At 39.4% G+C, this 215,181-nt stretch overlaps 10 protein-coding genes and 1 long non-coding RNA gene across 12 annotated transcripts; 4 read left to right on the forward strand and 7 right to left on the reverse strand.

The window, feature by feature from the left end:
* Positions 1-4,242: 4,242 nt before the first annotated feature.
* Positions 4,243-5,657, forward strand: nrarpa (NOTCH regulated ankyrin repeat protein a). Its single transcript, XM_042395361.1, has 2 exons — positions 4,243-4,552; positions 4,753-5,657. The coding sequence occupies exon 2, from the start codon at positions 5,281-5,283 to the stop codon at positions 5,617-5,619; it is 339 nt and encodes a 112-aa protein (XP_042251295.1). The 5' UTR covers positions 4,243-4,552; positions 4,753-5,280; the 3' UTR covers positions 5,620-5,657.
* A 22,083-nt stretch (positions 5,658-27,740) lies between these two features.
* Positions 27,741-30,304, forward strand: LOC121886127 (carboxypeptidase inhibitor SmCI-like). The gene is made up of 6 exons (XM_042396050.1): positions 27,741-27,821; positions 28,150-28,231; positions 28,509-28,676; positions 29,055-29,222; positions 29,597-29,764; positions 30,134-30,304. The coding sequence occupies exons 1-6, from the start codon at positions 27,741-27,743 to the stop codon at positions 30,136-30,138; spliced, it is 672 nt and encodes a 223-aa protein (XP_042251984.1). The 3' UTR covers positions 30,139-30,304.
* A 3,243-nt stretch (positions 30,305-33,547) lies between these two features.
* LOC121886128 (alpha-1-microglobulin/bikunin precursor) lies at positions 33,548-38,433 on the reverse strand. The gene is made up of 10 exons (XM_042396051.1): positions 38,314-38,433; positions 37,341-37,483; positions 36,743-36,819; positions 36,485-36,601; positions 35,951-36,052; positions 35,660-35,715; positions 34,723-34,804; positions 34,414-34,581; positions 33,810-33,983; positions 33,548-33,573 (listed from the first exon to the last, which is right to left on the reverse strand). Exons 1-10 carry the CDS (start codon positions 38,431-38,433, stop codon positions 33,548-33,550), a joined length of 1,065 nt encoding a protein of 354 aa, XP_042251985.1.
* A 6,308-nt stretch (positions 38,434-44,741) lies between these two features.
* ptgdsa (prostaglandin D2 synthase a) lies at positions 44,742-48,465 on the reverse strand. The gene is made up of 7 exons (XM_042395983.1): positions 48,354-48,465; positions 46,675-46,814; positions 46,399-46,475; positions 45,440-45,550; positions 45,214-45,315; positions 45,065-45,096; positions 44,742-44,964 (listed from the first exon to the last, which is right to left on the reverse strand). The coding sequence occupies exons 1-7, from the start codon at positions 48,444-48,446 to the stop codon at positions 44,956-44,958; spliced, it is 564 nt and encodes a 187-aa protein (XP_042251917.1). The 5' UTR covers positions 48,447-48,465; the 3' UTR covers positions 44,742-44,955.
* A 4,709-nt stretch (positions 48,466-53,174) lies between these two features.
* On the reverse strand, positions 53,175-72,555 carry slc27a4 (solute carrier family 27 member 4). The gene is made up of 14 exons (XM_042394353.1): positions 71,423-72,555; positions 69,682-69,843; positions 66,422-66,632; positions 66,039-66,222; positions 64,266-64,424; positions 60,793-60,862; positions 60,541-60,632; positions 60,055-60,164; positions 59,582-59,791; positions 59,114-59,240; positions 58,058-58,195; positions 57,800-57,964; positions 56,295-56,441; positions 53,175-55,055 (listed from the first exon to the last, which is right to left on the reverse strand). The coding sequence occupies exons 2-14, from the start codon at positions 69,840-69,842 to the stop codon at positions 54,898-54,900; spliced, it is 1,932 nt and encodes a 643-aa protein (XP_042250287.1). The 5' UTR covers position 69,843; positions 71,423-72,555; the 3' UTR covers positions 53,175-54,897.
* A 3,864-nt stretch (positions 72,556-76,419) lies between these two features.
* Positions 76,420-84,353, reverse strand: swi5 (SWI5 homologous recombination repair protein). Its single transcript, XM_042394356.1, has 5 exons — positions 84,127-84,353; positions 83,185-83,233; positions 82,977-83,080; positions 82,618-82,712; positions 76,420-77,047 (listed from the first exon to the last, which is right to left on the reverse strand). Exons 1-5 carry the CDS (start codon positions 84,222-84,224, stop codon positions 76,983-76,985), a joined length of 411 nt encoding a protein of 136 aa, XP_042250290.1. The 5' UTR covers positions 84,225-84,353; the 3' UTR covers positions 76,420-76,982.
* On the forward strand, positions 83,726-93,826 carry LOC121885169. The gene is made up of 3 exons (XR_006092480.1): positions 83,726-83,990; positions 87,470-87,616; positions 93,556-93,826. It is a non-coding gene; the product is annotated as an uncharacterized LOC121885169 (long non-coding RNA).
* Positions 91,958-119,720, reverse strand: fam163ba (family with sequence similarity 163 member B, genome duplicate a). Its single transcript, XM_042394354.1, has 3 exons — positions 118,308-119,720; positions 95,538-95,653; positions 91,958-92,621 (listed from the first exon to the last, which is right to left on the reverse strand). Exons 2-3 carry the CDS (start codon positions 95,628-95,630, stop codon positions 92,184-92,186), a joined length of 531 nt encoding a protein of 176 aa, XP_042250288.1. The 5' UTR covers positions 95,631-95,653; positions 118,308-119,720; the 3' UTR covers positions 91,958-92,183.
* Positions 119,721-123,074: 3,354 nt separating this feature from the next.
* Positions 123,075-140,355, forward strand: dbh (dopamine beta-hydroxylase (dopamine beta-monooxygenase)). The gene is made up of 12 exons (XM_042394357.1): positions 123,075-124,498; positions 127,576-127,722; positions 129,311-129,568; positions 129,870-130,046; positions 133,285-133,387; positions 134,270-134,436; positions 134,617-134,760; positions 136,695-136,733; positions 137,214-137,273; positions 137,528-137,655; positions 138,043-138,202; positions 139,813-140,355. Exons 1-12 carry the CDS (start codon positions 124,130-124,132, stop codon positions 139,936-139,938), a joined length of 1,878 nt encoding a protein of 625 aa, XP_042250291.1. The 5' UTR covers positions 123,075-124,129; the 3' UTR covers positions 139,939-140,355.
* Positions 140,356-140,411: 56 nt separating this feature from the next.
* On the reverse strand, positions 140,412-190,762 carry sardh (sarcosine dehydrogenase). The gene is made up of 22 exons (XM_042394352.1): positions 190,498-190,762; positions 189,123-189,312; positions 188,535-188,671; positions 188,037-188,215; positions 186,497-186,676; positions 185,115-185,238; positions 184,562-184,662; positions 182,188-182,292; positions 178,220-178,349; positions 176,474-176,560; positions 167,069-167,159; positions 166,658-166,799; positions 160,540-160,623; positions 159,868-159,981; positions 159,244-159,382; positions 156,880-156,993; positions 155,578-155,725; positions 149,331-149,424; positions 146,863-147,025; positions 146,365-146,533; positions 145,305-145,440; positions 140,412-143,262 (listed from the first exon to the last, which is right to left on the reverse strand). Exons 2-22 carry the CDS (start codon positions 189,305-189,307, stop codon positions 143,134-143,136), a joined length of 2,751 nt encoding a protein of 916 aa, XP_042250286.1. The 5' UTR covers positions 189,308-189,312; positions 190,498-190,762; the 3' UTR covers positions 140,412-143,133.
* A 1,871-nt stretch (positions 190,763-192,633) lies between these two features.
* cercam (cerebral endothelial cell adhesion molecule) lies at positions 192,634-204,703 on the reverse strand. 2 transcript variants are annotated; one of them, XM_042395839.1, is made up of 12 exons: positions 204,086-204,703; positions 202,210-202,320; positions 201,190-201,307; positions 200,821-200,955; positions 199,900-200,104; positions 199,579-199,698; positions 199,269-199,345; positions 198,714-198,820; positions 197,717-197,849; positions 197,298-197,425; positions 196,688-196,891; positions 192,634-194,646 (listed from the first exon to the last, which is right to left on the reverse strand). In XM_042395839.1, the coding sequence occupies exons 1-12, from the start codon at positions 204,286-204,288 to the stop codon at positions 194,412-194,414; spliced, it is 1,776 nt and encodes a 591-aa protein (XP_042251773.1). In that variant the 5' UTR covers positions 204,289-204,703; the 3' UTR covers positions 192,634-194,411. The 2 variants fall into 2 exon arrangements, with proteins under 2 accessions (XP_042251773.1, XP_042251775.1); XM_042395841.1 differs by having other exon boundaries at positions 203,994-204,178.
* Positions 204,704-215,181: the final 10,478 nt, after the last annotated feature.

The raw sequence follows: 215,181 nt of genomic DNA on the forward strand, positions 1-215,181 counted from the left end.
AATACCACAAAAAAAAAAAATCTTGGCACGTTGCCATGCGCTTTTTAAAAGCAGACTGTATAATAAGTACTGTAACTTCAAGCTGCTATTTTTTATTACTATGATGAATGAAGTCGACACCCTAGCTCCCAAATAAGCCCTTCTCTGTGTGTCTTGTCCCGTCCTTGTCCGGGTGGTCGCAGCCCCTGCCTCTCTGCAGAGCGCAAGCTTTCTGCTGCAGCACCGTGTTATTTGATCCTTGCTCTTTCTTTGCTGGGAAGAAAAGCTCGCCTCTTTCCCACGCTCCGAGGACACGTGGTGCCCGGAATGAATTGGATTCAGAAGACCCTCCCTCCCGGTAAAACGTCATCTCTCTCTCTCTCTCTCTCTCTCTCTCCCTCTCTCTCTCTCTCTGACTCTCTCTCTCTCTCTCTCTCTCTGAGTTGAGTTCAGCATGCTTTCTGGCAAGAATGTTCAATAACAATGTTGCCAAAGCGTCCTGATGAAAAAAAACCCCGACATTTCTACGTGACAGTTTTACATTTATTCTCCCTCTTGTTTTTCCTATCTGGGCTCTCCTCTTCAGCGACATGCGTGCGCACAACATCCCGGGACGGGAGGCTCCTCCCGTCTCGTCTGGCCCCAGCTGCCCCGGGTCTCGGCGCCAAACCTCGGCCCTGCGCACCGAGCTGCCCCGATCTATCCGGCGGTCCGTTTACAAGGCAGCCACACATCACTGCACTGCACGCACGACTCTGGGTTCTTTCTCTGTCGCTGGAAAAAAACACGTCTTGTTTATCAACACAGCAATAGAACAGAGATATGGCTGCACAAATAGAACCAGAATAGACCTGTATTATCTTTCTCATGACTATTTAGGAGTTTAAGGAGAATTTGCCTCACCGAAGCCTCTGTGCCAGCGAAACCTGACCATCCTCACTTAAGGATGACTTAAAAGATTATTATTGGCGTGCGCTTTTACGCACGCATGGAACACCTTTTTGGTCACTTTAAACTGAATTTTAGCCCTTTCTGTTCTTTCCCAATCATATAGTTCTTTACATACGTAGTGTGAAAATAATTGGGGCTTAAAGAGAAATCGAATGATTGTTTAAAAACAGTGTTTTATATGTACTTGAACAAGTATACCTATTGTATCTGATTTTGGCTGCTTCCCAAAGAAACATTACCAAGACAGACTGCAGGAGCAAAGTGGTGGGGGGCAATGAGAGGAGAGCAAATGCCACAGAGTTTGGGGGAGAAACTCATCCAATCGGAGAAACTTTTGGCTCCTGCGGTCTGTGCAAATGTTTTCCAAGTGTCCAGACGCACTGCAGCCAAAGTTCTGATAGCGGACAGATGTTCCTGATTTTCCAGAAGATGTTTTGCACCATTCGCTAACCCTACGAAGAAAAAAACCACACATACACATCTATAAACATAATCAAAACGTATACTGATCCTAAAATTACCAAAAAAAGAGTAACCACAACCTGAAAGTTAAATGTTTATGTGCCTATGGGGGTCAATGCTGTGCCATATGACGAATGTAGAGAGGAACACACATCTGTTTAGATGTGGTGAGTACCTAGACCTTTTAATGCATTAAAAGGGTCTGCATTAGGTTCTCACCACATTTCTATGAATGAGTCAGAGCCACAGTCTTTGTTTTCGAGCATTTGCAGCTGTGAGCCACTTGTTGCAGAGGAACAAACAGAAAATAGTCGGCACAGATGCGAACAGTCACCTGCAGATGCACCTAAAAGTATCCAAAACAGATGAATCACAGTTACCCCCCAAAAAACACTTTGACCTAAGGTTCATCCTGTATTCTCACACGAGCAGGTCATAAAGTCAAAGATCTTCCTTTCGACAAAGTTATGAAACATATCTAAGCTTTCACCATGGTTACATTTAATGTGTTTCTGATTGTCTAACAGTGAAATTATAATGTATATTTTAACACCTTTAAACATAGTCAAGGTCAACAGATAAACCATGTTTTAGATTGGTGTGCATGGGGTGTTACTACGGATAACCATAGCAACAGTACTTTCTACCTATCGCTTCACTCACTGGTGAAACTAACTTTACCACAGACATCACACATTTGCCCTAAAGGGCAACATACCACACTCTCTATCTTTAAACTTCACAAAAGTGCGTTTGTTAAGCAGCCATGGTTTAAACTTTAATAATGCACTCGACTCACCTTATAGCCCTTTTAACCCAGTGATCAATCTAATTAGTAAGTAACCCTGAGGTGTTCAGATATGGAAAAATAATGAACGAGGTGGAGGTGACTGTTATTTTCTATACTGGAACACTTCAGAGTGCATTATCGCGCTTATACCATTACCACTGAAAAAATAGGAGGTTGTTATATAATTTTTTAAAGTTATGGTTAAGTTAGTTTCTGTAGTAATGTACCATAAAGCATAAATAGTGTCCCTATGGTTTGTGGCTCACTAAACCGACTTCTGCGCCGATTTAGACTTGGTTGAGCTGTATTTCGGGTAGCCCAATTTACGACTTACACTGACACCTGCTATAGCTCTAACTATTATCTTGTTGCATTAATAATGTGCCAATATAGAAGATAATGAACATGGCTCTTCCTCATCATGCATTTTCTCGAGTCCCTGTAGATGCCACACTGTTCCTAATTATCACAGACTGTTATCTATCAGAAATAAATCGGATTAATATTTTTCATACTTTCTTTTGAATGAAATAATCGGGCTGTGACCTATTATGTTTGGATGTGACTCTCCCACATTGACGCACAGACGCAGGCAGATGCAGCCACAGACGTGCGCCAAATGTACAGTTCAGAGTGTGGGAAAAAGAGGACAGTGTGAAAGCCGCCAACCCATCAGAGCGGAGAGCGGTTTAAAGTGTTACACAGATGAGACGAAGTATGGGTACACCAAACGGAGCAAACGGTCCAAGGGAGGTTATTTACCTAGTGTGGTTTCCACATATTTCTCTCTCTTTCCTTGTGTCTATCCATCTCGGGCACTTTCACATACATTCTTTCTGTCTAACTGTTTCTATCTACCAATATCTATCACCACCACCTTCCCACTCACATAGGCACAAACACACACACACACACACACACACACACACACACACACACACACACACACACACACACACACACACACACACACACACACACAGGCGCCCAGTTCCCACGGTGGTGGGGGCAGCTGAGCGGCGTGTCAATCTGCGCGCAGCGTCACCTCTTTTCACTTGCAGAAAGGAAGTAGCGCAGGGCTTTTGTTATTTTGAAGTCCCACCGTCTAGTCATTTAAAAACAACCGGAATATATCCGCAGTTTATGATTTAAGCAGCCACCTATAATCTCCTCCTCAGAGGTGTTTTTTTTATTATGAGGTCTGAGGTTCTTTAGTTTACTGTCGTTACCATTTGGTTCAGAGGCAGCAATCACTATCCTGAAAGATCACACGGGTTTAAATGTTAAGTGTCAGTATTGAAAACAAGAATAAAACTCTTCCTGCTTTAAAACGTAGCCTGTGCTAAACAACATATCTCTTTACAACAGGTGCTCGTATTTGATTTAATTTCATATTTGTGCATAGTTCAACTGAGATGTTCACTGGCGGTCCGTTCATTTCAGGGTGACACTGCAGAGAAAGTTGGGCCACCGGTTAACTACAGCAACACATAGCTGTAAAGCACATCTTCCCCTGGATAGTATGTCATTATCAGCACCTTTTCAGCCCCCATTTAACATGAAAGGGCTTTAATGAGTCCAGATACTCTCTTACTCAAAAAAAGAAGTCTTGAACTTTTTTTTGACTATTAGTTCACAAGCCAATTGTGGCTTTTTTTTCCTTTTAAGAAGATAAAATCGGGAATGACTGAAGTGCTTTTCCAACTTTTATCTGTAGTGAGGGTCAAATAAAGCAGCATAATGAATGTCACATCATTCTAATTATCTCACAAACTGTGTTTTCAGAGAGAACTTCTTCTTAGGTTCAGTAGCTTTTTCGCTTTGCATAAATAAAATCCTCACTGATGCTGTTTTAGTCATTTACATCCCTGTCAATGAGACTTGATTGACTTTTTGTTTCAAGTTCCTGCTGATGATAATCCAGTGGATGATCCTTTACAGCGTGCCCCCTTTCTCAGCGGTTTACAGCTCTGGCAGCACCGTGCCTCTGGCTTTCAGTCCGCTTCCTGGGGTCAGCTACAGGAGATCGGATATAGAGCTCACCATAATATTGCTGCGGGCGGCTTGTTTAATATCTCTGCAGCAACATTTGGCTCCCCCCTTAGGTAGACCACGCCCCCTCCCTGCACATTCACAGCGCCCTGGTCCCTCCTCCTCACCGAGCCGGCAGCCTATAACCTCCCCGGGTTTCCGCCCATTCCTCCACAGTTGATTCTTTGGGAAGGTATTGTCATGCAAATAAAGGACGCGTAAAATATTCCCCCAGAGCGCAGCGCAGGGCAGAGACTCGGACCGCGCGGAGGACACAGACCGGGCCACACGGTGGATTTCTATCATTTTCGTCGCTACGGACCCGTCCATTTGTCAGAGGTAAGTCACAAATCTGCAGCGGATTACATTTCCAGACATATTTAGTGGCAAATGTATCCGTGCGTAAACGTGTGCGCACGGAAGTCTCATCTCTCACTCTTGGATGTGGCGGAATGTGGGGGTCCCTGTCGCAATCTGTTGGTGAGGAATCGGGATTCATGCGGACTTCTCTTGTCTTTTTTTTTTGTTGTCTTTCTCAGACCCCCCTGGCCACATGAACAGCGACATATAACCAGGACGTGTAGCCAGGAAACAGGTCAAGGAAAACCTGCGGGGATCCAGCAACGAGGAGGCTGCCCTGTGGAGATAGTGCTCAAAACTTCTAACTTCCCCAAGTGAAGTCGGAGGTGTCTCTCTTCTCCATCCCCTGCTTTAGGCTACCTGCTGCTGCTACAGAGGGGAAACTACATCTAGAGACCCCTGGATTGCTTGAGAGCACCCTTTATGTTTTAGGGATTTTAGGATCTCTCAAATATTAACATTTTTGCACACCAAGTGTGTTATTTCCTCTCTTGTCCTTTTTGGGATATATACAGTTATCTTTTTTCTGTTTTAGTACTTTAAAGTGCCTTAATAACTGGTTATAATCCAGTGTAACTGTGGCATTGTTACCAGACCAGAGACGCTCAACAGGGAGAAGACGATTATTATCAGCTTTAGAACCCAGGCAGGATTATTGGTCCCTCCACCCCCCACCCCCCACCACCACCCTCCAGCGAGCTGCAACCATGAGCCAGGCGGATGTGTCGACTTGCTCCGCGCCGCAGAGGGTTTTCCAGGAGGCGGTGAAGAAGGGCAACACCAAGGAGCTGCACTCGTTGCTGCAGAACATGACAAACTGCGAGTTCAACGTCAACTCCTTTGGGCCAGAAGGACAGACGGCTCTACACCAGTCCGTCATTGACGGGAACTTGGAGCTGGTAAAACTGCTGGTGAAGTTTGGTGCAGATATCCGGCTGGCCAACAGGGAAGGGTGGAGCGCTTTACACATCGCCGCCTTCGGGGGCCACCAAGACATTGTGCTATACCTCATCACCAAGGCCAAGTACTCCTCTGGCGCCCGGTGATCTGTCTCTGCTGTCAGGTAAAAAAAAAAAAAGAAAGAAAAAAAGAAAAGAGAAATAACAAAACAACAACAAGAAGTAGAACATAAAACTGCAACACACGGGAAAGCCAGGCTCTTGTAAAAGCAAAAAAATAAATAAAAAATTAAAAAAAAACCTGCCATTATCTACATAGTTGTGCCAAATTATATGAAAAGGAAATAAAAAATAGACCTGCACAATAATCTTCCCTCACTGTAAACCAAACGGGGCCCTCTCTGCACTCCTGAGTGAAACACCACATGGTTCACACACCAAGGGCTTCAACACGAATCTTTTAACAAAAGAAAACGCCATTTCGGTGAGTTTGTTGGTACTAAAGCTTTCCTCTTGAATGTGTATACTAGATCGTGTCGTCCACTATAAAAGAAGCCGGTCTTTGTGCATCAGATGTGTGTGTGTGTTTGGACTCCAGAGTGCAGATGGCCCAGTTTTTTTTTTCTATACATGACCTCCCATCCTCAGTATAGTTGAATAGTTTCTTTGTGGGAGGGGGCGCAGATTTGACCTGTTGCTCCTCATTGTTAAAACCCTTTTTTTAAGTTATTTTATATGAAACACGGCACTTGATGCTACATGGCTGCATGCTGGAATATCTGAAAGGGAAGACACATGAACAAGAGAAGAAGGGTTGCCCTCTGTTGGCTACCAGAGGTCTGTTTCTTTTTTAAAAATTAATTGATTTTTTTTTTTTTTAACTCAAAGAGCGGCATTATGGCTATCCAACACGCTTTTCAGATGTGTAATCATTATGTAACAACAAATGGCTTCATCAATGTTGTGAAGTACTGTACACAATAGCTTTACTTTGTTTCTGTTTTTTTTTTTTAAGAAAAAAAAAAAGAGACAGTAGCTGAATGCGCTCTGCAGATCTTGCCATGCTGGCGTCCAACTTTTTCAGGCCAGTGCGACCACTTTGCCAATGGTCATTGTGTTACTAAAACCGCTGCTTTCGCTTTGTATCAAAAAAAGTCGCATTTGGAATTCACTTTATAATCTCCTTTCAGTATTTTATTAACATCCTAGTCATCACTGTGAAAGCAGGCTGGGTTTTTTTTTTGTATTTATGAAGGTACATTGAGAAGATGCATTTTTAAATATGTTGTGGTTCTTCTTCTTCTTCTTCTTCTTCTTTTTTTTTTTTAAATCTATAAGTGTAAGAATATCTAGGGTGACGCAAGCTGCTTCAGACTCGTAGTATAAACTGTCCCGTGTGGAGGTAAACCATCCCAGAAACCCCTCTGTTACAGCCTGTTGACCCTGATGAGGACTTTCCCCCTCTCTCTCCCTCTCTCACTCTCTCTCCCTCTCTCTCTCTCTCTCTCCCATCAAAGGACTTTGTTTGGTTGCCTTTTGCCAGCTACCTCGACTATTAAGTATTCTCAAGTTGTTCAGCTCTCTCACCACTCTGCCACGTTGTTTGGAGTCTGAAGAGATTCACAGTTTGTCTGTGGTCATCTACATGCCAGTATGTTTTTGTTTTTTGTTTTGCTATGTAGCCTAACAGACAGATGGATGGACTTCACTCAGAAGATGCAATGAACCCCCCCACCCCCCCATTCCTGCATCCTCAGTCGGGACAGTTTATTTTACACTACAACCAAACCAATTCTGACAAGCATCATTTTGCCTTTCTGAAAGGGAGTCTGTGGTTCTGTCTGTCTGTCTTTTTCTCTGTCTCTCTCTCTCTCTCACACACACACACACACATACACTGCCATTGTTGCATGTTTTCCCTATAAACCTCCAATTTTCTCTTTCTCTCTCTCTGTCTTCATCAGCCTGTTTTTGTTTTTCTATTTTTCCAGTCATACAAAAAAAAAATGGAATTGTATCGCATGACTTGTAAATGCAGGGAGTTTTATTGCACAAAATATGCGGAGCCTTGTGCGCCCCCAGTGTTTGTACGGGGTAACTGCAGGAGCCAAGGCTTTGGAATAGTTACTACTACTGAGCAGGACCCTATTACTGTTGGACGATGAAGACTTTAAAAACAACAACACATGACTATTGCAGGATGACACAAGAAAAGGAAAAAAAAAATTGGTTTCATAAACTTGCCTGCTGCATTTTGAAAGTCATGGCACCCTAACATTTGTATCAATGCTGCTTGTATGTTTCTTTTTTTTTTTTTTTTTTAATTTTTTTTATTAATGTTGATGTTATTTTTTTTTTTTTAAAGCCTACTGCTCAAATGGCCAACAGTTGTATAGAAGCTTCACAGCAGCACTGGTTCACCTCATGAGAAGCTGATGAGAAAGCTTTTTTTTTTTTTTTTAAAGATTTGAAGTGTGTGCATGTGTGTGTGTGTGTGTGTGTGTGTGCTTCTCATGAGGCCCCCCTGTGTTGCTGATTTAAACAGTCATCCAGACTGATAAACTTCCCATTTTTAAAAACCTGGAACAACCACAAGTAACTTAAGCGATAGATCCACTACATCAAGGTATAGATTGGTATCAGGCAACAAATGAAATATGCATCGCTTGTCTTAAACTTGATGTTTTTTTTCTTTTTCTTTTTTTTTTTTTTTGTTTTGTTTGTTTGAATATTGCACTGATGACTGTTGTTGAAAAGTTGGCTTTTATGTGTCAACATTTTAATTTTTTCTGAATAGAAAAAAATCAAACACAACAAAATACTATTGTATAAATATATGCTCCAGGTGATAATGTCCTAATGTGTGTGTTACTTTGTGGAAAAAACATGATGTTTTTTTGAACAAAGATGCGTGTATCTCTGTGATTGGGTGTATGTATATATACATATGGATATATATATCGACGCTGATGATGATGATGATGATGATGATGATGATGATGATATCTTGGGGCACTTTCTTTTCTGAAGTGCTGTCTTCCTGTTTTTTTGTTGAAAGGGGAATAATACATTTGATGGTAAGATCATTGTAACATGATTAAAAATTGCACGGTTGTGTGGTTGTTTGGCTTACCAGGGTCATAACATTTATGACGTAAGGAGCCAGCCGCCGGATTGGTGTATACATGAGTGAGATGATTTTTAAAAAACAAAAACAAAAAAAACACAAAAAAGAAAAAAGTGCTGACTTCTTTGGACCAAGTTGTGTTTCTGGTCTTGCTTCATTTCAAGCAAGAGGAAACAGCTGATTTTTTCATGAGTGATGCAGATGTTCCATCATGTTTGGTTTTTCTTTTTGTTTGTTTGTTTGTGTTTGTATCCTTTTTATTTTTTTGAACGTTTGTAACACTGTGATGATGACGTGATGTCATGTGGAGATGAGTGCTGTATTATTTTTGTACGTTTGTGTACAAGCCAGTAAAGAAATCATTAAACTCAAAAATTCTCTGTGTATGCATACATTTCTTCCTCATCTCTCAAGCAAAAGTTAGGTGTTTCTCTGGCTCAACCCCCCTTCTTCCCCCCTCCTCTCCTGCATTTTTCATAGAAAAGGTTGGTTTGGGAAACACCCCCCTCCACCCCCACCCTCCCCTCTCTCTCTCCCTCTCTCTCTCTCTCTCTCTTTTCCCTCCCTGTCTTCCAAGCCGGGCCCAGCCCAGATCCCCATTCTCTCCTTTTGTCATTCATCTGGCCTCATCCTTTCACTGCCGGGATAAAAGAGCCCAGTGCATTGTGGGTAGGCTCGGTTTAAAGAAGGGTAACCTCCCCTGTGTGTGTTGTGGGAGAGCTGGTTTTATGTTACCCCCACCCCCCCCACCCCACCCCACCCACACACACACACACACACACACACACACACACACACACACTCACTCACTCAAAAAACTTTCCAACACACACTCTTCCCTTGTGCTCTCTTTCTAACCATTAAGGCCCGAGAGCTTTTGCACCGCAAGTCTGCTCTCTGCTAACAACCTGCTGCTGACTTCTTTCACTCTTTTCTTTTGCACACACTTTAATATGTCTTTCACTCATTATTTATAGTCTTTTTACTTTCTTTTATTTGACCTACCCATTCCCCTAGGCTGCATTACACTGCCTCTGAAAAAGCTGATGTGTTTAAAGGGAACAAAGCACATTCTTACTTGTTATTTTCTGTTTTTGTGAGTTTTCTTGTGAAATATGTACTTTTGAGACTCTTTGTCCTCTCCAGTCATACATCAAATGGGCCCTGAAAATGGTTGGCTAAAGCTGTTAACCATTCACACCTCATTAGGGCGATTATAAGCCAAAAACTGAGAAACACTGTGTTAGTGTGTGTGTATTCTGTACTTACCGGTATGAACATGTTCAGTCATTTTCTGTGCTTTGTTTTGGGTTTCTTGTAGCACTGATAAAACACACGCAAGATAAGAGAAGGTGACTTGCAACCCACTGTGTGTCACATCTTGTCCACTTGCATTTTGCTCGTAGCGCCTGTGAATTTGAAATTAATCCTGTGATTGAGTCATGTTCTTTTACCCGTTTCATAGAAACGTTGAGCTGCAACTGATATTGCACGGCTCTGGGAGGGTCGTGGGAAAACCGACGCGACAATACATCTTTCTACATGTTGGACCTGTTCATATTGCAACATCCATTGGGTGTCGACCTGCAGTTAACTGCTAATGCTTGAGTAAAGAGAGGTTGCAGATGTTATGAAAATAGTGTAACGTTTTTTTTTTTTTGTGGTTTGAGCAATTTCACTTCAGTATGATACTGCATTTAAATGCTATGAGAAAAACAAAAAGGAGCAGCATCTTACATCTGGTCATGTGTAAGTTCATTCTATTGTTAGAGCAGCTGTTAAACTTGCTTTCTGCGCTGCGGCTGAACCATCTATGACCTCAGCTCAAATGTTCTGCACTGACCACATCAAGTGCGTCCGTCCATCTGATGCATTTCTTTTGTTATAAGTCTCAGATGCAAACTCAACACCAGGAAAGTTAGCTCCTCTAAAACACCAGCCCCTCGTTGTTTTGATACCGTGGCAGGCTGAACGGGGCTATCTGGCTTGCTGCTCGCTTGTCCTTTCCTCCCTCCCTCTCTCCCTCCCAGGCTCTCACTTCTGCAGGATGTTTTTGTTGAGCTGGGTTCCCATTGTTCACACACTGAGTTGGCTGGCCTCCCAGGGTTGCTGCTGGCTGCTAGGCCCCCTAATAGGTTCTTCATGTGCCTTGGCTTTCCTTGCTCGTCTCGGTCTGGCCTGCGCACAGAGCAGCCTGCTCCACAAGGCATTTTTGGGAGGAATTTGTGTAGAGAAGACAGTGAGAGAAAATCAGATGAAGAATTGTTTCTTGTGGGAATTGTTGGAAGTCCAGAAAACTTAAGAGAGGGGTACATTATTTAAAAATGAACAAGCCACATTGGCAAATATAAGAGGTTACAGTCCTGTTTTGTGTATTTCAAAGATAAATTGAGTTAAATATTGTCGGTTTATCGATGTTACAGCAGCTGCAATCAAGTGCATCTGTGTGATAATCTTCTGTCTCCATTCAAAAAACCATTGTTCAGTGCCTCATAAAATATTCATAACCATGCTTACACCCCTCATTTGAACGGTTACACATGATCCGTAAGACACAAGATTATCTGGACGTCTTGTGAATATGCGTGTGTGTAAAATGCAACTTAATTGGTTTTACAACACCAAATTCCTAATTTTATAACAGCTCCTGATCAGCACGTCGACAATGAGCTTTGCTTGTGAGGATCTGTGTCTGACTTCCTCAAAGTACCTTGGTATTGACATGTTAGCAGTCTGACTGATTAATTATGTAGTACAAGGCTGGTTTGAATAAAATCTGTATTATATTTAGGATGGGAACACATATGAGGAACCTTTAGAGTTGCTACAGAAACTACTGGGGTGATGACAACCACATAAAGAGGAACTTGCTGCACAGAGACGTTTAACAGTTGTTCCAGTAGGTTGAATAGTGATTTTTGTTCTTGTTGGTCTCCACATGACACCTGTGATGCTGTTTAGATGACCTTGTTTTTTTAAGGTGAAACTAACTTACAGTACAATTTTTCCAACTTAAGACTAGGCAAAGCACTTTATTGATCCTTATGACAGATTTACCATTTGCCACCTGAAGGCAGTGTCAACTCCTGCTATTGGCTTGCAATATTTTACCTGGGGACACTTCAGAAATGGTTAATAACTGCAGTATAACCATAAAGGCTCAATGAAAGTATTAAAGCCCCTACACACCCATAGTCCACCAACACAGGTGTTTTTAATATGTTGCCTGATCAGAGCTCCTCTCAGGATTGTGTGGATGAGTACATGCTGCACTTTTTTGACTTGATAGCTCCTTTGCTCTTTTAGTTTTGTTGCAACTTACAGGGAAGTAAGATTTACACTGTTATCGTTCCTATTATTATGTAGCGTTTGCTGATGTCACTTGATCTCTCCACTCAATTTACACCTGAATAGATGTCTAATCAGGCAGAGTAATTGAAAATACCTGCATGTGTGTGCAGGGCATTAAAATAGCTTCACGATAATTAATTAATTATGACTCAGGAGGAGAGCAGTCCTGGCGTATCAGTACTGTAGTGCTCACAACTGTTCAGTGACATTTCCACAACATACACACCTGTCTGTGCGAAACTTAGTTCATAAACATGTTCTGTGTGGGCTTGACTGTGTTTTATGTTTATGATGACATCAAACAATGAGATGTATCAATGTATTTTTTTAACAAGTAGAATTTTATATTTAGATCAGTTGGTTGTTCAACTCAACTTTACATTGCATTCATGAGCACAAAATTTGTGTTTATAAGGACATTTTCAGACAATGAAGCCATAGATGCAGCTTGGTTGCATTTGGGAATTTGTAGCATGAGGTCTATAAATATTCCTGTTACGCAAAGTATGTCAAACATAGACACCCCTCACTTAACTGTATACTGGCAAAAACTAATATATGTTTAATATTCTGTAATTATTTAAAGAATTTAAACCTGATATTGATTCTTCAGCCACTTCCGTTATTGTTGCCAGGGTGAATGAGTTAGCAAAGTTGCTTATTTACACACGCAGCAGACACAGAGCAACATTAGCATTCATTTGGAGTCAAGTTTCTGTCCACTTGATGAATGCAAGTACAATATTCACTCTCTGTTTTGGTCTCCACCAACTCCGGATAATAATATCTGCCGCTGTAGCTGCAACCACTAGCTAGTCGCTAACTTTTCCTGTCTGCTGTTTGGCGTTGGGCTCCTGTTGCCATAGGTAGTAATTGGGGGTAGTAAACAGCACATTGAATTTCCCATGAATCTCTTGAGTCAGTTGCTTTAATCACCTAATCATTTCTAGGTGACGTGACTCAGAGGGAGTGGAAATGTACAAGATACTGACTGTTTCTTTTTGTTTTGTGATGTGATATAATCATTGAAGTCTTTATCTGTGTCACACTATGTGACCCAAAAATCTCCAGAAGTCAACAAGATGACTTTCCAGCTACACAATATCTTGCCACAGTTAGCTAACACAAACATTAACCACTGGTTGTACTTGCTCAAGTAAGTCTGTATAGCTGTAACAGTTCTCTTTCCTTATAGTTTTGCTTTAATGTATTTTTTGATGCATGCAGCATTCCAGTTAATCACAGGGAGTGGGTCACAGAGAAATTAAGTTGTGTACAACAAAGCTGCAATAAAAAGTTTCCGCATGTAAAACCTAGTAAGACACTTTCCCCTCTGGTTGGCTTAAAGTTTCCCTCATGACAGGTGTCTATGTCAAAGTACTATTGATGGGACAGGTGATTGTTTATTGATTGTTTGGATCTCTTTATCTTGGCAATCATACCCCAATGTCTCATTTCTTAACTTTTTGACTGCCTTTATACAATGTTGCTTACTTTTATTATTGCAGTCATTTCTCAAAATCATTTGAAACACAGTGTGCATCAAAAATGAACAGAGATGTCCAGACAGTGATGCTGATGGATGACAGTGAGCTTTAAATCCTGCTGATACTGCACTTTCTCTGCGAAAACAAAAACATGTCTGTCGCTAAACACGACCAGTGAACACCCCCCTCCCCAAAGTCTGCCTGTGAGTAAGAAGGGGAGTAAAAGAAATAAAGTGAGAGAGAGAGAGAGAGAGAGAGACAGGTGGTCGGGCCGGTCTTTTCCTTGCCCTCCGCTCCTTTTTGAACTTTTCTTTCATTCTTCCAGTTCATTCTGTGCTTCTTTCCATAGCGCCAGTGACAAGGCGCTCCATTCACTGCCTCATTCTTCCACCCTTCCCTCCTCCCTCCATCTCCCTCGCACACCCCGACCCCATCCCCTCCCTCCCGGCTCCTTTGTCTAGCTTGCGGGGGCCTGCTTTAGCTGCTATTCACCAGCCAGACGGACCGCCATTGACTGGACCCCCCCCCCCCCCACACACACACACTACCACCCCCCTAACATCCCTCCCTCCACAAAACACCCTCACACACACATATGCACACAGCAACCTGGCCATTCCCCACCCTACGCCCTGTATCAGGCAGCTGCTATGCTAATAGGGAGGAAGGGAAGGATGGAGGGAGGGAGGGATGAGGAGGAGAGACAGAGTAGCCAGCCTATAGTAAAAGGACAGAGGGAGGGAGAGCAGGGAGAGTGACCCCGCTCCTCCATCTCCATAGCCATGCCAGAGCAGCAGCAGACCTCCTGTTACACAAAGGGAGTCCCCCGGCCCCTTCTTCCCCCCCTCTCCCTCCTCTGTTCCCCTCTTTCTCATTCAAATCCATTTTATACCCCAGTGGTAAAGGGAGCTGTAAGTGCAGTATGTAAAGTAACCTTACTCCTGCCCTGCGGGCGTAACCATTCAGAGCTCAATACACAGAGAGCAGCCTGTGTGTGTGTGTGTGTGTGTGTGTGTATGCGTGTGTGTCCATTCCCTTGCTTTGTTTAGGACTGCAGCCCATACCTTCACACACACACATACACACACACACACACACACACACACACAACTGACACCTGTCCTTGAGTCTAGTTGCATCTCCCGTCATAGTCACATAGTGCAAGACACATTAGAGACCTGCGTGCATTCACACAGGCAAACACTCACCAACAACTGGGTTTTATGAGAGCAATTTATGTTAACGTACACTCAGCTGCCAATTTATTACGTACACCTAGCTGACACTATAATGCAGTTTAATACAACAGCGCTGCAAGAAATGCTTCCTTCATGACAGCAATGATGTTCAAACAAAGTGTTTTAGAAAGAATTTTAGGGTCAATTTGGAGACTTTAGTTTATGGTGCCGCTGAATTGTACTGTCAGCGAGGGTAGACTTGACTCTGCAAGGCTTGCTCCGAGATGGGTTTTTCTTGCAAAAAAAAAGAAAAGAAAAAAAGACATGCAGTGCAGTACACAACACAACAATAAAAAATTGAAAGTACAAGCAAATTACAATAATTGCTCCACTGAACTTGATAAAATCCTTAAAAAAGTCGCCAACATTATCTGAAGAGAGATCAGACATGGGTGTTACATATCGAGTGAGGTCTGTATTTTATTCACATTCCTCATGTTTGCTCATAATTGTTTTAGGGTTTAAATACTCTATTTTTTCCTGCATGAGGTTTGATCAAAAGTCTGGCTTAATTCGCTACTTTCAAAGTTTCAAAATACAGCACTGCTGGTTGTAATGCTTTGCCCAGGGCTGTGTGTTGGCATGTTTGTGTCAGCAGCTTTATTTTCTGCTAGCATGTGTATACATCTCTTTTGGTGTGTTTTGGTGAGGGGGGATGGGGGGTGTTGGCAGGAAGACATTTCTCTCTCTCTCTCTCTCTCTGTCCCTCCTGTTCTGTTATTTACCCCTGTGCGGTGTGACCCTGTGCCCCATCGGGGAGGCACGTCCCATTTGACATCTGCCTGTTTGTAGGGGGGAGGGAGGGGATACAAGGGGTGGGGTGCCCATATGGAGTTTCCAACCCCCTCCTCACCCCCAACCCAGCCTTCCCCCTTCCCTGACACACACACACACACACACACACACACACACACACAAACATGCGCACACACACACAACATCACAACTCCTGCTGCCTTGCTCCCTTTGTTCCACCGTATGTGTGTGTGTGTGTGTGTGTGTGTGAGATGTCATGCCATTCCAACACACAGACCTGCTGCAAGCTGGACTGAGTGGTGTGTTTGTATAGATGGATAGATAGATAGATATATAGATAGATAGATAGATAGATAGATAGATAGATAGATAGATAGATAGATAGATAGATAGATAGATAGATGGACTGAAATCAGCCACATGGTCTCTCCTCTAAAAGCAAAATCCTATAATGACCTAATACTACACCTACTGCCACACACAAAAACACACACATGCTTACAGGCCTGACGGGGCCACTGTGTCATGACCTAACCCAGCTGGACTCCCTCGACTCTGATGTGTGTGTACGTGAGGCCATTTTTGACACAAACGCTGATGAATTTGAGAGTGGAGTTTTTTTGTTGACATTCCTCTGCTCACGCTTGTGATCAAGACCATTCCTAAAATGACTTATTATCTACATAACTGATGGATCAACACCACCCATCCATCCATACCTAAATCTCTCTCTCCTCATGTGTTGCATGATTGGGTGTACCAATTACCCTGTATGGATTATCCTCCGACACAATGATTCAGTGTGCTGGACGCACAATGAGCAGGCTGGCTGCAGGGCTGGATCTAGGCTAACGAGCTTGGTGGAGTTTAAATGGCCCAGTGTAACACTAACAAAAACTGTCGGTGATACGGCACTCTCTCTGTCAAGGCCTGCTGCCTTTGTCTGACATGCTGTTTACTGATAATACCTCTTGTTAAAGGGCTTACAGTGAATTAGGTTGTTAACACATTGTTGCACAACTGTCGCAGCATTTTTTTTTTCTATTACAGCAAAGAAAATGTGGCTTTGTATGTAAATCTTCCACATATTCATTGGCTGAATCGTGTCTACTAGCTGTGGGCTTTTTGATAGATTGCAGATGGATGGTTGGATGCACATCTCATCCTATATATTTAGGCCAGGTGCAGAAGAGTATTCATTCATCGGATTATAGATTCATCAGTCAAATGGCTAACATGACAAAGAGCAGGGTATATATTGGCACAAAACTGATTACATCATGCCGATATCATGGTCAAGGGATCAATGGAAACGAGTAATGTCTGCACGCTTTAGCCAAAGCCACAATTTTGATTCAAATGGACAAGGTTTCAATCCAAGTCGGATCTTTTTCAGGTAAAAATGTGTTAAAAAATTAATCCCATAATCACATATACTGTATATACCTAAACACACTCATCGGCTGGCAGGCTCTATAGTGGCAGGTAAATATCTCAAAATTTGTGTGTATATATATGGGTGTGGGATTCATTTTTTAAAACATTTTCACCTGATGGAGATCTAACTTGGATTGAAACGTCATCCCTTTGAAATAAAATGAATATTGTGGCTTTCGAGTGGCTTTGGCATACTCTTTTCCCATTGGTGCTGTCTTTTAATAGCGCTGCACCTACATGATGTGTGTATAATGGCACCTCTCCTACATGGTCAACTGATCAAAGAAAAATAGATAGAGAACACTTACTACAAAAGATATTGTCAAAAATGGAATTGTTGCAAAGACAGTTACAGAAATCACAAAAAATAAAGAAAAAAGAGAGAATATTCGAATATATTTAAAAGATTTTTAGAACAATGGATACAGCATACTATGAAACCATTGCACAAGATTGCATAGACCCCATTTACTAGAAAACAATAGTAAGGCAGGGAAACTCCACCTCAAAAATGTAGGAAATGTAACTAGATGATAATCAGCCTCATCATAGTATAAGAGTATACTTCATCAAATCAAAGGTTAGACTGTGTCAGAGTGACATTTATCATGATTGATTGACTGACTGATTGATTGACTGATTGATTGATTGATTTTACTTGGCAGTTTCATTTTAAAAACACCAGCTCTGCCAGGGCATTGAGTGGTTACATAAAAGGAACAAGTCAGGATAACACAATAAAGCCCTGAGGCTTATTTCCATTGTGGTCGCTAATCATGAAAACCTGCCAGAAACTGCGAAGGAACAACAGTAAGATGTCGCACACATTGCTGCTGGATCTTCAACACCACATGGAAGTGGTCAGACTTGTGCTGTGATCAGAGCTGTACATACTGTTCTCTGGCTGCAGTCCAGCCACAACGTGCATACAGAGAACGAAGAGACAACAAGGCGGATGACTTCACATATGAAATGCTCATCTTAGGTGAAATTATCACTGTATACAATGTTATGTCTGCAATCATGGACATGAGATCAAATCTTTAAACTGTATTTTTTTTTTGTAGTATATTTTTGATTATTATTTTCCATTTCATCAAACAGTAGCTACAACTAACAATGCAGTCTACTCATTTCATCTTGCCATCACCTCAGGCCACATTTACCCAAATTTCACTGTTTGTGAGGAAGGACAGGCTGCATTTGTGCTTGTAGTGTTTTTTCTCCAATGATGATGGTAAAACACTCTAAATCTATACTTTAAGAGTTTGCAATCTTTATTTAGATATGTGTACAGGTGTGCTGGTTATCATCCCGTCCATAAATAGGATTAAAACAGCTGTGTGGACATGCAGCAATGTAATTTCATAAAAAATACTCGCCTATGTATTATTTTCCTATACAATGAACTTTCAGGTTCAGCTGTCCTGTTGAACTGTAGCCTATCACTTGACACAGTTTAACGTGTCAAGAGTCAGTCTGGCTGAGTTAGTTTTGTGTGATTGGTGCATAAAATCATTCGCATATATGTGTATGTGTACTGTATGTATATGTGTGTGCGCACATGTGTGTATACATGTGTGTCAGGGAGTAATTATGGAGAATAAAGGCTTGGTTGTACAGAGTGAAACTGTGGGTTTTGAAGTGAGATGGGAGATGCTTTTCTGTTTGGCTGAGCAGACTCAATGGTTCTATTCAGCCAGCCCCCTTACTGCCCATTGTCCTCACACACACACACACACATGCACACACACACACACACATGGCTGTAGGGGCTCTGTGGAATTGGAGTGGAGGCCTGGAGGAGAGGGATGGAGTGTTGGGGGATGAGGGAGCTCCTGCTGAATCTGAGAGCTGTTGGGGGGTAAAGTGTCGAAGAGGGTTAGGGGAGAGAGAGGGGATCTGGTGGAAGGAAACAACGCTGGATGAAGCTCTGGGATGAACAGAAAATGGAGATCCCAATAGGTGTCTCTTCAATGTAATATGAATCTTGCAAAATAAAACATTTCTGCTGGGAACTTAATGTTATACTTGTAGTGTCATACTCAAATAATACCTTAAATGTTGGATATGTCTCTTACTCTTGGTCAGCGCTGCTCAGGGGTCCTTAAGGGAGTTCCAGGAGTTTTAATTTCACTATTATTTCATTGACTAGAAGTTACCCCAACGAGAGAATGTATAAGAACGACTATTCTGTTCATAAGTTTAATACTCTTCACTGTTAATCTGCCAATCTACAGTGTAGACAGTTATGGAATAACTAAATTTTATCAGATGGGGATCTCTGAGACTACATCTTATCAAATACAGGTTGCGGCCTGATGTGTATCAATTTGGGAGTCCTTGACAACAAAAAGGTTGAGAACCACTGCTCTAGGTGGCACCATGTTTTTTAAAAAAATCCCTGTGTGCACAAAAATGAACCATACTCAACTGCCCTTCACAGTGCTTAAAGTGATTTTATTTACTTATGTGAGAAAATCTATAACAATGTCTTAATCAGATGTTAATCACAGTTGAACTGTGTTGAAGTGCGTGTGTGCTACTAGGTCTGACTTTTTACATGTTGTAAAAGTAACTCAGGCACTTCATTTCTGCATTTTGCAAGTGCCGTTTTCCACTGTTTTCTCCAGTCAAGAAAACACACATTGTCACCATCTCCTGCTCTAACTTAGACCCCTCGTCCAGCAGTTAACCAGCTCCACACGTCAGAAAAAGACCCTCACACAATAGCCTGTATACGAACACACAGTGGTCACACAATAGTCTGGCTAGGGGTATGACGAACTCACACTCGTCGGGGGTTAATGATCGTCGTCCATTGGTCCGGAGCCCATTAAGCTATTGATCTGGCTGTGTCTTTTATGCCACCTGGGGAAAGGAATGTGCTGGGTCTTCTATTGTGTCTGTCTGCTAGTGTCACCGAGTGGTCATATACCCTCTGTGTGTGTGTGTGAGTCAAAGAGAGGTCGATCAAAGTAGAATGGGCGTCACACACTGTGCAGAGACACAGTGGAGAGTGAGTATTCTTAAGGTCAGTTGGTGAAGGGTCATTTGCTTTAGACTGACATGAGCACGAAAATGACGCGTGGAAAGAAACTTACTAACTATATTCCGACTCAAACATGCACACACTGCACAGTCCTTGACAAAAACACTAAGGAAGTAGATAAATGATAATGCAGAGCTCAGCACCTTTGGCGTCTACGTGAGGCGCATACATACACACCACACACACAAAGGGAAGAAAGGAGCTTCATTCATAGCTGCTTCTATTAGGAGGCTGAATTTATTGCCTCCTCTTATAAAACATCCAGAAACAATAAAACTTCTCCATGGGTGGAAAACGACTAATTACAAGCACTCTTGTTAGTTTAATTGAGCAGCTTTTTCCATGCACTTCAACTCTTTTTGAAAACATTCTTAAATCAGTAACTCTACATTCACTAAAGTAGATTCTGTATGAGGTAGTAAAGCATACATTATAAGGGGTGTACAAGTAGTAAATAATGACTATATTAATGCTTTATAGATCAATAATATGCTATTTATTAACTTTTAGGTTGCCTGTGAAAAACACACAACTTTATTAATGACTTTCTATCAAGACATTAAGTTTGCACTTTGTAAATTTTTGTAATTCATTAATAAAAGGTAATGTGTTTGTCAGTCTAACAATCAATATAGTCTGCAGTCTCACAATAAGTTGTTAATTAGTGGATTTAGAAGTGGTGAAATGGTCCATTGTAGGAGTCTTTCTCATGAGTTTAAGAAAAAGAGTCAAAGTAAGTTTTGCTGGAGGAGGATAAACACTTGTCAGACTGATGGTCACAATCTGGCAACTTATTACGTTTCCTCATTATGTGTTAATTATCATTATATGAAGCATAACACTTAACCCTTAGATGCAAAGGTGGGTCAGTAATGACATGGCTGGTCTTTTTTTTTTTGTGAAAAAAATATATTTCAGGTGTTGCTCAGAAATCTTGTAATTGATTTCCACTCATTCAAAATTCTTTTATTTACATATTAAATTTTTGTATCATTACCCCGACTTTCCACCAGTGGGTCAAATATGACATGTGTACATTTATGATGGAAAGCTAAGTAGTGTAACTGACTGATATTTACAAGTTTGATAATTTGATGATGAAAATGACAAATACACATAACACACTTTAAATAATGCTAGTTTGCAACTACCAGCAAAATTATACTGGCACATATGCAGGCTTATAGTACGGGTAACTTCTGACCCACTTATGGAAGAGTGTAGGTTCCAATGACTTATGTATCTAAGGGTTAATAAAGCAATTAATAGCAACTTATAAACGCTTAATTGAAGATCCTCTCCACGCGTTTTAAGACATAAAAAAACTCACTTTAGTTTTTTTTGTGGAAAAATTTTATCAGATGCTAATTATTATTCAGTTACCTAGTAAAGAATTCTTAAAACGACATCTCGTTTCAAAAGTTTAACTGCTGGACACAAGATGCCTCCTACTCCTACTACTCCTACTCCATTCTCAGTGTGTGCGCACTGGAGGCTTCAACAGTAGTGACAGTAGGAGGATTGCACTTCTTTTTCTTGTTCTTTACTAGAAATGTCAACTTTTCAAATATATCTGTTACTGTTATTGTGACTGTTACGCCTACTTGAGTAATATTTAAGTAAATAAGCATAAATTTCTCGCTTTTTTTCAATATCTGAACATCTTTGCCAATTTTCTGGATTCTGGCTATTCTGAGGAAACATCTGTTGGATCTCAGACTCACTGAAAACGCTCAGATGACACAGCTGGGGCTTAGAGGAGGGGGCGAATGGGGTCTTTAAATGTTGGGGGCTGCCAGTTGGTCAGCCATGTAATCAGAGTTGAACTTGAAGAAGGAAAGAAAGTGATGTCCAACAGAAGATGAGAGTGAGAGTAATGTGTGTGTGTGTGTGTGTGTGGGGAGGGGGGGTCTTCTGTTGGGAGGACAATAGACAGTGGCAGCAGCAGCAGCAGCTGACCAGAGAATCCCTTCTTCTTTTGTCATCCCGTATAATGACGTCTCTCCCTTTCTCTCCCTCCCTGTTCACCCTATCGCTGCTCATCACTCCTCCCTCTCCTCCGGATTTGGCATCAAGGGACTTCAGCATCCCTCTTTCCTGGCCTCTTTTTACTCCATACTGCATGTCTTCTTCTGTCCATCCTGCTCTTCAGAGCCACATGATCTTCCTATACATCATTTTCTGTGTGCATGTCTTTGCATGTCAGTGTTTGTGCAAGTATGTGGGTTTGTATATATGTCTTTTCCAGCCTTTGCTCCTAAAGAATGTAACCTTTGAGACACTCTCCAAACTCAGTAAATATCTCCGCTACAGGCCATGTGTTCACTGTGTGTACGTGCAACTCCCATCTGTGTGCAACCTGTGTGCGTTGACGACTGAGATGCCCTCTTCTCCTCTCTTCTCTTCTTTTCTCTTCTCTTCTCTTCTCTTCTCTTCTCCTCTCTTCTCTTCTCTTCTCTTCTCTTCTCTTCTCTTCTCTTCTCTTCTCTTCTCTTCTCTTCTCTTCTCTTCTCTTCTCCTCTCCTCTCTTCTCTTCTCCTCCCTTCTCTTTTTTTTTCTTCTCTTCTTTTTTCTTCTCTTTTCTTCTCTTCTCATACTTTAAGTATCAAACTAAAAGTACTTGTTCTGCAAAATTGTCCTGTATGACTGATTGTTATATGACATTATTAGATTATTAATACTGATGTATTAATGTTGTAGCTGCAAGGTGAAGCTGGTTTTAACTACGTTATACACAATTAGACAAGTTGACCACCAACATAGGAGTCGGGCCACTTCTAAAGAATCACAAGTTGAATATTGAGGGGTCATGAGATGATTAATGATGTTGGATAGATTCTCTAATCTTTGCTATTTTTGGTGAAAGTTTAAAAGGGGAAGTCACTTTTGGTGGAAACGCTAACAGTTCCCTGACACCTGAAATGTGACAAATGTGATATTTTCCAATGAAATGTAGTGGAGTAGAAGTATGAAGTAGCACATAATGGAAAAACTCAAGCTCTAGCTTCAGCTAGATGCTCTATATATCCATTGCAGAGCTGCAATGACTGGTGGATTTATCGATTAGTTGATCAAAGGAATTAAGCAAAAGAGCCAAGTATTTGCTCAAGCCTGCGTCTCATTTTTCAGGATTTTATGTTTTTTTCTGTCTTCTGTGATGGTAAACTGAATATCTTTGGGTTTTGGACCATTGCTTCAACTAAACAAGAGATTTGAAGACGTCAGCTTGGGCCGCAGGAAATTGTAACAGGCATTTTTCACTATCTTTTGACATTTTACAGACAAAACAACCAATCAGATCCAAATAATCAGATCATTAGTTGCAGCCCTGATCTGTTGCACTGCTTAAGTTTGTAACGATATTTATCTGTATGGTCCCTGCTAACTAACTAAGTATCCTAAGTATAGTACTGGAGTAAATATACTCAGTAATTCTTCACCATTGGTTTCTTGAGTTTGATCCAAAATATTCAGTCAGTAGGGAACATGTCCACAATTTGTAATTTGTAATAAACTTATTCAAATTCATCAGAACGTGTCTCCTGCATTTGACTAAAACATTTCTTCGAGTGAGCAGGCTCACCCAGCACTGTACACTGTGAGACTGTCTGAATTTTGTGTAATTAGAATGAGTAATTCTGATTAATTCAGATCCACAGCCAATATAAACAGACAAGCAGCCAAATAAGAAGAAGTACAGACAGAGTGCTTGAGCTGACGTGAGGAACCAGCTGAAGCTTGGTGGGAATGTGGTTCACACAGCATGTCTATGCAAAGGTATTGGAAAATTTTCTGCATGACCAATTGAAGTTCTCACTTCCTCTCCCTCTTCGCGGGAACTTACTCACAGTTTTTCTCCTGGAAAGCAAATTGAAGTGTCAGTGTGTCAATAAGGTTGTTTCAGTGTGAGTGTGTATGTGTGTGTGTGTGTGTGCGCGTGCTGAGAACAAGAGAAGAATGTGTTTCTGGTTATCTGTATGTGTGTGTGTATATGTTTGTGCGTGTGTGTGTGTATGTGTGTGTGTTTGTTTGGTAGCTCTCCTCCAGGCAGCACCAGGTGATATGGCCCGGTACGGAAGGTCACCGCTGTGATGTCACTTCCCCTTCCTCTCCGGATATTCCCAGCATTCTACTGCCAGCCGGGAACTCTGGGAACTAAGAGCAGGAAGCCTGGCTCCTTCACAAGAGAGAGAGAGCGAGCGAGAGAGACTTTCATTATTATTATTTTGTTATTTTTATATATATATATACTGTGTATGTATTAATAGTAATGTCAGTAATATGTTGTTTCCTTATGTTTGATTGTGAAACATTCATTCCTTCATTAGTTCCGCATTTATTATTCTTATTATTATTTGTGTTCAACTAACACACATGCAGACAATAAACACATATATTTATTTGCAAATTTTGTCTAATGTTTAAAAGTAATAATACATTTTTTAAAATAGGAAAGATAATAAATCTGCAGGTTTTTGTTGTTGTTGTTGTTTTCAGTTTTTCCTGTCCTGAAATGTATTGTTGTTTACTGCAATGAGTCACTATTTATACAGTGCTTTGGCAATACTGTATCTGATTATGGTCATACCAGTAAAGCCCTTTGGATGTGAATTTGAGAGAGAGGGAGAGCAAGTGGTGGTGAGGTTATGTGGTGATTTTGCAGCACCGAATGACTCATTTGCTGTAGAAAAACAAATTTAGGCAGCAAGGAGAGAGTTAAAATAGAAGTAGAAGAGCCAAGGACACAGGAATGAGGAAGGTGCTGTTGTGTAGTGTTTGTGTATTTTAACTGTATGTATGTGTGTATCTGATTGAGATGGTGTACACAAAGTGAAGTGAATCATCTGTAACTAGAGCAACATCGCCCCCTCTTGGTTATGTACACTCAATGAAAAACAGCAGGTTTGAAGATGAAGCTTCATTTCATTTCATCCTTGTGTTTTGTTGAGATTTATTGAGCTTCATTTCCTCATTGTTCGGGATCCCATGAGCCCAAGTGATGTATGTGTAAAAATAATAACAATAATTGCAAAACAAGCTTTTCTTCTGACCTCATTAAAAACCCATTAAGTAGAGAAGTTTTGCCAAAAACTGGGCTTCCTCGTTGAGGGTAACAAAATACAGAAATGACCTTTAAAGTACTGTTATTACACCGAATTCAGAAGTTTTTCATGTTTTATATGTTGCAAAGGTCATGCATTAACAAACATTTATTTATTCTATTTGCCAAAAAGTCATTCACAGACAAATAATGTACAGCATGTTAACCTATAGTGACATTACTTATATTTGGGGTCAGTTAGACCTCAGGGGGGTCTGGCACCAACAACCGTGCCACGTTCAAAGTCACTTAAATCACCTCTCTTCCCCATTCTGATCCCAGGTTTGAACTTCAGCAGATTGTCTTGACCATGTCTACATGCCTAAATGCATTGAGTTGCTGCCACGTGATTGGCTGATTAGATATTTGCATTAACAAGCAGTTGAACAGGTGCACCTAATAAAGTGGCTGGTGAGTGTATATTCATACTGTAAAGTGGGTAGACAAAATATTATAAGCACCAGTAACTATGTCAAGAGAGTTATAAAGAAGAATCAGCAGCATTTGTCAGCTATTAAAGAGCTCAGGCAGTCAATACTTTGATATGTGAGTTTTGAAAGACACAACTACAAGACAACAAGAAACAAAACAGAGCTGTGTCAGTCAAAAAAAAAAGAAAAAAGTTTTATTTAACCATAAAAGAAAACAATCTTAAAAATCACTGCAAGATATACAAAAGCACATTATGTCTATACTTATATATGTGTGAGCTGCACAGTACTTTGAATATTTATCTGACTTTGACAGAGAGTGAGACTGCAAAAAAGATGCAGTGACAAAGAATGAACATTGTGTGAGACATGTTGTGTTTCGTATTTCACACCTCACTTTCAGTGTGACATCTCTGCTGACACTCTTTCTCATTTTCAAAGTTGTTCTGGTTTCCAGCACCCGTAGATGAAGACTTCACATCTCTTTGAGGTGCAGCTGTAGAAGTAATGTTGTATCAATGCCTTACATGGACCTGCCTCTGGTGCTGTTGTACAGAGGGAGATACAGAAAGTATGACAGAAATGGAAGATAACCATTAGTTAGGACTTGACTGTAACACAAACCAGTAGTGTATTGTTTGTACAGTCTGTTACTGTGATCAACATCAGAATCAGGATCTCTGGTCTTCCATTCAGCACACATTCATTACCATCACTGCACAACTATGTTGTATATAAGAGTACCATGATATGCAATTAATCAACTGAGTAACTTGATCTCTTACCTGTTGCACTGAACTCAGTTGCATTACCAGTAGGACCAGCCACATCTGTTCCAGTCAACAGAGTTGCATTACAAGGCTCATTGTCCACTTCTGCAGAAGCCACAGAGGGCTTCCACCCCGAGGACCAGTCCGGGCCTGTCCTTGCCTTACCATCACTTATAACCCTCACCTCAACTCAGACTTAGGTGTACTCTGTTACCCCCACATGAACTCGAGCCGTATAAAAACCATTGAGTAACAGAATAAAGCTCTGCTTCAAGGTCCGATTTGACTGACCACTTACACAATAGGGTTACAGCAACATCAGCAGATCAATAAATGTCAACAAGCACACAACATTTTCTTCTTTTTGAGGCCTACTTGCTTCATTGCCTTGTATATTTTCATGAATCTTACTTCAATATTTGCTCATTTTATTCTATTTTTTTAGTCATTTTTTGCACTTCAGTGTTTGTTTGCAACATTTCCTTTTGTGTGAATATTTTGCAATTAGTACAAAGTACAAAATAATATACAAAATATAAAATAAAGTGTATTATTATTATTTTATACTGCAGTATTGAGTCTTTTATAGACATTTTTCTCTGAGGGCCTTTTATTTTTATAAAGCTGTTGTCTACTGTTGGATGAGACTTTGCACGACAGCATTTCTTTTAGATTTAAGACATCATCTTAGTATTTGTTAAAGGAAGAGTAAAAATTCAACAGCAAATACAAATTTATTTTTAAAAATGGTGACATATACCCTCACACGTTTCCCGAGCGCAAGGTGACGTCCAAAAAAGAACAACAATACTTAATTTAAAATGATATGAAACAGCAAATCCTCACATTTGAGAGGCTGGAAAAAAAGATTTCACATTTTGCTAAATACATTACGTAAACAAACAATTGATTATCAATATATATGTATATAAATAGAAATGTATTTACATTTTATATATAGTTACAATGTTCAAAAGTATGCCATTTAACGAAAACCAATAAACCTTTAGATGACACTCTGCATTTGTAGAGACTCTACATGCATTTTCTCTATTCTCAACTCCTTTTATCCAGAGAGCATTCGTCCATTCTACACATATAATATGTGTAATTTAGATCTTTATTGGCTTTGGTGTAAGTCTTCCCATAAAACAAATACTGAGATCTTACATGTCTTAAATCTAGAAAATGAGCAAAAGCTTTATAAAATCAGAGGCCCCAAAAATTCATATATACAGTAGATTGAAAACACTTCTGTGTCTAACGTTTATGTGGTCAGTTACCCAAACAAGTCAGACCACAGAGAGGCAGAGTTCAATATAAAAGTTTTACCCTTTCGCTCATTTATTTGGGTCTGGGAGTTAAGTACACGTGGGGGCAGCAGAGCACACATAGCTCACAGGTCAATGCCTTGTCTGGGTCGAGATAAGGGGTATATCAGAAACAGCGAGGCGAGGAGATGGCTATAATTCCTTCTATTCAGACTTCAAGAGACAGGTGAACAGAAAGACGGACAGTATGGTGAAAGCTGTGATTCTGATTTCTGTGCTGGTCCTGGGGTTGACATGGACTCTCCAGGGGCTGCCTACGGAGGATGTGGTGAGTGGCCAAACTCTGCATTTCTTTCTGTAAAGGATTTTCTATCCTTCTTTTGAGACCTTTTGTTTATTGCCTCTTTATGGCAACAGAGAATAACAGGTCAAATGTCTCATGCCTCATGAAATGTGGATATTTCAAAACATAAAGTTTTGTAAATTATGTCTCCCTTCATAAAATATGAAATATAATAAACCTTTACAAAACAGGTGATGCTGTCAACCAAACTGGAAAAAAAGTGTTTTACTTTTAAGCGGAATACAGTATTTAGAAAAAGAGGTTTTAGGTGTCATTGTATCTCTGACTGAGTCTGTCTGTGGTTGTGATACAGGCTGCTGGGAAGCCTGAAGACCTGGACAGTGGCTCTGATGAGGGCTTTTCTATTAGTAATGCAACTGAGTTCAATGCAACAGGTAAGAGATCAGTTTACTCAACTGATTAATTGCACACCACAGTGCTTGTGTATATGCAGTACAGTTGAGCTGAATATGTGCTGAATGGAAGACCAGAGATCCTGATTATGATGTTAATCACAATAACGACAAACAATACACTAGTGGCTTGTGTTACAGTCAAGTCCTAAGTAATTGTTATCTTCCCTTTCTGTGCAATGTTCTGTATTTTGCTCATTGAGTTGATGTATGAATTGAATAAATAAACTTAACTTGACTTGACTCGCTCTTTCTGTAGAGGCCTGTAAAGCAGCTCCAGAGGCAGGTCCATGTGAGGCAAAAATACCACGTTACTTCTACAGCTCCTCCTCAATGAGCTGCAAAGTCTTCACCTACCAAGGGTGTGGTGGAAACCAGAACAACTTTAAAGATGAGAAAGGGTGTTTGGAGGGATGTCACCCTGATGGTGAGGAGCAAAATACAAAACACAAACTGAACACTGTACATGTAAAGTTGACATTTTACTTGTCACTAGTGTAATGCCTTTTTGCATTTTTATTGTTTTCTCCCCCCAATTTGCAGTGAGGTTCCCAGAAATGGGGCCCCCACATGCACATGATCAACTTTTTTATCATAATTTGATGCACATTCAATGTAATGGTCAGCTCACAGATGTACATAATTCATAAACACTATTAATAGGAACTTTAACTTGCCAACACTGCTTCAGAGGTGGATCATATTAGGTTGTATTGTAGTTTTCAGTTTCAGTTTGTCACATATACTGTATGTTGGTTCCTTTGTGGTTGCAATGTTCTGTATCTCCCTCTCTCTGTTTCTGTAGAGGCCTGTATAGCGCCACCAAAGACAGGTCGATGTAAGGCATCTTTCCAACGTTACTTCTACAACTCCACCTCAATGAGATGTGAAGTCTTCATCTATGGAGGGTGTGCTGGAAACCAGAACAACTTTAAAAGTGAAAAAGAGTGTCTGAGGAGATGTCAAACTAAAGGTGAGGAGGGAAATAGAAAACACCACATGTTACACACATCTGAACACAGTATAAGTAAAGTTGACATTTTACTTGTTCATTCATTGTCAGTGTAATGCCTTTTTGCAGTGAGGTTCCCAGAAATGGGGCCTTCACATGCACATGATCAACTTTTTTATTATAATTAAAAGTAAAGTACTGTGCAGCTCACAGATGTACATAATTCATAAACACTATTAATAGGAACTTTAACTTGCCAACACTGCTTCAGAGGTGGATCATATTAGGTTGCATTGTAGTTTTCAGTTTCAGTTTGTCACATATACTGTATGTTGGTTACTTTGTGATTGAAACTTTCTGTATCACCCTCTCTCTCTCTCTCTCTCTCGCTGTAGAGCTGTGTACAGCACCACCAGCGACAGGTCCATGTAAGGCATCTTTCCAACGTTACTTCTACAACTCCACCTCAATGAGATGTGAAGTCTTCATCTATGGAGGGTGTGCTGGAAACCAGAACAACTTTAAAACTGAAAAAGAGTGTCTGAAGAAATGTCACAAACAAGGTGAGGAGGGAAATATAAAACATATTTCACATGTCTGCATACTGTACATGCATAGTGAGGTTCCCAGTCACAGGTGTCCCACTTGCACACGATCATATTTTTCATTATATTCTGATAAACAATGACAGTACTGTACAGCTCACTGATGTACAGGGATATACATAATAAACACTGTATGAACAAGGACTTGTTCAGAGGTGAAATATTGACTGTCTGAGCACTAGTAGCTGACAAATGCTGCTGATTGTTACTGATGTTTATATTATTTTGTGCACCCAGTACACAGTATGGATATACTATATATGTGCTCATGTAGATTTATATCAAATCCTCACCCAGATATGATTTAATGTATTTTCTCTTTTACAGCATAATTGCATCCAAAAGCCAACTGAAAATCAGTGCAGAAGAATCTGTTTCCTGAAGGTGAAGTGAAATGAGGAAAACACAAACACAAAGATGGAGCATGATCCAACTTCACAAGAGGAGCACATCAAAGAAATATTGTGATTTTTGTCAGCACTTACAGAATATGTTAAGTTATATCACAACAGATCACCAATAAAAGAACTCATTACTGTGTTTGGCTCCATAAAACAGAATTGAATTATTAGATCACCAAGACAGAGATAACAGACAGGCCCAAAAGATGATTACAATGTTTGCAACTCTCAACTTTTTTAGGCTTTCCTGAGAAAATGTTTTTTTCTGATAAAAGCTAAGACAAAGCTATAATTGACATTCTGATAAGTGTGAAAGTTGCTCCTCTACATTTTCACCGGGTCCTGGTTCCCAACATTACTTTTGTGTATTAAATCACTAATTTTGGTCCAATGTTTCTGCTGATTTATCAGTCATGTTACACAAATAATGGAGTATGTGTTTCAGTTGATTAGTTTGTGTTTCACAATGTTATATTTTGTTGAAGGGCTTCAGTCCTGCTGTGATGTTTCTTTTTTGAGAATTTGTGATGGTTGCGCAGATTGTCTGCTAAATCAGTGATAGTGACAACAGGTGTGCATCATTAATTACGCAGTGAGTCATTAGGCCCTGTCCAGTTGAGGTAGGAAGGATAAAACTGTTCTGTTGTAAATTACATCCTGTATAATTTGGTGCACTCATGGCTGTGTGTGTGACCACAGGAAATTGTGATTGTCATCAATAACAGAAATTCTACATCAGTGTAGTTCTATATAGTTTTGTTATCAGTCAAGGTCACCCTGTGGTGACCTGAGTAGATGCTATATTTCAGTTAGGTGAGGCTGAGAAGGTAAAGGGTCAGTCACTGGTCAATTGTGATGAGCGAGGGAAGGGAGTAGGTGGCAGCTTGCTGTGAGGCTGCAGATTTCATTGTTTGTTTCCTTTTACTTAAAAAAAAGGTTCTATATGTAGAATTGTAAAGCAATTTCCATGTATTAATCATTTTTTATTGCCAGTGAGTGAGCAGGTAAAAATGAGACCTTCCTGACTTTCTCGGTTGTCCGTAACAGCCTGTGGGCCCGGGCCAGATTTTCCACAAATCCAACAGATGTGATGTTTTGCGCGCTCCCAAGTGTCTTGCCTCTCTCCTGCTAATGTCAACAAACGACTGGCAGAATGACACAACAACACAAAAAAACGGTGCTATATGACAAAAAACGCCCTGCAGATATTAGCTCTCCAGATAATGACACAGCTAGCTGCCTCCATTAATAAATACACATTTCACAATAAGACACACTTGCAATAACAAGTTACTCACTCTTGAGCACACACAGCTAAAAAAAACATTATTTCTCAACAAAGGAGCAGAAAGAGCAATAGCAGAACATAGCTTACCCCTTTTGTTTTTCCTGTTGGTAGTCCAAAGGTCCTAATAAGCACACATTTCACAACAAAACCGCAGCATGCTGCTCCCCGACCACAGTGTGTTGCTTTCTGACCACAGCTCGTTGCTCCCCGGCCACAGCTCACTGAGCCTACTGGCATTAAGTAAACATGATTGGTAAAAAAAAAGTTGGCGGTTTGCAGGTCGGGTCAGGTTTGGGTCGTTGATTAACACATATTTGTGTTAGTTTGGTGGTGTGGATTGGCTCTCACTAGCCACCGGCCACAGCACAGCAGGGGCCTCTGTGTGTGTATTTGTGTGTGAGCAAGTGAGCGCAGGTACATACACTGACTGGGACTGAGAGATGCTTTGCTGAAACATGGTGCAAAACACAATGTTACAGATCCTTTATGTAATTATGAGAAGTGTAAGTGAGGAAAAAGACATCACCTGCAATAGTCTTGTGACGTGAGCACCAGGATGTTGACTGTAGCTCATTTAACAGGCACAGATGTCACTAATGAGAAGGAATTTTTGATTCCTACATATAGAACCTTTACATTTCTCAGGAATCATTTTTGCCTTGTTTTTTTTAAATATCATCTCAATATCATCCTCTTTTTTGCACATACTCTGTCCTGCCGACTTGCTTCTTTAACATCCCTTTAAAAATTTCCAGTGCCATATAACATCATCTGCCCTTTATATGGGGCAGCGGTACTACACAGAGCTTTATAGCAAGTTTCAGCTCTCATTGTTTATCTGTCTGCAATTTTACTGTTTTGATTCACTCTCATGGCTCTCACACAGTGTTTTCGGCCACAGCAGGAAGCTATTTTCAGAGAAAAAGCTCTAAAAACCGACTGTACACTACCAGCTCAGCAGCAAATGGCAAACAGAGAAAGTTAGCCACTAGTTAGCAGTGGGACACATAGTGGGACATTTAGCAGAGAGCCAGATATTTTCCTCAGGAGTTGGTAGAGACCAAAACCAGAGCTAAAAGAGAGCGAATATAGACGGGTTTCCAAGCGCCATCATCAGTGAGATGCACACACATGTGGGTGGTGAAAACAAACGAGAAAGACTATGAGTTTATGAGAAGATTAACATGTAATGCACAATTCACGAAAATAATGGGTGAAAACTGTTAATTATCACTTTCCGATTATTTTCAGCATGTGACTCATTAACAGCTGTGTATGGAAAATGCATCACATTGTTACGGTGTGCAGAGTGTCTTTTCAAGATCCTGTGTGGCTGATAAATAAAACTTATTAAATCTTATACTGACATAGTTTCTTATGAGCAAAACTTTTCCTGTATTCACCATAGTCCAGTGTGTCTGTGCTCTTAACTTGTCCAGCAGTCAAATAGCAGGATTATCATGCTAACATTACGAAACAGTAATTTTACTGGTTTCCAGCAAGTTGCTTTATTTCTAAGTATATGAAAATGTGTTTTCTGCGCCCCTGCTGTGCACAAACCCATTTGTTTGAGTTACAATCATCAGGTGGCCAAGAGGACGACTCCAAATAAATCATAATGTTGCTCTGTAACTTCTGAATGTATAAATAAGCAACTGTTTGCTGTGTTCACTACTTGTTTACACTGTTTCCAAGTAGCCAAATCAGTTAATGCAGGTTTAATTGTTCCAATTGAACACTCTGAAAGGTTTAACTGTGTTAAACCTAAAGATGAATGAAATGTCACTTCAATTCATCATTTAGATTAAATGTTGAACACATTTAGGACTGCAGCCTCTTCTACAGTCCCTTCATTCTGATCAAGACACAACAAACATCAGCCAAAACAGAGTAATGAGTTGTTTTATTGGTGATGTTTTGTGATAAACCATTACATATTCTTTGAGCGCTGAGACAAAATCATAATGTTTAACGTGCCCTTTGTGTAATGCTGGTTCATGTTGCATCTCTGAACAGCGAGTTCAGAAGAGCAGCAATGTTTCCTCATGTTGCTCAGTCCAATCTCAGGAGCTCAGGATCTGTGGAAGAGCAAAAATACATGAAATGCTTTTATCATTATGTGGGAAGAGATTCAGTGTGTTTTTTAGTGTTGCATTTGCATGAACACATACAAGCTGTACAATAGGTAGTTTAACCAAGTTTTACTTCAGTTATGCCAATTGTGCAGAATTCCTTTTTCTTCAATAGGTATCTGAGGCTAGATGTGTCTGTGTTTCTATTTTACAAGTCTGTATTTCTTCATATGTCCTCTCACCATCTTTGACCACCCCGCAGTACTCCTCACACTCAGCCTTGCTGTAGAACTTGTTGGCATTGGCCTGGCAATAGCCAGGTTTGTAGGGCAAACACAGACCAATGGAGGAGTCAAAGGCCCAGATGAGTGGATGTCCTGTGCAGGGTTGGGGTGCCAGGGGCAGACGACACACAGCTGTGGAGATAGAACACAGGAACTTGGATGTTTTTCATTCATTTTCATAGTTTTCATGTTTTCGACAGCCCACACTTGCAACAATGACAAGCAGTAATAACTAACTGTCCTACGGATGGGCTTCAATCAGGCTTCCCTTTTTCAAAATTCCATTAAAGAGGAAAAATGGCATCAAACAGTATGTGGTGAGTGGGAAGCCAGTGAGGGATCATATCCTTGTTGCTGCACCAGCAAGTTCTAGTGGTTGGTAAAAAGAAGTAGCTGGAAAAATTAGTATTTCAAATTTGGAAGAAAAAAAGGTTAAAATATGCAAACCAAACTAAATATTGATACTAATATAGAATAAACTTGCAATGTATAAAAACATTGATGAATGCATTTTATGTGTAATCATCTGATATGAAGATGTGTTTTGTATTTCACTCCTCACCCTCAGTGCGACATCTCTGCAGACACTCTCTCTCAGAATGAAAGTTGTTCTGGTTGCCCAAACAACCTCCAAACTTGAAGATCTCGCAGCTCATTGAGGAGGAGTTGTAGTAGTAACGCTGGTGCATCCCAAAACATGGTCCTGTGTCTGGTGCTGCTTTACAGGCCTCTACAGAGAGAGAAAAGTAAAATAGATACCCATCAGTTAAAACCTCAGAATCATTCATTTTCAGGAATGTGTTATACTGTACATTTATATGTAAGTGTATAATGACATGCTATTAATATATTGAGTAAGCGGATCTCTTACCTGTCCCATTGAACAGAGGTGTGTCATCACCAGAAGCCTCCAAATCTGCAACCAGAGTAGGCACAACACTTCTCTTCACCCTCTGTATCACATCCACAGACAGACTCAGTTAGAAATGCAAAGCCACATGAACTCCAGTATTTCAAATATTTATAAATTTTTTTAGCAACATCATGTTCTGTAACTCCTTGTACCAGTGCTTCATTGAATCTATCACATTTTACAAAGGGAGTTACTAATATATAAGACTATATTTTTATACAGTTGCAGCTTCAGATCTATTGTAAAATTATAGATGTTTGTCCACATTAAAGCAACAACATTAAAATGTGCATTAATGCATTTAACACTATTTACTTGTTATATGCAATATGCAATGTATACATGGTTCTAATATATCTGTAGTTTTACTTGAGGAGTATCCATGGTTTTTAGTTTTTATTTTTAAATTATTATTAAACATAATACTTCTTGCACCACTTTCACACTCTTCTATTGTTTCATTATTTTACAGTTCCACTGAGAGCACATTTAAAAAGACAAATTAAATTTTTCATGGTCATCTGAGCAAGGCATGTTAACATGAAATCAATTTGATTTCCTCAATTTTTGCAGTCAGAAAAATATTAGCATAATAGTATATTAGTAGTATTAAATGTTATTTCAGGCATTCCTATATAAATGTACTACTGCTACTGTACTGCTACCAGAAGGGCTAATAATAATAATACTCCAATTTCAGTAGAGAGGGATTTAAATACTTGTTCTTTTACTTAAAGCTGAGTGTATATTAAAATAAGAATACAACAAGAACTAGAATATGAATGGAAAGCTGACTGAATTTGTTACATTGTGTTTAAATGACAATAAAATCGAGACATGCATGTTAAGAGAATTTAGTTGTTTGTTTTTTTTGTATCTGTAAGTATGTAAGTACCTGCAGCTCAGACTGAGGTGTTGGCTTTGCCACCTGCTGTCCAGGAACACAGTCACCTGCACAGACATTTAATGACAACATATCATTTAAATGTCCAACCACCCAGTTGTCTTATGTTGTTTTTGTTGTGTTTATGTTTTTGGGCCACCTTGCTGTAAAAAAGATTTTCCTCATGTGGGACAATAAAGATCCGAACTGTAATGAACTGTTTCCCAAAGTGTGACCGATTGTGGATGAAAAAAAATGTTAGTGTGTGTGTGTGTGTAATAATCTATTGTGTCTGTGCTGTACCTTTGTTCTGTTTAATGATAATGGTGTTGTCACTCATTCCCTGCTGTCTGACCAGTGTTTTGAAGTCATCCAGCACAGTCGGTCTCACCTCCATGGTCCTACCTGAAGGGAACAGAGCAATTTGGCTGAAGCAGATATAAATTAACACTTTAACATGGTGTGAAGGGCTTGAGCTACTGTAAAATGATGTACTTGGGTTCACCTGATAATCACTTTCACTTAAAAAAATACTGATTTCACCATGTAATTAAGGGCTGCTAATTAGTTAGAAAGAATTTGGTTAGAATTTATGTTCTATCTTAACACAAATGAGGGGAAATCCCAATACTAATAAAACTTGTGCTTGATAAGCTGCTAAAAAATGACACTTAAAGCTATCAAAATTATACTGATTTGATTTTCTTGTATTTTATTCATAAGAATTTGGGTTGAAATGGTGCTGAAAATATCAGTCAAGCTTTTTTCAAAGAGCAAACTAAAACAATAGGAAAAAAGATAATGAAATGTCCGGGTATATAGAGAGTGTCCACTCACTGTAAAGCTTAACAGAGATGGTCTTATTCCCTGATGATTTCTGTTTGCTCATTATTAGTATCGCATACTCATTGTAGTTTGTGTGAACCACATAGGCATCCACATTTGCCGCCCACTCTGCAGGAAGAAGAGCACAGGGAGAATAATCATAATACTTGTAAAATCTCATGGATGACATCAACTGAAGACAGAGCTGCATCACTTGCAAGATTATACAGAGAGAGAGAGAGAGAAAGAGAGAGAGAGAGAGAGACATACTTGTATCATGGTAGAAGAATCGTCCAGGTGTGGTGGTCAACTCATAGTCCCCAAAGACCTCCTTGCATGTTCCATGTCTAAACACAAAATGTATTTATATCTTTATATTTATGTGATCGTATATGTGAGTTCATTATTGAGATCATGTATGATGCTGCAGGCACTTGACAACAGTTAATATGACTGAAGAAGTGTCATCTGTGCAGAATATGTCAGATATGTATAAAACACAGTTGGCACAGGCAGCTTTCGATTTTGCACACTTGGTTTTGGTTATTACTTGATGTTGTCTCGCCAAAACACTGTCAGGGTTAGCCTATGAGGCCATTATCATGCACATAATGTGTATATATATATAATTATATATGTAAAAATTACAAATTTATTTTTCTCCAGATTTCTAAAAATCTTGGATTAACCCAGGTTGAAATTATAATTTGTTGAATTTTCTGGTAAAATTGCACACATTTTCATATACAGTAGTATTTTTTATTTCAATGTAATTGATGATAAAGCATTTCTAACTTTAAAAATCATATATTTTCATACGTTTTGTCCATTAGAGCATGTGTGTGTCATTCATGCTCTGCTTACAAACCTGAGTACATTTCGAGTCATCTTGATTTTGCCCTGGGTGGTACTTCTCTGCAGGACCAGTTTGCCAATGGCTGCATCTCCCTTGTATTTATGCATATGGGTACATGTAGTTGCCTTGGCAATATCGTGCCAAGTTCCCAAAAACTGGTAGGAAGAGAAACTGCTATATGAGTTGAGAGTTTACTTGTGTAATTCACATAAAGTATAACTGAAATAAGCAGGGTTGTTGCTTCAGTATATCAAACCAAAAACAGTAAAAAAAAAAGTGAACTTCACCTTAGTTAAAAATCAATTTATAAAGCATATAAAAATAAATGAGTTACAAATGAATATTTTACAAAAACTATTTGTTTTGCACTCTGTAGATCAGAAATTTCCACAGCTCATACTAAATTAAAAGTCACAATTATTACCAAAACACGTTAGTACAAAAAGAAAGAAAGAAAAGAAACACAAACGACCAGTCAAAACTACAGAGTATTGCATAAATTTGCAAAATATCTAAAATACACAATGTAATTTAATCATTTTTTTAAACACTTCTCATCACATTCAATGCTTGAGAAAGGCATTAGTAAAGGATAATGTACTATATATATCAATCCCCTTGCAGAGCTCATAAGGATGGATTTCAAAAGAAAAATACTTTTTGTTGCCTGTTTGCAGCTGAAACTGATATTTCTATTCCAGGCTGCTTTACAATATTTAATGCATAGAAAGCACAAGAGGTTTATATAAAATACACATTTAAATTTACTATACAAAACATGTAATTTTAAGTAATTGATATGTATGTATTTTAAGCTTTCCACTGACTGCAGGATTAAACAATTTATCCCCCAAACAAAGATTACAGATTAATTACTTAATTACAGAAAGAAGAGAGAAATACAGAAGAAGAATATATACATTTAAAAGTACTGAATATTACACATAAAAGAGCAACTGTGTGACTACTGAACTCAGACACTCACCCTGGCCAGATCAAAGTTTTCCTGTGTGGGGTAGAGAGGTTCTGGGATTACAGGGAGACCCTGGATGGTCCAGGTCCATCCCAGGACCAGGAGAGAAACCAGAACCACCGCTTTCTGCATCCTATCAGCCTGTCTTTCCACTCGTCTCTGAGAGGACTAAGACACTAAATCTTAGGAAAAGGGCCATCCCCTCACCTCACTGCGTCTTTCACCCCCCTCTTCTCTTCAAAGGGGGACAGGGCATTGACCTGTGTTATATGTGTGCTGTGGCCCCTGCATGTACTCACTCCCACAGCCAAATAAAAAACAAACAAGTAACAGAGCAAAGTTCTGTCTCTCCGTCTCTCACTTTGTGCTTTGACATGTCAGAGCAGCTGACTGCTTAAACGTTGGACTTCAGCGTTTTGGCAGCCCCAACCAATCAATACATGTGATGATCCGAGAGACTAATGAGTAACAAATACATGTTATTTTACCCTGCAGTATTGAGGTTTTTATACTTAACTTTTTTAAATTGGTAATCTGCAATACACAGAAAAAACAGTAATCTTCTCAGGCTTCTCACAAAGCTCGTGTCTTTATTTGACATCTTCTAGATTTAAGAAATTACGGATTGAGGCTTTTTTTCATATGAATAGTTCAAATTCTGGATTCATATTTTTTATTATGTAGCTACAAATTAACATTTTGTAAATATAAAATTATAATCTGTAGAGGCAAAGGAAAAGCAACCAAGCATTTAAATTGTCTTCTATATTTGAAAAGACTACCAGAGCTTTTTCTTCTTCAGTCTGAAATTACAGTTAAACAAATACAATGTGTTTTTACTGGAAAAGTTAATGTTAACTGGAATTAATTTGTATTAAGTAATCATAATCATCTGATTAGTTAAAATTAAGGTAATAAATTATTATGTATTAGGTGGAATTATGATGAACTAATTATTTTATCATCATGATTATTATCTTCATTTATTATACAGTACCAGTCAAAAGTTTGGACACACTTTCTCATTGAATGGGAAAGTGCATCCAAATTTTAGTTAGTGCATCACAAATAAAATTTAAAAATCCTTTGTATACAAACATATTAATTTAATTACTGTAGATAGTGACATAGTATTTATATGTATTCAGAGAAGTCAGTGGTCAGTGGAAACCAAACAGTGTTGCTTTTTCCATTGAGGAAACAGTCAATGTGTTAATAGACTATGATTGTTTATGGTGATGTTCCTCCTCTTCAATTTGTCCACATGAGCTTTTAACCTGTAAAAGTGAAAAAATAATGATCAGTTCTCTAAAGGTGGGCAGAAAAATACAGTATGTGAGTTATGTTTCTTGTATTCAATATTTATACTTGCAGTTGCACAATTTCAGTGTGTCCTCTTTTGGAGGATTTGAAAGGAAAATTAAATAAGTCTTGGGATGAAAATGCCTGTTGTAGTTTATGAAATACACTGGATATACAATATGGGGATGAAAAATACTTTACTACTAAAAACTACTGTTCCCATGAGCCTCCTTTACTGATCTGTGGGAGACTCACTCTACTAGTGTAGTATGAATTTGTTAAAGAAGAATTCCATCTGAGCACTGACCAGTGTAAAGATTTTTTTCAATGGGAATGATTTGTACTCTTACCTGGTGAAGTATTGCCAGCTCTCAAGCCAAAGTCACCACCACATTTCTCTTAGACCTCTGGGGAGCAAAAACATGCAGTCACGGTCCAAAATACACAAATTGGTGACTTATCCTAAATTTATGACCAATGGGAATGTATTCATTGAAAAAAAAAACATTGTTAATGGTGCCTGTCATTTCATTAAGTGTGAAGCACGTACCTGATCTAGGAGTGGGCTCTGTCACCTGCTCACCTGGAGTACACTCACCTGGGAAGAGTAAGACAGAGAGAGAGAGAGAGAGAGAGAGAGACGAAAGACAACAAACTTACATTAAAAACAAACAAAAAACAGAAAACATGCAGTACAAACCAAATAACAGCTGCTCACTTTGTTGCAGCCATTTTTTGCATGTTTTAACCGTTACCTTTAATATTTGAATGTATTTTAATCTCTATAGAATTAATTGCTTACATTGTAGCCTTGTAAAAAAACTTATAATATTTAGTGTGATGGTTTCCTTTGATTTTATTTGACTGTACCTGATTCTCACCTGTCAAACATATGTGCAACTAATAAAATCAATACCAATGTATTGTGCATGCAGCCATCATTAATCTTGTTAGTTACACCTGTGCTTTTGCTGCTGTAACAAGGTGTGTCCTGAGAAAACTCTATCGGCTGGGAAATGTCTTCAGCCGCTTGGGAAATGAGCATGAAAAAATTTCAGTAAGACAGATGAGACAAAAATGGTTTCAGGGAGGACCAAGCGTGTAATGAATGTGTGTACGTCTAAACCTCTGTTCTGATTATTGATGATAGTGTCGTCACTCAGTCCCCGTTGTCTGACCAGTGTTTTGAAGTCATCCATCACAGCAGCCCTCACATCCATAGTTCGACCTGAAGAGGACACATTTTCTGTTGTATTTCTTTTAGAGCACAGACTGCTCTGCCTCTATCACTGTTTATACTTGGGTTATACAGAAGTAAATAGAATTAGTTAGTTGTTGTTGAGATGGATTTTATACATCTGATTCACAATATGCATTTTTGTCACAACTTTGATTTCATGATGAAATGTTACCAAAAAAAAAAAAAAACGGGCTAAAGATAAGCATGTGCACTTAACATAATGAAAAATAGATTCAAGAATGGTTCCTCACTGTAAAGCTTCACAGTGGTGGTCTTAATTCCTGAAGGTCTCTCTACGCTCAGCAGAACCATCATTGCAAACTCATTATAGTTGGTATGAACCACGTAGGTGTCAACATCAGCTTCGAACCCTGTATGGAGGACGGTGTTCACAATAGGCTACATGACAGATTTAAACCTTGTTAATGTGGTGTGAAATGAACAGACAGAATGTGAAATTAGATAAAAAAGGATGGAGGGCAAGAGGAGAGAGACATACTTGCAATGTAGTGGTAGAATTGTCCTGTGGTGTTGGTCAAACTGTAATCTGTGGATGTCTGTGTACATGAGCCGTTCCTACATGCAGGCACAAACAACACAGGTTTTAAATTGTGTGTGTGTGTGTGTGTGTGTGTGTGTGTGTGCAAGCATGCATGTGAGTCTGACCTGAAATTAGTGGCCGTCATTGTGAAGTTGGCCTGAGAAGCCACATGTTTCAGCTCCAGTGCACGAATGACAGGGTTTCCCCTCTTGCGCTGCATGTAGTGAGGACAGGTAGAAACCACTGCCAGCTCATACCACTTCCCCATGAACTGCAAGGAGCACAAGAATATTCACATCGAAGCATTTGCATATGGATTGATATGCAGTCATAACAGCAATCTCGGAACTCGTGATACAACTCAATACTTTCATATTTTATTTTTCAAAGGACAGTATTAGTGATAATTTCCATCCCTAGTTGAATTAATTCAGTGGTTATTACAAGGCACAAAAGCATCTCACAGGGGAGCTGCTGAAATCATATTGTGGCAAGAAATCTTCCATCATTTTGACTAATTAATAACAATAATTTAACTTATGAATAACATACCATTAAAGAGGGAAAAGTGCCAAACTTAGTTGTGAAATAATAACCATTATTACTCTTTTTTTAAAAAAAAAAAAATTATTTTGCTTTTTCAAATCCAAACACAATAACAAACAACATACAACCAACAACATGACAGTACAAAGTCAACAAGACAACAAACAAATCAAAATTAAAATCAAGTAGACACCATCCACAATGACAACAAAATAATGCAAATAACTGTGTCTCAAAACATTGAGAGACACAGGGCAGCATCTCACTTCGAGGATCACCTGGTCAAGCACATCCTCAATACAAGAAGACTATAGAGGTACAATCAATGTGGTGCGATAGGAGGTTTTCCATATAATCCACATAGGATTGCCATATCTTGTAAGATGTTTTACTCTTATTCCTCAACCAGCAAGTTATTTTCTCTAGGGGTGTACAGCCACATGCCACTTGGGAGGGGGACATCTGATTTCCATTTTAATGCAATACAGTTTTTTTTAGCAATGGCCAGCACAATTTCTGTGAGTAAAGTTACCCAGTAAACAAATCTCTGGATTCAATGGAAAGACGACACCATGAATACCAGATAGGGGGTCACATACCCCTGCTGAAACCCCTGAAGTTTAGGGCCCTGCCAAGTGGAATGTAGGAATGCTTCCTCATCTAAGCCACATCTAAAACAAAGGGGCAATATATTGTAGTTGTATTTGTGTAGTTTTTATGGGGCGATATAGAGCGGATGCAGGAAGTTAAACTGTATCAATCTATATCTAGAGTTTAAAGTACAGGTCACACCATCCCTGCACAAGTCACCCCATAGTTCCCCATCCAGTTCTATTCCTAGGTCTTTCTCCCATCTGAGTCTGGATCTGTTCAGATCAGGTATTAATAAACTTCATAACATAAGAGCTTCATACACTACTTCACACACTAGTTTTAAATAATGATTGGTCAGCATGGCCACTGGTCTTTGTGGTTGACTCCAATAAAGTTGTCTGGTTTCAGATGGCTGAGGAAATCTTTATCTGTCAAGCAGTGCTTCTGTTTAAACTATTCAAAGGACATAAAGGTCCCTTCCTCATAGCACCAGAACTACTCTTTAGGGAGAATACATGATGATGAAAAGATGGAGCGGGTGGGGAAGGGGCGGAAGGGAAAACTATGTCTCCGTCAAACTTAGTTAAATTTAGTCATATTTGTCTTAAATAAATAAAATAATCAAACTAGTATCTGAGCAACTCACCTGGCTCAAATCAAAGTTCTCCTGTATGGGGATATGAGTTTCTGTGAGCACTGGGACTCCTTGCAGGATCCAGGCCCATCGCAGGACCAGCAGAGACACCACAACTCTTTGCATCCTTTCAGCCTGACTGTCCACCTCTGTCTCTGAGAGGATGGAGGCCCTGCACCCTGCACTTGTCCAACCCTCCCCCTGCTTTTCACTATCTTCCCTGGGCCAAACTGTGTTTTGTGAATTCTGTCCCACCACACTGCAAAGAATAGACAACGAAAAGAGCAAAGTTCTCGACTGTCTTTGTCTGTTTCGTGTGCGCACATAAGTGTGTGCATGTGATTGTGTGTTTGTTGGTTGAAGTGTTGAACAGTCCAAATAATCAAAATGAGACACTGGACTTTGAATTTGAAGCTAAAACAAACAACCAATCAATACATGTCAACTATAACAGCTGATAGTAGAGAAAAGGCTGCACTGCTCTCTGCCACCTTGTCTTTTCTGATATTACCACAGGAGGGTATTAAAGTCAAAAAGCGATGAGGTCTGGTTCATGCTAATGTGGTGAAATCTGCCCCCTGTATGCAAGTTTTAAAATATTTATAATTTTTTTTAAAATAACATCACATTTACCTCTTAATTTGTTCCTTAAAAAGGACCTTAAATTTCAAATTTAGGGGTTCACACCAAACATGGGGATAATGAATGGATAGATTAATGGACTAAAATGAATTAAGATATTTTAATGGCTTACTTGCATGGTTTTTAAAGTTTTTAAAGGGAAAAAAACACCCCTGAATTTTCATCTTAATTAAGTTTTAAGGCCTTTTAAGGTATAAATTAATGGGTGGCTTCCAGAATTCTTGGTCCATTTTGAGGGATTTTTATCTTCCAAAAAATCATTATATTAAAAATATCTTAATTAATTTTAATCCATTTTTTATCCCCTTAAAAACCCAAAAAACAAATCTTAATTCCATCATTATTAATGGGTAAATTAATGGAATTTTATTGTAAAAAATTAAGGGATTCGTTTTCATAGTGTAGTGAAATCTGCCACCCGGTGGTCATATTAGAATTGATTTTCACATGACTCAACTCACACACAAAGCTCAGCATTTCCTTTCAGTGAGCTACAGCACTCGCAGTACATAGATGAGCATGAAGTACACAGTACAAAGAGTAGATTATACACACACACACACACACACACACACGCACAAAATCAAACACACACTTGCACCTAGCCTCAAGGCTTATATTGTTTATTTAAGTATAGGTCAACACTGTGTCAAATAGTACAATCAAATATATTCTGATGTTTTTTAAAAGTCAGAACTTAATTCAAGAAGATGAATATACAATATTTGACCAAATGGCAAAAAACCAGCTACCACAAAATGTGGTGATTAATTAATTAGTGTAAAATGCTTGGTGATTAAGTGAAACGCTAACATGCACAGTATATCTGAATGGAACCTGTGATTTAAATAACTCATGAATAGGCACACACACACACACACACACACACACACACACACACACACACACACACACACACACACACACACACATACACAGTCTGGAGGTTAAGATTGTTTATTTAACTATGTCAACACAGTGAAACAGCAGAACTATGAAAATAATGTAAAGCTCTATATAAAAGAGGATGATGTACAAATTCCATCAGCAATATTTGTTATTTATCATCTTTGTAGCCAGAATGACGATGTTTGCCGGAAAAAGTACTTCATAGTCAATGCTGGGTGAAAATAGACTGGAGAAGCTGGAGCAGCATCAGGAAACCTGGAGAGAGAAACAAAAACTATTACACAGAAGATTTGTTAGACAGAAATCAACAATTAACTCTGCTGTGTTTCACATTTTCAAAAAGAACTAGACTCACCTGACGTCCAGATCCCGCTGGTGGGCAGTTTTCTGGTGGTCAGAGAATATATAGACGTGAATTAGCTAACTTCAGGATAATTGATTTCTCCCCATTGTTTTTATGTGCATGAGTGTATTTATGTGTATACTGTATTGGCTCTACTTTACCTACTGGAGGTGGAGTCAGAATAGACTCTCTGGAGAAACCCCGGGACAAAGCAAAGGCTTTAAACTTCTGAATGATGTCAGGTTTGAGTCTTTGAGTGCGACCTGCACACAGAGACACATATAGACAGACAGAGATGTGATGAACACTATCGGCTCTGCAGTGACGCTGCAGCTCACATGTTTAGATGTAATGTAAAAAACGTGTGTATGTGTGTTTGCATCTCACCGTAAAGTGCCACCTGCGTGTACTCTCTGTTGAAAACCTTGTGTTTGAGAACCAGAGCGAATTCAGTGTAGTTCGTCTCCACCACTGTGATGTCCTTCACCATGTTATGGCCTGAGTGGAAACACAACACAGAAATGAGACACTTCTTGGTATTCAGTATTAAATATTAACCAGGAAAACATGAGATTGAATGGAAATCCATGTGAGATGTAGAACAATTAGTAAAATCTGTAAAGCAGAAGCAGAAAAACAGACAAATCAAATTGGGTGTATTAAACATAAACAAAACAAACAAAAACAAAATGGAGCATATTAGAAATATATTGTATATATATTAAAATATCTAAAAAAGAAAGAAAGAATACAACATGAAAGAATAAAAAGTATAAATACATGTAGCATTGGAATAAATATGTGATGTACTGTACATGTATTCACAATTATAATGAATTTCATTTGTAACAATTTTTAGAAAGGAGCATCTCAAAGTGCTATAGATTTGTTTTAAATGTAGACATTAAGTAAAAACAAACAGCAATAAAAAATAACTAAAATGCATATAAATATACATAAGTGCATCACATACATTCTAACAAAATCAACACTCTACAAACATGCTTGGGTTATTTTTTGGGGGTACTATTTTACTTTGATTTCCATTCTTACATTTTTATGACACTTAGGAATATTTGTCACATGTTCTGCCTGGACACTGTGGCTTCAATCTGTGTGCTCAGGGCGGTTGTTTACTCATACTGCTGCTGATCCAGAAACTTGTTCTACAACTACAGGCACTCAATCAATACCAGTCAGACTTCTATATTGGATTATCATGGAAAAAATAACGTCACAAAGCTTTTTAACTATTATTTCTTGTCTCTTTCTCTCAGGTTCAAACCACAAAACGATCTCTCCCGTGGGAAGGTTATGAGTCAGATCAGAGGTGAGCCGAGACTTACGTGTGCTGAAGTAGGTGAACTGTCCAGGTACGGTAGTCTTCTCATACTGGTACAGCTTACTCACACAACCTACAGGTCTGAAGCACACAAAGGAAACACAAACATCACTTCATATATCCCTCTGTGTCTTCTGCCTGTCCTCCTCTCCTCTTTGACTAGCACATCTCACGCCTTTTGTGGCCCCTCACGCAAACATGTACTGGCCTGTACTGTGTATGGCAATATATAGACTGTGCTCACATACAGAATGTCACCGCCTCACACACACAGACTCACGTGACTTCCCACATTGTGAGGTTAACGTTGCCGTTCACGAGTGGTGTGATGATTCCCATGGAGGCCTTTATTTTGTCTCTGTATGGGACAAAACTTGGAGAGTCGTAGGCCAGACCCACACGGTACCATTTCCCTGCAAACTAAACACACACACACAAAAACACTCAAATGTAACTTTACATATTAAAGATCTTGGGTTTCTGAGTGTTTTGATACTATTATATATATATATATATATATATATATATATATTATATTTCACTTTCAGTTTATGACTTAACCTCATTAAAAAGGAGAACCAGGACGACATAAACACATGTTCATGCAAGGACACAGTTTACACAGACTATTAGATGAATGTGCGCAATGTAACTGTAACCCAGTCTTTGAAAACAGGTCATGTATACAGTTTCATTTTTAAAAAAGGCTCAGTAATTTCCTGAAACAACTGGGCACTCTACTTTTATACAGAAGCAAATAGTGTTCAGGGAACAGATTTGGTGTGCTAGTGAGTAATTAAGGTAGCTGGGGCGTGTGTGGGGGCTTGACCCAAAATATGCTGAAGTGCACGTAGTCATCATAATGAAAGAACATGTCACCCATGTGTTTTTAGTGGTTTTTGGACCATGATGGTCTATGACACAGAGGAATCAAGCTATATCAGGCTTTAAGTAAACAGATAATACTTCTTAGAATGATCAATTTGTTGTTTGTTTCATGAGATTTGTTGTTAATAATGAAATATATATTATACCATCAGAATTATCCATATAATCAGCTTCCACCTGTCACCAAACATAAGCATGGATAAAAAATAATTTTCTTTCTTTATGGAACATTTCGTGGCTTTTTCTTATGCATACATACATTTTAAGTGTGTACAATTTTAGCATTGACTGCCCCGAGGGAGGAAAACAAGAGAGCTGTATTTGTGTCATGTTGTGAACATTTCTGCTAACCACATAATCTCCTCATATCTCAACATAGATCCTTTACAAAGTAGACTGAACTATAAGGACAGAGCTGCTTTATGTAAATGATAAACAACTTTTTCCTGACGCTGCATTTTCTGTTTAGGCTTTGTAGATAAAATTTATAAGTGGGAATTGTAAGGTAAAAAAAACAAACTGAGGCTGGGTGTTATCTGACATTTTACATTAACTCACACCAGAGTGGAAAATGACTGACCTTTTGATAAATATGGAACAATCCCATCACAGAGATCTTACAAAAACACTTCTAGGATAAATCCGCAGTTGCCTATCAAATCAGCCACAGGAAACAAATGTATATCTTCCTTTTCATGATGTTTCTCATGGTGTATTTACCACGGGAAATATCAAACTGACCTCTCTCAACCTCTCCTGTGTTCGGAGACCAGGAAAATAAGAATTCACAAATTTTTTAGTCATTACAATTTGTGACTTGATTGTCAGTGCTGGGACTTATGCCCATATTCGTTTGTTTTGGCTCAAACTGAGGAGCTGTTCTCAAACTTTGAGTACACACACTCACCAAAACACACGTGAGGGACACAGCGTTCCCTCACCATTGGAGTCACTAACTAAAGAACAAATAATGAGATCAGAACCTGCTGAACTTAACAAATCAAACTGATTTAAATACATTCATACTTAAAAACAAACATTACATGAAGCATTTATGTCTGTCCATCTTACCTTCTGCAGGGAGAAATCTCTCTGTGGCTTCACGTCTGCGTGCACCATCATCGAGCACATCACCATGACAACAGCGGCCACTGTGGTCCTCATGGCTGCGAGGAGAAACGAAGAGGCGAGATGGACGGGCTGAAAGGTTGAGAGAGGGTATCTGACTTGAGCCTAAAATGAACTGAAAGCGTTCGTCAGACAGACAGACAGGTACAGAGTGGCAAAGCCTGTGGCAGTGTTTGTTTTTCTCCTGATCCACCCACCTAGTTGTTAGCCAATCATTGCTGAGGATCAGGGAACAGTGGCTAAGTGTTAGAGATGTGCGGTTCCAAAATAAGCTGAATGTACAGGAATATGTCATGCATGTGGTTTATTATCAGATGAGATTCATGTGATTTTCCTCATGAGTTCAAACACACTGGTTTCACAAGATCTTACAGCACACTGAGACACACGCCACAAAAAAGAAACCTGATGAGGTCAGTAACTTCTGTCTACCATTACCATTACAGTATCATTTATAACAGATGAAGACATCTGAGGACACAACAGTGGCCTTCAGTATCATGATCTTATGGGGCCAAACTGCCTTCAGTGCTGGGTTTTAACTGAAGTTTCATAGTTGCATATAAAACAAGTTCACACAACTACAGTATGACATACTGTCATAATTATGACTCATATCATGACTTGAGAAATTAGTCATTAGTAAATGAAGAGACTAATTTTGAAACTAATTTTTATGTTCTGCTTTCACTTTCCTCTGTTTCAGTATTTCTGTCTTTATAAGAATAAGAATCATTTTCTTATACTGAACTGAAAGTAATTTCTTCCCATCTGAGACATCATACTTTTAGGTTCTGCTTTTCTGTCACAAAAAGGACAATAATGTAAAGATAAATTGCTCAAAATGGCATTTATTGACAAGTTCACAGATTAAGTAAAACTGATCAATAAAAGGTTAATAATGTAGAAGCTTTTAAGATCTAGTTTGTATTTCTGAGTAGTAGCTTGACTTTGGTAAAATTAGGGCCGAGGCTGTAATAGGTGTTGTGGGCCGTGTAAATGTTAAAAATAGGCCAAAAGCGAATGAATATACAGAACATACGATCTGTGTTGAAAGGGGTGTGTTTCCATCACACAAGAACAAGAACTCACTGTTAAGCTTTTCAGAGGTGTAGATATTTGGATGGAGCAGGAAATGATGTTGTAAAAACAGAGATTAGAGTACAAGTTCTTTGAAAATCCTCTGAAGAAGGTTTGTAGGGACCGAAGATATACTGGATGTACACACCTTTTATCCTAACCTGATACAGTAGTTGATAAAAATATATGCATGCTAAAACTAGTTTAGATCCTGCTGTATGTAAATTAGAAAGAATAGTTTTTTTTGGATCGCCTAAAAGGTCCTTTCATACTTTCCAGTCATGATAGTTAAATCATAAGAGAGTATGAATCAAATTAAATAGTTAATCATTTATTTTAAGCAAAACAAAGACATTTTGATACATCTTAAATTTTACCTGGAAGTTCTCTTACAGGAAGCCTGATGTAACCTGAAGTGAACTGCTTAACCCAATGTTTGGAACATAATGATAAAACACAGTGTTTTTTCGGGTAAATGGCCTGCTGCTAGTGTTGAAACAGTCCAGATATTGCTAATGTCAGTTCCTGGCTCAGGCCTGAGCTCAATCATAAGAGAGTAGTTCAACAAACAGAGCCAGAGTGAACAATTTAAATAGTTTTTATTAATAATGATTTTCCATTTGCAGCACTGCTTTTTATCTCATTTTCTTGAAATGCATGATGTATACAGCTAGCCTTCGGTGGACAAGAGGACATCAGTGTGTGTGTGTGTGTGCGCGTCTCACACACACACACATCACACCTCACAGACCTCCTCCTACACACTCTGCACAAGCTGAGAGCTGCCGCTTGTGCAACGACACAATAGAATAAAATAATGATAAAAAAAAAAACTTTCACACAGATAGGCATACGTGTACAAACTTGTTGCCTTCTCTAGCACTGCTTGATGTTCCTGAGGATCACGGCAGGGGAAAAAAAAAAGACAAACAAAAAGTGCAAAAAGCAGAAATATTGATCAGAGGCATGAGGGACAGCGAGACCAGAGAGACATAAATTTGATAAAACACAAGTGTTCAGTTTGTTTGTGATCTACAGCGTGGCCTGCCTGGTGTGCAGTGACACTCACATGATCACAAACTTCACTGTGACCTTAGAGGTGCTTTACAATCAGACACTCTGGTTATATGTTTGCAAGTGTCAAGATGAGCTGGGTGACAGTTTGATGCCTCTGAGACTTTCTCACAAATTTGTTCACTTTGGAACTTTTTAATTTTTGGCTCAAGAAAGACATAAGCCGAATAAACTTATAGTCAAAATCAATCACCACAGACTGACTACATTTAAAATGCGGGTGTATTAGGGGCTGGCATTAAATCAGTTTAATCTGTCAAATAATAATATTATACATACAATACATGTGTAGAGGACCTGGGAAATCAGTCTCTTACACCTTAAATCAAAAAAGGTGAAAGGATCAGGAGTTTTTAACTGATTATAATACCCACAGGTCAGTTGGAACATTTAAATCTGTTTTATAGATCGGTTTACAAATGTTGCATGTAGTCCACACTTCAAAATATAGTGTGTAATATTGCGTTTTCAGCATTAAATGTCCATTTACAGTAGTTCAACTTGCAGTCATCAGGCCCTTTCATTTATCATCCAAAGACTGCATGATAAAATAGCATGGAAACTTGTGTGAGTCTCCTTGTCTGAAAAGGTTTTAAGTATTGATGAGGAAGCAGCTCCCCCCTCTGGTCAAACAGGTGACCCAACACACCCTGTCCCACAGCCCCGTCACTCTCTGCAGGCCTTCAGCTGTTTCAGGTTTTGCACATTCACTTATCTGGTTTGCCATCTGCTTTTTTAAAAACAGTATTTATCAGCTGGGAAATGGAAAATTGGCTCCCAGTCAGTTTCATTCATAAAAGATCCCCAGCTGGATAATAGTGCCTTTTATGAAGGTACAGTTTGACTCTGATGGCTGCTTTAGATTGTCTTCCACTCACACATGAATCCCCCTTTTATACCAAAAATCACAAAGCTATGATTTCACGCAAAGGAAAAAAAAAAAAAAAAGCAAAAGCAAACACAAACAGCAGTGAAACAATCAAAGTATAATTAACAGTTCTTCAAAAAGAATAATTTAAGCTCATTTAAAATTAAAAAAGTGAAAATGGAAACATCTTATTCAGAGTGCTCTGCTGTGGGGCTGTTTAGTCACGCGCCCCCTGGTGGTCAGGGTTGACAAGTGCAACCCTCAGTCAGAAGCATCATAACAGCCAGAAATGTTCCCTTGAATACGTAAATCACACTTTACAACATCATCATTGGTCACTCGTTTGCTTTTCAGACATTCATGAGAACATATCACACTCATCATTAAAGAATAAATACAAGTGACAGAGACAGACTCTTTTAACTAAGACCACAGAGGAGGCAGGGATGAATCTCACTTTCTGTCAAACAGCTTTATTGGGTATTTTTGTAAAAGTCCCAAAATATGGAAATGATAGATGACAGCAAACTGCAGCTGTCAAGGTCAACTTTGTCAGTCAGTGCAAGAAGAAAGCTGTTTAAACTGAAGTGAGATTCAGTCTGCAGAAAGCAAAGCAGCCTAGGCATCGCCACAATTACTGTTAGGAGTAATAAATCCTCTACATTACAGCCAGTGCTCAGACAACTGGCTGTACTGTAGGCGGACTGAGATGTGGTCATCTGTAAAAGATACTGTAAGAAAAAGTCATGGGGTAATGGCAGACTATACACGACACACACATGAGCAAAGAATATCTGAAAACATTTTTTTGAGTGTGTAGTTGGAGCTTTATGTCACTAGACCTCCTGAACAATCTCAAAAAAGTGGGCAAAACCCCTCCAATATACTTAATTGAACACATAACGAACGCCAATCAGGAAATCATTTGAAATGTACTCAACTGCTGTCTTTTTTTAACCATTGTCTGAATCAACGTGAGCTCAGCGAGATGAAGCAGATGCGCCAGAGGACGCGGCTCAGTATCTGACAGAGAGAGCGAGGATCAAACAGAAGGTGCCTGCTTCAGAAAAGATTGAGGGCCACGGCCAGAAAGAGAGAATAAAGAGTCAAACAGGGAGGAGATGATTTAGTGGAAAGGAACGGGGCGGTTGGCAGAGAGACGATAAAGGCTTAAAGTAAAGGTGCTGAGCAGATGGAAACTTAGGCGAACATTTCTATAAGACAACCCAAGAAACACACACGTTACGAATAAGACGGCTAGACGACAAATTAAGCTTACAGTCAGGACTACGTAGAGTGGAAGAGACTCAAAAGGAAAGGGAGTAAGGAGGATAGAGTCCTGGAAAACGCAATCACAGTAGCCTCGGAAATTTTGGTCTTCCTGCAGCTCCCGAGATTTAGGCTTAGCTTCGTGAGGCTACAATGACAGGGAACTCAAGAGACAGACAAAAGAGCTAATGGAAGATAGAAGCTGAATGAAGAGAGTGAAGGTGGAGGACATGCTGTATGAGATACTACTGTATGTTTGGGCCAGGGCCTGTGAATCTGGGAGGTGAACTCACAGTAAGGCACAGTGCTCTGCTTGTGGTTGATGATGCTCATTCATGCTGCTACAACCTCTGATGACAGATACTGTACTGCAAAAACAGACATAACATCGATGACACATGTCACATTTTCTCTTCTTCTACTGCTCTATTTCGACATACCCCCCCCCCCCCCCCCCCCCACCCACCCCAAGTTCCAGTTTCCCTACTCCAACCATTTAAATCTTTGGATCTTTCGGCTCTCTTGAACGCGGCGGAACATCCCTCTTTAGCACCAGAAAACACAAAGTCCTCGCTCAATCAGGTGATCTGGTGCTTCTTTTGCTTCAGTCGAGTCCTCTTCATATGTTTCAGAATAATACACACACACACATACCCTATTATAGGTGAAGTCTACCTTTTAGGACAAAACCTGCACAATACAGCCACACAACCAAGCTGCACATTAGCTCGGTGTTTATGGAAATAGCCCCATGTATTTAGCCCAGGGTTGAATCAGTCAGATCACATTACTTTGTGTTCTAGCAGCTGATATAAAATGCATGCTGCAACTTCATTTTTGAGGACTCTAAGAGCTGTGATAGCACAGATTTGGATACACATAAAGCAGAAAAAAAAACTGATACATTTGCACTATAACAAAAAAAAAAAAGAAAGCTTACAACAATGACATAAATAACTAAGACTTCTCTTAAATATGTAAACAAGCACTACAACTTAAATATATTTGGTGTGATGCAGACATATTTAAATACAAAGCTTTGTTTTATATCAGCTCTCGTGTGGTGTGGCTGATTATTGCACTGCAAACGCTGGAGCCCTATTGCACTTAAAGTACATCTTCAACCACTGGTCTAATTTAACTTTTACATGTCAAAGGCTTTCCAAAATCCCTCACATCCTTACATTGTTCCCTTAAAAAAAAAAAAAAAACACACAAACAAACAAAAAGAAAAAAAAACTTGGTGACCTTTCCTCATTTTCATCTCAAGCCCTTTGTGGCAAAGAGCCAGAGGAGTGGAAATGAAGACTAGGAGACCAGAGAGGTCAAGTAGACCTTGGGTAGAGAAAAGATGTAGCTGTCACATATATTTGTCGCTGCTGGCTAATTGTGCAGGTGAAGTCGAACAGTAGAGACTCCAGGCTCTTTGCAAAACAAATGAACAGAGAGACAGTTTAGGTCCTCATAGGTCCCTCAAATGTCCCACACACTGATCCATGTTCCTCTTAAGCATCCATCAAGTTTATGGTCATCCATAGTTTCATGTTTTTGCATTCTGGATGCCAGGCAGCCTGCATTCCTCATCCCTCCCAGTGGTGGTGCACCCCCTTCCCCACCCCTCCAGCAAAACATCTGGTTTGATGGACCAGTACGGACAGGCGGGGCTGTTTGACAGCTGTGTGTGCAGGGGGTTATGCGGCCATGACGAGTGGTTTCAAGTTATCAAACAGACCTGGTTACTGGGTTTGTGCCTCTCTCTGTGTTTGCTGAGGTAGCGAGAGGAGTTGCCGGGGAGATTTCGGGAGGGATGGATGGAGTGGTGCGGTGTGTGTATGTTTGTGGCGTGCATAAGTCTGGTTTTAGGGATCAAAGAGCAAAGTGGTTTTGGGAATACAATGTGTACGTGTGTGTGTGTGTGTGTGTGTGTGTGTGTATAAATGTGTTGGCATTTGAGTCAGGGTGCACGGAGTGTGTATGGCTATTACTTTTTATGTATTTATTTGTGTATATGGGGACAGGGTCCTGCAGTCTGCTATCCTGGTCGCACAATATTGTCTTCTTTTCTGTATCTGTATGTGTGTGCGCTTGTGTGTGTGTGTGTGTGTGTGTGTGTGTGTGTGTGTGTGTGTGTGTGTGTGTGTGTGTGTGAGTGAGTGTCTGCATGTACGTGTGTAGATGTAGTGGTCAGCCTGGTCATCACAATTTGTGTTTCCCTGACAGTATGGAGCGGTAAAGCTCCTCGTCCACCGGCACGTAACGTGCTCTGCTGGAATCCAGGAAGTACAGTCTGTCTGACACCACGGTGGGGTCAAAGCCGTCCCGACGCAAGTCCGTCTTCTGAAATTTGAACGTTCCTGAGATGGGGAGACACAAAGAATACAGTAACACTAAGCAGTTTCAAAATTACTGCACTGCACAGGTCAAATCCTGTGAAAAGTCCAAAAACAAACAATGAACTGATTCTACTAACAAGTCTGCGTATAAAGCTTAATACAGCTTATTCCTTAATGTTCCACAGACCTCCATTGTTGTCCTGCAACAACTAATACAGTTTTTCTCAATTGCTTAAGCACAACATTTCTCAAAACACTAAGAACAAACACCACACCATTTCTTACTGAACAGAACATCACTTAATTTTTCTTACAAAACATTTCACTCGTGTCAACAGGAAGTTAATTAACTATTGCATCACTGCCAACAAAACTGTGCCAGTATGACTGAGGACATTCAAATTGTGTTTCTTTATGCAATTTCTTATTCTTATCTTAGGACAAAATCATCAGATTTTTGCCTTTTCAATACACACTTAAGAAGACTTTCTGGCACGGTTTAACCCTCCCTACATGTCTTTACTGTGACTGTGACGTCCTCACAGGCAGCATGTAGCCTCTGCACGTCTTTCCTTCTGTCTATTGTCCCTCTCTGATGTCTGCTTGGTCCATGTTCAGTATAACTGTGGTACAGCAAACTCAGTTTTGCCCCATGTGATGTAAACGTGTTTGAGAAATGATGATAGGAGTTGCCCCTTTAAAGATTTGACAATATGTGAAGTTTGACTATTTCACACAGTGTTGTGAAATAACATTTCCATTCAACAATTGCGCCAAAGCAACTGAGAAAAACTGTAAATAACACATTAGTAAGCACACAACTGCACTGGGCAACATGTTCCTTCATTACCATGAACACATGCAGTACAGTTTATTTTGTGTCAATCCCACAAACCCCGTCCTGCTGCAGTAAATAATCACTAGCGCACCAGATCCATGACTGTAATATGGCTTAGAAATAAATTTACACATTTGTACATTGACTTCACTGGTATGGATCTGTCTTGAATAATTTGATACAGATTTTCAAAATATTGGATGATATAATTTTCTCCTATCTGTCTTGTGAAAACTAAAATTAAAAATCAGAAAAATAAAATGAGGGCACACCAGAAAGTAACTATGATAGTTCACGATTTAACTCCAATTGTAATTTTTGTCATATTGCACAGACATAAAAATGAAGTTCATCTTAACTTCTAAAAATCTCAGTTGTTGGTTGAATGTTTTACACAAACAGCAGTGAAAAGAGCGCTTTACCTGTCTTGTTGACCTCCTGAAGGAAACGGAGGAAGACAGGTTTGGCGTACGGAGGGAGGGCCTTGTCCATGTCCTTCACAAACTTCTCCAGGTCAGTGGAGTGAGACGGATCAGCGATGGCTGCCATTCCGGCTTTTCCCTCTGCTCCTGCACATGCGGAAACACATATATGTTTAAGTTTATGGTCAGACAGATGTGTGTGTTTATGCAAAGAGTATCTCATTTGTACACTTCCCCTTCGTACAAGAGATCCAGCTTCACAAATGAGAGTTGTCTGGCAGTATTCATTTACTTCTACATCTAACAGCAACAGGGAATAGGCATCTGTGATTCGTCTTTCATGTCATTCAGACTGCAGAGCCTCAACAACAGCTCAGCTTTATGAGTGATGACGTTTCATAATAGTATAATTAATTTCCTATCACATTAAGTTAACCCTAAGTCAACATACATCAGCAGTAATAACTTTAACCTAACAGCTTTTTCACAGTGTGGCTCTTGTCAAAATTTGTTTAGAGTTCATCTCTCTATACAATGCTGTAAGTCCAGAGGGCACGAAAAACCTGCCAACACCTCTCTGCCAGTGTCTGCAAAACTAAATACTGTAAACTTCAGCTGTCGCATTAGATCATTCACATGTTACATACTGTATGTCTACCTTGTTTTTCTTTCATTTGAGACACAGTACAAAGTATCTTAAAATTACATTTTTGAATGCATTTTAGCATCCATCGTACTGGAGTGTTTTGCCTACATTTTAAAGCATAACTGTGAACAAAAAAAAGCATGTGGCTACAGGTGAAGAGGTAGAAAAGGAAACAAGCCCAAGATCTAGAGTGAACAGGAGGAATCTGTGGTCCAGATGTACTTTTTGAAGTTGTAGTCAATTTTTTTTGTTTCCATTGTTACGTAATGTTGTCCCAAGAGGCTGAGGAAGTGAAGTACAGAAGACCCAACTGAGAAATGACTACACATAGAATAATAAAGGAACTAATAGAAGCCCAAATTAAGCAAAGCTTGCATAGCTCCAAACCAAAATAATACTATAATAATAATAATATTAATAATTCAAGAAACGCCTGAAAGCTCTTTGAACCACCTTGAGCCACTTAACTTTTAGCACTTTGTTGATTGTTGCACCTCTTTCTTGTTGTTTATGGAATTTCTTATGCAATTGTCTAATTCCAGTTGTTTCTTACTTTAATAATTATATATATATATATATCTATAAAAAAGACAACAAAAAAAAACGCTCTTTGTGTAACATTTTCTCATTGTACTTGCACCTGTCAGCTATTTGAGTATTTGTACCACAGCTCTGTCTGAGTCACTGTCCTCTAGAGATTGATTGTCTTGCCTCGTTTGTAAGTCGCTTCGGATAAAAGCGTCTGTCAAATGACATAATTTAAATTTAAATGTAATACTTTTTTGGGCACAAATTGAGGAATGTCCCTTTAATCTCAAATGAGGGCACATATTCGAGCAGGTATGTTAAAAGATTTTACCTGGTACTTCTACTCCATATACAACTACATCTTTCATGTCAAGCAGCCTGCTGAGAGTCCCCTCCACCTCAGTGGTTGAGACGTTCTCTCCTTTCCAGCGGAAAGTGTCACCTGTCCGGTCCTTGAAGTACATGTGGCCGCATTCATCCATGACCAACACATCACCTGGTGAGAGCAGGGGGATTAAAGATCAGTTGGCATGGAACAAGATGAATATGTCAATATATATATATGTGTGTGTGTGTGTGTGAGACTGACCAGAGAGATAGGCACTGTCTCCCTTCTTAAAGACACTTTGGGCAATCTTCTTGTTGGTCGCTGTTTGGTTGACATAGCCGTCAAACCTCCGAAGAGGGTCATTCTGAATGATCCTGCCGACTAGCTGGCCAGGCTCGCCTAGAGAGAACGAGAGAGAGAAAGAGTGAGAGAATGTATTTGTGTGAGAACAGAGGGATTTGTGCGGCATTCATATGAAATCAAATGGCCATTTTCACAACACAAAGTGGATTGTTTGTGCTCCATCACGGGTTTCAGAGAGGAGTGTCTGTGCAGGTCTACATTGCATCGCATAAGCCCCTTTCACACGTGCACTGCAACCCTGAAATTTTCCGGACTATACCTGGAGGAGCTGTATGTGTGAACGCAAATGTCCGAATCAGTCAGACTGGACGTTAAACAGACTTTACCCTGCCAGCTCCCCGGTACAAAATCCGTGTAATGTCCGATCGAGCCCATGTGTGAATACAGCAGTGAATTCTCCGGAGAATGCACGGAAAGCGAGTAGACTGCAATTGCTCGCTGCAGTAAGTGCAACAAAATCCCGCAGTAAGGGAGACGGTGTTAGCAATTTATCAAACAACCGTTGAACAAGCAGAACATAAACTTAAATACAACGTCTTTGGCTTCTAGCGATCAATCAATTTCAGCAATTTCTGGTCAAAAGCTTAAAAACACTGAATTACAACCTCAGCGTACTTTTTTGCATCAGGTCCTGCCTCTTTCACCCCTTGCCTAAACCAAACAGAGTATTTCCAGTAGGTGAGAAGGCGTCTGACACACATGTCTGTAGTTCATGTGTGAAAACGGCTATATATTCTGAACTCAATGCTACGCTATAATTTTGATTAATTGCAGGCTCTCTAGCTCTCTGATTAGTTTATCAATGGAAGCCCAGGTGTGAGCCTATTAAGCTACGAGTTGAGTGTTCAGCCAGTGAAATCTGATGTTAAAAACTTCCAGAAAAAAAAAAACAACAACTGCAAAACGCTGATAGTGGTGCTCTCTAATAAATGTAAACGTATACAGTAAACCTACCAGGTTTACAGGGAATGCAGACGCCATCAGGTCCTCTAATGAGCTCCATGGTCTCTTCATCGACCCTCACCAGTCTGATGGGGTAGATGAAGGGTAGAATCTGACTGTTGAAGCCACACGCTCCAACCTGGAGGATGGACAAGAAAATATCAACATCCACAAAGCTTTTAGTGTGGCGAGGAAAGTGAAAGGCAGACAATTTCCAGCCAGAGTAAATAACAGCAAAAACAACTCCTGTGCCAAATGTTCCATTCTAGTGATTCATCATGTTTGTTTCCATTTGATCATCAGGCTCTGTCCAAATGTATGGCGAGTGGGAGTGCAGTGTGTTGTGTTATATCGATGAGAGGCTACCAAAACTGAGAAAATAACGCATTTTTAGAACAAAAGAGCACTTTACATGAAGAGGATTTTGGAGCTCTATCACTCATTTTTCAATCACCATTTTGTTGCAGGACGCATTCCCACCTTGTTATCGAAGTTGCCCAGGCTGCAGTTGCACTCTGTGGCTCCGTAGAACTCTGCGATCTGTGGGATATTGAAGCGGTTCATGAACTCCTCCCATATGGACTGACGCAGGCCGTTGCCCAGTGCCATGCGCACCCGATGCTGCTTCTCCATGTCCCGAATTGGCTGGTTCAGCAAGTACCGGCAGATCTCACCAATGTATTGCACAATCTAAAGGGGGAAGGAGGAAGATGGTGGTGAGAGATTAGGTAAAGTTTAGTTATGAGACAGGTCTAGGCTAATTACCGATTTAATACAAAGCTTGCAATAATGAAGGGATTTAAAGAGCTTAACTGGGGAATAACATCAAATCTTGAGATTATTTTTTATGAAAGTGACAGGAAAGATGTCTTTTCAGCAACACGGTGAGATTGCGGTGTGCTGGACTGCCCATTGAATCTGTGGAGGAGACTTGTTATCTAAATCATGCTTACCGTGCAGTTGTATTTGACACAGTCGTCCCAGAAACGAGAGGCGGAGAACTTCTTTCTGATGACTACAGTCATGCCGTGTATTATACACTGGCCCACTCCCACAATGTTACCTGTGGACAAACAAATATGAATTATCAGAACCAAGACATAAAGCAACAGATGTGCAACTTCTTCTTTCATTAAAATAATGAATAGCACATAAACATTATTAGTCTTTGTTTGTCTGTGACATTATTTGTACATGACATTCTGCCTAATTGACAGAAAAAAACAGAGGATGAACATTGACACCCTTTTTCTTTTTTATTGTAGATTTTCAACATTCACCATCTCATGCTAAATAAAGTAAAAATCACATTATTAGAAATATCAGGAATTATACTGAATGAAGGAAAAAGAGCAAATGTCCTTGCTGACACGAGGACAAGTTGCATACATTGTAACTTTGAATCTGAACTCTTAACACACACAGAGTAACAGATTTACCTGCTGAGTGGTAGAGCGGAAGGCAATCATACAACACGTCATCTGATGTCATCCTGAAGCCATAATACACCAAAGCTGCCATGCGGTAGTATCTGAAAACCAGAGTGGGATATAAAAAAAATAAAAATGTCATGCACTTCTCTCTCATCCTCTTCTAACAGTATTTGTACAACACAAAAGCTAAATGGATCAACAAAAAGAGCAGCTGCAGTTCCTGTGTGTGAGGTAGTTAGCTACATGGCTCCTTCCTACCTGCTGTGCACAACGATAGCAGCTTTAGGCATCCCAGTGGTTCCTGACGTGTAGATGTAGAACAGGCGATCTGAAACAGACAGCACAGTGATAGTGAGTTAACTTTACGGGGGCTGCTGGGCTCAGGGGGATCGTTGGTTCGATCCCCGGCTACTCTAGTCCGCATGTGGAAGTGTCCTTGGGCAAGATACTGAACCCCAAATTGCTCCCGAAGGCTGTGCCACCAGTGTGTGTGAGTGTGTGTGTGTGAATGAGCATTAGAAACTCCTCCTGATGAGCAGTTGGCACCTTGCATGGCAGCCTCTGCCATCAGTGTATGAATGTGTGTGTGTGAATGGGTGAATGATGGCATGTAGTGTAAAGCCCTTTGAGGGGTCAGAAGACTAGAAAGGCTTTATATAAATGCAGTCAATTTATCATTTGCAGTACATATCAACAAAAAATGTGAAATTACACCAGCATGTGCTTGAGTACGTAAAAATGATCGATCTATCTATCGTGTTTGAATGCAGCTTCAGTTTACTCTTTTTCCAATGAATGTTTAATCTTGAATGTATGTATGTAAGTGTGATCTATGTTCTATGTGTTCATGTGCGTTGTGACATTGTCGGCAAGTGTGCTGTGTGATACAGCAGCTTGGAGCCCAAGACAAATATCCTTTGCGGGACAATAAAGTATATCTCATCTTATCTTACCTTATCTTAAACATTGCTAAATTCTGATTAGCTGTGCTTTATTGAAATGCCTTTGATCAGAACGTTTTTGATAGCTCATTGTATCAAAGTTACAGCTCTGAAGGACTGAGGCAGAAAAAAACAGAATCTCTCTTTAATAGATAATGAAAATTAGACCATTACAGTAAGTCAGTTTTTTCTCTGTGACAGCACAGATGCCCTGATCAGACTGAGAATCCTGCATCCAGACGTAGCAAATTGGCTTTAGATTCAGTTAAGAGAGATCTGGGACCCAAAATGAACTAAATGAACTACCAAGTTGAATAAGAAGCTCCTCAGTCATTTACACACTACAAAACCTACTGTATGTGTACACACACATTTCTTATCATCTCCACATGCAATTTGGCTGCAATCTGTGCACATCACCAACATTTTGCCATATTTCAACATGGCCAAAGGTCACAGGTTTTATTGCTGCATAAGCCTGCGTGGCTATCAGTAATTACAGTCCACAACAAAACTGAGTACACCCCTGTGCAACACTTAATTGTTAAATGATTAGATTAAATTGAAAATACAGGTGTCACAGTACAATCACAATGCAACAATAGTGAGTACGCCTGTGACCATTGAAACAAAAATGATTACAACTGTGACTTCCAATCAAGACTGATTAACAACGTTATAAAAGAACCTAGGAACACCACTATTTTCTCAATTTTGGCCTGGGTTGTGGCTTATGCAACGTGGCTCCACATGGTGAGGAATTTCCTGAGCAAGAAGGAGGGAAAGGGTACAAGATCATCAGTAGGCTACTGAACAGAAGCCAAAGCACAGTTGCAGCGGTGGTGAGGAGGTACAGGAGGACCCATACTGCACTACCAATAACAGAAGGCCCAGTGGTCGTCCTCGAAAAATTATAACACGCACAATTAGCTATTTAAGCAACCTTGCATTGAAAAACAGACCACCAAGTGCTTTTGACTTGGCACAAGGATCATCTGTGGAAATTGGTATTTCAGTGAGTGCTCAGACAGTGCAAAGGACATTGCATGAGGAAAACCATTGCTCACAAAACAGTATGAAACTGCAAGATTAAACTTTGCCAAAGAACATGAATAGAAGCCTGATGAATATTGGCAGCACATTGTTTGGTCAGATGAAACCAAAATAAATTTGTTTTGATCAGATGGGGTTTGGCATGGACCCGGCCAGGACTACCACAGTGACTGCATAGTGCCAACTGTGAAACATGGAGGCAGGAGTGTGCTGATATGGGGCTGTATTGAGTGCAAAAGGTGTAGGAGAGATGACATTTATAGATGGCACTATGAATGCAAGTTTTCTCTACCCAATTACTGAACAAAAAGATGGATACCAGTCTCAAGAAAGTTGGAAGGATAGAAATCTTCCAATATGACAGTGATCCCAAACACACTGCAAAAAATCACATAAGAGCTTTCAAAGAAGAAGAAAGTGAAAACTATGACCTGACCAAGTATGTCCCCTGACCTGAATCCAACTGAACCCCTTTAGAGTATTTTAAAGACGGACGTAGCTCAACAAAAGCCCTCCAGCAAAGAGCAGCTGATAAGATAAGAATTATCTGTGAAGAATGACAGAAAATCTCTCCACAGATTTGTTATCATCAACTAATGAAAGCTGTGCTGATATTTGTTGCAGTTCATGCTTAAATATGGACCTTTCGTTATAATTTAATCAGTCAAACATTCTGTTTTTTTAATTAGTTGGCTTAATTCTTCTTCTTCTTCTTGATATTGACCAGGGCTGTACTTTTTTATATACTATTCATGTAGTGTTGAAGTATCCTATAGCAAAAGCGAGTGAGCAGGTAGAAGTCGATTCATATTGTTCTGGATGAGAGATAACTGATTAGTGGATAAAATAAAAAACATGAAATGCTTAATAGTGGAGACAATAACAAAAACCTATTATTAACTATTCTAGCTACCTGATATTGTCATTCTGTTTCTCCATAGTGAAATGCTATTATCGTTATTTCTGTCAACTCTGTACACATGACATCTACTGCATGTCTGTCCATCATAGAAGAGGGATTTCTCCTCTGTTGTTTCTTCCTTTTTTTCCTGCTTTATGTCTTTTTGCAAGTTTTTCCCTTTTCGAACAGAGGGTCTAAGTATAGAGAGTGTCATATGTTGTATAGATCATAAAGTCCTTAGAGGAAAATTTGTGATTTTGGGATATATGTAAATAAGTTTCTGTCTGGCTCCATTCTTATTTAAAGTCATACATATATTTAATAGCAGTAACATAATAATTTCTAAAATAATCAACAGTGAAACTGTATACTTTTTAATACGCCTACTGTATAAAAAAATTAAAAAACAAAAAAAGAAACCTCGATGCAGAGAAAATATTATTGACATTTTAATTCAGTGTGTTTCAGTCCTAAAAATGATTTATTATGTGATTTCTGACTGTGAGTCAATGCTAGACCCCACAAGTATTACTCACCACTCGTCAACTTCAGTGCTGCCAGACTATTTGTACATGCAAACAAATGGAAATTTCTGCTTTGCTTTGGTTAGAGTGGGTGTTGCTATTTTGACAGGAGGCAACGTTCGAAATTTTTATTACTGATGACCAGGACATCTGATGTCGGTTGCTGAATTATTAATACACCACAGAAAAGGACTCCAAAAAGCATCTGTCAAACAGCTTCTTGTTAAATAAAATTCTTCAATCTATTAACATAGCTGGGGAAACTCGTATCCCAATTGGTTATGAGGGACTTGATGACCATGGCGTTCTTACCTGTGAAGCAGCGTTGCGGCCGGCTGGGCAGGTGAGACGGGGCGGCAGCCAGCAGGGGCTCGAGGCACTCGGTTCCCTGTGGGACACGTTTGGCGTCCCAGTCTCCGGAGCAAAACAGCTGCACTGACTTTCCCATTGAGCTGTGGATCTCGGTCATCGCTATGGGAGCAAGGGAAACACATTAGAGTAAATTAGATCAATTTTACAATCCCACATTGCAAGAGAACTACATGTGATGAAAGATGGTTTGGCATTGGGCAAGGTAATAGGGGACAGAAAATGCCTTAGGGTGTCAGGTGGAAGGTGGGGAGGGAGAAAGACAAAAGAGAAATACTTTGACATAAAAGGAGGAAGAGCGGTGTAACAAAAGAGAAGGGCAAAAAGAAGAAAGTGTCAGTACTGTCACAGTGAGAGAAGCAGACAGAAGGAGGGAAACAACATATTGTAATAGCTCTCATATTTCCCCCTGCAAACAGACATTGTATCTTAATTTAAAAGCCTTATGTCATGCTGGCTCAGTACTTATGCTACTGGCTTGACTTTGGCCTGTTCGGTAGCAAAGAGGCTGCGTTTCCAATTACTTAAAGGCATAAAGCACATGATGGGGTCCAGGATCCCAGGACGAATGGCTCAAAGCTCATTCACTCTTTATGGCTGTTGAGATCAGGGCTTTTCAAATTGGGCAGGGACCCAAAAGAGGGTCATGAGGAGATTGAAATAGATCTCCAATTTATGTTTGACCATTCTACTGAGCTGCAATTTTATATTACTAATGCATCCCAAGTCCAAGCAATAAAAGGCATGTTTAATATTACACTGTGGGTAATGAGATGAGACATTATTAAAGGTAATTAGTTCTATTTGGACATTCAAATCCAAAAGTAAAAAAAAAAAAAAAAAATCACAAACACACAAATATTATAGCTGAATTTAATCTCATGGTTCATTTAATCTTATTGTTAACAGTCGCTTAGTAACTACTTCCATTAGTCAATATCAAAAATATAAGGTCAAGACCAGTAATACGTGGTAGAAAAACATTGAGGTATGTAATTATTATATGTGCTGAAATGATTATCCATTAAAACAAGAGTTTTATGAAGAGTTTTATGAGTTATATTGCTAATTTACAAAAAAAATACATGACTCAACAGGGCTTTACAGTGGTTGCGTTACATCAGCTCTGTTGTTGTTTTCATTTTTAGTCCAACTTTAACCCTAAAAAAATATTCTGTAAAAAACAAAATCAATCACAGGTTGTATGCTGTTTGTTTGAAGATCATGAGTTTACAGTATAATCTATTTTTAGCTGGATATCTTTGTCTGCATCTCAGTGCTGTAGGTCACCCCATCTCTCCTCATACACCTCTTATCTGTTTCAGTTTATCTTTTATCAGTCAGTTTTCTTTTCAGTCCCGAACACTGCAGATCGATAATGGTGACATTTCTCCACTTCCCTCTTCATTACTTTTTCCTTTCTTTCCATTCATTAGCAGTTTAAAAGCTCCATTGACTGATATTGAGGAGACACCTTCTTCAAACCCATCTATCTTTTATGATGCTTTCTTGCTGCAACACTCACCTTTCTCATCTCAGCGGAAGCAGAACAACATTCATCAGCAAAAGTCAATGCTGTACAAACTGAAAAGCCCTCTGAGACAAACTTATGATTTCTGGCTTTAAACCTGCTGCAGATAGTACTATTACTTATATTATCTGTTAGTATTATGTGCACATAACAATATGTATATCCTCAATCCTCACTACTCTTACCATCAGTCAGCTCTGACCCAAACACCACAGCCTTGGCATTGGAGATGGTGACACAGTGGACCAAGGCCTCAAGTCTCAAATTGAAGTTGATGAGAGCGGCTTCTATTCCGATCTTGGCCATGCCCAGCCACAGGCCCACATACTGGGACCTGTTCTCCATGAAAAGGGCCACCACGTCACCCTCCTGAAGGGAAACAAAAAAAAGAGGAGCTGTCAAACAGATTGTCATCAAGTGATGACTGACATTTCTTTCTATTTAACTTGACTCTCCATAAAGGAGTCACCTCCAGGATGGAAATGACATCAGAGAGAGTTATGACAATTAAGAGAAATGACAATGACAATTAAGAAGCTCTTTGGGATATCTTGTTTTATGGATCTACCTTGAAACCTCGCTGGAGCAACAGGTTAGCCACTTTGTTGGAGTATTCATCTAACTGGTGGAAGGTCCATCTCTCCCCAGTCCCTTCGAAGATCAGTGCTGTTTTGTCCCCGTGGCGGCGGACTGTTTCAGCGAAGATCTTCGGAATAGTGTTCTTTTCTTTGAGGTGGCGTCTGACGTTCATTTTTACCCTCAATAACACTACCGCCGCACTGGAGGAACAAGAAAAAATATGTTATTAAAAAGGGTAAAACAGCAAGTTAGAATATCTCTTCCTTTTTGCCATTTGATGTAAAGGCCAATCCCCCTCACCTAAAAGACATACTGTTAGTTTTTGGTTTTGCAGGTTTTAGCACAAGAACACAAGTTTTTAGATGGATTTCCCACCTTTCATGCAGGTGTTGCTTTCAGTTCATTGTGTTATTAATATTTTGTTGCTTTCATTTTGTTGTTGTTACCATGTTACCATTACATAGTATTGCAACTGCAAAAAGGAACTTTCTTGAAAACTCTCCTTGTTGGTGCTTCCAAGGATGCTTAGACATCTGAAATTTGAGACTCTGCTGGCAAAAAGCATTGTATTCATGCATCAAAATATCAGAAAATCAACCAAACAAGACAGACTATACATAATTATGGAAATTATGGAAAGAATAATGTGAATTTGGTTGCTCATGAGTTTAAAAAGTTTTGGTTTGGGAGGAAAACAGACAGTATTTGCAATTGTATAACCATGCAGCAGTAATGTGACTTTTGCAAAATAGTCAGTCCTGCACAGTGGAGGCATGGATGCTGAGACCTCGGATATTGTTTGGATAAAGGTCAGCAATAATATGAAGTGTGTGTAATGTGTAGCTATGCAGCTAAAACATGCAAAATTACCAGTATTGTCATTTGGAGTCATTTGATGTTCAGATCAAAACACTATGAGGTTCATCTAAATGTATAGTTGACCAACTAAGGTCATCTCTTACCTATAATGTGCAAAACGTAACAACAATAAACATAAAATGTCACAACAGAGATGGCTGGTCGGGTCCGAGGGGGCAAAGTCTGCCTACATGGAAGCATCCCACTCCATACTTTACATTTATGGTGCAAAGGTACAGATAGTGGGCATGTTACAAAGTACTGTATAATTACTGAAACATCATAAAAATCTATTAGGCCAGTTATTGAGTTACTTCTGGCTACACTTTGATGGTAATGACATCTTTATCACTACACAGGGGATTAGTTTGATGTTGGTCTAGATAAACATAGTTTATAGTTGCACAGCTGTTTCAGTCACTTCAATAGTACACTTGGTCGAAATAAAGCTGTTTGGAGATCTTTGTTATGCAACAGATGAGCTGCATGAACCATTTAATTGTATGAAAACTATGTAAGACCCAAAATAACACTGGTATGATTAACTTCTATAATTTCAAATAGTGGGTTCTTTATTCATGAGTGGAGTTTCTAATTAGCAAAAAACTGCACTGCACAGCATCGTTAAGTTAAAATAAAACTCTGTTTAAAAAAAATTCTAACAAACACAGATGCTTTACGCCCACCAAACCACCCAGAGACAGTCACTGGCATTTGCAGGGACAGAATTGTGTATACTGGAGGTCGGTTTAGTGTACAATGGCATTAAGATGTGAACCAATGGTGCTTCTTACAGTGTGAATACCTGAGCCCTGTCACAGTACATTTACCCAATAAAAAATCATGAGTCACTGTGGAAAAGGAATGCTTTCACAGGGTTATATGGTGAATTTTTAACCCTGAGGTTTCAGATATTGTCAATACATAGACAAATAACTGCAGCTTTATCAGAACTATGTTCTTAATAAACTGTATTAGGGATATTTGCATCTGCTGCAGTATTTCTGAGCAGGTGCACCCAGCTAGGTGCCATGTGTAGTGATACATGTAAATAAGAGGAAAGGGATTACTCTTATTATATGACAATTTAAAAAAACATATAGCCTTGGGAACTGGGATCTGAGAACAGAGGCCATTTTTTGTAGTCAATGGGTCACAGAAAAGCACTTTGGTTTATTTCTCGTCTTTTACAATTTCCTGTTTTACCACTATTGGAGCTATTCAGGGGGAAAAAGGAAGTTAACCACAAACCAATTACCATGGTAACCTCCAACTGTAAATATTGGCTTTAGGTAAGACAGTTAAAAGCCTCGCACCTCCCCCCTGCCCTCCATTGTCCTTTGTCTAAAATAGTTCAGGCTACCTGCTCTGCCACAAAGTTCTGAAACACACAACAGGAATATGCAGCTGGTTACTAACGCTGGCTGTAAAAGAGCCTCAGGTCTCAACCGGTGACTTCTTTCAAACATGACGGCCCGCATTTTTTCGGTGCTATAAGAGGCTTTACTTGCACATGTTCCTCCTTCATAATATGGACAAAGTACTGCATAATGTCCTTATCAAGTGTAATGACACTGAAATATTGAAATTATTTATTCAGAGTGTACTTTGTGGGATGCGTGCTTTTAATAACTAACTTAGAGATTACTGTGTATCAATATGAGTCAATATCATTATTTCATCACATATCATTCGATTGAGATGTGGTGAACTATAATTCTGGTTTATAGTCCTAACTTATCAAGACTAATGTCTTTGCCAGTAATCTTATCAAAGACTTGCAACATTTTTGGTGGATGTATGGCACAATTTTTATGCCTAACCACAGTGTGTACAAATGTCAAATTTGTTTTACTGTGTCAAAGGTCTTGTTTTAACTGATGACAACTGATCTTCAGGAACTGTTGAGATGTCTGTAATTGTTTGAACAGAGACAAGTTTTCAGTTGTTTGTGCTGTTTATCAAGTACATAAGATTTGAAATGAAAAGATGGAGGTGGATGAACCCAGTAGGACTCATGACCTTTTTTTATACGTAAAAAGATCTATAACTACCCCAGTTTTTGTATAGTGAGATGGGACAATGATAGGGCTACTGTTTCAGTTAATCTGGATGTTAACACCCTAAAATCAGAAAGGTGTAAGTCAGCACTTTCACCCTCACGGTCATTGTTCTGCTTCAGATCCAGTGTGCTGGGGTGCAGAGCCAAAACAACTGAAAATTTGTCACTGTCCAAACACTTACAGGCTGCACTATATTTTGGGTTTGGCTCACTGTGACAGCAAGCAGTTTAAACCAAGACCTCACTGGTTGAAAAATAGCTAGTAAAAAAAAAAAAAAAAAATCAACAGCCCAAAAGGTTTCACTTCACATCAACATCCCTGCACTTACTGTAAGTCTCTGCCAACTGTTTTGGCGAAAATCTGTAGGAAACTCCATCCTCCGCTTCCCAGGTAGAAGATCAGGATGGCCGGGAGAACCTGGTACCAAGGCAAGCCCACCAGCAGCCTCAACACAAACAGCAGGGCAGTGCAACACGATAGACGCAGCATCCTGAAAGAATGCACACACATATAAATAGAGGGAGATAATAGCCCAAAGACTGCGGACCATGGCTGCCGATCATAAACATCAGTTCACTGGGACAAAGGTTACATAAGGTTTAAGTGAGCAAAACTGATCTCAAATCTGCATCTTCACAGTGGTATTCAAGCAAATCACTTAAGAATGTTATCTACAATGATTTTGTACACACATCCTTTGCCTACTTTAATACATTGACTAAGCTTTGGTGCCCCATGAGCTTGTAGTGAACGAGGAACGAAAGTGAAATAAGAAAATGACTTCTAATTGTATCCTGAAAGTTCTTATCTTGTATGGGAGTTGAAAGTGGCCGTAATCAAGGAACTACAAAACACAAACATTTCATTTATAAACAGCTACACATTTGAGCGTAATACTTTCTTTTTCAGCATAATTGGTAAAAACCGAAAGGAAAGTCCTAGTTCTTTTCTCTTACAGGTAAATAAAGCCCAAGGCTACAGAGACCTAACTAAAGGCAAACTGTGACAGCTGAGAGTAACAGAGGACAGCATGTTGTTGACATTGGTGCTCAGTGCTACCTGATAGCTACAGTAGGAAGATGATCCTAAAACCGGTGAACGATAGGCTTACATGACTGCTTATTATCTATTCATTAGCCTACAAAGAAAAACACTGCAGGGTTGTTAATTTTTATTTATCATTACAGAACAAACAACTGGGCATTTTTAGGATATTTTAATGAAAGTACAGCCAGTTTTTAGAGTCAAGACTAGATTGTCATTGCTCTGCCTTCCTGCATGTGGTTGTCTATATCATGCCATTGCAATAACTCAGCTGCTATTTAAAACATTTACTGTGGACGATTCAGTTAACCCTGGATGTCCGACATGACAGGATTTGTCATACGTCAGGGGGAAGAAATGCATTAAGAGGGCAGTAAGAAAAAAAAAACAGCTTCATCATTCACTGCTGCTGCTACACCCGGATATTTAAAAGGCGCGTAGCATCATATTGCGGTAGTGGATAGGGGAAATCATAGAGGCTCAACCCACAGTTGGGTTGACTGCACTTCACTAATCGTGCCATGTGCGCTTTCAGACAGGCCCTTTTTGAGTCATAACCCGGTTGGACATTATCTATCGGGCTAACCTGATGTAGGATATCATGGTAACAGGCGCGCCGGGGGGAAGCAGGGCGCGCTGCGTAAAATGCGTGCATCGGCTTAAAAGCGAGGAAGCGGATGGACAGTGTGACAGCAGTCTCTTTGTAGGATTGAAGAGGCACGCTGACTATGCTGTCCACGTTCACATAGATTACCTTTCATGGACCGAGACATGCCTGAAATTAAAGTGCCGATCGAGCCACCTCTCTAGTCTCTTTAGTGGGGCTCATCGCTCACAAGGTTGTCAGAGGACAAGGGAGTCAGCGCCGGGCTCTTTCCCCCCGTTTTTCGCCCTCGCCAAAAATAATCACCGGACCCCATCGGTGAAAGTTGAACATCGCGGGGGCGCACAGTCAGCTCGGGGCTGTGGCTGGGGTTGGAGTGGGGTGGGGGAGAGTGAGGGTGACCAGCTTTTTTCATACATACCTTGCACTTGGTTCACGCAGTCACCGCATATGTAGCTGCGCAGAAATCCCAGACGTGAAGCTCGCTGTGTGCGTTTCCACCTTGATCGGCTTATAATGTGCTCGCCTGGTCGCCCTCCGCTTCTCACCGCCGCTCGCTTGTGGCTTGACAGAGGCTCACAGAAACAGCACACACAGAAAGAGAGACAGACACACGCACCGGGATCCCCTCCTGCTGTTAATACCACACCGACCCGCTGCTCCTCTCTCTCCTCCTCCGGTGGTTTCAGGGAGTCAGATTCTCCTGGCTGTGCGCGTCGACTTTGACCCCGCGATCATGATCCGTTCATTGTCACAATCATTGATATCATTTCTGGGTTCATTGTACCGGATAAGCTCGCTAGCAAACGTAATTCAAATGACCTTATAATTTTCTTAGCTGCGCCCGCCCACCGCCGACAGCATCCCATCAGTGTGTCAGGAATAAGCGCTGACGGACGGGGGCAAGAGCCAATCAGCGACGGTGATTTCTTACACATCACATCCGGTAGGGGCGGGATTTGCGATAGTTGTGGAGAGGAAATGCGGTGGGGCCCTGCCTGCCTGCTCGCTTCTGCTGCTCTCATCGACATCTCATCGTAGCAGCGAGGTTAGCAGAGCACACACAGCAGTCTCTACCCGGCAGTTGACAAGGCCCAGATGCGGAACTCGGTGGTGTAAAATGAGCCCTGCCTCTGCGTGTGGAGTCCGCCTCACCACGTCCATTCATTACTGCACAAGACGTATGTGTCAACAGGAGGGTCCCGCGGAGGAGCGAGGAATGAGGAAGGGCAGGGTTACACACCAGCCTCGACTCTACTATTATGTGCCACTGCGGGCCAATATATATAATAAAAAAAAGTGAAACACATGAACCACCAGCCTGCAGGTTTTCACTGCAACCTAACGCTACACCGCCTAATTGCACGATGTAGATGTCTTGATTGGAGGCGTGTCCTGTAAATTGAAAACCTGCTTTGCATTCACATGGTTGGCAACCAATGAATGTTAAACACATGTAAATGCAGCTGACACATATGTGGACAGCAGAGCCAGAGAGTACTGAAATATGCTTAAAAGTGAGCCTATAATATCACATCTTTGCCTATTTTTTTGACATTGTATTTCCTTGCTGATTGCTGCAACTTTAAGCAAAGAAGAATCTTGCAAGTCCACAACAAACAATAGAATAGCTTAAAGGACAGGTTCCTCAAGTCAGTCTTAAAACAACAGTCAGATACCTATATGAACACTGAAGGAGGTTTTCCTTGCTGTCATCATTCCTCCTGTTCATACTGGCTATTTAAAGATCCCTTTCAAATGCACTTTCAATGTACAGAAAGTAATGGGGGCCAAATTCTACACGTGTAGTCCACAGTAATTTGTGCAAAAATGCGTTTAAAAATTTATCTGAAGCTTATATGAGGCTTCAGCTGTCTGAATTAGTCATATCAAGTGGATATCTGCCACATTTAGTCTTTTCAGCATTAAATTCCCTCTTTACATTGTAAGTGCATTATGAAGGGATCTTCTATTGGCCAGTATGAACAGGAGAAATGTTTACATGATCACAGCAAGAAAAACCTATTTTAGTGTTCATTTGGGCTCCTGACTATTGTTTTAAGATAGACGTGAAAAACCCGTCCTTTAAGCCTATATTTGAATGACACGACACTGACATTTTACACAGTTTCCATTACAACAATGTGACATGTCATACAAACACATTGCATAATCAGGGGAGATTACAACATGTCTACTATAACAAACTGAAATAAGTTATTGCTGAAGGTTAACAGAGGTTACTTCCCCAGTGGCCTGGAGAGCTCAGATAAATGGGGACACACTTATTAGTACAATCTTGCAAAACATGTTACATGTAACCCATTTTCAAACAGTTGGCTGCAAATGCCTACTTGGATAAAAGTCAAAGCTTTACACTGCAACCCTGTGAGACCCATGATCAGCATTTATCATCTGGTACATGAAGGTACAGTATATACCCTCTGACCCTAATATGTGAGATATTAAATGAATGATAGGCGATGGAAAGATGAGGATAAGAAAGTAGGATAAGCTTTGTCCTGCAAATGAGAGATAATAAAAGTGCACACACACACTTTTTTACTTGTCAGTCACAATTACACCTGAGGAAGAGCAGACGTCCATTGACACACAGACAAACAGAGCATCATCAGGGCTGTGAAGCTCATATGCTGCTATCGGCTCAAGAAGAAACATTATCTGTGTTTGTAAGACAGATAAGGGCACACCCAGGATATTATGCCACTTGTCTACTGAAAATTTCAGGCAAACAGAACAGCACTGGGGACTTTCTTTTAAAATAAAGGAAGTAAGTACCCAGCCCCTTGTTTTTAGTTTAACCTTTAGATGGTTCTGTGGAGACAGGCAGGAAACTGTAAACGAGCCTGACAGTTGCCTAATATCCTTTTGTCCTCCACTATGTTTTTTTTTTAAAAAGTGGGTGGGTTTAACAAGAGAGAACTTCAGGGGGAGGTTACCACAGAGATATGTCATATTTTGGGTTGAATTCAATGGACAGGCCTGTTATAAAAGTGGAGTCTGATAAACTAAATACATCATTTTTTTTAGTCACACTTTCACTTTGATAAAATGCATTTACTTAACCGTTTCATTCCACACAATTAATACTATAACTTTGACGTATCTGTATACCTCTTTTGACTTTTCAGATAACACTTTAAGTCCTCCTATTTAGCATTTACAAGCAATACATAAACATTTAATAAATGGTTTATAAGACACTAGTTTAATTTAGTTCTAAGCAGATGTAAGTTTATTAATACATGTCAGTAACTTCTCGCTGTTGGCACCCATAAGTGACGGCTGTTGTATAAACAGATAATGGATGACACTATAGTAAAACACAGTTGTAATACTATAAACTATGTTTTCATAGCAGAAGTTATAATTGTTATAATGAATACTGTACATTAAAGGCATACTATGCAGGATTTTCCTAAAAACAATGTAGACTCATACAAAAATAATCCCTCTCAATCATCACTTATGACCCACTAGAAGTGTGTGGTAGTGTATATATCTACAGAGACTCTGTCCTCTGCCTGTATTTCCATATTATTTTGCTGTGTTCGGGACGTTTCTGGGCGTCAACCTTTGGACAGTGGGTATGTAGTCCCCAGCCAATAACAGCATGCAGGGTGTGAGGTTGGGACTCCATAAAAATGTAGCGACCAGATTACATTGTCTCTCTCTCCTCTGCTCTCTGTCTGTGTCTGTTTGAGCGAGGGCAGGACTGAGCTACATACACACACAGAGCAGAGGCCACAGCAGACAGGGTGAAGCTCTGCATTCACATAAAATCCAACAATGCTTTAAAATAACATTTTATTTATCTGATTCACTACTTTGTTCTCGCTACTGCCACTCCCTCTCTTCATTCACTCTTTAGCTCGCTTGACCACTGCCCTCTCTGCTCTCTCTCTCGCTCTGGTGCTGTTGGGCCCGAGGAGGAGGGGCCAACTTTGAATGTTGTGTTTACAAACACCAACCGACAATCCCACATAGTATGCCTTTAATAAACACTTAGAAATGTCCTCATATCTGCTTATAGCAGTATCATATAAGCCATTTATTAAATGTTTATATACTGCTTATAAATGCTAAATATGGGTACTTAACCAGTTTTCCTAGTGGGATTAGAGGTGACATAGCAACATACTGGTCTGAGTGCCTCATTTATAATAATAATAATAATAATACATTTAATTAGTACCGCAGTTTTTATTCATAGTGAACTCAACTCGAAGTGCTACAGTATTAATAACACAGAACAAGCAACAAAGAGAGTAATAAAGAGTTAAGATTAAAAAGCCTTCCTGAATAGAAAGGTTTTTAGACCTTTTAAAAAAAAAAAAAAAAAAAAAAAAAGAGTCTAGGGGTCTGTGCTGCCCTCAAATGGTTAGGAAGGCTGTTTCACAAGCATGGTGCAGTAGAGCAAAAGGCTCGATCTCCCATGCTATGGAACTTCTGAAGGTTTGGGTGGAAGTTTGTGGTGTGATCAGTTCCTGTAGATAGGGAGCCGCATATCCGTTGAAACCAGAATTGATGTTACATGTTTGTGTTTTTGCACTCTCATCAGATCCTGGCAGCACTGCTCTGAATGTACTGTGACTTCTGGATGCAAGGGATCCCTGTGAAGAGCACACTGCAGTAGTCCAGTCTTGAAAGAGATAAAGGCCGAGACAGGTTTCTCTGCATCTGACAGGGTTAGAGAGGGGTGAAGTTATGTGGAATTATGTGTAGGTGGAGAGATGTTTTTGGAATTGTAGAAAAAGGTTTTGCATAGATGTCTTATATAGTCACCAAAAGTCAGCTGAGGGTCAAACACCCAGATTAGTGACTGAGGAGGAAAGGAGGATGTCATGGCTGTCAAAGGTGAGATGAGGTATAAAGTGAGCTTCAGTTTTGTTGCTGTTTAACTGGAGGAAATTTGTGCTCATCCAGTCCTTTGTCTCCTCAAGACAGGTGCTGAGACATGACATGGCTGCAGAAGGGCTTGGAGCAGTTTTGATGTACAGCTGGGTATCATCAGCATAGCAATGAAAAGACATCTCATGTCTGCTGATGACACGTCCACGAGGGAGTATCTAGAGGGTAAACAGGATGGGGCCGAGAACCGACCCTTACGGAACAGCACAGGTGACGGGGAGCGATCTAGACCTGCATCCTCCCAGTGAGACATACTCAGTCCTACCAGAAATGTAGGAGTAAAACCACTAAGTGCAGAGTCTGACAGACCAATTCTGGTGTGGAGGCGCTCTAAGAGGATAGTGTGATCCACTGTGTCAAATGTAGCACTCAGGTCAAGGAGAATCAGGAGTGAAGGGGACCATGTATCAGCTGCCATCAGCAGGTCATTCACAACCCTGAGTAGACCTGTTTCAGTGCTGTGTGCTGAATGAAAACCTGACTGAATTTTTTCAAATTTATGACATTTTATTGTCAGTGTACAAAGCATAATATACTAGGAACTAATATATTTCATGTTACACTTTCATTTGTCCCTTTTTCTGTAAATAACATACCAATATAAGCTCAAATGTCAACACAAAACACCAAAGTTGGGAGTGTCTCAATAGCATTTATATTCTTGCACAACCGAGGTGAGCTAGAGAGAAATCATAAAAACATTTAGTTTTCTTTCACAGCCTTAAGTCAACCATTTGAGTAGATGGTATGACATCATGCCTGCCTGCTGGGCCGACAGGCATGATATCATTCTCTTTTCATGCTTATTGCCACTATTCAAATCTCTCTCTGTAAAGAGGTGAAAACAGGATCACTGAGAACATGGGCAAACCTATCTGTAAATGAGCCAGTAGTGACTGGCTGAGGTTAAGACCGTTCCTCCAGGCACATCTTTAGAGCGAATCCACACTCATGTCAAAGTTCTTTGGTGTTTTCTTTATGCCTCTCTCGCCTTGGGAACGATTCTCATCACTGTACTTTCATACTTTTTTCCCAGTCTTTTTTTTTTTTCAGTCTTCCAGTTCCAGACCAAAGTGGCTGTAGAGATCTCGTGTGGTGGTCCCCCTCAGAGCAGCTGCAAGACATAGCAAAGTAGGGGTTAGGCCCCTTCAGCAGATTACAGGGTCAACTCCCTCTAGTCTTCTTTTCAAACAATCTACAAAACACTGAACAGACCAACATCACAGTACCAAACAAATGAATGACTTTAAACACAAGGCTTGTACTTGGTGAAAATATTTTACACAGTAACTTTAACAACTATTAAAAACTAAACCAGACCTTTTGTCATATCCATCTCCATTGTTTTCATTGTCACAATGCAACTAAGAATATAAAATCAGCTTTTTAAAAAGTTTTTCCCATAAACTTAACATCAGTTTATATAAATTCTAGCATATCTGACAAATTACGCCCACTAGCTTGATCTCTGGCTCTTTTGCATCATACAGAATCAAGCCATGCTGAGTTGTGCCAGGCTGAGCCTGATACAGAGACCAGTTGGCTTCTACAGTGTTGTGTAGGAAACACATGTATATACAGGGCTGACAAAGCCGTAGCATTTCTAGTATGTTAATGCGCAGTCAGCGGTTTTATTATCAGTTCATGTGTGGACTATTTAGATCAATAATTTGTCTATCATAATATAAAAAGTAATGACACAAACCCATCACAATTGATCACAACTAAATCTTAATTATTTTTTTTTTTAACTCTATTTGACCAACAGTTAGAGACACAAAATATTAAAACATACAGTAAGTAATGTGAAGCAGACAGTAGAGAAGAGGGAGAAATTGTGGTATTTTTTTCTTGATAAAGAAATTAGATAAATAACAGATTATCAAAACTGCAAATTACATTTTATTCTAAACAATTATTTCAATGTTATCTGGCTAGATTGAGAAATTTTGAATCAAGAACTTAGATTTACACTCCGTCTTTCTCTCACTCATATACTGTACATCTTCACTTGGTCTTCTTACTGGCCTTGATAATAATAAGCAATAACTGAGCCCTCAAGAGATGCAACTGTTTCTCTTATATGTTATGCACATTATTCTCATTCCGTGAGGGTATGTACATGCAGTGCTGTTGGCAGGGGGGTTTGAAGGCCTGGAGCTACAGAGACGTTCATTGTTTTGATGTGGTTTAGTCAATCATCTCCTCCTGCGGGGCAACGCTCAAGACTTTGTTGCATTAGAAAGTTTTGTACATATTTTCTTTCACTGACATTTCATGCGATTTCAGTTTAGAAAGTACTGTACTTAAATAATATGCTAACTTCAGACTTAACTGTTGAATGAATTTTGAATAAAAATTTCTCAAAACGGAAAAATGTAAATAAATCCAGGAATAACACTGTTGACTACAAGCAAAGGAATCTTTCAAGAGCAAATGACAATAATCAACAACTTCTGACCAAAGCTGGTGGAATGAGGAAAGAATGAGGAACGAATACTTCCACTGTATATACAAAAGACAGTATGTTTGTTTTTCATGTTTGTTCATTTTATCGCCATATCCACAAAATCAACCTAAATCAGTCTAATTCTTATTTTGCCATTTCAACAATACGATTGATCATATTGACAGACTATCAATAACGATGGCAAACTCTGTTTCAGGGTAAATTTTCATTTCAGCTCATCTTAATTTTTTTTTTTTTTTTTAGCAAGAAACACAGCGGAGTAATGAAAAACACTGCCAGCTGTGGGCCTGACACAGTTTAGAAACTGTTTTCCAGCAGGTTTCCTGCTGTCCCACAGTGAGGACAAAGAGCAATAAAATTAAATACAATTTCTCATTTGTAAAACTCAGAGGTTATATAAATAGCTGTGAACTGGTCAAAATTTGAGTATTTGAATGACTAGAAAGTCAGAAAGGACATTTCTCAGGAGACATGACAATGACCTTAACCCTGACCAACAGACAGACAGACAGACATGGCGAGAGACAAAAGGACATTGTCTTTAGAGGGTACTGCAGGGCATCTCCTCTTGTCTCCTCTCACTTTACAGCCTGCCCACCCATCTCCTCCCTCTCAGAAAAACAGCATACAGTACAATACACAGCAACTCAGTGTTCAAGTGTAGACTCTTTGTGAAAGTGTGTGTTTGAGAGAAAGTGTGAGAGAGCGAGCAGGAAGAGAGAAAGAGAGGATGATGTGTGTTTGTATTTGACAGTGTGTGTAAGTGTGTGTGTGTCTTGTATGACAGACGGAGATTGTGACCGTGTATGTGTGTAAGTGATGTGAAAGACTGCCATTGTCTCAGAGGGGAAACGCCATCTCTATTCACTAAGAGGTCATTATCATCCTGACTTTCCACTGTCAGGATGATAATCTGAGAGATGTTAAAGACATAGCGAGTTTTTACGTCACAGTTTCATCTAAAATGAGAGTTTTTCTCCATGGAGTAACATAGAAGTGGGTACGAAGTGAGATTAGAGCATCGAGGAATGTGTTAGTCCTAAAAATAAATAAAAACCGACTGAAATCAACAATAATGGTATAACATAAAATGTGTCAAAGATAAGTAGACTAAATTGATGTCCAGATTTTATTCGACACCACACACACAAGCATGTGCATATAAAAGTAGGTGAAAAGTCATGTTTGTTATGACACACACACACACAGACCATAATGTGACTTGGCTGTGATTCACCAAAACTTTCTTAACAGTGTGAAAGGCTTGAACTTCTCCACACTTCCTCAACCTTATGTACACAAACATTTACTGTAAAGATGCACACATTTACAACAGTTATTCACTAATCGTAGCCTATTTCCTCATACTGGTTTGCTCCCAGTACATGTGTCACTATTTTACTGATTTACAACCCACACAAAGTACTATGTAGTGTCATGGGAATCATGTTAAAAGTTATAGGAAGGAAGTGAAATTCCAACATGACTTTTGATCTCTCTGAGAAAGGAAGGTGAGGGGGCTTGCTATGTTGTAGTGGCTGGTTTCAGATCAATGATTTGAGTAAGGAGATTACTAAACATAGCATTGCAATTTAAGAAAAAAAGTGTCATCAAATGAAATATGGCAACAATGCCAATATATGACTAGACACAGAAAATTAGGGACTTTAAGTGGCTTCTTGTAATTTAAGTTGGATGATATGATGAATCATGTAACCCAGCTGGCTCAAATAACACTTCAGCCAAAGACATTTTTCTGTAAAGCCTGATGGGATTCAGTGTTTTATAGGCAGGCCAATGCAATCTAATGCAAACATAACCAGTGCTGTACAATTAAATACAATATAAAGTTGAATGTGAGAATTGGCTTGGCTTTTGATTCAAATTAGTCTTGGTAGAGACACCACTCTGTTGCCCTCTGATGGCCAGCAGTAGAACAACTTGAATCTCAACAGATCAACAAACAAATTTTAATATCAGTGTTTCTCCCATACAGTATTTATTCTGCAGCGGCACACCACTGCTGCAAAATTATGAGCGCCGCTGCTAAGATTTCACATGATCATTAATATCAATGGGTTACTAATGATTTTCACTCACACACAGAGCGAGCACGATAACACTCATTATTGTGAAATAGTTTTGAGTCATTGACTAGTGCATCAAATCCCAGAATCCTCCATCTCCTCATTCTTCAAAGGACATCTATGTGTAGCGTAGCTCCGTTAAAGAATAGGGGGAGCGTGTAATGTGTGAGCTTCGCGAGTGTGTGGTTGAGCGAGCGGCAGAAAAGTGAAGGTGAATGCGAGCGGAGCAGAGGAAAAGGTCAGCGATAAGTTGTCAGTCTGGCAGTAAATGTACAGTACAGGCTACAGTGTGTCATTTGATAAATGCTGCAGCTTCTCAAGACCAAAAGAAGTCTCGTCTATTGTTTCCCAAACTGCTGGAAAAATGAAATCAACCTAGGAGAAACACTGAATATGTTGTAATGTGACAAAGACACATTTTCAACTTCAGTTCACATTATTCATACAGGCTACAGCTGCAGTACCTTATCATATAAAATACGTGATCAGTAAACATTTTTTGCTTTTATTAACAATATCGGTTAAAAATAATTTTTCACTAAGGATAAGGGCAATAATCCTAGTTTTGGCAGCAATATCAGGTTTTGGAAATATGATCTCATTCATTTTCCACACTGAGAGTCATATTATTTAATGCTGTACAGCAGAGTTCCTAAAAACTACTAGACTGTGACAACATCTGTATATTAGAGCTGCGATGACTAGTCGATTATTAATCTCCACTCAGTCTGATGCCACCGTGACCCGGTCCCTGATAAGCGGTGAAAAATGGATGAATGGATGCATTATCGTTTTAGTCATTTTTAAAGTAAAAATGCCAATTATTTGCTGGTTTCAGCTTCTCAAATGTGATGATTTAATGACTGTCTTTGTCAAACATGATGATAATCTGATTTCCTTTGGGTTTTGAGCTGTTGGCCAAACAAAACAAGACATTTTAAGATGCCAAACAATTAATTGATTAATCGACAATGAAAATAATTGTTAGTTACAGCCCTATTGTATGTGATAATAAATCTTATTTTGTCTATTTATATTATTCTGAGTCATTTAAGTAGTTTTTAAGGATGTGATCACAGATCAGGATGTGATCTTTAAATAGCTTACATTCTTTGGTCCAAATAACACCAGAGAAAAACATATTGTTGTATGTCTCATCCAGTCTGTTCAGGGTTCACACTGCCTTATTATGAATGAGCCAAGAGGTGCAAACATGAGTCATATAGACAGACTGACAACTCATTCAGTTTTGGTCAGCTGTCATCTTGCAACACTCTTATTTTTGGTGTGGAGAGCTCAAGAGGAAATAGTTGAGAATCATTCGTAACTGCATCAAGACTTCATCTGTCATGGATACAAAAAAAAGGCAACAGCTAAAAAGGAGAGGAAGCGTCCTATAAATGGCTGCCAGGATAAGAGGACAAGTCGAGTATTATATGTAAACTATGGTTGCTTCACATTGCTTTCATACCATTAATTTTCTACACCTCAGGCCACTTAGAGGAAAAATTAAACTCATTCCCACAGCCTCCATGTGACTGTGCACTAGTGTTAGAATGACATTGTATTGATCTAATCAAAAGAACTGGGTTAAAGGAGTGGAAGTTCGCAGTTAGGGTTGGATGAATCACACCGAAACAGCTAGGAATGAAAATTGATTAAGAAACACTACACTATGTGTAAGCTTTAGTAAATTCCCATCATGCAAAGTCGCTGTGACCGCAGCAACCTTGACTGATCAAAAGCTGTGCATGTTTAGGATCCAGATTAGTGCAAACAAAAGCTGGTTGCTGAACAATCTTTATTGGTGATCAGTGCTGTAGAGAATGTGCACAAGGGCTAACACATTAAAAACCATTAATCACTATTATATTACTTTATCACTTTCCAGTATCTATCATCGAACCTGTCATTCTTTTTACAGCTCAGTTCATTCAGTTTAAATTGAAATTCTGATATGTTTAGAGGTCTAACTCATTTATTTTCTACTGTATATGGTAGAAAAGAGAGGCCTTAATATTCACCTGTGTATAGATTTGTTGTGGAATGTGGAATTTAATATTAAAGTGCACTTTTAAATGCCACTAAATAGGATTGATCTCCAGTCTATATGAGCATTTCTCTTACCGATACGGCCCAGGAGTGACTGTCCAATGTCTTTGATGTCATTGTATTCATGCAGCATATCAATATGATGCTCCAGCTCCTCCACTCTGTAGCCCCTGGAGAAACACAACTGGTCTCACACAAAAGCAGATATGTGCAAATGCTCATATACAGTACAACACACACATACTAAATTATAAACATCTCAAAAAGAGGCAAATAACAGTAATACTGACAAAACTATGGGGCTCATCACTAGCGATTCATTGTCCCCTAATCCTAAACTGAATCATCAACACTACATGCTTAACCTCAACCCATACCACTGGACCTCAAAGACAGAAATACGGAAAGACAAACACACACACAGCTGTACTCACTCAGCCTCCAGCTGTGCTATCTCTGCGTCCAGCTTCTCTCGACTCCTCTCTAGCTCTGCCACCTCCTCTTCAGGGCTAACTTTAGCAATCTCTGTTACTTGAAGCTGTCAAGTGCAAAACAGACAGCCATGATATCGTAATGTTCATGTGGCACTACATACAGGATTAATGTGTATGTGTTACAGATAGAGAGGGGGGGTGTACTTACGGGTGATTTGAAGTTGGAGTGTACTTTCTTAAACTTTGAGAATGGAGTTCTAGGGAGAGAAAAGTGGGGAAACTATTGTTGAAGGCATGACATGTTTCACTTGATGAGAAATGTTTAAAGACACTAAAGTGTCTGTGTGTGCTAGGGCTGCAATGATTAGCTGGTAAATTGATTAGTCAATTGACAGAAAACTCATTGGCAACTATTTTGATAATCGATAAACCATTTAAGACATTTTTCAAGCAAAATTTCCCACTTCCAGCATCTGGATTGAGAGGATTTGCAGCGTTTCTTTATCTTATGTGATAGTGAACAGAATATCTTTAGGTTTTGGGCTGTTGGTGAAACAAAATAACCAATTTGAAGATGTCACCTTGGGCTTCAGGAAACTGTGATGGACATTTTTCTCTATTTTCTGACATTTTAATAGATGAAATGATTAATCGAGAATGTAATGGTCAGATTAATCGATAATGAAAATTATCGTTAGTTACATCCCTAGTGTGTACATTAAAAGAAAACAACAACAGGGTTACAACAAGAGTGCACATTTCCTGCATTGGCATTGAGAAATTCTCCAACTAGTTGTAACAAACAAATCACATCATTTATGTTTTAAGTTAATTTAATTACAGCTCCTGCAAACACACAGTTGAAGTGTCCGTCAGTGTCCTAGCCATGGCTAAATAATAATTAGTGCAATCAACCAAGGATTACTCAGATACTGTTGTGTTCGCACTGCATTCACATTCACGCAACTTGAGCAGAATAAATGGAAAGAGGAAACTCGACTTGGAGGTGAAAAGGTAGGTGATTTGTTTGTTTGATGCAAAGACTGAAGACATAAGCTGAAAAAGTGGGTAATAACAGTTTGTGATCATCGGCCAGGAAACAAGAAATGCATTAATATTTAAGCTAGCTTAACTGTTCAGTTAGCGTTACCTTTTCAGTGCTCCTTTCTTCAAGCTATTCACGTCCGGCGTCGAAGCTAGACAATTACTTGGACTACGGTGGGGTTCAGCGGGCTGCTCTGGGTTCATATTGCCTTCAACTTTAATAAATAGTGCGTGTGTTAGTGTTAGTTTGATGCATTAAGTACAGCATTTGAACACAGAGAAAAGTAGGAAGTTTGCAGTTCGCGGCGGATGGTAAACAGTCTCACACTGAAACCTGATTGGTTCTTGAAAGCGAGAGGCAGGACTTGGGTACATTTTGGTAACCGTGGTAACAGCCGTGTGACTGGCGATTTTGATTCACAACTGCTCCTCTCGTCTCGACGTGGGAGTTTTTGGAGATTATAAGGCATTTGCTTATTAGATGTTTCTCAAAATATTAATAATTATTATGGCTTTATTTTGGTTTTACATGTGATACTCTGCACATGGGTTGAATATAAAACGTAGGGGAGAACGGGGTAAATAGAGCCAGTGGGTAAAATGAGCCACCCACTTTATCTAGGTAACCAAAAGCAAAAGTAATTATGTGATCACAAATTAAGAAAGAATAGTTCACATTACTCAATCTATCTTGGACTTAAGCACATGGAGAGAGTGGTCAGCAAAACAGAGCAAAAAAAAAAAAAAAAAGATTTTTGTCATGCCAAGTGAATTCATCATGTCACTAAAGTTATGTCACTGTAGTTACTACATTTTCTGTAGCTTCGGGGTAGTTAGTATGCACTTTTTGATCTAATAGGTCCTTCAAACAATGATATAAATACACTGTAAATAGGAGTCAAGGTCCTAGAAAGTGAGTAACGGTATTTTGACAACAAAATTGATTAAAGTCGCAACATAAAAAATTATAGAATCTATGAGGTTTCACCATAATTGGATAAAAGGTGGGAAATGATCTATTCTTAATCAACTATGGACATTGCGAAGGGGTGTCTCCAAATATAGCATCAAACAATGTCACGGAGAACCAAGGAGTGATATATATAAGTTTTACTCTCATCCAAGTTTTAAATTAGCTAATTTGACTGTCTCAGTTTGGAGTGATATTGAAATGAATTAACCTTATGTGTGACTGGAATGTGTAAACAAAGCAACTGTCCCTATTTGACCACTAGATGGCGACAATGTCACGCTTATATTAACTTTCATACATTTCTGATTTCATCTCTCACTTGATTCCCTCTCTCAACACTTAGACTACCTCTCTTTCACTCTCTCCTTTTTTCTCACTGTCTGAAACAACCCACACACTTCTTGACTGAGAAGAATTTTGCATAATTAGAGTGTGATGTTGTGCCATATATTCATGTTTTTAATCTAAACTGAAGCCACTCTGGACTCCTCACCAACCAAGCTGCCTCTTAGACTGATTCAAAGCCACCAGGGCTCTAAATCTAAATCGGTGGTGGATTAACAAAGCAAAAGGTCGTGTTCAGTCCACCAAAACACACACAGAAACAGACACACACAGACACTTTTCCACAACATATTAGGGCTAGAGTCTTCTCAGTACGGTTCACTGGACAAGTACCAAAGGAAGGGGAAAGATTTAGCTCTTAAAACACAGAAAAAACAGGATGAGTGCGGAGGAGACAGACAGGCTTCATAGAGAAAAGAAGAGGGTGAGACAGGCAGGGAGAGACGCAGACAAAATGTATGTCTAGGGTTGGTGTTGGGGTGTGGAGGACATAAAATCAAGCCCATTCTGCGTCATGTCCTCAGGATTTCATTGCTTATTTATCAGTTGTTATACAGAGACAGAGAGGGTGGTGAATGAAAAATTCAGACAGGATGCATGGCCTTTTCTCCTTTTAGAAATCGCAAGATTACACACACTGGCCGCTAATGGCTCCTGGACGCAGTCATGTGTGTGAGAGGAGGGAGAGATTTGTGGAGGATGGCTATTTCTACCCATCTCTGACACAGCAATGAGAGGGAAACACTTGCAATAATGATTTTCACAATGTCACAGCAAATACATCAGCTGTTGTTACTGCTAATGAGTGTAACAGAGAAGTCTGTTTGTGGTGTTGGTTGTACTTTTGACTATAGTCTGAGTCTGATCACAAGTGCTCTTTGTGATGTGTTACCAACCTCTCAAAGCTACTGCCTGTTTATTTTTGGCCATCTGGTTAATGTCCATATATTGGTGGTGAGGGGTCTTTTAGGATTACCGAAATAAAAGACTAAAGTACTAGCAAGGATTGTTCTCTGTTGGACAGTGAACATTGTTGGTTGAGATGCTACTGTTTCTGCCTTTATTGGCCCTTTGATTGAACCGAGTATCTTTATAGTATTTAGCAGCAGCCTTTGTTTATGCTTATAAGTGATGCTGGATGCTGCATGTGAACATAATCACAAATAATCAAGAGTGCACACACATGGATATACGGCAGGCTTGTCATAGTATAGCACAGGTGTCACTAATAACATTAATCAAGTGTCCTATGTAAGCCATGACAGTGTAACCATCAGCCAGCATGCCAGGACCCTGAAACTGAAGCAGCTGAATGAATTTTTTCTGCAATTACATATCAAAGTGTCCTCTGTGGGAAAAGACTATTATGTTTTTAGAGTACTATATTAGTATCTACACTGGCTGCATTATGTTGCATGTGCACTATTTATTTGCTTAGTAACTGAGTCCTGTCTGAGTACCAAGTTCACATGTATTTAGAAAAAAATTCTTAACTGTACATCTACTTTCTGGCTTTTTTAAGCAAACTTCGTCCACTGAGGAAGACCATGAGATCCGGTTTGAATCTCTGGAAAAAGTGTAGTAGGTGGACCTTTAGTTAAAAGGGCACTCCACTGATTTTGCACATAAATGTCAGTTTACTCATCATGAGAATTTGCTGAAAACAGCTGTATAACATCTTCTGTGGCTCTGGAGGAAGTGTAAGAAAAGCAAGTTAGACTTGAGACTTTAAGTATTTGACAGAAAAACTAGGGGCATGGAGTTGGAAAGATAAAGACATTTAACAGACAGTGACGGTCAAATGAAAGATGCTATTAAATTGCAGTATGGGAATTGAAGGATCCTTTATAATAGTGGCAAAAATCTTAATATCTCAGTTTCCTTTGACAATTCTTTTTGCAATCTCTCTCTGGCAATTCCCTCAAGTTTATCTATTGTTTCAAAATGAATTTTCATGCTCAACACATTTATATTTTTTTGGACTTGTTACAGTCCTAAGCCTGCCAACAATTTCATTGCAGTTCTTTTAAATCAACTGTCTATTTGGCTTTTTGCACAGAATCCATATATAGATGATAATATAGCAGGTTAATAACCACATCTCCTGTCTTCCACTATTGATAATCTAAAGGAACTTTGGAAAGGACCCAAAAGAATGAGGAGGTAGAAGAGGAGGCGGTGAGAAAAGTGTAAGGAAAAACTGAACAGGAGGAGAGCAAGGGACATGGGAGCGAAAGGTTGGAACAGCAGAACAATAAAGAGGAAAGGAGAAGAAAAGGTAGGAAGCATTGGTTTGTAATGTTAGTTGGAAAGCCTCCTATCTATCATGTTCATAATTCATGGAATCCCAGCCATTCCTCTGTGCTCCTATACCTCTAAATTCCACCGCTGGGGAATTATGGCCAGAGTCCATAAAATAGGCACACACACACACACATACACACACACACACACACACACACACACATACATACATATGTACATACAACAGAATAAGGGAGGAGGAGGAAGAGATAGCAGAAAAAGATGAGTGCACAAGAGATGCAATGGACAGAGTGTGAGAGCGTGAGCACAATCTGCTGCAGGGTGAGCGTGTGTGTGTGGGGTTCATAGATGAGGTGGATGACTCAAAGCATGTCATAAAACATCGATACACCTCTAAAGGCCATGCTACGAGCTCTGCTTACACTGGAGGCGATTATGCCTCTAAATAATTCACACAGCTTGCGCAAGCACTTCTTCACACAAATACAGGAATGCACACGAACCTCATCAAAAACCTACGTTAAAAAATGTATATTATTGTAGTGCACACATGCAAACAGTCAGGCAGTTCACATATTTAAGCAACCAAACATTGACAATTCAGTATAGATAAATACACATATTTTTTAGGTTTGGCTGGAATAAAACATACAGTAGAGACAGCCGCCAGAAGGAAATGGAGATGATGTTATTTTGACAAAATGTCAGATTTTTCCTTCAAGTGTGCAAATAGACAGATGAAGGCCACTAGCCCACATTGAACCTGCCAAACAGCATTTAAAATGAGTTACAGAAAGGCACCATCACTGAACCTTCCTTCTCATCTAACTCCTGCAACTTAGACTTTTTAAACGCCTCATGGTAGAACTTGAAATCAAAAATAATCAAATGGCCCCCAATAATTAAGTGTGAAATCTGGAGACTGTAAACAGAATAAATAAATACATTTCCAGACTATTTGTCTTGTGCATAGTGTGACAGTAATTCCCTGTTACAGTACTTGTCATTATTGTAGAAATAAGTGGGAGTTTGAATATATCCACATCAAAGAGAATCAATCATAATCTGAAATGTTTTTCATGGCTGAAGCAGTGCTGTTGTATTAATTACATCACAAAATGGCTATTCATGCCTGTGCCAGGGAGGCCTCAGTTTGATATCAGCTCCTCTACGCCTCCATCTGTCTGTATATTCTGTGGTATGTGCTATTTCTCATTCATTAGCTCTGACTCATTCTTCTAATAACTACCTCTATTTCCTCTGATATAGTTTTCAGTTTTTTTTATTGTATTATTCTTCTTTCCTCTCTGACTCAGTTTATTGCCAGAATAAAGCTTCTGGTTTTCATCTTTTAGCCTTGCTGTACAATGACTTTTCATTGTGGATATCATCTGCTCGCTGTCCCATTCTTGTTTCTTATCCTTCCCATTCAAACATATTTGCCGTCTTCTTTATCACCTTGCCTCCTCAGGCCTGACTGGATCTGTGTGCAAACACATTTTATTGCTGTTGTTGTGGTTAGAGGTTTGACAGTCTTTACTGAATTCTCACTTTAACATTTCATCTTTTAAAAAACTCAAAGAAAAACATATTAGTAGGTTCACTGGTTTCAGTCTTAGACATATTTACACCTGTAAGCTTTTAGAGAATACAACTTTTGGCTGCTACTGGGGAATACCACTTATTTTCCTCTATGAGTTGAGATGATGAACGGATGTTGGCTCATCAACAACAAATAGCCAACATATGCAGCCAACAAAGCAGAAGTAGTTTGCTGTTTTCAATCTAGGATGAGACACGACTGTCATTTTACAAAGAGATATCCAAACAGACTTGTAATATGCTGCTTTGATCAGTAAAACTAATCATCTCATTTTAAATCCTGTCGTCTAGACAAAAAATAAATCTCTATTTTCGACAAGATTGCTAGCAGGAAATGGTCCAACTCTCTGCATGGCTGTCCTGTCTTTGGTGTGGTGTTCCAACCTAAGCACATATGTCATCTAGCTGATATTTACCCTGCATTTAGCAGCTCACTAAATAACATAATCCAGGATGATGCACCACGGTTTTAGTTGAATCCACTGTTTAACATTTGGCATCCAGCAGGAATATGGTCAGAGAATTTCTAACTATATGCATTCTCATTACTATAAAATGTGATAAACGTTATTATCAAGAGGCTTCACTTGACATAAAAGTACACAATGCAAATTCTAAATGTGTAAATGACTCGAATCGAATGAGTGACTTCCCTCGCTTGTCATTCAAAAACATTCAAATACGAATTTGAACTGCGAGAAATGTTAACTCAACAAAACAGATCAGAAAGATTTTCACACCATTTTATTAGCAACAATGTGTCTGTTAGTTATACATTAGAAACAAGGACAGAAACATTTCTGTTGCACTGTACTTAGTCTGAAAAAACAGCTGGATCATAAAATAAAGCAAGTAATTCAAATACTTTAAGGTAAAAGCAACACTGCATTTGAATATACACCTGTAATAATAATAATAATAATAATAATGATAATAATAATATATTTGTCTCATTATTCTTTATGGCACTAAATTTCCTGTGCAACTGTCACATAGTTTCAGTTTAAAAAATAAGGAAAGCATAGCATTGTTTGTATGTGTGTGTGTGTGTGTGTGTGTGTGTGTGTGTGTGTGTGTGTGTGTGTGTGTGTGTGTGTGTGTGTGTGTGAATGTGTGCGTGCATGTCTATTATGTCCTAGTGTATTTGCAGGAAAGCACATGTCACAAGAGGAAAAACTAATCAAAATCACTCAAGGTTTCACCCTTTGGGAAAATAAATGAGCATGATTGCTGTTAAAATCAAGAGAAAGAGAGAGAGAGGAGGTACAACAGCATTTACCATCCATTTTGAGAGAGAGAGGGCGAGGGGGTCAGGTCCAATCAGCTTTGAGCCCCTCGCACGTCCACCGATATTTCCTCTTCTAAAATCAAGCTGTAAATAATTTCACTCATTAAATGTGTGTCCCGTGTCCATAAAACTCAGCCACTGCTCCTCCATTTAGAATATCAGCCCTCGAGCCAGGCTGGCCAGCCAAGCACAGAAAATAAAAACAATCCCAGGAAGGAACTCTCTGAGTACCTCAGAGCAAGAGCGAATATTCCTCAGTCCAATGAGTTGAGAGAAGAGAGAGACTGCCGTGTATGCTATGGCCTGTTAAATATTTATAGATGTGCCTTCAGAGGTGAATGAATCTTCAGCCCATGAATTCATATATCAACAAATTAGAGACAACATAAGGAATGCAGTGAAGAATCCACAAACTGAAACTTCAGTGGAGAACTATGATGAATGTCACATTGTAAAGTTAAAAGTGTTGCCGTAAAAACTTTTCGCTCCTATAACTGCCATCTACAACTTGAGCCTTTGTTATAGCAATAATCTGTAAAATAAACATTTACAAAAAAGCTGCAAACCCATTTAGAGTTCGTCATATCATCTGCTCGGGTCTTTTCTTTGCATTAACATGAATTTAGGGCACATGGAAACCAGTACGCTCCCTTCACCCATTACAATAAATGTTTAAAATATTATTGCAACCCACCACTGGGTTCAGTATGGGGGTGAAAAATTGTGTTTAATTACGGCGTAAGAATTCTGGTATAACAATTGATCGAGTTATACGCACACACACACACACACACACACACACACATGCATGCAAGCACACTCGCACAAATGCAGCCCCCTTTGGCACCTATAGTCCCCCCTGTCCGCAAGAACGAAGAGACCTATCTCTGCTGAAGTGTAGTGTACTGTTGTCATCAGACACTTCTGTCAAACTGGAGACCTCTATGAATGAATCATGTGGAAAACAAGTAGGGATTTCCTTCTTCTGTGAGCCCTTTATATGTTAGAATATTATGGCCTAAATTAAGTCTTTCTAAAAATGTCTGTGGGTGACAGCTAAAACACCCCCCTGATGTCCCCCTTTCTTCCTGTAGTCTTTCCACTGGTGGTGACTGATATTTCATAATCTCTGTAATCTATGGATGCAGGAACAGACAGATCATCCCATCATAGGAGAGGGGAAACAGTGAACTTCTCCTACTCATATTTTGTTTGTAGCAGCTATGGCAGAGAAAAAATCCCTGCCGATTATGTCATTTTGACATGGCAGGAATCCATCTGTCTTTCAGGCCATGAGTAGAAGAGTCCAGGGGAAGTTAGGCTACACAAATTTCATCAAATCTTAAAACAAATTCAATTCTTGTTGTTTAAAAAAGAACTATTAAAAACAAAACAAACCAAGAAATAAATGTTATTGATAATTTAACATTTTTTAAATACTTTAATTTCTATTTTGGCCCAAGTGTACAGTAAGGTCCTGGACCTGAGCAGAGTACCTTTTAAAATCCTGTCCTGAGAGCCATCTGAGTCCTCCATTCTGCAAGAATTCTGCCAGACTAGATCAGACCATACTAGAGGGGATTAAACTGGTCAAGATGATGACAAAACACAGTCTGACTCAAGCCCAGTCCAGACTAGGCCATCCCAATCCATTAAAGCATAAACTAGACTGAGTTCCAAACTCGCCCAGCTAAACATCAGTGCTGATGCTACAGCTGCGTGTGAACATGTCCCTCATGGTGACCGACCGGGCGAGGTTTGGTTTGCGGTAGTTTGAAATGTTCACAGGCACTGGCAGGTCCAGATCCTGCTGCTGGATGCTGCGGTAGCTAATCCGGTCACCCCCGTTCCTCAACCCATCTGGCTGGTGGTGGATCTGCGGCTGAGGGGGCTGGAGGTAGAAAGGCAGCTCATAGTGTGTACAGGATGGACAGAAGGTCTGTGAACGCGTCAGTTTCCTGGCCAATGGAGGGGTGGAGAAAAGGGCTGGGCCATTTGGGATGGCGGAGGCGGCGGCCGTCGCCGCCACAATGTTGTGATTGGAATGGACCGGTGGGAGGCGGGATGTAACGGCAAAGTCTGGCTCCTCCTCCTCCGACTCGGACTCTTCCTTCTTACAGCAATAATACTGGTAGTGGGACAGGAAGCAGGGTGGAAGATGGAGAAAGGTGAAGGGGAGCAGAGATGAGCGATTGAGTAGGGAGGGAGAAAAGGTACAGAATGACGTAGAATGTAAAAGAGAGATTGGGGATAGAGGATGAGGGAGAGGGTGGGGAAAAAAGGCATAAAAGAAAATTAAAGAATAATAAAGACAAAGAGAAGAGAGGTAAGAGAAAGGGAAGAACATTTATTACACTGAAATGACAAATATCTGCATGGTCATGGTGGCAGTACGGCAGAAAGATAAATGTTTTGTTAAATTAGTTTATATGTGCTACCTTGCCAATGAAGTCTAGGTCAGCCTCCATATTATAATAATGTTCATGTAGAACAATTTTCCAATTATTGCAACCAGATAGCCAGAGGCTTTCTGCATATTGAATAGTGGAAAAGGCAAATAACATTCCATATAAAATAAATCTAGCCTCACTAACTGTAATGCACTGTATATACACATTTATCAACATCACTACACATCTATGGTTTATGTACTTCCACAAAAATTGCACACTATGTGCCGAAAGCAAGCATTCACTCAACAGTTTTCAGAGAGTGGATGTCTCTAAAATGTCAAAAAGGTTTTGTCTCTGATCATTTTTATCATCACAAATCCTCAACCATTACAGTTCGTGCTGACCTTTATGCAGACTTGACTTTTCAGTCAAGAATTTGTGGCTGCTATTTCTTGCCTTACTTATATGAAACCATAGTGTGGGGATCACTTTGATTTTTCTGTGAAATATAAGAATCCAAACAACATAATCAGCTCTAAGTGGATAGTATCATATAACTTCCACTCAAGCAATGTTACCTTAGTTTCCGGTAATCTTCCGGTTATCTTGGTAAATGGAATGCATCTATATAGCACTTTTATCTCTTGCCTCTCATTCATCCATTCACAGCAACTCTCACACCGATGGCAGCGGATACCATTCAAGTGCCAGTGGCCCCAGGAATCAAACCACCAACTATGCACTTATAGGATGACCCTCCCTACCAGCTGAGCCACAGCAGTTTTAAGATTTGCATCAAATTTGTATGTCTTGTTCCACTGTTCAGACTCTCTGAATCCCAATGAAAGACATCGGTTTTGCCATTGTCTCATGGTAATAAGACTATGTCATAGCATCATTTTGTCATTTGTCATATCCAGTATTCCACAAAGATTTTTAACGCTCCATTGCTGTCCGTGCAGCAAAATGCACAGGGGATTAATTCAGTGTAATCTACAGTATATAATGTAAAACAAAAACAAATCCACAAGCTGCAGTAATACTCCCTGGTGGTGTTATTAGTGTGATGTTTCGACCTAACTGGGGTTTGTCAAGCATGAAAACACAAAGCAGTTTTTTTTCACCTGATTCTATTTTCATTTTGTTCTTTCAAAGTACAGAGCATCTGGTCAAGACCAGTGATCTGAATATAAGAGCACAACCCCAGAGAAAGATGGACAGCCTGATGCCTTTTTAAAATGACCACAGTGAGATGAAATACTTGATAGGAAATGAAACTGAAATCTGTAACACAACTAATGTGAGAGAATTCAGCAAAAAGGGATCAAAGGAAGGATTTGCTAAACATTAAGAGTTTGAAGAGAAGATTGGGTTCAGAGTGGAGACACACTGAGGCAGAAGTGCTGATGAAAGCCAAGTGCACACATTTCTTGCTTACTGGTGTGAAATGAAAAGTATTCAAACTTATATTTGTCAGTGCAGATACGGCTTTTATTCCTCAGTGCTGTAGCAACCTTGAACATTTTCTATTCCACTGGTTCACTGCATTCATCCAAAGCTCCAGTTGTGATCTAATTTGATGGCTAACAGACTCTGAGCCCGGATGACCAGGATCAAGAACTACTGACATAGAGTTAATTTTTTTAGCCATACTAACGGTATGGCTCTGGGGATGTCAATGTTACCACTCTAGTCCAGACTGAATGAGGTTCATGTTTGTGATTTTGAGTGAAATGTAAAACTATAGGGTAGATTTCCATGACATTTGTTACACACATTCCCTTCTGGATGAATTTTGATTACTTTTCATCTAGCACCACCATCTACTCAAAATTTCACTTTGTTCCATACTTTGGTTTATGAACAAATGCCCACAAAACTAAGGCCATTCCCATCAGCCTCAGCTGTTTGTGTTTAGTGCCAATTAGCAAACGTTTGGATGCAAACACACTAAACTAAGATGGTGAACATGGATAACATGATACCAGAATGTTAGCATTGGCACTGTTATGTTAGCACGTTGATGTTAGCATTTAGCTAAAATCACTGCTGCACCTTAGTATAGCCTCACAGAGCTACTAGCATGGCTGTACCTGTAGACTCTTTGTCTTAATTGTCAACTGATTGTTACATCTGCCAATGATCAGTGGGCTATATGTTTGTTTGGGATCTCAAAAACGACTGAACAAATTCTAGTGACCTTTGGTTCAAACCATGACCCTGGGAAGAAATGTTTCATTATAGGTGTGAATATCACCATGCAGCCATTTATAAAGCACTTAATCTTTCAGTTTTAAACCAAATTTAGATGACTGGTGCACATGTTGCAGTGATCCTGCAAAATTTGATGACATTTCACCTACAGGTAGCACTAAAGCACCATACACAGTTCAAATGGCCATGCCTGAGTGGAAGAAGTAGAAAGAAAGCCCTGGTCTGGACTTATCATCCTTTGTAATTGAGATTCACAAAGACAGTTCTAATGGCTTGAAGCAGCTATACTTCACATATATTCTTATATATGCTTCAATAGTTTATTTAACCCAATACTATGACTACCAACAAAGTGCTATAATCAAAGACTTGCAGCTTTGCAAACTTTCAGAGGAAATATAATGAATAAGAGAGGCTGAATTCAACTGTGGACTCACCTGCAGCCTACAGTAGCACAGTACTGCGATGATAAGGAGTAATATAACTGTAGCTAGGATTCCACCAGTGATGACCACTGTCCCGGCTGTCATTCGAATGGCTCTCCATCAACACCCTGCAGAGAGCAAGAAGAGGAAAGAATGGGAGTACAGGAACATAGAGAAAGAGAAGAGGATGGTTGGGAGTGAGTGAAAGAAGAAATGAAGGAGGAGAAAGCACACAATTCATCAGTACGGTGGCTTCATTAAGTAGATTATAACTGTGTGTCATCTCAGTGGTGCTTATTGAATTATCCAGCAGTTAGGAGACATGTAATAGAATCATCCTACAAATGCTGCTCATAATATAGATGGGACCCCAGACCTTAACACATAGAAAAAAAGAAGTACGTGTGTGAGTGAGAGTGAGGGAAAACTGCGTTCAACAGCAGAGCAGCAATAAAAATGAGATGCAGCGATGACAGAAAAGAAAAGAGGTAAATGAATGGTGGGAGTGAGGAGAGATGAAGCTACTGAGCAGGCAAAAGAAACAAAGATAGAGTGAGCAGTGATTTGACATGAGGCGAGAGGGAGAAAGGAGGTCAAGATGAACTGAGTAATAGGGATAGAAAGGGATATGATGAATGGGTGCGAAATGAAGAGAAAAGATGATGGAGAGGAGTAAGATGGTGGTGTGAGAGATAGATGGGAAAATGTGAAACATAAACAGAGCGTACATGGAAATGGAGAGGAGAGGATGAGAGAAAGAGGTAATAAAGATGGGATGATGACAAGGGAAAAATAGAGTGATTGGATGACTAAAAAGATAGAAAGGGGCGTAAGAAAATAAGTAATGAAGAAAGAGAAAGTATTTTCCTGATATTTGTAAAATCATCAAGCCAAGCCCAGAGTTGAATGACAGTCAAAACATATATTTCTATGCATGCCACAGGGCTCACAAATGCCTAATCTCAAGCTTTTGTTTACTGCTTAAAAACCTCCAAAAATATTTGTCAGCATCAGGTAAAATTAGAGAATGTTTCTTATTACCAATTATTACCTATTTAGGCTATATTAATTTGCATGTGTTAGGTACTATAAGCCACAAAATTTTGGATGAGCCAGCCATCTGTCGGTCTATGAGGTAGTAATAAATCTAGTAGTAATAAACATTTAAAACATTTAAAAGTGGCTTTTTTATTAATACCAGCCAACTCAGAACAATACAATAAAATAAATATTGAAGTTACATAAAACATTTTTCAATTCAAAACATGTTGAGAAATCCAGTGCTTTAAAAAAGGTCAAATTCGACCTGTGTTGTCAATACCATTTACCTGAAAGAGATAATCAAACATAATCTAAATGCAATGCTTTCTTAAAGAAATCAGCTCAGAATGAATGCAGCCAAGCCTGCTCAGTGTCACAGATGAGAGTCAGTGATTTATGGTTCACTATATGCCTGGTTTACTGTAAAATATGTTCTGAAGTGCATAAAATAGAACAATGTATACCAAGACATAAGCTGGAGAGAAATGCTTGGTCAGTGGTTACTCATTTGCGCCTGATACATCGATTGTCTTGCCTTGCGAAGCAGCTGGATTTGCGAGATCACATCACAAGATCACGCAAGAAATCCATCTTGTCAGGCTTCAAGTTATGAGTCACTTGTGACCAATCAGCGTTGTGAATCCAGCTGCCTCGCAAGGTAAGACGATGATAGACGGTGGTTCATCCAATCACCTGCCAAGTATTTCCTGTAAGTACCTGCCCTTTTCCAAACAGTTTCCAAGGATGACTTCTCAAGATGGTTCTGAGAGCATTTTGAGAGCATGGCTTCCTAAATCCGATGCATATCCTGATGAAACAGGGATTGTTTAAAAGATCGCCATGAAGTCCAGACAAATCTTTGGCTTTTAAGAAACTGACAAAGACAGTTTTTATTGTGCTGGTATGTAACAATAAGCATAAAGAATGGAAAAGCGAAATAGAATAGAACAGAAATAGAATAATGTTAGATATAGTGTGAAGTAGACAGAGGGAAAGATCATGACCTTTATTGCATCAATCAGTAGGAAATATCCAATTGGACAGCTGTGGATGACCTATGAACTTTGACCTTAAATCAGAGGTCACAATAAAGACAAATGGAGATGTTGACCCTGAGCTTTGAGCTCATATTCATCAAGATCTTCAGAATCATGGTGCAGATATACATTGACTGTTATGGTTTTGTCAAGTCAGGAAGTTGCTCTTTGTTACAGTTTGAACACAGGGAAATCTAGCCTACACAGTGGTTTTTACATATCTCCTGCAAATAGGAATGCTGCAGTACGTCATAAGAAGATTTGAAGCAGTATGATTGACTTGAGACTGAACTGACCTCATTCTCAGTTCATTAGATCAATGCTTCCCTTTAATTACCTCTTTTCAGTCTACAGCAGTTGGATTACCGGAAGACGCCTAGAGCCAAGAGGCTTTAAATATTCATTTTACTCTTGCAAGTAATGTACATTAATCACAAACATTGTAATGTCTTTCGTATTGTCAAAAGTATTTTTTTTTCTTTTTCTTTTCTGCAGGATTAGTAAGTATTTGAGGCTGTGACATAACTGAGGAGTTTGATCCCTGCAGTATCCATTGAACCCTTACCTGCTCACTCATTCTATAATCTGCCACATAACAACAGTTGAAGAGGAATTTCACCCTAAATCCTGTATGCAGGATAAGCATTGTTGCACTCATCACATGGACAACATCACAGTTATAGTTAGTTAGAGTTGGGTGTTGTACTTGTGATCACACTCATCAATAATATTATCACACAATAGTACATTGTGAAGTGCCATACAAAGCAGGATGTGGATAGAGCATGCAGCAACTGCACTGTTGTGTGATTACTGTTACTGCAAAAATTGTACTTGCCGTGCAGCCATAATTTGCCTGATAATGATGTTATTATTTTCACAATCACACAAGATTTTCTTTAAAACTGTTTCAGCAGCTCAGCATTTTTTACACAGTACAACTTTACACATTACATTTACCATAACAACTGCAGAAACTGGGCTCTCCAATGTTCTAACTGTATTTCATGTATCATATTATTTTGTGACCTACATTTTTTCTTGAATTTGTATATTTATATTACAAATTGCACATTCCACTGTATCATAGTATAATAAAAGTAAAAAAGATTAAAGTTGAGATGGATTTAAATGTAAATCATGCTGAAAGTTTAAAGCAGGCTTAGATGAAAAAATTCAACCATTAAAATGCAAAAACACCCATTGTTTGTGTTGCAGTGCCCATTTGCTCATTGAGTCATTGATGTAAACGTATACCGTCTATACAGTTTTCACCACACAATGATTTGAAAAAATGAAAAAAGAATAAAAAAGTGGTCATTCAGTTCCCAGATTTAGCAACACATATTTGGGGAGATACTTGACAGATGTTGGTACAGACCTCTTTTCCCTTCATTACATCCACAATCTGGAAGTGTCATAGAACCACACCATCACACTGCATTGTGGATAATTGCCTGAAACCAAAAATAGGCCAGCAGGCTTGTTGCTAAGCTATGACTCAATGGTGCAAGCCATTATCAGCCAGCAAACACACAGCAGTATAGGCCTGTGCTGTCAAGATCTAACTCAACTGTGACATGGACACACCCTTAAATAGAAATATTGACTGAAAATATGGAGCACTCTGAGGTAAACAAAAAATAACAGTCACGGCAGATAAGTCATCATGCATTTTATATTATTTCCTGCTTCCCCAGTACACAATTTACATTGACTTTGTTCCAGTTTCCACTTTGACAACCTGATGTACTGTTCTCCATCAGCCTACTTACCTACACTTTACTGTAAAATAGAATGTGTGCTACAAGCCAAGTGACTGACGGTTCTGACCTTCTCACCCCGAAACACCTCTAAATCATGTTAAATTCCTTTGTGGGTAACCTGTCCAGACCATATTAGCTTTCGTTGTGATATGTCTCTCCAGAGATGCTCTCTATAAAGTTAGAATGGATTAGACTGTCTCTACAGTGGCTATCTGCCCTGTCACAGCTACTCTCCCCTTAGGCTGGAATATAGCTGGACTCTAATCCAATCTGTAGGACAAACAGTTCGCCAACCAAATCAATATGAAGGAACAAGAAAAACAGAGAGTTTTCAGCCTTAAAAGATTTGATTTGAATTAAAGAGGTAAATGTATTAGATGTTGGGACCTTTTTTGTATGCTCACCACTCTCATCAGCTTTGTTTTCAGCCATCGCAGGAAGATTTTTTCCAGAAAAAAGCTCTAAAAACCCACTTTTTACTACAAACCTACCATACAGCAGAGCTACAAGTTAGCCACATAACAAGTTAGCTGGTGAACATACAGAGCATTTAGTAGTAAAAGAGACAGATATTACTCTAAGGAGCTGGTGGAGACCAAAACAGAGCTAAAATTAATGTAAATATTGCATTTCTCAGGTTGCCAGACATGGGGCTCCAAATGAATGCTAATGTTGCTCCTTCTGCTAGATGTGTATATATAGGCAACTGTTTACTAACAAATTTGCCATTGACTTTTAGCAAAAGATGATAATATGTCAATTTTGCATTTACAGCTTGTTTCCACTGCCCCACGTGGCCTTAAAATCAGTTTTGTGGGTTTAGGTTAAAGCTTTATGAAATATTAAGCATGTGAGACAGACAAATGCAACCCAAAAACTCTGTATGTAGATAAACTTATCAATATTTTTAGCCATGTTAGCAGTGAGTCTAGGGATGGCAATATTGGTCGGCCCACCATTTTGGTCCACAACTATTAGATAGATTACCATAATATTCATACAGACATTCAAGGTCCCCAGAGGACAAATCCTACCAACTTTGGTGATCCCCTTTCTGTCATTAGTGGACTGACATTTTTGGCTTTTAGTGAGATGTCTTGACAAATATTTAATGGATTGTTATGAAATTTGGTACAAACATTCATGGTATCCAAAGGATGAACCCTAAATACTTTGGTTATTCCCTGACCTCTAGCACCACCATGACCATTAGACCATTAGATGGATTGCCAAAAATTTGGTTAACATATTCATGTCTCCCTCAGAATTAATTCCGATCACTTCAGTGATCCCTTAACTAGTGCCGTATCTGGCTTAACTGTCAGTTTGTCCAATACTTTGGTATATGAACAAATACTTATAAGCTAATATTCCCATCCCACACTCAGCTTTACTTTTTGTTTAGTGCTAATTAGCATACATTAGCACTCTCACAGTGTTCCAGCAGCAACAGCAGACAGCTGCTTTCTGATAAACCCACTGTACACTACATGCCCAGTACCAAATGCCAGACCAAATTAGTGACTAGCTGGTAGTGGAACATTTGGCTGCTAAGAGCCAGATTTTTCCCCTCAGGAGTTGGTAGCTGAAACAGAGTTAAAAGGAGAGTGAATATTGGAAAGACAACTCCAAATGGATGCTAATGTTCCTCTGTGTCTGCCGGATGTGCAAATTGGCAACTGATAATGCTAACACAATTGCCACAACAACACTGTAAGATGATAATATGTCATTGTTGTGTTTACGGCTTGTTCCACTGCCCCCAAGTGGCAAAATTTTTAAAAAAAATCAATGAATGCGTCTTTAAAATTCAGTACAAGAATGCAGTCACCTTGAGTCACTATTGTGGCCTTTTTGACAATAAATGTGTTTTATCAGTTTTATGATTAATATAAACATGTTTAGTCAATTAATACTACTCAACATAATGTTAGTGTTTCACATACAAGCCAGTGATACAGGATAATTTTGTTTTTCAGTAAAACTGTCTGTACAGACGTAACACTTGTTTCACTTTAAAGCTAAGACAAAATATATAATGCTTATAAAATGTACAATCTGTGCTCTGTAAACCTGTTTGTACATGTTATGAGCAGTATTTCCTTTGGTGGTATTGAGCTGTTTCTGTTGAAAAACAGTCCTACTCCTTAACCTCTGACCTTTCTCTAACTGGTGCACACACAAAACATACATAATGCAGGCAAAGGACACACAATAGTCATATGGCAAATCATTTTAAGCATGTACAGTATAGCAAGTCTACAAATTACTATGGCAAAAACAAACAAACAAACAAACAAGACAACACAAACTCGAAAGCATACAAACACTAATGGACACAACCAGTGACACATGAAAAGTCATTACTCATGTGTACACACACACGCATGTACATGCAGCATTAGTCATTGAGCATGGTAGGCAGGCAGTATGTATCTCCTGGGGCCCCTTTAATCAGATCAGTGTGTGAAGGATGTGTTGCAGCATGGCGATGAACAGTGTTAATTATTTAACCACACACATACACACATGCACACGCTAACACTCAACCCAGACTTCATAGTGAAATAGTACAGGAGAAAGGCAAACTTGTCTGCTCAGCTGCTTTTGCTGGTATCTGTCCACTGGAATGACAAAAGGTTAGGGGCGAAAGAAGAATAGCAGTGGGCACACACACACACACACACACACACAATGATTTTAGTACTTGCTAACATGCTCAGACAGTGGGCTTTGGAATAAATTTTCACGCTTTGATGAAACATGGCATAGATCACAGCAGAGGTCTTGCTAGGAATAATGGCTCTTGACAGGCTTTCACTTGAATGGGGCGGTGTACACGGTAGGTGGTGGATTCGAGTCATACACCAGAGACAATAACGTGCCCTGAGAACAATGGGATGAGCTCTATTACAACTGTAGCTGTCAAAGTATGAATTCACACATACACACATAGTATACCCATATACAAAGACACAACACACACATGGTTCTCTAAGGAAATTACACCAGCCAAGCAGTGCTTGAGTTTCTATGCAAGTTCTCGTAAACAGTCTTTCACAAGAGTGTCAATCGATTCATATAAAGAAAGTCACTTCATCAAGTGTTGAGACAAAATCTGTTTCATTACAGCTTTTTGTCCTCGATTAGTCTACCCTCTAATAAACTGTGCAATCAGTAAGCATTCAATATAGTATTTGCCACAATAATTAACAGCTCACATAACTTCCAACTATAGTCTGTATCATTTTGGAAATTAACCAAAATTCAGACTTCCATTATGAGGCATTGGTTGTATGTTACTGTATATGCACCATCATGAAGATAACGAAGCACCACTGTGATCCACTTTGTAGGCCTACACGTCAACTGTTTCTTTAAAGCACAACCTGTCACGCTGTCATATACTCGTGATAAAGTGGTAAGGCTTTGAAAGAATAGTTCAACATTTTGGGAAATACACTTATTCGCTTTCTTGCTGAGAGTTAGATAAGATGATTGATACCACTGTCGTACCGTTAAGTGTGGAGCAAGAGCCAGGAGGCAGTTAGCCTAGCTTAGCATAAGGACTGGAAGCAGTGGGTAGCAGCTAGCCTGGCTCTTGCTTAAGTTCAGAAATACACCTGACGCTCACCAGTTAACATGTTATATCTTGTTTTTTTAATCTATACACAACAATAATTTGAGGTTCTAGAGGAAGTTATGTGCTTGAGCTATTTCTTGATGATTAACACTGACAACCTCACTATGATGAAATCAACACAATCACTGATAGTTATAGCACGTAGCACATTTCTGTTTGTGTACGGATTAAACAAATGAAAAACAAAGTGTTCATTAATGGGCTTTAGACATGTGGAGGACGGCATATTGGTGAGCTCTGGAGAGAGCCTAACCCCAACCCTAACCCTTTGCTTTGTCATTATGCTAAGCTAAGCAAAATGCCTCCCGACTCTCGCACTATACGCTATATACTATACACTATACACACAGTAATGAGAGTGGTATCGATCTTCTCATTAAACTCTCAGTGAGAAAGTGAATAAGTATATGCGAATAAGTGTAAATGTTTAACTATCCCTTTAAGTCTCTTTCTAATCAAGATTATTCCCTTTTATTCTGGATCAAATAAGTGCTCAACATTCTTGATTGCACGGTGCAGATGAGCACAGGCTTTTCACTGGAAAACCCTTAAATTAAAATGTAAATTTAAGTCAAATGAAATCCTAGATCCTAAATAAAAGAAATTGCAACTGATGTTATAATTCCACATTGTGAGTATGGGACATGTCAATGTGACAATACAATCTAGAGTACAAATGATGAAGCCTATGCACATGTGTAAATGTTCTCCAAGAGGGAGATGATGAGTTCACTAAGCATTGACATGATGAAGATGATAAATTAATGAAAATGAGCTTTAGCTATGATGCAATGGTGTAACACTGATTTCACTGGATGTGTATTTATTTATTAATTAATCTCCCTTCAGACCATCTCTATTCAAATGCAAGAGGTACTATTGACCACAATAAAATCATTTTCACCTGTTCCACATTAACAGAAGGATGTACACATATTTGTTTACAAATTCCTCCTTAAAGTCCATGTAAAGCAAAAATAAATATGTGTTCTGCATTTGTCACACCACAGAAACATATATATTAACCACCCAGCAAAATTTGAATGATTAAAAAAGTTGCCAAGTATATAAAGTTAAACAAGCAGTATTCTCTGCTCTGAAACGCTGGGGGTGTGTCTGCTGAAGGCGCTGAAAGCACGGACAGCCTCTGATTTAACAACGCTTATACCTAACTCCAATATAAAAATACACAATTTAAAATAGGCCTTGTCTGTGGGTGTAAGGCAAGCAGCATGGATGACATTTTAAAAATAAAGAAACATTAGGAGCCACTGTTTAATTTGGCACATATTTTGTGGGTAAATTTGGGCTTGTATCAGTAAAAATGTAACTTAAATGACTAGTTAACAAGCAACCATCCCCAATCATTATGTTAAATTGTTGTTTTTGTTCAATGGAGTTCAATGCACTTAATGCTACTCACTCCTCTGCTGAAACATCCTCGGCGGCTTCATTGGAGCAATAGCCGTGCTTTTTGGTGAAGTGCTGCCTCTGGCCAGAGATGTCCCATCCATTGACTCTACCTGTCATCACAGCTGCACAGCCGGTCCCGAAGCCGAAGCTGCTAGTGGCTCCACCCGTCAATGGATGCTTCAGCTGAGTTAAAAATAACTCGAGCACTAATGTTGAAAAATAGCCTCATTCACCAGTAACAGCAGATTATCCAAAGTAAATCCCATTGTCTGCGATGACAGTTTGTAAAACTACCCGATGTAAAAATAGTAACTATGAGCATGTTAACTCTAGTGTTTATATAGTGGGGGGGTCATGTTAGTCACCCTCCTACATCCACCATTTCAGACCTGCCCAAAAAATCCTGAACACAGAAATGGTGAAAAACAGTTTAACACTCTAACTCCACAATCCAGTGCTACATAGTTCACAGTCTTTTCACATGTTTTCAGGAATTATTTTCTAACATGTATATTGTGTTTAAAAAGAAATCTCTCATTTTCCTTTACACAGACTTTAAGCCTTGTCACTATATTATCCCGTCAGCCGCACTAGCCCTTACTGCAGTATAACTTGATTCTCCCTCTCAGACTCCTGGCTCACCCTGTTCCAGCGTAAAATTTCACCTGGCGCACAAAAATGTCTTTTGCCACTGTTTTTTTGTGGCCCTGCAGCCACCTCCTAAAGTAATGACCACACACAGCGAGCCTCAGGTAAAGCTCTTCTACCTCATCCTTCTACTAAAAGACACTGAACAGTCTAGTTCATCCACAAGTTTGACCTTGAATCAGGAACCAGGGAAATCCCAAAGGCTGTTGGAGAGAGTGGGAGGAAGGAGTTTGGGGTTGCGGATGTAGAAAAGAGAGAAACTAGTTTTCTCAGGAAGCCATGAATGGAACCCAGGAATAGTTTTTACCTTCCCATGTGTCCTTGTAATGCCTGGGTAACATTTCTCTAATTAGTGCCCCTCTGTGAATGATATATCATAAAAATGGCTCTCGGCTAGTATGAATATAGCACCATGAGGACATTTGAAAAAAACTTAACGATGACCTGGGGTGTCTTCATTTAATTATACAGCTCGCTAAATGACTCTCATCCATCTAAATGACCTTGCTCAGTTGTTCTTCCAGTTCAAATTGCATGCTGATGTAAGATGTGCCATTGTAACTTTAAACGTGTTATGCATGCGCTGGAAGCAACAGACTATGATTGCCCGTCCTTGTCCACGACATACAGTACTGAATGTCTAGACAATGGCTTTATTGTTGTTGTGGGTTTTCCAGGTCCATTTTTTGGGGTACTTGGGAATGCTGTGGCAGTATAATAGAATAATCTTTATTAGTATTTCTCAAAAATGAAAATTTGGGGTTTGTCTCAATTTTTGGATAAAGCCACAAGAAGTAACTGTGCCATGTTGTGGATGCTAAAAACAACTTCTACAAACTTTCTCAATTCAATAGAACATGAACTTTGAGCAGTCTTATACACAGTAGATAAAAATCTGACAAAACAATCTTTTTAAAGGATGTCATCTAACTATCTGTCAGTCTTTTTCCTAAATTCTATTTTTTCCAGAATGATTAAAGAAAATGAGCTTTCACTTTCAAAGCATATCAAAATAATTGCATATAATCAAATTTTGTCAGTTTGTCACTGCACTTCCTGCTCCTCCCCTCTGCCATGCCATGCCATGCTCTACCCTCTGCCGTGCAAATAATACCACTAGTCTGTGCGTGACAGCCTATAATCTTGGCACCAGAAAGAGCTGAAGTTAGCTCAGAGATATTACGGTTCTTTGAACTCAACAGTTGATGGATTGAATTGCAAGTCCTAGCCCTGAAACTGAATGATGCAAACAGTAAAAAGGTATCCTGAGTGCACTTAAAGGGTTGGTTCAAGATTTTCAAAAGGCTGTGACAGTTATTGTATTAGACTTAATCTACGATTTTGGCCCCAAACAAGAAGCACATTTCATCACTTTATAAAATTTTACAGAGCACACACATAAAGGAGCCAAAAAGGTTTGTAAGCTTCCGGATACATTTTGAGCCACTAGTGGAGACAAGGAGTAACCCTAAGAAAGTTTAAGCACACAAAAATGTCCACAGTGAGAACAAGTGCAACAGGTATCTCAGGAGTCTCAGGAATGCTACTCCTACTTGGCCTGTATAATGTATAAGTATCTCACTGACTGTCTCTGCTGCCAATTCAACATGCTCAATCAGCCACTGATGAGCGCTGAATAGTGCCAGCAATGCTGGGCACATCACAAAAACTAAAGCCAGGGGTCTGCTACAGAGGCTCAGTGATGGCCCAGTGGCATCGGATGGATGACTGTCAGCTTGGTGTTTCAAGGTCGTTAGATACACATGATAATAAAATTGCAATCAACATATTCTGTAAACATAGGCTTACTTGAGTATATAGCATACAAGTCATACTGTAGTTGAGGCAAGTGCACATATTTATTATCTGTATGTATGTGTGTGTATATTTGATTGCCATTTATTTAGGTGAAACCCGAAGACAATATTTGATGCTGCAGAACAAACTATTTATTCCAACACATTCACACACACCTCAAGCAACTTCACTCTAATGTTTCTGCTTAGCTCTGCAAAAATACAACAGACAAGAGCAGAGCTACAACTCAACAGTGTTTCCAGTCTCAGGGCTGGAAATAAACAAATAAATAAACTGCTGTTTTCAACAAAATATCAGTCTGTCAAGATGTATTTATGCAAACTCGCTTTGCACTGTTTGGTCTTTCATATTAAATCATAATAATAACTAGAAGAGTGCACTCAGTAGAGTGCAGATCTCCGCCAGGTGTGTACAGTCAAGATGGCAGTGAAGAAAACAAAAACGGGGATTTATTCATCTCATATTGTGCCTAACTTTAGTGGATCATAACATATCAGGTATGGCATTAATCTGCAGATGCTCCGGTTCAAGATGAGACCAAACTTTTCCATGGATATTTATGCTATGTCGTAATGCATATTGTAAAATGGTGAGGACTGCTGAAAAGACAAAATTCTAGGTTTTACAATAGGCTCATAAGGAATCGTATCAATATTTATTTGAATTCACAACACAGCCCACTCTCAAGGTACCAAAATTTGACACCGATTGATCTAACATGGCAACAAGGCATGATTGGTTGTCCCTAGCGGAAACAAGATTCCAAACTGAAGCAGTTATTGATCACTTGTGGCTCCTACTGGCTGGTTAAAAGGAGTGAGGAGTCAGCAGTCAATGTCGGCATGAAACAGAGCAGTCAATGGTGTTGTTAAATAGTTTTTTCAAAAATTGTGAATCATCGCAACCATGAGAGGTCCTTGAGCATACAGTCATAAATTTGCACATAAAATATTAGGCTGATGGGCCCAGAATTATGCGAAATTAGCTGCGGACAGATACACACCCAGACACACACACACACACACACACACACGACCAAATGCATGATCCCCTCCAGGGTTACGCCTGGTGGAGATAACAATAATGAAAACAACAAACAAGCCAAATCTCACCATGTGTTGTTCACCCTTGGCAATGCATATTTTCTGTGTGTTTGAGTATATACCGTGTGCACATGGGTGTGTCTATTCTATTCTATTCTATTCTATTCTATGCTATTCTATTCTATTCTATTCTAACTCTAAACATGATAAATCTATCCAATAACACTACCTACTATCTGCCATTGGTTCAGTCCTGGTTTATAAATTCAGTGCCAGTCAAATCTGCTCCTGAGAAATCGCAGTGACAGAGGAGACAGTTTGCTGTGACACTCGGAGCTCCGTTAGGACCTCCTGGTGTGAAAAACATTAGCCATGCAAACACACCAAGCAGTTAATACTATGCTGAATCTGCCCTGTATGACAGATTAATAGATTATTTCAAAAACACTCAAAAGTGTAATCATATGTCGGGTGTACACTGCAGGTGCCCACACACACACACACGCACACACACACACACACACACACACAAACACACACACACACACACACACACACACACACACACACACACACACACACACACACACACACATCCAAACCTCCCCTCTGGCTACATGGTCTGTTCGGGGTAATGCACTGCCCTCAAATAAATTAAATTCATTTTCCTCTTCCAGAAGTGGGTAAGACACCATTAAATTACATTTGCTCTTTGACACTTGACAATGAGATAATTCCAATTTTAGACTTCTCACTTATTTTGTCCTCCCTAAGCCACAGCGTGATGCATATAATTTTAGCCCTAGGTTGGGGACTGGTTAGCTTACTAAGTTGATGACAATACATCTTGAAACATCCCCTTGTGTCCCATATAAGCTGCCAATTGATATATAATAAATGATATTTGACATGACATAATGTGCTAATCATAAACGCATGTAAACCAATCACTGTGGCTAGATTTACCATCAGTTTGCAGGATAGTTAATACTGATGTGACATCGAGGAACTGCTGACCAAACCTAATTTTATTTGAATAAAGCTTGTGTAAAACTATTTTTAAACTCGACAGGAAGTACTGTAGGTGGATGTTACAAGTAAAGAGATGCATCAATCTCTGAGCACAGCGAAGCAGGCAATAAAAAGTAGTCCTGAGTGAATGTATGCATAAAGTCACATTAATATATTGCATAATTCAACTTGGAAGGTATCCAAATGTATTCAAACGACAAGGTCACATACGCCAGGATGATATAATGTGACCACATCTGGTCAGCAATGTCAGATGTTCCTACAGTAGTTACTGGATGAATTTTGTGTTTATATACTGGATTTTACATGAAGAATTACAGTCAATGTCACCGTTTCCATGATTTTGCAAATTTCAGATGACACCACCACATCCTCTCACTATGTAACATGACTGTTGTAGCAATTGAAACAGTAGTTGTTGCATTATAATACCGTGGTGGCACAGATGTAAATTTACAGCAAGTCTTGCTATTTCATTAGCATGTATCAAAACCTTTTTGCTTTTCCTCAGAGTTCTTGTAGAGCAGTGTACAAAAATCAAAAACTGTATTTGACACCCTGTTTTTTCAAGTTTGAAGCCAGTCAACTCTGAGCAACTATCTCCAGGAAGTTTCTTCACAGTTCACAGGTAATACTAGCTTTCATTTCCTTTCCTGTTTGCTACTGTGTGTGCAAACCCCATGCTGTTTACAGTCTTTATGCGTGGTCACCCCCCAGTGTGTGACTGGCTGTCAACTTGTCAAACATAGGTTTGTTGTGAACTGAAAGAAAACACCCACAGTTATCAGCACAGGGTCTGTGACTTGAAAGTGTGGGTGAATTGAAGCTGAAAGCAACCTCTAACCTTTGTGAACAAACTTTTCTCATTTACTTTAGTCCATATAGAAGTTTGGATGGTTTCTAGCTATTAAACATCTATTTTTTTTCTATAAAGGTTTTTAAATCAGAAGAAAATGCATCTGTATCGGTGAGCCCTGTGTGTCAAAGGAGAGATGGCTGAAAGAGAGGCTGGTAGTTTTTGCAGACAGTGTGGATGTAGACTCGTGAGCTCGTGGTAAGTGAAGGACACGTAACCTGATCGGTCATTATGTTCCCATACAGCATAATGGATATTTCATCTGATATTTCATCTAAATGTATGCATTAAAATCCACCATATAGTACCTGATGGATACATACTCACACTTTGAAAGGACATACACACATACACACACCTGGCCAGATGCCACAGTAAATGTATGAAACAAGAGGTGGTGTAGTGAAGGTCAAGTCGTATTATAACATTCTAACCAGGTTATCTCAGTGCTCACCGCAACATAACCCCAGTTGCTGCCATTGATGCACACAACGGACAAAACATATGGTTAGAACAGCAGAAGAGAAGAGAAGAGAAGAGAAGAGAAGAGAAGAGAAGAGAAGAGAAGAGAAGAGAAGAGAAGAGAAGAGAAGAGAAGAGAAGAGAAGAGAAGAGAAGAGAAGAGAAGAGAAGAGAAGAGAAGAGAAGAGAAGAGAAGAGAAGAGAAGAGAAGAGAAGAGAAGAGAATCAGTGTTGGTAAGAAAGCACAGGAGTCTCTTAGCAGCAGTTCTGTCTGTTAGTGTAACAAGACTTAACTAGAAAGTTATGTGTGTATTTATCATTATGAATTAAGGGATGCAATTCAGGCTAAATTGCCTTGCATCTGCTTGTGTCTGTGTGTGTGTGTGTGTGTGTGTGTATTCGTCTTTTCCTCTTCAAGCTTCCAGTAAGGGCAGCTGGGCACCTGCGCTGCTCTGCTTCGCTTCTCTCCTTCATCTTTTTATATCCCCATCCATATTCTCAGCACACTGCCACTCACGTCATTCACTTTTTGTCATCTTTCACTGGCTTTTGCTTTCCACCTGCTCTCTCTCTCTCTGTCTCTCTCTTTCTGTCTCTCTCTCTCTTTTCCGGTGCCCTCTCTCGGTCTGTTTAGCCTCTCCTTCCATTTGTTTTGCTGTCTTTGTCTCGCTCTCTGCTCTCAACTACTCTCATTGTCTTGTCTGTTTAGCTGATGTAAACTGCCTTAGGGAGCGTGGGTAGGCCTCTGTTTTAAACATCACTTTGAACAGCAGTGCCACTCACAAGACAGCACCTCTGACACAGAGATGGATGCATCCCGTGGCATGTCACCCCACGTATTCAGACAGAGACATGGTATTTACAAGAAGTTACACAACTCAGAAGAGTCTCGGGAGAGTCAAAAGTTACTACGTACAGCATCTGAAGCACTGATGAGATCATCTCACAGCTGTGGCATACCGCAACATGCACTGTGGGAAAAAATACCCACAAAAACATGCACACAAAAAAATATCATCAGTGAGAATGGATGCACTTGAATACTTTGCATTCTTAGAAAGTACCACTTTCCCAAACATGGACAGAACCCAACTTTGGGATATTCTCTCTCTCTGTCTTTCTCTTTTTCTATCCCTTGACTTGCTCTCTTTCCCGGTATCAGCATTACATTACTGAAAGCAGGGTGTGAAGCTCAGTCAATACAGAGTGTACCATTGACTTGGTCTGGGCAGGTGTATGGTAGAAGGCACGCAATGCAGCTACCCTTGACACCAAAAAAGCAGTACACAGCTGGATTGCCACTGACACCTCCCCTACTGCCCCGTTCCTCCAACTACGAAGCACGGAGAGTCACCAAAATACCTCACTGGCACAGTGGAAAAAACTGTGCCTAAGGAAAATGCCACTTCACTGAAGCAGAGCCGCGCTTCGTGCCTTGCTTCTGTACAAAAATAGAAACCTTAATGTCAGTTTTGGCAAGGATTTGACACTTCTTTGGTCTTTGGTCTTCTGCCCCCTCAAATTCACAAATTTGTCAGCGAGCCCCCAGATGAATAATCAGTTGCTTTGCCTCGGTTGTTCACTGAATAACATAAAATAAAAGGCTACGAAGCTATATCCATCTAGGCTAAATGGTTTCAGTTTGGGTGTTGTCCACGCACTTTTAAGACAAACCATGGTGATCATTACCTAAAGCTGAGAGACTGCCCTCACAAGAAAAACTGCTGTCAACAGAAGTGCTTGTCGAATAGTCGAGCAGCATCTGAAACCCCCTGCCCCCGCATCTTTCCAAAGTTGGAATTGACTGGTCTGACAATTTCTGGAACTTTCCGCCACCGGCATTCACGCCTACTGCAGGCGGTGATTGGTCACAAGTATTTCTGTAACATTATAAATGCCTTACTGGAGAGACTATATGAAGGTGTGCGCAGTTTATCCATATCCATTTTTAAATAATTGTCATGTTGCCTCTCTATGACAGCTGGCCCCCCACATTGAAGTGTGGCCAGTCAGAACAGCCATAAACACAACATCCCCCGGCCATAACTCTCTAAGAAAGGATGTGAGGCTGGATGGAAGCGTGTGACTTTGACATGGGAGGCTGCTGTTCCCATCTTGTTTTCTACCAGCAGTCAAATTGTTTTTTTTTTTAACTATGACGTCATTCCATAGTCTTAACCAAAGAGTTGTCGGTGTCATATCAGAAAACAGTCAAATTAATCCTCATCACTGGTTGTTTTTAACAGTTTTGAAAGGCACTCACAAAATACGTCATTCTGCTGATAGGGGCATCAGTTCAGAAAAGGCTCATATGTATCATTCTGGAAGACAGTGATAAACAGCACATTTTGTAGGCTATTTTAGTTTGCAGCACTTGTTGCCAATCATAGCCAGGATTTAATACTGGTGTATTGTTGGGGTTTTTTTTACACTTTCTACGCAACAACTCCTTAATGCAGTGTGAAAATCACTTTACAGAAACTTTCTTGAGATATGAAATCCTACGCAGTGAACACTTCTGGTTTTATTTTTGTCACTGTTAAAATTGTGGGGGTTTTGCAGTTGGAGAGACTGTTTTCGAAAATTCTTCCTTGCTGGTGACTTCATCTGCTTGTGTTTGCGCAGAAAAAATTTGATAAAAATCGAGATGATGCTGAAAAGGATTTATCTTGCAAAATCAGACTGAGTTGTGTACAGCCTTAATCTCAGAATTTGCTTTGGTCTTATCTGACACAAACACATCTGTGACATAGTTTATGAGGTACAGAAACAACGTTCTGCTCACATTTCTGTGACTGTGGAAAGAAACAACATGAACGAGGAGAGATTAGCGGGAGTAGACTGGGGAAAAGGCAGAGGGCAAGAGAACACACTAAGAAAGAAGAGGATAGTAAAATGTAAAGCAAATGAAGAAGAAAAGGCAGCAAAGGGCACCTTGGAGAAGATGAGAGGATGGATGCACACATCCTTGATGATTGTATAGATGGTTGAAGGAAACGTGTTGAAAGCTCAAGGCTGCTGATTGCTTGGTTGTTAGTGCTAATGGTCATCGCTCAAGAGGCAGTGTGTGTAAAAGTAGGAGCGGGTCTTCAGTTACTATGGCGACAGGGCTATTAAAGACTGACATTTTACCATCGCCTCTCCTGTTTTTTGAGTGGGTGGATTACGCTTAAAAGTTCTAGCCTCTAGTTTGCACTTGAACCAACTTTTCCCAGTTTACTGTATGCTAATATGTCAGCACAGTGCAGTTGAACAGAATCACAGAGACATCACTGGTCTATCTGAAACAGCACACACCCAAACACAAGAAAAGCAATCTAGTGTCCAATGTAGTGAGGAATGTGCAGACTGGTATTACGGGGAAATTAAAAAACCATTAAACAAATGCATGGCTCAACACAGGAGGGCCAACTCCTCAGGTCAAGACTCAGCAGTTTACCTACACTTGAAAGATAAGTGACACACGTTCAAGAACAATAACATACATATTTTGGATAGGGAGTACAGATGGTTTGAAGGAGGCTATCTACGTCAAAGTAGAGAAACCATCCCTCAACAGAGGAGGACAACAACTCACATTTGGTCTCATGTGACAACTCCAGTGACCCTAACGACTGACGTTACAACAGCCAGGAGCACTAACGAAACAAGTGGTGTCAATGACCTTGATAATGACCCCACAGATGTTAAAAACCTAGGACTGCCCACCCGTCAGTTAGAACTGAAGAAGCCCCTGAAAGGTGAAATGTTTTCAAGTATCTATAACCAAGTCCAGCTGCCTTCGATTCAACCCTCCTTGGATAACCATGACCTGGATGACTGAGAATCTTCACAGACACCACAAAGACGTATAATTAGGTACAACACACCAAAAAGAGAGGAATTTATGAATGAGAATCTCTTGTCTTGTGCACGTTTGTTGTGATCAACTCTTATGGCAGAGTAAGTCACGACCTTGCTGAGCTAGCTTGTTCTTAAATTCATTGGGCTTCATCACTTTCCAAAAGGAGCATGTTGACGTTTGCAACTTTTTAGTCTCAGATTTAACATTCCACAGCTAATACTCCATGCGCACAAAGACTTTGAAAAAAGGCTTTAGACCATAACATTTGTAATGAGCAAGCCCCTAGGCTTCCTTGAAATGTATAGTTTATGTTATATTTACAGATGTAATGCAAATTTTAAACTTAGTCTGAGCAGTCTGCCTTTATATTTAGTGTGTAATATATGCAGCATGCTGCAGGCCATATACAAGGACAGACAGGCCAGTTGTGCAAGGCTTAAAGGAAAATTCAACATTTTAAAAAAACATGGGTCTTATTTTTGTAGCTTCAGCAATCATTCATACTGTGTCATAGAGCATTTTAAAAGCATTTTGCCTGAGGAAGACCTGTTGCAAAATAAAATTAAAGAGAGCTTCGATTCAGTGTGCGGATACTCATTGCATTGCAATCTTCAAAATCCAATGCTGAGATCTGGGAACACAGCAACAAAGGGTGCAGTAGAGCAAGTAACACGAGTGGTCAGACAATCAGACAAGTTCTAGAGAAGGTTAGTCAAAATTATTGCAGAAACTGTCCATTTTAAACATCTTTTACTCTTTGAAGAGCTACCAGGAACCTTGCCCTTCACCACTTTTACTTCAGACTACTTTGTTTTAGATAACTGGGATAAACTGGGGGTTTGTTCACAACCTGTCTGATAATCTGACTGCTTGTTTTACTTGGCCTGATTGTGAAGTGCATCTAGTGATGTCATCTTGTTTCAGTGATTAAGTTGGTGAGTAAAATGTTAACAACTGTAGGAATGATGGCAGGGACTATGAAAATATGACCCATCTTGGAAAAAAAGCACAATTGTTGGCACTATTCATGTCATATGTGCACGAAAATTCAACACACATGATAATGAAACTGCCTTGAATGAATCACAGAAAGTGAAGGACACATATAAAGGGACAACAGCTTTTCTTCTGCTGCTGTTTCTCCTCCTTCTTTTTCTCCTTCCCCGCCTCACCTCCCTCCTTCTCTTGCAGTGAGCTTCAGTTTTTTACAATCAGCTGGCCAGTGACTTGTGCGCGTGTGTGTGCGCCTGCGCCTGGAACGCGTGCGCTGGTGATACTGGTGTCTGCGCGGTAACCCATTTGTGCGTGACCGTGATGTGTGAGCATGTCAGGGGTGTAGCTGTGAGGGGAACAGAGCGCGGTGCCGAGGGGGAGGGGAGGAACGGGTTGGTGACTGTTTAACATGATCATTGAGCAGCCATATTCCCTTCCCCCAGTCTCCATCCATCCACTCCACTTCTCCTTTCTCCTCTTTATCTCTACCACAGCGGATCTATCATGATTCCCTCCTCCCAATAGTGCATTTTAAAAGTAATTAAGCTTGATATGTGAGTACACTTCAAATGCCCAGATAAAAAAAAAGAAGTGGATATGCTGCCTCTGTAATTGCATTTTCTCTTGACTCTTGCCAGTGTTTAAACCTTCCCTCCTCCTCCTCTCCATCCCTCTCACCCTGTTTTATATGCGCTCTTCTCTCTACACCTTTCTTCATCTTTTTTCATCACCCATCTGTCTTTGAAATTTGCTCTTCCATCCTACTCATCTCCTTGTCCTTCAACTCCCTCTCTCTCCTCCTCTTCTTTCTCCTGCTGTATGACTGAGAGGATGGTGAAGCAGCAGCAGCAGCAGCAGCAGCAGCAAGCAGACAAGAAACACACAGTCACTCATAGTCACGCTCCGAGGGGGACTTGAGTGTGTGTGTGTGTGTGTTTGCGTGTGTGTACATGCAAGAGTATGACTGATCTCCCTGGGGGCCAAGGTTGTTCCAAGGGTCATTGAGAAAGTCGCCATGGGAACATAAGCCCCGCCTTGTCTTGCATTGTTGAAGGCCCTCTAAAAACACAGTATGTACTATAGGTGTGTGTGTATTTCTTTTCTGTTTAGACCATTGCATGGTTTTAATCCTACTTGTCATTCCCCACACTTGCTTTGGGTCATAGTTTCACTGATATGATATGATAGGACATGACAGGATATGATAGGGAGTGTTTAAAATCAGTCACTGTGAAGCTATAACTAAGACAGCGTGGGCATGACTTAAAAATAACACCCTTGACATCATAGCTGAATTCACTGTAGCTCAATGAGCTCATGCTGAGGACTCGCAGGTATCAATCTGACTGAATGTGCAACCTTCACTTCTCTTTCCACCTGGCTGGAGCCTTGAATAAGAATAATTTTCTAAATGACATGCTGAGTTAGACACAGATTCAAAGAAAAAATATATATCTCAGAAAAGTGTTTGGCCACCACAAGCATCCAGAACAGCATCCATGCTCCTTGAAATGGATTTCACAAGTCTCTTTAACTCTACTGGAGGGATACAACAACATTCTTCCGAAAGATTTGGTGTTTGGTGATGGTGGTGGAGAGTGCTGTCTAATAAGTTACTCTAAAACCTCCTAGCATCAGTCTCATCATTTTTTTTTTTGTCTTTAACATGTCACTCATCTGTATGTCATGACAATGACTTGAGGGCTGTGGTAAAATTTGATTTCAAAACTTTTAAGTGCATGAGGAACAGGTGAGGCATTTAGATAAATAAGGTATCTCAAGTAACTAGACACAAGAGAGGACATAAGTATGTAATGTAATAAGCCCAAATCACTTCTGCTGATACGCAAGCACAGTAGAGCATAATGAGTATTATTCCTTCTGGGTAGATTAAGCAAAGAGTCTGAAGTGGAGCTGACATTTTTGACTGTCAAACAGCACAGTGGAGGTCTGAGGTACAGATGCTGTATTGGGTTGTGGTGATATCTTTAAATCAGTTATTTTACAGTATGAAATTGTGCTTTTAGTAGAAGATATATTAGAAAGTTTTCCTCAAGACCAAAATACATTTGTTAGAGATAAGGGGACTTCAAAACTATTCCAAATCTCTTTTATGACACATAAACTATGGAGGTCATTTTAAGAGGTCATTACTAGTGCATATAAAAAACGCTGTTGAGTTTTAAGTATTTCTCTGTATTTTCATAACATGGGTTGTTAAAAATGTATTATTTTTCAGGGACAATTTACTCAAGATTCTTCTTCAAATCCTCAAGTAATGCCCATGTGCTGTTTTTGCTGACAGCAAACACTTTCCTTTATCAAATATAAACACTGGAAGCTGTGATTTAATCTTCTCGGCTTCACTTGTGATCACATTTTCGCTGGCTAGTTATTAGTTCATCCACCACAGTGTTTCCAAAACACCCAGTAGGTGGTGGGCTGCATCCTGCTCATTTCCTTGCCTAAAATATTGTGTCATTCTAACTGTATTCAAACGCTTTACTGCATGGCTTTAATGTTGCATTTCCACTCCGCCTAAAAATATCTGGAGTGAACAGTTTGGATGTGACCATGGCTAACAGTTGGTGACAGTAGCTGTGGCTCACAAGCCATGCTGTTTTGTCAGCATGTGGCAAGCCGGCCAGCCAGCAAGTCTGTCATACAAAGCACTGAACCTCTCCCTCGCTTTCACCCTCTCTCATCTATCCTTCTGCCTGTTTGTATATCTGCATCTGTTCATTCAAACTCCACTTACCCACTAACTGAATCTGGACCATAGGTTAATTTAGCTTCTACAAACACACTCTACTATATGTACATTGTACTGAATGTGTGGTATATGGACTATAAATCAATTATACATGTATGGATAAAATAGGGAGAATAAAAGCAGATTCTTGCTGCTGAAAGGCAACTGTGGTTCTGTCCATGGTGCTGAAATGAGAAACTCACCAAGCGCTCTATCTATCTATCTATCTATCTATCTATCTATCTATCTATCTATCTATCTATCTATCTATCTATCTATCTATTCTTTTGTTTGCCACAGCATGCATGACTTGACTGGCAGATGTATTTGTTTTGCTACAACAATCCAACCTGAGGATGAGTTAACTGAAGTCAAACCTCAAATGGGTTGAAGTATTTCCAGCTACAGTAAATTTCTGGTTTTGAGGTCCTTACCTTCAGAGATAAGAGGAATTCAGCAGGTCACATGTAGGGGTAGTGGTGGCTCCTTGGAGCTCAGGTCCCGACCTTTGCTGGCTTTTAGTGTGTGTCGACCTCAGTCACTGAATAATGAAAAAAAAGTCCCAAATGTAGCTGTCGAAGTAGAGATGGAGTTCGACTCGAGCCAAAAAAAATAAACCCCAATTGGCTCGATCCTCTTTAGTTAATTAAAAAAAATACAAAATCGCAAATGCCTCCTTTGCAAAAATGCCCAAGACAATGTTCTACTGTAATGTGCTTCTAGACTACTTTTCGCGACACATTCTTGTCATCAGCATGCAAAATATTATCTGTCCAATTCCAGACTTGCAACTGAAAAACACTCCAAAGGCGACAAAGATGATGATCTGCCGTGCTGCAAGGATAATATCTCTGAAAGGGCTGTTTGGAGCAGCCACACAGTTCCATCCACCGCTTGTCTGTTTGAGTTGTTTGAACAGTAGAGACTGGTTAACCGACGCTGCCCGCAAAATAAAACACTCCTACGCAAACATCATCATCATCATCATCAGCCTCGACAGCATGTGTGTTGGAGGAGGAGACAGGAGGATAGAAAATCTCGACATCTCCATTTCAACAACCAGTTTCCCACCGTCCGAGGAGGTCGAGGTCAGATATTTGCTCGGCGGCCAATCGACGCGAGGCTTTTCGCTTCTCTCTCTATCAATCTATCTATCTATCCCCTCCCTCTCCTGTATGTTCCTCTCGTTGCATCCAATTTTTGGCGAAAAGCAAGCCGGCCAGTCGCTTTGGGGCTACAAAGTGTCTACAGCTGGCTAATCCAAGAGAATATATGCGACTGTGTATTTGATGCACGGTTGTTGGATCTCCGTGTAATCGCTGATTCCTGCAGAGCGACGTCCGAGCAGTGCGCGGAGACTAGTAAAATGCGCTTAAATCCAGAGGTGGCTCTATAGTGCCTGCGGACCCAGTGAATGAACGCAGCCTGGAATGTGCAGCCTGGGAGATGGCGCTTTAGTCACAGGCTCAGATTGGCTATGGGTGCTACGGGGGGGATGACAGAAGGCAGACAAGACGCTGGATGACTTCTAAGCAGAAGTCTGTCAGAGTTTTTTAATAGGCTGGAAATGTTCATTACATTAAAAAAAAAAAAAACGCACATATTTCTGGGGAGCTTATAAGCAACACTGCATATAACATGAGTTTTATCAAGACATCATTTTCACAAGTCAGGTGAATAATAGAAAAAAAGTGAAAGAGCAGTGAGGAGAAGTGGTGAAGAGAGGGAGCTTGTGTGTCCTTAGACAAACTCAAAAAGCTGCAAGTGTACTCCATCACACACCAGCCTGAACCTGACAGTCAACCTTCACTATGTCCTCTGGTTATAGTGAAAACCAGAAGCTGCAGCAGCATTTAGAAGAGGGATCCATTAAGCTTCTCTCTTGCAGTTAATCACACAAGCTGTATGCATTATGTGACAGCAAACTCTATAAAGATAATTAAAAAATTACACCTGTCCTCTGCCCAAGGTTCAGCCAAGGTGGAAAAACAAACGGGCCCTCTGTCTGGAACAAAATGTTCATTAAATGCTATTAGGAAAACGGACACTACTGTCCCTGGAAGGATCATTTTTCTCTGTCTGTACCTTCCTGTGTCTCATGTCCTTTCACTCTGTTTCCTAAATCCTATCAACAAGACATATTGGGGATCCATCCATGGATGTGACATACTGTTTTCTACTTGTTACCCTCTGTCATGTGATCCACATGTCTCTGTTTATGCCAGAGTACTCCCCTGCTATCAGCCTCTGAACCCGAACTGTTTCACTGCTCTCTTTTTCTTTCTCTCCCTCTCTCTCTCTCTTTACTCCTCTCCAACTCTTCACTCATCGTCTCCTCCTAATTATCCATTCCACCCCTACAACTCCTCGCCTCTTTCATTCACATCAGACGAGGGGCAGTTTGAGGCAACGTTAAAAGTAGCTGTTAGAGTTTTTATTGCATTCATTATTCAAACATGCAGAAGTGGAGATTAGTGCGCTCTGAGAGTGTGGAGCGTTGAAATATTTATATTATGAGAGAATGAGATGGTTGGATTGGTCATATCGGGGTGAATTTTGCTTTTATCCATTTTTCTCACGCTCCCGCTGTGTGTGTGTGTGTGTGTGTGTGTGTATTTATGTATACACACTTTTAGGCAGGGTGAGGTGTGTCAGAGTGGTTAGGAGTCAGTTTACCTCATATTCACAGCTTTTCCTTTTTTTTGAAAGAAAAGAAAATTCAATAGCAGAATTCAAAGTAATCTTTAACTGTATTATCAATATACAGTGACATCAACACAATCTAATGCAATTAAGTACAATCTTTTTGTCAAAACTGGATTAACCTGGTAAAGTGGGTTAACTGCCCTGGGGGCCGAGACCCTTAGGGGCCCCAAACATCTTTACTGCTTGTCAATTAGTATTGGTAATTTGATTATTTTAAAATGTGTAAGGAATTTGCAGCACTTGAGTCAATATCAACAAAGACAGATCCTGCATTTTTACCTGATGTCATAGAACGGCCTTGTAGAGGTGCCCCGTATAAAATCCAGATTTAAGACTTTTATAATGTGCTCACATGGTGTATATTCCTAAATAAAGCCAAATGAAAGTAAATTAACTGACGGAAAGCCTGAAGCCATGTTGTGTTACATTATTCCTGCATAATTACTGGTTGGTTTCTGTATCTCTGGACATATAAGGAAGTCTGCTTACTTAATTGGAGGTGACAGGTGACATGACATAGACATAGAAGTGTGATGAATACAAGAGAAACAAGCTCAATCAACATGATGATAAAGTTTTGATGATAAAAGATGAACAAGTTACAGAACTATTAGGCTACATAGTATTTTGTGATATTACACATATAATGTAATGCAATCAGACCCTAAATGCAAAATAAAAACATATAATACAATACAGTAACATTAATCACAAAACCTGAGACTATGTTCACAAGCTATGGATCATTTGTCACATAGATTCCTTATTATTTTGGCATCTGTGTGTCCATGCATGTGCTTGTCCCAAACTGAAAGCAGTGCATGATGGGAAAGTTTTGGGGGCAATATCTGGATTGTTCTAGGCAGGATAATGTCAGATAGACCCTCAGGCTCTTTGCATAAACACACCCACACACACAGACATGATTACACACATGCAAAAAGGATTGTCGTTCTCTCCCTAAATCTGTTCTTCCTCACCCATTCCCCCCTCGCCCCCCCATTCTATCCCTCTCTCTCTTTCCCTCCGGTGCACTGTCGACTTTACGGCGTCTCGTCTCGTTTGTGTCTGCTGACACATCACTAGTGGCAGCAAAAAGATAAGTGTGCATGTAAAAGAAATGAGAAGGCAGGGAGAGAATATGAGGGGGTGATCAGCAACAGCAACAGAGAGCAGTGTGACAGGGGAAAAACAGACTGAGGAGAGAAGTGGAAGTGTGATGGTGTAAAAGATGAAAAGAAACAATTATTGTACAGACACAGAGAAAGAGAGAAGGTTATTGAGCTTCGTGTGTAGGCCAGAGACATCAGAAGGCCACGCAGATCTCTGTTTGCCTCAGGGACAAACCGTCTTTATTACATTAACCAACACGATACCAGTCCGGGTCTTTCTGTCCTGATCTCTGTTTTCTGCACAGATCCAAAGCTTTCTTTATATATGAGCCTATTCCGGAAAAGGATTGAAATGGTTTGACGTCATGTACAAAATTTAATCCAACACATGCAGACTTTGCATTCACCCTACAGCACGTTTGATGACGAACTCTCCCCGGAATTCAAGGGACCTTGAAATTTATTGAATCATCCTTATAGAACAGGACATAGAGTGAGATTTGACTAATGCACAAAATGAGGTTGCCTTCCCTGTAAACTGGCAATCTGTGCCTTATTTATCTCTGTCCTGATTACTTTAAAGAGCAATTAAACACAATAAACATCTTTTGAGCTGTTAACCCACAATGCTCTTCCTGTGTGCAGCCTCAGACAGAAACGTTTTGACTATTTCCATAACTCAAATCACTATCTTCCTTTAAATAACTTCTTAAAACTGTATTTACTGTATTTACTGGCATTTAAGTTTTTATGCTTGATGTCTTGATATGTTCTTTAACAGAGTTGGTCACCTATGTGCAATGGAGGGCCAATAGTTTGCAGGGTTTCGGTCCAACCAAGGTCTCCACTGACTTATTAGCACTTCCTCAAGTAGAGCAGAGGACCTCATCAGTGAAATTACTTGCTAAAGTTGGAATTAAAAGTGTTGGCTGTCCATAGCACATGCTTGTGTTATACATGATATATTTATTCCTGTATTTTATTGTCTGCTGTATGTAAAGCATTCTGTGACTACGATTACACAAATAAACTTTATTATGATCAGATACACTGTATATGGAGTATTCAGCAGAATGCATTTTGTCAGCAATGCAAAAAACTGGAGCTAGATGACCAGTTTGGAAAATGCTGCCAAGAGGACTCCACCCTGTTTGATGACATAATACTGAAGGTTTCATGGCTGGTCGAGCTAAGTTGGCAAAACCCCCAAGTGGTGTTGGTGCCTTTCAAACTTTATTTTACGTCATTCTGATTTCTACAGTTCTTTCTTTGACATTGTGTTCTCTCATTGTAATTCATCACTTCTGTCAAGCTCTCTATTTGCTATATTTTTATACTGTATTTATTCTCAAATGTGCACAGAAGGTGGGGACCGGCTAGAGAACAGTTTATCTTCTATCTGTCCACTGTTACTCACATGTTTCTCACCAAATGCAAACACACAGACGGACACAAGCGCACACATACATTTCCACAGGGGCTTCACTAACCTTTTAAAGCAACTTGAAAGTGTCCGTCTTGCTTTTGAAACCCGTAATTGACAGTTTGATTAGGTCTTTTGTAGCCTTAGGTGAGGGCTTAAGGACTAATGCATTAATGCCTTGTTTACGCTTCCACAAGTGTTCGCTTCCCCCTAAATCTGCTTTGAATCACATACCCAAAAAGCCAGGTGAGAGGCATGGTGCGTGAAATACTTTATGTCAGGAAATGTATGACACATGATTGCCAAAGCAAAAAAGACAGAGATGGAGAGAGCAATAAAGTTTTGTTAGTCGAAGCCGATTGTTGTTGATAATGTCCATGGTTGAATTTGGATCAATTAGGGACTGGCAGATGTGCAGAATCATGGTTGACCCCAGGGCTTAAAGAATACAATCCAATTTTCCTCAACAAATGTAATACCATTAGGGCGGATAAAAACAGGCAACTCACAAGGGAGGAGTCTCTTAAAAACCAGGGAGGGGGGATGAGACGGAGAGAGAGACAAAGCAGTTGCTCAGAGGAAAGAGACAAAACCCACAAGTACTTGGAACCAGAGACACCTTAAGTCTGGAAAGTTGGTGATAGTCAGGAGAAAGTTTAACTTTTTCAGCAAATGAGGGCCTGAGAGGAAAGAAAACTCAGGAAGAAGAGAAAAAACAACCTCACCTGACTGGTGCAAGAGCGATAGTGAGTCTTCTGTGGCCAGTAAAGAGAGCCGAGCTGACAAGGCAAAACGAAACTAGTGAGCGTTTAGAGAGTTACTCCTCATATAGAACTACAGCATTGTTACAACACTGGAGAAAAACTGTCCTCACAACTTTTTTGGATTGAACTTCAAATCAACTTTAGCTGAAGAGACTGAGCAAGACTGAAGGACAAAATAGGGGTGAAAAGGTAGTCACTAAAACCAACATACAAACACAAATTCAGCAGATTGAGATCCATCTTTTTGGACTATGAGGATCTTCAATAAAAACCTTCGCCTTCAGGACGTCACCATCATGTACTTCACTGCCTTGGCTACCCTGATGGTCATCCTGGTGTCTTCGTACCAGGCGCCTTCCACTGCTGTTGAAGTGTCTAGCCTTAAATCAACACCCTCCAGCCCTCTCCCGCCTCTCCCCATGCCCTTCCGTGTGCCACTTGACCCACGCGGGGAGCTCCAGCTGGCCTGGAACATCAGCTACGCCGAACAGGAGGTGTACATGGAGCTGAGGGTTGCAGAGCTGAGACGTGGCGTGGTCCTGGGTATGTCTGACCGTGGGGAGCTGACCAACGCTGACCTGGTGGTGCTGTGGGATTCTGGAACCAAGAGCTTCTTTGGGGTAAGCAATGGGGATCTATGTTATATGATTGAGACAGGGCATGGCTTACCTCTAAAAAAGTGAGGATAGCAAGCAGGTTTCTAAAACTCAAACCATCTTTCTCATTCTCACTTCCCATTTTTTGCTTGTAAGACTCATAAACGTATGGGAATTACATGAGAATCCTTAAGGAGTGGCGGTTTCCCTCTTTCTTGGTGTTGTTCATTTGTCTGTGGTCCCTGGGGCGTGAGATTGGTGTTTTTGCATGAGGAGCTGGTGGACGTCTTGGCTCATGATCACATAGTCACAAAGGATGTTATCGGCCCCTGCTAATTGGAAATCACTCAAACTGCACTAATAGCTGAAGTTCATTGGGGGATCATTAGCAGATATTAGCATATCAAAATTGAATCCTGCGCTGATTAAGATGTACAATGCCTCATTTTCATTTGTTGTCACACACAAGCCTTTTTAAGAAATCTAACTCAGATTTTTTTCTCTGAATTTTCCTGATAATTTTTCTAAAAAATAATTAATCTTGCTAAATGTAGAAATATTAATGAGAAACCATACGCAGGTTGAATACTACAGCAATTCAATGCAGTTATAAAAGGATCCAGTGTCAATCCAGATTCATTCTCTGTAGAAAAACATTTTTCTTCTTATTTTCTAATTTTCCTTTTCTTTGTCTGTGAGCGTCACATTATTAATATAAGGACTGAGACTGTGTATCTACCAAAATCTGTAAAGGTTGTTCATAGGCTACCGTGGATGCCAGACATATTAACAATTTACATAAATATAGCCAAAGCTGTGAGCAAATAAGGAGATAACTGTTTGTCTCTTACACAGCTTCTTTAGTTTAACTTGTAATAGCAGCCAAAATATTGTGTATAACTTCATTGTCTTTTTTTTCCAAAGGCGTATCCCTCTGCCATGATGAACAGTGACTCAAAGCTGCAGACAATGTGTGCAGTGTTAACTAGTTCCTCAGCAATAAATAGAAAAAAAAGGACATTTTAAATAGTTTTCCAATCAGTACAATTATTTCCATTATACAGAAAACATCAGTAAATTAGGTCGATCTACAATATAAATCTCATTTTACATTAACTGCAATATGAACTGACAAAAATGTCAAAGAAAAAAAATGGGAAAAATCTTAATGAATTAAAAAGTTATAAAGCTTTACATGGTTGCACTAGGGACTATTGTAATAGTTCTACCAGGGGTCTTTTTCATCTTTTTTTTCATTTTTAAAGTTTTTTTTTTGGTCTTATTCAGCAGAGACAAAACACAGAGAGGAAATTTCTGCAGTGAATTTCGGCTGTGATTTGATCAGAGGCCAGAGGGAGCATGCAGGACTCCAGAGGCCACTCTCCAGGCACAAACATGAAGACTACTGAACGGTGCAGTTTCAGGAGGGATGAGAAGGAACACATAATCGTGTCTCATTAGTGCCAACATACTTACGTTTGTGTGCATGTGTTAGTATTATCAGTGTGCCAATCCACCCTGAGGCATGGCTCATTAAGTTAGATCAGTAAGACTCAAATTACCTTTGAGGTTAATCCTCTTAGACTACTTATATTATGATAATCAATTTATAATTCTGGATTTGGGTATATGGATTGATTTCAGTTTAGTCCATATTGTTGCTTCATAATTAAACTCAATGTGACTACATTTAATGTAATTAGATGACAAAGTATGCACAAGCCAAGAATTTTTTTAATAAGTGCTGTATAGTACAGTACTTTGATTTTCTACCTCATTTCTAAACTCAGCTTTGTTTTTCTGACCATTTATTTCCCTAAATCCCCAGTAAACTATGTCCTGGCAGTTTAAAATCAAATGTTCATAATGTAGCAATGACATCATTGTTAAGAATTTTCATGTTAAATTGATCTCCTCCCTGCTATCCCGCGCTCTTTCTCCTCTTGTTCCATCTGTCTCTCATCCCTCAGGAGGGCAAAATTACCAGCAGAGGAAAGGTCACTGCTGTGCCACGCTTCTCTCTTTCACACACACACACACACACACACACACACACACACACCAACACTTCAACATCACACTCCCTATTTAAATTGATGTATTCAAATTGGAACATGGGGCTTTGAATTTTAAGATTTTGTCTCATCAAATCATACTAGAAATGAAAGGACAGAAGACTTTTTATTTCTCATATTCTTTCCTTTCTTCAGTCAGGTGAAGGACTTGAAGCACTTAACCATCTCACACAACACATACTGTATATTGCCCATATTTTTTTTTTTAGATTTATATATACTGTATATATTTTCAAAAATTGTTGGCTTCAAAATCTTTGCCGTTTGTGCAGAACAGTTATATAAGAGTGACAGAGATGGAGACAGAAATAAAGAGAGAGATCTTAGGTGCTATTCTGGACAGATATGAATGTGAGAAACATAACAGCAGCAGATAGACTGAGCTGTTGCAAAGCCTCCTGGCAGAGAGGTAGAGTCTTGTATACTGAGTTGTGAAAGGTTTCACAACACCAACAGCCGCAGTCTCAATGATTTCTTTTTATTTATTGGATCATAATCCCCAGTGAAACATCTCTATCAAAGCAACCATGTTGTGATAAAATATGATATGTGTAAAATTATGTTTGTGTCTAAATGGTGACATTTATTTGATCAGTGACATTTTGACATTTGAGTTTTGTTTTCCGACATTTTCCTGCAAAATTCAACGACCATGTTTACTTTTTGCTATAGTTTGAAATTTTTAGTACCACATGTAGTATACTCTCCAACCTGGTTTGGAGAGTATACTACTGCAGCGATATTGAGCTCCCCTGAGATTTATTCAGCAAAGATTTAATAATGAATTTCACTTGGCGATTGCAGCTCTGCTACGCCCGACCTCATCATTTATACATATTTTAAAATGGAAATGAGTTGTTTCTGTTAACTGATCCTCGTTTAAGAAAGTGCTGTCCATTTTTGTTTATGCAGTGTGTTTATTTATATGATTTTATTCATTATTTGGACTTGTCTCAATTATTCCGTGTGTGTGTGTGTGTGTGTGTGTGTGTGTGTGTGTGTGTGTGTGTGTGTCCTCTCCTTCAGGATGCATGGAGTGACAGTGAGGGTAACGTCTCACTGGACAGCCAACAAGACTACGAGTTGATCGAAGCCACGCAGAAGCCTGATGGCTTTTACCTGCTCTTTAAAAGACCATTCAGTACATGTGATCCCAGAGACTACCTCATAGAGGTGTGTAAAGCCTTACTTTCACTGTATATGTGTGTGTCTACATGTCAGGGGAGCAGAATGTGGGTCTATTAGTTTTCATAAAACAATTTCAGAGTGTGAATATGAATATAAATGATTTTTGGACTTGTTAACAGAAATTGAACTCTATACTATTGGTTGGTTCATTTTTGCAATGTGTACTGCTTAGAGAAATTTGGTATCCTCTTGCTTGATAGGTGATTTTGACCTAGTGGCCACACTTAGTATTAGTGTAGTATTGTAGTGTAGTTTTGTAGTATTGATTAATTACATGACACACGCTGGCTCAAAAAGACTTTTTCCCATATACAGTACGCAATCATTACAAAAGGAATGTCTCGAAAAGGTTGAATACATTTTTTTCAAGGTAACAGTCATCCCTGCACAACTCGAGTGCGAATGAGCAGCTTTCATTGGAATGAAAAGGGTGTCACCTTGGAATGTGGTAATTTTCATAATATATCTTAATCCATCAAATATCTGTCAAAATAGTTTCACTAAAACCAGAAATGTCAACCTCATAGTGGCACTAAAGGAAAACTGAGGGGAACACCGAAGTCAATCAGGCTTCAGCCTCTGGGGTTCATGAATGTCTGTACAAAATTCTGCAAGATTCTTTAGCAACTAATTGCAGAAATTTGACAAGTTTTCTCGAGGAATTCATGGCAACAAGTTATTTTAAGTACCACAGGCGGGTTCACACAGTTGAAATAGTGTGACCACCATTTTTACACATCAGCGGTGTAAACCATTTACACATGAGCAGGGCCAGAGCAAACATGGCATTGTATTTGTTGACCCACCACACCTATTACTGAAGACTCCTAAATGTTAAGAATGGTGTGCAGGACATCCTTGATCCTACAGCGAGGAATTAGACCTTTAAACTTTACTATCTTATTCATTTTTCACCCGTAAAGCACTTTGAACTTCACTATCCTGTATTAAAGCTGTTGCACACATAATGTTTAACTGATTTACAGCAGGAATTTTTTCTCCACGTACATTCATGTTATCTCACCACCCTACCAGAGCAAATGTAAAGGGCAAACACACTTGTCACACTCCATATGTCTCATGTGGCCACAAGCCAAAAAAAAACATCTGTCAATCTTGAACAGACTGAACTTGACAGTTAACAGGTGGCGAGGAGAAGAAGAAGACAACATGGGAGGGATGAGGGAACGATGGTGTTTGAATGCATGTCTGTAACCCAAAGAATGATACAGTGTATTTTAACCGAATGTGTTAGTTTCTAGGTGGACTTAAAATAGGTAGATGTAAAATACTCAGGAAGTTGGAATGATAAGCACAATATCTACTGGAGCATTCACTATAATGATTATGGTTTCCATGGTACCACGTTAGGCCTCTAAGTTGCAGACACAAAACCACCATACTCATCACTATGACAACATAATGAAAAGTTCTCTGTGTTTGCCTTAGTGAGCATTTCAGCCAAATAATAATCATGAGAGACGATTAATTTGAAATACACACGTCAGCTGTTCATGTTCTGCAGTGAAGCCATCAAACATCCTTTTTTCTCTGATTGCTTTTGATTGGTCAGGAGGGAACTGTGCACGTCATCTATGGATTCTTGGATCAACCGCTCACCTCACTGGAGCAGCTCAACCTGTCCCGGATCCACACAGGTGTGCAGAGAGTGCTGATGCTACGCCCCGACACGCCGTCGCCCACCCTGCCACCAGATGTGCGGACGCTGGAGGTTGTGGCGCCAAATGTCACCATCCCAAATCAAGAGACCACCTACTGGTGCTTTATCCGGAAGCTGCCGGAAAACATGCCCAAGAATCACATTGTTATGGTATAAACGCCTCTAAAAATGGAAACCCTTACACAGAGTTTATTTGCAAACAGCAGAGTGGGTGTTTGAGATGGAGATTGTGCACAGGCAGCTATTATTGCTCCTTGTTTACCAGCCGAGCCAAACAAAACAACAGCTGCATTGTCATGGTTAGAAATAAGAAACGTAAATCAAAGCAATATATGTGCTGATGTTTTCATTTACATACCTATCTGAGGTAGCACTATTTCCACAGCTGTTAGCAATAGAAACACATAAAACTTCTTTTTTTTTTCTTTTTCTCTCTCTGTGTTTCTGTCAGTATGAGTCAGTGATAACTACAGGTAACGAGGCCATCGTGCACCACATAGAGGTCTTTGAATGTTCTCCGGATGTCCGCAATGTTCCAGAGTACAGCGGCTCCTGTGATGACAAGATGAAACCAGGCAAGCTCAACTCCTGCCGCCATGTCCTTGCTGCGTGGGCTATGGGTGCTGAGGTATGATGGGAAACAGACACCAGCACTCTCTTCTCTTAATTTTACCCCAGTGGGAACTCTCCACTGACTATTCACAAAAAACAAAAACTGTGCAATAAAAATATTCTCAAAACTCGAATCATCCACCTACACAAACACACACACACGGTCAATTAAGAAGAATAAACTTATACATACTCAAGTTTTTGAGTAATTGAAAGAACTAATTGAAAGAGAAAGTTGGAATAAAGCTTGGTTTCGGTCCAGTACTTGTACCTATTATAAGAGATAAACAAAAAACTCCTACTGGAGTAATATCCAAGCCTAGAAATGTGAACAGAAAACCCTGTAAAGATGATCCCACACGCAGCACAAGTCTATTAAGAGCTTGGAGACAGTCCGTGCGTGGGAAGCACATGCACATGCAAAATTTCATACACTCGCTTACATGGACATTCAAATACACACACCGGAACACCGATGAAAACCATGTGCATGTACAGTATGTATGTTTAGAGCTTAGGAAGAGGCACAAAAGGTTTCATCATGGCAGATATTCTAATTCAACCTACTAATCTGACAGGCTGAGTGAACCTGAAGAAGCTACAGGTGAAACACGTTGTTTGTTCCTAATAAAGTCACAGTAAAGTAAATTCAGTGTACGGTGGTTGACTTTGATCTTCACCTAAGATGTTCCTGTAACTGACCGGCACCTGATTGAAAATACTGGCTGTGCATGGAGAGTTCTGTTCACTACTAATCTGACAATTAGCAAGTTATCTAACCAGTCAGAGCTCACAGCTACTGCTGGATGGTTATATCAACTGGAGTTTTATGCAACTTGATGATTATTTTACAGACAGATTGGTGTAATATGAGACTCCATGTGTATTTAAAATCTAACAACTTTTTGCTTCTCTTTTTATATTTACAATTGATCAAATTGACAAAACCCACTGATAATTATCACCAGACTATAAAGTTTCCCTCAGATCTATGTAACCTTTTAACTTCTTTTATCAACCTCGGCAGCTGTTTTCAGCAAGAAAAAAATCTGATACACTACTTGCCCAACACAGACAAAGTTAGCAATTAGCTTGCTTGTGACCATTGTGGAGCATTTAGCAGCTAAAGAGCAAGAACCAGAAATTTCCCTTCAGGAGATACCAGAGCTAGAAGGAGCCCTCAATTGAACTTTAGTGCACCTGTTGCGTCATATGAACTAGTCAACTAGCTAGTCAGTCAGTCATTCTTCTAGCATTAAAAGGATAGGTTCACAATTTTTCAAGTCTGTTTTAGACAATAGTCTGGTGCCCTTATGAACACTGAAAGAGGTTATGCTCACTGTAATCATTCCTCTTGCTAAAACTGGCCATTAAGAGATCCCCTCCAAACGAGTTTACAATGTAAATGATGGGGAATTTTGTCCCCATCGCTTACACTGAAAGTGCATTATGATGGGATCTCTTAATGGCCAGTATGAACAGGACAATGATTACAGCAAGAAAAACAGTTTCAATATTAATTTGGCACCTGACTATTGTTTGAAGACAGACTTGAAAATTTGTGAACCTATCCTATAAGTCAGCCAAGAAACATACTATGACTACCAACTGGCTGGCTGACGAAGCAAGCAAGCAGCCGGCTGGTCACATAAAGCAAAGAGGACAGGCAACGGTGAACCTGTCACCATATTTCTCTGCTCTGCTCCCCACTGTAACACAGCCAGCCAAACAAAAACAAGCAGGGTGCCTTCTTTGAGCTGTGAGGACAAGATTAGGTGGGAAATATTCAGGGCTCTTTCATCACCTCTTAATAGTGTTGTTTAATTCTCCACGGCACCACATCAGAAGGGAAATGCTGCCTTGCAAAAAAAACAAAAAAACACAAAACAAGAGAGAAAGAAGGAAAAGAGAGTCCAGGAAGTTTGGAAGAGGATAAAAACAATAATGTATGACACTGTCAGAAAGCGAGGAGAGAGGGCAGTGCCAGAAAAAGAGATGTGTTTGTGTGTGTGTGTGTGTGTGTAGGAGAGAGAGAGGAGAGAAGAGAAAGCAAATCTCTAAGGATTTTACTGTTATGACGTGAGAGCAAGATCAAATGAAAAAAAATCTTTCTTGCATTACAAACGGCATCAGTAGAAGTGGCTTAGCTATAATAAGTAGATCAGTTCAGAATCTATGGAGTGAAAGAAAAAGAAAAAGAAAAAATATACCTCTCAAGTTCAACTGGCCTCCCAGAAGGGGCATCCATATGAGAATACAACCTTTCTCAGGGTAGAAATGATCAATAAACATTTTTTGAGCCAGACTATAGATCCACAAAGGCCTGAAAAACATTTGAAGGCTCAAACCAAGGAACAAACATACTTTGTTGTTTGGAGCAAATGGTCTGTGTTCTGTATCACAATCATTCACTTTCAGTCAATAGATTGAAAACAAAATCAGCTACTGGTTGGGAGTTTGTGAGTAGACATCCCTTCAACTTGTGTAGAAAGCCACACTAGTAGAGTCTATCACAAGAGGTTACCTATTATTTTTGCAGTATGCACAAGAAGGTGAATAAGAGTCTGATATAATAGTGATTCCTTAGATATGCCGCTTTGACAAGGGATCACATCCTTAAGAGGGTGGAGGACGGGTTTGACATTGATTGGATAGAAGTCTGAAACTGAATTTTAACATCCTGCTGTGAAATAAAACTTTTTCATCTGGAGGTTTAAGAAACATCTGTCAAGACTCCAAAGAGGCCTGATATATGTCTTTCAACACTTTAATTGGTACATGTTTGCACAGGAATGTACATCTGAGTGACTTCTTTCTGTCATCCTCTAATAACGTCTGCTTTGAATGGAATGACAGTATACTAAAAAAAAATCTGTTTTTTTAGCTCCTTCCTCAAAAAATGTGAAATTTACTTTACCTTATTTACCTTAGTGCATGAAAGTTTGTGAATATGGTTCAGTTCCTTCCACTAAAACACTAAGCTATCTTTAACTATCTCTAATACAACTCTTAACAGAATATAACAGCAAACCACAAGTTGTGCATATTGTGGAGATGTTCAAACGTTTTAATATTAATAAATATAGGAATAAAATGCATTAAAATGCATTTTGACTCTTGCAGATAAGTTACAAAAACTTCATTTTTACTCAGCAGCTCTAAATTATCTGTAAGATATGTGGAGAGGAGTCTTTGCTACTTCAAAACAGCTGTGCAATAAATAATAAATTGTGTGTGTGTGTGTTTTCGTGCAGGCTTTTTACTATCCTCCTGATGCAGGGCTGCCTATGGGTGGACCGGGTTCCTCAAGGTTCCTTCGTCTGGAGGTCCATTATCACAACCCTCTCCTTATATCTGGTACATACACACACACGCACACACTTGAACCTCGGCATACTATATGCACTCTGTCTTTTTTTTTTTTCTTACACACACAAAAGCAGCAGAATTCTCTGTATTTCTCCCGAGGAGCTCCGGGCTTATCTTCAACAGAGTAATTCATTAAAAAAAAATTCAGATAAACCTTTTGATCTCACTATAGACTTTGCTTTCCCTATCCTGATATGACCTTAGAATACGCACACACATCTATTTTTAATTCTCTACACATCCGTCTTGTTTTAGCGTCGTTTTCTGTTACGTTTGTGTATATCATCTTATCTCTTCCTCAAAACTTTTATTGCAGTTGAACATAGAGCAAAGGCTTTGGATCAGCTTACAATCCCTGACACTAAAGGTCAAACCCCAATAATAGCAACACTGATGTGCTCAGTTAGCTTGATTTTAATTTTCTTTTTAAGTATTTTGGAGCATTTTATACCCTTATTAGAGAGTTGACAGGAAATGAGATTAGAGAGAAATGCAACAAAGATCCTTGAACTGGGGACATTGCAAATTAAACCCCAAACCCACATCAGAAATATCACCAAAATCACCTCTTAATATCTTATTATAGATAGTATAGACTATTACATTGCCATATTTGAGTCTTTTCTGTTCCATACACATTATACGCTCATCACACCTGTGAAATTCAGTGACATTATAATCTCTCTGCTGTCTGTAATTATTCACTCAGAAATCTTAAATTTGTTGAGATGAACAGCACCTGAAATAAATGTATTATTCATTTATTCATGCATACTAAATTTGTTTTGAGTATTGAATATATTAACATGATCTACTAGCAAGCTGACAGTAGGTAAAATACATTAATGATCCATGATATTCTTCATGCAGGCCGGAGTGACTCATCAGGGATACGGTTGTATTACACCCCCAGTCTGAGGCGGTATGATGCAGGGATCATGGAGCTGGGCCTTGTTTACACTCCTATCATGGCTATCCCACCCAAACAACACACCTTCTACCTCAGTGGGTACTGCTCCTCCAAGTGTACCCAGACTGTATGTATTCAATAAATCTCTTATTTATCAAAGTATTAATGATTCTAATGCTCAAATGTCAAGAATGATGAGAAAATATTTGAGCTGGCTCATATTGTTTCAAGTTTTGGTCCCTTGAGCACAATAATCTTTGGAGCCTAAATTGAGTCTCTCTCTCTGTCTGTCTGCCTGTTTTTCAAGGCTTTGCCTCCAGGAGGCATCTATATATTTGCATCCCAGCTGCACACCCACCTGGCGGGGCGTGGGGTGAGGACAGTTTTGGTGAGGGGAGGCAAAGAGCTGGAGGTGGTACAGGAGGACCAGCACTTCAGCACACACTACCAGGTGAGCGACAGCAGGGCTCGGTTTATCCAGAGGAACTCGGTGCAAAGATCCTCTTGTGTATATTGTGCCTGATATTGTATTAGATTAGATAAAAGTGAGTTTTACTTCACATCGCGCTGAGCTGTGTGCCAGAGGACAAAGATTCAATAAATAAGTGAGAAATGAAGACTGAAGCTGGCTGTTGGCTGCTTCTTCTGCACCTTTTAAAATAAAAACCAACCGAAGTCATTTCATTACAGTAAAGTCTTTTTAGAATTAGTCTTTAATTGCGCTGTGCACGACCCATATACACATAAAGCTTATGTAGTTTAGGACAAGGTGTTCCACATTATTTCAGTTTAAGTGAATATAATGGCCTTGTGATTTTTTTTTAAAGAATTGGGCAAAGGGAGTGGCACTGTACAGCTTGATCATTTTGTAATGATCCATTACAAAATTTCTTTTGCATGTACCATACTCTTTAATTAGTTGCAGGCTCAAGAAATGGTGCTACAAAGGTTATGAAAAGCCAGAATATTAAATCGCATAAATGGCATAATTCTGTATATCTCTTACTGTCAACAAATCCCATGAACAGACCCAAACCAACAATGTGTTAGCCTCAAGTCCATCGGTTAGGGTTATAAAAACATCTTACAAATGTATTGTTTCATTCTTTTAAAAATGCTCAATAATTTCCTTAATCAGCTGAGGGGGGGGGGGGGGGCCTTTTTTCAGTGGTTGATTAATATGCATGTGGTGCTCTAGTGAGTATTTACAGCAGCATGATTGTGTATGTGGCATTGACCCCTATAAACTACAGTGCGCAGGTTTTTCATAATGAAGGAGGATGTCAGTCAGTGCAACACTGTGGCTCACTGATGTTTTCAATAGTTTTTGGCACAGAGGAATCAGGCTTGGCTACACTGACAGTACTTCTATCAATTCATTGTTGGTTTTGGTCTTTTTGTGGGATTTCCTGACAGTAAAAAAATGTAGAATATCACCAGCCTTCTTTAACATATTATTTAACATATTCTTGTAGGAATAATTTGCATAATACACGCTTAACATTTCCATATGACCTTTTTACAAGTGATGATAATAAAAATGGACAGCATATCTTGTTTGTAATATTTTTGATTGAACACCTTCATAGCCAGGCAATCACTGATCACCTGACCTCACCTGAAATTTTCTGACCCGCCGGTATTTTACAGAAAATTATAGGCCTTCAATGAATCGAGTATAGCACACCAAAATCTCCATCTAGTAGACTCCTGCCCTTCAACTCAACCCTCATCATCAAAACTGACAAACAACAACATTAACAATGTTGAGAGACAGCAGCTCACATCTGTTGTGTTTTATTTATGCGCAATATCCTGAGGCAGGCACATACACACACACACACAGACACACACACAGAGCAGAGAAGGACATCTGCTAGACTGCCCGATAAAATCTCCAGCTGCTGGCGATGGCAGAATAGTCTGAGTGTACCTGTGTGGTGGTGTTTCAACCCTGCAGCCTCATTAGGCATATGAAGACTTTATCAGACCACTCTCAGCAAAGCTAATAAGCCTTTCACACACAGCTAATAACTATGAAAGCTGCCTCCAAGGAACGCATCAAGAGCAACCAGTGTTTTATCTTGCTGTGTTTGAAATAAATCTACCGTACACAACATGTTCGGCTCTGCACAAAATTAAGATGTTAGACAGGAAAATATATTGTAGAAATACTTTGTTAGTTTTCCAGTGCTGAGGACTTATTTTGACCTGAACATTTTGTCGATGAACATCACATCACAGATCTCAACCTCACACTTTGAGTGTTAAGGATGTTTTCATGTCCAAAAATACAGATATGAGAACATTGGAATCATAAAAATAAATTTTGAGTTGATGTTTTGCTTTAATATACTGTATTTCTTTTTGTGCTCTTTCTTATAGACTATAAGAGTTCTGAGGAAAATGGTGAATGTTTTACCTGTAAGTACAAAGTTGATGACTATGCCTGCATTTGAAATGACCAAAGGCCATGGCTATTACATGGTTCCAATGTGCAGATTTTACACTCAGACAAGAATGTGAATTTTTCTGTTCTGCTAGCTGAGCCAAGTACTTCTGAACGGTAGTGCCAGATGTATTCTTTCCTCCTTGCATTTAAAGTGTTGAATTAAAACACCTTGCTGCTGTACAACTGCTGTAAGATGCTTAAATGGAGTGAAAATAGGGACAGGCTGTAAAATCAGTGCTGTGATGGGAAATTCCCAGCGGTCTGTCCCGGGACACACACAAGACAAAACAAAACCGCAGCAGCTGTGCTCCACAAAGCAACATTCTGTCTCACTGGCCACCGGCCTCTCCTAAATAATTAACGTTCTGCCAGTAACCTTAAATTATCTTTAGTGCTCTTTGTTAAACTTAAAATATGGCAAACTGCTGGTGTGTTTGTGCTTGATCCTGCAGGGTGACGTCCTCATAACAAAGTGTACTTATAACACAGAAGATAGGAGCAAGCCTACCGTGGTGAGCGTCACACTATCAATATACAGTGTTATTTTCATATTGCCAAAGTTAACCTTGAGCAAAGACAACAGAATAACCTTGAGTATTCCTTCTCTAATCTTTCTCTTTCCTTCATCTTTTTCCTTCAAACTCACCATATTTCCTTCATTTTTGTGATCCTTCCCATCTCTCCCGCCCTTAATACCTTCATCTGCCTTCCGTACTACATCTTTGTCTTCTTCCCCATCTCCCTCCAAATCCCTTTCTCTCCTAAGGGAGGTTTTGGCATCATGGAGGAAATGTGTGTTAACTACATTCACTACTACCCTCGCACTCAGCTGGAGCTCTGCAAGAGCCATGTCGACGCAGGATACCTGCAGAAATATTTCAGCTTCATTAACAGGTAGCACACGCACAAACCATCTCTCTCTCCCCTCCTCCTAAAAATCATTTGCTTGTTCCTCTTGTCCTTCATTCTCTCTTTTCCATTTTGCATCTTCCTCTCCCATCTCCTGTGACTAAGCAATTTTTGTTTTCAACATTCATCCATCTCCGTTTTGTCCTTCACTCCGAGGAACCACATTACTTCTTTTAATCTCGAAAAAACCAGATGCTTTGTCCTTTAAAGTGAAACTGTTCTCCCAATACTGATTCTTACTGCTTGTTTTCCCCCAATCTCTCTCCCTTTCTTTTCTCCGTCTCACTCTACCTCCCTCCACCTCCCTCCCAATTTTTTATTGACTTTCCTTCAACCTCTCACTCTCCTCCCTCTATCCAATCCGCCCTCCAGGTTCCAGGAAAATGACCAGTGTGTGTGTGGTGAGGTTGATGTGACAGAGCAGTATTCTCAACTACAGTGGGACACATTCACTGGAGAGGTGCTGGACTCCCTTTATAATACAGCGCCCTTCTCTATGCACTGCAACCAGTCGACTGCACAACTCTTTCCTGTGAGTCCCAATTCTCACACACATACATACACACACACTAGACTGCCGAGCCACCAATTAAACCAGTTCAAAAGCAGACATTAGCTGGACAGTACAGTCTGACAGGCTGAACCAACGGCTTGTTAACTTGTAATTTTAACACTGACACACACACACACACACACATACACACACAAGATGTCTGGATTGGAATGAATAAATCAATTACAGTAGAAGACTGTGTGGAGGCCTTTCAAGGTTTTTTTGTCAGAAAAAGATTTCTCCGTGATGTGCAACATCAGTTGTGCAAGTGCAAACAAGGACAGCTACATAACACAGATTCCAGTGTTTGGGTGAATACATCAAGAGCACAACTAGGCGGAGAGTCACAAAGACCAGAGATGATCTAGGTTTGGAAACAATCAGCAGCAAAGAACAGGCCAAACAAGACATGTAGAAGGGAAATCCAGATCAGGAAAAGTGAGGACCTCACAAAGCGTACTGCTGGATCTCTACATACAGCACATGTATGCTAATGTTGTTGAGAGTTTTCATTTTAATATCAACAAACATGGGGGTCTTTAGAGAGGCTGGAAATGATTCCATTAATAGTGCCACCACTGGCAGGCAGTTTAAAGACTTTGACCACAACTGCTTTCCAGATATTTTGGAGGAAGCAATCATGCGTGAAATAAATTCAAAGTAATGCAACAGTAGGCTTATAGCCAGTGTTATGGTGCAGTCAGACCCGATTTGACTTCCCGTTCATTTCTATGTTAAACAAGGCAAGACACATTCAATTTCTGTGGCAGAGTGACCTGCCTATTTTGCTTTGCAGAGTTTAGTCTGATTGAACTTTGATGCAGGACATAATGTTGCGCACCAGTTTCCAGCCAGTTTGAGAGGGGAGGGTTTTGGGTGTGTTAGGGACCTGTCATTCGGGAAATATTGTTTTATATTGTTATTTCATATCAGCCCAGCAAATAATACAAGCAGCAGTGAGTGCAAGAGCAGCGGCAGAGTTTAACGACAGAAAATATTTAATAAAACAACTTACAACTTTTATAATTGACTATCTCCCCCTGCTTTTGGCCATACCACACACAAATTTTGATCTGACTGCAGCTTTAGATGCACACATGTTCTCACTCTCACTAAATGAGCAGATAATCAGCACAGACATCATAAGTGGAAAAACTGATCATAAATCACCACAGCAAATTATTTTTGAAGCATTAATAAAACTGCACAATGTAAACAAGGTTATTCGTGTAACTTGAGTGATAAATTAACAGAAGAATTTGCATAAAAGTGGACTGAAATGAATCTTTTAACACAAACTAATGTTGAGAGACAGAGCCTGGTAAAAAGGGAAGGAAGCAGCCTTTTCAGTTTTACAGCTCTGCCTACAAAAAATATCTTCAAGGCCAAAATAAAAAAAGAAGTGTTCTTGAGTTATTTTTTAAGATGTTGACTATGTTTGATACACTATTCTGTTACAACTGTGCAACTACTTCAGTAAAATCTGCTGTCTAAAAATCAAGGACACCACCAATTTTGTCATTATTTGAAAGTTTTTACAACCAAACAACACATCAGATGTTAAAAACATCATATATCTGTTTCTCCAGGGAGAGTGGGACAAACAGCCTGTACCGGCGGTGACGTCTGTCCTCGAAAAACCTCGTTACCCCTGTGAGGGAGGAGCGAGTCCCACCAGCCAGCCCGTGGGACTCGCCCAAGGGGGGGCGGCCTGAAAAACTGCACACTGCAGCCCAGGGAGAAGCCACCTAACCTGGGAAACGCTGAAGAAGCTCCTGTGATTTGATAGAATTTGCCCTGATCTTATCTCTGCTGGGCTTTCTGCCACCTGCTGTTATATTCTTATGCAAATTCTCATTGTCTGTGTTATTATTAGTGCACACAAGTTAGTATTAGTCCTATTCATATGTCATAAAAGTAAACTTTAAAGTAAATTAATATGAATTTACTACTCCCACATATTTCTTTTGCTCCATTTTGTCTCTTGCTCGTCTTGATATTGACTAAAAAATATCACTAACACATTATATTATTTGGTGGATATTTTTAGTGTGTAATAAACAGTTCTATTATGTATGAGTTTTATAGCTTACCACTTCTATATTCAGTGTGTCCTTTGCTACATGTTCCTGTGCGTGTTTGCTTAATTTTTTGTGTGTTCAATTGAAAGAAAAGTCACAATAATGTCGGCAGTTAAAAAGATATTTATTAAAACACAAATTGCTTTGGACAGAATAAATGAGTCTGACTTCACATATCCTTCAACTGATCACTTTTGTTCTTTGTACTGGTCAAAATCTTTTAAGACAGTATATATTAATAAATGCATTGTCCAAACAAAACATGGAGACGCACATTTTTAAGCATTGTGAAATAATTTTTCACAATTAAAAATCATCTTCATCTGCTCTCTATCATCAAGATTTTTAAGAGAAATTAGATAAACTCTATTAGAAAAAAAAACAGCCTCTGGACACATTGTGGTAGAGGACCATTAGTGATAGTGTGTTATAAGTCTGCTTCACATTTCCTGCCTAAGTCTTGTTATTAACCTAAGCTACTCCTGAGAACAACCATTTCAATGATTAATGGCTTTCTGGGTAGAATCAATGAATCAGTCCACATTAGTAAACATGTTGTGCTGAACGTGCAGCAACACACATCAGCAGAGGCAGGTAGTAGCTATACATATAAATGCCTGCTTCTACTTGAACACACTTCTATTCTCAAAGAGTGTGCGTGAGATCAACTTTAGTTTCCGTTTGGCCTAAACTTTAATAGTTTAAGTGAGTGTAAACACACTTGGAAAATAGAATTTATTGCCAAATTGTATAAGTGTGGAAAGACAAAAACTACATTTTGTAGTTTTTCATTCATGTAAACAAAGGATTAACTAAACATCTTAAATTACTGTACATACCAACACCTGCACTACAGAAATGAATCAGTTCTCAAGGTGCTCAACTACTGATATATCCTCCGCTGTTTAAGTCAGTTTTAACTGCAAAAAATTTAAAGTGAGTAAGACATTTTCATTCAAACAACCATGAGTTGTCAACACAGAAACATGTTGCTAGAAAACATGTTAGCCCTTTTAGTTTTTATGTATATACACACACACAAAGCGCATACACGAATAAGCATCATAAACTCTCAATGTATATACTCTCAAATTAAGGCTCGTCCTGAAAAAATCTATACGGACTCGGGTAGACAATTCAGTATAATTCACATTTTTAATTTTCCACAGCATTGATTAGATGAGTTCTACAACACTCACTACACCGCTACACTGAGCTCAACTGTAGAAATGAAAGTGGTAATTAATGAAGCAAAGGCGGTTTTTAATGTGTTGTTGCTCAAAGTGTCCCACAGATGCTTCACAGTAAATGTGAAGCGAATACAGCTGGGAGGGCTCTACTGTGAAGTAGATGCAAAAAAATATAATAAGTGAGTTTGATTTATCATCAAAACAAGAAATGGGAGCTCTTAAGAATGTATGAAATGGTAACCCTTTTAGAGAACAATGTATCTGTTAAAAATACAACCCTGGAGAGTAGGACGGATCAGAAAACAAACGGGTTCTATCTGTAACAGCTGCTGATAACTGTTGTCTGTTTCTGTCATTCTTCTTCAGCAGTGTTTTGTTCCTGGCTGGTAAACTACGCTTCAGGGTGTTTTTTCCCCCCTTTTTTCCCCAGCTCCTATAAACACTCGCTACCACTCTAGCAAGTAAAACTCTGATTTTAGTCGTTGTTATCAGCACAAACATCAGTCATTGTAATCTGACTCAAACTGCCTCAAGCTAGGGAAGATGGTTTATAGTTTGAGAGTACTTGCATTCTCTAATACAATACTGTAATATCTCGTAGGATACCACTCATAGATATTGTCCTCATTTCCTCATTAGGATAAATTAGAAATTCACTGCAGTATAAGGACAAAATTAGAGTGAACGGTCTGACTCTAATAGTGGCCTGTTTCTAATAAAGGTCTAGTTTTCTCTTCAGCTACATAAAGGCTCTGGCTACTAATTGGGAATTTATGGTATTTACTTTGAGTAAAAACACACACACACATGCATACGTGACTGTACCAGAGTACTGATAATTGGGCTAAAAAAAGTTAAGCACAACAGCAACATCTGCCTGTGTTTCATACACAACATTACCGTCACACCTATAATAATGAATATTAGCTTATTGTTCTTCACAAAGACAGACTACTATAAGATGTCTGAGTTAACTAGTGTTTTCAGTGGAGGCCTAAAAATCATAGCATTTGAAAACAGACATGGATTAGTTACACATTAATGCCCCCATTTTGAATTGGCTTGTTTTGATTGGTTTCTCTCTCTAAACTGTCTTAAAATTGATCATGTGCTGTTATTTGAGCCCTTTAGATCGATCCTGTAAAGCTGCAGGCTTACTCAAGGTTAGCTGGGTCACAACTGAATCGTTTTCAGTTTACCCAGGTGTACTGGTTTAAATTCTTTGATTACTGGAGATAAGACGATTTTGACACGTCATCTGTAATCTTCACAGTAATACTCCTCACATGAGAGCATTCACAGGAGTTTATTTATCTCTAAACGTGTTGCTGAGGACATGAAACACCTTCAACAACAAAACATTCAAACCAGATTCATCATATCAGCAGCTTTCTGATATTCTTGATACAGATTTTCCACCATCCATAAAACACCAAATTTTTAAATGAGTACAAGTTCCATCACGTGTGTTCAAGTTCCATCAAATCACAGATATAATCTGAATAAAATAATCAACATTTGAGACAGAGAGGTAAAGATTTAAACACCTGTATGTAAAAAGTCAGTTGCGCCTCTCTCTGCTTCGTTCATCAACCAGAAGTGTGTGTTTGCTTCAGTGTTTACACGAGTGTGGTCCTTCTCAAGCATAGATGCCCTTGACGCGTTTATTCTCAGGGTCAAATGGAGATTTGAGGTGCGCCTTGGCCTTGTACGTCACTCCCATCCTCTCCAGGGTAAACTCACCACTCTTTATGAAATCAGCACTCACCTGATAAAAGAGAGGAGAGAGAGAGAGAGAGAGAGATGGGGTGAAAATAAGAAGTGTGAAAATCAAAAAAAAAAAGAGGGAGATAAGCTGGAAAAGGAGAGAGGGGAGCAAATTTGTATTCGGAAAGATGAGGAGATGGTGGAGATTAAAGCAGAGACAGAAAATGAGATGACCAATTGATCCCTACTCTGTATAAAAAAAAAAAAAAAAAGGGTTGCCTCACAGCGTTCATGCAGTATCTGACAGAAGAGAACAGTGCAGGAGTTATACAACGCTGAAAGCAATTCTTTCACTCATGAGTCAATGTCAGCTCCCTCATAACCCAGAGAGCTAATTTTTACTGACTGACTCCCCTAACCCTCCCTCCAGCTCTCTCACTGATCTGTCACTCGCTCTTTCCCTTTTTCATACACACGTACAGCTCTGTCTTTCTAATCACCACTTAGTTTTTTTTTATTACTTCCATGTTGAGGGGCTTTAGAGGGAACAGCGCTGTGGTCAAAGGCTCTATCCAACTAACAGCCATATTCAGAGATAAAGCTGCGTTCATTCCAGCTTAAAACATTTACAGCCTTGTGACATTACAGCAAAGGCGGCACACCAGGAATGACATTGTTGCCCTTGTCTCAGTTTGAATGGATGCCCAGCATTTACCTGAATTTGGTTTAATTCGGTGTTCTCTTTAAAATCCTCTGAGTCCCCAATTTGCCGCTATTACTGTTATTCTATTAAGATATAAAATGATACCAGGTTTCTAAAGTGAAATGTAGTCACTAAATCCAAAGTGTTAGTCAGGCGTTCCTATTAAAAAATAATGAAATATCAACTTTCTTATTCATTTTAATTCAAAGAAATCAGATACAATTCATGAACAGCAGACAGAGTCAAATGTGCCTTCCTGCAAAGAGATGCTTCTGTCATTAACTTTCCTAAAACATATTAAATGCTTTCACACTTACTTAAACACCACTGATGCATGTACAGTGCAGTCTGACAGCCAATTAAACCAAGGGATATTTTTTTAATAATGTACTATACTTTACCACTGTTTGACTGTAAAATGTATAGAAATATATAAAGAGGGAAGGAAGAAAAAGAAATAAAGAGATCAAGCAGACAGAGCAGTGCAGACACTTTTACGGTGCTCTTCATAAGCCTGTCACACATACACACACACACACACACACACACACACACACACACACCTACATATATACACAGGTCTGTCATTCAGTATTACTGATCCACATCCCCCACTGTACATTCACGTCACTGGCTTCAGCATGGCATCTGTGTGTGTGTGTGTGTGTATGTGTGTGTGTGTCACAGTGCACACGTGTCTGCATTTGTGTGTCTGCATCTCCAAACCGAAGTGCTCAACAAAGCCAAGGGTCAATCCGCTTTGTTTCACTGGTCACGACTCGGGGATGGATATTAAAAAGATGAGCACACGCATATGCACGCACACACACACACACACACACACACTTCAACCCATAGCTTTTTCTCACTGCTTCTATTCTTCTCTCTGATCTTCTATTTGTGTTTATATGAGTGTGTTTCTGTATTTTCATCAGGAGAGAAAAAACTGTCTTTCACACACACACACACACACACACACACACACACACACACACACACACACACACACACACACACACACACACACACACACACACGAAAAAACTGTATGCAGGCCAAAAAAAAATTGTTATTCAGTCTAATGTGGGCTCCTATCTAATCTATTTTTTTTATTATTGAGGCCCAAAATTGTAAATTGTAAAGCTAATGCAGGAATCTGCCTTTTCCTGTCTTGTTTTCAAGATACTGACACACATTTCTACTGTTCCTGCAAACATGGGAGAAAAGTGGTGATTATCTCACCTTGCTAGTAAAACATGTTGTGATTTAAGAAAAATACAAAAAAAATTACAAAAATTACAATAAACAGCCCAGAAAACAAAACTGAAATTATTATATAATTATTACATTTTATGGTGTGTGTGTGTTGGTTTATGTACACATGTGTTTAAGGGCCTTACCACTCCACCATCAGGGTTGCGGATATATCCATAACCAATAGTTTTGTCGATGAAGAAGCCATAGTCAGAACGCCGCAGGTGACCAACAGGAACACCATTACGGAAGACAGCCTCCAGACCAAACATTGGTACTTTCCTGGTGGAGCGAGAGAGAAAAATAAAGGTTAAATGCATTCACAAACACACACCACACATACCCGGTTCCTTTAACAGAATCACAAAATCAACTAATCCAAGTTAGACTTGAATTAGTGTCAAACAGAATATGCCAACTATCTCTTTCACATGAAGAGAGCAATGTTTTTATGATGTCAAATTGCTGTTGTCAGGTCTACTTACATCTCTAAACTGTAAACTCTTCAGGAACCAAGACAAACATGTATTTTTTAGTTTGACCATTATTTCCGAGTGTACTGAACTGCTTTGATAAATGTACGGTTTATAGAATTTCCTAAACTCATTTGGGGATGTAATGCTCCAGCTGAAGATTAAACATTAATAATCACCAAACCAAGAGTTATGAGATTTTCACTTCACAGTAATGAAACGGTGGAATCACATCTTAGAATCTGAATAAAGTAGAATACTTTAAACCTTTTATGTGTTTTCAGATAAAAATCAAATAGAAAAAGACAGAAATGAGGACTGTATTCACTCGTAAACTCTTCACAGTTTATCTGCAGCTCAGGGCTCAGGCATCTCAAACATACATTGATCTTTTTTTAATCAGTTTTACATTTTCTCACTGCACATTTGCTAAATGCATAAAAATCATGAAATATTAAGGCTCTCGTTCTCTGAGTAAGATCACTCTCCGTGAAATGTAAAGGTTATTTACCAACATGTGATGTAGCTATGCTGCTGCTGAAAATGATAAAACTATCATTAGGAATTTATTTATGGAAGAGATCTGATTCACTTCCTTACAGGAGGATTCATTTTGAAAACTTTTATGTGTTTTCTAAAATGACCTGCAATGTTCAAATCTTCTGTATGTTTTGTTCATTTCATTAATTTCCTTCTGACAAACACATAATGTCATGACAGAAGCTTTACTGACTCATCTATGGTGAAGCAGACGATGCGCCTCCTCAGACCGTCCTGCTTCTGTTTCTCCAGCCTATCCCGGCCCTGGAACGGGATTGAACTCTTCATTTTGCAGGTGAAGGCTAGCCCCGCCTCCAAGGGTGTGTCGTCTGGGCGAAGGTCGGCGTGCCAATGCCTGTACCCTGATGAAGAAAAGAGGAGACAATGCAAACTGTGAGAGGTGACACAAGAGAGGTGGAAACATGCAGTGCAGAATTCTTTTCAAAGCTACAGCTTTGTGCAAAGTTAAGGAAGTATTTTTTAAACATATTTGTATCAAACTCGTCCTTTATATATGTGCATAAACCTGCGATTTACATAATCCAGTAATCTACCTTGATTGGCTCCTATAAAAATGTTATATTAATATTACTGTAGAATCGAGGTCAATTGTTTTATTAACTTCTTAAATTTCAGTAAATCTGTAACCTGAGCTGGCTTTAGTTATTTATGACCTCAGATTGAGGGTTACCTTTCTCTATGCTGAGCGAGTCGATGGCCCTATATCCTGAATTGATGATGCCATGCTTTGCACCAGCGGCCATGACGGCATTGTAGACTGGAAGGCAAGAGTCTTTGGGAATGTGCAGCTCCCAGCCGAGCTCTCCAACGAATGACAGACGCATAGCTCGCACCTGGACGAGAGAGGGGCAGAGAGGAGGCTTAAAGAGATGGAGAGAGGCACATAGAGGACCAAGCTGCCATTCCTCTGCTTGTGCAGTCACACACACACAAACACAAACACTTCATCTTCAAGGACTGGATCTACTTGTCATGCATTTTAATACTAACAGCAATTTCCGTGTGAGAGAGAGAGAGAGAGAGAGAGAGAGAGAGAGAGAGAGAGAGAGAGAGAGAGAGAGAGAGAGAGAAGAAGGGAGAAAGAGGGAGAGCAAAAACCCAGAAAGCAGAATGAGAATAGAATAGATACAAAGATATGATAAGGTGCACAAAGAGTGAAACAGGGAAACTGTAATCTCCTTTCAGAAATGAATGTTGTGTCCAAAAAGCTTTAAGTCTTGAAAGAGATTAAAAATCACCACTAGGGTTTAAAGTTGGAAATGGAAGGAAGGAGAGCAAGGAGGGAGTGAGGTGACGGAGCAAAGAGGAAAGAGAAACAGTGCAGAGAAAGAGGGGCAGGAAGGTGAAATGTACAAGATTGAAGGACAAGAAAATAATGCTATAAAAGAAGACATTAGGAATCAAAGGAAAACCTGTCAACCTGGGTGTTACTCTTTATAATTTTGTCCATTATGACTGCTGGTCCTCTGGTGGCAGAATGGGGCAAAGAGTGCAAGCCTCCTCCAGCTTTCCAGAAAACCTCAATTTAATAGATATTATCTCAAAAAACATCTCTTTCTGACCAAATATAAACACAGAAAGTAGTTCTCAGGAGATCCTTGTAGCTACTGTAGGACAATCAGCCACAACTAAAATCTAAAAAGTCTTTATTGTAAGTGTACTGTGTCGCTTTATTTTTGCAATTCGTAATTTTGCAGGCATGAACCATCTTATTGTGTTTTCTACTTATTTATTTAAAGCTGTAGGAAGCTTGTGCTCTTTTCCCCCATTTATGTCATTCTTGTTCTTCCAGAATTTCTCTTTAAAATGGTTAACATGCAAAAAAGTACGAGTGAGTGAAGAGGGAAAAGCGTAAGAGAAAAGGAAACTGAACACAAGTGAGAACATGTGGAAGGGAGTGAAAAATGAGGAGCGAAAACTCTCTCCAACAGTTTCCCCAGTAGGTGCTGTGGCAGCCGGGCCATCTGGCCAGCCAAGGTTCACCCTGGACCCATATGTACACCATGAAACTCTGGGGATGACAGTACATGTAGACCTGCGCATATTCACAACACGCACTCCACCAGATACACAAGTGACAAACTTAAAACACACAGAAACGCATGCATGCTTCATGCACACTGTCACTCACATTTACCGGGCGAGCATCAAACACAGACACGCATAACACGGACACAAGCACATGTGAGAACAGAAATGCATATAAACATGAATTCATGCGACCTAACAGGCATGCCAGCACACTCGCTTCATCTGGCGAGTTAGAAAAATAGAGAGAGACGGAGAGAGAGAGAGAATCTAATGAGCTTTGAGGGGAGCAGAGGGCAGAGAGAGAGCTCTGTTCTCTCAGCAGTGCAGCCATTAAAATGTCACCCAGACAAGGCCAGTTACCAGCTGGAACATAGCACAAGCAACACACACAGACGCACACACGCATATGCACAGGCACTCCTGCCGAGCAGTGAGAAGATGCTGTCTGCAATCACTGGTGCGTTGCATAATTCATGCAAGAGCAACAACAACTGAACAAGTGTGTGTGGACATATGTGTCGCTGCATGTGCCGGTACGACACGCTCGTTTTGATCTGAGGCCAGACTCAGTGTAGAGGTCATCTCCAGAGCTACAGGCAGCACGCCTTGCAGCATTATTGTTTGAGAATTGGATGAAAAATACAGCTAAGTATAAATATATGATTTTTCCAGTGCTTGTAAACAACACACTATAAACTTTATTTTCAGTTATGAGCTTCTGGACCTCGGGGACAGAAGTCGAAAGAGATAGAAGGCGAAAAGAGGTGGAGAAAAACAAAAAAATGTGGACAGACTTGACATCTAAGTAAGTCACAAGGATGCCTTGAGACATGCCATCTGTCTCACACACACACACACACACACACACACACACACACACACACACACACACACACACACACAGTCTAAAGTCTCTTTGAAATAATAAACCAGTTTCACTCCACAGCATGTTATTTGCATATAGAAGTATTTTTTTCAATTAACTGCATTTTTTATTTAACTCACACTGACAGGGTTATTTTGAAGCTGACAAATGTACCACATCCAATTACTGTAGAAATTAGAGAGAGAGTGTGTGTGTGTGTGTGTTTATGTGTGTGTTCTCACCTGATGCCCTGCTGCATTAACAACTTTGTGGGTAGAGAAAGGGAAAGCTTCATTGCTCAAGTCTGTGTCCAACACCTCCTGAAGTACCTCTCGACTGCACAGCAAAAGAAAACACAATCAGTCAGTGCTGTATATTTCACATGTGCATCTGTGTGACATACTTAAATCTCTACATTTGTTTGTTTGCCACCAACATAAATAATACTGGAATTATCAGAAAATTTGCCATATTTCTTCGATAAAAATACATTTCATTGTGGTGGTTAATTACTAAACTTTAGAAAAAATGTAACACTCAATCCCCAGAAAACTACAGTAGTACAAGTGATGATCTTTGTAGAGATGTACCGTCTCTCCTTCTCCCACAAACTCGCACACACTAAAAATCAATATTACATAAGGATGAGTCAACATAAAAAAAAAAGGACTAAGTTTAGCTTACTTTGCTACTTGTACACTTGCATGTTTGTGAGTGGGCAGGTAGAGAATACAATGCATGAGGCCGTTCCTGGAAGATATTTTTTGCAACAGAGTGGCAGGAAGCCAGGGTTGAAGATATTTGAGGAGGGGCTCGGGTTATGTTTGTGTGTGTATGGTTGTGTATCTGTGTAGGTTTTTTTTAAAAATGCAATCGATGTGGTTGTACTTGGATGTGTGCATTCTTGAATATACTCATGTGTGCAGGCATGCATGTTTGTGCTCCTATGATACACAGGCGGATATTTTCTCCAGGCTGTCCTCCAATTTCTATCCTCCCTTAAGCAACGCTTTGTTCACTGAACTCAAGAGCCCAAGAGCAAGGCCAATTAGCTATATATAATCAGTGAATGGCTCTATTTCTGTGTATGTGTGTGTGTGCGTGTGTGCTGTGTGTGTGGGGGTCTTACAACCACCAATTTGTTTGTCTGACTTGCCACTTAACTGTGGCTCTCAGCTGTGGATTAGAGGATGCTTTTCACAAACACACACGGCTCTCTTACAGGATATCACATAATTTCATATATTAAAAATACGCTTCATAATTACAAAGCAGACCGAGCACCATTTTCACCCTTTGGAACGCACTGCCAAGCTTTTTGACAGAACCTGCGAATTCGGTGACTCCCCTCTCTGCAGAATTCGAATGCGACATCTCTGGGAGGGAAAACACAGACCATAACACATTTCCATTTCCACAAACGCTGTAATTTTCTCTCTCCTTGAGCTTTAAAGAGATCAATTTGCATTGTGAGAAAACAAAAGCCAAGCACTGGAGGGTTGATTTGCTGCAATTCTTCATATATGGCGTTGTGCAGAGGGAGGCAATACAGATGCCAATCTTGTTTATATTTTTGACACACACACACACACACGGAAACATCCACAAATGCAAAAACAGACAGGCACTCACAAGCTGAGCGCACTTTGGATGCTCAAGAAAACTCAATAAGCCCCATAATACAACATTCTATTGTGTGTGTGTTTCTATAATCAAACACATACACGCTCACAGAGAGATGCAGCATAATGGGCTACTGCTGTCAGTGACGCACCGAGTTTCTGCTTTGACGTAAGCAATAACAGCATGGAATAGAAAACTTTGTAAAAGGGAAGGCGACACTGAGAATAGGCGATTGAGCATCAAGGGAGGAGAGAGGAGAGGAGAGTTAGAACGAGCCAGATAAGATCTGCAGAGACAAGAAGACCGAGAGAAAAGAAACTTGGGAGAACAGAAGATGAGAAAAGCCTCAAGGAGAAGAAATCGACACAGCCCACACAGAGAACAGAGTGGCCTAACCCTGCTGCCGGTAAGGGGGAGGAACAAAGACAGAGGGGTGGCGAGGTGGGGAGGAGAGGAGGTGAGAGGGGAGGAGAAGATAGAAGAGGAGTTCAGAGAATGAGATCTGTAAGAGGTAAAGGTGCCCTGACTTGCTGTTTGAGTGAGGAACAAAAGGAAAACTGTAGGAAGCAAGAAGAACGTGACAAGCTCGGACTAACTCCCGTGTCCGAATGTGCGGGACCGTTTTCACCTGTGCAGTACGCGATTTCTCATCCTTAGATGAAGAAATCAATAGATGATGGTTCTGATGGATGCGGGTAAAAAGAGGAATACTGTGACATTTTCACTCGAATGTTCAGTTATAGCAATTTTCTGAAAAACACAAAAGAAGCTACTTTTCTCTTTCAGTGAAGAAAAAGGTCAGAAACCTGGAGTTGGTATTGAAAAGCAGAGAAAAATAAAGATGTCTGTGAAGAAATTAATTAGGAAAAGAGAGTAAAACCCAGAGAAATATGATATACTGCAAATACAATTGTCACTTTTGTTAACAGTGTTTTTTTTTTAAAAACATAATGAGACCAGAGGTATTGCTAGATGTATTTTCAAATATAATTTAAATAGTTGTTTGATTACACAAGTCTACTTAGAGAAGTAATGGATTTTAAAGAGTGAACACTTCCTCTCCAGATCCTGGAACCACTAGGATCAAACCCTACCCGACCCAAACCAGGTCCAGACATTTAATGACAGTTCCAGTGAGCCTCACAATGAAAGCTGTTGAATATCATCAGTCAGCAAATTTTTTAATTCAATGAGAAGTTCAGCAAGATCAGGACATAATAACAGATGCATAATAATAGGACATAATAGACGCAAGAGCAAGATCTTTTCGAGAAAAATCACACATGAATCCTGCATTTGACCCGTTTATACAGCAGATTACCATCAGTGGTTTTTCCCCGTACATCTCTGTTCACATAAGAGCTGCTTTTTTTTAAAACCCTGCTTAACTGTATAATTTCATAAGACCCAGTATACATTTTTTGACGTGCAGTCCTTAAAAGTTGTTATTGTGTTTAAACTGGGGAGTCAGCGTGGGAGATGATGCAGGCGAAGAGATGTGATTCTATAGGATTCCTTTTTATTATATATAGTTGATGCAACAACCTACACTCTAATATCACTGCAGCTGCCAGCACCTCTAGTCCTGCAGTACTGTAAATGCTGTGTGCAAAGCTCTTTTTCTAGTTTTCACTTCACAATATCATATTTCAGCTCTGAGATTCAAAAGAGAAGAGTTTACTGTTGAAAGGCCTCGAATTTGCCACCAGTATTACTTGAATCCTTTGGTTTCCAACAATCTGTGAATAGCCCAACCCATGTTAAAGGACACACCCTAGATTTTGTTCTCTCCTCAGGTCTCTCTATCTCCAACCCTGTGATAGAAGATTTTCACCAATCTGATCTCAATTTGCCACATGCTTCTCATGTCTGCCCTACACTTCTTTGCTCCTGCATCCTAAATTCTTCCACTGCCACTTGGTTTGCAGAAGCCTATAGAGAGGCTCCCACCACCATCCATCCCATGCGAGCACAGAGGAACTTGTCTCACTTTTTAATAGTACTGTTTTGGCCACCCTTGACTCTGTTGCACCGGTCAGAACTAAAATATGGAAGCCTTTGGCCTCATCGTGGCTTAATAACAGTAATATCAGAGAAATAAGGAGAGCGTGCAGAAGGGCAGAGCGGAGGTGGAAGCGGAATAAATTGCAGATCTCATTTCAAATTCTGAGGGATCTCTTGGATAAATACCAGCTGGCTGTCAAAAACGCTAGGGCTCAATACTTTTCTAATCTTACTGACAAAAACTGTCATAATCCCAGGGTACTTTTTAGTGTGTTGAAGTCTATCACCTCCCCCACTCCCACCTCCTATTTAGAAGCGTCTGTCTCTAAATGTGAGGACTCCCTAAACTGCTTTACAGACAAAGTACTTGACATCAAAGGTGGTATTATTCCCTATGGAAATAGCCTATCCATCTGCTCTGAGAACACTGCAGTTCTAAATTCCCTTAAGTCCATCACTTTACCACAACTTTGTCATATTATTTCTTCTATGAAGACCTCCACCTGTTCTCTCGACATTATTACAACTAAACTCTTCAAAGAAGTTATTGGCACCATTGGCCCCAGCATTCTTTCATTTATCAATAGCTCCCTGGAAACCAGCCATGTTCCCCAATCTTTCAAACATGCAGCAGTCCAGCCACTTTTAAAAAAACAGAATCTAGACCCTTCAGTCTTCAATAATTACAGACCAATCTCCAAACTCCCCTTTCTTTCTAAAAGCCTTGAAAAAGTAGTTTTTTATCAACTGTTGTCCCATCTGGCTCAAAACTGCATTTTTGAAAAATTCCAATCTGGCTTCAGAGCTCTTCACAGTACTGAATCTGCATTACTGAGAATAACCATTGACCTCCTTCTAGCTGCTGACTCAGGTAACTGTTCTGTCCTTTTGCTCTTAGATCTAACTGCAGCCTTTGACACAGTAGATCATTCACTTCTTATTCACAGGTTAAACCAATGGGTGGGGGTCTCTGGTTCTGCATTAAACTGGTTCTCTTCATATTTGTTCAACAGATCCTTCAGTGTCTCTATTAGCAACTATCCATCTTCCACTGCCCCCATGTCCTGTGGTGTCCCAAAAGGCTCCATTCTTGGTCCAATCCTGTTCTCCATCTATTTGCTTCCGTTAGGTCACGTTATTAAAAAAAAACATTTCTTTTCAGTGTTATGCGGATGACACACAGATCTACCTCCCCCTAGAGCCTAATAACTGCAAAAAAACTAAATGACCTCAGCTTAATGAGAATAAAAATGAAGTTATTTTATTTGGACCACAGCATTTAACCAACATTACATCTCCTCATCTTGGCCCAATGGCTCCTTCTTTTAAATCACATGCAAAAAATCTTGGAGTCATTTTCAATTCAGGATTGAAGTTTGACAAACAAATCAATCAGGTTGTAAAATTAAGTTTCACGCAGCACTGTATCATCTCCAAACTCAGATCAATTCTCTGTATTTCTGACCTGGAGAAAGCCATCCATGCCTTCACATCTTCCCGCCTTGATTATTGCAACTCATTATATTTTGGTATCACTCAGCCTAGCTTATCATGTCTCTCTCACGTCTAGTTCAAGATGCAGCAGCAAGAGTTTTGACAAGGTCAAAAAAGAGGGAACATATCACACCATGTCACTGCCTTTTAGCTACAGAATTGATTTTAAAATCCTGGAGTTTGTTTACAAGGTGTTAAATGGTTTTGCCCCCTCTTACATTACAGAACTCCTGTCCCCATATCACTGTCAGAGAACTGAGACTGTCTGACCAAAGACTTCTGTCTGTCCCAAGATCCGGGACAAAGTGTTATGGGGACAGAGCTTTCTCTATTGCTGCCCCAAAACTATGGAATTCTCTTCCTCCCACCATCTGATTCTCCCTACTATTGAGATTTTCAAGAGTCATCTTAAAACACACTTCTACTCATCAACTTTTAACTGTGACTAACTTAATCCAGCTCAGATATTTCTCCTGAAGTCTCTGTAGGTCTGTCTTGCCACTATGGACTCTGTGTGACCATGTGCCTTGTATTATTATTATTATTATTACACATATATATATATATATATGTATATATATATATATATATATATATATATATATATATATATATATATATATGTATATAGTTGATTTGATCTAAATGAGGTTACAGTTATACTATAATAATTCTATATTAATCCAATAATAATGTTACCTTACTACAAAAATGTTATTTGAAAAAGCCAGAGTTGATAGATGGGTCCAGAGATCAGTTTTTTAAAATTCTGGTCTGTTTGAACCACTAGGTTTGAAAAATTGCATTGATTCCACCAGACGTTCATTCAGAAACAAGTCACGCTGGAGTCATTCAGGCTGGGATCCAGTCTCCATGAGGCTTCATATGTTTTTAAATGAACACATTGAACAGGTCCTTCTAGATTTCAGGTCATGCTAGGTACACCTTTTTAAATCCATGGACCTCAAGGTGTTAATTGTTGTTGAGATAGAGAACTGTATGATTATCTCTCTTTGCAGGGTTTATAGCATCATGAAACAAACAATGGCTGCATTCAATTGCAGGATTTACTGCACTCACCACTTATGTCTATGGCAAACTCTCAAGAATAGCCACTTAACCTGCTCTCCTCTTATTGATCAAACTGCTAATTTTTCCCCATCTCTTGTGTCCAGGATGTGAATCATAACCTGTGTGTCCTTAGACATCAGTCAATCAGTTACCTCCTTTTTTCTCCTCTCCTCTTCTCTGCTCTTTGCCCTCACTCCCATATTTTGTCCTTTCTCACCTGTACATAAATCATGACAATGTCCCAAATAATTCACAACCCTCTTCTCTCTCTCCCTCCTTCTTTCTTTAATTCCTCACCTCTTGGGTCCCTGGATGCTGATCATCCCCATATCCTCAGAGTGGTCTGTCAGCTGGCAGCGGAAGCCTTGGTCCTGAAGAGTTGTTCTAATGTGGTTCCAGTTGTGCTCTGCTACACCACCTCCAATGGCCAGGTAGTACGCATCACCTGGGGTGAAGGAGGAGAGAGGAGAGAAAAAAGAGATAGTGATGAGGGGAGTAAAACGGAGCGAGGATAGAGAGAAATATGTCGAATAAGAAACTGTTCAAAATGGACACAGTGCATACATTTGTACTGATAAAACGGCAGGGGTTATGTTTAAATTTAAAATGTTGTGCAAGTTTTAAGAGTATTTTTGAAATTTTGTTTGTAAAAGCATGTAGTCGAATAAAGGCCTGGTTCTCTTTGCAGTAGAGGTAAATAAAAGCCCAGTAACATAATAGCATTTCATTGCTGTTTCCAACCCAAGACAGCATTTTCAATAAAGGAATTTGTCTCCTGATCCATCTGTACCCTTTTGTGTTATTAATCAGTCGCTATTATGATACAGATGGGAATGACATTCAACAAACTGAGGACATTGGAGTTCAGTACACCCTTGACACCCCTGTTCATTTATTCTTTATTTTTAAGTCTTTCTGGTAGAACGGAGGCATGTACAGGTAACTAAATATAATGCTTTGTCATTTTTCAATATGCCAACTTTTCCCACATCAGCCAAATATAAAAACGTTCTTGCAATTTCTTCAGTTTTTTTCTTCTGCAGACTCATTTGAAAAAAAAAATGTGGTGGCGGGGACATATATAGAAAAGTATGCAAAACAACTGAGTGAGAAGCACAACAATAGATGCATACAGCAGAACAACAACTGTGATTGAAGGATAGATTTCTAAAGATAGAATGACAAGGATATATTGAATTACAGAACAGAACATTACAACGAATGACAGTGATGGATAAAATGATAGAACCAGACAACAGAATAATAATAACAACAGGTATAAGAATAGAAAGCTAAATATTACAGACATACAGTATTGATAGATAGACTGGGAGACAGAGCAATAAATAGAGCAGAGGAAGACAACAATACATCTTAAATAAGAAAGATACAACGGAATGACAGACATATCCAGCAACAGATAAAATATAACAGTTAAAATGACAAAACACCATAGCGATGGAAAGATAAATAGAAGAACAGAATTATAGATGAAATAAAACAAGAGAGAGAGCAATGGATAAAACAATACAGGAGACAGATATGACAGAATGATAAAAATGACACACACACACACAAACACACTTCACACTTTCTCACCATTAGATTCTGGTGCCAGTGGAAGGTTGGCAGCACCAGACTCCAGCCTGCTCACTGTCAGGTCAGCCTCCGCCCCTCCTCTCTTATTCAGCATGCAGGTATACACAGTGGACCCTGAAACACACACATACGCAATTAATTCTCCTGGCATATTTTGCAGGCCAATTTAAAGTGTGCAGCCTTGTGGAACCAAGCCGACAGAAATCTCAGTACAAAAAAAAAATGAACCCAAATCTGAGGTCAGTCTGGTTTGTTTCTTTGTGAATAATCCAGTTTGTAAGATTATGTATGATTGTGTTAAACTCAAGTGTATTTACACATACTGTAAATTCATAACTGTTATTTTTGTGGGCAATCATTATCAATCTCTGTCTCGAGGGAATACACTCACACTGAAGACATATGAACCTCTTCTTATTGTGAAGTAGTTACCAAGGAAACGACTGAAATATGAACCCCATTTTAACTGTAATGATTGCTGAGAACATCACAAAGAGAGATATTCACAACAACAACATCATCAAAATAATCTTGTGATGAATGATGTCTGTGTCTAATTACAAGAGACATAAAATGATAACGTGTCTGTCATCTATTGGCCACAGGAGCCGAAGGTTGCAGTGACATGCTAACATGTGACTGTCCATCAGTCATCTCTCATCTGAACGAATGATTGATGTTACAGTTTCACTGGCATTACAGAAAACAGTGTGTCAATGTGTAAGTGAAGCCTAAGTCGGCCTGCTGAGACTGCCAAGTGTGACCTCTTGAATTATATTGAGAACTGGGAGCAAGAGTAATAGACAAGACAAAGAGAGAGCAAGATTGGATGATGTGTCATCTACCAGGTCAAAATGGCCGAGTTTTTGAGAGGCTATCTTCGTAGATGGGGTGAGACCTGGTTGTCATAATCAGGGAGGATATTAGAGTGTAAGTAGTGGTACAAAAGATCAGTAAACAAGCTACAGAAAATAAAATATTGCATTTGCAGGTAGTGTGGTGTGTTTTTAACACTAGCTGTGTCAGCTCAAAGGATAAGGCTGCAATTTTCTATATTCTTCTTGTCAAGAAATCTCATGTGCAGAGCCAAACCAACAATGAACTCATCCTACATCGTATTCCTCTGTGTCATAGACCTCTGTTGTTGTCCAAAAACTATTAAAAACACGTCAATGTAACGTCATGTAGCACAACAAGCTAGCAAAGCTCTGTAAACAAAACTGTATGTTTTGCACCCTTACACAGAACAAGTCTCTGGAGACTGAAAACATAATCGCTGTTATTAGTCTTTGGAGCCTTTTCTGAACAAACTACCGTGCCCAAAACTCTTTGCATGTCACCCAGTCACCCAGTGCAACTGTGTGGCTCATGACATGTTTTTAATAGTTTTGGACAACGACGGAAGTCTACGGCACAGAGGAATACAGTATATTAGGTTTATATACTTCTAAGAAGGATGGATGAGTTCATTGCTGGTTCGGCTCTACACATGAGATTTGTTGACAATAAGAAAAATATAGAAAATCACCAGCCATATCCTTTAAGTCTGGGCACTCACAAGAGATACATGAAAAAATGGTCAAAATCGATGAAGCCGAGACCAAGATATCCCTCTTTTAAGTCTCTAGTGTGAACCAGGCTTTAAAATAGTTGGATCCTACATTTCCCATAATGTAACCAATAGCATCTTTCAAACTCCAAAGCTCCAGTTTGTAACACAGAAGACATTATACAACTGTTTTTGCAAGCTGAGAGTTTCTCCTTAATGTGGAGTTTTCCTTTAAATGTCCCACTGTGTAAAGTTTTCAAGGGATTATCTTTCAAATGATTCTGACAGCATGAGTTTTTATTGGTCCAAAATGAGACAATTGGGGTGGGTACCACTGGGATTCGCCAAAGTCAGAAATGTTCAAATCCTACACAGAGGAGCCTGAATCTAGAAAATACTGGTCCTGGCATTTTTGTCAGAACTTGACAGACTTTTTCAGAACTCTTGGTTGCACTTCTCCCGTTTCTTTACAGAGTGCACATCACAACACAAAGGCAATGTATCCTGTTCAGCATCAAAAAAAGACAGTAATAAGTAGGAATGTGATGAAAATGGAGAAAGGAATATCCAGGGCATTTTGGAGCTCTGCCCAGTTTTACATCTGTACACACCTGTCACTGCAGAAAGAAGGTGTATCTGTCAGTTCGCTGATTTAGAAAAGTTATGAAGGATGGAGGAAGAGTGGACTGTTTTGCTTGTGTGTTGGCATCTTGTTTAGTGCCTCTATCCATGTATCTGCCGTGTTCACTCTGTCAATGTTTTCTCCCATCTGTCTGTATCTGTACATTTGTGCGTGCGTGTGCAGTCAGACTGACCTGGCTTCTTGTTGACATCAGCAGTGAACAGCCAATCAGCCGCCTTCTTGGCATCTGGTCCAGTGAGATAGAACTTTCCAAAGTAGGACATGTCAAACACAGCCACACCGTGTCTACATGAGAGGCACTCACTCTTAATCTGCATTTAAAAAAGCACAACACACACATTTAATGAGCACAGACCCTGACATTAAATAAAAATCGGTCCTCTGGTAGCACCCAACAGTCAAAAATGACATTTCTAAGATGACTGCATATCTATGGAGCCAGATCCTTGGAGGCAGCATTCATCACAGTCGTGAAATGATCGGAAAACTAATAGAGAGGTTTTGACATCAAGGTTGGTCATTCCCTGAGCTGCTGAGGTAGTTTGCTCTTCCTAAAACACATTTTTGCACCATAAAACTGACTGACTGTATTATCATCAATGTCTGTTGTTATTTCCCATGAGCACACATATTTCATTTCCTAATGGAAGCCTCCAAAAAGTGTTCATACTCATCTGGCCGCCCTGAGTCTTTTTGGCCTGTAGTTTTCTGATGAAAGTTGCATATAATTTAACACTTTTCTATTAAATAATGCTCATTTTCACACATACACATACTTTTACACTTTTGATCTTACCACTTCATGATGTGGAGGGAAGTCAAAAGTGTATTCTTTGCCCAGCAGGTCGTTGTATTTGTAGTTGACATTCTTCTTAATGTCATAGGCCCCATAGTAATCATAGTCTTTAACCTTTGCAGTAACACAGACAAACAAGTTGTTAGAGGCTAATTAATCACCACTGTCTCCCAAGCACAGAGAAGGACAAAGCACTGGGCCAGATACTGTGTCAGCGTCGTCCATTATTGGCAGTAAGTTGCTTATCCAGCAAGCCTGATGGACAAATCCCATCTTAATTGTTTGTCTTCCAAATGCCTTTTGTCAATATGTGGGTATAAATAAATCATTGCCATGCACGTGCTTGTGTGCAGTGTAAAGCTGGTGTTATACTTTCTGCATCTGCAAGTATGCAAGGATCCACTAGGGTCCATGTGATGTAAATTTCATCATTAAAGGTGTACACACAGGTTCTGTGCAGACATCTGCATACCTCCAATTTGTTGTGACTGCATGGCCACTACACTACAATCAATAGATGCTGATCTACTGCACGTGTGGAACGCATCCTCCAAGCGGACTTCAGAAAGTATTATAAACAGAACTACTACGCGTTGTGTAAACAACGCGTAGTAGTGTCCGTGTGCATGTTCAGTTGGGAGTATATTCAGGGCTTTAGTGTGTGTGTCTCACAGGAGCGGGCCCGCCTGTGTTGAACCAGCCAGGTCTCTCCCAGCCATGTCTCTCCTGGAACACACAGCCCTGCTCCGTCAGCACCTGAAACAAACAATCACACACACACACAAACAAACAAACAAACAAACAAACATGAACAAACACAGAAAGATGAAATCAGCACAAGAGAAAACAGCTGAGAATAGTGACCAGTGTTTACTTTGGAATGACTGCATGAAAAAACATCTGTTGGAGGTAAGAAATAGGGATGTTTTTTTTTTTCTTTTTTTAATTAACAACATACATTCACAAAATTATGTAGTCATAAATGTATTCTTATATTCAGCAAAATAACTTCCTATGAAGAGAAATGAACACATTCATTGATTAAATATCTTGCGTAAGGGCATTTTGACTGCTGTTTTTGAGTATTTAAAGTAGCACTGTTAATGTTTGTGGCTACTTGGGGGCTGGAGAACGAGCTATAACTACAACATTGACATTTTGTCACCTTATTACCTTATTATCACCTAGTTGTTTGTAGATTTTGCTAGCAAACAGTTGCATATTTATATATCTGGCAAGCACTGAATATAAATCCAATATTCACTCTTTTTTTAGCTCTGTTTTGGTCTCCACCAACTCCTCTGGATAAAAATATCTGGCTCTTTAGCAGATAATTGCTCCACGATGTTCACCAGCTAGTCGTTAATTTTGTCTGTGTGCCATTTGGTGCTGGGCAGGTAGTCTACAGTACAGTAGCAGCTGTCTACAGTAAAGTTGAACCAAAACAATGAGCTGAAAGACGCTAAAACACTCCGTAGAGCTGAGAGGAACAATAATAATTCTCTGTGGTCTTGGACTACAAGCAAACCACTTTCACATTACACACAATCAAATTCCATTGTTAATATAATAGGAATGATTAGTGTAGCTTTAAACCAAGACAGTATGTCACAAAGAGCAATAAATGAACTTGCCTAAATATTAAAAATCAATCTAAGCTTGGAGTAATTCATGAGAAGTGATGGTAAAATCCTGTTTTAGCATGATTTCATGAGGTGTTTCATGAGGTGTTGAAATAAGATGTTTCACTGCTCGCCATCCTACTTGTTACTGTAAAATTGACAGTCGCCCACAGTTGGTAGGTATGTTGTGCTATGCTCTCCTCCTAGCAGGCAGCTAGGAGGAGAGCTAGCTCTTGCCAAACTTCCCACACCAAGCTATATTTACCATCTGTGCTACCGAGGTGGAGAAAACGTGTGAGCAGCAGTGTCAGAGATGGCCTGTTTGTGCTCTGAAATAATCTCGTATTGCTTCCTAAAAGTAGACAGTCTCATTATTGTGCAGGGACTGCTTCTCTGGCTGACCAACCCCCTTAAGTACCTCTCAACCATAATACATGTTGTCATGATTAGGAGCAAGAGCCAGTATTGCGAATAAAAGCTCATTTAAAACACAATAATTAGACTTTTTGTTAGATGTTTTTTTTCTTCTCCACTCTGCTACCCCTACACTACGTCTACACTGCTCTCCAATAGTAGGGAGGCTAGTTGCTAGGTGATGGCCCTTGACGAGTGATTAGCAGGGTTGGACCGACCCAGTCTCACAGGGACTGTGCTCTCCTTCTAGCTACATCTGTCTACCTGAGAGCAGTTATTTGTGTCTCTTCAGTGCTCCATACTGTCTGGCTTATCTGGTGCCATAATTGTACTGGAACTCAACATTATGATGTTATCATGCACATTAAGGTCTTTTGTGCTGGCTGGAAAAAGTTGTGATGAAAGCAAGAATTAAGTGTTTTAGATTTAATAATAATAATAATGATAATAATAATAATAATATTATTATTAATAATAATAATAATAATAATAATAATAATAATAATAATAATAATAATAATAATAATAATGGATTACATTCTTAAAGTGCTTCATCTTGATACCTAAAGCATTTCACAGTGAAGGGGGGAAACTCACCTCAACCACCACCAATGTTAGCACCCACCTGTGTGATGCATGGCAGCAAGGGGGAGGTAATCATTGACCACGTTTACATGCACAAAATATTCTGTTTTTTGTCCTTATTCTGAAAAAGACAATATTCCTACTGAGTGATTTACATGGCTAATAAAAATGAATATTCCACTAATATTTTCATTTACATGCAGCCGTGCATACTATATACGTAAAACGCCCCCATGATGTACATAGTTGGTTTGTTTACAACACACAGAGCTGAATGTAAACAGGCGAATTAATGTGTTGCAACCTGCAGTAAAAACTCCAATTGAGACACATATTCCGAATACGCTGTATACATGTCCAAAGAATGCTCCTAAAATCCGAAAAATATCAGCATGTCCCACGTCTTAATTGAAAAATGCTACATTCGGAATAATGCCAAATTCGGAATAGCCAAAAGGAATATGCTGTTGACATGACCCGTATCAAATTTGGAATATTGTCATATTTGGAATAATATTGGAATATTAGTGTTCATGAAAACATAGTGACTAAGCCAGTTACACTAGGGGATGCTTAGATGGCCAGATGGACTCATCCAAAGGACGGTATCTCCTACAGCATAGCGTCCCTGTCACTGCACTGGGACGTTTGGGATTTTATTAGGACCAGAGGGAAGACTGCCCCCTACTGGCCCACCAACACCACTTCCAGCAGCAACTTGGATTTTCCCAGGAGGTCTTCCATCCAAGTAATAACCACACTCATGCCTGCTTAGCTTCAGTCATTCAGCATAAACAGGGTACATGCTGGTATGACTGCTGACGACATGACTGCCTAATGGCCTCAAAATAACACTGCATGCTGTAACATTTAACTATGGTGCCTTGTACAGAGTGTCCATCAGCGTAATGACAATGACTCACTTTAAACAAGCCAAACAATAATTAAATGTTTAAGGCTGAAGTTACAAATGACAACTGGCTTATCAACATTTCTGAGAGGAAAGTTGGCATTGGCCATGGCACAGAGTGATGCGTTGTGTCATTTGTCACCGGAAACACCAAACAAACCAAAAAAACTTCATAGAGATCATAATGATACTCCTAAGTGAGGAAAAAATGTGGAGTAAATACAAATGAGCTGCTGATTATGCACATTAAGTGTGTCAAAGTACTGAAAAAAGAGTACATTGTTTCTTTCATTTCAGATTGTATTGTTGATTTTCCTCTTTTATGACTGTCACTTGTTTTTTAGTAATAAAAATAAAGTACAAAAACCATTGACAAAAAAACTCATTCATTCAAGTCTTTAAGAGGCCCTTCAGGAAACTGGTTAATTATGCATGAAAGGTGTCAAGGAAACTAAATAAAATAAGCTCTAGGAAAGCAGTAGACATGAGTAACAAAACACATTGACGACATTGCTAATGCAATTTGTGTGACAGTAATCCATTTTGAAAGAATGCCTACATGCATGAACGGTGGTAGAAATTGCAGCAGTTAAAAGGTAAATGAAGTCTGGAACAGGAAAGCAAGGCTAAGTGGGTCATTAATGCATAAAATATGGCGGTGGGGCCCATTAAGAGTTTGTGTCGGGCTAAGGAGAGGCTGAAAGGCATCCGAGACTAGGCTACCGAAGCTAAGTGTATCATTTATTGTCACGTTGGCAGGGATTGCATTGATAAATGTAGCTGCCGGAGATAAGTTGCACTGCTAACTGCTGTCTGCCTAAACCTGAATCAGCTATTTGGCTCTAGATTTGACTGGAGAAGACAGGAGGGGGGGGGGGGGGGGGGGGTTTCAAGAGGGAAGACAGTGGCAACCACAGGTAGAAAAAGAAGAAACGGACTGACATTATGTATGAACCGCAGGATGAAAAGAAGAGGAGATTGTGTTGGAGAGGATGTCAAAAAGAGAGAATACAGGATGAGAGAAAGACGAGTGAAGGTTGTGGGTAGAAACAAAACAGAATAAGGACTGGAATAAATGGTTGACGGAGAGAAGAGAAAAAATCAAACAGGTAAAAGAGAAAAGGAGTGAGTCACACAGGTCTGAATCTCCAGTCATACAACCTCTAAAAATATGGAAAGTGATCAAAGATAACCGGTTAGGTGATATGCAAGAAGAGAAGCTCCTATGACTTAAAGACGTGAACTGCTTCCATCCATGTTAACAAACCTCTGCAATACAGAATGTTTTCCCTTCAGCTAAAAAGCCAAAAAGGTATCCGTCCATCTAAATCCTGAAAGATACAAAACGCTGCCCACGCTTTTTCACTGAAAGTAAAAGCCCTGCTTACCTAACTAAAAGAACCTGAGTAAAGCCAAAGTTGTGCTTAATGTTTATCAGAGGTAGGTGAAATATACAGTATATGAATATGGTCTCATAACATCTCAGAGAAAAAAGGTTTTATTATATTAGATCAAACTTTACTTGTTAAATATGATGCACACAGACTATATACAGGGTTTATATGTATATTTAGGACAGGAATAAATAACAGGAACATCCTTCAATGTGACACAATAACTGTACAAAGGATTTTTGTTTTGTGTTGTTACTTTGTCCATCCATGTGTGCATGGAGAAAATATCTTGCTTTTCCTGATGCAAAGAAATTGATTTACACATTGCTGTTTTCTCATCTAGACTACTGTAATGCTCTTTTAACCGGATTACCCCAAAAAAAAAAAAAAAAGCTTATATAAAATGCAGCTGTCAGAGTCTAAACTCCCCCTCCACTCAAAAATGTTTTTTTTCTTCTTGTTCCTACAGTTGAATGTTTCAGCTTCACTGTGCAGGATGATGTATGTTGACACTAGAAGACACACATTTATCTGCTGAAAGTGGAAAGTTTTTTCTGTACTCATTGAAAATCTGATTTTAAGGGGTGGGCCTATGAGCAGGATTTGTGACATCACAACTAGTTTTGAAGCCAATCTTGGTCCAATATTTAATTTAAACAAGTGTGATGTGGAAACCTGAAGCCTCCTGTGCACAAACACTGAGAATGGACCATTCAGTGAAGTAGGAGACATCTTGTGTCCAGTAGTTAAACTTCTCAGATTAAATATATTTACATATTAATAGATTCTCAAATTTTTAATGAATGAGAATGAGTAGATGCTATTTTAAGGATTTTAACATGGTAATTGTATTCTTTTTGTGAAAAAAAGAACATAGCGGACACATGTTATTGCTCCAAGCAGAGTATTTTTGTATGTCTTAATACCTGTCTGGAGGAGATCTTTAACAAAAACAAGTAAAAGAAGGCACATTACACCAATATTAGCATTTTTACATTGGTTTCTTGTATCTTATAGAATTGATATAAAATTCTATTACTGATTTAAAAGGTTATGAATGGTTTAGCATCTGCATATTCAATCGACTGTCTCTCCCTCTATACTCCTAACTGCTGCCTTGGGTCATCAAACTTTACAGCACTTAATGTTCAAACAGTTAAGACAAAGACATACAAAGAGGCAGCGTTTTCTTATTATGGGCCACAACTATGGAACAACCTGCCCATAAATATCCACCATGTAACATCTGTAAATTCCTTTAAAAACATTGTAGAACTAACATTTTTAATCTTGTTTTTAAGTAGTCTTTATCAATGGTGCTTATTGAATGCTACTGAAAGTTCAGTTATTCCTTTTAATCCTATTTGAAATTCGAAATTCCTTTTATACTCTCTGTTGTATTTAAATGCTTTGTTTGCCACCATCTAATTTATTTGTTTACATGTTTTAAATGTCTTTTATTTTTTACCAATTTGATGTAAAGCTCTTTGAGCTGCATTGTATGTATGAGGTTCTGTACAAATATAATACAACATAATAAAGTTATTATTATTTGTGCTTTTACAAATTTTCCAGTTTAGCAATATTTCCTTAAAAATATAAAATGTACATATTATAAAATGTTTCAAATTTCATTCTTGTTTTATTGAATTTTAAGTAAAAATTACATGTACAGAAGCAAAAAAAAAAACAAGATCTCTTTGCCAATTAAACCTGTGGTGCCCTCGCATAAATGACTCAAACCATAGCTGAAAGCGGTCTGAGTAACTCACAGAGGAAACGCAGCTTGTTAGGGATGTTTCCTTGAACTGCTCAAGAAAAATCCCGTTTAACTGTCTACACTGGAGATCAAACAACTCATCTACCTGATGGAAAGGGTCCTTCCTCATGTTTCGGCTGGCCAGCGGCTCATCAAAGGGGAACACCACAGAGTAGTTTTTAGCGTACGACTCGTGGCTCCTCTCTCTGATCCAGCGTTGGTTGTCTGTCAGTGAGTTATGGAAGCGCCTGAGACAGGAGGGAGAGGAATTCAAAAGATTATCACTCATTAAAAGTCACAATCACTCAGACTCCATTAAAACTTCTTCGTCCTCTGGGTTCCTTTTGCTCTTTGATAAAATGTCAATCAGAAGCTCAAAACCATTTTCTGCTTTGTAGAGTGGATTCAACTTCCTGTGATATAACTGTGACTGATCATACATCTTTGTACATTTATATGTATATATATATATTTATGTGTGTGTATATATGTACAGGATTTGTATGCACAGATGTACCTGATGTCGTATCCGTACATATCCTTTTCAGGGCGGCCATGTATGATCCAGTGAGCCAGCTCTCTACCGCAACCACCTCCCAGCATCATACCTGGCAAAAACACACATACAACACACAGAAAGAGCAAAGATGACACAGTTCCTTACAGAAAACATATGAATTACTGTTGAAACAATTAGTCACTTAATCAAATAAATAGCTGACACAAAATGAATCAACAACTATTTTAATAATTGATTAATCCCTTAAGGCATTTATTAATCACAAATGCCAAACATTTGCCAGCTTCTTAAAGATGAGGATTGCTTATTAAATCTCTTTATGTATCATTTGAATATCTTTGTATTTTGGGCTAGGACTGCAACCAACAGTTATTTTCATTATCAATAAGTTATTAATCATATCAATATAAGATTAATCATTAAAATCGATAAAATGGCAGAAAATATAGAAAAATGTTCCCAGAGGCCAAAATTACAGCATTATTTTGAAGTAAAGGTAATCTCTGACACTTTTTTCCACTATTTTCTGACATTAGATAGACTAAACAGTCAATTGATTATAAATATTAATAATAACAGCTAAATTAAATGATAAAGAAAATCGAGGTTGGTTGCAGAATACACAGTTTTTATCCAATTTTCGCTGAATAATGGGTCCACTGCACAAACAATAGGTGGGAAATAAGAGAGAAAAATCTGAACAAAAAACAGGACCCCTCTCCCCTTCTCTCTGTGACTGTGGGTAATAGGACTAATTAATTTGGGGAAGAGCAGTTCAACAGAGCACTTTGGTCCTCTGCAACAGCCACTATATGTCATATGACCTACAGAGGATTGTTTTGACCTTTGTTCCATCATTTGACCCTTGCTCACAGCTGCCCCTGAGCAATCTGACCTCATTAGCTGTACCCAACGGCTGCAGCATTCTGCTTCTTTCATCCCAACAAACACACGAACACTAGCAATTCAATATTTTATCCATCCGGCCCCAAAACTGCTGGGTTAATGAGCTGCTCCCTTTTAGCAACCCCCTTCTTGTGTTTTGTTGCTGGTAATTTGCATACACCGTGTGTGTGTGTGTTGCGTGCGTGTATACACACACTCAACATCAATATGCAGCAGCACGACCAGGGTGTCCTTGCATCCCTCCTTCATCCCTCTATCTCCATCTCTCATCGCTTCACTCATCTGCAGGCTCTGTCACTCTGGGCCAAGCCTGGGTGGACGTTTGAATGGATGGATGGATGGATGGATGAGAGCAGGGGTAGGGAGATAGAGGGAGGGCAGCGGGAGGGGGATGATAGAGTTCTCCCAAGATGCTGTGGAGACAACCAGCAAGGCGAGGTGGCATTGATAAATGTCACCCGAGATAACTGCGCTGATGTGTGAGCTCGTATCTGCGTGTGAACCCTCATGCTTGTGCTTCCACTCATCTTGTCATCCCACCTCTCTGCGTTTGTGCTTCACCTCTCCTTCCCCACTATCGGTGTCTTGTTCTATTATTGTTCGTTTAGACTGTGAAAACATTTGTTCCTTTCTATATCATTATCTATACTCTTCTGCATTGCTTTGTGATTCTCTTCAGATATTTAATCTCTCTCTTCTGACATTTCTAGTGATGCTATTAGTGATTCAAAAGATGCTTTTAAAGAGAGAGAAAATATACATATGTATGTACACCCCCTGTATTTATCCTTCCCACCATCTAGCTGCCATAATAGCCAGTAAGTGGGTTGATTTGCAAGTCAAAAGACATCAAGGTTATAACAATGATAGATTTAGTTGAAAAAGTTTTTTAGAAGTCTAGGTTACATTTAAAGGAGAAGTTCAACATTTTGCAAAATGTGCTTACCATTCTAATGTCTGTACATGAAGTATAGAACTGTATATAGGGCCCTGAATATGGCTACCAAAACCTGCAAGCTGAAGTTGTTTATTTTATCTGTACCACATTTTCCACCACTGACCACTCATTGGGCTCCTACCCCATACCATGCCCAAGGGAACATCAGTGGAAACAGGTGGGTGACAGCGGCGGACGGGAAGACAGAGGGAAATCCCCCACCCCCTACCATCTCGTCCTCAGGCTGGAAAACCATTTTACGGTGCTGAGCCCAGGCTCGTCCACTGACAGCCATCTCTCCACTGCACCCAGCCCTCCGCCATCACTTGCTTCCACCATGGTGATTGGTGATTCCATCATTAGGGGGCTCTCGCTCCCCTCACACAGAACCAATGCAGCGGTCCACTGTTTCCCCAGAACCCGTGTGTTGGACCTCAACACACAGCTTCCGGCCGTGCTTGGAAAACATGCTAATGTGAGTACTGTGGTAGTACGCATCGGCAGCAACAACACTTCTCACCATGAGTCCGAAACTTAACTTTAAAGGAACATTTTAAAACTTTTCTCACTACCCTTAAAGCAACTGAAAAAAACATTGCAATTTCAGGACCTCTACCGACTTACAAAAGGGGCATAGAAGAATTCAGTCGCCTGTTCTGCCTAAATTCATGGCTAAAAACCGCATTTGACAAATTTAAGGTCACTTTTATAGACAACTTTGATCTATTCTAAGGCCGCCCTGCGTTCACCATGACTACCTACCTCATCCAGCCCTGTTTACTCTATGAAACCCAACTAAACTCAACAGAAAACCACTAACAGAACGGGGCCAAACATAGATAACTTGGTTATAGTTCCCATAAACAGAAACTCATTTTCAACTTCAAAACGGACAGAAATCAAAATGTCTCTTTTTAATACAAGGGCATTAACAAACAAATCTTTTTGTATCAATGACCTAATCAATTATCACTATCTGGACTGTCTTTTGCTTACTGAAACCTGGCTGAGCACAGATGCACTTACCACACTGACTGAAGCCTGTCCATCCATTTACACTTTTTCCTATTCATCTAGAGTGGGAAAGAAGAGTGGAGAGACAGCTGCAATCTACATAGAGACACTGAAGGGTAGGGATGTAGACCTAGGCACATTTCATGCATTTTAATATAATGCTACTTTTTAAAATTCTCAGCCTTGCTTCCTTGCAGTGACACTATGTATATATATCTCAGAATTCTCAGTCCTACTATCTGTCATTCACACAAGCAATGATACCTGCATTTTAATAAGTGATTTCAACATACATGTTGATAATCTCACAGATACCAGAGCCAAAGAGTTTACTGCCTCACAAACATGGACACACCTTGGATTTAATTATATCATATAATCTTTACATCAATATATCCTCTGTCACTGATCTGACTCTGTCTGACCACCACTGTGTGTTTGACAGTTTTGATCATTCTCTGCCAAGTACAAAAAAATGTATCATCAAGAAATGCTGCATCACCTGTGAGGTAGCCACAACACTCACATCGCACATTGCAACCTACAAAAATAACATCTTACCATCATCTTGTGAAGACTTAGTTGATGATTTTAACCATGAAATGAAAACAGTGCTTGATGCACCTGCTCCAATTAAAACCAGGAAAATAATTACAAAAAAGGTTGTCTCATGGAAAAATAGTCAAACAATGGCACTTAAAAGCGACTGTAGAATTTTGAGCGCAGATGGTGAAAAACAAAATTAGTAATACATCTCAATATACTCACCAAAAAACTTAAAAATTACAACAAGGCAATTCAAACATCAGAGCAAGCATATTTCTCAAACCTCAACATCATCATTTACAGTCCCAGACTGCTTTTTAGTACAATAGATTCTCTGGTAAATCCCACAACTAACTACAGTATTAAGCTTCCATGTTCTTAATGTTTGAGTTTGCTGGCTACTTCAGGGAGAAAATAATCAGCGTTAGATCTGGTATCTGCCAGCAGAAAAAGCACACTGCACTGTCACCTATGCTTTTACCTATGTCAAACTGGAACGTTTTGACCTGGTTGATGCTGTAACTCTCAGGAAAATAGTAACAGAACTGAAGCCCTCCACATGTTCCCTTGACCCAATTTCTACCTTTCTTTTTAAAACCATTTTTAATTCTGTATCTGAAGACATCCTTGCCATAGTAAATCACTCCCTACAACTTGGTGTCTTTCCCACTGATTTTAAAACTGCAAAATGAATCTGGATATTTTAACACCCAGCAATTTTAGACCAATTTCAAATCTCCCTTTTTTAAGCAAAATTTTTGAGAAACTAGTTTTTTCTTTTCAAACTCAATCGGTAAATTAGAAATGTTTCAATCAGGTTTTAGAACACATCACAGCATAAAGAGAGCCCTGCTAAGAGTAGTGAATGATATCAAAACAAGTCTTGACAGCAACAAGCCTTCAGTTCTGGTGCTACTTGACCTGAATGCTGTCTTTGATACTGTGGACCACCACAGTCTTTCAGATAGATTAAGTGAGCATGTTGACCTATCTGGAACTGTTTTTAACTGGTTCACTTACTCTTATCTTTGCGGAATACATTTTTTTGTATCTATAGATGACCACTCCTCCAAATGCTTTGAGGTTACCTGTGGGGTACCACAAAGATCAAATTTAGGACCGTTACTTTTTAATTTGTACATGCTACCCCTGGGCAGCGTCATCAGGAGGCATGGTTTCTCTCTCCACAGCTATGCTGATGACACTCAACTCTACATGGCCGCGTCTCCTGGTGACAATGGGCTGATTGACTCACTTTTTAACTGTATTTAGATATAAAGGCCTAGATGTCACAGATTTTTTTACAGCTCAACCAGGATAAAACAGAAGTACTGATCATTGGTTCAAAGATTCAGAGAGAGAAAGTGGCCTCCAAACTAAACACACTAGAACTCAAATCTAAGCCAAGAAGCAAGTAATATAGGAGTGATTTTTGATTCCCATTTTAATTTCAAGGCTTATGTGTGAGGTGTCACAAAAACAGCATTTTATCATTTGAAGAACATCTCCAAAGTGAGGCCATTTCTCTCTCTGAGCAACACAAAGAGACTGATGCACGCTTTTATAACTAGTAGGCTAAACCATTGTAATGCTCTCCTTTCTGGTCTACCAATGAATACACTATACCACTGCTGACTAAGACCAGAAGGAGAGCACACGTTACACTTCTTTTAAAGTCTTTACACTGGTTACCTATTAGTTTTCATATTAATTTTTAAGTTCTTTTATTAGTTTATAAGGCACTACATGGCCTTGCACCAGACTACCACTCAGAAATGCTATTGGTTTATAAACCAAGAAGGCCCCTCAGATCCACTGGTTCTTCTCTTTTAGCTGTTCCACAAAGCAGAACAAAAACCTTCGGTGATGCTGCTTTCAGCCGTTATGCTCTGAGCTGCCGGAACAGCCTTCCAGAGGATCTGAGAGGAGCTGAAAATATAGATATTTTTAAATGTAAACTAAAAACCCATCTTTTTAGTCTGGCTTTTATAATTTTATGGTTTTATTACTTATACTTACTTTATTTATTATCATTATTTTATTCTATTTGTTTTATCAACATTTTATTATTTTACTATAATCTATGTATTTTGTGCAGTATTTCACAATTTTATTTTTTATTTTTATTGCTTGTATTATCTTTTATTATTTATATTTTATTATCTTAACTACCCATCTTTTATTGTTGTCTTATTCAATTAACCTTTTTTTAAACTTTTTTAATTGCTTTGATGTGCATTAGTAACATCCTACATTTTGTCAATTGCTTGTAAAGCACTTTGAATTGCATTTCATTTGTTTGAAAGGTGCTATATAAATAAAGTTTGATTGACTGATTGATTGTTACATGAGTTACCATAAGCAGCTTATCTTATTATCAGACATTTTATGATACGTAAATTGAAATGAAACCATAGTTTCATGAAGTATGAGTCAGAGCTGGGACCTTTCTGATGCAGTCATAGCATTAGAAAGTGATTAAAGCCCAGTTGGGTTTGTGCAAATGATATGAAAGGCAGCCAGAATCTACCTGTTGCCTATGATATGCTGTGTATTACTTTAATGCTCTGCGTTCTGCTGATATGTAGTATCCCATTCAGACCAACATGGTGACCTGACCATCTGGCAGATGAGACAAAGTTTAGGAAAGCAGGAGTGGGCGACTCTTCACCAGAGGTGGGGAATTAACAAGATGAACATCTGCCAAACAAACTCATCCTCAAAGCTTCTTCTCTTAGAAAACCAAAACAGTTTGAAAACACTTCAGATAAGCCACAAATCTCATCTCTGTGTAACTTTTTGTCCACACAGATGTTAACCTTCCCACCTCCATGAAAGTGCAGCAGTGCAGTGCACAGCTGCTTCCTTAAGCTTTCCTAAGTTTTGAAATGGGAAGCATCCTGGATTGTGGGAGACAATCAACTTAATGTAAGCCTAACATATGACATTTTACTCTGAAATAAACTATTCTATTCTGACTTTTTTCTCAAAATATTATTTTTCTTAAAGTATTATTTTTTGTTGAAAATTATGACTTTTTTCGTATAAATCATGACTTAATTCTCTAAATCTTTCTAACAGAGGCCCTCATTTCAGGCTCTTGCCTTTCCCTTCCCTTTTCTATAAGGTTTTTGAACTACGTAGCTTTTCTTTAGAGTTACCGTCACCATCCACTCTTCCATTTATCTCTCTGTCCTCCATCAAAGCAGCAACAGGAAGTAGACAAGGGGATGAGGTTTGGCTGCTATTTTAGTCACTGACTCAAACCTGGCAATGAGCATTATACCCCGAACTCAATGTTTTTTCCAATCTTAATTGTGTACTGCCTTTAAGGACCAGTGTGTAGGATTTAGTGGCATCTAGCGGTTAGGTTGTAGATTGAAACCCTTCACCCTCATCCCTTCCTTTCAAGTGGCTGGGGGAACCTACAGTGGCCACGAAACTTGCAAAAAACGTGAAAGGCCCCCTCTAGAGCCAGTGTTTGGTTTGTCTGTTCTGGGCTACTGTAGAAACACAGAGGTGCAACATGGCGGGCTCCGTGGAAGAGGACCCACTCCCTATGTAGATATAAAGGGCTCATTATAAGGTAATGAAAACACTTATTTTATTAAAACATACTTATGAATATTATATTCATACATACACATTTCTGCCAAGTCTGTTCCGCTAGATGCCACTAAATCTCTACACACTGAACCTTTAAATATGGGCAATTTTCTGTGCCGTATAATGTGACAAAAAGTCTCAGTAAGCCATAAATACCTAAAGGTGCTCATTATTGTGATTATGAGCAAGATGGTGATGCAGCTGGGTAAGAGGTGCAGCAGTTAAAAGCAATTAATGAACCATAAATCACAATAAATAAATGCACTTAAATGTAAGCGTTCAGCGTGATGTTTTGACACTAATAAAAAAGTAAGTTAAGGTTCTGCAAGCAGAGTTGCTGATTGCTTGGCAACCAAAATGAACTCCAGCAAGTAAAAATGAAACAACTGGAGGCTTAAAAATTTACAGAGCACTCAATGATAGATTTTTTTAATGAGAATCTGTCGACTTTGACCATGCGGTTTCTGAATTATCCCCTTTGTCTTGCCCTGCCTTGAGCCAGATAAGCTGTGTGACTTCATTTGTGCATTTGTTTTGTGTGATGGAATAAAATGGGCAGAGGATTTTTCCCTTGCCAGAGGGACAAAGAAGCAGGGGGAAGAAAGAATGATAGATATACTGTAGAGAAAAACGGGAGCCAAGGATGACATGAGGAGAAGTGGACATCCTGAAGCTCCTGCTTTGGGAAAAGCTAGTGAGGATGTTTGTTTTGTGTGTGTCAGGCAGGTGGAAGACATTTCGATCCAACCTTACTCTGTGTGGTCAGAGGCAAATCCTTTTTATAAAGTCACAGTTAGCAGGTGTGATCAGTGATGCAGGACACATTTCAATGAGCTTTGTCCCAGCCTGGCACATAACAGAAACGACTAGGACCGGCAGACTGTAATATTTTATCTAGCTCCATTTTAGATAGGAACTTTCAGGTTTATTTGCTTCAGAGGGGAAAGAGATTAAAAATAAGGGTTGCAGAATTATTTTCTTCATTGATTCATTGGTCGATAATTTTTTTGGTTTATCTTTTTGTTTATAAAATGTCAGAAAATAGTGAAAAAATTCCCATCACGATTTCACAAAAACCCAAGGTGATATCTGACCAGCAGCCAAAATCTCAAAGATAATTTACAAGGTTAAAAAACTTTTGCTCTCTGAATGACTTGATGTTTAATCAGTTATTCAAGTTGTCTGTCTTTAATTTTCTGTTAATCAACTACTAATTTCAGCACAATTTAAAATCATAAAGTAATACAGGTTTTAATGAATAAGGTATTAACCAATATAGTATATGAAAGGAATCAAAAGCTCAAGTACAGGAGTGTATGAGCCCTTTGTTAAGCTGACAATGGACAGCAGGATATAATCATCATGATAATAATTCAGACTCAGACTGATGGACAGAAGAGAGCGAGAGAAGAGGTACTCATGAACAGCAAGGACTAATCAGCAATTTGCAAAAACCTAGTGTCCATCTTATAACTACAAAGACTCTTATATACACTTCTGAAGCGAAAAAACAGATATAGAAGGAACATTTGTGTGAAATGTCAGAGTGTTTAAAACACTGTATGTCCACTCATTAGAGCTCCACCTCTCAGCACCTCCGAAGCTCTGGTCAGAACAGACAAGACAACTAGAGCTCGACCCTGTAGTCTTCTGCTTTTATGCAGAAAAAATAAGCTTTCTCTCGACTGTCTGTCAACGCAGATGGTGATTACTTTACCCTTTACATCCCCTTTCTCTCTGTTTTTCAGGCAGCTGAAATACTCACATTCGCCCCCCGTCTAATGTCAGAAGCCCATCTGTAAGTGAAGTAATGGAGTGACTTGAGTTGTTGTTTGTGTGTGTGCGTGCACGTGTGTGTGTTTATGTGTCTGTGTGCATGTTTTCTCTCCGTGAACTCGGTGAAGAATCAAAACACTCCATTATTCATTTGTGCCTTGAAAGTGTCCACAGAGATTGGCAAAGGCTGGGTCAAAGTCTAGGAAAAACACTCTTCGGCCATTTCTTCTAGCTTGTTTTCCTCTTCTTTATTTTACTGTGCGCGTTCTTTGAAGGTTCTTCTGACCTTTCTAGCTATATCATTTCACAGTTTCCTCGAGGGAAACTCTCTATACCGTGAAGTACTTGAAACCATACAACTGTGAATGATTTATACCATTTGTTTTAGGTAATCTGACTGGAGATGTGTTTACACTCTCTGTCATCCCTGAGCACTTTTGATAGACTGCTTACACATTTAAAACACAAAATCTTATGTAAAGATGATGTGAATATAAACTGGTGGAGACACAGCCAACATTCATCTAACATTCAATTTATCTAACATCTCTCCCTTTTTATTATTCTACTGGTTTTATTTGTTCTTCCTTCCATTTTTGCATCCCTGCAGCACTTACCGGCACTGTTGAAGCCACAGCCCAAGAAGTAACCTCTGACCTCTGGAGCTTCTCCCATCAGCGGCTTATGGTCTGCTGTGAATGATTCTGAGGACAGACAGACAGACAGACAGAGAAATTTTGTGGATAACAGTGGCAGCAAATGTAAGATACACAAACTTGCTTCATGCCCAGAGGTTTGTAAAAGATCCAGCATCTCTGGCAACGTTTCTATATAAGCGATTGCTATAAGCGATTTTTAGCCATTTATATTTTATGCAGTCAGTTTGGCCAGGTCTCGCTTCATACATTTCTTTTATAAGAGATAATGTATGTCAGACTTCCTGGTTAAATAAGGAGTCTCGTTTTCTATTTTCACATGTTTAATATAGAAGATGTGACATGTGAGTGTGGAGACTTTAGATTGTTTAAAGACAACTTTGATGGAGCTGTGCTGAGTCACAAAAGTAATGTAATGAGTAAAGATACACAGTATTGAGTAATTAGTAAAGTGGTGTAATTACTTGAGTAAATGTATTGAATAATTGATTTCACATTTCAAGTAACTTGACCAACCTTAAAATAAGATGGATTTGTTCACTGTATCTGGGAAAGTACACTATGCTATGAAAAGCTATTTGGGGAATACAGTTTTTTCTTCTGTGGTGATTCAGGAAGTATTCAAATTAACCTCATTTACAACACCCGAGACAGTAATGAAGCCCTGTGCAGCAAAATGTTTTTTGAAATGAGCATTTGCATCTTCAGTTAAGCAAGAGTCAAGACCCGAACCCGTAAGTGACGGAGATTCAAGGTCAAGTGCTTCACTTAATGGGGCTAAAAAAAACACACATGTATTCGCTCTCTCACACACACACGTATCATTGTACATGTGAGGATGTTCATCAGCCACATTCCTGTTGTACCTGCTGAATAGGCCAAAGGAAAAATGTTTAACCTTCACCTTTGACTGATCAACTTAATCGTAATTCCTACCTTAAACCTAAACCAACCTTTTGAAGACGTGAGGAATTTTTCTCATTCTTCCTGTGGTTGAGATTTCTGCTCTATTTCCCGCTATTTCCCCAAGGAAACTGTGGACTCAGTGAGCACACTATCAATATTCAATGTTCAATGTGGTGTATTTACTGTATCATGTAAAAACACTTGTTGTTACCTGACTTTCTATCTCTATAAATTTCTAATAATGTCTCAAATTCTGCTTTTCTCTGTTTATGCTGTTTCCTTCTGTCATTCTCAGATTTCTTGGGTCATTCCTCTGTGTGTGTATTTGTGTATACGTATAATATACGTATGTTTCAACTCTCACTTCTTTTAGTTCACAAAATCACAAAATCAAACAGTTGCTTTACACTATAATAATGGAAAACTCAATTTAATATTGTAACTCTTCATGCTGCACAGCAACAGACCGACTCGCTCAGCTTCCTTGGCAACGTGCTACTGCCTGCACAGGCAGTCAGACTTGAGATAATCAAACTCCTTTATAAACATGACACACAGCCTGCTAGTTTAGGTATTCATGAGTGAATGCAGTATGGGAGTGGTGAACGAGATATTTCACAGACGGATACATTTCACTTTTAAATATGAATGCGTCCAATTTAAGACGTGTCACGAGAGTTGCTTGCTCCCTGTTGTAATGCATAATGTTATAGGGAAATTTGCAAGAAGGGTTTGCAGGATTTTCACAAAAAATGGATGCTTCTGTTGTGTGTGTGTGTGTGTGTGTGAGTGTGTGTGTACCTGGTCCACAAACTGTGGACTTGATGCCAGTCTGCTCCAGAACAGGAACTCTGTTGATTGCACCCTCGATATGTTGCATGAACACATCCCAGTCCAAGTCAAACAGGCTGAAGGCAAACTTATCAGAGACCTGGGAAATACAACACACACAAAAACATCACGGATACATCATACCTGTTTTGTCTAATCTTAAAAGCAGCACTGTATGTGAGAACTACTTGTTTTTCTAAAACTGCAAAAACACTGTGTATCATTGTTAAAAATGGCTGCCCATGGTGGGGAGTTTAAAAGATTATTGTTCTTAGTTTTACAGAATAGTTTCCAGATCCGTTTGAACTCATTTTTACAGGGACTTTATGTTCCCATTCATCTGAAAATTACGTTTCCTGCTATGAGAACACATTGATCTTTGTGAACAGGGTCCTTTTACAAGGAGTACATTTTCCTATTAAGGAAATTGAAGAGAAAAATTGTGACAGAATACAAATTAGCTGCTGATTATGTACCAAAGTCCCCCTAAGTAAGTAAAAAATCTCAAAAAGTGGTTAAACTACATAGTATTCTAGCATATCCATTGTTCATATTATCCATTAAATTAATCTACACTACTACAGCCTGTTGCATGTTTGATGTTCACCACCTAAACTGAATGCCACCCAGGCTAACATGCTCTATTTTCTTTTCCTCCCTCATCACTGTTGACAAGAACATTGTGACAGAAGCCCAAGTTACGGCATGTGACTGTAGTCATCCGACTGAGTGTGTGTGGGCGTGAGGCACATGTTGCAGCCACAACACAATCCTGTAGCATCTGTTGAATTGACCCTTTCTCAACAGGGAATCAACATCTGTCAAATCAGACCCTTCCCTCTCAGTTCATTTGCTCCCATCTGGACATCTGCCACTCCCTCTTTATCAGCTGGGCCAAAATGCAGCCTTTAGCTCCTACAACTCATGCAGGGCAGTGAAGACCGCCTCGCCTTAAAATTCTCCCCTCCTACACTAATCTGGCTGACTGGGGTACTCAAATTGAAAATCTCTGTGCCGTGGCCCAGTCCAGCACACCAGCTTGTGTTCTGTGCAACGATTTTATCCGTCACACATTTCTCCCTATATCCTGGCACTGATTCGGTCCTCCATGGTGAAATGAAATTCCCACTTCCAAGAAAAGCAGTCACAGAAGCACTGAGCGCATACTGAAAGGAGTTTCTATGGCTTTACAATTAGCGTCAGTGGCAGCACTTTCAGTTGTGATTAAGACTTGAATGTACAAGCTGACAGTCACGGCTTTCATGTTACCAAAGTGTTTTGCATTATTGCAGAGCACCAACACTCAAGTGGAGTATCGGAGAAGCTGTGCTTTTTTGTCCTAGACGCCACTTCTCTCAATCCCTCCAAAGCCATCAATCCTGCCCATCTTCACTCAGTAAGCATCCTCTATTCTCTTCCTGCTAATTCTCCTTTCTGTATCTCGTCTTTCTTCCTCCATCCGCTTCAAAACATCAAAGCAACGTTCAGCTGCAGAACAAGAACAAAAGAAGCTGCTTCTGCACAAAGAAAATCCTCTAAAATGTAAAACCACAGAGGAGTCTGTAGACAGACAGGCAGCCAGACGGAAACACAGAAAGTTTCGGAGTCAAATTTGACGAACAGATAATCAGTGTCCTTCAAATACTTCATCTCTGAAACCTTTCATAGAAAATGAGACAAAATATTTTTCATCTAATTTCTTTTTACATTTTCAGCCTCAGTAACTTTTATTTGAAACTGAGGAATATCTTTTCTTTGGTTTTATTTCCACAAGTATTTCATTGCAGTTCCGTGGTTTTTGATATGGCTCATTCTTAAACATGAACAGGCTGAATAGGTGGTAATCTTTGCTTGTGAATGATACGGGTCCAGGATTAAATTGCGTTGTTAGAGCTCAGATTTAAAGGAATACATGAATAAATCAGACAGGAATAAATGAAGAGAGAACAGTGATAAGCGTAGGGCACTGAGACAAGAAAAAAGGAGCAGTGAGAGGCCTGTCACCTAACCTGCCCGCCCAGTTAAGAAAAAACTGCTTTAAAAACCTGTCTCTGTGAGAAAGTACACATCCATTAAGACCAAGACCACCTTTCAGTTCAGAGGCTTTTAGGAAGATCAATCTCCAAAGTCCACCACCCATTTAAAAGAGTGTGCATGACAGAAGTGCCTGTATAATTCCTTTTTACAGTTTTACAGTCTTTTACAGAAATTCTTTGGTTTTACTACACCAATAAAAACACTGTAATCAATAGTAGAGCAAAAAAGATAAGGTGAGTGGGTGGTGCTAAAAGAGCAGTTATGGGGTTATTAAAATAAAATAGGTTTATCCCCAGTGGAGCATGTATTATGATCATCATTCTGCCTACTAGAAATGAAATAGCTAACGTGCAGCCCATAAGACACTTGAGTTTCAGCACACAATACTTTTTGAGGATGTTTTTCTATAAAAACATTTTGTCATTTGATAAAATGAACCAAACTTTTCACGCATCAGTGCTTAATATTATCTTTACACAAGCTGTGGAAGAACCTTGCCTTACTAAAATTGTGAATCACACCAGGAAAAATATGATCAAAGAATAAGGTAACAAGACTTAAAGCTATACTATGCAGGATTTGCAGTGGTGGTCGAGCTAGAGAGTGAATGAAGAGAGCGAGCAGTGTCGGCAAGAACAAAGCCATGAATCAGATAAATAAAATGTTATTTTCTGATTGTTTCACGGCGGTTGTGTTCTAAAACACAAATAAACACACCCACACCTCCGCACAACCCTGCGGGATGGTGCAGCATTGCCGGATTTTGTGTGAATGCAGAGCTTCATCTTGTTCGCTGTGGCCTCTCTGCTCTGCGTGTGTGTAGCTCAGCTCCGCCCTCGGTCAAGCAGACACACAGACCTGCAGCTCTTTATACATCCATGACACAGAGACAGAGAGCAGAGCGGAGCAGAGGAGAGAGACGGAGGCAGTGATGTAACCTCACACCCTGCGCGCTGTTATTGGCTGGGGGCTACACACCCACTGCTTAAAGGTTGACGCCCAGAAGCATCCCGAACACAGCAGAATGATAAGAAAATACGGGCAGAGGGCAGAGTCTCTGCAGATAAATACACTGCCACACACGTCTAGCGGGTCATAAATGATGATTGAGAAGGATTACTATTATATGAGTCTATACACTGTTTTACATAGTATACCTTTAAGCATTGTGTGGGAACTTTCAGTTTTTGAGATCAGTATTAGTTTTCAGTACTAAATACTGGTTTAGTGCAGGTGGTCAGAACTAAAAAAGTAGTGAATTTGATACCCAGCCACTTCTACCATTAGTGTTAAAAAAAACCTCATAAATTTATTTTATGTATCTCTACAGTTTACTGTGTGTTGCATGACTTGCAATGTTGCTTGATACAGTATGAAAGTCATGTTGCCTCTGTGTTTCTTTCAGTGCCTTTGACAAATAAATCTGAAACACATAAGATGACGAAAAGCAGAGACAAGGGAAAGGTGCACTAAAATTAATTGGGCTAATTGGCCCAGTATACCTGAAGCTATCTGAAAGCGTGGTAACACACACACACACACACACACACACACACACACACACACACACACACACACACACACAAACACACACACGCACACGCACACAGAGTCAAGTTATGAAAATGACCTCCAAGCTAATACAGCAGCAAGTAATGAAGACAAGTGAAGGAAAAACAGACTAAATAAGAGATGAGGTCAAAATGACAGAGAGAATGAGAAGTATACAAACAAGATAAAAGTTTATTGAGCTCCTTGATTAGAGTATTTGATTTTATGTCGAACAAGACAGACATGACGTCATGCTGCTCACTCAGGCACACGATAGTTAATGCACAAGATTTCAAAGACTCACAGTTATGAGTGAGACGGTGAAACATTCAGGCAATATGTAAGTTTACCTCATCCCAGAAGATAGGGTTCTGTTCATAGCCACCCACAGACAAGGCATCACCTTGGAGGCGGAGGTAGACTGATGCATCATGGTCCCTGACATTTGGCATGTTCTGCAAATAATGATCAAAACATGCATTAGTCCGGGCGCACTGTGCTGCAGGAACAAAACGGTGGGCAGATTAATCCTTACAAACAAGACAAGAAGAGGATGATTAACTGACTTTATCAACAGTTTTCACTTTCATTTTTTTCATTTTTCAATTAATTACTTGACCTTTTAAGTGTCAAACGTAATGCTGAATGCACAACATGAAGTAGTATAGCCTTAATCTTTATCTAAAAAATGTATAACTTTGTTTGACTGGCAGCTAAAACTGTAAAATATTCATGATGACAAGACACACGGTAGTCAGTGCTTCTATGTTTTAAGCATTTTAGTTTCGGCACTTTACACGAGGACATACTGTATGTACAGAACAGGATATACAATACGAGACTTAATATCCATAAAAGTCTTCACAGCACCAGTGGCACATACCATGACATACCTTCACAAACCATATCATCTTTTTATGTATGGTTTCACAGCTACTGACATACCATGAAATCCTCTTTCAAAAGACAGCAGAGACGACAATTCATCCTCTTGTGTCATAGTAAATATTCTTGCGGAAGTGTCTAATGAATAATTATACTTCCACTATGTTGTGTCATTTGTATTCATCTTGAGTGCTTTTCATTCCAAAGTCAATTGGCTCGTTGGGTACAAAACCAAAATACCAGTGAACAAGCTGACATTTGGAAAACGGCTCACTACATACAATAAAAGCCTAACTGCTCTTTTCCTCTCTCTCCTGAGCTGAGTACAATCAGGCAATTTACTCCATGTGATCAATACTGAGCACTGCGCTACACTCTGCGTCCGTCTCATACTCACACAGATAAAAACATACAGGAATTATTATCAGCAAGCCTGGTGTATTTTAAATTTAAAGCCACAACAGCCTCCCGGGACAAAAACACGCATCTCTTCAATCACAGAAATGCAGTCAGCATAACATGTTTTGACCTGACAAGTCGCACACCCTGGTGGGAGCAGATTTCCTGATGGCATCTGAGTGTGTCATTTTGTGTGTGGGCTGATGTCTGTGTACATGATGAAGCAGTAATGCTGGTTAAGCTGCTCTTAAACTACATAACACAGAGAAGGTCTGACAGTCTGGTTAAAACCACCGGCCTCTAGAGGATGAGCACAGTTATGCATGTGCACACTGACTAAATCTAACACACACAAAATCAACAACACAGTTAGTGTATTGTGTACAAAAGCCATGTCAGGCATGTGTTATATATCCATACAGGGACTTCTCTCTCACCCCCCTGAATACACATATTATCAACATTCATGGATACAAACTAAATAACCTGCATTTCTCTGTCAGACAAACAAACACACACATGTCATGCTAATACACACTAAGCAGTCTGAACCATTACAAGTTGAAATCTAAATGGTCACAGTGCCCCCTGTTGGTCATATAGACTTAATACAGACAGATGAAGGAATTTCTGTCACCATGGGGAGTAAAATTAACCTTAAAACTGGGTTACAGTAATACTTTCTTTAAGAAATCCTGAATGAATAAGTGTCATAATACACCAGAAGGTTTAAGTTACTAATAATTCTTCTAATATTTTTTTAAAGTTTTAAAGTTGTAAACATCATACAGCTTTTTGTAATTAAAAATAAAACAGTTAACATTAATGCCTAGCCTTATTGTTGATCCTAAATAATTAAAAAAAAGCCACATTAAAAATATACTACAATCTCTTGCATTATAGTGCAAGAATAAAAGAATACAGAGATCACAAGATGAAAAAGTACTTTCAAACTTTTATATAAATTTAACTGGAACAAACATCAATAAGGAGCATAAATACTTGTTTAAATATGTTTGGGCAAATATGAAAAGACATCATTTAAGATACAGGTGTGTATTACGAAGGCATTCTGTGTCCCCACTCACATAGCTTTGCTTTATCAACATAAGCAAACAATCAAAGAAATAACAGAAACTGTACTGAAATAATCTGCAGTCTATTTGATCTTGTGGTGTCTTATATTTACAACAATACAATGATTTACAGACACAGATTTGCTTTAAATGTTAGCAATTTCTTTCTAGGAAATAATGCTCAAAAAAGCAATAAAAAGGCAAAATTTGAGAATCATATGACAAATATGATTCTCAAATTTTTTAGCCAGAATACTATCATGCCTCCAGCATGGTGAACCAGTTGTTGTTTAAGTCTTGTGTTTTTACTGATAGATCTTTAACCTCAGTCAAGCTGTTCAAATATGACAGATAGCGATCCTACCTGTATGCCTTCAATTCTCTCTGTCACCACGTAGGCATGATGCATCGCAATGAGAGGCACCTTGACTCCGGCCATTTCCCCCAGCTTCGTGGCCCACACACCTGTAGGTAACACACAGAGACACAAAAATGTCATAAACATGCCACATTCAATTCTAGATATATGCAGTTTGGGCAATGACACCTGTAAAATTGCACCAAAGTGCTTCATCTACATAATGTATGCCTGGCTTTGAATGGCCTCAGTGCAGTGAGCCAAATCATGCTTTTTGATTTAAATTTGCTCCAAGAAAATACACCAACACAAGGCCTGCATAGTTAATCATATCTAAACGATTAATTCAAATGGTTCAAACCTCTACACTATATCACATTAACATGTTAAACTTGCATCGGTAGGGAGATCTGTTGCATCTAACCAAACACTCCTAAAATCTTGCATTGAGATTGCATAGCACTCATTATCTTACACGTCAAACAAAACCAAGATGCTTTTCATCTGTAGTTTTGTTGTATTTGGGACGATTAGTTAGCTGATCTTAACTGAGTCTGACCTGCACAGTTCACCACACAAGGTGTCTCGATGGTCCCATGGGGCGTCTCCACTGCCTTCACCTTCTTGACCCCGAGATCATCCGTCCGCACTTGAATACCAGTCACCGGGCAGTTCTCAATCACCTGATGTTAAGAGGACAGTGTGAGTTTCGTAATGAATAGTTGTTCACATGCAGTTTAGAGAAACTATACAGTATATGCTCAGCTCTACCTGCATGTAATGTGCAGGAGAGTTTCCAATAAATCAATTTAAGAATATTAGAACTCATTTAATATCTGCCCACTGAGGTTGTAAAAAGATTTTCTATTCAAGTGCAACCTCATGTTCTCAAATGTAGTAATGACAGTATGTATAAAGTATACTATACAGTAAAGTACTGTTATTTGATTACAGAAATGTTACAAACATATTAAAAAAATCCTGAGAGCAAATAGTACATTAAGCTGCAAGCTAGTTCACAAAAAAAGACAGTCTGCCACACAATAATCACATGGTTTAGTCACTATAGCATTGTAAGGCTATGTAAGTATTAAGTAAATAGGACCTGTTGCTAACTGTCATTTGAGGGTTGTGATGCCATTGTGTGAGAAAAGTGATTGATTTGTATTTACTTTTTTAGGACAGTATTTTTAGATCTCATAGCCTGAGCTTAAACTGCTCTCCAGCAACCGTGCAGTCTCAGTTACCATGGCGATCTACCTGTACAATAGCTATATTCATGAAGCCAAAAAGTCAGTAGCCTGGATCCAGTTTTTGTATAAAATGCATTATGAAAGCACTGACTTTGCGTGGTGTTATCTGTTTCATTTACTCACTGCCATTCAAGCCCTCGTCTGTTTGAAATAGCAAGTACTGATTAGCTGTACACAAGGTTATGACACAGCTATCTTAACTGGATTTTCTTGGTCAGATAAGGTGCTATTTTTGCACTGAACTGTTGGTGTAACAGGTAGATAAGTGGCAGATCTTAGTGCAAATCTTAAGTAGGATTCTTTACAATGTAAACGCTAGAGGCAAATGGAAGTATTTTGGTATACCATTATGAGCAATTTGCAGTGTTCATTTGGGTGGGATGTATTATATCTGGAAAATTCACATGATGTTAAGTACACAGAAAAGTATGCAAAAGGGAAACTTAAACCACATGCATGTGATTGAGGCTTCTAATTACAGTTCTACTGTAGGTTTTGGCATACTTAACTCATCTTCTGCTCTAAAGAGCTGCTGTTCGAAAAATCCAAGAGTTACAATTTTCGAAGGGTAACTCATCTTTCTTTGGTTGACTAAACTGCAACTACAAGTGTTTACACCCACTGTAATGTGATGCATATCCATGAACTGAACACAAAATTATGTATATTGCAGACCAGTGCACATTACCGTGGCTCCCCTGGCGGAGGCAGCTCTGCTAAGGGTTGTACAGGTGCCTGCTGGGTCCATGGTGCCGTCTTTTGGTACGTACAGAGTTCCATACAGATCGTCAACATTCATCAGAGGATACAAGTCCTTGGTCTCCGCAGGTGACAGGACATGGGACTCGATACCATAAACTTTACCCAGCTAGAAATGAGAGGAGATGACATGTTTTAGTGGTTACAGTCTGTTATGATCTTGCCTGAGAAGGACTTTGCATCACATCCATGTTTAAAAACATGTCTTTGTCTTTTCTGACCACAGCATGATAATGGATCAATGCTGCATAGTCCTCACAGCAAAGGGAATTTATTATTGTTCTGCTCAGCCAGCACTATACTTTGATTTCAAATTCCACAACTTAACCATTCCTGTTTTACTTGTGATACCAGAGGGCATCATTCACAACATGAAGACCTTTTGATGTTTTTTTTTAAATAAAAATGAAATAAAAACTATTTTTAATCTAGTAAATATTTTTTCAACAATTAATCTCAAAAAAAGAGGCAATGGGAATCACCTAAAATAGGAAGTTTTGAGTGAATTTTGAACCTCAAACACACATAATCGAGGTAAACAAAGCCTTATGTACTACCTCCTAATATTGCACAATAAAAACCCAAACACCAACTTTGCATTTTAAAGCACTGAGCAGTAGTTTAAAATCAATTCCACCCCATTTACATGCATTTTTTAACTCTTCATTTACTCTACAGGGGGAGTCTGTGGTGTACACACACATTAAGTCTCTATGAGGTATTAGTTCTTCTGTAATGGTGATAACAAGGGTTATTACCACACAAATATAATTATTCATGAGCCATTACTCGTTGGTAGCCCCCAACTGACAATGACAATCAGTGCATTAAGATGCGCACAAGAAATCAAGTTACCTGGAGAAATCAGGTTATGTAGCAGTACAATTGTTTAAATGCACTGTATCAGCCTGGTTATTGTAAAACATGCGTTTATCTGTGCAGCAGCTCAGTAAACAGATTTATTTGGAGTCATAGCTTTTTTGTGGAGCATGTGGACTTACAGCGAGCACACTGAGAGTACAGGCTCTGTGCCGCTTTTCCTCACAACACAATTGCGTCTGAATTTTACAAAAAGTCATTTGCTTTAACATCTAGAACTAAATTATTTTGAATACAAGGATAAACCTCTGTGTGGAATGATATTTTCTTATTGATGACACAGTGATACTTCTTCTGTCTGAAGTCTTTTTGGTCTTGCACATGCATTCTTAAAAAAACATGTGTGTGTTGTAGTGGATGTGGTGACACCTGTTGCTATGGTTACAATTTAAAGCTATGATGACTGCATCTTATGCCAGTTAATTACATATTACAATAATATCAACTCAGTGTAGGAGCAGTCTCTGTAGCAATTCTGTATATCAGCTTTTGATATACATTAGCAAATATTATCCAGTTCAATATGTTTACCTATCAAAGCATCTATCTTTTCCTCACGATGGCCAAAACCAGGCGATCTTGATCCTTACCGACATGAGGCGCTTATACTCGTCAAGTCTTTGCTTGTTGGAGGCAATAAAGAGTCCTCCATTCTGGATCCAGCCTGTGTGGAGACCTGTTTCTTCTTCCAGGTCTTTGCTGATCACATTCCTGGTGTGAGCTAAGAGCTCAACCTCAACATCGCTGGGACGGAGCTGCCACAGCAGGCCTAGTGAAAATACAGACACATAATAAGGCATCCACAAAAATTCTTTGACAGGAAAGACTTGAAGTACAGGTTCTGTAGGGATGCATTGAAAAAAAATATAATAGTGCACTTGGTAGAAACACTGTGTTTGGCTGTATTGTTACATCAGCTAACCTTGAGTTCTCTACTCATTGTCATCATGCTCTGTGTCGGTTGGAACCATGCTATTAACGTAGAATAAAACATATTGGATTTTAAAATGCTCAACATTTCAGCAAGCATCATCTCCGGTACACACACACACACCTTACACCTGTCCATATACTGTAAAGTTCATTACCTGCCGTGTGCCAGGTGGTGCCAGCAGTCAGTCTGTCTCTCTCCAGCAGAACTACGTTGGTCAACCCCATTTTAGCCAGGTGGTAGATGGTCTGACAGCCCAGACTGCCTCCTCCAATCACCACCACATCCGCTGACCTGACACAGGTGGCAGATAATTACAGGTGAGCTGAGAAAATGACTTTGAAAATAGGATAAAGGTGATGCCACTTCAAACCAGTCAGTATGTGACAGTTCACTGAATGGCACCAACTCAAAAACAAAAGCTTTATAAGTAACTTTCAGGGACTATGTCTATGTCATAACCGTAATATTCCAAAATGATGTTTGCCTAATAAACTGACATTAATCCAGTGTACATCTACAATCTGGCCTTTAGGACATCATAATTATTTTTCTTCCATCAGTTGCTCCATTATACCCATCTATTGATAAATCAACTTAAAAATTTATCATCCAAATCATCTTGTATCGATGCAATAATTCAAATAGATGCTGATCTTAAATAGAAAAAAAAAATAAACCACCATTTCCACAGAGGATTATATATAGCAAACACTCCCTCCATCCATCCATCCAATAAACTAACCTGGGTAAAGGTTTAGTTGGCCCAGATGAGGCTCCATCATCCTGTTTGAGTGTCTTCTCGTAGGGGACACTTTTTTCCTTGGTGTGTTCTGAGCTGTAGGACCGAGCGCTTGTCCGCCACAAGGGAGAGAGAGGAGGCCGCACTGAAGACACCAACCGCCGAACTGCACTCCCTACGAAGGCCATTGCCCCTGTGGACAGTTAGAAGACACAAAGGGACAGAATGACTCTCTAGATGTATATTGCAGAGTGCAGAATATCCAAGGTTTCAGAACAAAGTCATGCCCAGCATAACTAGTTTCAAAGTTATTCACAAAAACATGACACATGCTTGTATACAGTATTCTTGGTATGCCATATTCTTAGTAATTAAATATTCAAATCCAAGCTTTGTACCGTTACACAAAATTGACTGTTTTGTCCATCACATGGTAGAAAAAGTTCAAGTCAGGTAAAACAGGATGATGGCCTGGTGGGTTTAGATGTTATTAAACTCCAGTTCAAGTCAGCAAAAACCTGCCCTGTGTCCCAGATTTCTACACCAAGGTTGCAAGTCTGCAGCTGGCTGCAATCTAAACTCCAAAAAAGCATGGTAGCCACTAAATAACAAAATTCCTCTATGGAGATCAAGGTCCATGGTGTTACATTATCACTAAAAAAATACTTTAACTGCAACTTCAATGTGGTCAGTGAATAAGAATGTTTGCAGACCAGCATCAGGTCCTGACAGGGAACATCTGTTCCAACTTAGCCACCCTAACTTTACTCTAAGAATTAATCAGCTGATGTGAACTCAAGTCAAGAAAAAGAGAGAAAACATTAGATTGCTTACTTTACAAAACTGGTATTACTCTGACAAGCCTGCTTGCATATTTGAACTGACCCTAAGGCGTTTGGCATGGCTGGCTGGATAACCCCCTCTGTGGACTTCAACCTCTTCATTTGTCTTGGCTTTTGTTAGTTCAAACTTATGCAACCTCCAATATTTTGAACAGGAGGATTTGAAAAAATAGCAGCATACTGCAGATAAAGTGTGTAGAAACGGGTGCAGCAACATCTCACACCAGCTGCCTCCCGCGCGTCTTGAGAACAGAGTTTTAATTGCATGTGCACAACATCCATGTCACTTTATTGCACTTGAGTAAAAACAATAATATTGACTTGTATCATAGAGCAAGCACAAATAACGGGCTGCATACATTTAAGCGTAGAAGCTACAGCCCAAAATAACAAACAGCCTGCGCAGCTGCAAACAGTAACGTGGCATAAAACGCTGCATGTGACCCTTCACACCAGCCAGCTTAGTTTTCAACCGACGTAACCAAACCTGCACGTTGCATGTTACTGTAACTTTAGGTTTCCACAAGCACACTTACAGTCGGTTCCGGATGTTTGTAAATCCGCTCGACTCGAGATGTGAGGAAGAAGAAACCAGTGTGTGGGCAAAAGGGGTCCGAGTCGCGGGTAAAAATGTCCGTATAGTTGTGTAAATCAGAGAAAGAGCCTCAAAATGTGTCCTAGAAGCTGCAGATCAGTTAGTGCAGTTAGCAGCTGGCTGATTGCAGGCGGGAGTGTAGTTCCTGCTTTCACCTCAGTGAGACCAGTTCCCCCAGTGCACTGCAGGCTCATAGACATAAAAAGCAGCAGAGGGCGGGCAGTTTGGTAGCCAGTAGTAGTAGTAGTAATAGTGGACGGTTAAATAAGGTCACTTGGTGTTGGTCACATGCAGCACACAATGCCAAATACTGCACAATTCAGACACATTTCAGTCTGCTGACTGATCAAACCATGAATAGAAACCAATGGCTACATGAAAGAAAAATAACTTCAAATTTCTAAAACCATCATGCATGTGGAAAAGGTCAGGAAAAGGTCAGCAACAAAACTTTGAAAGACACTGGTACACATGAAGAGTACAGGGGGCAGCTCAGAGATTATGTGGGGTGATGGTTCCTGTGGTTTGCTCTTTTTAATCCTTTAATTGTCATTTCAATTGCCATAATTGTATTTTAATTACGGATTTGTTAAGATTTGTTTGCGTGGATTTACCAACCATATACTACTGGTTAAGTCTGTGTGTGTTTGTGTGTGTGTGTGTGTGTGTGTGTGTGTTCGAGGTGCATAAGGGAAGCAGCTGCAGTTTAAAGTCCTCGAGGTCCAGAGACCCAGCCAAGCAGAATTAGAGCATCAGAGCAACATAGATCATCATGTATGTAATGTTTGCATGTGTATGAGACACAGTGGGACTGGGCACATATAGTTGTGGTGATCTTGCAGTAGGGGATTAAAGGCTGAGGAGAGAAGACAGGAAATTCATCCACCCAAAACAAATCTGCCGAACACAGTAACTCAACATTATGAAACCTTGTGCTCTGTAGCCCTGAGCCATTTGTGTAGTTACTCTCACTGCCAAGTTGACCCCTTCAATCCCCACCTCCAAGCCAGCAGCCAATAAGGCACTGAGTCTATGTTCCCTCCTGTGGCAGGAGGATCTCTCCAGTTCATACAGCCTGGAGCAGGTCAGAAGCTGAATCTATGAGCTGCAGCTAGTCCCTCTATTTTATGGACATGCTTATGTCACACTGTACATCTGGAACTAAAAAAAATTGTCTACAACAACCGTTGAACTTAGTCATCTTCTTGCAACAGCAAGTTTATACAGTATGCACATACGTTGTGTCTGATGTTGCAGGCTTCAGGAGAAATTAGGTCGTGTAAACCGGATAGATTACTGAATGTGCAGGCAGCTGAGGTATGCTTAGGTGTCATGTACTTACACCTATATATACTGGATGTATCAAGTGCTTGTGTGCATAAAAAGAGAATAAGAAATCCAGATGATACTAATGTATGATTAAAGAAATAATGGTTTATGTCAAGTTCTGTCCTGACAAAAGTATTATTAGTGTATAACAAGACTATTTTTCTTGTATAATCTGTGAATATACAGCAAGTCTTGACTCTTGCCATTGCACTTGATTTGTTAAACCAACAAAAAAGGTCGAAGCTGTTTGCGAACAATAGAGGCAAACCCCTCATTACACTCATGATATCACACTAACAAAGGAGCTGAGTACACAGGAGCTGTTGTGACTTGTTACACTTTCACAACAGTAACAGGACAAACAGACTCCCTGTTTTTTTTTTTAGTAGCTGTGGCATTGAAAAAAACTTTTCATAGAAAGAAAAGTTGACACCACACACAGACTTACACTACAAAGGTTTTTAGAGCCCTTAATTTTTAACAATGACTGAGATTGATACAATGTTTGAAATACGGTTTATACAGATTGATTAGAGTCAGCAAAATGAAAAAAATCTGCAACTATGTTTTCAAAACTGCTCATGAAATCCAGGAAATTCTACCCTGCTTAGACTAGTTTGTCATGTATAATGACATCATTCCCTCTTGTGGTGGATTTTTGTCAGTACATCTGATAGTACTTTTAGTTCAACTTATACATAAATACTTCTCTTTCCACAGAATGAAATGCAGAACCACATTCAGACAATGAGGTTTAAAAACTATTTTTTATTAACATTTTAAAAGTTTGCTTTACAGTTATCCTAACACCCAATTTCATGACATTTGAGTAAAAATGAATCGCTCAAAGACTCCGAGAGAGGCAGAAAAGCCATTGCATTTTGATTGCATGCTGTACATCATATTGTGTGACTCATCCGTCAACCACAACCAATTAAGACGCAACAAATAAATTAAGACATATGCAGGAAAAGCAACACTAATAGTAACAGATAGAAAACGAATGCATGAAACCAGACTAAATGAAATATAAGTATAGTGTAACTTGATTGTTGTGTTTTAAATCCACAAGAGACATCGGAATTAATCAGTTACTTGCATTGCAACCCTGTCCAGGCAACTTGTCATTCCTAGATTGAAAAGGATCCCAGTGATATTACAAAAGGTTGTTTTAAAAGCTGTGTTTTAACATGACTTGAAAAGACTTCTACTACAACATGTGTGGAACAGTTTATACTATTTGGGTTTGGGTTCCATCCTAACACGGGATGGAAAGTATCTGACTCTGTGAGGCAACACTTAAGAACAGATGAACCGATGCCACCCTCTTACACTGCCCATTCATACCTTGACATCTGCTTATTTTATACAAATAGTAGAGCACTCACAAAATAGTTTACTTATTTCAGTTGAGCATGTCTAAAGTAGTCACCACACAAAAATGTTTCCACTGACTTGTCAAATCATTGTGCAGTGTCAAAAATATGCACATTTAGACAGCCTAAAACCATATACAGGCATTTTGTTTCCAATGAGTGTTGAACTATTTCAACATAAATTTCCAGAATACTGAAATTTTTTTCCAATGGAGTAATGTCAGATATACTGCCAGTATACTCTTCTCTCGTAAAGGTATGAATAATTTTATTTCAATAACTAAACAACACCATTTTGTGGTCTATATAAACATAAAAATAAAAAACCTGTGAGTAAAACAAGACTTGGTGGGAGACCTAGTATTATATTTCCTCTGAAAAATCCAATTTTTGTTGCTAAATGTGAATGTAAAAATATTAAGACGCAGCCATAAGATATAAGAGTTCAATGAGTCCATGTTATTTCAGTTTATCAATTACTGACTTGACGTAAAAAATAATTTTAAAGAAGCTTAAATTGTTCAAATGCAAACATTCAATGTGTTAGTTTCATTAATAAAATACTTCCTGAACATAATTTGTGCCACTGAAACAGTCTTATACTGTCCATAGAAACCATGAGGTACATCATCTTGTTCATTAAACAAAGGGAAATATTAATGAGTTCACTTTTTTGTACAATTACATCACTTTGTGTAGGAAGACATGCATGAAAGGAGAAATGTATAGATTTATAGACTGTAATTAGCATTATAAACATGCAATCATAGGAAACACACGCACCATCACAAATACACATTCAACCAGAAACGTTCTTCCGCACTGTATAAAGTCTCAGAATGTTAAAAAGTAAAAAAAAAAAAAAAAGGATCTAAAAAGGTGGATTGTTCTTGAGAAAAATCTGTTGTGCAAGTTCCAGCATCCGAATTGCTAAGAGCCCCCAGAATCTTAGCACCACTATCATCCTGCGCCATACGCTTGCTAACATTCTTTGGAGAAAAGTCCAGTTTAAATGGCACTGAGTATGTCAGTGGCGTGACACAGAGCGGACTGAAATAATGTCTGAGAACACTTTTTCCTCTCAGCATCTGTCTCTCTGACCTCGTGGCCTTTTGACCTGCAGGTTCTTCACAGCCACGTCTGCGTCGCACTAAAGTTCATCCTTGTAGGAAGCTGAGAGGATCTCGGGTGGCGGGGCAGCCCCTTTCAAGGTCTTGTGGGAACCCCTCCAATCGGTGCGTACTGAGTCATCGTCCCACAGAGTCGACGTTTCCGTGTCGCTCACCCACTGGGGATCACCGGCGTAGTGACACGGCTGGACCAGGAGGGGGCGAGTACTGAAGGCTTGTAGGTTTCTGTTAGGGAAATGGGACTTGTAGTCCTCACTGCAGAGAGAGAACAATGATAGAGATTATATAGATTAGAGACTTTAAATAATGTATGTTAAATGTATGTAACTGCATCATTGAGGAAATGTAGACTTTAGATATATAGATGATAATTCTCTGTGGGAAGACTTTTTCCTACAATGCAGTGTTAATCAATGTCTGTAATATTTTGGGCCTAACATGGAATACACTGATTTGACAAGAGATGGAGACAGAGGCTGATTTTCAAAGGCAGTCAAGTCACTCTAATGGCGACAGCAGGACCAATGTGCGGTATGCATTCTTAGCGGACTAGTCAAGCATATCAAATTAGAATCACAGAGGTGAGGGAGAAAGAGAGAGAAAAAAGAGAAAGTGGGTTGGCTATAAGCCAGTTTTCCACACATGACAGAGCACACGGATACCGCCAAGCCTTCTGGTTTACAGGCCCTTCAGCCTAAGTTGCATTTCATCTCATACACTCAGTGACTCATATGTGTCTCATTTACTCTGCTAGATCATCACTGTGGTATGATGAAGAGAGTTGTCCAGTTGGAGATAATCTCAGGGATAGAAATGGGGTCAGTGTTGCATACAGATGCAGTAGGAAAAAACAAAAAAAAAAACCAACCAAGACAATAACCACAAACTACAAACATCTTTTCTGAGTTAAGGGGGTCATGAGATAGAGGAGGCATTTGTGGAAGAAGACAGAAAAGAAGAAGAACAGCAGTATGCATTTCTGGACTGGTGGGAAGAATCAATTGTTGCTGTTTTGAGCTGTTAGTAGCTCCGTGAGGCTGCACAAAGGCACAGCGGTGCTTTGAGCTAAATGTTTTCATGCTAACATGCTCACAATGACAATGCTAACACACTAATGTTTAGCAGATATAATATTTGCCATGTTCACTGTCTGACTGCAACATTTGCTAATTATCACTAAACACAAAGTACAGATGAGACTGATGGGAATGTCATTAGTTTTGGTTGTATTTGGTCATAAACCAAAATGTTAGACAAACTAAAATTTTGACCTGGTGATGGTGCTAAATGAAAAGTTGAGAATTATTACAACATCTATGTCTGTACCAAATTTCATGTCAATCCATCCAATTGTTGTTGAGACATTTCACTCAAAACCAAATTAAGAACCTCTTGGTGGAGCAAGAGGAAAAGTCAAGGGACACAACATTTTGTGCCAATCCGTACAGTAGAGATACTTCACTAGATCAGTGAAAAACTCTGAGCTGCTGGTGGCACTAGAGGAATAGTAAGAGGATCACCAAAGTCACTAGGATTCTTCCTCTGAGGACCATCAATGTCTTTTCATGGCAATCCAGACATTTCGCTCAGACTGAAGCGGTGGCCTGACTGACCGACATAGCGTGGTGAAAACATAAAAAGCAAGTCTGCCATAAACACATGTGAATAACCTCTGGCTGTTTATCTGGCAACCACACTGTGTCTAAAAAAAAGTGGCCATCGTGGCCATTCACACTGCCAAAGATCCAGACAACCAATGTCAATTTCCAGCTACAGTGAAAGACATGCTGCTGTGAAATCTGTATGTCATGAAAAGAAAAATGCCCAGAGAGATTAAAATCTCTTTTGAAATGTTTTCTAATTCAACTTGATGATCACTACACATTAAAACGACAGGAATAGAAATTGAGGCCAAAATCAACCTTACACCAAAACAACAGACTTCACTATAGTTCTTCAATCTATAAACCCTATAAAATTTAAGCTAAACATATTATATGTGTACATGTTCATGCAACATCAAGATATGCTGTATTTAGCAGTGATAGGGTCAGTTTTAGCTTTATAGGTCTGGCAGGAGAAAAGAATTCAGAGCTTACAGAGGGAGAGAACTGCACTGCAAGATCAGTTTTACAATTTAAGTCACTAAATGTGAATATGACTGAATGACTGGTAAAAAGGAAATGTAAAGTATCAGACATGATATTAATATCAGTGAAGACATGGAAAAATGATTAAAATAAGAATGGTGAAGTGCGTGCAGAGTACTTGCAAGTGTGGACACACGACTACGTACTTGGGATGTTTGTCATACATGATGGGTAAGAATTCATCGACAGGCAGCATCTTGGAAAGTGGCTCAGCATTGAGCAGTTTTTGAGCTCCCTGCAAGGAGATGGCGTAGGACAGAGTCCAATAAGAGTAGTCGGCCACCACCAAGTTACGAACGTTCTCCACTGCCTCCTCTTTACTAGGGTTCACCTGCTTCCTGCCAAAGTATCTGTAGCAACATAAAGCCATAATGAGCAAAAAAGAAGATGAAGAAGAACAAAAGCAACAGAAGAAGAAAAAAAAGCACAGGCTACTGAAATCTGTTGCAATATTGCTGTTCTTTGGTGTTGGCAATCATTTTCAAAGATTCTTTTTTTTGCAGCATTTGTTCTGCATATGTGTCTGAACATTTCCAGAGAACCATGACAACCACAATACACACAAAGAAAATAAACTGATACATTTCCCATCCCCCTGCTAGGTGCATACTTTCAAAATGCTTTTATCATGTGTCTGATCCACTCAGCATGATTCCAACTCAAATAATTTGTTTCCATGTCCTGCAAAACAAGAATAACAGATACACAAACGCATAGGTCTGAACTGGTATACAAGGAGAATAAAACATATCTTACATGATGTCCCAGTCCAACTCCACCTGCTCCACCTCCTCCATCAGTCTGAGGACTCGTCGTTTAAAGTTGGCCTGGAAACGGACGTCGTCCTCAAAGACTAGTGCTTTATCCATCTGCATATCCACCATCTAAGGAGAATGAAAAACATCCGTACTACTAAAAGCTTGAAGAGATCAGTAGAGTTCGGTTTTGACAGCTGGTTTCATTTTGGATCTATTCTCTCCTCTCTCTCTTTTTATACTAGCAATGATAAATGTACAAACTATTCATGTAACTATTTATATGTATATAATACCACATGCTACTTTGCTAAATGGGAAAAGCCTGATCTACCTAGAAAAACTGGAGTTTTAGTTCTCAGCTGTTAATAATTTTTGTTGCTTAAACTTACAAGTATGAAAAAAGTTGCATCATCGTACCTCCTTCCAGATGAAGAAATGGCTGAGGAAGCAGCCCACCTCTCCTTTGGTCAGTGTGCGTCCAGAGAACGGGTCATAGTAGCCTGGTAGCAGGTCCACACCCAGGATCTTGATGTCACTGCTGTTCAGTGCACTGCATACACACACACACACACACACATTTTCCTAAATAATCACAGATAACATCAGAAAGAAATATGCTCCACCATGTACAACCCCACAGTGAGTAACTCCATCTTCAGGTTTATGGTTTAATGTTGCAAATGAGATTCGAGTTCCTATAACCGTCTTTTTTTTTCTTTTTTTACACTATAATCCAAATGAGAAAATCCCCTAGTTGTGTACATACTGTATATGCTTTACTTAAAGCCATAAATATACATATTTTTTATTATAACTGCCTTCATTAAGACTTTCCTCAAAATGTGATTATACATTTACAATGACCTTACAGGAAAAACATGAACGATGAGCTGAATTAAATCGTTACATCTCTTATGACAGAAAACTATGGAAACAGATAGAGAGGGAGGACACAAGAATAAGGGAAAAAAATAATAATAAGACACTGAGAATGAGTTATAACCTCAAATTCAGGAGGAACAACACAGATTAAATTCTTTAAATCTTTGACAGATAATTGAACAGTCATAGCGATTGGCCCCTTGCCCCACTATGAGCTTGACAGCAGTAAGCAGCTAAAAATAGACAAATGGATGGAAACTTGTACTTTGGTTGTGGTCCATTCATGTTCTATCGTTTTACATCAGAAAAATATATCTTAAAAATAAGATATTGTCCTACTAAATATCAGGATACTACAGATAACCATGAATTAAACTAAACCATGAGCTTATGTATCAATGCCATAGATCAATACACTGCAATAGCTCCTACTTTTCTTTTCCTCTCAGCAACCACTCTGCAATCCTACATTTCCTCTCAGTATCTGTTATTTCTCACTTGTTCTCCCTGTATTGAGTCTTTCCGTACTCACTTTCCATCCACAGCGTCTACCACCTTGACGTCGATCTCCAGCTCATTCAGAGAGTACAACATCCTGTCTCTACGGTCAAGACGGCGTCGCAGATTGATCAGGTAAATCTGCGGAGACAAGGACAAACTGTTTTTTGACTCTGTTAACTGTCATAACTGCTGTGCATATTGTTAATTCCCATATTTGACCTCTGCAAACAAGTCTACTGTATATTCTGTGCTTTCCTTCTCTGTGAACATCCATCCAGCAAAACCTTTTCAGTAATAACACGCTTCACATTTTGAATCATGAAAACAGCCTAAAAAGCCTAAAAAAGTAGAACTTCTTCCTATTCTTTCTATTTATAATCAAAAGCTGATGTCCAGAGAGGCCCGACTCCGGGATTCTGATTATTACCATTCAAAAGAATGAGAGTACATAAAAATCACAATGTTTTTTCACAGATGCTGAGGTTACAATGTTGCTTGAAAAAAAAAACTGTTTCATAGACTAGAAATGATTCTGTCTCTTAAACTTACAACATCCCTACCAGAAAAATAATGGAGAGTCTCTTACCTCGTCAAAGCCCATGAGGTCTCTCTGTTTGGGGAACAAGTGGACGTAACGAGAGGGGTACATGCGAGGACCATCAACTGTTTGACAAAGAGGAGACACAGGTAAGAAGAGAAGAACATAAAATAGCTAAATATATCAACCAGCACAGCATGAACTCGTGGAGACAACTTGTGATCCATAAGACAAAGTTTAACAAATGAGTGCTGACTGTTGCCTCGCTTCCTTGTTTAACTCTCTGTCAGTGTTTGTCTTTATGTAAAAAGGGAAAATGCAGAGAGAGAGTCAAATAGTGAATACAGTAAGTTCTTACTGAAGGACTCCAGATGGACATGGACAAAGTTGAGACGATCATCTTCCAAGGTGTGGTGAGGTTTGGCCGGGATGTTCAGGTAGCCGTAACGTTCCTTGTTACACAGGTACATCTGTATCTCTGAGTAGCATCAAAGATGAATCGATCAATAAATGAATGAATCAATGAATCAATCAAACATTGTTATGTAAAATCCTGGGATTTTTAAGGCTTGTACTCAGGTCTGACACATCCCCAATCCTAATCCCCCACATAGTAAGCGTACCTGTCTTTAAGTGGATGTGACTACAAAAATATAACCACAAGCAAACGCTAACGAACCTGCAGCCCGGCAGGAGAAGGCGAACACAATGATGTCATCGTAGGGCCAGGAGTACTCCTGATGAGGAGGGTAGAAGGCCAGTTTCTTCATGCCCTCCTTCCTTAAATCCAGCAGCATGGTGGAGTGGACCATGGGCACAGGGAAGCAGCCCTGTCTTTGACGGTGGCGGGTGGGGAAATACTCTGCTGTTCGACGATAATATCCCTGAGAGAGCGTTGAAAATAGAAAATATGTCAGGACAAAATATTGTTAACAAAACTGTGGACAGCAGATGAAAATTAGTTCTAACTCTGATGGTAACATTTGTATTTGATATTGTACATGGTAAATATCAAAAGATATACAATTAACAAGTCACATCTAAATACAAATGTTTATAGGTGGTTGTGCAATGATCAAGTGCATGTGTTTGAGAGGTTTTAGCGGTGCACTTTTCCCCTGCAAATGTTTGGTGGCTCGTTCAAGCTAAGGTACAGGACAAGAAGTGTGTTTATGTTTGTAAGTTAGATAAGGAGACTTTAGCAGAAAAACTCATGTGGGTTGTTGCTCAGAATCTGTGGCTCTTGTGTTGTGTGGCAAGATGCTATCAGGCCCACTGTCACCGTCTGCCTATGACTGAACACCATGTTATTGCTTTATTCAATATTTATTCAAGATTTGCTAAATCGAAATGAGGACTATGTAGGCCGATGGCGGAACAATATTTAATCAAAGTAATGTAAAACTAGGGGGTGCAATCATGAAATCAAAGACTTTAAGATTTAAATTTCTCCCTTTCGGTTTCTGTTTTTTTCTCAAAGGAGAACACGGGACAAGTGATTTACAGAGCAGATATGTGTGCTTTAGTAGATAAAAAAAAAAGAGTTTCACACGGTTTTTCTCAAGTGTTTGCTTCCAATAGACTCCAAAGTGTTGCTCACCTGCGGAGTTATACCACACCAGTAGTTGGAGTACGCACCCGGAGAGTCTAACATGGGAGCAGTGACTGACTTGTTCTCTGCTATCAGCAGGTTGAGGGTGTCTGGGTTGGTGAGGATATTGTCTGTGTCAGCAAACTGAAATGGAGACACAGAGTGACAAAAGAAGATGAAGGAAGGAGAGGAAAATGGGAGAGCGACTGTCGTGTCAGATCTCTTGCGTCTTTTATCACTGGAACAATAATCATTGCCAAAACGTTCTCGGAAGAAATAACAGCCGCAAAAGAAGAAATAACTTTGGTGAAATGAAGCAAGGGAGGAACTGATATGAATCTTTCACTGTTATCCCAAGACAGAGATTTTCCATTGTACCAGGATGTAGTCAGCCCAGCGTTTCCTTGCGAAGTTTAATGCCGCCTGCTTCAGCTTCATCACATACTCGTATCTGCTGTTGGGCCAATGCTTAGGACCCAGCTCTCCTGCATAGGACCTAAGACAGACAGAAAAAATGTACGCTAACATATATACTAATATGGTATATTATTCTTATTTGCCATTTTCTCATAATTAATAACCGATTGAGTTTGGCTGAAGGGTCTCTAGACCAAGATACCTTTCCTAAATAAATGATATAGATGTAGAAAATTCAGCCAGCACTCTCAAATGCTTTTCCATGCAGACTTTCAAAAGAAAAAAAGAAATGCAAAAATACAAAGAAACCTTGTAGGATGTGGGTAAATCTATTTCTGGGGGTAATTATATATGCAGTTAAAGCTGTATGCACAGCTGAGCTATTGCTATACATACAAAAACTGGACATTCAGGGGAAAGGATTAACCATATTTTTCACCTGTGCAGACATTGTTTGATGTATCCACAGATAGAAAAGCAGTTATAAGGCCTGTACATTTACACTAAGATACATAATAATGGCACAAATGATGAAGACCGACATGTGAAAAGTCGCATCATGACAGTGGACTAAACATAAAAACATTAGAAAGAATAAGATGGAAGTTATGTTTGATGTTAGAGGAACAAAGTGCATAAAAAGATGATACAAAATAGAGCTAGATTGACAGCTGAAGAAGTTGAGTGACTGCAAGCAGACTTGTGTCAGAGACAGTGTGTGTCTGACATACACAAAATCTTCCACTACTGGCCTCCTCAGCTCACAAAGATGTCCAGACAAAGTAACATGCACAGACAAGCAGGGGCGTGCTGCATCATTTCTGATTATGCAAAGTGAAAATAATGGTTATCTTTCATCAAAACGAATGTGTTTCTCAGTGTTCACAGTGCATAAAGACACAATGACAATGTGCAGTTTTAAACTGGACTGTAAAAAAAAAAAAAAAAAAAGGTTATCTTTATTAATATATTCTGACTTACGTGGGATGGTCCATCGGTCTCCACTCAACATAGTGGTAAAACTTCTGCATGACAGTAAGCCACTCTTTCAGCACGGCGGTGGTGTTGTCTGTGTTGTGATCCGTGGCAGCCCTGAGGAGCACAGAGAGGGCAGGTTGTAAAATAAATGCACTGCCCCAAAACTGATGATCTAACTGACTAAAAATGTTTCAACTGTCAGTGTGATGGAGTGAAAATTGGACACAATTCTCTGTTTTTGAGTAATGCTTTGAAAGCTGATGTGCCAACACCACTTTGAAAAGCATCACTAGAATGGAAAAGTCAGAGTGAAACCTTTTAAATCAGGATTTTACATCATGGTGACTGTGTGTAACTAACTGTTAACCACCAGTAATTTCACTTCTACTTAAGAGCTTAATATCTTCCACAGTAAACGTTTACTTGAAATTACGATAAATACCCTGAGGCTATGTAAATCTGCCAACCATCAGAGATTTCGCAATGCCGTTTACGTCGTGGTATTTCTTCCTTTCAAATCTCTGGGTGTATATATGTAAAGTTGTAAATCAATACGCAGGAACACTCTATCCCGATACCAGACTGAGATGAATCATTTTGTTTTTGAATTATTCGTCAGGTGTTCAATTTGCTGGCTTAGTGGAAAACAAACATTTCTGTCTAGTTACTTTAATACATTCACATCTTCTCAACTGATTTTCAGAACATTTACTTTATTATGACATATAATGATACTATCATATAAAATTACATACTGTATACTGTAAAAGAGGTTTTTATCCATCCCTAGTGGAAAGAGTAGTGTAATATCCTACACCCACTCCTGCTCTGAACACACCACCTACAATATCATTATCACCTAAATACAAATTAGATGACACATCTTTGCTGTTACTACATCATTATTCAACGTAGTCACGTTATATGATCCTTCCTGTGTACTTCCTGTATTTAAATTTAAAGTAAAATACACTTTCAATGAGATCAGGGTTAGTATAACACATAAACTACACCAAAGAGCAACAGAGGAATATGCAGCATATTTAACATACAAGGACTACCGACTGGGGTCCCTGGGGACCCCAACAATAAACTACTGTAAGAAACAACCATCATACAAAATGTTAACTTCTCAAAACAAACACAGATTTTATTGTTATTTTAGGGTTAGGGTTAACTCTTTCCCAGCACACCCCTGGGAAGAGCAGAATTTAGGGTCTTCGACAGAGCACATGAGGAAATCTTTGTCTGCTACATCTGTGTCTGTCTCATTCAGAATGACTAACAGAGAGCCCCCACCCCCTCCAGACAGTGTGTGATACTTTAAATTATGACCTATGGAAAACATTGACTCAGTAAGTAGTTCCATCTTTTAAAACTGCATAGGTGAAATTGGATGCTTTTGACTGGGGTCCCCCAGAACTCCAATGCATTGATATTTTAAAAAGCAGAAAACAATGATAGTAAGTCATAAGGGAACAAAGTGATTGACAAAGTCATGAAAGATTAGAATAAAACACCTGAGATATGACAGAAAGTATACCTCTGGGGTCTACGGGTGCCCCAATCAGTAGGATTATGGTTAATCATTAATGTTAGACATGTTTTTTTGAAAGTATTCCTAAGAAAACCCAACAAACTACAGACTACATCAAATGTCATGCAATCCACAGAAGGAAATGAATGTGGCGGAGTGAGAAGCAGCCTGGAGTGTGAAAGGCACAGAGGGGACAGAGGAGGGGGGTAGGACTCTGTTGCTTTCTCAAACTAATTTAAATGCCATTGACCTTTTGAACGGCTGCTATAGTCGGATAAAGAGCCCTGTACAAACAGCCCTGGCAGTGCATGCAGTCCACAGCGTCCATGCAGGCAAACCCACCACACAGAGATGCGGTCTTTGGGGTAGCTGAGTCTCTCCAGAGCTCCGAGGTAGAACGGCAGGGAGTGAGCGGTGTTTCTGGCTATGATAGCGATAACCACGGTGGGAGGCTGCATTTTCGACTCCTCTGGATACTTCTCCTCCGAAAAGTAGCATTCTGCCTGGAGAAGCGAGGCCCCCAAAACTAGAAAGTGGAGGAACATGGTGGAGGCTGGTGAGGCTTCAACGCAGCACGTAGCCGCTTGTATACGCGTCAGCAATCCAAGAAAAACTCCCAAATCTTTCAACCCCTCCTCCTACTTGTACGAGCCGGTTAGCTTTTTCCAGTGGCAAATCCAAACCCCAGTACCAGAGAGAGTTAAATTACAACTTCCGCCTTTTAGGCCTGTGGAACATAGAGGAGTTTGCCAACGTTATCCAGCAATGGAGGCGTGATTTGGCCAGGTTCTTCATGAATCTCGGTAGAGAGTGATGACATATCCTCAGTATGCACCAACCACTCAGTCAACAAACTCCACCAAGAGTGAAAAACAAGATCTCCTCAGAGTAATTAGTTTTAATCAGTTTAGCACAAGTAATCGCTGATAAATGTGTAAAATGGGTCAAAAGTAGCTCTTCTCTCCTTGTTATATATATATTTTTTTAGCATAAGTCAGCAGATAAAAGTATAAAAGGCTGCAGTGTAGGTGTTTACATTTTACAAACACACCAAGCATGTATATTTTATGTTAGGTAGACCTGGTGAAATGTAATTTATAAGTGAGATGATGGATAAATGGTGTAGTAATATTAAAGGCTGCAGTATGTTATCAGTAAACTATGATGTGTTCATGGCAGCAATGTCACAGATTCACCAGCAGAGGGAGGGTGTGAACCAAGATAAGACCCATTACTAAAGCTATCTGCGGTGTATTATGCTTTTTGTTGGGTAGTAATGGTGAAATATGCCACCTACATTTACTCAAAAACTGTACTTTATAGTATAGTATAACTTTGCAGTTTCTTGTACTTTCTTTGATTGTTTCCATGTTGTGCTTCTATATATGTCTACTTCTCTACATTTCGAGGGATATCATGCACTTATGACTCTGTAGCAATAATTACTTGCATCTTTGCAGTGTGCTGTGCTATTTTACTACCAAAAACATACAATCAACTTATAAACTAGTCTATGATGTATTGCTGTAGATTTAAATACACATCAGTATACAGTGTAAAGCATTTCAAATAAAGTCCACCCTTAACAGCTACAACATTAGTCTCATAATAAGATACTAATCAATTTCAAAGGGGCATAATGAATAATTTTATGTTTTATACTATTTTTTTTATATTAAATGCATACCAGTACACTTTGCTAGTCATACTTATTTTACCAAAGTAAATGTTTAAACTTGCAACTGAGTATTGCGACTTTTAGTTAGTGTATATTGCCTGAAATGTCAAAAGTCGCTTTGAATTCTCAAAGAAACAACAGAGTATTATTTTTGCATTTGCTGCATCTAGGAGCTCAATGGCACGATGTTCAACAAATTGGAGACAGTTACAGGTACTCTAGAAGACAGACTGTAAAAGCACCTGAAATTATTCAGCATCACGGGCTCTAAAACTGTGAAGGTGGGTTGGGTGGTTGCATGTTTGATGGCGTTCATGCCAAATGGGTGGGAGGGTGTCATGACTGCAACAGTCTCCTGTAGGAAAGGTTAAGTAATGTGTTTAAAGCTGTTAAACACAGGGGGATTGACGAGGGAGGCAAAGAATTCATAATGATCAATGGGACTGGTGTTCATCCTGATATTCAAGACCATGATAATGAAAACTTACCAGAATTTTTCACAGTTAAATTAGGAAGACCACTGAGTCAGTGGAGTCATGGCAGTTCTTAACAACCACACCAGTTTCTGGTATTCGCTAGAAGATCTTTAAATACAACTTATAATTTGTTATTTTTCCATTTGCACTCTGACTTTCTTGTTCTGCCTCTGACTTGTTAAACTATTAAAACATTTGGTGCTCTCGTAGAGTTCCGTATAAAGAAAGAGCTAAGAAAACAGAGGTTAGATCCTCAGTATGTAGAAGAGTCATGTACTGGGTGCTGCTGTTTAGAAATCAGACAAGTGACGTGCAGAAGCTGAGCAAAGGATGCATTAGCAGGTAGATACACTGGGTTTAGGGTTGAGGAGTAACGTGAGGCATCAGAGCATCACAAACAGTGAGAGTAGATATATTTTGTTTTAAACTTGCAAACACATAGGTCAGAGGATACAAAAAGTAAATTTGCTGACCAGGCCATGCAAGACACTGCACATATTATTAATAGACTCATCGAGGATTAAGAATGTGTCATGCAGAGAATTAAAAGATAAACACAGTGAATAACAAATCTCAAGTAGCCTTTACCTCCAAAACACCAGCCAGAAATTCTTGGCTGATGGAACTGCAGTGTTGGCTCCCATTAGTCTCTTAAAATAAATACATCCATCCAATGACCGACCATTGTCTCTTATTTACTCGTCTCCCCTGATGGTATCATAAAAGATATATTATATACAGTATATAGTAGTATAGTAGTATAACTCTTATGATACCATCAGGGGAGATGAGTATGCACTTGTGTTTATTTCATAGTGCAATATTATTATTAATATGTAATATGTTGTTTTGTGTAAGTTGCTTTTAGTCAAATAATGTTCATTTTGCTTGTTTGTTAGCGGTGCTGACTGTAAAAGAGGATTCACTGAAATAAACAATATAATAATGCCACTATATACACAACTACAAATCAACAAGGTCTCAGCACCAGTGTTCATTTCTTTGGTTGGGTGTCCTTTGGACCAGTGGGATCCAGGAAATATGTCATATGGGTGCTTAAAAGAAGGTCAGCTGATCACATAGCCTGTCCACAAAGAAAACAAGTCCACCAGAGCTCACAGTATAAATCAATTTGAGACTTATTTTGAGGAACTTCATTTTCCCTGCTGTGGATACAAGTATATAATATAGTGTTCAGTTCAGCTTCTGCTGCAGGGGACCACCTTGAACCTCCTCAATGACCCCTCTTGGTCCCTCGGACCCCGTTTCAGATACTCCTATAACAGCTGTTGTCAAGATTGTTTTCAAAAGGAATAAAGAACCACAAGATCCATCATTGTTTATTTTCAGCTTCAAGTTTTTATCAAGTGGCTACCTTCTAGGACTGCAACTAACAATTATTTTCATTATTGATTAATCTGTTGATTATTTTCTCGATAAATCAATTAGTTGATTGGTCTATAAAATGTCAGAAAATGGTGAAATGTAAATCATGTTACCCAAAGCCCATGATGTAACCTAAAATGTCTTGTTTCGTCCCAACGAACATCATAGATCATAGGATCATAGATGACTAAAGAAACCAGAAAATATTCACATTTGAGAGGCTGGAACAAGAGAATTTGGATATTTTTTCTCAAAGAATTATTCAAAACAATTAATTGGTTATCAAAACAGTTAGTAGTTAGCAATTAATTTTCTGTCGATTGACCTATGGATTAATCATCTAATTGTTGCAGCTCTACTACCAACATTTTATTTTATAATATGCAACCTCCCTTTATATAATAAATGGCATAATGTGTTAACATAACCTGAACCAACAATCTAAATGATTGATACAGTCAAATTTATCATGTTCACAGAGCTTACATGTCCAGCAGTCACATACATAGACTGTATGTACATGCACACAGTTACATCTCACTGAGATCAGAAGAATGCTTTATTCAGAATTGCAAATAGATATTGGAGCAGCTTGAGAAAACATTCAAACACTAATTTTAAGTGAAAAATGATTTAAAAAATAGATGTTTTTTTCCAAAAAACATGATGGCACTAAAGATCAGCCATTCACTCAAAGTTTGTTTTGGTGCATTTTCAGCAGAGAATTGAGGAGGGTTAGAATTTGAACTTTAGTCAGAATATGAATTAATGGTACAAGAATGGTGCAAATATTTTATGCTCAATCTGCTCAGCACTCAAGTGAAAATTCAACTTCAGAGGTTGACAGTTCAGAAGCTGTGAAAAGTGCAAAAAGGAGGAGTGGTGGGAGCAGGAGAAAGGGAGTGATGGAAAGAGTGGGGGTGGAGAAGAAATGAGCAGAGGTATAGATGTGGGTGGAAAATAATAAGCAAAGTGGTATATAATGAATTTTGACTCTTTTGGCGGGCTCTGTGAATGAGCGGAGGCAGTCATGGCTGACAATAGTGGAGCTGGGTTAGAGCGGCCGTTTGTGTGGACAGGTCAGGGGTTGAGGGTCAAATCTCTCCTATTCATGACACCCCAAGTGTCGCCACACTCACACGCAAACTCACACTTGCAAATGCACACACACACGCATGTCAGGGGCACTTTCCCAGCGCCGGTGGCTGCAGCAGATCTGGGAGAGTTCAACCTTGGGTGCACTAACTTTTCACTGCGAGGTCAAGGGTGGAGATGGTGTTTGTGTGCGGGGGTGTGTGAATGAGAGGCAGGGGGAGATGGAAAGGAAGAGAAAAGGATGGAGGAAGAAAGAAAGACAAAAAGAAATTCTTTATTGTTTTGACCAGATTGCAGGAGAGAGTCTGAAAGAGAAAAAGTAGATAAACTGCAGCTACTTGACTCAATTATCCAGTCTTAAAGGAACAGTTCATCCAAATGACCAAAAACATATTTTCTCACTTACTTCCAGTGGTATCAACACATACAGATCGAGATCAGTTCGAGTTTATTTGTGCAGATATCTAGAGCTGCAACTAACAAATATTTTTTTAATTTTCCATTAATCTGCCAATTATTTTCTTAAGTAATCATTTAGTCTATGAAATGTTGAAAAACAGTGAAAACAATGGCATTCACAATTTCTTAGAGGACACAAAAAGGACTAAAATGTTGAGCTATTCAATTTACTGTCAAGTATAACAAACAAGGACAGCAAATCATTACATTTGGGAAGCTGGAACCATCAAATGTTTGATATTTCTGCTTGAAAAATGACTGAAACGATTAATTGATTATCAAAATAGTTGCAGATTAATTTTCTAATTATCGACTAATCGATTAATCAGCTAATGGTTGTAGCTCTACAGATATCAAACCTTGAGATTTCAGAGGCATCTCGAAAATTTCTTACATCATCACAATGCAACTGAGGTGGATAAGAACTTTGTCTATGATATCATCGATAAATAATCCACATGCCTTGCTGTGACAAAATAGTCCTTCTGAAAACTGTTAACATTGTGTTCTGCGGTTTATAATGAGTAACAGGGATGCTGTTTTTGGAAATGGAGGTTGCTGTTGAGTTTTTTAGATGTGATTTTTCATTGTTGGGAGAACCAAAAATGAAATTCTATTCACCTCCGTTTTACTGGAAAGTCAGCAGAAATCTCAGAGACAAATATCTCAGAATTCTTGCAAATGAAACCCAAATCTTGAGCGTGGTTTGTTTTTTTTTTAGTTTGGGTGAACTGATCCTTTAAAGTGGGTGGTCTACCAGGGGCCCACCATAGCCCACCATGCAGTCACTATGCCACCAATCTACTCTTTCATCTTCTCCTTGCCACGGCAGAACGCTTTGGTTTAGCGTGAGAGAGTGAGTGCCTCTAGGTTAGGATGTGTCAGATTGAAAGTGTTTCTGTCTTTGTGTTTGTGTGTTGGGACCGGGGCTGGTAGGCAGCAGAGAGTCGTGACATTCTCACAAGCTTCCGGGACCTTTATTGCTGTGGCAATAATCAATAGCGTTCCCACAGAGACGTCTTTTGGCTGGGCGGGTCAATACCTGTCACTCAGGGTCTGAGCCATGGCACATACCTTCTTACTCAGCAGCTACAGCTGGCTCACTCTGTCTGCTCCCCTCCTCCTGTATCATCTAATGCATCTCAGGAGTGTAATGTTTGCACAGTTTAAGGAGTCATGTGTTTTATGTAAACTCATATCCAGTTGAGCATATGTATCTTTTTTTTTTTTTTTCTTTGCACATAGCGTGTTGTTGTGCTCACAGGAAAATTTAGTCACTCCAGTAGGACTGCAACTAATGATGAATCCATCTTCAACTATTGTTTTTGATTAATCAGTGGATCCAAAACACAATGATAGTCAGTTTGCAATGATATAAAACAGAGAAAAGAAGCAAATCCTCACATTTGAGAAGTAAGAAGAGAATATTTGGTGCGTTTTTTTTTTCTTGAGAAATTACTTAAACTATTACCTGATTATCAAAACAGTTATCAATTAATTGTCTTTCAATCCACTAATCAACTCCAGTTTTTGGTTATTTTCATTTAATTTACAGTAAAATGAGTATGATCATCTGTTGGTTTGGAAAACTCCAAAACACCTGAGATCATGAAACTTTTTCAAAACTCATTTTACAAACTGAAAATTTCATAGCAGTTTGAAGAAAAATCAAATAAAATCTGACCTTTTTTTTAAGCTCCAGTGTAGCTGATATTTGGGAAACTCAATATTTTTTCATTTTTACCTGACAGCGACTATTCATATAGGCTGTTTGTTACTGAGCAGATGTTTAAAAATGTTATTTTCGTCATACATTTCCCAGAGTTTTAAAGGTGCACATTTTGTTGCAGTAAAATTATATTCCCCACTATTTAGTTACATTGAGAAACAAATGTATGATTTTGCAGAAACACAAAGAATTTTGTCTTTTAGCTCATTAATGCTTAACTAATCCAACAGGTGCACATTCTATAACAGTGTTTTTGCACATTAAATGTAAGTGACAAGTCAATGTTTGTTTGCCTGTGTGTTTGCAATAATTTAACTATAATCCTAATATTCACAGATGTCATGTTTCTGGTCACAACAGACAGTGTGAAGAGGATGATGTGAGTAGCAGCAGTACAGATAAATTGACTGCTAGGCCAGTGGGTTGGGTTTTTTTTAAACCCAGGTGGCCAATACTGCTGTTTGACTCAAGCACTTAAATAGAATTGCTCCAGTAAAAAGATGACCTGTGTGCGTCAAGTCCGGTCTTTACACAACACCACTTAGTCAGCACAAAGGAAGTGATGCTCAGACTGAATTCGTGGCAGTAATGAGATTATGAGGTCAGTGATACAGGTGTGATTGCATTATGTGTTCTCATGAATATGAAACGGATCATCATCATCAAAAGATTTATACTTTTTGAGTCCTTTTTAAAAAATCTGTTCAATCTTGTCAAATCAAATCATTGTCCAGTGACAGAGAGGATGATGGTTGTTGTAACAGTCTCATGTAGAAATGAGGTTTTAAACAGAAGAAATCTCCTGATAACGAGATGTTCATCATCTACGTTGATGCTGCTGCAGTTTAAAGTGAATTTCGGTTGCAGATGCACAATTTAGGAAATTCAGCTTTGTCAAATCCTCAAATATGGCTGAATGACTACGTTTCCCTGCTCATGTTGATAACCTGAAACTCAAACTAGGTTTTCATTTTTATTTTAAGAAATAAAGAAATGTTGCAAGCTTTTTCATGCTTTTTCAGTCCACATTTTTAACTGCATTAGATTATGGTGACACCCTGTATAGGCTTGACACAGTCTATCATTCATCTATGTGTTTTATATTGAACTCTGAAACAAGAACTCATCAAGAAAGATTCATAAGTACCTTTTCATATTTAAAGCCATCTTTGGTAAACTTCCTGTTAACCTTCGTGAAATGCTTTCTCTTAACAGCTATCAGACCAGATCATCTAGATGGATGATCATCAGTATCTCTGAGTCTGCTCTGAACTTGGTGAAACTGCGTTTTAATATTATGCATCCTGGGCTTGCAAACGTTCACAAACTTCATCTGGAAACACTACCTTCATATCAGGCATTCAAGCATCACATTAAAAAAATGTTTCATGAGGAATGAAATTGTTTTAAGTTGTATCTCTCATATTTCTCAGATCCTGTTTTGCTGTGTTGGATGTGATTGTTGTAAATTAATGAGGTTTTAACTTTGTGACACCTATTGTACGCTGCCATTTTGGCCCACATGGTAAAAGATGTAATGCATCTGAAGAGATTTCCTGGTTAAATAAAGTTTAAATTTAAAAAAAAAAGAGGAATAAAACGGGTTGCAACCTGTTACTTTATCCAAAAGAGAAGAAAACCTTCTTACACACTTAATGTTTAGGCCTATTGAATTAATTAAATTTTAGACACATGCGCATTAACTTTTGCAAAATCTCACACAAATCACAAACCTTGCAAATGTGTATTTATTCATTGGTGGATTTGGGATTTTGTATCTTTTAGTCTTGCAAACACTGAGATTTGTGAACATCCTTGTGCCCCGTGATCTCTACAAAGTAATGCCGAGATTAGTGTAGACTTCTCTGCTTCTCATCTTCTCCGTTACTCCCTGGATGACGCTGTCCGTCGCATCGTTGCCAAGCAACAGCGCAGCCACTGTCAAAGAATTCTGGGGGATGTTTAGGCTGCGGCATGCTAGAGGGGGGGGTTATGTGTGTGTGTATGTGTGTGTGGTGGCAGAGGAGAAGAAGGAGGGTGAGGAGTGTGTGTTGGTCAGAGTAGAGTAGCAGGACAAACTCAGTTGTGCATTTATATGAGAGTTTTCTTTTAATCTTTTAATCTCAGCCATTATGCCACTTGGTGATTCTTCGAGATTTGTTTTACAATCCAGCCTTTCATCAGTGTCCAAAGAACATGTCTAATCTCTGATGAGTCAACTCTTCTCACACTAAGAAAAAAAAAACTTTGCTCTTCACACTCACACAAATGTATGTTTCAGTAGTTTTTTCTTGACCCCAACAACATGTGAAGCAATCTCTTGTCTGTTTCAACGAACAATAAAATAACTGCATGTCTTCTGAACTTCACTGACCTCAAAAAATATTCACTCATACTGTAAGTGACAGTAGTTCGGCAGCACAAAAAGGTGCAAAAAAAAGTGAAATAAGAAATTGTGGGACACAGAATGAATTTGTAAAGAAAGCTAAAAATGTACTCCTTGTGGTTCACGGCCTTAAGACTTCTTTTGATATGTTTCTCTGAACTGCATTCCCTGCCTGTCTCCTTTAATACACCTGCTTGTGCATCATATTTGCTGCCTATCTCTAACATTTCTCCACAAAGCAGTCAGTACAGATGAACACTGTTTTCTTGCAGGATGAAGTTAGTGTGCTGCTGTTCCTTCATGAGGATATTTTGAGAGAATACAGTGTTCCTGCTGGTAGATATACAGATGTAGGGCTTACTGAGCCTGTTCAAAAACACCAATTTACCTCTTTGTCCATTTGACTCCTTATGTGTCTTTCCTCTATGCACTGCTTAAACATGCTTCCCACTAAATGTAAATGACATTCCCTGCCACAGCGTTGCTTCTCTCTCTCTCTCTCTCTCTCTTTCTAACCTCCCTGCTCTGCTCTCCATCCTCTATAGTCGTGCCCTAGCAGCAGGGAGGAGATGCCTTCACCAGGGGAGGTTTATTTTAAGGATTCCCCTGCTCCCTTTGTCCTCTCTCTCCTCTCCATCTCTCGACGGGATGGTTTCATAGCCCACCCTGCCGACTGGGCCTCCCTCTCCCCTGCCAGGCCTTTTAGCCAGCGGGTTAAACATTGATTTGTGAATGGAGGGAAGCACAGTGGCCCCTGCGTAGAGTGCAGCAGTCCCCTACTGTTTCTGTGTGTACACACACACACCCCTACTATACACCACCAAGACTAACAGCCAACATGAAAGCTACTGAGCTAAAAAGCCTTAATTCAACAACTGCGGATGGTCGATAGTGTTTCAATTTTCTTTGTGTGTGATGCTGTTTAGGCTTTAATAGTTTATTTGACTTTTTTTAAATTGCAATTTTCACATTCAGCATAAATTAAGCCCAATACAAACAAGTTAAGATGAAGAAGTGAAGTAAAAACATTGAGAAGGATGCCAGGAATTGTTTTAACACTTTACTTTAAAGTGTTTTGTAGCACCTAAAAAGGATCATTTCTCTGCCTGAACACTACTTGAAGATGTTTCACATCTGAAAGCCAAAAACATTTGTAGTAGTGCAATAAATCCCACAGATCATGTGCATCACTTGTAGAGCTGTCAGCAGCTTTTTGCCAAACACAGTCATCATTAAATCAAAGAACAAAATTCTGCAGCAGATGGCTGTTTTTACAATAAATGTTTCATGTAGTTACAAGGTAAAAAACAAAAAAACAACATTTGCACTGTGCGGCTGTTTCATGGTAGAAACTGAAAGTGTCACTCTTTAAATCTATAACCCTGAGGGAGAGACCATAAGTGAGGGATGTCAAGGTGAGAGTGAAAGTGGAACCTCTTGACTTATTGGGTTTCCCGCCTCTGGAAGAGTCAGGGCATGAAAAGGCAGAGAAAGAGAGAGGGAGAGAGGAGTGGAGATGGTGGGGTTTGCTTTTCACCACTCAAAAAAAAAAAAAAAAAAGAGCAATGAATGAGTGACTGGCTGAATGAATGAGAGGCGGGCTGGGGCTGAGAGGGGCTCTGGCCCTGTGGATCAGCAGAGGTTAACTCGGCTTCTTCAGAGAGATGAAAAGGGGGAAAAACGGATAGAGCTTTAAAGAGGAGGACCCCCTGCGCCCGGGGCGGGATCAGTCAGGATGATTTATTAGAGAGAGAGAGAGAGAGAGAGAGAGAGAGAGAGAGAGAGAGAGAGAGGAGGCGTTTGTAAGCATCAAAAAGCTGCAGCGCAAACGCAGCATTCAAAAGTGCTGATATGCACGACATGAGGATGGGCTTGATTCAAATCCCTCTTTCCAGTGATGCACAGAGCAACAGACCTCACACGTCTCACCTCCCGAACTGTACCCACATTTTGGAGAATTGAACGGTTTTACGCGTGAGCAATAACGCTCTTGATAGACTATTATCACTGAGTCCAAAATGCACTTATAGAGGCAGAAATAGCTGTTTGATTTTGTTATAAATTCTTGCAACTTTTTGTCTTTTAAATACTGAAACTGATCCCATTCGTCACTGTGTCCATGATTTAACCAGGTGCGTTTTTGCGCATTTTAAGATAAATAAAAGCACAGTTGCAACATAATAGGAGTTTATAGTGTAATAGGACTATGCAAAAGACACTCTTCTAGAC

Source organism: Thunnus maccoyii, chromosome 19, assembly GCF_910596095.1.
Source record: "Thunnus maccoyii chromosome 19, fThuMac1.1, whole genome shotgun sequence".
Classification (NCBI taxonomy): Eukaryota; Metazoa; Chordata; class Actinopteri; order Scombriformes; family Scombridae; genus Thunnus; species Thunnus maccoyii.

What these genes read in the sequence shown, in the direction of transcription:
- nrarpa (XM_042395361.1), top strand. Translation starts at nt 5,281, where the DNA reads ATGAGCCAGGCGGATGTGTCGACTTGCTCCGCGCCGCAGAGGGTTTTC.
- LOC121886127 (XM_042396050.1), top strand. Translation starts at nt 27,741, where the DNA reads ATGGTGAAAGCTGTGATTCTGATTTCTGTGCTGGTCCTGGGGTTGACA. An exon ending in AACTGAGTTCAATGCAACAG is followed by an intron (nt 28,232 to 28,508) that starts GTAAGAGATCAG and finishes CTCTTTCTGTAG; the next exon opens with AGGCCTGTAAAGCAGCTCCA. An exon ending in GAGGAGATGTCAAACTAAAG is followed by an intron (nt 29,223 to 29,596) that starts GTGAGGAGGGAA and finishes CTCTCGCTGTAG; the next exon opens with AGCTGTGTACAGCACCACCA.
- LOC121886128 (XM_042396051.1), bottom strand. Translation starts at nt 38,433, where the DNA reads ATGCAGAAAGCGGTGGTTCTGGTTTCTCTCCTGGTCCTGGGATGGACC. An exon ending in ATTCTTCTACCATGATACAA is followed by an intron (nt 36,602 to 36,742) that starts GTATGTCTCTCT and finishes TTCTTCCTGCAG; the next exon opens with AGTGGGCGGCAAATGTGGAT. An exon ending in ACCTCTGTTCAATGGGACAG is followed by an intron (nt 34,582 to 34,722) that starts GTAAGAGATCCG and finishes CTCTCTCTGTAG; the next exon opens with AGGCCTGTAAAGCAGCACCA.
- ptgdsa (XM_042395983.1), bottom strand. Translation starts at nt 48,446, where the DNA reads ATGAGGACCACAGTGGCCGCTGTTGTCATGGTGATGTGCTCGATGATG. An exon ending in GAGATTTCTCCCTGCAGAAG is followed by an intron (nt 46,815 to 48,353) that starts GTAAGATGGACA and finishes GTGTGTGTTTAG; the next exon opens with TTTGCAGGGAAATGGTACCG. An exon ending in CTCACAATGTGGGAAGTCAC is followed by an intron (nt 46,476 to 46,674) that starts GTGAGTCTGTGT and finishes TGTGTGCTTCAG; the next exon opens with ACCTGTAGGTTGTGTGAGTA.
- slc27a4 (XM_042394353.1), bottom strand. Translation starts at nt 69,842, where the DNA reads ATGCTGCGTCTATCGTGTTGCACTGCCCTGCTGTTTGTGTTGAGGCTG. An exon ending in TGCTCCAGCGAGGTTTCAAG is followed by an intron (nt 66,223 to 66,421) that starts GTAGATCCATAA and finishes GTTTCCCTTCAG; the next exon opens with GAGGGTGACGTGGTGGCCCT. An exon ending in GCTATCGTTGTGCACAGCAG is followed by an intron (nt 60,633 to 60,792) that starts GTAGGAAGGAGC and finishes TCTGGTTTTCAG; the next exon opens with ATACTACCGCATGGCAGCTT.
- swi5 (XM_042394356.1), bottom strand. Translation starts at nt 84,224, where the DNA reads ATGAACCCAGAGCAGCCCGCTGAACCCCACCGTAGTCCAAGTAATTGT. An exon ending in ACTCCAACTTCAAATCACCC is followed by an intron (nt 83,081 to 83,184) that starts GTAAGTACACCC and finishes TGCACTTGACAG; the next exon opens with CTTCAAGTAACAGAGATTGC. An exon ending in GTCACTCCTGGGCCGTATCG is followed by an intron (nt 77,048 to 82,617) that starts GTAAGAGAAATG and finishes TATGTCTTGCAG; the next exon opens with CTGCTCTGAGGGGGACCACC.
- fam163ba (XM_042394354.1), bottom strand. Translation starts at nt 95,630, where the DNA reads ATGACAGCCGGGACAGTGGTCATCACTGGTGGAATCCTAGCTACAGTT. An exon ending in TGTGCTACTGTAGGCTGCAG is followed by an intron (nt 92,622 to 95,537) that starts GTGAGTCCACAG and finishes TCCCACTACCAG; the next exon opens with TATTATTGCTGTAAGAAGGA.
- dbh (XM_042394357.1), top strand. Translation starts at nt 124,130, where the DNA reads ATGAGGATCTTCAATAAAAACCTTCGCCTTCAGGACGTCACCATCATG. An exon ending in TATTTCAGCTTCATTAACAG is followed by an intron (nt 137,656 to 138,042) that starts GTAGCACACGCA and finishes TCCGCCCTCCAG; the next exon opens with GTTCCAGGAAAATGACCAGT. An exon ending in CGACTGCACAACTCTTTCCT is followed by an intron (nt 138,203 to 139,812) that starts GTGAGTCCCAAT and finishes CTGTTTCTCCAG; the next exon opens with GGAGAGTGGGACAAACAGCC.
- sardh (XM_042394352.1), bottom strand. Translation starts at nt 189,307, where the DNA reads ATGGCCTTCGTAGGGAGTGCAGTTCGGCGGTTGGTGTCTTCAGTGCGG. An exon ending in GTCCACAGTTTGTGGACCAG is followed by an intron (nt 176,561 to 178,219) that starts GTACACACACAC and finishes GTCTGTCCTCAG; the next exon opens with AATCATTCACAGCAGACCAT. An exon ending in TGATGTCAACAAGAAGCCAG is followed by an intron (nt 156,994 to 159,243) that starts GTCAGTCTGACT and finishes TGTGTGTTTCAG; the next exon opens with GGTCCACTGTGTATACCTGC.
- cercam (XM_042395839.1), bottom strand. Translation starts at nt 204,288, where the DNA reads ATGTTCCTCCACTTTCTAGTTTTGGGGGCCTCGCTTCTCCAGGCAGAA. An exon ending in AAAGACCGCATCTCTGTGTG is followed by an intron (nt 202,321 to 204,085) that starts GTGGGTTTGCCT and finishes TGTGCTCCTCAG; the next exon opens with GGCTGCCACGGATCACAACA. An exon ending in GTAGACGCTGTGGATGGAAA is followed by an intron (nt 197,850 to 198,713) that starts GTGAGTACGGAA and finishes GTGTGTATGCAG; the next exon opens with TGCACTGAACAGCAGTGACA.